Source organism: Bos javanicus, chromosome 16 (genome assembly GCF_032452875.1).
Source record: "Bos javanicus breed banteng chromosome 16, ARS-OSU_banteng_1.0, whole genome shotgun sequence".
Lineage (NCBI taxonomy): Eukaryota > Metazoa > Chordata > Mammalia > Artiodactyla > Bovidae > Bos > Bos javanicus.
In genome coordinates, this window is record NC_083883.1 from 35,648,174 (window position 1) to 35,874,260 (window position 226,087).

The 226,087-nt window shown below is 38.9% G+C and overlaps 3 protein-coding genes and 1 pseudogene across 4 annotated transcripts; 2 read left to right on the top strand and 2 right to left on the bottom strand.

Moving 5' to 3' along the window:
- Positions 1-6,096: 6,096 nt before the first annotated feature.
- EXO1 (exonuclease 1) lies at positions 6,097-54,575 on the bottom strand. The gene is made up of 14 exons (XM_061382522.1): positions 54,485-54,575; positions 52,961-53,134; positions 49,940-50,059; positions 48,068-48,191; positions 45,589-45,726; positions 44,475-44,687; positions 42,817-43,004; positions 42,030-42,126; positions 34,578-34,803; positions 31,793-32,039; positions 24,082-24,640; positions 20,420-20,521; positions 14,476-14,669; positions 6,097-11,735 (listed from the first exon to the last, which is right to left on the bottom strand). The coding sequence occupies exons 2-14, from the start codon at positions 53,119-53,121 to the stop codon at positions 11,597-11,599; spliced, it is 2,508 nt and encodes an 835-aa protein (XP_061238506.1). The 5' UTR covers positions 53,122-53,134; positions 54,485-54,575; the 3' UTR covers positions 6,097-11,596.
- A 9,232-nt stretch (positions 54,576-63,807) lies between these two features.
- Positions 63,808-184,917, bottom strand: WDR64 (WD repeat domain 64). Its single transcript, XM_061382520.1, has 28 exons — positions 184,513-184,917; positions 173,527-173,657; positions 167,077-167,179; positions 164,251-164,354; positions 161,300-161,329; positions 159,918-160,028; positions 156,331-156,545; positions 152,358-152,492; positions 142,079-142,158; positions 140,368-140,507; positions 125,845-125,971; positions 122,061-122,209; positions 119,862-119,985; positions 117,799-117,974; positions 109,635-109,811; positions 104,505-104,635; positions 101,752-101,853; positions 100,492-100,561; positions 99,579-99,615; positions 98,864-99,006; positions 92,728-92,833; positions 86,084-86,142; positions 82,740-82,849; positions 78,330-78,518; positions 75,566-75,671; positions 71,558-71,638; positions 70,643-70,756; positions 63,808-64,531 (listed from the first exon to the last, which is right to left on the bottom strand). The coding sequence occupies exons 1-28, from the start codon at positions 184,655-184,657 to the stop codon at positions 64,448-64,450; spliced, it is 3,279 nt and encodes a 1,092-aa protein (XP_061238504.1). The 5' UTR covers positions 184,658-184,917; the 3' UTR covers positions 63,808-64,447.
- Positions 86,304-87,087, top strand: LOC133227417 (protein-L-isoaspartate(D-aspartate) O-methyltransferase-like; annotated as a pseudogene).
- A 7,689-nt stretch (positions 184,918-192,606) lies between the features above and the next one.
- CHML (CHM like Rab escort protein) lies at positions 192,607-208,069 on the top strand. Of its 2 annotated transcripts, none has more exons than XM_061382525.1 (3): positions 192,607-193,055; positions 194,844-195,001; positions 197,233-208,069. In XM_061382525.1, exon 3 carries the CDS (start codon positions 197,564-197,566, stop codon positions 199,517-199,519), a length of 1,956 nt encoding a protein of 651 aa, XP_061238509.1. In that variant the 5' UTR covers positions 192,607-193,055; positions 194,844-195,001; positions 197,233-197,563; the 3' UTR covers positions 199,520-208,069. The 2 variants fall into 2 exon arrangements, with proteins under 2 accessions (XP_061238509.1, XP_061238507.1); XM_061382523.1 differs by having other exon boundaries at positions 194,916-195,001.
- The last annotated feature ends 18,018 nt before the right edge of the window (positions 208,070-226,087 follow it).

A 226,087-nucleotide genomic window follows, 5' to 3' on the forward strand; every position in this document is an offset into this window, starting at 1 on the left:
CTTTCCTAGATACTTATACTTGAGAAAAATAATCATTATTTCCATTTAATGGTTAAAAATCAGAGACATCACTTTGCTAAAAAGGTCCATATAGTCAAAGCTATGGTTTTTCCAGTAGTCATGTATGAATTTTAGAGCTGGACCATAAAGAAGACTGAGAACTGAAGAATTGCTGCCTTTGAATTGTAGTGCTGGAGAAGACTCTTGAGAGTCCCTTGGACTATAAGATCAAACCAGTCAATCCTAAAGGAAATCAGTCCTGAATATTCATTGGGAGGACTGATGCTAAGGCTGAAGTTCCAATATGTTGGCCACCTGATGTGAAGAGCTGACTCATTGGAAAATATCCTGATGCTGGGATAGACTGAACAGAAGGATAAGGGGTTCACAGAAGATGAGATGGTTAAATAGTATCACTGACTCAATGGATATGAGTTTGAGCAAACTCTGGGAGATAGTGACAGGGAAGCCTGGTGTGCTGCAGTTTATGGGGTCGCAAAGAGTCGAACACAACTTAGTCAAGTCCACAAGCTAAGTCAAGTCCAACTCTTTGCATCCCATGCATTGTAGTCCCCCAGGCTCCTCTGTCCATGAGATTTCCCAGGCAAGAATACTGGAGTGGGTTGCCAGTTCCTTTTCCAGAGGGTCTTCGTGACCCAGGGATCAAACTCACATCTCCGGCACTGCAGGCAGATTCTTTACTGCTGAGCCACCAGGGAAGCCCCCTAACTTTAATAGATAAACATAAAGAAAGTTGGTTTTCACCCACATTGCACTCCAGTACAGGTAGGAGACTTCCTGTTTGGCATTGTTTCAGAAGAAATTCAAGTGTACATGCTGCTGTACACTTGAAATTCTGCCATCTCAAGGTTCTGTTTCCACAAGTTCAGATGAGAAAAATAGGTGGAAAAGACACTTACACTTAGCCTTCTCAGACTTAAAGTGTTTAGCGTGGTAACATCTCAGAGTGTTCACTCATATTCCTTTGATGAACATTAATCATATGACTGTACCTATAGAGAGGCCTCTATCATAATCACTACTTTTTCCAACATAGAGATTATATTCCAAGCAATTAATATGTCCTTTATTAATTTTACATTTTAATATTCCACAAAAATAGTATGCATACCATTTGGTATTCATATACATACTTGGAAAAGTAAATGGCAACCCACTCCAATATTCTTGCCTAGGAAATCCCAAGGACAGGGGAGCCTGGTGGGCTACATCCATGGGGTCGCAAAGAGCCCGATGTAACTTAGTGACCAAAAGAACAAAAGCAAAAAACATACCACTTGGGGCTGAACTCTGGATCTTTTACCTACTAGCTATGTGACCTTATGGCAATTGATACAACCAACCTCTCTCTCTGCCTCAGTTACCCTGTTGTTGGGGTCCTTTACTGGACCGGACCTGGAGGTCCGGAGTTGACGATAAGAAAGTGGAAGAGAGAGAGCCGGAGGGAGGGAGAGAGAGAAAGAGAGGAAGAAAGAAAGAAAGACACAGGGACTCAAGCTCTGATGGAGCAAAGGTGCTTTATTAGCAGCAATGCAGGCTTCTATATCTTTAGTAAGATAATTACTCAGCTATTACCCAGGATGAGATTTTATCAATAGCCACAATATGGATAGTCTAACACATACAAGGTCACTGACGCTGAAAAGAGTCACTCCATGTCTCATCCCATGACCTCAGTCCTGAGAACTGCGTGCAGCTTTACTCATTCTTGGAATAGGAACTGATAAGGAACAGAGAATCCTTGAGAAATAAAAAACAGCATGCAGGAATCCTCCTGTTAAATGTTCCCTGACACCCTGTGTGTAAAATAAAAATAATATCTACCTTGGGGGACTGTGAGCATCAAATGAATTAGTTAATATATGCAAACACTTACAAGAATGGCTTGTACATACAACTCAAAAAGTGTAAGTTAATGTCACAATTTAATTGATGAACAGCTTGAGGATCAGAGGGGTAATGTTATTTGAAAAAGACAAGGTCAGTCTGGACAACAGACTTGGGTTATCAATATCACAAATGTCTTCATCATCACTATTTCCCTCATTGGAATAGGCAGGAAGCACACATCATGTTTGATACTGTACTTGCTAATTACTACCTGTATTTTCTCATTTCTTCTGAAAAAGAGAACTGAAGCTCAGAGAAAAAGTAACAAGCTCTGTATTGCACAGGTGGTAGGATTTGAACAACACAAAAACCATGCTGCTAACATGCTCTCGAATTTTAAGTTGAAAAGTTGGGAGTAGAAAATATTGTGCTCTAGGGGAAATATTTTCTTAAACATTTCTCTGGCAACCTCCTCATCTGCACAGTTCTTAAAGGGCCAGACACTGTCATTCCAGTGTACAAATCTTCAAAGTTCAGATCAAAATGAAGAATACCCCCTCAATACCTCCAAATGTAGGTATTAAACACTTTAAGTCTATAAATGAAGAATACCCCTTCAATACTTCCAAAGACTATTTCTTCCTTTAGTCCCCAAATACCATCACAGATGGTCTCTTCAGAAATCAAAAGATGGCATCCCAGAATAAAGGTGAGTAGGCTGCCTCCAGGTCCTATAGGGATAAGTATAAATGATTTAAGGTCCTGCCCCACAGCTCCAAAAATCCAGTCATAATTCTTGGTATCCTTTAATGAGTCAAATTTTCAGGTGTTTGTGTCTTATTAAACAAAACTTTTCTGACATCAAAGCATCCCGTAGACCCAGGGAAGTAGAAAGGGGAAAATAAGCCTAATGTGAGTTTGGACCACAGTTTGAACACCAGGTTGGGGAGGTGGCAGGCCTTGATATCAGCCACAGAGGGAGTTCCAAGCCCATTTTATTAAGATCCTAGGCAAATTCTTGCTTCTGCACCTCTTATTTATTCTAATGTATGGATTGGCACAGTGGTAGAGAATCTGTCTGCTAATGCAGAAGATGCTAGAAATGCTGCTTTGATCTGAGTTGGGAAGTGCCCCTAGAGAAGGAAATGGCAACCCACTCCAGTATTCTTGCCTGGGAAATCCCATGGACAGAAGAGCCTGATGGGCTACAGTCCGTGGGGTCACAAAAAGGAGGACAGGACTGAGCACAAACACACACACACATTCCTGACAACACCTGACCGTTGGTCCTGTAGCCTCCTAACAAACCTCCATGTTTAGAATGGTGTGGCTAATTTCACTTTTCTGCAAACATATTCTGTACATCCCTTTCTCTAAGTTTTGGTCACAGAAAGCATCCCAACTGCCTCTTTACCTGTCTTTGTTTCACACATCCCATTCAAGGACAATCAGGTTCCAAATTCTAAAAAAGTTCCAAAGAAGAACCTGTCTATTTCTCTGGGAATATTTGCTATGCAGCTGCTACTGCTGCTAAGCCATTTCAATCGTGTCTGACTCTGTGCGACCCCATAGACGGAAGCCCACGAGGTTCCCCTGTCCCTGGGATTCTCCAGGCAAGAACACTGGAGTGGGTTGCCATTTCCTTCTCCAATGCATGAAAAGCGAAAGTAAAGATGCTCAGTCGTGTCCGACTCTTAGCAACCCCATGGACTGGAGCCTACCAGGCTCCTCCGTCCATGGGATTTCTCAGGCAAGAGTACTAGAGTGTGTTGCCATTGCCTTCTAGAGTTACACTATTACAATCATTGATCAATATTTGCTATAGGTACAACTTATATCCATTAATACCACCAAGGGCTTCCCAGATGGCGCTAGAGGAAAAGAACCTGCCTACCAGTGCAGGAGACACAAGAGACGTAGGTTCATTCCCTGGGCTGGGAAGATTCCCCTGAAGGAGAAAATAGAAACCTACTCCAGTATTCTTGCCTGGAGAATTGCATGGACAGAGGGACCTGATGGGCTACCATCCATGGGGTTGCAAAGAATCTGGCACAACTGAGTAACTTAGCGTGTACATGTGCAGTAACACCAGACATTTGTGTGTGTGTGTGTATATGACATATAAACAGCTCTGGCTTATTCCCATCAAACATGTCCCTCACAGTGTAGAAGACAAAGAGGTAACCAAAACATAGAACCTACCCTCACTGGGTAGCCACACTTGAGTCTTTCTTGTCTCTGTTCTCTATTAATTGGGCCATTTGTTGCCTAGGTCTAATCTTCTCTACAACAAAAACATATCTGTGAAGCACCCTAACAGTAATGGCATCTAGAATGATTTATATCACGAAATGGATTAAATTTTCCAAGGAAGGCTGTTAAGTGTTTCTCCTTCTTCTAGCCCCTTTTCTGTAACATCTTTCCTGTTATATATTTTTGTGGCTAGTAAAATTACTAAAACATTCCTCTTTTGGTTGAATAAATTAGCTTTCAAATCTTAATTACTATGAAATCTTGAGAGGGAGAATTTTCACTTTTTTCCAAAATGCAGTATAGAAATTTTTGATGCAACATTGTTTAAATACTGAAAACATCATCTAAACGTCATTAAGAAATAAGTTAATTATGACATGCATTTTATGGAGTTAGAACAATTAAAGGTAAACTAATCTATCTAGATTAGGAAAAGATGTTTAAATCCTATGCGGATTAAAACAAGTTAGTTTCAGAAACTGTTTTAAAGAAGTCACAGAAAACTTCATAAAAAATAAAATGCCCACAACCTGACAGAAGGGAAAATTAGGATTGGGGGTACTAATTAAGAGACTTGAAGTTAGTCTGTAATGCTGGAACTTTTTCATAAATGTGACTATATTTGTGCCTGACTTGTACAATTAAAAGAAACAAAAGTAAAATATTGTATGCAAGCATGAGTTTTTATTTCCAGTTTTTTAAGGAATCTCCACACTGTTTTCCATAGTGTAATCTCAAAGGGTGAGTTTTTAAAGACTTAAAGACTTGTGGAATTCTTTTCAGACATTAAGCAATGTGGAGGAGCTGCCCTCTTGTGGAGCCTTTGGAATAGACTTTAAAATGTGTGTTAGTCGCTCAGTCCTGTCTGACTCTTTAAAACCCCCATGGACTGTAGCCCGCCAGGCTCCTTGATCCATGGAATTCTCCAGGCAAGAATACTACAGTGAGTAGCCATTCCCTTCTCCAGGGGATCTTCCCAACCCAGGGCTAGAACCTGGGTCTCCTGCATTGCAGGCAGAATCTTTACCATCTGAGCTACCAGGGATAAATCAGAGAATTTACTGTTTGGTTCACAGGATTTTGGAGCTGTAATGTTTGTTCTATGAGAAAAAAAAAAAGACAACAAAAGTTCAATAGTTTACTCAAGGTCACTTAAGAGTTTTGGGCAAATCAGAATTATTAATATATATCAAGTCTTCTGATCCCTATCTAGCATTCGATTATTCCTCTGTCGCTGCTAAGCAATGAGTCAACAACTGTTAAACACTGACACGTGTTTATAAAGACTTCAGGTGCTATACAATACGCAGTGCCCGGTGGCCAGAAGTCATGTGATAAGAACTTGAAATACTGATCATATTGCTAGGAACTTTCTAGGCATTGAGAAACAAAGGTGGATAATACTGATTGTGCAGTGGATTATAAAGTCAAATGTAATTGATATAGTTTTACGTTACCCTCAGGCTACATCTGGGCTTCCCAGCTAATAGCTGGGAAACTCAGCTGGTAAAGAATCCACCTGCAATGTAACAGGCCCCAGTTTGACTCCTGGGTCAAGAAGATCCCCTGGAGAAGAGTTAGGCTACACACTCCAGTATTCTTGGGCTTCCCTGGTGACTCAGATCGTAAAAGAATGCATCTACAATGCGGCAGACCTGCAGACCTGGGTTTGATCTCTAGGTTGGGAAGATTTCCTGGAGGAGGGCATGGCAACCCACTCCAGTATTCTTGCCTGGAGAATCCTATGGACAGAGGAGCTGGGTGGGCTATAGTCCATGGGGTCGGAAAGAGTCAGACACGACTGAGCGACTAAGCACAGCACAGCACAGGCCGCACTGCATCTGGTCATTAAACAAGCAACAATAAACAACAGTGTACTGATGGAGAGCGGCAGGGGGTTGAAGAGAGACCCCTTCTGAGACATAAGCGCATGAAGAAGGCTAAAAACTGAAGATAGAGCAGGAACACTGAAAAACAAACAAAACTAAAAACCCTAGCACCACACTAGAGGACTTTATTGTCATAGCAATAATAAACCCAAGCCAGTTAAACTCCTGAGTAGACTTTACAATGCCTCACACTAACCCCTAGTGGAAGATGCATGCTCATTTCCAAGTGTACTATTTACTTCGGTCACTACTTTCCTATATCAATATATGGCATACAAGTCAATCAGAAAACATGATACACACACACACAAAACAAGGAAAATGAAAACACTTTCAAGACACAAGATGCAGAACCAGACTCAGAGATGACCCAGATACTAGAAATATCAAAGTATTTAAAATCACTATAGTTAATATGCCTTGCATAAAATATGGACCATATGTGCATGAGCGGGTTGGGGGAATGTCAGCAGAGAGACAGAAACTGTAAGTTAGAAATACAAGAAATAAAAACAAAAAGCAGAATAACCCAGATGAAGAGTCAGGGAAAGAATTGGTTAACTAGAAAATGGGTTCATAGCAATTACCCAAACTGAAAAACGGAGTAGAAAGTAAACGTAACAGCCCTAATAGCTGTGTGACAACTTACAGCTTTCTAATGTGTGCAGCTGGAACCCCAGAAGAAGAGAGAATGGGACCTATATAGGGAAGTGAGACCGAGTTCAATTTGTTGTCACTTTATCCCATCTTTTCCTCCTTGTACTTTCAGCTGTGCTTCATGTCTTTCAAGAACAGAGGTTGTCTGGTGCCGATTGTCCAGTTAACTTTTGGAAACGAGGATAGTTGCTGGATTCCGTGCCCAAGGCACAGGATGTGTATCACTGAATTGTGGCAGGGCCTCTAGTCTAAGGTACGTATTTTAACATTTTTAAGAACAGTGTATACCTTAAAGTTGATGGAGTTTATTCCCAATGGTACATAAATTAATGATGCCTCTTACAATCATATTTTCAATTTGATGGAATACTATTAAAATAATATGATTTAAAAAAATTGTTGTATGGCAGAAACCAACACAACATTGTAAACATTTTAACAAATATTTACATAAATGAAAAAAACAGAATATGAAGGGCCACACAAAACAAGTAAATGGCCTAATAAATTAGAAGGCCACCATTTTACTGACATCAATACCCTAATAAGCTATTATGAGCAAACCTTGTCATAATTCGAGAAACCTGGGTTCAATCCCTGAGCTGGGAAGATCCCTTGGAGAAGGGAAAGACTATCCACTCCAGTATTCTGGCCTGGAGAATTCCATGAACTCTATAGTCCATAGGGTCACAAAGAGTTGGACACTACTGAGCTCCCTGTAACCACCACCCTAAATTTTATAGCTATCACTTCCTTATATTTCTCTTATTGTCTAATCACCAGAGTGGGCCTCCCTAAATAATTTAGTTTTGTCCTTTTTTTAATATGGACTTTTCCTCTCCCTTTCCTTAAAATTTATCTGTTGAGAATCCAAAGGCATTTAATCTGTAATTTCTTGCTGTCTGAATTTTGCTAATTGCACACTCAGGTTGCAGTTCCCTATTTCCTCTGTCCTCTGTATTTTCTGCAATTCTGCAGTTGGATCCAGAGGAATGATGTCTCATCTCCAATCCCGTGGCAAGACTAGAGGATGCTGAGTTCTTTCATTAAGAGAAATGAAATGTCTAGTTACAATGTTAATAGCAGCTGACACTCTAAACCTAAATCCATTAATCCACTGGGGATTGCAAAACAGTAATATCTCTTTTTCATTGTTAGAGCACTAAAAAGAGATTTATCTTCTGTTTGGTAACCCACTGGTACAGTATAAAGATGGGCATTCCTTGTAACTCAGTTGGTAAAGAATCTGCCAGCAATGCAGGAGACCCAGGTTTGATTCCTGGGTTGGGAAGATCCCCTGGAGAAGGAAGTGGCAACCCATTCCAGTATTCTTGCCTGGAGTATAAAGTATACAGTATAAAGATAGGGGAAATGCCTGATATTTCTCCTTTTACTTTCCCATATTCAAGATAATGCGTTGATACTCTGTCATCTTCTGAAGGTGACCAATTTTTTAAAATATGTTTATGATGGGATCAAACAAAGGACAGTTCCTATCTTTTCAAGATCAAAATCACCCATGTTTGGAGAGTGGGATCCTCTTCAGGTGTCTCCTTATATTTCTCTTATTTTTGAATTTACATTTTTGAAATTACATATTACTCACTAAAGACTTCTGTTTTAACAAGATCCCTCAGGCTTGCTTTTATACGTCTTTTCCAAGCTCTCATTTCTTTCAGTAAAAAGTGGTATATTAAGACTAATGATTGGGATGCTCATTGGTAAAGGATTGGTTACTTTTTTCTGGGTCTCTTTAGTATGTGTGGGTAGGTCTCCCGCACTGTAGGCAGACGCTTTACCATCTAAGCTACCAGGGAAGCTCTATGTATGTACACATACACATATATGTATATGTGTGTATATACATTCATAAGTTTACTAGTACTTCCAACTCAAGTTTATAACTACATTAAAAAAAATTAAGCTGTTCTGTATTTTGTCTTAATCTTTTTCCTAGACATTAAGAATCTTGGGGGTGGGGAAGAATCTTGGTTCTCAAGAAAATTGGGGATGAATTAAAATACCCCCCAAATACTCGTTTACCCTATCCCACATTATATACACAACAGTCCTAAAATAACAATTATCAGACTACTTCAAACTAAACCAAATGTTTTGCATATGGTCTCTTCTCTGTAGCTGTACTGTCTATATCATCTGGGCACACAGTCATTGCATATCATATTTCCCTTTTACCTCTCATTTTTAGTTGTATAAGTCACTATGTTTGATGGTCATCATCAATCTTTATGGTGCTATTTCTCCAGTTATTTTGGTTATTTTCTGATTTCTCAGGAAGAGCTTAAGTGAGCAGTAACTTCCAAATTCTTGTTTGATAGATGTTTGTATTCTTTATACTTGAAAGTTGATTTTGTTGACTATAAAATCTTTTGCTTACATTTTCCCTTGAGTATCTGTAACACATTACTCAATTTCTTCAGGTATAAAGAATAATTGTGGAAAAATCTCATGATTATTATTTTTTTTCTTACATGTCACTCACTGTCCTTGCCTATCCAGAGGATTTTTCCTTCTTTAAAGTAACTTGTTGTTTACATCTTGGTGTTAGCTGTTTGGGATCAATAATTCTGGGTGTAAGAGTGCATTTAAAAAATATTGTTTCAAATCTTAAAATTTAAAATTTTGCTGAAATTATAGGTTGTTTTTTCTTCAGAGACTCTTATTATCTGTATATTGGACCTTCTGCTCCATCTTCAATATCTGTGACTTGCTAATCTTTTAAGGTGTTTTTTCCATTTTGGTTTTTTTTTTTTTTAACTTATTTAAGGCATCATCTATCTGTATAATATTTGCTTGTGTTCCTTCTAGCTTTAATTTCTGAAATTTTTATTTCTAATGCTTTCCTGAGCTTGCCTTTTCCCCCCCACCCCTCTGACTTTTTCCAGTTCGAAATTTCCTTCATATTCTATAGCATTTCCTTAACTTTTAGCACATTTTCAAATGTACTGGTTTTGATTGGCTCAGTGGGCCTTTCTGGTAGATTTTCATTATTTGTAGAGATGTTATACTGCTTGAGTCATTAAATCAGTTTTGTAAAGGACTGACCTAAACATTTTTCTGTAGTTTCTTTTTAAGTAAAAATAAATTTCCTAAACTTTGAGCAGGCACGGCTCATGGGGGCTTCTCAGCTGTTTGCTGCTGTCGTTGCTTTCTCAGTGTTCAAAGTATACTCAGGCAGTATCCTGCTGAGATTTCTTGGCCAACTCTTCCTCTTCCTTTGTGTCTACTGTCTCTTTCCCACTCAAGCTTTTGTTTTACTTGCCAGCAGTTTCTCTTCTGTGGGGGACCCTGTTCCCCTAGAAGGGAGCCTTGGCAAATACGGGAAATCATCTCAAAAGTTCACATGGACTACAACTGCTTCAGTCCTTCAGATATAATTGCAGGCCTCTCGCACTCACTCACCATTGGGTTGCATAACAGTTTTAAATGCTGTTTGCAACTTAGTCTGCTCTGTGTTTCAACAATTATTCTGTAAGTTCTGTTCTCATGTCCATTAGATGACCTATTACCATTCTCTACTTCTCCCATATAGATGTCAGTACCTCCTTGCAGTCTTATGGCTGTTGGTGGTTTGTCTTCACCTACTTACATTTTGGGATTTAAATACATGATGCCATCTGAATTTGTTGTAATGTTGTTCACTGGTATTTTGACTTTGTCATCCAGTTGCGGTTATGTGGGGGTTCGGAGACTGAAAAACTACAGCACTGTTGCCATTTCCCTTTCTCAATTTGTTCTGTAATAGGAAACATTCACAGAAAGTTCCATTTTGCTTTTGTTCTTTGTATAGCCTTTTCCAGATTTTGAGAAAAAAATTGTCTCCATTTAAAATTTTTATGCTGTTTCTTAAAACATTATGTTTTTTTCCACTTGGACTATTTATCCAAGTCCTCTACTAAGTCTCATAAAAATTAAACTGCTCTGAATCCCTTTCATTTATCCTCTATATCTCAGACACTTTTATAACTGTTTTACTTCTGGTCAGACTGTCACTTCACTTCCTTACTTCAGATCTTCACTTGCATACCTGGTTTTGGTTCCCATCTATTTCTTTGCAGAGTATGGACAAATCATCGATTCTGTAGCTTTAGTAGTAATATCTTACATCACACCTAGGACATAAGTTTTAAATATAAGTTAAGGAATTTTTAGCCTACACTTCAAAACAGATATACAAGAGAAACAGGCTATTTTGGAAGTTTAAGAATATGAATGATATAAGTAGTTCCTTTCATAAGATGCTGAAAGCAATTTTCCTTCACTGTCAATCTGTAACCTACCAAGCTCTTCAGGGATGACAGAGCACTGTCCCATTTATGCAGTGATCTTTAACCCTTCCAACTACCCCTCCCATCCCAGCAACCATATTTCCAATTCAACCCTGAAAGACAAGAAAGGCAGGTGGAAAAAAATGAAAACACGGAAAAGTATAGTAATTTCTTATAGTACAAAATGATCACAGAATTGTGGTTTTCCATTTACCATCTTTGTATTTGACAACATTATAGAAATCTTTAGAATAGATTTTTGTTTCTTTAGAATAGATTTTTGTTTTAAAACTATGTATTTTGGCTGCACTGGGACCTAGTTGCAGCATGGGGACCCTTAGTTGTGGCAAGTGGGATCTAGTTCCCTGATCAGGGGTCGAACCCAGGTCCCCTGCATTGGGTGCAAGGAGTCTTAGCCGCTGTACCACAGGGAAAGTAGGAGAGTAGATTTTCCAAAGTTCTTTCTCTAGTTAGCTTCTTATAAAAATATAAAAAGCCAAACAAGAACAGTTACAAAATTATTATAAAAAATTGTGTTCTATTTAAAATAAATAGCATAGATCTAAGAACAAATCTTTCAGAATGGCCTCATTTCCAAACAGGACTCGAAATTGATAGAGATTCTCTTGCAGGCAACAGTCTCCCAGCTGCTTGCGTTTACTGGAATAGTGCTCTCTGAACAAGCATACATTCAGAATTGTTAAATATATCCTCTTCTTCTGGAGTTAGCTGGATGTTATCTTTGACTGGAGACAGGGGATCTGGCTTCTTACAAGAAGGAAGCTTTTCAGAATCTCTGCAAAATATAATAAAATGAATTTGGTGTTCATATGGTAGTGTTTATTCGATAATAATCTGCCTGGAAAAAATAGAGGTATATAAAGAGGACAAGAACCTCTACTGTATAATTTCTCTCAGTTCATTATGTAATACAATCAAATTCTCCTCTGAGTATGCCCCACAGAATTTGAGTTTTGCTTCTTAGTACCCATTCCTGCTTTCTAAATCATCTTTCAAAGGAGGTACCACACCACTACTAAACAGACACTAGCTAAGGTAGAATGATTTCAGTAAACAAACTTTAGTTTTTTTCTTTCTAGCATCCTTCTCAAGTCTGGCTGAGAAGCAGCGTGAGTGAAGCATGAACAAACGTTTAAGCCCTATCTTTTCACTCCTTCCTCTCTCCCAACTTTTGGAAGGAAGTTCTACGTCTATAAAAACTAATCCTATTCCCAAGACCCTTTTGGGGGGTTTGTAGTATTTAAAACTATTTTCATAATAGTATTTAGACTTAATCTACTTTTCATACTGTGCTGATACTTGTATCAATAACCTAAAAAAGGGCACTTGTGTTGATAATAAGTAAAGCTGCTGACAATGAATCAACACAGTATCACCAAACTGTTTAAGAAATATTGATAGTACTAAAAGAAAAGTCAGTCTCACTATGGAAATTCAAATTTAATTATTTAGCAAAGGGCTTCTCTAAAATGAACAGAGATTGTTTGTTATTTCTAAGGAAAAAAAAAAAAACCTTAACAGCATTAGTTGCCAGAGACAAAAATTCAAGCTTTCCAGTGAAAATTAGAATTTTGGAAAACTTATATCTGCCCCTTGACGCCTTCCCAATACTTAAAAGACTGCTGGCAAGACTGTGATTTTTAAAAATATTGTATAATGAAATGTGTCAACAATTGAAAGATAAGCACAACTCAGTAAGTCCACATTTTTCAAATGATTTACACCAATGTTATAAAATTATGAATGAGTAAAAGATGAACACCAAAATACAATATGAGCCAGTAGACTGTAATATATAAAAATCAATTAATATGGTTTCATATCCTATATTACAACTTTTGAGAAACTACCACGTACTGAATTTTGGTGTAATATAAAAGAAGGAAAATTAAAATTAAATAAAAAATGCTATTATGCTAAAGTGCATTTACATGTGGGATCAGATTTTCTTCATATAACTCAACCAAAACATAACAAATCAAACAAAGAAGCAGATATAAGAATGTAGTTCAGTTACATTAAATTGGACAGAAAAGATTTGCAAAAATGTAAAACAATGTCATTCTCACTTTTGTTTTGAAAAACATAGTTTTGTAAAAATATACTATCAATTTTAAGATGAAATGAGATTGTTGTTATTTTAAAATAAATAAATATTTTCTAAATGTCCCTTTTAATAACAGATTAAAAACAGATATAACCCATATAAAGCAAAGTACTTTTGGGCTCTCAGTAATTTTTAAGACTATAAAGTGTTCCTAAAGGCAAAAAGCTTGAGAACTGCTGCTATATGGTTTAATCTAGACTTTATACAATGTAAGTAAAAATTAATTGTCCAGCACTTATTACAAAGTATTTCCACTAATACTATCTCAACTGATTGTGATAACAATATCTACTAGGTAAAGTTTAATCTTTGGCCACCTCATGCGAAGAGATGACTCATTGGAAAAGACCCTGATGCTGGGAGGGATTGGGGGCAGGAGGAGAAGGGGACGACAGAGGATGAGATGGCTGGATGGCATCACTGACTCGATGAACATGAGTCTGAGTGAACTCCAGGAGTTGGTGATGGACAGGGAGGCCTGGCGTGCTGCAATTCATGGGGTCGCAAAGAGTCGGACACAACTGAGAGACTGAACTGAACTGAACTGAATGCTGGGAAAGCTTGAAGGTGGGAGGAGAAGGGGACAACAGAGGATGAGGTGGCTGGATGGCATCACTGACTCGATGGACGTGAGTCTGAGTGAACTCCGGGAGTTGGTGATGGACAGGGAGGCCTGGTGTGCTGCGATTCATGGGATCGCAGAGTCGGACACGACTGAGCGACTGAACTGAACTGAACTGAAAGTTTAATCTTATCATCCCATGTAAGTCACCTCCCCCAACCCCTTTCTCTTTGCTTTTATTCTTGGCACATTTGCTGTAATAAGAACAAGAAAATAAATTAACTATAAAGTCATGCTACTCTGTGGTTAATTTTGTTGTCTAACGGAAGTAAAGCGGTTCAAAAAATGTAGATATATGCCAGGTCAACTCTCTTAAAACAGTTTGCCATATACCATAGAAATCTGGCTAATTCATCATAAAAACTCATAAACTCATTGATTCTTCCCATTTTAGATGAGGTAATTTAGGGAAACAAACTGCCTTAAGTCCAGAAGTAACCATACAGCATTATCTTTCCGTTCTCAAGTCTGAAACAACTTTTAGAAGGAAAAAAAGCTGAGGCACTTAAGCCCTGGAAAAGTAGTTTGCTTAACAACATAGAGACCCCAAAGCCAGACTGAGAACTGAGGTTTTCAGTTGGCCATCTTTTCACTAAAAAGAAGATACAGAAACTGAGACTACATATTCTTACAAAGAGTCAGTTACAGGGACCAGAGGAAATTAAAGCTCTTAGGGTAAGAGAAAAAGAAACTGATTCATATGAAAATAGAAAGAGGAGACAGGAATTAAGATTATAGAAAAAAAATGATTTATACTATTTTAGAATCAGTAACACGGTAACTCACTTTTTAAATACAAAATTTTTCCAGAGTTCATTGATTTTGATCTGCAGTCCTGGCTTGTTCTCGGCATTGTGATGATTTCTCTTATGGACACTTGGTGGCTTCTTGCTCAGCCCACTGGCTCTGGCAGGTACTAAAGGTTTGATCTTGGTTGTAGAAAGACTGTCCACAGAACTGGATTTATACAGCCCAGGAATCTGAAGATTAAATGCTTGTTTTAATACTACTGTGTTAAAACAAACTACCTTTAATCTCAAACTTTATACACTGAAACAAAATTATTTATACACTGGAACAAAAAATAACCTATAATCAATGTGCAAAAGTGGGTTTAGGTCTGCAAAACTTATATAATATTTTTAACAGGTGATCCATGTACCTAAATTCAAGAGTTTAACGACAGAAAAGTGAGTCTCTCTTGCTTCGTCACTGCCTTTAGGCAATTGCTATTACTGGTTTCCTGTGCAATGACTGAATTCATTTACATACACACACCACATGACTGGCAGCATACTAAAAATCGTGTCATACTACAATGTGTACTTTTTTTCCTTGCTTAATATATCTTGATTTTACCAAGTAATGTATCTTGAAGATTTTTCCATTTCACATATAGAACTGAATTTTGTTTTGAATAGGCTGCTTATCTTTTCCATTGTATATATGTACCGTAATTTACTTAAACAGATCTCTACTGACATTTAAGTTGATCTATTGATTTTTAATTGAGGCAGAATTTACAATATTGTATTAATTTTAAGAGTACAGCACAGTGACTCAGTTACATACACATATATATTACATACATATTCTTTTCAGATCCTTTTCCCTTATAGGTTATCACAAGATACTGACTATATTTATATACACATATATATTACATATATATTCTTTTCAGATCCTTTTCCCTTATAGGTTATCACAAGATACTGAGTATATTTATATACACATATATATTACATATATATTCTTTTCAGAGTCTTTTCCCTTACAGGTTATCACAAGATACTGAGTATATTTCCCTGTGCTATACAGTAGGTCCTTGTTATTTTATATAGGCAGTGGCACCCCACTCCAGTACTCTTGCCTGGAAAATCCCATGGGCGGAGGAGCCTGGTGGGCTGCAGTCCATGGGGTCGCTGAGAGTTGGACACGACTGAGCGACTTCACTTTCACTTTTCCCTTTCATGTATTAGAGAAGGAAATGGCAACCCACTCCAGTGTTCTTGCCTGGAGATTCCCAGGGATGGGGGAGCCTGGTGGGCTGCCGTCTATGGGGCCGCACAGAGTCGGACATGACTGAAGCGACTTAGCAGCAGTAGCAGCAGTGTGTATATGCTCATCCCCAACACTTAGCTTATGTCCCTACCCTACTTTCCCCACTATCCCCTTTGGCAACTTAAGTTTGTTTTCTATGTCTGTGACTCTATTCCTGATTTGTAAATCAGTTCATGTGTATCATTTTTTAAAAAAGATTCCATGATTAAATGATGTCATATGATATTTGTCTTTATCTGCGCCTTGAATCCATTGACTTGTATGCTGCTAGAAATGTGGAGCCATTAAAGTTTTGTTACTGTTTTTTTTTAGGACAGTATAAGTGTGGTAATATAAAACAAGGATTTAAAATTGATGAACCTAGTAGAGGGTGTATAAAGAATGGACAGATTCACACCTGAAAGATGAAATATTAAATTAGGATGTTGGTGATAGGAAAAAAGGAGAACAAGAAATAAGACAGAGAAAGAAACAGGATTTAGATAGGTATAGATGTCCTGATTGTTTTTCTTTAGCCCTTGAAAAAGAAGGATCTAGCTGGATGTTATAAAGAAAGAGGACAACCCTAAGATTTTGAAACTAAGTGACACAGAGCAAATATTACTACAGCTGATAAGTGCTTTAAGAAGCACTGGTTATAGGTTAAAAAAGAAAGATGAGTTTGATTTTATATACTGAAGATGGACACCAGGGAGCAAGAGGGAAGGTTCATCTGGGGAGCTGTCACCAAAACAGAAGTGTCAGTTAAAACACTGACAATGCAAATCTGAAAGTATAATAATAATAAAAAGATGATGGTTTAATGTTCAGACGTAACTTCTTTTGAGAAAGTACTTTCTATATCTTTAGTCCTATCACTGCAAATAATTTTAATATCTTTCCAGACTTTTTACCATGATTATACAAACATGGGCTTCCCTGGAGGTTCAGAAGGTAAAGAGTCTGCCTGCAGTGCAGGAGATCTGGGTTCAGTCTCTGGGTCGGGAAGATCCCCTGGAGAAAGGAATGGCAACCCACTATAGCATTCTTGCCTGGAAAATCCCATGGACAGAAGAGCCTGGTGGGCTACAGTCCGTGGGGTCACAGAGTCGGATACGACTAAGTGACTAACACACACACACACATACAAACATACACAATATGCGTATTGTCAAGAGTTTAAGCAAACAAAAACACCATGCTATACATATTATTTAATAGTATGGTTTCCCTTTTCATTCAAAAATGATATGGAAATTTTTACAACACAGGATCTGTTTGAAAAAGTCTTTCTCACTCAGATTTTTAAAAGAAACTTATATTTTCTGTTGGCTCAGCTAGTAAAGAATCCGTCTGCAGTGCAGGAGACCTGGATTTGATCCCTAGGTTGGCAAGATCCCTGGAGAAGAGAATAGCTACCCACTCCAGTATTCTGGCCTGGAGAAGTCCGTGGACTATACAGTTCATATACATCTAGTCCTTGGACTATACAGCTCATACTTTTGGGGGTCCCCAAAAAGTCGGACATGACTGGGCAACTTTCACTTTATATTTACATATTTTGCATTTATATCCTTAATATCTTTCAGTTTTATATTTACATAGTATGAGATATGACCTTCTTTCAAATAGATGTACTAGTCACTTATTAAAAATATTTGTAAAGTTTCTATGCTTTTACAAATAAACATAAGAAAGTAACATTATTAACTATATAAATATAGCTTTCTTATATAAGAAAAATAATATATGTCCACTAAAACCAACAAAGTATTTAATGTATTTCACCCATTTATTTTTTAGATGTTTAGATTTTTCCCCCCAATTTTTCACTATTGCAACCAATGCAAGAATAAGTTGTCTTGTATTTAAGTTCTCATTATCTCTTTAGGTTCAAGTTCTAGAATGTACTTACTGGGTTAAATTATTTGAACTCTTTCAAATTGCTTTCCAGAAATGGCACTGCAATTCTTATTCTCCTCAATATGATTATCTTAAGTAATTATTATCCTAATTAATTAATTATTGGGATAATTAATCATACCAATTAATAGGATTATGATATCTTAAATGTGATTATTCATCTCAGCACTTTATACCCTTATAAAATCAGTAAATTAAAAACTTTTGGAAAAATAAGAGGTAAGAAATTATATTTTATTACTTTGCTGCTAAGTCACTTCAGTCATGTCTGACTCTGTGCGACCCCATAGACGGCAGCCCACCAGGCTCCCCTGTCCCTGGAATTCTCCAGGCAGGAACACTGGAGTTGGTTGCCATTTCCTTCTCCAATGCAGGAAAGTGAAAAGTGAAAGTGAAGTCGCTCAGTCGTGTCTGACTCTTAGCAACCCCATGGACTGCAGCCTACTAGGCTCCTCCATCCATGGAAATTTTCCAGGCAAGAGTACTGGAGTGGGGTGCCATTGCCTTACTTTAATTTGTGTTATTTGATTACTAATGAGGTTGAACATGCTTTTATATGTTAATCATCCACTTGGGCTTTTTGCTTTTGTGATCTCTGTTCATGTCTCTTGCCCATTTTTAAGTTAGGAATTAGTATTTTGATACTGGCAAGACACTTAATACATAAAATGGGCTTTTGACTTATGAGCTTTCACTATGCAGGCACACAAATATTTATATAGTCTGACTGAAAAAAACCCTTGACTTATCAGGGACCCAGTTTCTAGAAGGCCTTTTTGCAATACACATCAAAGCTTTACATCATACCTGCCCTTGGACCAGTAATACCACTCCACAGAATTCATCCCCATGAAAAATTAAGAACGTGTATAGTACTCAAACATTTATCAACAAAATCTTCATTGCAGTACTGTTTGGTATAACAAAAATGTTTAGAGTAAAGGACAAACATAAGAAGATTAGTTAAACCCACACCATGGCATATTTTAGTCATTATAAGTAATGTTACTTAAGTACATGAAATAGATCTTTAAATACTATAAAGAAAAAAAAAAAGCAAGTTTCACAACTTAAACACCTATTAGGTTGGCCAAAATGTTCATTAGGTTTTTTCCATAAGATGGCTCTAATAGCACTTCCTTGTCTATAACTTCATTTGAAACAATTTTGTTAGACAGCATTGTGACAGCTTTCATATTAGTGTGCTTTAAAAAAAAAAATAGTGAATTTCTGTGCAGTCATTTTAATATTGAAGATGGAATTTTAAAAATATTTTTGGCAATATTATACTTTATTATTCCATGATAGCTCAGTTGGTAAAGAATCCACCTGCAATGCAGGAGACCCTAGTTTGATTTCTGGGTCAGGCAGACCCGCTGGAGAAGGGATAGGCTACCCACTCCAGTATTCTTGGGCTTCCCTTGTGGCTCAGGTGGTAAAGAATCCACCTGCAATGCAGGAGACCTGGCTTCAATCTCTGGATTGGGAAGATCACCTGGAGAAGGGAAAGGCTACCCACTCCAGCATTCTGGTCTGGAGAATTCCACGGACTGTATAGTTCATGGGGTTGCAAAGAGTTGGAGATGACTGAGCAACTTTCACTTTCATTTTTCACTTTTCATTCCAGGAAAGGTAAAAATTTCTTGCTAGATGAAGATCCACGGTCAGGTAGACCAATTCAAGTTGACAGTGATCAAAGGGAGATATAAACTGAGATCAAAGTTATACCACACAGGAGATAGCTCACTCACATACTCAAATATCCAAATCACATGTTGAAAATCATATGCACCAGCTTGCTTATTTTAATTGCTTTGAAGTTTAGGTTCCATACAAGTGAAAAAAAAAAAACCTTGACAGTATTTATGCATGTGATTTTCTACTTAAACATAATTAAAACATTCTGTTATAAAAACAAATTGTGACAGGCAATCAAAAGTGGACACTGTTCAACAATGTGGAACAGAAGAGATCACGGAACAGAAGAACTACCAACCATACTGAAGGACAGTCTTTATCCAAAGAAAGTGATGTATACCTGTGGCGGATTCATTTTGATATTTGGCAAAACTAATACAATTATGTAAAGTTTAAAAATAAAATAAAATAAAAAAAAAAAGAAAGTGATGTGCATACGGTGGAATTGGAAAGGAGTCCTTTATTGTGAGTTCCTTCTGGAAAACCAAACAATTAATTCCAACAAATACTGCTCCCAACTGGACCAACTGAAAGCAGCACTAGATGAAAAGAGTCAACAGAAAACGTGTCATCTTCCATCAGGATACCACAAGGTTTCTTTGATGACCAGGCAAAAATTTACAGCTAGACTGGTTTTCTGATTTAACTGCCACATTCAGATATTATAACTTCGGATTTTCATTTATTTTGGTCTTTATAAAATTTTGAAAATAATGTACCTGGAACAATTCTTTATTCAAAATGATAAAAAGTTTTGGGAAGATAGAGTTACGAAGTTGCCTGGAAAATAGCAGAAGGTAGTGGAACAAAACAATGAATATGTTGTTCAATAAAGTTCTTGGTGAAAATGAAAAATGTGTCTTTTATTTTTACCTAAAAACTGAAGGAACGTTTTGGCCAACCCGATACAAATCAAGTACAAATATGGTCTTAAAGATTCGAAGGTAGACATTTTTGTGTAAATAAGAATACAGGCACTTTGAGTTTTAAATTTGCTTATATACATATTTCCTGGTAATAAGCATGCCCTGCTTCTGAAATTTAAAAGTAATTTATATAAGTGTTTTACCTTGTTTCTTAGAGGCGTGTCTTTCTTCGAAAAATGAAACAAGTGTAGCTTGGATTTCTGATTACCTTGTTTATCAAGTGACTTAAAATTGCAATCAGATTCCTAGATCCCCAAGATTGAAAAATAAAGCAAAATTAGATTTTTACTATCAAGATTTTATGACAACTGACCAATATTCAACAAAACATAAAACAAGTAAATTGAGAAAAATCAGTGTAAATAAAATGTAACTTCTCAGAAGAAAAAAAGTACTAAAAGCATGAAATACAATAAAAGAAAATTAATGTGGAAAGAATGATCTTTGCCAGTCTCACTACAGAAAACTAGTAAGAAATTTCAGCTGGAGAAGTAAATTGTATAAAATATAAATTAAAAAGCTCTAAGTGGGGTCTCCAGAACCAGAAGGAGCACACAGCTCTTCTTAAAATTGAAGGTGTTTATAACTGGTGGCTGAGATGGTAAAGAATCTGCCTGCAATGCAGGAGACCCGGGTTTGACTCCTGGGTTGGGATGACCCCCTGGAGAAGGGAATGGCAATACACTCTAGTATTCTTGCCTGGAGAATTCCATGGACAGAGGAGCCTGGTGGGCTGTGTCCACGGGGTCACGAAGAGTTGGACACGACTGAGCGGACATATGCCTGAGATGAAATTGACTTCTACCCAGGCAAGAGATATGCTTCTGTGTGTACAAAGCAAAGAACAATGCTCAACAAAGTCACAGTAATCTGGGGAAAAGCAACTCATGTTCATGGAAACAATGGCATGCTTCATGCCAAATTTCTAAGCAACCTTCTTGCGTAAGCCATCGGATACAGAATCCATGTGATGCTGCACCCTTTCAAGGACTTTAGAAAGTAAATAAATAAATTCAGGAGACTTTACATTTCTGCATTTTTCAAGAGGATTTAAAACATATATATATTTATCTTGGGATTCTACATAACATTATATACTTAAAAAGCAATCCAAAAGTCAAAAATATTCCTTTAATTTGGATTGTAACTTACAGAAACACTAACATTCCTTGCTCATAGTAGTGATGACTCTGGGCTATATTGTTTCTTAAAAGAAAGATCAAGAGTAAGATCCTAAGATTAATTAACCTCAAATAGGGTTAATGAACCTAATAAACGTAGAGTATACAGTTGTTGCTTTTCACAGTGAACCACCAATGGAAATCTCCAATGCATTTTCTTCAGAATCATACAGTAAAAATTATATTCAAAATGAAACGTCAGTGACACTCTAAAACATTTTCTGAATAAAGAAAGATAACATAATTTTTAAGTTACCTGTTATTGTCCCAATTGTTTGACCATTAATCCTTTTATCCTAAGGGAAATTTACCACATCTGGTGGCAAGAGATGATTTAAAGAAAGATTTTTAGTTTAGTTTGGTTTTTTTTTGGTGAGGGGAGAGAATTTATGTTTCTATAACTGTAAGCACAAAAATGACTGCCCAGAAGACAGACATGTGGAGAGTTTTGTCAGCATGACGAGCTCTTAGGCTGTGAGCTGGTAAGCAAGCTTTACAAAGTTAGTAAAACAGGAAGATGTCTATTGGAAAAGGAACAAAAATACCCTAAAGGAGTTCAGAGGACTTGAAAGTATCCTCATAGAAAGAAAAACACCAATACAGTATACTAACATATATATATGGAATTTAGAAAGATGGTAACAATAACCCTGTATACGAGACAGCAAAAGAGACACTGATGTATAGAACAGTCTTTTGGACTCTGTGGGAGAGGGAGAGGGTGGGATGATTTGGGAGAATGGCATTGAAATATGTATAATATCATATATGAAATGAGTTGCCAGTCCAGGTTCGATGCACAATACTGGATGTTTGGGGCTGGTGCACTGGGACGACCCAGAGGGATGGTATGGGGTGGGTGGGGGGAGGAGGGTTCAGGATGGGGAACACATGTATACCTGTGGCAGATTCATTTTGATATATGGCAAAACCAATATAATATTGTAAAGTTAAATAAAATAAAATTTAAAAAAAAAAAAAGAAAGAAAGAAGTTCAAGAAACAACTGTGATGGAAACCAAATAGTGCCCCGAGAAAAATGCAGTAAGACGTGGAAAATGAAAAAGATGGCATTAAAATGGAGGCTCATATTAAAAGAAACAGTCTTTAAAACAGTATGGATGAACTGAACACAAAGTGAGTGAACAGGAAAAGAGTAGCAAAAGTCTCAAGGGTTTGGTTTGGCATTTTGTTGTTGTTTAGTTGCCAAGTCCTATCCAATTCCTTTGCGACCCCACGGACTGTACCCCACCAGGCTCCTCTGTCCATGGAATTTACTAGGTGAGTACTGAAGTGGGTTGCCGGTTCTTTTCCAGGGGATCTTCCTGACCCAGGGATTAAAACCTGCATCTCCTGCATTACAGGCAGATTCTTCACAGATGAACCACCAGGGAAGCCCCTCTTACTTAAAAAACTGGAATGGATTTTGGATTTGAAGACATTAACTGATTTCAGCTTTCCCTAAATGAAAATTTGTTTCCACATTTTAACTAGGCTTTTTTCTTTGAGTCCAATACAACTCAAGTTTCCTTTAGGAACCTGAATAAAATATTTTCCTTTTGATAAACACAAGATATACTGATTTATTGGACTTCCCAGGTAGCGCAGTAGTAAAGAATCCACCTGCCAATGCGGGAGACACAAGAGATGTGGGTTTTATCTCTGGGTCAGGAAGATCCCTTGGAGAAGGAAATGGCAACCTGCTCCAGTATTCTTGCCTGGAAAATTCCATGGACAGAGGAGCCTGGTGGGCTACAGTCCATGGGGTCGAAAAAGAGTTGGACACAACTGAGCAACGGACCACAGGTACACAGAGACATACTGATTTCTTAGATGTTTAATATTCAGGATTATCAGACCTCAAAATTCTGTCAAATATTACCAAGGTTATAATTGTTCTTACAACTTGGTAACTACAGTTGTGAACATAAAATGACGTATGTGAAATTAGTAAATTTGAGATAACTCAGATTTAAAGAATGCTCTTATGCCATCATGTCATTTTAAAATATGACATCACTGGGTCTTCCTAGTAGTTATTTGGAGCTTTGATTTTATTTAAGTAAGAATAAAGCTATTTTATGAATAAGAAAAAATGGCTAGAATGCTTTTATTAATTTAAACAGAATAACATAAAATCCCTTACATTACTATCTTGTTTTATCATAAAGGGGACTTACAACAAGAATAATAAGAGTAAAAAATTTATATATTTCTTAAGTATTAAAACTTAAGACAAACACCACACGTTAATAGGGTCATTTAGTTATAAGGTTTCAAACATTGTCTGAAGGATTTAAATATTAAATTTATAATAACTTCAATAAGCTTATCATTCTTAGGTCTTAAGTGTTCCACAACTTGAGACACTTATCAGTGGAACACATAAGTGATGATTCAAGATATACAGCTAGATTAAAAGTATAAGAGTCTAAAATATGAAAGATACAGAGAAGTCCTTCAGGTGAGTAAAACATGAACTTTCTATACAGTAAGGTCTAGAGTGAAAAATTAGAACAACCAATTATTTCCGTAACACGGGCAAAGTTTCCTCAATTACCTGATTAACACCCTATTTTCTCTTACATATGAATTTGAAACCAAAGGCTTCAGAATGTGACTTACGTCTGAATCTGAATCCTTACTAGAAGGCTGAGAAAGTTTTGATGCATTTAAATTGTGTGGTGACAAGTCCATGCTTTCCTGAGACTGTGAAGAGCAACCCACGTCATGTAAGGGATGTGATTCATCACTTGACTCATCGCTTTTTAACGGAGCTACATCAGACTTCTCAGTATTCTCAGGCAGAGAGGTGGAAGAATCACTCTTTCTCCGGAACTGCTGCAATGCTGTGCTTGGAGAGGGGCTCGGAGTTCTTGAAATATCTCCAAGACTTCCAGACCAACTGAAACAACTTCTTAGTGTCCCCAAGGTGGGTGGTGATATGGTCCTCGTGAATGTGCTGGTCTTAAAAGACTGAGACTCTTCAGCCATCACAGTCACGTCATCTGGAATCTGCTCACTGGAATTATGCGATACACTGGTATCAACCAACTTCTTGTCCTCTAGACAATCTGGTTCACCTGCATCGGTTTCTTTATCTGTGACAGCAGTTTCAGCTAGAGGCTGGCTGCTTGCTTTCTTTGATATACAGTCAGCAGAATCCAGAGAATTGGAAAAAAACCTAACAGAAAAAAACAGCAGAAACAATGCAGAAATATTTGAGTTTGCTCACGAAGGTGAGAACATTCATAATGGAAAGATGGTTGCTTCTTTTTAAAAATAAATATATTAATTTCATAAATAAATATACTTTACACATGGCTGATCCGCCTGCCAATGCAGGAGCCACAAAAGCTGTGGGTTTGATCCCTGGGTTGGGAAGATACCCTGGAGCAGGTAATAGGAACCCACTCCAGTGCTCTTGGAAAATGCCATGGACAAAGGAGCCTGACAGGCTACAGTCCATGAGGTCACAAAAGAGTAGGACACAACTGAGCAGACATGCATGACACTCAAATATTTGAACAGATAAAGAAATATGCAACAGAAAGGACACTTAATAACTATTGTCTCTTATTCTGTAATTTGAATACAAATTAAATAAATTAATTAAAATACTAGTAAAATGAATTAGCTATTTACCTCTCATTTTAGCTTAACTCCTAGTAGTAAACTGTCTGGGAACTTGTAGTAGCATACTAATCTAACTAATCTAACTAATCTAACAGAGCCCAAGCTTTTTATATACCCTAAATATTTCTATACTATTTTAAATATTGAGGTTAAGACTTCCAAATCAATTACTAAATTCTATATTTCTAAAGAGGTACTACTTACTCAGGGTAGTAGCTTTAAGAAACTCACTTTAAAAACTCCAATATAAATGAAACAAAGATTGCATCATTACTCGGAAGGATGTATTCAAGTAGCATTTTTAGGTTTAAAAAGGAAATCCTGGAGCGTATGATGGGTTAAATATGAAACTTACAAAGAATGTACCTCAATAAGCATTAATTCAAAACCAAGATGATAAGCTGAATATTTACTAAATGCTCGAGAGTAAAAATCCTCTTGGCTTTTCATCAAATCATTAGCTCATGTGTGTGGGTATAAGGCAGAAAGGAAGCAGCATGTGAAAGGAAAAGTCTTATCTGGTTTTTCATTGAGCAGAAAACATTAGCTCCTTTATCTGATCACATAGTTCATTTTTCAGCAAACAATCACCTCTATGATACCCAAACATTTTTCTGTGTATTATCTCATAGGTAAGAGAAGTTAGAATAACAGAGCCCAAGGTTGTAAAATTAATCAGCTAAAGAACAGAGGATGATGGGTGGATGGCATCACCAACTCAAGGGACATGAGTCTGAGCAAACTCCAGGAGACGGTGAAGGACAGGGAAGCCTGGTATTCTGCAGTCCATGGGGTCGCAGAGAGTCGGACATGACTGGGTGACTGAACAACAAAGAACAGAATGAAAACCCAGAACTCCTCCCAGTTCATGGTTGCTTCTTTCCAAATAGCCTGTGGTGTTACTTAACTAGATCTCAAAAAATAAATATGCATTACTCTACGATAAGTATCTATATAATAAAGATAAAGACTTAAAACACACTTTCAAAAGACAGGCAATTGGAGACAAACTTTTGCATATTTAATACACTTCCTGTTATGTTACATCAAAAAGAATGGGGTGGGAACGACCACTGGCATATATGTTAGTGACTGGGCACCTGTGCCAGCTGTCTGATTCACATAACTGCCGCTAGTCTTGGAACAGTCTTATACATATTATCTTCTATATATTATCTAACCCATATTTTATAGTTAAAAAAATAGGCTTAGAGAAGTTAAATGGCACGTGAAAGTCTAAGTAAAGAATAGAGTGACAATCCAATCCGGGCCGACCTGACTGTGTGCTCCTTTCAACGCACCACTACACGGTATGGCTAATCAACTATGACTGGGAGTCTTTCCTAGCACTGTTACTAACTGCACAACCCTGGGAAAGTTTCTTAACCTCTTAGAGCCGCAATGTCTGAGCCCAAAATAGAGAAAATAACTGTGAGCTGAATATCTCATAATACTGTTGTGAAGAATAACATATAAAAAAATCTTGAAAATCAGCTGAGAAAACTAATTTAATAATATCTAGTTATTATTAGATATTGTTATATAATCTAGATCAGAAAATTATACATCAGAAGTTTCACTCACAATTATTATTTCACAGGAAGTTGATGCAGAAAAAAAATATTTTTCTAAGCTTTTCTTAATACATCCTCTGAACTATTAGTGAAACATCTCACTAAACTAGGTAAAACAGCTATTTACAGCTTCGAATGAAGATTTCGTTAAGCTTCCACAATGACTCAACAGCCAAGACCTGAAGAGATACACAGACATTCTTCTCATTTGTTTTGCTTGTTTGTGCTCAGTCATGTCCAACTCTTTGTGACTCCTGTAGCCCGCCAGGCTCCCCTGTCCATAGAATCTTCCAGGTAGGAATACTGGAGTGGATTGCCATTTCATTCTCATTAGCTGTCTCCAAAGAGGCAGAAAAAGGAAATTCTATTTTTACCCAAAAGGAAAGATAAAACACAAATTTCAAAAATTTCTCCAAATGACAGAATTCAACTTTCTAGAATGTATAAAGCAACATATATCATCTAGAAACCCATTTTCCATTTGTGCAGCCATGTTTTCATTATTGCATTGTTAACAAACATCTTTAATGAGGATGTTAATTCCTTCTTTAACAAAGGAAGAATCAAAATGATCATTTCACTGCACTGTGAATGTTTCCTTGAGAAGATCTGATGGGAGAAGGGTTTGACACATCCCCTAAAAGGAGCTTAGGGATTACCAGTGGTTCATTCCTTCATGACCATTTCCCATCATCATGGTTAGACAAAATTGGCTGCAACCTAACTTCTTAAACTTGAAAAAAAAAAAAAAATCACATTCTAAGTCTTTTGGAGAAATACAGAAGCTGATCAATTTTCCTTTTCTTAGAACTCCGGGAGTTGGTGATGGACAAGGAGGCCTGGCGTGCTGCAAGTCATGGGGTCACAAAGAGTAGGACACGACTGAGTGACTGATCTGATTTGATCTGAAAGTTACTAATTCCTGTTTCTAGTTGTGGCACTACTATCCGAATTCAATGAAACAGAGCTATTCATTGTATGTCTACCATCTACTGGGCACTATTTTACATACTTTACTTAGGTTAATAATTTAACTCCATCAGCAATCCTAAGATTGCTATACTTGAAGAAACTGAAGCACCTAGAAATTAACTTGCCCAAGTCAAACATCTCATGAGTAAACAGGACAGGATTCAAAATCCAGGTGGTCTAACCCCAGGGTCCAAATTCCTAACCCCTAAGTTATATTGACTCTTCAAATTCTTATCTTCACTAGCAGGGACTATGACAACAGCCATTGGCCCTCTAGAATCCACTCTTTACAGTGTGTTCAGAGTGGTCCATCTCGGGGTCTCCAACCTCTGTGGCCTGTTTGGACTAGTGAAGTCACTCAGTTGTGTCCGACTCTTTGTGACCCCATGGACTGTAGCCTACCAGGCTCTTCTGTCCATGGGATTTTCCAGGCAAGAGTACTGGAGTGGGGTGCCATTTCCTTCTCCAGGGGATCTTCCCAACACAGGGATCGAACCCGGGTCTCCCACATTGTAAGCAGACGCTTTTACCGTCTGAGCCACCAGGGAAGGCCTGTTTGGAACCAGGCCACAAAGTAAGAGGTAAACGAAGGGTGGATGAGCAAGTGAAGCTTCACTTGTATTTATAGTCACTCTGCATTGCTCACATTACCGCCTGAGCTCTGCCTCCTGTCAGATCACTGGTGGCATTAGATTTTCATAGAAGCGAGAACTCTACCGTGAACTGTGCATGTGAGCGATCTAGGCTGCGTGCTGCTTATAAGAATCTAATGCCTAATGATCTAAGGTGGAACTGAGGTGGTGACGCTAGCTTTGGGCAGCGGCTGCAAATAGAGATTATCACAGGCAGAGATATACAGAGATCAAACAAATCACACGCTTGCAGACTTATATCAAAACCCTATCAGTGATGGCAAGTGACAATTATGCTGCATCTGGTGGCAAGCTTTATAGTGGTGAGTGAGTTGATATACTTCAGTTGTACACGTACATCTGGTAGCAGGCTTTAAGTCAGAATGCAATGCTTATTTTTAGTTCATGTGTGGCCTGCCCATTATTTTATTTACCACCTCTAATTCCTTGCCTCTTTTCCACCCTGTACACTTGTCTCAGTCAGTTTTGGTAAGCCCACAGGCTAACCCTAGTGAAAATGAGTAAAAAACAAACATTACTGGGGAACTTCTTTGAAAAGGGGGAAAGACCCAATGATGAAACAGCAGAACACTCTAAGACTGCCAACAAAAAGAAACCTGCATTTAAAAGAAAATACCAAGAGTCCTACCTAAATTATGGGTTCATTGAAACATGCAATTCACATTCTCCAGGTCTGCTTTGTATAATATGTGGTGATTAGCTATCTAGAGAAGCCATGAAACCTTCAAAACTACTTTGCCACATGGAGACCAAGCACCCGGGATCAAAAGACAAGCCTCTGGAGATTCAAAAGAAAAAAAATGTGAACATGAAGAAGAGAAGCAATTCTTGAAGGCCACCACTTCATTAAGTGTGTCTACACTGAGAGCATCATTCTTAGTGGCTGACTGCAAGGCTAAAGTTAAGAAGCCCTTTACTCTTGGTGAGGAGTTGATCCCGCTAAGGACATTTGTCATGAACTTTGGTGGCACAGGTTCCCCTTTAGGCTAGCACCATAACTAGACAAACTGATGAAACAGCAGAGGATATTGAGGCATAATTGTTAGAGAGGATTAATGAGTCACCATGGTACACAATCCAGGTTGACAAGTCTACCGATGTTGACAAGACAACAATGCCTGTTTTTGTGTGATCTGTTTTTTAGGAGGATGTGCATGAGGATATGTTATGTGCACTTCTGTTGGCAATCAACACCACAGCTGCAAAACTAAAGTCTCTGACTGATTACATACCAGGAAAACTGGTCATTTTGTGTTGAGATATGCACAGATGGAGCGGCTGCCATGACTGGACAGCTTTCTGGTTCCACTACATGGGTCAAAGAGCTCATTTCTGAATATGAGTCTGTGTACTGTGTCATCCATAGAGAAATGCTGGCTAGCTGAAAAATATCACCTGAACTTAACGTTTTACAGGATGTGATTAAAATAATGTGATTAAAGTACACACCTTTAATTCAAGTCTATTTGCACAACTCTGTGAAGAGATGGACACACGTCTTCTCTTATATACAGAAGTGAGGTGGTTTTCTAAAGGTAGATCACTGGCTAAAGTTTCTGAGTTATGAGAGTCACTCCAGAGATTTCTTTTAGAAAAACAGTCACCACTGGTAGCACATTTCAGAGAAACAGAAGGGGTTGCAAAACTTGCTTGTGTGACATATTCAACCTGCTCAGCGAACTCAGTCTATCACTTCAGGGGAGAACAACTGTGTTCAAGTCAGCAGATACAGTGGCTGCACTCAAAGCCAGACTGGAATTATGGGGGCGACAAGTGAACACTGGGATTTTTTGACATTTATAGATTTTGAAAGACATTGAGCCAGGGCCTTCTTTTTCCCAGCTGGATGCATGATCACCTGCCTCAGTTTTCACAAGAGTTTGAGCATTACTCCCCTACCACAAAAGACCCCCAGACTCGGAAAGTGTGTATCCGTGACCCAATTGTGAACAAGCCAGGTGAACAGATGTTGTCCATGCTAGAAGAGGATCACCTGCTTGAGATTGTAAATGATGGTGGCCATAAAAGTATGTTTGAGACAACCTCAAACCTCCATACGTTTTGGATTAAAGTCAAGGAGGAATAGCCTGAGATTGCCACAAAAACACTAAAAAGTTGGCTTCCATTTCCAACATCCTAACTCTGTGAAGCAGGGTTTTCTGCAGTGACAGCAACCAAAATGAGGTTATGGAGTAGACTGGACATAAGCAACATGCTTCAGGTGTCACTGTCTCCCACCACCCTAGGTGGGACCATCTAGTTGCAGGAAAACAAGCTCAAGGCTCCCATTGAATGCACTCTCCCAGAATGTACCCCTTCTGCATTATGGTGAATTGTATAATTATTTCATTATGTATCACAATGTAATAATACTAGAAATAAGGTGCACAATAAATGCAATGTGCTTCAATCATCCTGAAACTATCCCCTCACCCGGTTCCTGGAAAAACTGTCTTCCAAGAAACTGATCCCTGGTGCCAAAAAGGTTGAGGACCATTGGTCTACCTAAAACAGGAATCAAATCACAACCCTCTCCTGATTAAAACCTTCTAAATGTTTCCTATCACCCTTAAAGACTCAAAGTTCCTTAGGTTGGGTCACAAGCCTTTCATGAACTGGCTTCCTTATTTCTCCTCCTTCATCAAGTACCTTCCTGCTCCTTTTTCATTCTTTTTCCAATTTACATTGTGGCAGAAGTAATAATAGCGGTGATCAAACAGCAAAGAGTTGCCCCCACGCTCCATACCTCTGTCCAACCTACATGAGTCTGCTGGTAAAATACCCGGCTCCATTCTTTATCTGCTTCACTCACGAATCATTTAAACCTAGGTAAGAACACTTTACATGCGCCCCTTCCCTCTCACCCTTTCCAACCACTGTCTCAGCATTAGATGCCCGCAAAACACCTCATGCATGATTTTGTCACTGTACTTACCACAGGGTATGGAATGATTTTGTTACTGACCTATTTTTCCAACTAGGAAAACTATTCATTTCTCAAGAGCAAAAACTATGTCTCTCATTTCTGTAACCCAGCACCTAGTATTATATCAGATTAATATGAGATAATTAATTATATAATTAAATTAATTATATAATTAAATATAATTAATTATATTAATATCAATTAATATGAGAATTCCACAGTCATCTGTATTTAAATAGATTTATAAAAGTACTTTGTGAAATTATATTTAACTCTTAAACAAACTAAAAAAAATAGAAAAAAAGAAGGTGGATCCTCCCTGCCCCCTGGCAAAGTAACAGAGGATATTCTGATGCAAAATGCAGTAAGGTCTACAATTCTTATTTTAGTTCTGTATCAAGAGATAACAAAAGTAATAGAAGTCCAAGTGGAACTAAGGCAATACATGATAAACTGGATTAAGCCAAATCCTACACCTGTTTCATTAGATTTAATGCTATTCATAACAATGAAAATAAACACCAACAGAGTATATAATCTAATAGACACACAACATTCTATAGATATAACAATACCTGCTTCTGGTGCCTGGAACCACAACTGCACCACTTTCTTCATTTTTTCTCTGCAAAAATGCTGCAAATTTGTTTCTTGTTGTAGGTGGTGTGCTTAAGCTTTTTTTAACAGTAGTTCCATCTAACAGGTCAGGCATAAACAGTTCAGAAGAGTTCAGTGACTTATTACCTTCACAACTATTTTTCTTGATCTTCTTTGTAAAGGAAGTAGAATATTGATCCAACATATCATCTTCTGACAGCTCTTCTAAATAAAAATAAGATTATTTGTAAGTTTTTCTTTCATGACTAGTTAGAGATTTGGTCTCAGTTTCACAGCCTATGTTCTATTGCCCTAAAGATGAAGTCTTTTTTTTTTTGATTATGCATCAGAAAAGGAAATAAAACAATGATTAAAAAAAAATTCCCTTGGCTGTGTTTTACTGTTTCAAAATTAACTATGATTTAATGTCAATTATTTGTATGAATTTCAGGATACAATCAATTCTGCAAGGCTCTACACTCATTATACTATTTGAATATAAAAAAAAAAGGGCCTAATTTTGAATGCAAAAAAAAAAAAAAAAAATTAAGTGAAGTGAAAGCCACTCAGTCATGTCTGACTTTTTGTGACTCCATGGACTATATAGTCCATGGAATTCTCCAGGCCAGAATACTGGAGTGGGTAGCTGTTCCCTTCTCCAGAGGATCTTCCCAACCCAGGGATCAAACTCAGGTCTCCCGCATTGCAGGTGGATTCTTTACCACCTGAGCCATCAGGGAAGCCCAAGAATACTGGAGTGGGTAGCCTATCCCTTCTCCAGCGGATCTTCCAGACCCAGGAATCTAACCAGGATCTCCTGCATTGCAGGCGGATTCCTTACCAGCTGAGCCACCACGGGAAGAAAAAAATTAAACCTATTATTAATCTATGTTTGGTTTAAAAGAATGTTTCATTAAAACCAGGTGCTATACCTAATATATGTATATATACACCATCACTGAGATGGTTTTTGAGGTATATTTGATTGTCTTGTAGTGGAAAGTAATTTGTACTCTAGCTCTGATCCTCATTACACAGCTATAGAGTTCTAGAAGATTGTTGTGTAGCAATCTAATGGTATAAGAATAAATCATAAGACTAAATAACATAAAAGTGGTAAAGCTGAAATAGGCAAGCACATAGACAAAGCATTAATGTGCTTAAAATTAATCCAACTACTTCTCAGTCTAAATAGCTTCCACTCACATGGGAGTAAGTGCTCATGATTAAGACATGGGTAGAGCAGTGGAGGGTGCCTAAATACTAGAGACAAGGTGACACCTCAAATTCAAAAATGTACAGGTTAAAAAAAAATACCTACAGGTCAGCAAACTTGTATAAACCAAAATCTGTTTATTACGCAGGAAACTGTAAGCTCTACAGAAGAGGAAAAAAAAATATTGTAGGATCCCCAGAAAAGCCTTCACCAAGAAGTTACACTATGCTAACCTCATTTTCTTTTTATGATAATGTTGTTAGACTATCTATTTGGAGAAATTCATAGATTTAGTATATCCTGAATTGATCAAGACACTTTAGTGTCTCATATCATCATAGTGGACAATGCTTAGCAAAAGTTATTATATACTAGTTAAAAGAATTTGCAGCGAGTTGAATAGCCAGACAGACTATTGCTGACTATTGGTCTGAAAGGGGGTCTGTCTCTACTACAGGGCTCTAGATTTCCACTAGAACTAATATGTGATTTTAGTAAGGTTCAAAATACAAGATTAATATACAGAAGTCAAGTGTATTTCTATATACTAACAATGAACCAAAAATTGCAGTTAAAAATATCATTTATAACTGCATCAAAAACCTGAAATATAGGGATAAATTTGACAACATATGTGCAAAGACCTGTACACTAAGAACTACAAAGCATTTCTGAAGGCTTAAACTAAAGAAGACTTAAATAAATGGGTCTGAAAACTTGATATCATTAAGATGTCAATTCTCCACAAAATAATCCATGCATGTGTCAAGTTGCTTCAGTTATGTCTGACTCTGTGACCCTATGGACTGTAGCCTGCCAGTCGCCTCTGTCCAAGGGATTCTCCAGGCAAGAATACTGAAGCGGATTGCCATGGTCTCCTCCAGCGGATCTTCCCACCCCAGGGATGGAAATTGAGTCCCTTACTAAGTCTCCTGCACTGGCAGGTGGGTTCTTTACCACTAGCACCACCTGGGAAAATAATCTATAGATTCAACTAAATCCCAATCAAAACCTTAGCAGGCTCCTTTTTTTTTTCTTTAAAGAAATTGACAAGTTGATTCAATCTGTATGGAAATGCAAAGAACACAAAATAGTCAAAACAACTTTTCAAAAGAAGAACAAACTTACAGACTCACATTACCTGATTTCAAGACTGACTATAAAGGTACAGTAATCAGGACAGTTTTTCTGGCATAAAGTAGGGGGAGACCAATGGTACAGAATAGAGCCCAGAAAGAGACCTGCACATATATGGTCAACTGACTGTCCACAAATGTCCCAAGACAATTCAATGGAAAAAGGATAATCATTTAAACAAATGGTGTTAGAAGAACTTAATTGCCATATACAAAAAAAAGTGAACCTTGATCCTTACCTCACACCATATAAAAATTAATTCAAAATGGATCAAAGGCCTAAATGTAAGAACTAAAATTATTAAACTTCTAAAAGAAACAGGAAAAAAAATCTTTACAACCTTAGATTTAACAAAGACTTCTAAAATGTGACCAGTTCTCACTAGTATTTCACAAAAACAAAATACATACCACTTCTTGGTCTTTTTACAATGGATGACTTCCTTGGAAGATTTAACCCTTTAATATTAATCACTTGTTTAATGCCCACAGTACTTGGATTTTCCTTCACTTTTGTAGTATCTGAAACAATATCCAGTTCACGTCTAGGGCAATAATTCCTATGCCAAATGCTATTAATATTAGATGATTTTTGACATGCTTTGTCAGTCCAACTATGACTTCTTGATTGGGCAGGCTAAAGTAGTAAAAAGAAAAAGGTTACTTAAAGAAGAAAAATGGTTAAATCATTTCCCGCTGTATCAACATAAATTATAAGCAAATAATTAAATTACTCCTTTGAACTGCTTTTGATGAAATATCCATCCTCTAATAACACTTTCTACTTTGCTAGTCCTATTTGCTGTTGTTGAGTTGCTAAGTCATGTCCAACTCTTTGGCAACCCCATGGACTGCACCCTGACAGGCTCCTCTGTCCATGGGATTTCCCAGGAACAATACTGGAGTGCGTTGCTATTTCCTTCTCCAGGGCATCTGCCTGACCCAGGGTATCGAACCCACGTCTCCTGCATTGCAGGTGAATTCTTGATCATTGAGCAGCCTGGGAAGCCCATTTGCTAGTCCTATACTTTTCCATTAAATGTGTCTTGTATCCCTAGGTCTGTTTTTCTCCTAATGAGGGTCAAGCAAACTTGTTAGATCATTTTAAGCAATAAAAAAATATATCTTCCTAAGATAAGCGGTGCAAGAAATAAAATTACACTTGAAGAAGTATGACCAGAAAAAAAATACTTTTAAAATGTGAGTAATATTTTAAAATGTGAGTAATAGTTCAATATGCAATATTTAGTTTAATAATCATATAGCAAATAAGCCTCTAATTACTGACATACCCTTTACAAAGGATCTGAAAATCAAAACCATAAAATTATATATTTAATCAACTATCGTATCTTCAGAACTTGGATGAGCTTAAATGGAAACAATCTTATTTACAAAACAATAGCTTTTTTAGTGGACAATATCTATGTATTAAATGGGCAAGTATTAGTGAACAATACCTATGTATTAAACAAAAAGCTACTTTGGTCTCACTGAGTCATGCATAAAACTTTCTCTGAGAAAGAGCTTATTGACAGTAAAGATTGGTAAATAATCATTTTTAATGCTAATACAAATTATTCACAATAAATATATTTTAGATGACAATGATCTGCTAAAAGGGTGCCAATGATACTCTAATAGAGTAGAAGAGGCAAAGGGAAAAATTAACAATGGTATAAAAAATGCTGGTACTAAGGGTGTGAGTTCCACGTGACAAAAGTCCCACTTGAATTTGGAATCTAATCTTTCAGTTAAAGAAAGGATTAAATATAAAAATAAATAAAAACGAATGTGACATTATTCACAATGTATTTTAAGAATGAACAACAATCAACTGAGAAAAAAGGTATAATAAAAAACAGCTTAAGCAGTATAGGTCATGGCATTAGATCTCATTGATGGTTTCATTAAAAAAAGAGAAATAGCAGAGTAGAAAATCTGATTGGGAAGAATACATTTTAGATAAATAATAATTAGTTTGATGTACAATTAGTGGTTCTGAAAGAAATGTCCTCATGAAATAAAAGATCTGATAAGGATTTGGTCTCATGAAGGATGGCCATCTTAGTGATCCATAACATTCCCAATGATATCTGAACATTTGCAATACAACCAATTACTTTTGAGTTTCTGAGACAAAGGAGAAACTTGAGAATCATTCTTGATGAAATTATATTAATATCAGTAATTCAAATGTGTAAAGAAGATAGCAGAATAAAGACTTTTCAGTCCCCTTAGTCTAGAAATTTACAATTATAAGGTAAATAAGTCACATAGCTATAATGTACAGCACAGAGAATACAGTCATCCCTTAGTGGCTGCAGGGGACTGGTTATAGGATCCTTTCAGATATCCAAATCCATGATGTTCAACTCCCTTACATAAAATGGAGTAGTACTGTCAGCCCTCCACATCCATGGATTCTGCATCCAAGGATTCAATCTAATTGCATCTGCGGTTGGTTGAATCTGCAGATGCCCACGGATGTGGAGGGCTGTACAGTCAATAATATTGTGGAACTTCCCTCATGGTCCGGTAGTTAAGACTCTGTGCTTCCAATGCAGGAGGCATTGGTTTGATCCCTGATCAGAAAACCAAGATCCCTCATGCTGGCATGGCCAAATAATAATAATAAAATTATAATAACTCTGTATGGTGAAAGATGGTAATTAGATTGATCATGATAATTTATTAATGTATATAAATATGGAATCCCTATGTGTACACTTGAAACTAATATGTCAATAATAATTCAATAAGAAAAAAATCACACCCAAACCAATAAGAAGAAACAAATGCAAACTTCCTCTGCAGAAAAATTAGGAGATATCTGTGATTTCCAAACCATAGTGAAGATAAGAATATAGACAGAAAAATTTAAAGAACCTAGCCCAAAGAGGGAGGGGTAAGATAGGGGTGGAGATTAAGAGGTTCAAACTATTAGGTGTAAAAAAGCTACAAGGATATACTGTACAATACAGGGAATATAGCCAATATTTTATAACTATAAAGTATAACCCTTAAAAATTGTGAATCACTATGTTGTACACCTGAAACATATATTATAAATCAACTATATCTCAATAAAAAGATAAAAATAAAGAACCTAGCTTAAGAAAGATCAAACTCATGTGTCTGCAGAAAAGAATGACGTTAATTCCACATACAGAAACTTAGAGAAAGACTTGAACCAAGTACCATGGAGGCCGCAAGTAGGGGGAGGGCTGAGAAAAGGATTATATGGCTCCTGGGCCGTCATCTTTGATCTGTCCAATATGGTCAATTCATACCCATCTGCCTTCAGAGCAACCAGACCTTTGAAACCCACAAACAGTAACATAAAAACTTCAAAAGGTGAGAAGAGCCATTTGTCTACACAGGGATCAAATGCAAGGTTAAATACTGAATGGTGGCACTAGCCCTACCCCTTCCTAAAGAAAGAAAAGAAAGTTAGTCACTCAGTCGTGTCAAACTTTTTGTGACCCCATGGACTGTACCCACCAGGCTCCTCTGTCCATGGGATTCTCCAGGCAAGAATACTGGAGTGGGTTGCCATTGGGTTGAGATCTTCCCAACCCAGGGATCAAACCCCGGTCTCCCACATTGCAGGCACTCTTTACTGACTAAGCCACTAGGGAAATCCACCCCTTCCTGGTCCACCCCAATTTATTTTCCCTAGCTTGCTCTTAAAATGTTTACATAGCTAAGTAGAAATTGGAGGATCCCATTTTTGAAAAAAGAACTGTACAAAGAAAACATGCTGATGTTGAAGAATTCACAAAACAAAGTCAGCTTGTTGCTAACGAGTTCAACCAAGAGTAATAAAACCCAAGACTATAAGCCCCACTCATTTACACAAAGCTTGTTAAGCTTCTCAGTGCCTCTCCCAAATAGGAAGAAACTGACAAGAAGCTAGGTGTTAGAAAAGTCTCCACCATAAAAGAGAAAAGCCAAAACACATAGGAAAAAAAAAAATCCAAAGCTAACAGAAATAATGCAGAGAGAAGAAAATGTACAAGAGAAATGTACAAGAAAATGTACATGTATTTAATATTAAAATTAATATTAAATTTCTGAGAGGAGTGGGAAAGAGGAGAGTATATTCATGAAATGAAACAAGGTCTTAGAAAGGGTTCTTAGATATGAAAATGACAGCAAAAACTAAATATTCATCAGAATTTTCTGTAATGATAGAAAAGTTCTGTGCTGTCCAACATGGTAGCCACTAAGGACTTGAAAACTGACCAATGCAACTGGAGAACTAAAATTTAATTTAATGTTAATTTAAATAACCACATACTTTGCCAACAAAGGTCCGTCTAGTCAAGGCTATGGTTTTTCCGGTAGTCATGTATAAGAATTGATGCTTTTGAACTGTGGTATTGGAGAAGACTCTTGAGAGTCCCTTGGACTGCAAGAAGATCCAGCCAGTCCATTCTAAAGATCAGTCCTGGGTGTTCATTGGAAGGACTGATGTTGAAGCTGAAACCCCAATACTTTGGCCACCTCATGCGAAGAGTTGACTCATTGGAAAAGACCCTAATGCTGGGAAGGATTCAGGGCAGGAGGAAAAGGGGACGATAGAGGATGAGATGGCTGGATGGCATCACCAACTCGATGGACATGGGGTTTGGGTAAACTCTGGGAGTTGGTGATGGACAGGGAGGCCTGGCGTGCTGCGATTTATGGGGTCATAAAGAGTCTGACACGACTGAGTGACTGAACTGAACTGTGGTCAGTGGCTAACATACTGGATAGCACAAAGTTGAAAGACAAAATAGAAAAAAAGTCTCCCCCAGAAAGAAAAGAAGACAAAGACGAATAAGATAGAAAAGTTCCAGAATCTAAAGACCAGGAAAAACCAATATCTAACTAATAGAAGTTCCAGAAACAGAACAGAGGAAACAGAAAAGAAGAAACAGCAACCTGAGTATAAGGATTATGTAATTTGAGCTGATGAACATAAAGTTCTTTTTTAGTACCATTATACATTTGTGCTGTCTTAATAAGCTTGGCTTATTTCAGCTGACAGTAATGATTCTTCTCAATGCTCAACTTGTCACCAGTTTCTCTGTGGCCATCTTCTTTAGGCTCATTTCGTTTTCTTTCTCAAGGTGCTCTGATTCACTTAGCTGGTAAACACTGAGACATTCTTAGTCCAGCCAGAATTAACTACTTTGAGTACCTTTAATATGCTATCCTCTTCCATACATGCTATTTCTTTAGCCTCAAACCACTCACCCATTTTGAAAATCCCAACTCATCTTTGTAAATCCAGGACACACTCTAGCTCCTCTATTAGGAGACAGTAGAGGGCTTGGCTTGGAGTCAGAGCTTCCCCATTGATTAAATGTATGACCTGGCAAGTCACCTAATCTCTAATTGTTTCCTCATCTGCAAAGTAGAAATAATGGTACTGCCCTCAGAGGCTTTTTACGGAGTAAATAAGTTACTATGTGTAATGTGCTTAGAATGGCACTTAGAAAACAGCTCAATAAATGTCTCTTATTATTAGTAAAAGGTATTCTCTCTTTCGGTGGAGTTAAGTGCATCCCCTTTGTCTCCATGGAGCCTAGAATACATCTCTATTATGGGACATACCATATTTCTATGTATATAACCACGTGTCTCTCCCTTAGACAATGAGTATGTTACAAGCAAGGATTATGTTCTGTTTTTCTTTATATTCCAGAACATTCCAGAGTATGTTCATTATAATAATTAATGCTTAGTAAAGAACTGAATGGTGAGTAAAGGTAAAGATCTGGACTAGACTAAAAACTATGAGAAAGAAGTAACGATTAACCAGAAAGACAAAAAAGAAGTAGGAGGACTTAGCAATGAAAGAGAAGCCAGGGGTGGGGGAGGAGCAAAATAGATGAAGGAGATTAAGAGGTACAAAAGACTAGGTATAAAATAAATAAGTTACAAGGATGTAATGTACAGCAGTGAATATAGTCAATACTTTATAATAACTTTGTATGCAGTATAATCTACAGAAATATCAAATTACTATATTGTAGAATCGAAACTAATACAGTTGACCCTTGAACAATGTGAGGGTTAACCTGAGTATACCTGACAGTTGGCCCTCTGTGTTTATAGTTCTCTATCACCTGCGGAATCAACCAGCCATGGATGGTGTGCTGCTGCTGCTACTAAGTCGCTTCAGTCGTGTCCGACTCTGTGCGACCCTGTAGACAGCAGCCCACTAGGCTCCCCCGTCCCTGGGACTCTCCAGGCAAGAATACTGGAGTGGGTTGCCATTTCCTTCTCCAATGCATGAAAGTGGAAAGTGAAAGTCAAGTCGCTCAGTCGTGCCCGACTCTCAGCGACCCCCTGGACTGCAGCCCACCAGGCTCCTCCGTCCATGGGATTTTGTAGTACTGTAGTATTTACTATCGAAAAACATCCATGAATAAGTGGATGTGTACAGTTCAAAGCCATATTATTCAAGGGTCAATCATATAATATTGTAAGTTAACAATACTTCAATTAAAAAAAATTAAATTCCAAATTTTATAGTCTGAGAGAATAATAGAGATCATGTAACTGACATTCATTCATTACAAAAAATGGTAAATAAAATATGGCAATGAATATCACAAAATCCTGCCTTTATGAAGATTACAGTCTATTGGAAAGAATCAGAAAATAAACGGTTGAGACATAATTTATGGTGTTGCTGCTGCTGCTAAGTCGCTTCAGTCGTGTCCGACTCTGTGCGACCCCACAGACGGCAGCCCACCAGGCTCCCCCGTCCCTGGGATTCTCCAGGCAAGAACACTGGAGTTGGTTGCCATTTCCTTCTCCAATGCATGAAAGTGAAAAGTGAAAGTGATGTCGCTCAGTTGTGTCCGACCCTTACTGACTCCAGGGACTGCAGCCCACCAGGCTCCTCCGTCCACGGGATTTTCCAGGCAAGAGTATTGGAGTGGGGTGCCATTGCCTTCTCCGAATTTATGGTGTAATAAGTGCTAAAAAGAATAAAGGTTATAAAAAGAAGCTGATAAGAAATAGAGTTTGCTTTTTATTGTAGATAGATTTAAGGTTATAAGAAAGTACTTATGTAGACACAGGAGACATTTACAATTATTGTGGCTGGTACACAGATTAGAGACTGTTAAAGATGTGCAAGTTCTCTGCATAAAATGAGATAATTAGAGTCAAGGTGGTGGTGGTTTAGTTGCTAAGTCGTGTCCAATTCTTGTGACCCCATGGACTGTAGCCTGTCAAGCTCCTCTGTCCATAGCATTCTCCAGGCAAGAATACTGGAGTGGGCTGCTATTTCCTTCTCCAATTAGAGTCGTAAGAACTTATTAAGGAATAAATTTGAACATAAGAGAGAACAGAATCTGGAAATATGAACAGAAAAGAGAGAACGATGGGAGCATACATCACAAGAGACATACTATTGGGAAAAAGTAGAAGAAAACAGGAAAGGACTGAATGACATACAGCAGAGGTACTCGGTAAGTACTGCTAAACTGTGATTGAGAGAAAAAAAAGTTTTTACTCCCGAGAGGTATTTCTAGATTTGAGTCTTCAACAATGCCAAATGCTAGAGGTGGGATTGGGTGAGATGAGAAAAAGGCACTAAGCACTTGGTATATTCAAAAAAAATGTTCAAGTATAAAGGTCTTATATTTTGTGGTCACTTTTTAAGAAAATTAACCAATATACCCATTGGTTCTAAGAGACATATTTTCTCTAGAATTGAGTTGTTTTCAATCAACACTCTGTACGGTGCTTGCATGTAGAAATGTTTAAAAGATGTTTACTAAGTGAAGATTTGCCTTTACTATTAGTTCCTAAGCAATAACAAAACATGCTTTTAGAAAGAAGTCTTTAATATGTTACCATGGCAGTGTCTGGATTGTAGTGATCAATCTGCTCGAGAGTATTTATATCTTTATTCCCAAGTGCTATTTGAAGAGCTATAGAATCATCAACATACCTAGGTTGGTAAGATTAAGGAAAAACAATTTTACTAACAACAAGACAAACAATACTGTATTAAGACAGCAAAGTATGGTCTATTGTCAGAGAAAACCTTCAGGTTTATGACTTCAAAGGACCCTACTTCCTTTCCACATTTGGCTTCGCTGAAACCACATGATAGTTTACTAGTCACAGCAGGAGTTGGCGATTTTCTGAAGCAAAGCCCCACGGCATCAGTTATTCCCTGTCAAGGGAGATGGAGAGGAAAGCCCTGCCCGGGTGACTCACAGCTCCACATCACCCTGTATGTACGTGGCCAGTGGCTCTGTGGACAGCATCCTCAACTGGTGTACTCACATGACCAAAGCGTTCTTCCTGATTAACTGAGCTTGCTTACCATGAGTGGTTCTCTTCAGTGCCACCTCTGGAGTATGTACTTTAAGTGACTGACTGTACATGTTTCTGTCAAATCAACCTAAGTAATTAGCAAGTTATAATGGATGAGCTTCAGGTTTATAAACAAATAGTTACTCTAAATTTTTAACTCACATGATAATTAAATTTAACAAAATAAAGATTCCACTATATAAAAAAAAAGAAAGCCAAAAACAATTTGCCAGCTTTTGACTGAATGTCTAGCTAAAAATACCACCACAAAGATATGGAAGGAGTGCAAAGTTCTACCATTCTGGTTCAGAAAGGATACTGCCCAGCATAGCTTAGTGTTTTGGGATCAACATCATCTTCATAGGCATTCAGAGGGATGAGTTTCCTTTTGATGGGATCAAAAACTAGCTGATAGAGGAAGGTATTGTTGGCCCGAATAAATCCTTTGATGTAATCTTCTGGTACTGTTATGTTCATCTTGAGATAATGTCCAATTTTCCTGACGACCTAATAATGAGTATAAATATATTTATGAGTTATTTAATACCTGAAGATAAAGAATAGGGGAAGTATTATTCCCAAGATCCATCACTTTACATTAGAGAAGGATGAGGAGGGATAGAAAAATCAATTGCTTTTTTGGGGGGGGGGGAGTGGAATAATTGCTTCACAATGTTGTGTTAGTTTCTGCTGTACAATGAAGTGAATCAGCCACATGTATACATATCTCCTCCTTCTTGGACCTTTCTCCCATTCACCCCAACCCACCCGTCTAGGCCATCATACAGCTACATTAAAAACCTCAACCGGTAAACACATCATGACTTAAAATTCAAAGATATGTTCTTCGCCTTCAAAGTCTCTTTCATCCAGAAAGCAAAAACAAAACACACAATTACCTGAGAATTAAAAAAAAAAAACAAACAAAAAACCCCACAAATATTTGTAGATCATATTTCAAAAAAGAAGTCAACATTTTAACTTCTATTAGAGTCATGGATGATTAAAGCTGGAAGAGATGAAGAAGAGAAGACCCAGAGACCTGAAGTGATCCTGAAGTCACAGGCTAGTTAGTACATGTTGCTCTATTTCAAAATCTGCTACTATCTCCCAACCTTGAGATCTGTCTACTTCAGTACACCACCCTTGGCCCTGAGGACTCACATTTTATAATCTTGGAAATTCTGCTCTGCAAACTCTAAGGGCTTAAGAGAAATACCCAAGGTACAGTGAGGGTAGGAATAATCTACTTCATTTTTTAAGGAAAAGACATCAGAGAATCTATACAGCAGTGATGTAATGAGGTCTCAGAGTTTCTTTAGAAAATACATGACACTTCCTTAAATTGTATGAAGAAGTAAGAATCTGGCTATATTTTATTAAGCCATGTTAAAGAGATTTACATAAATGTGCAATTCCTCTCATAACTTTCATTTTTTTAGAAGACTACTTCTCATAAAAATACGATATCAATGTTAAAATGCAATGCATTAATTATTGTTAATTTTAAGTGAATTAATAAACATTAAAATTCTTCTCTTTCAATTTCTGACTCAGTAAATTTCAATAGCTATAACCCATATAAACAAAAATAATTGTCACAAAGAGTTTTTAAGAGTGTAAAGGGATCCTGTGAGACCAAAAACTTTGAGAACCGTTACTACAGAGTAATAGGACAGAAACAAAAAAAAAATCGTGCATTTTAACATTAATTCAACCCTAGAATATCTTATCCTGAAGTTTCTTTATATTAGTCTTCATTTTCAAAAAACTACTACTAATCTTCTGTCAACTGCTGAAAACAGGATTCATCTGCTGCTGAAAGCAAAGCTGTAGTGTTTTAATCATTTCTCCTTTCAATGACACAATATTGGTTATGGATATAATAGAATATTTAAGATCCACATTCTGATTGATTCAACTATTACTTAAGAATTGCTTAGAAACTGAACACAAGAGTTGGTAAATCACTCTTACCTTTAAAATATCTGGATTGTTGGCTAGTCTTAGTAGTTTGCAGGCCTTGGCTAATCCAATTCCACGCAGTGATGAAAGATAGTCACAGCCTGAAAGAATGCACATGTAACGGAACTTCTCTTCTGTGAACACATCCCCAAGCTGTTTGCACATTCCCAGACGAGCCTGATCAACTTCTAGTCCATTTCCAAACTGGTCCATTTTTAAAATAACCTTCAAGAGGAAGGGAAACTGTGAACACCTGTAAGAGTCATTTTTATTTTTCATCATCTAATCCACTGCAGCATTTCTAAGAAATCTTTCCTGTTCTTTATCATACGTGAGCAGACAGATACGTAGGCCAGGTAATTATTGTGAAATTTGCAAATAAGTTAAATTGAAACACAGGCCATGGCTGGACAAAGTCATATGCCAGCACTCGATCGTTTAGCCTCTGGTGTAAAGAAGGCTCTTTCTGCACCTACTCCCTACCTGCACTACCGGGTTATCATGTCAAACAGCAATTCTTACAAAAAGCATCTTCTCCTTACCCTCCACTTTTACATATTAAAGTAACCCTTTGCTTAGTCTTAAAGTAATACATGTTACTTGTAGAAAATTTGGAAAACAGAAATTCAGGAAGAAAACAGAAATTGCCCCAAATGTCTTATCTATCACTATTACCCAGCATCAACCTTTTCACAGATCCTTCTAGTCATTTATGAAATAGATAATATAAAATAGATATTAACAAAAATGAGATCAACGTATAGTTTTGTATCTTAATATCATAATAAAAATTTCCATTAAAGTTTTATACATAATTTTAAAAAACTGCAAAGCATCTCATTAGTAGATAAGTTAGCTTATTCATCTAATCTAATTGAGAACTATAAAGCATATAAGTAATCGTTTTTAAAAAATAAGGCTACATACCACTACAGAATTTAGAGAAAACAACAAAATCCTCTAACTTTAAGGGCTTAATCTGAAAAATCATTCAGATTATACAAATGTCAAGCAGCAAAACCTTTCTTCCCATTTTAAATAAAATTATTATTAACATCACAAGTAGATATTAGTTGCAGGTATTATATAAGATAAAAACTTCAGCACCTTTATTTATGTTAGGTACCTTTTTACAGCCAAAAGCAAGGAGATCAGAGTCCTCCGTAATCACAGCTTGTACAATGCCAGCCTTGTTAAGATAGGCCAGCTGCGCATCCGCTTCATATGGGGCCACAAGACAATCTACTCCCTGAGACCGAGCAGCCTGTGAGAAAGGATGAGTCAGTCTCAAGAACAGCATCTGGAAAGCACTGAACAACTTCCTGTATCAAACCAATTTATCACCAGCCTCAACATGTATTGAATACATGCTAGTATTATTTCATTTGAAGTACAGGTTTCTACTTTTAGTCCTAAATATTGAACTATTAGTTCAGTTTAGTCACTCAGTCGTGTCCGACTCTTTGCAACCCCATGAATCGCAGCACGCCAGGCCTCCCTGTCCATCACCAACTCCCAGAGTTCACCCAAACTCACGTCCATCGAGTTGGTGATGCCATCCAGCCATCTCATCCTCTATCGTCCCCTTCTCCTTCTGCCCCCAATCCCTCCTAGCTTCAGAGTATTTTCCAATGAGTCAACTCTTCGCATGAGGTGGCCAAAGTACTAGAGTTTCAGCGTTAGCATCATTCCTTCCAAAGAACACCCAGGGCTGATCTCCTTTAGAATGGACTGGTTGGATCTCCTTGCAGTCCAAGGGACTCTCAAGAGTCTTCTCCAACACCACAGTTCAAAAGCATCAATTCTTTGGCGCTCAGCCTTCTTCACAGTCCAACTCTCACATCCATACATGACCACAGGGAAAACCATAGCCTTGACTAGACCAACCTTTGTTGGCAAAGTAATGTCTCTGCTTTTCAATATGCTATCCAAGTTGGTCATAATTTTCCTTCCAAGGAGTAAGCGTCTTTTCATTTCATGGCTGCAGTCACCATCTGCAGTGATTTTGGAGCCCCACAAAAATAAACTATGACACTGTTTCTCCATCTATTTGCCATGAAGTGATGGGACCAGATGCCATGATCTTCGTTTTCTGAATGTTGAGCTTTAAGCCAACTTTTTCACTCTCCACTTTCACTTTCATCAAGAGGCTTTTGAGTTCCTCTTCACTTTCTGCCATAAGGGTGGTGTCATCTGCATATCTGAGGTTATTGATATTTCTCCCGGCAATCTTGATTCCAGCTTGTGCTTTTTCCAGCCCAGCGTTTCTCATGATGTACTCTGCATATAAGTTAAATAAGCAGGGTGACAATATACAGCCTTGACATACTCCTTTTCCTATTTGGAACCAGTCTGTTGTTCCATGGCCAGTTCTAACTGTTCCTTCCTGACCTGCATATAGGTTTCTCAAGAGGCAGGTCAGGTGGTCTGGTATTCCCATCTCTTTCAGAATTTTCTACAGTTTATTGTGATCCACACAGTCAAAGGCTTTGGCATAGTCAATAAAGCAGAAATAGATGTTTTTCTGGAACTCTCTTGCTTTTTCCATGATCCAGCAGATGTTGGTAATTTGATCTCTGGTTCCTCTGCCTTTTCTACAAGCAGCTTGAACATCTGGAAGTTCACGGTTCACATATTGCTGAAGCCTGGCTTGGAGAACTTTGAGCATTACTTTACTAGCATGTGAGGTGAGTGCAATTGTGCGGTAGTTTGGGCATTCTTTGGCATTGCCTTTCTTTGGGATTGGAATGAAAACTGACCTTTTCCAGTCCTGTGGCCACTGCTGAGTTTTCCAAATTTGATGGCATATTGAGCTATATGTAGTCCTATATATTGAATCATATAGCTGCTAATAAATCTTTTTTAAAAATCAATGTATGAATTAGAGAAAAAGAAATATTGCTATACATTTGGCAGGGGTGGGGGGATACAAGCTGCAAACTCAATTTTTCAAATTATAGAAATCTACCATCTTAAGAATGATTGTGCTCTAAAGAACACAAGTCACTTGTTCCCCACAATCTCTTACCGCAGAACACAAGCCTGACACTGAACTGATGAAACTAACAGACTCTACAACTATCTATCTTCCTATTTGTTTATCAAATAGTTTGAACACAGACCTGAAAAGGGATTGTATGGGCTGTGACTGTGGGTGTGCTAACACTAAGATTTATGGTAATAGGTAATAAGGAAAGAAGCTTCTAAGAAGCAGGTCAAGTGGAACTGATCTGCTGCAAATCTCCTGAGCTGGCCAGTTGACTTCAAGAGATCTCTGACAGACACTCAAGAGTAAGTGTTGAAGATTATGAGAGTGGGGTGGGATTGAACCTCTAGGAATTTATTCCTTCTGTCTCTGCAGAAAACATTTATCTATGTAAGTGACTCATCTAGAAAGTGAGAGCTGAGCTGTTTGTTCCTCAGGATTTCTTCTTTGGAAATTGCTGGACTCCTCTCTTCTACCTAGATATTCTTCTCTTCTTCCTCTGACAACCAGCTTTCCTAAAGGTTAGACCCAGAATAATCCTCCTCCCTTCACCTCCTTGCTCTCCCATTAACCTAAATGAACCGTGTAATCTGTTACTTTAGCTTCTTATTTAGCTCACTTTAATTACGTTGTGGGCCATAGTATGTGTGATATTAATAGACCGTATGAAACATTCTCTGGCTTCTGAGACCTTCCCTTCACGAAGAAGCTGCTTTCCCTTAAGGAGATTGGCTTGTCGTCTTCTGCAAGATTAAAAAAAAAAAAAAAAGTGAGAAGAGGACTCAAAATATTACAATATTATACCCTTGAATTGTATTCAAGAATTTTTTCTGAAATAAAAAATGCTTGACTCATATGAACGTGCACACCTGTTCCTTGACTATGCAAACCCAGATCTTTTGGGCTTGTAGACAAAAAGAACACGGATTTACAGTGCCCATATGCACAAGCTAATCATCAGACTTTCTCACAGCACTGCTACATGTCAAAAGAAAGTGAAGTAATGAAGACACGTTAAGAAAATGTAAGTCACGGCTTTTATACCATTAAAACTAACTTTCCATTATAAAGGTACAATTTACCAACCCCACTTAGTGAGGTTTACTTCTATTTGGGGCTGACTCACACTAGCTTTAACAACTACGCCCAGTGGTGTCTCCTGTACAGCATAATGACTCCTAAAAACCAACAGAGGATAAAAACAAGAATCGATGAAAGTAGTAGAACAGACGCTTCACTAAAATGCTTCACTAAAATTCTTAAAAGAAAATACAGAAATCCTTTTTAAAGTCTACTGTAAAAATACTGGATTCTGTTGAGTTAAATATGAGATACAATTTCAATTAAAACTACTAAAAGAATAAAAATAGAGTACATCACTTTTCAACTAGAAATAAGGGACAACAATAAGAGTGGAAAAAACAATCAACCCAGAAATCAAACAAGGTAGGAAGTATATATTAGTAATTAAGATCAAGGTAAAAAGAATAAAACTACAGTTTTAAAAATGACAAAGACTGACAGAATCGATTAAAAAAAATTACAGTGATGTATTCTTTATAAAAGACAAACTTAAAACCAATGACATAGTAAAAGTCAACAGAAAAAGAAATTAGAAACATACAAAAGAAAATTGTTATGGCTATATTAACATCAGACATAATAGACTTTAGAACAAAAAAGCACAGAAATTTAAAAAGTCAGTGCATATTGTTCTTATATGCCAAAAAAATAACAAATTCTAAACCTGAATGCTACCGATAAAATAGCTTCAAAACAAACAAAGCAGGAAAAAAAATGGACAGAACTACAAGGGAACTGACAATTCCACTATTATAGTGAAATTTTAACATACTTTTCTTAGTAATTGATAGATTAAGTAAAGTGAAAGTTGCTCAGTTGTGTCTGAATCTTTGTGCCTCCACTACAGCCAGTCAGGCTCCTCTGTTTATGGAATTCTCCAGGCCAGAATACTGGAGTGGGTAGCTATTCCCTTCTCCAGGGGATCTTCCCAACCCAGGGATTGACCCCAGGTCTCCTGCATTGCAGGCGGATTCTTTACTGTCTGAGTCACCAGGGAAGCCCAAGAATACCGGAGTGGGTAGTCTATCCCTTTTCCAGGGGATCTTCCTGACCCAGGAATCGTACTGGGGTCTCCTGCTTTGCAGGTAGATTGTTTACCAGCTGAGCTACCAGGGAAGCTTATTAAGTAGGATTAAGTAGACACACATTTAAAAAAACATTCAAAAAATCAATAAGGATATGGAAGATTTGAATACTACAACCAATAAGCTTGATTTACTGGACAGACATAAAACTATCCACTCAATAACTGAGGAATACTTTCCTTTCCAGCATACATGGAACATTTAAGGAAATCCATTTAGGTACGAGTTTAAAACAAGCCTTGACAAACTAAAACAAAAGAGAAATTAGTATCATAGAGACCACAATGTCAAACCTTAAATAATTACATTAAGGTATCACTTACTCTCTTCTAGACTTTTCCACTTCCTTTTTAGAAGGTAAAGTACATCCATCAAATACCAGGATAGGCTTGATCCCATGAGATAGTAACATATTTACCAATTTCATACAAAATCCTACATACCTATGAAAATGAAGAAAAATAATTAAGAAATATAAACTCTAATTTAGACTTGGATTCAAATCCTGCCTTGGATCCTAATGGGCTACTGGCTATATGTTTTCTTCAGGTGTAGATTTAAGACTTTTACATTCCTAAAGTTCTGACATTGCATTATTCTAAATCTAATCTTTTTACCTCTCCACCCTCCCACCCGTTTTCTTTTGCTTTGAGAAATTTCAAATCTATTGAAAAGTTAAAAGAACAGTAGAATACCTGATTTCTCCAACAACACCATTATTATACCGAAGAAATCTAATAGTAATATAATATTATCTAATATACAGTCTATATTAAGATTTATCCAATTGTCTCAGTAAGGTTATAACCAGTGGTGACCTAATAAATGTGCAACAACCAGTTCTGGGGAAAGGGGTGCCTGATTTGTAGCGTTTGTCAATTGCCTTGACATGCGTATTCTACAATGGTGGATAAACTACTAACGTAGGCTCATTAAATGCTGAACTGGGAGAAGATGGTGTATAGGAAGCTCATGTAAGTTGACTGTAGCACAGCTCTGCTACAGTTTTCCCCCAGTGCAGGATGCAAACAAGAATCATGTATTGCATTTAGATTTTTATTCTGGCAAGACAATTAAAATTACTATGTGTAGAGTCATTCCAGGGTCACAAGGATGGTTCAACACATGTATATCAAACAAGGTGATACATCACATCAACAAAAGAAAAGACAAAAACCACATGATCATCTCAATAGACACAGAAAAAATATCTGACAAAATTCAACATCCATTCATGATAAAAACCCTTATGAAAGTGGGTATAGAGGGAACATATCTCAACATAATAAAAAGTTATTTATGACAAACCCACAGTGAATATAATACTCAACAGTGAAAGCTCAAAGCCTTCCCACTAAAATCTGAAACAAAACAAGGATATCCTCTCTCACCACTTCTCTTCAACATAATACTGGAAGTCTTATCCACAGCAATCAGATAAGAAAAAGAAATAAAATGTATTTAAATTGGTAGTGAAGACATGATACTATGAATAGAAAACCCTGAAGTCTCCATACATAAACCAGGGGAACTGATAAACGAACTTAGCAAGGTAGCAGGATACAAGATTAACATACAAAATCAGTTGTGTTCTTATATATTAACAATGAAATGGCAGAAAGGGAATGAAAACAAACAATCCCTTTTGAAACACTTAGGAATAAATCTCACCAAAGAGGTGAAAGACATATGCTGAGAAGTATAAAACATTAAAAGGAAACTGAAGATGACTCAAAGAATGGAAAGATATCCCATGCTCTTTGATTGGAAGAATTAATATTGTTAAAATGGCATATGACCCAAAGCAACCTATGGATTTAATGCAATATCTATGAAAATACCAATGACATTTCCCCCAAAACTAGAGTAAATAATCCTAAAACTTAAATGGAACCATAAAAGACCTAGAATTGCCAAAGCAATCTTGAGGGAAAAAAAACCAAAGCAAGAGGCTCCTGCTTAACTTCCCGGACTTCACACAATACTGCAAAGCTATAGTAATCAAAACAACACAGTATCAGCACAAAAACAGGCACAGAGATGAATGGAATAAAATACACAGCGCAAGAATAAACTCACACACCTCTGGACAGCTGATCGTCAACAAAGGAGGCGATCTAGACTACAGGCTTGTGGTTGCCAGAGGCCGGACCTGTGGAGTTCATCTGGTAATAAAAGATATCCCCTGCACTCTGGATAGCTCTTCCAGTTACTCAAAAATATTAGAACCCTTAACAAATACCAATAAATAGGAGATAAAGTTCTCCTCCTAGGGAAGAGAATTAAAAGAAACACTGAAGGCAGCACTGAAAAACTTGCAGTTTTGAACTATTACTGCTACTGCTCAAATTCAGTTCAGTTCACTCAGTCATGTCCGACTCTTTGCGACCCCATGGACTGCAGCACGCCAGGCTTCCCTGTTCATCACCAGCTCCCTGAGCTTACTCAAACTCATGTCCATTGAGTCGGTGATGCCATCCAACAATCTCATCCTCTGTCGTCCCATTCAAATTCAGTGGTAGAAAACAAATCACTTTCCAAAAATGATTACAAGAGTTGAGAGTGGCTGAAATGCCCAGACTCTCCACTTTTGGTCAAATTAACTTGATAGGCCTGAAAGCCCCAAACACACAGCTACTTTTCAATAATGATTTCTCTATTGCTGTCCATCCCCACCCCCTCCTCCATTTTCTGTAAACAAAAAGGATCATTAATGTCCTTTGTGCTTAAGTACATCAGACTAAGATCTGTGAGCCTTTACTCTAGGAGATAAAGTATGCATTGCAGAAAAGAAAATACATAATAGTGTCCAAATCCCTGTGGAAAATCTCTGTCTAAAAACTATGCTTGCTTGTTTTTCTAGTGTTTCTATTTAAAAAATAAAGAAGGCATTTGTCCTGCCTCAAATGAAGGCACAGAGTTATGACTGGATATCAGGATGGCCACAATTTTTGGCCCCAAGTGAAGTAAAAGGGAATGAGAACACCATGTCCCTTAGAAACAACTGCCTTGTTTGGCTAACAGGGCTTAGCAAATGTGTTGCCTATGAATTGTGAAATCACCATGGATTTTTAGAATATTGTTAAAAAGTTGTATCTTAGATAATAGAAAAAAGAAGAGAGTCTTTGGCCTTTGTCCATTAGTGTCCTAATACTCTGGCTTATTAGAAAGAATGGAAACTAGACCTACATGAAAGAGGGAAATGTTCCTTGGCAATATTCTAAAGCGTATATTCTCACTTCTTAATAAACCCTGCACTGAATAAAAATGACTCATTTCTGAAAAAAGGTCATTGTAAGTCTCATTCTTAACTGGCAAAGAATTAATATAAGATCCAAACTTACTTTTCAGTAGGTTCACCTTTGGCTAGCTTTTCTGCACAAGCAACAGCTCCTTTGTGAAGCCAGCAATATGTATCCACAGCTACCACCTGCCCTTTATACTTCCTTATGTGGATAGGTTCAGAAGCTTCTTTGATAAATTGCAGCAATCCGTGTATCCCCATAGTGCCAAGTTAACTATATGATATAAAAAGAGAAAGGGAAAACAGCAAAATTTAAAGCAAAATATATTTACTGCAGTTTTGGAAAAATAAAGAAAAGAGCTTGGAAATTGATATAGCAACTGTTATTGTTCAGATATTTGAGAATCACTGCTCTTTAATATTTTAAGTGGGCCCCTCTCTGTCAAACAACCTCCATAGTCTAGTATCCTAATCTAATGCCACTTGATAGTTCCTTAGTGTTTTTTCTTTCTAAAGTGCTTTCCCATTTGGAATCATGTTTACTCTAAGCCCTTAACACTGAACAAAGCAGGTAGAAGGTACTAAAAAAGTATGAGTCTGTCTTCTCTCCAAAAAGGCATTGTTTTATAACATCTATAAAACTGTGTATGCTATGATATCACCTGCATCTGCACAGGCATTATATGAAATAACATGCAAAATACTTCATAAGACATTTCAACTGAAAAATAAACAATTCTAGAACTAAAGCTGTACTTTTTTAGGACTGAAATTTACCACCATCAGAATGCTTTATTCCAAGAAACCAACATTCTGTTAATAAGCAGTGGTGGTGCCCAGGGGCAACTCCATCAGACTCTCTGAAAACTATCCCCAAATAAGGAGAAACTGCACCTACTGTCCAATTAGTTTCGAGAAAAATGTTTTAGCTTTCCACCATCTTCCATCCAAGTTGCAGCCCCAAGCCTCCTTTCTATACAGAAACCTGTAGCTGCCAATCCTTTCCCTAGCAATTACTGTCCCCTCCTCCAAACCCCGTGACAAAAACTGAGCAGTTACTTAGCATTTCCTAAAATAAATCTCTCACAAGAGGTATTAAGTCTGGGAGGAAAAGAAGAATGTACAAGATCAAAAGACAGACTCACGCTGATGATACCCTGTATCAAAGTTCTGATAGTCTAGTACAGCAGTTTTCAAATTTCAGTTCTTCCTACAGTCTAAATTCCACTCCTAGGGACTATGATTCATTAGTCCTCGAGTGAGGTGGGAATTATGCATTTTAAACAAGGCAGGTCATTTGGATGCAGGAGGTCCTCACACCACAATTTATGAAAAACAATTAGTCTCCGACCTCTCAGAGGTTCCTAAAAAGAGTTTTCTTCTTCTGAGGAAAATTGACATAGTATATGCTGGTGCTTAGTCGCCAAGCCGTGTCCGACTCTTTTGCGACCCCATGGACCGTAGGCTGCCAGACTTCCCCACCCAGTGATCGAACTCTCATCTCTTGTCTCCTGCACAGGCGGGTTCTTTACCACTAGCGCCACCTGGGAATCCCCAAGGCGGATTCTTTACCACTGAGCTACCAGGGAAGCCCGACACAATACATATATTTCGTGAAACTTACAAGTTTCTCCTAAATGTTTCCTCTTTAGCACGATGAAACAATGGAGGAGATCGGGGGTTTTAGGCACAAAGCGTCCTCAGGGGACCGCCCGCGGCACCCGGCAGTACTGACGGCACAACGTCATCGCTCCAGCCTCTCTCACGGACTGGAAGGGGGGCCCACACGCCCTTTCCAGAAGACACGTTCCTTTGGCCTGCACAACATGAAGAATATACTTGTCAAGCATTTGGAAGGTGGGAGCTTGCAGGTAAGCCTGCCCTGGTAGCTTCTTCAGGAAAACGAAAGGACCCTCCTTCAGTCAGCCAAACCGCAGCCCTGGTCTGGCTGAGCGCCCTCCCCTGGCCCATATACCCCCGCACCGTCTCCCAGGGCCGCTGCAGGGTCTAGTAACTTGCCAGATGCTCCTCTTCTGCCCCTAAGACCTGGGATATCCAAGGGCAGGGGCGGGGACCAGCCCGGATCTACCGCGTGTTCTGCACAGCTGGCTCCGCTTGCTTCCCGGGGAGGTCCCTCTTCTCCCGTCCGTCCGATGGCAGCCAGGTGCGGACTCAGAAGCCCAAGGCCACGGCCCGCACTCACCTGTGCCGCAGCGCGCCAGCCAGCTGCGCCAAAAGCTAGAAGCAGGGACGCAGCGCAGCACGGAGGGCCGGACTTTTCAATTTGCGCGGGATGGCCCGAGACTCCGCCCAGAAGTGACGTCACCTCCTCTGCGACGTCTGCTCCGCTTCCCACGGCTCCTCGCTTCCTGCCTGAGTCACCAGGTCCTGGCCACCTGGATACCTGTATCCGCCACCGCAGTCAGCCCCTGGACTCCGAAGCGTCCTTATGGAGGGTGAGCGGAGCTGGCTAAGCTGCCTCACAGGGCATGGCTCCAGGAACGCTCGTTGAGCTCCTTTCGCAGGCTGATGGAGTCGTGGATCTCTCCCAATTGCGGCCTCAGGTCCAGGCGCTGAAGCTGGGAGAACGCCGCCCTGTGTTTATGTTGAGGTTTCCAAACTTAAAAAGGGTCCTGGCTGGAATTGTCCCTAGTGCTTGTGTTGTGCTGCTTACCCTGGCTCTTAACAGGCGCTGCACGTGGTTCCAGGAACACAGAAAGTGCAACTTGAGGTATACATTCTTTGGACCCTTCCTGTAGACTTCCAGAAGTGGAGGAAGCGCTTACTAAGTAATTTAATTGATAAGTGACAGAGAGTCTTTACTTAAACTAACTGGACGGGCTCCTCTGCCCTCTTCTCAACTAAGACTCAACCTTGCTCTATAAAGACTTGAATAGTAACATAGTTTGTAACATCAAGTCCACATCCTTGGGGCTTCCCTGGTGGCTCAGTGGTGAAGAATCTGCTTGCCAGTGCAGGAGACACGGGTTCCATCCCTAGGTCGGGAAGATCCCCTGGAGAAGGAAATGGCAACCCTCTCCAGTATTATTGCTGGAAAATCCATGGACAGAGGAGTCTGGCGGGCTACAGTCTGCTGCTGCTGTCGCTTCAGTTGTGCCCGATTCTGTGCGACCCCATAGACGGCAGCCTACCAGGCTCCCCCGACCCTGGGATTCTCCAGGCAAGAACACTGGAGTGCGTTGCCATTTCCTTCTCCAATGGCATGAAAGTGAAAAGTGAAAGAGAAGTCGCTCAGTCGTGTCCGACTCTTCGCGACCCCATGGACTGCAGCCCACCAGGCTACAGTCTATGGGGTCGCAAAAGAGTGGAACCCGACTTAGCAGCTGAACAACTACCACCACATCCCTTGGGTCACCCCAGCCCCACTTGAAGTGCCTAACTGAGAAAGCTCAAGGCTACCAAAAGAATTCAGCATTTGTTCCCGTTAACATCCAAAGACAAGATCTCTATCCCCAGCGTCTCTAAGAAGGGAGGAGGTTAACGTCCATAAATTCTGCTTAGCAGTCTCAGGTCAGTTCTCCTTCCCATTCTTTTTTATTTTTCACTCCCTGACTCTACTGAGTCACCACGCACACACACCCGTATTTTCTCTTGAAACTGCCCAGTCACTTCTGTACAAATCCAGGGTGAGTTCACTTCATGATTGACACTTTTACTTATTGCAATATATTACTGACTGAAGTCTGTCCTAACCACCTTACCTGGTGTCCTGCTTTATCTTTGGCCTGGAGAAACTAACCAAGCAGTCATGAAAATGGGTTATGGTGCATAGACTTTAAAGACATTTTTTATTTTGGCAGCCACATGGGGTGAAACTTCGAGTCCTCATGATACTCTGGACCTGATTACTGTCTTCTTAGGAATATTGCAGAAAAAGAAATTGGAAAGAACCTTAGGTTAGACCACAGAATATACTCTTGGCCCAGGGATGGGCATGAATGATAAATTCAGACTCAATTTAAGGAGTTAAAGGAGGAAAAGTGATTTTAAAAAGGCTCCCATTTTGACTGCCCACTCTGCATGTTTTTCCTCATACTTCTTTTTAAAGTCTTTTCATGATGAATCTAACATCTATCATGTCAACATACTACCTTATAAATTGTTGGAAAGATGCCACTTGGGGAAAATATGCTAAGTGGGAACGTGGCTGCCTCCCCCAGGTCTAGTCTTAATACCTCAGGCTAGGAGAGGAGGTCAGAAAAACGATCTTCCTCTGTGGTTCCAACACCTTGTACAGCAGTAGACCTCACTCTGGATCAGCTTGGAGCTGCCTGTAGTGGAAGTGGGGGGAACAGTTCCAAACTGTAGTAAGTGGAAAAGGGATCTAAATGTGGGTGGGGAGGGGGGAGGGTGGGCCTTAGAAAGGAGCCCAAACATCAAAAATATGCCCACTGCATCATGAGACTTAACAGGTTACTGCCCCACGAACAACCCATATCTTTATTACTAATTTGACTCCAAAGGTTCTAGACAGGACTCTTGGCTATAGTGTTTAAAAACTAAAGAAGAAAATAATCAGTTAACAATGATTTCCTAAACAGAATATTTTTACACTTTGAGAAGGTAAAACCATTTGAATCAATTCATGCAGTTACTTACTATTGGGTTGGCCAGAAAGTTTGGGTATTTCCATAATATCAATGCATGCCTTATGTGTGCCTGTCCGTACTAGGTGATATGGGGAACACAAAGAACTGGTTACTGTCTTTAAGCAAGTTTCTGTACACAAAACATATATTCATCAAAAAGTGAAATCACAAATCATGATGATGTGTTAATAATTCTGAAATGAGTGGCACAGACCACACAATTATCAGCTTAAAATTCAGTTGTCTTATCAGCTCTCTGAAGTCTTTCCTGACATGTGCCCAAATATCCTGTGATGACCTCTGCCTTGACACTTCTCATACTATTTTATTTGACTTTGTCCCCCAGATTTACCAGATAATAATATAGGCCCAGTTACATTTGAATTTCAGGTAAACAGATACATTTTTTTAATACAAGTATGCCTAATGCAATATTTGAAACATTCTAGAAAAATTTCCACGTGTATCTGAAATTCAGACGTACCTGGACAACTGGGTACATAGCACATCTTCTTCATCCATTCACCCATCAGTAGACACTTGGGTTGTTTTCACATCCTAACTGTTGTAAATAATGCCGTAATGAACATAGGGGTGCATGCTGCTAAGTCCCTTCAGTCGTGTCCGACACTGTGTGACCCCATAGATAGCAGCCCACCAGGCTCCACCGTCCCTGGGTTTCTCCAGGTAAGAACACTGGAGAGGGTTGCCATTTCCTTCTCCAATGCATGAAAGTGAAGTCGCTCAGTCATGTCCAACTCTTAGCGACCCCATAGACTGCAGCCTACTAGGCTCTACCGTCCATGGGATTTTCCGGGCAAGAGTACTGGAGTGGGTTGCCATTGCCTTCTCCATAGGGTTGCATACAATTTTCTAATTAGTGTTTTCAGATTCCTTGGATAAATACCCAGAAGTGGAATTGCTGGGTCATGTGATATTTCTAGTTTTAATTTTTTGAGAAATCTGCATACTATTTTTCATAGTGGCTGCACCAATAGTGTAAAAGCTTCCTTTTTCTCCCACATTCTCTCCAGTATTTGTCTTTTTTTTTTTTTAAACTTTACATAATTGTATTAGTTTTGCCAAATATCAGAATGAATCTGCCACAGGTATACATGTGTTCCCCATTTTGATAATAGGCATTCTAACAGAAGTGAGGTGATTTGTCGTGGTTTTGGTTTGCATTTCTGTAATAATAAGTATCCTTGAACGTCTTTTCATGTGCTTGTTTGACATTTTATATCTTCTTTGGGAAAATGTCTATTCATATCCTCTGCTTTTGTATTGTTTGGATTTCTTTTTTTATGTTGAGTTGAATGAGTTATGTATATATACACCTATAAATGTAGGTATATATATATATATATATATATATATACCTGTATATATTAATATTTATATTTAAATATATATCTATTTACCTATATGTGCTTGAACATCTTTTCATGTGCTTGTTTGACATGTTATATTTTATTTGGGAAAATGTCTATTCAGATCCTCTGCCATGAACATGGAATATCTTTACATTTATTTGGGTCTTCTTTAATTTCTTTCATCAGTGCCTTATAGTTTTCTGCATACAGGTCTTTTATGTCCCTGGTTAAATTTATTCCTAGATATTTTATTGTTTTTGATGTAACTATAAATGGGATTATTATTTTTTTGTTTCTCTTTTTGATAGTTTTTTATCAGTGTATAGGAATGCTAAAAACCTGTGTGTTGATTATTTTAAACTGAAACTTGACTGAATTTATTTTAGCAGTTTTTTTGTGGAGTATTTAGAATTTTCTATGTATAAAACAATACATGTTTATGAAGGATATTAGCCTATAATTTCCTTTTTTGGATTGCCTTTGTCTAGTGTTTGTGTTGGGTTAATACTGATTTTGTAAAATGTGTTTGGAAGGGTTCCTTCCTCTTCAGTGTTTTAGAAGAGTTTTAAAAAGATAGGTATTAATTTTTTTGAATGTTTTATGGAATTTATTAATACCAGTGAAATCATTTGTTCCTGGGCTTCTGTTTGTTGGGAGTTTTTAATTATAGTTTCAATCTTGTTACAGTAATTGGTCTATTCAGATTTTCTATTGCTTCATGCCTCAATCTCGTAAGATAGTATGTTTCTAGCAATGTATCCAGTTCTTGTGTACTGCCCACTTTGTTGGTGTATAATTTTTCGTAATAGTCGGGTATCATCCTCCATATTTCTGTGGTTATCAGTTGTAACGTCCACTCTTTAATTTCTCATTTTATTTATTTAAGGCCTCTTTCTTGGTTAGTCTAGGTAAAGGTTCTTTTCAAAGAACTAGGTCTTAGTTTCACCGATACTTTAGTCTCTTTCATTTATTTCCACTTTGATGTTTATTATTTACTTTCTTCTAATTTGGGCTTTGTTTGCTCTTTTTTTTTTTTTCCTAGTTCTTTTAGGGGTAAAATTAAATTATCTGGGATTTTTCTTGTTTTTTGAGGTATCCTGTGCTGCTACAAACTTTCCTCTTAGAACCACTTTTGCTGCATTTATAAATTTTGATATGTCCTATTTCTGTGTTAATTTTCTCTATATATTTGTAAAATTTCTCCTTTTATTCTTTGATGACTCATTCATTGTTACTCACTGTCCAGTAGCATGTTGTTTAGTCTCCACATTTTTGTGTGTGTTTTTTTTTCTTTTGATTGATTTCTAGTTTCATACTGTTGTGGACAGAGAGATTGCTGGATGTGATTTCAGTCTTCTTGAATTTACTGATACTTTTTTTTGTGACCTTACAGGTGATCTATCCTGGTGAATGTTCCATGTACACTTGAGAAGAATGTGTATTCTGCTGATTTGGGATGGGATGAAGTATGTATATATTAAGTCTATATGATCTAATACCATTCGAGTCTAATGTTTCTATATTGATTTTCTGTCTGGATGACCACTGATATTTATTCTCAGGTGTTCCCAACTTGGTAGGAGTAAAATCTGCTAGCTTGGAATAAATCTAATTATGTCATCCTAAAAGGTGCTAGGATATCACCCAAAATATCCTAGCCACACCCAGAAGGTTGGGCGGACTTGGCTTCAACACTGGGCCAAATAGCAGATGGGATTTCAGGATATTATGAAATAAAAATAACCAGGATTTTGTGACCAACATTATATCTTCCACAATAAATGAATCCAAGAATTCGTTTAAATTAGATTATAAAAAGTATAAGTTTTATCTGCATTTAAAAAATTTATAATTAATTTGACTAAAAACAAACTTAGAAAACAACAAAGCAAACAAAACACAAGATATATAAGTGAATACTAATAAAAAATGGCGTATGTCCAAGCTTGGCTTCAACAGATTCTTCGGACACTCTGCTGAAGTGTGCATAGTCTGACAGCTCTGGTTAATATTTCTTTGTTGTTTGGTCCTGTATCAAAATGTTATATCCCTTATTCTATAATCTTGAATTTTCTGTATTAGTAGAGCTACTTAGTGAAGACAGGCCATTCCTTTGGTGTCAGAATATTTTACCATCTCCTTCACCCTCCTAGTTTACTACTTTTAAACTCTGACCGCAAGTGAGGAGGAATCACATAGGGAGATTAACAACAACAAAAGTGATGCCTAGACCTTGCCTAGGAGGTTGAAATTGAAATTAACTATAACCCCTTCTCTGTTTTTTTTTTCTGTTGCTGTAACAAAGTATGACAATCTCAATGGTTTAGAATAATACACATTTGTTATCTTACAGTTCTGGAGACCATATTTCTGAAATGAATCTAACAGGGCTATGTTCCTTCTAGAAGCTTCAGGGGAAATCTGTTTTGTTGCCTTTTCTAGTTTCAGCAGCAGCCTACATTCTTTGACTTGTGGCACCTCCTTCCGTCTTCAAAGCATATTACACCCAAGTCTGCTTCTGTTGTCAAATCTCTTTTTATCAATGTTGACCCTCTTGAAAGTAAAAAGTGAAAGTTGCTCAGTCATGTCCAACTCTGTTACCCCATGTAGCCCACCAGGCTCTTCTGTTCATGTGATTCTGCAGGCAAGAATACGGGAGTGGGTTGCCATTCCCTTCTCCAGGGGATCTTCCCAACCCAGGGACTGAACCCAGGTCTCCTGCATTGCAGGCAGATTCTTTACCATCTGAGTCATGAGAGTAGCCCTTGACCCTCTTGCCTCCTTATAAGACTTTTGTGATGAGTTTTTGTGATTTGTGTTTATCTACATACCAGGATAAACTTGTCTTAAAACCCTTTTTCTCCCCATATGTCTGAATTGTAATGTAAATACTGCATTTTAAATCAGTAAGGAAATTAAAACGACAAAATTTTTCTACATATTTTGTATATCATTAAATATTATTATTATACTGCCATTCTTAACAGTATGCTGACTAAAATACAATCATATATTACATAATGTGCAAAAATTCCAAAATATTTTTTTAGTCATAAGAGGGTCAAGAAATTGTATGTTTCTGTAAAAAGAGGCCAGAGAGAATCCTTCAGTGAAAAAAGAAGAGGGATGCTAATTTAGAGCCCTGAATGCCACATTAAAGGGATTTAGTGCATGGCAGGGTATTCAATATTGTTTTATTCTAGGAAATCTGTGGGGATGAAATGACCTTTTACAACTGAGATTAAAGACAGAAATGAAATCATTTTCATGAGGTCCTTTGAATTTTCATCTTTACTTTTAGAATTTTTTTAAAAAAGGAGTCTTCTGGGGGCAAAATGGATGAAGGAAGTTGAGAGGTAGACATCCAATTATAAAATAAATGTCACGAGGATGTAACATATAGCACTGTGATTGTGGTTAATGATTCTGTGTTGTATATCTAAAAAGTTCCTGAGAGTAGATCGTTTGAAAAAAATTCCTCAGCAACCCTCAGGTACCTGCACTGTAGCTGCTCCCCCATGTGGTCACAGAGAGTAGATCATGAAAATCCTCTTGAAGTGAAGTGAAGTCGCTCAGTCGTGTCCGACTCTTTGTGACCCCGTGGACTGTAGCCTACCAGGATTCTCAGTCCATGGGATTTTCCAGGCAAAAATACTGGAGTGGGTTGCCATTTCCTTCTCCAGGGGATCTTCCCAAGCCGGGTTCAATCCTGGGTTGAACCCACCTTGTAGGCAGATGCTTTACTGTCTGAGCTACCAGGGAAGCGTGAAAGTCCTCTTAGACTTTTTTAACACAAAAAAAATTGTAACTATCTATGGGGATGGATGTTAAGTTAATTAGACTTACCATGGTTAGTACATGCCTATGTATGGATGTGAGAATTGGACTGTGAAGAAAGCTGAGGGCCGAAGAATTGATGCTTTTGAACTGTGGTGTTGGAGAAGACTCTTGAGAGTCCCTTGGACTGCAAGGACATCCAACCAATCCATTCTGAAAGAGATCAGTCCTGGGTGTTCTTTGGAAGGAATGATGCTAAAGCTGAAACTCCAGTACTTTGGCCACCTCATGCGAAGAGTTGACTCATTGGAAAAGACTCTGATGCTGGGAGGGATTGGGGGCAGGAGGAAAAGGGGATGACAGAGGATGAGATGGCTGGATGGCATCAGTGACTCGATGGACATGAGTCTGAGTGAGCTCCAGGGGTTGGTGATGGACAGGGAGGCCTGGCGTGCTGCGATTCATGGGATCGCAAAGAGTCGGACACGACTGAGTGACTGAACTGAACTGATACATAATAAAAGGTTTTTTTAGTTTAGTTTTCCAAAGTTGTTATGATTTTCAGAACCATAAAACCCTTCCTAGAATGTAAAGGCAGTATCAAATGCTCAGGGACCATAGGTTTTTCTTCCCATGTGGCCTTGTGCTTTGTGGAAAACAGACTAATACTTGACAGCAGAATGCTTTTATTACTTATAACCCTAAATATTTTCCCAAAGAGACCTGGTTCAGCCAGTCTTTAGGCTTTAATTCTTGATACCTTCTTCATTTGACTTATTTAAAATCTCATTTATTATTCATCAAATGTAGATGCTTTTATTTTTTACATGAGTACCCAATGGTAATTAATCATTTGATCAAAATATCAGAAGCAATTAATATGCTGCTGCTACTAAGTCGCTTCAGTCGTGTCTGACTCTGTGCGACCCCATAGACGGCAGCCCACCAGGCTCCCCATCCCTGGGATTCTCCAGGCAAGAACACTGGAGTGGGTTGCCATTTCCTTCTCTAATGCATGAAAGTGAAAAGTGAAAGTGAAGTCACTTAGTCGTGTCTGACTCTTAGCGACCCCATGGGCTGCAGCCTACCAGGCTCCTCCATCCATGGGATTTTCCAGGCAAGAGTACAAGAGTGGAGTGCCATTGACTTCTCTGTCAGTTAATATAGGTATCAGTAAAAGATGGACCCTGGCAACATCAGATAACCATTGAAATTCTAACATCTGGAATCAATATAGACTAATTGCAAATAACTTCTAACTTTAAGAAACTCTGGACATTTTCTTCCATATGACATTTCTCTAAATAAATAAGACAAATGCTAGAGGCCTGATTGACACTTTTTTTAATAATAATTCTCGTTGATTGCACATAGCATGACACATAAGTAATTTGCCTCCTGCTGCAAGCATTCTGATAATAATTCAGGTTATAAATTAGGGTGAACAATAGGGAGAGGTGGAAAGCTAGTCATTGATAACTGTATTATTTTAAATCTACTTTATGCTATTTATTTTCTTTTTTTCTTTATGTGTCATTTTCCTGAGAGTGAATAAGAAATATTGCCTATTCAGTAAGTGATTTCCATGAAGGAAAAACATTGGCAAACTGGCTGCTTGCTACTTGCTTGATATTCAGAGATGAGGTCATCTGAGCACCCTGAGTAATCTTATCCACAGACAGGATGGCGTGAGGATACAGAGATGGATAACAATATCTGATTGATAGACCCTCACTTTCATCCTGAAATAAAGACTGGAATATAATTGAGTCCTTGCCCTTTGATGTATAGCTCAGATAACAGCAGCCACTTCTGATTTTTCTCTTTTCACTTGGGGATGGCTGGGAAGAAAGAAGAAGCCAGGTTTACTTGTGGGACCAAATTTCTTTTCAGACTTCTCCTTCGTTGTACCTGAGAAATAAAGGACAGATAATTAATAACTGGATTATATGATGAGCACAATTTTTCGGAGTCAAGTTTTGCCACTAACTTTTGTAGAGGTTTTAATCCTCCTAAAAGAGGATAGTTAAATAATATCCTAAAAGAGGATAGTTAAATAAATAGTAGTTTAACTCTCCTGTGTGCCTCCAGGGTAAAAATGTGTTTAAAAAAATACAGGAGGTGGGGCTGCAGCAGGGCATGGAAGAAGAGCAAAGGCTTTAAAACTACTTAACTCTGCAGTTATCCATTCTTGGGATTTGTTGCCTGATCTGTAAATGGTTAGTTAAAATAAAACATAAAGAAGCTTCCTAGGTTTTTGTAAGGTATAGATATTCTATATTAATATCATCAGAGTCCACTGACTTACAAAAAAAATAATAAAGTCAAGTGATGATCCCACAAATGAGAAAGTTTTCAATTAGGTATTTTTGGAAGACATGCATATAAAAAGTTAAACTCATTTGATTTCAAAAGTCTAGGTTAAGAAATGTCTAAATTTGTCAGAGAGGAGACAGGATGGTACAGTAGAAGGACTCGAGCTTACCTCTTCTCATGAAAACATCAAAACCACAACTAACTGCTGAAAAACCATTAACAAAAAAGACTGGAACCAACCAAAATGACAAGGAGATGACAGGAGGGGTTCATTTGCAATACAACCTGGCTCACCAGAGGGACAAAACTTAGTTCCACTGGCCAGAGGATAGGTACCAGTTCCTTCCACCAGGAACCCTGCACAACCCTCTTAGGCCAGACTCAGCTACCAGGGGCAAACACCTGAAGCAAGAGGAGCTACATTCCTGCAGCCTGCAGAATGGAGACAGTAAAAAGAAAGGCAAAAAGATAGCAGAGGAATATATTCCAGATGAAGGAACAAAAAAGTAAAATGGAGATAGGCAGTATACCCAAAAAAGAATTCAATGTGATGATAGTAAAAACCATTCTATATTTTCAAAAAGAATGGAAGCACAGATGAAAAAGAATATAAAGAATAACAAAGTTGAACAATAGAGTAACTGTGATGCAAAATACATCAGAAGGAATCAATAGCAGAATAAAGGAGGCAGAAAAATGGATAAGTGAGCTGTAAGACAGAAGAGAGTGACATGATATATTTAAAGTGGTGAAAGGGAAAAACTGCAACCAAGAATACTTCTGTATAGCAAGGCTCTGGTTCAGATTTAAAAGAGAAAAGGTTTATAGCCAAGCAAAAACTAAGAGAATTCAGCACCACCAAACCAAACTAGCTTTAAACAAGTGCTAAAGGAACTTCTCTCAGTGGAGAAGAAGACCACAACTAGAAAGAAGACAATTGCAAATGCAAAAGCTCACCAGTAAAGGCAAACATGCAGTAAAGGTAGGAAATCATCCACTACAAATGTGATATCCAAAATTAGCAACCGTGGGACTTCGCTGGCAGTCTGGTGGTGAAGATTCAGGGGACTTAGTTTTCCACATGCTGCACATCCAAAAAAAAAAAAACCAGCAATGATGATAATAGGCAAGTACAAATGCAGAACATTGGAAATGCATTTGAAATGAAGAGAACAGTAACTTAATCATTTATATATGGACTGTATATCAACACTTTGTGGTAACTGTAAATAAAAAATATACAACAGATATATACACACAAAATAGAAAAAACAACACTAAACATAGCCATCAGATCATTAGAGAAGAGAACAAAAGAGGAAGGGAAGAAAAACAGATGAAAACAAATTCAAAACTGAACATAATGGCAATAAGAACATACATTTTGAGAATTACCTTACATAAGATGATTAAATGCTGCAACAGTCTAAAGACTTAGACTGGCTGGATGGATATGAAAATAAAACCCATAAATATGCTTTCTACAAGAGATCCACACTAGATCTAGGGAAACATACATACTGAAAGTAAGGGGATGGAAACAGATAACTGCATGCAAGTAAAACTCTCTAGAAGCTAGATTAATAATACTTGTATTAGTTAAAATAGACTTTAAAATAGAGAGTTTTGAAAGAGACAAAGAGAGACACTACATAATGATCACGGGATCAATCCAGGAAGAACACATAACAATTGTAAATATATGTGCTCCCATATATATTGGAGCACCTCAGTATATGAGGCAAGGCTAACATAAAAGGAGAAGGCAAGCCATAAAAGGAGAAATCAGCAGTAATACATAATAGTGGAGGACTTTAACACCAGCTTTCATCCATTGATGGATAATCCAGAAACAAAATCAATAAGGAAACACAGCCCTTAAATGACACATTAGACCAGATGGACTCTATCAATATTTATATAGCATTCCATCCAAAAGCAGCAGAATACATATTCAGGTGCACATGAAATTTTCTCCTGGATAGATCACTATAAGAAAAAAAAAGACAATAAAAACCTGTGGAGGCTAGCTGATTTGCAACCGAACAATGAGTGGATCACTGAAGAAATCAAAAGAAGAATCTAAAACATATTTGGAGACAAATGAAATCATGATGATCCAAAACCAATGGGATATAGCAATAGGAATTCTAAGAAGGACGTTTAGAGCAATAAAAGCGTACCTCAGGAAACAAGAAAAATGTTGAATAACCTAACCTTATACCTAAAGCGACTAAAGAAGAACAATCAAACCCAAAATTATTAGAAGGAAAGAAAGCATAAAGATCAGAGCAGAAATAAATGAAATAGAGATGAAGAAAACAATAGAAAGAATCAATGAAACTAAAGCCTGGTTCTTTGAAAAGATAAAATCAATAAAGCTTTAGCCAGACTCATCAAGAAAATGAGAAAATGAAGGCTTACTTCTCTTACAAGTTAAAAAAAAAAAAGAGGCTCAAATCAATAAAATTTGAAATGAACAAGGAGATAAGAAACAACACAGAAATATAAAGGATCATAAGAGACTACTGCCAGAAATTTATGCCGGTGAAATGGACAAACTAGAAGAAATGGACAAATTCTTAGAAAGGTACAACCTCCCTAGACTGACCCAGGAAGAAATAGAAAATATGAACAGACCAATCAGAAGTACTAAAATTGCAACTGTGATTTTAAAACTCCCAAAAAAAGTCCAGGACCAGATGACTTCACAGGCAAATTCTATCAAACATTTAGAGAAGAGTTAACACCTATCCTTCTGAAACTATCAAAAAAAAAAAAAAAAAAAAATCACAGAGGAAAGAACAGTCTCAAACTCAGTCTATGAGACCAACATCACCTTGATACCAAAACCAGACCAAGTTACCACAAGGAAGGACAATTAGAGGCTAGTATCATTGATGAATATAGATGCAAAAATCCTCAACAAAATACTAGCAAACAAAATCCAACAATACATTAATAGGACCATACACCACAGAGTAGATTCATTCCAGGGATGCAAGGATTGTTTGGTATCCACAAATCAATTGGTGTGATACACCATGTCAACAAGTTGAAAAATAAAAACTATATGATCTTAATAGATCCAGAAAAAGGTTTTGACAAAATTCGACACCCATTTATAATTAAAAACTCTCTAGAAAGGGGGCACACAGGGAACCTACATTAATATAATAAAAAAACATAGATGACAAACCCACAACTAACATTATACTCAATAATGAAGAGGTGAAACCATTTCCTCTATGATCAGGAACAAGAGAAATTTGCCTACTCTTGCCACTTTTATTCAGCGTAGTTTTGGAAGTCCTAGCCAAAAATAAACTCAAAATGGACTAAAGGCCTAAATGTAAATCCAGATACTATAAAACTCTTAGAGGAAAATATAGGCAAAACAGACTTTGACCTAAACCACAGCAATATCTTTTTCAGTCCATCTCCTAGAGCAATGGAAATAAAAACAAATGTAAGCAAATTGGACTTAAAAGCTTTTGCACACCAAAGGAAACTATAAACAAAACAATAAAATGACCCACAGAATGGGAGAAAATATTTACAAACAATGTAATCGACAAGAGATTAATCTCCAAGATTTACAAACAGCTGTTTGTATTTATCTATCAAAAAAAAAAAACAATTAAAAAATAGGCAGAAGACCTAAATAGACATTTCTCCAACGAATACAGACAGATAACCAAGAGGCACATGAAATTTTCTCAATATCACAAATTATTAGAGAAATGCAAGTCAAAACTACAAGACACCAGCTCACGCCAGTCAGAATGACCATCATCAAAAAGTCTACAAGCAATAAGTACTCCCTTATTGCTTGTAGGTAGAGGGTGTAGAGAGATGGGGACCCTCCTACACTATTGATTTGAATATAAATTGGTACAGTCACAATGGAGAACAGTGTAACAGTTCCTTTAAAAACTAAAAGTAGAACTACCATATCATCCAGCAATCCCACTCCACGACATATATCCAGAGAAAAAGATGGGCCAAAATTATACATGAACCCCAGTGTTCATTGCAGCACAGTTTACAGCACTGTTTAGCTATGACATGGAAGCAACCTAAATGTCCATTGACAGAGGAATAGATAAAGAAGATATGGTACATATATACAATGGAACAACCATAAAAAAGAACAAAATGATGCCACTTGTTGCATCATGGATGGATCTAGAGATTATCACAGTGAAGTAATTCAGGCAGAGAAAGATACGATATTATTTATATGTGAAATCTAAAAAATTATACAAATGCACTTATTTACAAAACAGAAACAGACTCACCAACTTAGAAAAGAAACATATGGTTACCAAATGGGAAAGGCTGAGGGGAGAGATTTAACAGGTTGGGATTAACATATGTTGTGTGCTTAGTCATGTCCGACTGTTTGTGACTCATGGACAGCAGCCCACCAAGTTCTTCTGTCTATGGAATTTGCCAGACAAGAATATTGGAGTGGGTTGCCATTTCCTTCTCCAGGGCATCTTCCAGACACAGGAAATCAAACCCACGTCTCTTGTGTCTCCTGCATTGGCAAGCGGATCCTTTACCACTAGTGCCACCGAAGAATCCCTGGGATTAACATATACATACTAATATATAGAAAATAATCAACAAGGACCTACTGTATAGCACAGAGGAGACTAGTTAATATGCTGGAATAATCTATATGGGAAAAGAATCTGAAAAAGACTAGAAGTGTGTATATATGTAACCTAATCACTTTGTTGTACACCTGAACCTAATATAACATTGTACTGATAAATCAACTATACTCCAATATAAACTATAAATTAAAAAATGAAAATAGAATTCCCTGGTGATCCAGTTGTTAGCTCTCTGTGCTTCCATTGCAGAGGGCTTGGGTTTGATCCCTGATTGGATAACTAAGAAATCCTACATGCCGTGTGTTGTGGTCAAAAAATTAAAATTAAAATTACTACTTGTTAGATCTTCCTCTTAATATTTGATCAATTTGAATAACTAGATACATGGCCATAGTTTAAATTAGGCTCATACAAACTTCCTAGAACTAATAGAGCAGTTTTAAGGTTTTAGTTTTTTAGGCTGTTTATTTTAAGAGACTGAGCATGATATTTGGAGTAAAAAGTTGACTTCAGGTTATGACTTAATTTTATATGATCTTTGGTAAGTCATTTTAATCACCCTTTTGGTTCCTTTTTTTTTCCCCCAGTTCTAAGATGAATGTATAATATTTTCTTTGTGATCTTTGTGAAAATCAAAGAATCATTTATAAAAATACCATGTTAGCTATAAAGTTTTCTGTTAGTTTTCCTACTAATACATGGAAAAGATTCTCCTTGACTTGGCTGGTGAGCCAGAAACTTACTGTTATCTTGGCTCCATCCTGCAGATACAATAATATTAGAAAGTAAGAATGGCTACACAGCCATCAGATATGTCATGCCATACTGCCTGGCTTTTAAAATTAGTCAGTGAACCTAAGTTTGAAATTAACTCTAGGATGTTAATTTGCCCAGGCTCAGAGATCCTGCTTGATTTTTCTGTCTGTCCTGGAAATTTATGTTTTCCTTCTCACTGAGCTAAAACATATGCATCCTGGAATATTTGTAGACAGAGTCAGACCTGAGATAATTTTAGGCCCAGAAATAAGAAATAATCCAAACCAAAATGGTATACATTGTGGAATTCTAAGTACTAACTCACTTTTTCATGTTGAACATGGCTTCCCTTCTTCTTTCCATGAATGCCATCTGAAGATTCCCTTTGTGCTTCTGAACCAATTAGTGGAAGGAATCTTAGACTAGTGGGGCTTGGTACCTAGGAGCCATAAATAAAGAATGAGACATACTTAAGGTGATAAATTCTGTATTATGAATTCAGGGGTGGGGGATAGGAAGTGAGAAGGTCCAACTGCTTTAAAACATACCCACCATCCCGGGAGTCCACTATTAATTCTGATGCTTTCCCCTTAGCAGCATCTATAGCTTAACTGTTTAATACCTGTAGGAGGTTATCAACCTGGTCTTGGGAAAGAGAAGTAACATTTTATAAAACAATATTATAAGTTAAAATTAGGGTGCAATGTTTTGTCTTTGGTTTATTATTCTTGGTTAACTAAACAACAGAGGTTATCTGGGTTGGAGACTTGAAGGAGAAGTAGGGATCTGGAGGGAAACAAGGGGTGGAGGAGTTATTGGCAGAGGAGCAGCACAGGCAGTCACAGTAGAGGGAAGAGCAGAGATGCTTAAGGAATGGTAGGTCAGCACACTGGAGTGTAGTGTACATGGGAGAATATGGTGGAAAATGGGGTTATACGGTTCAGGTGGAGGTCAGACCATGAGGTGCCAGGCTAAAGGCATTTAGTTTTATCCTATAGGTGATGAAGAGCCAGGGTAAAGTCTGAAATACTTTTCTGTAGTATTGTTCAATGTGGAATGACAGAAAATGATCAAAGCCACTGACACAGAAACCCAAAGATTTCTCTGGTTTTGGATTCAGCATGTTTATGGAATCATCTTTCTGCTTGGTTCATGTGATTGCTTGCTTAAGGTCAGGAATGAGATGCCAGATTCCCTAATTATTCTGGAATCACTCTAGTCCTAGATACCTCCAACTCACCCTGTATATGGGCAGAGAACCAAAAACAATCCCTGCCTCTCTGTTCTCAGTCATGAAACCTTCCAAGGCATGTTTTCGAATCTGCAAAGAGAGGAGTGAATGTTTAATGAAAAGGGCACTTTATATCAGTGGCAAAATTCCTGGAATCAAATTCTGACTCTTCCACTTATTATTTGCATGGTCTTAAGCAAATTCTTTCCCTGTTGACAACTTATGAGAACAAAACATATATAGTAAGGTGCTACAAATGTAAGATTTAAATCTATTGTATTATTATTACTAATAACAATATGTCAAAAAGAAATGAAAAGAAGTGAACAAATTTTACACAATTGTGAATGAAAAGGAATGGGGAAAATAAAATTGCTAGTAGAAATCAGATTCCTACTTGAAATGTATTTTTATATCAAGCATTAAACCTTTGTTATTTTACCAACCAACTGAGAAGATAAAGATGTGGTAAGAAGAGGCCAAGCCTTATAACATTGAGTGCATTCATTTGTTTCAAGAGCTTTAAAACCTTTCTAAAGATTTCCCCAAATTTATTTAACATTTCAGTTAAATTACTTTAACAGTTACCACTTCAAGTTGGAAAAGAATATTAAATGTGAATATCAATCTTTATTTTTAGGTTGTGCTGTTCAACACGATCAAGCATTTGTTACATGCTATACATGTATCTTTGCCCATAAAGAGCTTATGATTTATTGGTGGAGGGGAGAAGTAAGAGTCAGTATACCAATGGTTCTACTTCAGTGTAGAACATGGTAAGTGAACCTGTTATGAGACACAAGACAGGGAGAGATGGGGGCCTTTGGGGAAAGTGGAATTAACATTTATTGAATGCCTACAATGTACCTCATATACATTTTCTCATTTAATCCTCAAAAAAACTCTTTGAGAGATTAGATTATTAGTTAAGATAAAATAACACCTAAGATTAAACTGGAGTCTGTTTCATTCCACAGCCAGTCTCTTTCTTGCCTGTCACCCAGTCTTCTGGGCGAAGCTATCCGAGTTCCCTTTCGACAGAAAATGAGGGTTTATAAAATGGTTTCATTTGGAAAGTGTTAAATACTTATCAAACATGAAGTTGATGCTGTGAAAAATGACATATTCCGTTTTACAAATTGGAACAATGCCATCAACTCGAGGTTGTCACTGTCCCGTGCCCAGTCCTTTTCATCTTCTCTCGAACGTAATGACCATCTGAATGTTGTGTTCTTAACTCTCTTGCTTTTGTTTATATAATTTTACCTTTTATATAACTTTTTGCCAAAACAGTATTTTGTTTACTTTTGCCTTTCCTCTATTTTTATCAAAATGAAATGACTATGTATATATTCCTATGCACAACTTGTCTTATTCAGTAGTATGTTTCAAACATCCATCCGTGTAGGGAAGTGTTATTTGAGTTCATTTATTTTTACTGCTCCATCGTATTTTAATTTATAAATAGGCCATAATTTAGTTACCAGTTATACTATTGATGAGCATTTAGGCTGCTTTCAGATTTTTGCTGTGACAAATAGTACTGTTATGAGCTGTCTTGTTCCTGCCTCCTAAACACATGTTTAGGAATTTCTGTTGACACTTAGTCAGTTCAGTTCAGTTCAGTTCAGTTGCTCAGTCATGTCCGACTCTTTGTGACCCCATGAATCACAGCACGCCAGACCTCCTTGTCCATCACCAACTCCCGGAGTTCACTCAAACTCACGTCCTTCGAATCAGTGATGCCATCCAACCATCTCATCCTCTGTCGTCCCCTTCTCCTCCTGCCCCCAATCCCTCCCAACATCAGAGTCTTTTCCAATGAGTCAACTCTTCGTATGAGGTGGCCAAAGTACTGGAGTTTCAGCTTTAGCATCATTCCTTCCTAAGAACACCCAGGGCTGATCTCCTTTAGAATGGACTGCTTGGATCTCCTTGCAGTCCAAGGGACTCTCAAGAGTCTTCTCCAACACCACAGTTCAAAAGCATCAATTCTTCAGTGCTCAGCTTTCTTCACAGTCCAACTCTCACATCCATACATGACCACTGGAAAAACCATAGCCTTGACTAGACGGACCTTTGTTGGCAAAGTAACGTCTCTGCTTTTCAATATGCTATCTAGGTTGGTCATAACTTTTCTTCCAAGGAGTAAGAGTCTTTTAATTTCATGGCTGCAGTCACCACCTGCAGTGATTTTGGAGCCCCAAAAAATAAAGTCTGATACTGTTTCCACTGTTTCCCCATCTATTTCCCATGAAGTGATTTAGGAATTTCTGTTGATACTTGGTAGAGTATGCCTATTTTCAATTTACTAGATAATGCCTGTCACATAATTTTCCAAAGTGATTCTAGCAATTTACACTATTTCCACCAGCAGATTAGTGTTCTGATTGTTCTAAATGCACACCGATTGTCAGACTTTTTGATATTTGCCAATCTGGTGGGTATAAAATGCTATCTTATAATATTATTGATGTGTGCTTCCATGATTACTAATGAGGCTGAGCATCTTTTCAGTTACTTATTGTTTGTTTTTTCTTTTGTGAGGTATCCAAGTATTTGACCCTTTTTTAAACTGGACCATCTTTTCTGATTATTGATTTTTTCCTATACTGGATACTAATACTTTGTCAGTGGCAAAGTAGGATGGACTTTGACAGAGAGAGATGATGGTTATGGCAGAGGTAGCCCAGGTGGACTGTACGGACAGGAGACTGAGAGAAATGTTCAGGAAAAAACAATTAGCCTGATTTATAGAGAATCAGATTGGAGAAGGAAATGGCAACCCACTCCAGTGTTGTTGCCTGGAGAATCCCAGGGACAGGGAGCCTGGTGGGCTGCCGTCTATGGGGTTGCACAGAGTTGGACACGACTGAAGTGACTTAGCAGCAGCAGCATAGAGGGTCAGACAACTATAGGTTAGAAATGGGAGATAAGTTTTAATCAGAGGTAAATTTGGTTTGTATTGTGGAAGATCTTGAAGAAATCCATTTTTATTAATCCATTTTAATTATTTCCAGTTGGTGGCGGTGATTATGTTCAGTCACTAATCTGTGTCCCACACTTTGTGACCACGTGGACTGCAGCACGCCAGGCTACCCTGTCCTTCACCATCTCCCCAGAGTTTGCTCAAATTCATGTCCATCAAGTTGGTGATGCTATCTAACCAGCTCATCTTTTGACACTGGTGATGCTATCTAACTAGCTCATCTTCTGACACCCTCTTCTCCTTTTGCCTTCAGTCTTACCCAGCATCAGGTCTTTTCCAATGAGTTGACTCTGCATCAGGTGGCTTTAGCATCAGTCCTTCCAATGAATATTCAGGGTTGATTTCCTTTAGTATTAACTGGTTTGATCTCCTTGCAGCCCAAGGACTCTCAAGAGTCTTCTCCAGCACCACATCTTGAAAGCATTTAGACCTTAGCCTAAAGGCTCAGAGGCTATATTCATTTTTTAGAAGTTTTAGAAATTGAAATAGAATAAATCGCAATGTACATTTCTCTCCTATTCTGCGCAAAGAGAAGTTTTTCTATCTGTGATAGGCAGAATAATGGCAACCAATGATATTCACACACTATTCCTCCCACCCCAAATCTGTGAATATATTGCTTCATTTGGCAAAAGGGACCTTGCAGATGTGGCTAACATTAAGCAACTTGAGATGGATCATCCAAGTGGGCCCAATCTAGCCACAGGAATTTTTAAAAGCATTTCCAACTGTTCAGAGAGACGAGATCACAGAAGAATAGGATTTTCTGGCTTTGAAGGTGAAGGAAGAGAACCACAAACGGGAATATGAGATTCTGCCTAGGGGCTCCGGAAGGAGGCACAACTCTGGCGACACCAGTGAGACGCAAGTCAGACTTCTACAGAACTGTGAAATAACTAACTTGTATGGTTTAAACCACCAAGTTTCTATTGACATGTAACAGCAGCAATAGGAAACGAATACACTGGACATATTAAATTCAGAAAAACAAAAGCAAAGTGATATTTTTTGTTGTTTTTTAAAGCTACCTTAGGAGAAGAAAGAGACTTGAAAAACTTAAAATCATGTTCCACTTCAAAGGCCTTAGGAGGTGTACGTTTGAAGAGCAAAGACATCGAGCTCATTTTTTGCCATCTGCATATAAAGATACACACACATATTAAAAACATGGTTAAGGACATACCTATGCCTACTCAACAAGTATCCATCATGCCCTTTGTCTGGGCCTCCAAATTCTCTGGCTCCCATGGCACCAGTCCTAATGATGTGACCTTTGCACTTAACTCTTATTTCACTTCCCAGAGTTCCCTCCAAAGAAATCACCAAGATTTCTACTAAATCTCAACATTCCATGAAGTTAACTTCATTAATAGCCATTGGGGGGAAAAAAAACAAAAACAGAAATCTCTGGTATAAAACTGTTTGATTTTTTTTCATATGACTCAGGTCAAATTTCCATTATATTTAAAACTTACTTATGTGTATATTTTAAAAGTCATAACTAAGTATTAAAATGTAAACATATGTCTTCTAAATGTAAACATATATCCTATTTTAACGTATCCCAAATATATCATACTGTTTCATACTTTGTATCTATCATTTATATCTGTCGCCTCTGCTTCAAAGTTCTCCATTAATCATTATTTGTTCCACAGTATATTTTGAGTGCCTACTATGTGCTAAGCACTGAACTAAGAATTGGATATATAAAGATACATAAAACATGCTCCTAGTCTTCAAGGAACTCAAGAGAATAGTAAATAAGATGCATATTAACAAATCAGAATATAGTGTTTTAAGTACTAAGATACATGGATTCTCAAGACTCAGCAATTACCCAAGGAGACTTATCAACTTTGCCTGGTGAACTTTGCCACATCCTGATGAATCTTGGCTCTACTGTCACACTTTTACATTTTAGCCAGATGTCTTCCCCAGTGCTCCTTACTGCCCAGCTAAGACAAGCCTTGAACCCTTCAGTGTGGTTTGGCAATCATTTGGAACCCTCGTTAATTGTTCCCCAACTGTTTCTGTTTTGAACCAAGTTCTGTGTGGCTTATGAGTCTTAGCTTCAGTTCCTGTTTACAACTGTTCTACCAACTTTTGGACTACATGATGGCGTTGTGTCTCCCCAGCCTTGACTTACTCAGGATTTCCCTAAAAGACTCTATCTTAGACAGTCCTCTCTGATTCTTTCCCCTTTGGACTCATCTTGTCAGATATTCCAGTTCTGAGTGAGTGAATGAGTGAGTGAAAGTCGCTTAGTCATGTCCGACTCTTTGCGACCCCATGGATAGTCTAGGAATTCTCCAGGCCAGAATACTGGAGTGGGTAGCCGTTCCCTTCTCTAGGGGATCTTTCCAACCAGGGGATTGAACCCAGGTCTCCTGCATTGCAGGCAGATTCTTTATCAGCTGAGCTATCAGAGAAGGCCAAGAATACTGGAGTGATCTGCTGGATACTACCAGTCTAGGTATTCTAGTTCTGTGAGGGCTAGACATTTAGACATCTACCATTTAGGGCTGGGCTTTGCTGATGTTGAAAGCTCAGATGAGCACTAGTCACTTCCATTATGACAAATATTCAGCCACAGTCAAAACCAGGACTGAACTTTGCAAAAGCATAAAACAACTTTTCACCAGTATTTTATTCTTTACTGGGGACTGTTCTTCATCCCCTATGCCTATAAGCATGCTCAAGTCTCCCTCACAAACAAGCAGACTCATGAAACAAACTCTTCTTCAGTCCTACAGCTATTTGACTTCCTAGCAAAGTAACCTATGAGGTCATCACCTCACATCTCCCATTTATTTCTCAACCATGATGATGCAATTTTTACCCATCACTCTTTGAAACTTAGAATCATCAGTGACCCTTCAGCTGACAGACATGCAGGATCCATTGTTTGCTTTTCTGTTGTCCGATGTGATTTCACTGCCGCATTCTACAAATATGTCCTCTCACTTTTCTTCCTCTCTTGTCCCTTGATTTCCATCGCACCCTTTGTTTCTGGCTTTCCTTTCAACCTATTGGCTATTCCTTCTTAGTGTTTTTCACTGGTTTCTCTTCTTTGGACTGCTCTTTATAGGCCATTTCTTGATTTCTTCCTCAGTTTTCTGTTTCTGCTCACTCTGTATACAGGACCTGAGTGACTTACCCAGATTGAAAATCCTATTATGCTGATGACACCAAAACCTTTACCCATAGGTCTGACCTCTTTGGGGAGCTCCAGACAGATCTGTCTGCTCATTAAATATCTCCACTTGGAAGTCCCACAAACATCTCAGACTTAAACCTGTCCAAAACCAAATTCACCATCTTTTTCTTCAGACCTCCTCTTCCCCTTATGTATTGTATCATAGTGATTTCTGTAAGGCCCTTATGTTGGGCCTTAAAAGTCTTATTGTGCTTTGGCCCCTATAGACTTTTCTTGCTTTATATTATGCAAGATATTATATCGTCACTACTTGCTCCCTGAACTCCAAGCCTTGAAAGACTATAACATGGTCTTTCACTATTTAGTGTGTATGCTTAGGCAGTTGCCTCCTTGATCTTTGTTCAATTAAATCCTGTCTGCCCTTCTGTGATTATTTTAAGAACTCATGTCCTTAGAGCTACTATTACACCAAATTATAGCTTTTGTTTACTTGTTTCTCCCTTTCCCTCAGTTGCAAAATTACTGAAAAGTCCTGGGCTTTTCATCTTTGAGTTCTCCATGTTCAGCACAGTATGACAATATCATATAGTTTAATTTCATCTGCTCACCTAAAGAATCCCAAATGCTCTTACCTTTGCCGGTCAAATACCAGAGGATATTCATATGTTAGCTTCTTCTCTGTGAATTTGCTTTCTTCTTTTATTTCTATGGGATATTCAGTAACATCACAAGGCAAAATAAAATCACTTGTCTGTGATAGTTCGAAGGTCCTGCGCTGTCCAAAATATCCACAGTAATGACCATTGAGGGCATGCCAGAGCCTGGGGAAAGGCAAAGGCAGAGAGAAGAAAGTAACTGGAATTCAGTGGAAGTTACTCTGTTTGGGTCATTTATGTAGATTTTTCTTGGCCTAGCAGGGATTTTAAACTCGAGTCCAGAACTCTACCTATTAAATATGTGGAGCTAATCATAACATAAACATTTTTACCAGTTGGAATTCTAATCTACAACAATTTTGGAAATGTCGTTTTAAATCTATACTTATGATAACCACTTATTAAACCCAGAAGACCAGAAATGGATTTTTCCCAAAATAGTAGTGCTCATTCAACTTAAATTGACTCGTCTGTTGAATTAGGCTGTAGAATGGGGCCATATCTCAGCTGTCTAATTTCCGTATCAGCATCAACAGAACTTATGGGAGGAGACATCTACTAACTGTTTCACTCTTACCAAAATCATTTCAACCGCCATCCGTATTTTCTACTATTATGGAAATGCCATACTATTTTTTACAACTGAGTTCTGGAATAAGGTGGCAAAAGAAGTGATTCTTTATACATATGCATTATTTCACTCCAAGAGGTCCTTCTAAATAACCCACATGGTTTAAAGTCATACAGAATGTCATTAGCAAGAGTATGTGTCCTATGTCTTATGGAAATAAGACACAAATAAAATAATGTCCAACAGATCTTCCATTTATGTCTTGATTTCAAGCTCAAAATAGCAAGTGATGGAAACAATCATAATGTGCCTACCTCAATGACCCAGGAGGAGAATAATCTAAATGGATTAAGAGTAGATTCTACAAAGTCTAGGTGGTATCCCAGTTCGAAGAGATAGGCACTGAGGAGGAGGTAAAACAGAGGAATCCAGTCAGGGGTCCTCACACCTGACGGTGGCCTGAGAATGTGCCCTTCCTTTCATACTTTAATTCCCCAGTGCTACGTAGATGTTTTTATGGACTTCCCAGAGACTTGACCAAAGTGAAGTTGACAAGCCCTCTCAACGCAGAAGTTAGAGGGGTGAGGGCCTGGCTTCAGGACGACTCTAAATTCATTGTGCTGGAGGCAAGGACTGAAGTAATTTTTGGTCTTGTTTTCTGGTGTTTCCTGCTTCATGTGCAGTGTTCCCAAATGACTAACCCCATCTCTCAGCCTGATTTTCTAGGAGTCAGATATAGATTTGGATCTTTACCCCTCTCTAGCCTCTGTCCCAAAGCTAAGCCTTTATTATGCTTTTTCCTATGATAAAATCAATCTTTTTGACAAACAAGATTTAGAGTGTTAAATGCTTCCCTGGTGGCTCAGTTGGTAAAGAATCTGCCTGCAGTGTGGGAGACCTGAGTTCAAACCCTGGGTTGGGAAGATCCCCTGGAGAAGGGCATGGCAACCTCCTCCAGTATGCTTGCCTGGAGAATTCCATGGAGAGATGAGCCTGAGGGGCTACATACAGTTCATGGGATCGCAAAGAGTCAGAGACAACTGAGTGATTTTCACTTACACTTAGGAAGTGGCAGTGAGTATTAGCAGAAAGACTTATTTGTGAAAAGAACTGTATTCTGAGATAGCTGTTAATAGAGCTAGGTTTTTTGAACTGAGTATTTAGGGATAGCTTCACTTGAAGGAATTGTAAAAGTAATTTCTCCATGCCATAGATAACTGGTTTGAGCAGGAAAAGCTTATAAATGATAGAGGTGTGCACACATGTAACGTGTGGGGAGTGTGTGTGTGTGTGTATGTGTATTATAATGCCCAATTAACACTTATGATGACAACTAAAAATAAGCTGGAGCAGAGACTCAAGGGACGGAGTCTTGGAAAACACCTATAATAATTAAATGTAATTTTCATGTCAGTTCATTTTTCCTATGAATAAAACAACAGATCTCTTTGACAGAGAAAGCAGCTCTGTTTGCCCTCAAATAACATCTTATCCTAAAGATTCATCTTGAACTCGGTATTTCTGAAAGATTTTCATCTTTCCATATTTCAAATGTTTTCCTTTTTTAGTGCTTCTTTTCTCAATGAATGACACTAATATTCATCTACTTTTATAATGCCTGGAATCATTTGACATCTATCTCTTACCTTCTCTTTCAGTTAAAGTTTATGTCTTCTGGATTTTGCCTCCTAGATAGTTCTCAAATCCAAAATATTTATTCCTAGCACTGTTACCACTCCCTGCGTTCACACCACTGTATTCACCAGTGACATTTAACTGGTCTTTGTGCTCCCGATTTTGCTGCTCCAAAATCCATACCTCACACATTATTATTTTTAAAACATATCTCAAATTAAATGAGTGTTAGTCGTTCAACTCCTCTGCCCATGGAATTCTCCAGGCAAGAATACTGGAGTGGATAGCCATTCCCTTCTCCAGGGGATCTTCCTGATCCAGGGATCCAACCCAGGGCTCTTGCACTGCAGGCAGATTCTTTCCCGTCTGAGCTATATATAAACTCTACTAATTATGTTACTCACTCACTTAATATTTTTTGGTGGCTGTTTATTTCAAGATGAAGATCCAAATCCTGAACAGTGTCTGCTACATGCTGTATGGTCTTGTCCCTGTCTGAATCACCAGGCTCAAGCTCATAGCTGGCTAGGGTCTTCTGAATTTCAGACCACGGTCATTCACACAACATAAAATATTTCTTCCTTTTCATCTTCCTTATGTTTAAACTCTTGAAAACACTTTGAAACCTCTTTATCTCCCTTGATCTTACCTACTTTTATGCCCTTAAAAGGCCAATTCATTATCATGATTTTTAATGTAATGTTTTAAACTTTCATTTTATATTGAAGTATAGTTGATTTAAAAAGTTGTGTTGGTTTCAGTATAAAACAGAGTGATTCCGTTATACATGTACATGTATATATTCTTTTCCAAATTCTTTCCCCAGGTTATTACAGAGTATCGGGCCTAGTTCCTTGTGCTATGTACTAGGTCCTTGTTGGTTATCTATTTTGAGTAGAGCAGTATGTACATGTCAATGGCAAATTCCCAATTTATCCCATCTCCCTGGTAACCAAAAATTCATCCTCTAAGATGTGAGTCTGTTTCTGTTTTGTGAATAAGCTCATTTGTATCGTTTTTTTTTTTTTTTAAGATTCTGCATTTAAGTGATATCATATGGTATTTGTCTTTCTGTGTGCCACTTGACTCAGTATGGCCATCTTTAGGTCCATCCATACTGCTGCAAAAGGCACTATTTCCTTCTCTCTAATGGCTGAGTAGTAGTCTGTTGTAAATGTGTACTACATCTTCTTTATTTGTCAGTGGACGTTTAGGTTGCTTCCATGTCCTGGCTATTGTGAATAGTGCTGCAATGAACACTGGCTTGCATGTATCTTTTTGAAATATGGTTTGAATTATATGTAGCAATTTGTCTCAAGAATGGTCATGAAATTTCCTTTCTCTTTATGTGTGTGTATATATATATATGTGTGTGTATGTATTTTTAGCGTTTTATGTATGTATACTTAGCATCACTAGGCAATTAAAAACAAGTAGGTTTGGTAGACCATGGCCACTATAGTTATTAATTCCAAAGTAGTAGATCTCTAAAGTCCTCATTAGAAGGGAAAAAAAAATTTTATTACTATGTATGGTGACAAGTGTTGACTTATTAAGGTGATCCTTTTACAATATATACATATATTGAGTCATTGAGTTATAATCTGAAACTAATATTTATTATTTAAAACTTCAGTTTTTAAAAAAGCTGATCCTAAGGGGAGGCTTTCGTCCTAGTAAACCATCTCTGTTTGCTCCAATTGTAGCACTGTGCTCACCCCTCTGAAGTAAGAGGAGCAACCAAGGAAGAAAAGAACCACAAAAACAAGTAGACTTTTAATGTCAATTACATTTTCATTGAAACAATTACTTCACTTTCACTTTTCTCAGCATTAGTTGTTCTTTCCTCTATTTTGTAATGACTTCTCATCCTGTGTATCCTGTAGTCTTCCCTGGGCTTGGGTCTATCTCTCTGAGCTACCCATATTGCTTAATGATTTGAAATAAGTCTACAAGAACACTTGTATTGAAAGTATACCTTTTAGTGTCGATGAGCATGGCATCTCATTTTCTTGAGTGTGGAAAATTACAAATTAGTGACTACCTTCTCAAAGCCCTCTGGTGCCACCTTTTATTTGTTTTAATCAGCTAATCAAGATTCCACTTATGGTATATGCTCAAAGTTTAACTTAAAATCCTTGACCTCATACAACCTGAATTCGCAATATGAAGGTCCATACCTTACTGAGCCATCGATGGAGGCAGTAAGTACCACTTGTTTATCTTCTACATAGATTATTTGAACAATTTCTAATGAATGAGCACGCCAGGCAAGAAGCTGCTTGAATTTCTAGAGAGTAACAATAAAGCATATCTCTTTTAATAAGTACATACCGATCCAAATACAATCTTGAACAAAAACATTAATCATTAAACAGCTAAGCTAATGAATGAATGGTGTAGACATCTGTACAAGACAGTGAAATCCCCACTCCAGTTATCTCTTCTATTGCTTGTTGAAGTACCAAAAATTCTATTTTTAGATATTTGTTAATCTATGCATATCCCTGGGACAGGAAATATCTTATACCTTTAGCAGCTTATCATTTAACTGAGGATTAGCAATTCATTTAGTTGAAAACTAGTAGAAGACTAGATGAAAGAAAATCTTTAGGAGAAGGGTTGTGGGGGGACTATATAATATAGTAATATTGTATATAATATATCAGAAGCAAGAGAAAGCAGAGTTAAAAGAAGATGACCAAAGGGGAGATTGGCAAGAAGACTTTTCCTATTTCCAAGTTTTATCCAGAGATTCCTGGCTAATTGTTTTTTTGTTTGTTTTGGAGGGGGGGTGTTGGTGGTGATTGAGGGATATATATGTTACTTACATACCACAAAGAATTAACAAAAGGATTGGACCCAGCTCATTCTCTTGCAAAGACATCTTGACACTTCAGGATGTGACTTATCCTCAAGTTTAGAGCCTCTAAATTGGCTCCAGCCAATTTTAAAGCATGTGGACTAGAGTTGTCAATTGGGAGACTTATTCTGTAGTTATATCCCCATAAAACATGTTCCTTCTCTGTTACTGATGAATCCAGACTAAGTCCTTACTTCTTGCTGGTTATCTATGTGGGAGATAGAATTCTGGCAGCTCGGAGTTCTATGAGACCCAAATTCATTTAGACTTTAACATGGTAAGTTAGGCACAATTCTTCCAATATTTCTTGACCTTCTGATTCAGTTCCCTACTCTTAGAAAACCAGGGTAAAATCTACCCCCTTCTACTTATTTTCTCAAAGCTTTTCAAGAACATTGGTTGCCTGAAGGTTCTTTCTCTGCCACAGGACGGAATTCTCTTAAGGCAAGGATTTCATTAATATGGACCATATCTATAGTAAGAAATACAGTTTACTTCATGACCCAGTAAACACATGTGGTACCTGCACATGCATCTGAAACAAGTTTCAGTATCCTTCACAAAGGATACTTAATCTATATTGTGTATAATGCACAATTGATACTATCTGTTGTTCTATTCAATTGTATTGGGTTGGCCAAAAGGTTTGTTTGGCTTTTTCCGTAAAATGATATGGAAAAACCCAAACACACTTTTTGGCCAACACAATATTTCATTCCACTCCATTCTCTTCTATTCTCACAAAAGTACTGCTTGCCACTTATTAAACTGATTTTATGACTCCCCCTAGTGTATTACAACGAGTAATTAGAAAAAAACATGGAATAAAACTTTTTTCTGTAAGCATGTGAATATATATTATTTGTCTTTATGTAGATAGATTTTGACTAGTGTATCTATTAGACTATTGGTATTCCATGGATCATCTTTTAAACAGTATTGCCTCAAGAGAACCAGATTAACCTCTGATTTATAGACTGACTTATTAAGTTTTCACTGTAGTTGTAATCCATAACTGAATCTTGTTTAATGCATGGTACATATTAGTGTATGTAATAATGAGGCGTTTTATGACCAGAGTCCATTGTGCATTTATAAATAGGCAGCCAGATACAAACTGGAAAATCACATTGTTCAAATAAAGAGAAGGTTGAAATGAGGTTGGATAGGGAAGAATTTAGATATGTTATTAAAATAGATCCTCTTCTTTTCAATTAGTGAAAATGCTTTTAAAAATCAATCCCACTATTATTCTAATTCAGTATCAACACATAACTTTGTTTTAAATATTTTCTCTGAATTTTGAAAGGTCTCAGTTGCCAGTTTGTAGGAAGTCCATTTGTGAAAATGTAGGTTTTGAATTGTATTTTTTATCTGCTAAAATTAATATGAGAATATTGATAATTATCACAGATAAGAGAAAACAATTAGATAACCTTCTTCTCACACATGATTCAAGCATATGATTGTTGTTGTTCCTATCACAGCATGCCATATAGTTGATACAGTAAGTTGAAACTTAGTGCTTTCCATTTGCTGGTGGTATGTATTACATGTGGAAAGAGCATTGGATTAGAGGACAGGAACCCCGATTCTGGCTCTGTCTTCATCATTAACTATGATGTGATCCCAGGCAAGCTGCTTTCTGATTTCCCTTCTGCAAATTGAAGATAGTCATACTGAAGCTAAGTATCTGAACTTTATAAAAGCTATAATGGGTTCTTGGACAAACAAAAACTCTGTAGATCAAATGAGATAATGTTTGAAACAATAAGCATTCTAAAACACTCTGCAAAGAATCCCATCCTAATCTATGTATCTATGCATTAATATTAATACCTATAATCCAGAAACAAAACATTTCTGTTTAAGCTACTATTTGGCTTTTGGATTTGAAGTATTAACTTACAGGGAAATAAGCCTATGATAAAATAGTGCTTCCTTGCTGTAGTCTTTAATTAGTTTTGAATTTTTATAATATATGTAGATATATTGGCATATCCACACACGCACACAAGAAGTGCATTTTTTGTTTGTTTGTTTTAGCCATGCTGCAAGGCATCTGGTATCTTAGTTCTCCAATCAGGGTTTGAACCCGCTCCCCTTGCGATGGGAGCATGGAATCTTAACCACTGGACTGCCAGGGAAGTCCCAGGAAGTACATATTTAAATGGTTATCAACTAAGGATGGTGACATTTACATTGCATTAACACTAAAAATAGAATAACATATTTAATCATAAGGATGATTTTAGACTATAGGGGAAGAGTTTCTTGAAAATAATAATGTCTGGGTACCAGGCAGGGCTTCTAGGAAAGGTTATGAAACTTCCTTCTATGAAGTTGTATAAGATAAAGGCAGTGACTGGAGGACTGCATGATGTATGATGCTCTTAAGCTCTGGGCAGACTCTAACAAATAAGTCAAAACATGAAGCAGATGCAGAATGACCAGCGGCTTGTTTGCTCACTCACTCATTCATCCCCTATTTTCTCCAGTAGACCACTGTTACTTGTCGTATAGCTTAAGTTTCAGTAGTATCACATATGACTTGAGAGTAGGTAGTCTTGTCCTGTATTTCTAGCTTTTGTGGCATTTGGCACAGAGAAATGCTCAGTAAATGTCTTGATTCATTAATTAAACTAAAACTGAAGTTCTTACCTTTTCATCATGAGGTGATTCCAAGAAGGAACTGATATTGCAAAGGATAACGTGTCCTTCTGCATGAAATTTAAACATTGGAATTTTTAATTAGATATTCTCTTGTCTAAGTAATTATTAATACTACTCAGACTTGTTTTGATCAAGTTGTTTTGATTTAAGCATTTAAAATGGTAAGTAAAATAGTATCTGAGAGGTGTAGTGCCACTGTAGCAGCTACAGCAGGGACTCGAGCAGGGTGGTGACCATGCGGGGGGTGGTCTCACTCTTGGAGACACCCCAGGGCACCATTGCTGCACTGGTTCTGTACCTGCTCCAAGTGTTCTTAGCGATGGCCTAGAAATCTGGTGATGCCAGCCCCTCAGAGCTAATCCACAACCTCCACAAAAATGGAATCCTCAAGGTAAAGTATTTGAAGTAATGTTGGCCTCAGACTGCTCTCACTATGCAAAATAAAACCTTTATATGGATTCTTCACAATCTATGGGGTTCCAAGCAACAATTAGTACTCCACATATGCATGCATATGCACTAGAACTTCTGTCTGATCAGCTGCATGAAGGAGCTAAAGCTGTAGGAGCTGGAAGTGAGACCCTTAAACTGCATGTTTTGCATGTATGGTTGGGTCGACTGGAAAAATCATAGGAATTGATGACATTAAACAGCTACTAAACTATTCAGTAAATAATGTTGGAAAGGATGATCCAGTGCTTTTGTTTCCAGGGAGACTGCAGCTGCTTGTGGGGGGTGGAAGATGGAGTATGCTGAAGAAGTCCCTTATGGTGCTATTCAGGAAGGAGCCACAGACCCAGCTGTGTCCCCAGGCACTAATAGACCAGTTAAAGCCTGCCAGAAGATTGATATTACAAGTGGTCTGCAAGTGAAAACCAGATATTGGAGTAATGTGGCAAGCTACGTGTTGGCAGTGTCAAAATGAAATCTCACAATGTGTGATGTGGACAGAAAGGTGATTCAGTTATATACGTATATCCTTTTTCAGATTATTTGCCATTGTAGTTTGCTGCAAGATGTTGAATAATATTTCCCTGTGCTATACAGTTGTTCAGTCACTCAGTTGTGTCTGACTCTTTGCAGCCTCATGGACTGCAGCACACCAGGCTTCCCTGTCCTTCACAATCTCCCGGAGTCTGCAAGAACTTACGTTCATTGAATCAGTAATGCCATCCAGCCATCTCATCCTCTGTCATCCCCTTCTCTTCTGCCTTCAATCTTTCACAGCATCAGAGTCTTTTCCAATGAGTTGGGTCTTCACATCAGGTGGCCAAAGTATTGGAGTTTCAGCTTCAGCAACACTCCTTCCAGTGCATTTTCAGGATTGATTTCCTTTAGGATTAACTGGTTTTCTTTCTCCTTGCAGTCCACGGGACTCTCTCAAGAGTCTTCTCCAACACCACAGTTCAAAGCATCAGTTCTTCAGTGCTCAGCCTTCTTTATGGTTCAGTCGCACATCCATACTCATCTACTCAAAAAACCATAGCTTTGACTATATGGACCTTTGTCGGTAAAGTGATGTCTTTGCTTTTGAATATATTGTCTAGGTTTGTCATAGCTTTTCTTCCAAAGAGCAAGCACCTGTTGTTTTCATGGCTGCAGTCAGCATCCACAGTGATTTTGGAGCTCAAGGAAATAAAGTCTGTCACTGTCTCCATTACTGTATACTGTGTTCTACGGTAGGACCTTGCCTGTCTGTTTTATATATAGTAGTCTGTATCTGATGATCTCAAGCCCTCAGTTCAGTTCAGTTCAGTCGCTCAGTCATGTCCGACTCTTTGCGACCCCATGAATCGCAGCACGCCAGGCCTCCCTGTCCATCACCAACTCCCAGAGTTCACTGAGACTCATGTCCATCGAGTCAGTGATGCCATCCAGCCATCTCATCCTCTGTTGTCCCCTTCTCCTCCTTCCCCCAATCCCTCCCAGCATCAGAGTCTTTTCCAATATTTACCCTAATTTATCCCTCCTCCCCCACTTTCCTGTTTGGTAACCATAAGTTTGTTTTCTGTCTCTGTGAGTCTGTTTCTATTTTGTAAATAAGTTCATTTAAATAAAGATAGCTTTAAATAAATGTTGTAAATCTACTGGTAATACTGAATGCAAACATAAATAATTATTTTCTACAATCTCCAGAAGACTCAGGTAATTGTTAATACAAAATAATACATTGAGACTTTTGTAAGGTAACTTTGAAATGAAAAATTAGTTTTTAAAAGAGGAGACATAGAATTTAAATATTAGTATAATAGCAATATCTGGATGCAGATCTCAAGATTACATTAGAAAATAAGGGTTGGCTGTGATAAGAAGAAGGGTAGGCTAAGCTTGAGAGAAGAAAAGAAAGCTTAGGCTTAATTCAAAAGAAGAGAGGAAATAGGAAGGAAGCATTAAAAAAATAGTGTTACATGAAAAAATTAAGACCAACTATATTGGTTATGGACTTCCCTGGTGGCTCAGATGGTAAAGCGTCTGTCTACAATGCAGGAGACCCGGGTTCAAGCCCTGGGTTGGGAAGATCCCCTGGAGAAGGAAATGGCAATCCACTCCAGTCCTGGAAAATCCCATGGACAGAGGAGCCTGGTAGGCTACAGTCTACGGGGTCGAAAAGAGTTGGACACGACTGAGCGACTTCACTTTCACTTTCATATTGGTTATAACAATAAAAGTCCCCTATAAAGAACAAATAATCCCTTTCTTCTCGTGCATGACTCCCTTTAGAATGAAGGTCAATGCAACATAACCCTTTTAAGATTATAAATAAAATCTTTACATTATTCCCAATATGCAAATAAGGGGATGGGAGTCCTCTACAGAAATCCTACAGGACTGGGGAAGCAGACTATTGGAGGGCACAGCAAAACCTTATGCTCACCAGGACCTCGGAGAAAGGAGCAGTGACCCCACAAGAGACTGAGCCAGTCTTGCCTGTGAGTGTCCAAGAGTCTCTGGTGGAGCATGGGTCAACAGTGGCCTGCTGCGGGGTCAGGGGCACTAACTAAACAGTTCATGGAGCCATGGCGTGCTGACATAAGTCCCTTTGCAGGAGGTCACCATTATGCCATTAGCCAAAACTACAAGGAGGGAACACAGCCCCACCCATCAGCAGAAAATTGGATTTAAGGTTTACTGACCATGGCCTTGCCCACCAGAACAAGACCCAGATTTCCCCACAGCCATTCCTTCCTACCATGAAGCTTCAACAAGCCTCTAATCCTCATCCATCAGAGGGAGACAGAGTGAAAACCACAATCACAGGAAGTGAACCAAACTGATCACATAGATCACAGCCTTGTCTAAATCAAAGGAATTATAAGCCATGCCATGTAGGGCTACCCAAGGTGGATGGGTCATGGTGGAGAGTTCTGACAAAACGTGGTCTACTGGGAAAGGGAATGGTAAACCACTTCAGCATTCTTGCCTTGAGAAGTCCATGAACAGTGTAAAAAGGAAAAAAGATGTGACACTGAAAGATGAACTTCCCAGGTTGGTAGGTGCCCAATATGCTACTGGAGATCAATGGAAAAATAGGTCCAGAATGAATGAAGAGGCTGTACCAAAGCAGAAAGAACACCCAAATGTGCATGTCTCCTGTTGTGAAAGTAAAGTCTGATGCTGTAAAGAACAATATTGCTTAGGAACCTGGAATGTTAGGTCGATGAATCAAGGCAAATTGGAAGTGGTCAAACAGAAGATGGCAAGAGTGAACATCGACATTTTAGGAATCAATGAACTAAAATGGACTGGAATGGACAAATGTAATTCAGCTTACCATTATATCTACTACTGTGGGCAAGAATCCCTTAGAAGAAATGGAGTAGCCATCATAGTCAGCAGAAGAGTCTGAAGTGCAGTACTTAGATGCAATCTCAAAAATGACACAATGATCTCTGTTCATTTCCTTGATTACTATCACAGTAATCGAGGTCTATACCCCAAACAATAATGCTGAAGAAGCTGAAGTTGAAGACCTACAAGAAGACCTTCTATGAAGACCTACAAGACCTTCTAGAACTAACACCAAAAAAGATATCCTTTTCATTATAGGAGACTGAAATGCAAAAGTAGGAAATCAAGACATACCTGGAGGAGCAGGCAAGTTTGGCTTTGGATTACTAAGTGAAGCAGGGCAAAGGCTAACAGAGTTTTACCAAGAGAACACACTGGTCATAGCAAACACCCTCTTCCAACAACACAAAAGATGACTCTACACATGGACATCACCAGATGGTCAATACCGAAATCAGATTGAGTATATTCTTTGCAGCTGAAGATGGAGTCACTATACAGTCAATGAAAACAAGACTGGGAGCTGACTGTGACTCAGATCATGAACTCCTTATTGTCACATTTAGACTTAAATTGAAGAAAAGTAGAGAAAACCACTGTGCCACTCAGGTATGACTTAAATCCGTTATACAGTGGAAGTGACAAATAGATTCAAGGGATTAGATCTGATAGACAGAGTGCCTGAAGATCTATGGACAGAGGTTCATAGCATGGAATAGGAGGCGGTGATCAAAACCATCCCCAAGAAAAAGAAATGTGAAAAGGCCAAATAGTTGTCTGATGAGGCCTTACAAATATGTGAGAAGAGAAGAGAAGAGAAGCAAAAGACAAAGGAGAAAAGTAAATATATGCCCATCTGAATGCAGCATTCCAATAAATAGCAAGAAGAGATAAGAAAGCCTTCCTAAGTGAACAATGCAAAGAAATAGAGGAAAACAGTAGAGTTGGAAAGAGAATTAGAGACACCAAGGGAACATTTCATGCAAAGATGGCACAATAAAGTACAGAATGATATGGACCTAACAGAAACAGCAGATATTAAGAAGAGGTGGCAAGAATATACAGAAGAACTATACAAAAAAAAAAAAAATCTAATGATCCAGATAACCACAATGGTGTGACCACTTACCTAGAGCCAGACATCCTGGAGTACAAAGTCAAGTGGGATTTAGGAAGAATCAGTACAAGCAAGCTAGTGAAGATGATGGAATTCCAGCTGAGCTATTTCAAATCTGAAAAGATGATGCTATGAAAGTGCTGCACTCAATATGCCAGCAAATTTGGAAAACTCAGCAGTGGCCACAGGACTGGAAAAGGTCAGTTTTCATTCCAGTCCTAAAGAAGTGCAATGCCAAGGAATGTTCACACTACCCCACAATTGCATTCATTTCACATGCTAGCAAAGTAATGCTGACTTAGCAGCAGCAGCAGGCTTCAACAGTATGTGAACCAAGAACTCCCAGGTGTTCAAGCTGGATTTAGAAAAGGCACAAGAACCAGAGATAAAATTGCCAACAACTTTTGGAAAAACAAGAGAATCCCAGAAAAACATCTACTTCTGCTTGACTACTCTAAAGCCTTTGACTGCAGGGATCACAACAAACTGTGGAAAATTCTTCAAGAGATGGGAATACTCTATCACCTTACCTGCCTCCTGTGAAACCTGTATGCAGGTCAAAAAGCAACAGTTAGAACCGGACATGGAACAACAGACTGGTTCCAAATCGGAAAAGGTGTACATCAAGGCTGTATATAGTCACCCTGCTTATTTAATTTTTATGCAGAATACACCATGGAAATGCTGGGCTGGATGAAGCACAAGCTGGAATCAAGATTGCCAGGAGAAATATCAATAACCTCAGATATGCAGATGACACCATCCTTGTGTAGGAAAGTGAAGAAGAACTAAAGAGCCTCTTGATGAAAGTGAAAGAGGAGAGTGAAAAAGCTGGCTTAAGACTCAACATTCAAAAAATGAAGATCATGGCATCCAGTCCCATCACTTCATGGCAAATAGATGGGGAAGCAATGGAAACAGTGATAGACCTTATTTTCTTGGGCTCCAAAATCGCAGCCATGAAATTAAAAGATGTTTGCTCCTTGGAAGAAAAGGTATGACCAACCTAGATAGCGTATTAAAAAGCAGAGATATTACATTGCCATCAAATGTTCATCTAGTCAAAGCTGTGGTTTTTCCAGTAATGTATGGATGTGAGAGTTGGTCCATAAAGATGGCTGAGTGCTGAAGAATTGATGTTTTTGAACTGTTGTGTTGGCGAAGACTCTTGAGAGAGTCCTTTGGACAGCAAGGAGATCAAACCAATCAATCCTAAAAGAAATCCATCCTGAATATTCATTGGAAGGACTGATGGCTGAAGCTGAAATTCCGATACTTTGGCCAACTGATGTAAAGACTTGACTCATTAGTAAAGGCCCTAATGCTGGGAAAGATTGAAGGCAGGAGAAGGGGATGACAGAGGATGAGATGGTTGGATGGCATCACCAACTCGATGGACATGATTTTGAGCAAGCTCCGGGAGATGGTGATGGACAGGGAAGCCTGGCATGCTGCAGTCCACGGGGTCGCAAAAAGTCAGACACAACTGAGCAAGTGAACAACAGTCCTATACCCAATTTAATGACAGAAGAAATCATATGTCTTGCTTTAAATACAGAGCTATAAATGAAATAGGTTCTCCTGACATCCTTTCATTCTTCTGTTTATTTGGCAGCTTGGGTATCCTTCCGTTTCAATAAATGTCACAGTGTTATCCTATATCCATTTTTATATCGTGTAGGTTGTTAAGATACCTGTGGCCAACTGCGTAACTGCAGTGACTTACCCGTATTTCCAGTCAGTAGTATTCTTGCACATGAATCAGTGAACAGCGATGTCAGAGAAATGGCAGCATGTTTTGTGAAAGGTAGAATATCTTTCAGTAGTCTTCCCTGTATAAAATATGATAATAAATTATATAAACATCAGTATTGGAGTTGAGTTTATAGATAATTTATCCGAAGAGCTATATACTAATTATAACGTGATTTCTCTTCTAACATGATTTCTCTTCTTCATAATAAAAATAATTTGAAATTATGATGCTTTTGAACTGTGGTGTTGGATAAGACTCTTGAGAGTCCCTTGGATGGCAAGGAGGTCCAACCAGTCCATCTTAAAGGAGATCATTCCTGGGTGTTCTTTGGAAGGAATGATGCTAAAGCTGAAACTCCAATACTTTGGCCACCTCATACGAAGAGTTGACTCATTGGAGAAGACTCTGATGCTGGGAGGGATTGGGGGCAGGAGGAGAAGGGGGTGACAGAGGACGAGATGGCTGGATGGCATCACTGACTCGATGGACATGAGTTTGAGCGAACTCCGGGAGTTGGTGATGGACAGGGAGGCCTGGTGTGCTGTGATTCATGGGGTCGCAAAGAGTCGGACACGACTGAGCAACTGAACTGAACTGAACTGATAAGGACTTATTTCCTTGAAACTAAATATTAGTAAAAGTGGGGTCAACTGTTAACTATAACCATCTAGACTCTTAACTGCAGATCCCCTCTATACTTGGAGGTTGTTTTCTGTCACTTCCGATAACCCTCTTCATGCAGTTCCTCAACCCCTTTCCAGTGATATATTCTCCTTTTAAATAAACATGATTTTCATATTTAAGTGTTTCTCACTCACTTTAAGCCAGAATGTTGTATTTGTCCTTTCAGAAATATCTATTTTTGAATATTGGTACAAGACAGATTGCAAGAGATTCAAACTTGGCAGGTTGTTTTTCAGTGCTTAGTGTAAGTCATCACTGACTTTCATATACATTTCTGTACTTACTTGGAGAATAAAAGTCAAAACATAGGAAGAAAAATTTTGAATTTGATACTTGTTTCCTGAGATTTAGTTGGATATGATATTTTCTCCTCCTATTGTTCACACACTTTTATTATTTACCTATTTTGGGGGGAGGGCAAAATGTCACTGCTCCAATACCTGGATCGTCTCAGAGAAAATCATTGTTGACAGTATTTCATAGCATTTTCAAACCAAGAAAGTGAAGTCGCTCAGTCGTGTCTGACTCTTTGCGACCCCATGGACTGTAGCCTATCAGTTTCCTCCATCCATGGGATTTTCCAGGCAAGAATACTGGAGTGGGTTACCATTTCCTTCTCCAGGAGATCTTCCCAACCCAGGGATTGTACTTGGGTCTCCCACATTGTAGGCAGATGCTTTACCATCTGAGCCACCAGGAATCAAGAGTTTCTCACTAATAAGTTAGAATCAACTGATCAGTTGGAGGCTTTATACAGCAGACGGTATGCTGTCCTGTGTTGTTGAACCTATCTGCCATACAAAACTTGCTGTTTTCTGAGTTTCCCTCTAGAGAGGAATCCGATAAGTGATGCCATCTGCCTTGCTGTTCACCATCATCAGTCTACTCAAATCCTTACTTCTGTCATTTCAAACCCCCTGCCCTACTTTCCACCCCCAAATCATTTAAAGTCTTTCAGTAAATGAAAGTTATCCCTTCATTGTAAAGTGTTTAGGACCCTCAATATAATGTAATAACTTCTTCCAGTAGCTTGGAAAGCTAAAATTTCATGTATAGCCCACATTTCAGTGTTCTTACACTGTTTAATGATGTATTCATCATTAATATTATATGTTATTTAAATCTTAGTTTTCTGAATGCTGTTTTAAGCCAACTTTTTCACTCTCCTCTTTCATTTCATCAAGAGGCTCTTTAGTTCTTCACTTTCTGCCACAAGGGTGGTGTCATCTCTGTATCTGAGATTATTGATATTTCTCCTAGCAATCTTGATTCCATGTGCTTGATGGAGCATGTGCCTCATCCAGCCCGACATTTCCATGATGTATTCTGCATATAAGTTAAATAAGCACGGTGACAATATACAGCCTTGATGTACGCCTTTCCCAATTTGGAACCAGTCTGTTGTTCCATGTCCAGTTCTGTGATTCCTGATGTGCATACATATTTCTCAGGAGGCAGGTCAGGTGGTCTGGTATTCCCATCTCTTTCAGAATTTTCCACAGTTTATTGTGATCCACACAGTCAAAGGCTTTGGCATAGTCAATAAAGCAGAAATAGATGTTTTTCTGGAACTCTCTTGCTTTTTCAATGATCCAACAGATGTTGGCAATTTGATCTCTGGTTCCTCTGCCTTTTCTAAATCCAGCTTGAATGTCTGGAAGTTCACAGTTCACATACTGTTGAAGCCTGGCTTGGAGAATTTTGAGCATTACTTTGCTAGTGTGAGTTGAGTGCAATTGTGCAGTAGTTTGAGCATTCTTTGGCAGTGCCTTTCTTTGGGTTTGGAATGAAAACTGACCTTTTCCAGTCCTGTGGCCACTGGTGAGTTTTCCAGATTTGCTGGCATATTGAGTGTAGTACTTTCACAGCATCATCTTTTCAGATTTGAAGCAGCTCAGCTGGAATTCCATCACCTCCACTAGCTTTGTTCATAGTGATGCTTCCTAAGGCCCACTTGACTTCACATTCCAGGATGTCTGATTCTAGGTGAGTGATCACACCATCCTGGTTATCTGAGTCATGAAGATCTTTTTTGTATAGTCTTCTGTGTATTCTTGCCACCTCTTTTTAATATCTCCTGCTTCTATTAGGCCCATACCATTTCTGTCCTTTATTGTGCCCATCTTTGCATGAAATGTTCCCTTGGTATCTCTAATTTTCTCGAAGAGATCTCTAGTCTTTCCTGTTCTATTGTTTTCCTCTATTTCTTTGCATTGATCATTGAGGAGGGCTTTCTTATCTCTCCTTGCTATTCTTTGGAACTCTGCATTCAAATGGGTATATCTTTCCTTTTCTCCTTTGCCTTTCATGTCTTTTCTTTTCTCAGCTATTTGTAAGGCTTCCTCAGACAACCATTTTACCTTTTTGCATTTCTTTTTCTTGGGGATGGTCTTGATCATTGCCTCCTGTACAATGTCATTAAGCTCTATCTGTAGTTCTTCAGGGACTCTATCAGATCTAATCCCTTGAATCTATTTCTCACTTCTATTGTATAATAATAAAGGATTTGGTTTAGATCATACCTGAATGGTCTTGTGGTTTTCCCTACTTTCTTCAATTTAAGTCTGAATTTGGCAATAAGGAGTTCATGATCTGAGCCACAGTCAGCTCCTGGTCTTGTTTTTGCTGACTGTGTAGAGCTTTTCCATCTTTGGCTGCAAAGAGTACAATCAATCTGATTTTGGTTTTGACCATCTGTGATGTCCATGTGTAGAGTCTTCTCTTGTGTTGTTGGAAGAGGGTGTTTGCTATGACCAGTGCGTTCTCTTGGCAAAACTCTGTTAGCCTTTGACCTGCTTCATTTTGTACTCCAAGGCCAAATTTGCCTGTTACTCCAGATATCTCTTGACTTCCTACTTTAGCATTCCAATCCCCTATACTGAAAAGGACATCTTTTTTCGGTGTTAGTTCTAAAAGGTCTTGTAGGTCTTCACAGAACCATTCAACTTCAGCTTCTTCAGCATTATTGGTCAGGGCATAGACTTGCATTACTGTGATAGTGAATGGTTTGCCTTGGAAACAAAGAGATCATTCTGTCTGTTTCTGAGATTGCATCCAAGTACTGCATTTCGGACTCTTTTGTTGACAATGATGTCTACTCCATTTCTTCTAAGGGATTCTTGCCCACAGTGGTAGATACAATGGTCACCTGAGTTAAATTCACCCATTCTGGTCCATTTTAGTTCACTGATTCCTAAAATGTCAATGTTCACTCTTGCCATCTCCTGTTTGACCACTTCCAATTTGTCTTGATTCATGGACTGAACATTCCAGGTTCCTATGCAATATTGCTCTTTACAGCATTGGACTTTACTTCCTTCACCAGTCACATCCCCAACTGGGTGTTGTTTTTGCTTTGGCTCCATCTCTTCATTCTTTCTGGAGTTATTTCTCCACTGATCTCCAGTAGCATATTGGGCACCTACCAGCCTGGGAAGTTCATCTTTCAGTGTCCTATCTTTTTGCCTTTTCATACTCTTCACGGGGTTCTCAAGGCAAGAATGCTGAGGTGGTTTGATATTCCCTTCTCCAGTGGACCATGTTTTGTCAAAACTCTCCACTTCATAGTGGAGAGTTCACGGCATGGCTCATAGTTTCATTGAGTTAGACAAGGCTGTGGTCCATGTGATCAGTGAGTTTTCTGTGATTGTGGTTTTCATTCTGCCTGCCCTCTGTGGGATAGGGATAAGAGGCTTATAGAAGCTTCCTGATGGGAGAAACTGACTGGATGGGCGGGGCCATGCTCAGTAAATCTTTAATCTAATTTCGTGTTGATGGATGGGCTGTGTTCCTTCCCTGTTGTTTGACCTGAGGCCAAACTATGGTGGAGATATTGAAGATAATGGTGACCTCCTTCAAAAGGTCCCATGCAGGCATTGCTGCACTCAGTGCCCCCAACCCTGCAGCAGGCTACCACTGACCCACACCTCCACCAGAGACTCCTGGGCACTCATGGGCAAATCTGGGTCAGTCTCTTGTGGGATCACTGCTCCTTTCTCCTGGGTCCTAGTGTACACAAAGTTTTATTTGTGCCCTCCAAGTGTCTGTTTCCCCAGTCCTGCATAAGATCTGGCAGTTCTATGGTGGGGTTAATGGTGACCTTCTCCAAGAGGGCTTATGCCCTATGCCATACCCACAGTGACTGCACCCAGACCCCCTGCCCCTGGTGCACTCCACTGCTGTCTCCACAGAATACAGTCAAACACAGTTCTGGCTCAGTCTCTGTGGAGTCTCTGAGCCCTGGTGTGCACAAGGTTTGTTTGAACCCTCCAAGTGTCTCTGGCAGGTAAGGGGTTCAATTCTAAATGTGATTTCGCCCCTCCTACAATCTTGCTGGGGCTTTTCCTATGCCCTTGGACATTGGGTATCTTTTTTCGGTGGGATCCAATGTTCTCCTGTTGATGGTTGTTCAGCAGTGAGTTGTAATTTTGGAGTTTTCACAGGAGAGGATGAGCACACATCCTTCTACTCTGCCATCTTCATGACTTCATCTCCATTACTTCATGGCAAGTCGATGGGGAAACAATGGAAACAGTGACAGACTTTATTTTATTTTATTTTTTTGGCTCCAAAATCACTGCAGATGGTGACTGCAGCCATGAAATTTAAAAATGCTTGCTCCTTAGAAGAAAAGCTATGACCCACCTAGACAGCATATTAAAAAGCAGAGACATTACTTTGCCAACAAAGGTCCATCCAGTAGTCATGTATGGATGGGAGAGTTGGACTATAAAGAAAGCTGAGCACCAAAGAATTGATGCTTTTGAACTGTTGTGTTGGAAAAGACTCTTGAGAGTCCCTTGGACTGCAAGGAGATCCAACCAGTCCATCCTAAAGGAAATCAGTCCTGAGTATTCATCAGAAGGACTAATGCTGAAGCTGAAACTCCAATATTTTGGCCAGCTGATGTGAAGAACTGACTCGTTGGAAAAGACCCCTGATATTGGGAAAGATTGAAGACGGGAGGAGAAGGGGATGACAGAGGATGAGATGGTTGGATGGCATCATCGACTTGATGGACATGAGTTGAGTAAGCTCCGGGAGTTTTTGATGGACAGGGAGGCCTGGTATGCTGCAGTCCATGGTGCTGCAAAGACTTGGACACTACTGAGTGACTGAACTGATTATTTAAATATCCAATGAAATATATAGTGGGATGTATTTGTAGCTCAATGTAAAGAAAGATCGGAAATACAGTAGTTGTCTTAGCAGTTTTGATGATTTGATCTTTTGAGTTACAAAATTGACCTAAATTTTTGAGTAGTATTTTCAGTGAGTAGACTGCAAAACCAGCCATTTGGCTAGAAGATTGAACACTAATAAAATTAGATGCTATATCGAACCTTAGGGGGCTAAGGTTTATTCAATAATCCTTTTTATCTTTCCCGTTCTTTGCTGTTCCAGGTAAATGACAGGCCCTGACCTCCATAGTCCACAAGCGGAGATGTCCATCCTCATGTGCAGTGACGAGGATAGGTGGTGGTTGAGCATCTGTTTCATTGGTGCCTCCGGGAGGCTTTTTGTCTGCTGGCTGTTGCTCTCTCACAGCAACATCTGTTTGCTCACCTGTTGGAAAATTAGTGAGTTACCAGTGTTTGTTGTACTTGGCATTTCAAATTTTATAGAATATAAAAGAGGAAGCAAGTAGGAAAATAGAAAAAAAAAACTCACATTCTTTTCCCTAGAATTAAAAAAATAATTTTTTTTTTAAATCTTAGAGAACTTCAGTCAGTGCAGAGAACAAAAAACCTTTAACAAATGGAATCCTGTATTACTGGAAAAAACTAAAAGAGCTCATTTTGGGTTCTATTACAAAAGCCTCTGTACTGTACATGGTGGTTAAAACTAGGTATACATCCAGTATGAGTCCTATACAGTCAAAAAAGGCTTATGAATCTAGTATAAGCTTCAGGGCAGCAGGCTGGAGACTAAGAAGCTCAGTAGTACTTTGGATTTTTTAAATCTAAAGTTCATAGTTATAAAAGCATCATAATAATGTAAACTCTGCCTCTTAGATGACTGAATCCTATAGCACCTCAGCATTTAGTCACAAAAAAGAATATACATTAATTCTAAGTAGTCTCACCTAAACTCCCTGTGGCAAAGAAGTGAAGAAAGGGAGGCGATTTCATACTAACCTTTAACCTCACTCTCATGTATGCTCTGTTTGCTTCCCTGAATTCGGGGAGAAAAAGAGAATATTTATGGTATTGTAAGGAAATGTGATACACTGAATGAATAGATTTTTGTCATAGTTAAATTTATATCTCCAAGCATTAACTTTAAAGTTACTTTACAATTAATTCTTTGAAAAGATGCATTGCAGTGATTTTCATGTTTATAAGTAGGGTATTTATAACACAGCCTTTTCCTAGTGGCTCCAGTGTAGCATAATAACGAGAGTAATTAAATACCTAGAGCTTGCTACATTCTTGGTGTATAATGTCTCTAATTCCATTAACAACCATACCAGTTAGGTTCTACTATTCCCTTTTTGTATTGCTGAAGAAATGGAAACTCAGAGGTTAAGTGACATCTCTAAAGCTTGGATTTAAGTACAAGTCTGTTTGACACATCCTTACAAGCTGATTATTTCCACTATGCTAGTGCTTTTAAAATAATTTATACAGTGAAAACTTTCCTTCAAACAAAATCTTAACTAGAAATAAAAATGTATAAAAAATATAAAATATGAAACCAAGAACACAGTTTGAAAACCATTTCATTACATTGTGTTGTAACATAATCACATGCTGTCTCTTTCCTCTGTGAAATGTATATAATACTTTTTAGCAAAAGAGATAGTCTAAAATTATTATTTAATGAACATAAAAATAGCCTATGTAATTTATTTTATTCATGAAATAAATAAATTTATTTATTTATTATTGCATATAGGAAAGCCTTGAAAAATAGTGGGAAAAAAGATAAAAACAGTTTAGACATTGCTTTTTAGGGAAAACAAAAAAGATTTTACCTACTACGTGCAACAAATTATTGAGCCAACATTGGCAATAACAGGAAGGCACACTCTCCTTTTCTCTTGCTTACCTTGCTACTCTGTGGACCCTTGCTAGAATCACACTGGGATGAAGAACATATAGAATCCTGACTTGATCTCCTATAAGGAGAGGGAGGAAGCCCAAGGAGGAAAAGTTAAGATATTTTTTCATACTCAGAAGGTGCTCTCCTCTGTTTTAATTTAAGCTGGTTACTTTTTTTTTTTAGCATCTCTGGATTTTAGTGTGGATACTGCTCAGGTGTAGGAAATAAAAATCTGTTCTTTCCCACTGTTAAGGCTACATTTAGTCCCAGAGGCTCTGACACTGAAATGGTGAGGAGTGAGGTGGCTGTGAGGAGGCTTGGAAAACCTAGTAACTTCTGCTCTATAGTTTCTAATTCTGCTACAATGGGCTGAAAACTGGCTTAGTGTTCTGGTGCAGATATATACAGATGAGGTCCTCAAAATATTCTCAGAACATTTCAAGTCAAGGAGTAAGGAAGATGTTATATTCTGGCTCACTTCTGGATGATGAGATAGTACAGAAGCCTTTGATTTCTCTCCAGAGATGTGTTTTTCATTGCCTATTGAAATCAGAGCTCTCAGGCAAATATAAATAGGAAAAACACCTTTTCTTAAACTTAAAAAAAAAAAAAAAATCCCCTGCTGTCTTGGAATGGATGATGATTGCTCAGTTATAGCGGATGTCATATGAAACCTGCTTCCATATGATCTTTCATATTTTCCCTATAAATCTTTTTTTTTTTCTGCTTTATATCAGTGCTGATAGAGTTGTATTTTAGCTGCAAGTGGGGTCAAGTGAGCAGTTTTCCTCTCTGCCGTGGGACTGAAATGGTAAGGGGAAACTGGATAACCACACGGCAATTAGATCCCCCTAGGGCCACCCATTTACAAAAACAGTAATAGGGAAGAAAGCTGAAGCCAAGTATGTCAGTCCAAATATGTCTCCCCTCAGTTGTGTGTGTGTGTGCTCAGTCATTCAGTTGTGTCTGACTCTTTGTGACCCGTGGACCGTAGCCCACCAGCTTCCTCTTGTCCATGGAATTTTTCAAGCAACAATACTAGAGTGGGTTGCCATCTTCCTCCTCCAGGGGATCTTCTGGCCCCAGGGATCGAACCCGCATCTCCTGCATCTCTTGCATTGTCAGGTGGAAGCTTTACCACTAGTGCCACCTGGGAAGACCCTTCTCTCAATTGTACCTTCCTAAATGCTGGGATGAGGAGAACTCTTTTTATATCATCCACTTAAGTCCCAGACAGTATTTCTTGATCAGTAAGTGCTGAGTTACCTTACACATTCAGGATTACGAAAGAGAAATAGTATGTCATTAATTCTAAAGCGTTTAGGGTCCAAATCAGGGTCTATAGTGAAGCAATCTTCTGGTCTATACCTAGGAATAAGCATACATTCACAAGATAAAAATTTACAAATAAGGTAACGTACATTATTATATATTCCACGCAGAGGTAATCAACTCCTGAAATGTTGATTATCATTGAACATGGAGAGAAAACCCAAAAGTATAGCATTTGAATTCTTTCTTAATAAACATCTATATAACAACATGATCTTTTAGTGTTTAGAAGTCTTTTAATTCAATCAGTTTGTCTATTAGTTCAGAGAGTGAACTTATACAACCTCCTGGAAGTTTCATACAGTTTAAAGAATAGATTTCTACTCTTTGAATAAGTACAGTGAGAAATTAGAATAAAATGTAGTTACTACCCTCAAGCACCTTATAATTAAGCGGAAAAGGAAAGCAGGTAATTCAGTAATCACACTATTCTTCCTGCTCCAGTCTCCAATTGACTCAGATTCCCAAAAACACCTTCCTAGGTAGTTTCATAGAAGCAGAAGGCTGGTCCCCCACCATCTGCCCTGGCACTTCATAGTAGGCTTTTAAAGCCATGTTTGATATTCCTTATAGGAAATAGATGTTGTAACAAACTGTTCTTTTTCCTTTAGTGAAAATTACCTCTCCTAATTTGGATGGACAAGTGATGAAGGACCTGCTGGGGAGTGAACCAAGCTCAAAGGAGGAGACTGCAAATTTGATGACTTGTTGAGCTCCAACTTTTTATGTATTTCTGCTCTGCAAGTGAACTGCATGGTAAAGTGGATTATTCATTAGCAATAACAATTTCTAGTTTGCACCCTCAAAAAAGCATAGGACTTGGAACAGAAAAAGAAGTACTATTTCTCCTGACTGGTGAAGGGCTGTTAGACAAAGTTTGAGGTAGAGGTAGAGATGGCCATCCTTAACTTTAGAGTCTTTAAACTGGACCTGGATTACTTTGGACAGTTAAATTATGTTTTGCAAAATACTCCAGTGATTCTAAATCAATTGTTTTAATATAATCACCTTTTTGTGGGAAGAGGACACTGTATGACCCATTGTAGTCAGTTATTCTTCTTTGGGTGCTGGATTTGCATGCATCCCTTGGCAAACTGCCTAGCCCTTCAAGAATAGATTCAAGAAGAATCTCCACCTTTGAACTGGGAATATTTTCAGGGGAGCTGCAATCTCTTTTAAGCTGTGGCAGTAGGTTATGGTCTTTGCATTTTTAGTCTAATAGCTGCTTTTTCCCAAAATAGTGAGTCATACATAAGCTGACACAGTGTGAAAACTGTATTAATAAGAAAATGAGGAATTGTGTGGTGTTATTATTTAGGAATAAAGTGACACGTATACAGTCTGTGAGAAAAGCAAGGATTGGAGGAAAGGAACTGAAGGATGACAGGAATTCTAGGGGCAGGGCCCAGCAGACCCTGGGCTGAGGTAAAGAGGAGGGGTTTGCAGAAACAGCTACTTCAGCTTAAGGTTCAAAGAAAAGCATACCCAGAGTCCCAAAAAGAAAGGAATATTTCCTCCCAAAACTTGGCTAAAAGTAAAAACTCTGACATGGACTGAAAAGGGGCATAGAGTCCAGGAAGACATATGCAGGTACTGTAGCTAGGAGAGGCAGAGATTTCTTTCGCTTTTTCTTCTTCTTTTCCCCTGTCTTCTCTGACTCTCTTCTCCTTTATACCTCTTTCCTTCCCCCAAATGCTTAAATAGAATTGATTTTATTTTTAATTCATTGTTAAGGTTCTTGGCCATCTTATACCTTGAAGTACAACTTTAGAAACTCTCTAGATATAGGGTGATATACGGCCCTTACTTAGAGCCCAATTACACAACTGAGGAAAGGTTATTATTTTTAACCCATCCATAACAAATAATACAATGTTAAATTATATCCCTTATAACCAATGGTAAGCATATTTAGAACTAGATTTCCAGGGGAGGGTAAATTTTGTGGAACAGAGCAAATCTAGTTGGTTGAGATGTAGAATTGAATATGTAATGCCCTTGTTAGTACTGCCCTGTAGTATTGGGTGGAGCTCTTTTTCCATAAGAGCTTATGGAAAAACCCAAAAGAACTTTTTGACCACCCCAATAAACTGGATGTGTTGGAGTGGTGAATGAGAAGGAAAACCCATCTTAATTACCTCTCACCATTTGACGCTGGTGTCACTGGGAATACCAGACAAGATGGGGGACGGTAGATTGGGAGGAAATCTTGGGCATGGGGGACTTTAAGGGTCTTGTTAGTCATCCATATGGTAATTGCTAATAGGCAATTGGATATGTGTGCTTGAAACTCTTAGATTATTGTTTAAAATTACTACATATTTTAAATATTTGTTAAAGTTATGTATTTGGACAAGATTATACATGGAAAGCATATACTAACTTTAGTACATACTCTTTGTACATAAAGTACATACTCTAGTACATACTCAAGAAGAGTAAATGTAAAAGCACTTGGGAATACAAATAATAAAGGTTTACTTTATTCATATCATTATGGGATTTAAACACTTAGTACATACCCTGCTTATAAAGATAACCTCCAGGAAAGGCTCCTTGAGAAAATTATCATCACTTTTATGTATTGCTTTTTTTTTTTTTTTAAGTAATGAATGTTACTTTGACTCTTCTGCAGTGCAGCTTTTTAAGGAAATGAATATAGTATTTAAGGAAACAATTCAACTCACACTTCTTTGACAGTTGATGTTACAAAATTCCATAAGATGATCACACCATTTAAGGTTCCAGCAGCTATCAAATTATATCCTTCTATTTGTAATAGATCGATGCAGTTCACTTCTATACTAACAGCAGGATTCTGAAGAGGGAAAGAAACAGACCCAGTGACCATCATGAACACAGTATCTAAGCACCGTGCAAAGACAATGTGTATACTTTGCTCTCTCATTAACTTAAACCAAAAAAAGTATATATTTAAATCCTAAAGCATGAAATTTAGTAAAATCTAAATTATTTTGGCATAAAATACTTTAATTTGTAGAATTTAATAAAGCAAGAAAAAATATACTCATCTGTTGTCTTCTTCCTTCAGCCTAAACTATCAACCATTAAATTACCTTCCCATCTTTCTCTTCTCTTCAAACTTCTTGAAAGAATATCCTATATTAGCTCTTCTAACTTGCTGACCTTCCTTTCACCCATGGCCTAGCTTCTGCTCCATGCTACTCTATGAAAGCTTTTTCTAAATATCACTAGGGACTTCTTTTGCCAGTGCTATTTGATATATTTCAGTTGTCTTGCCTCAAGTATTTTTTGATACCTACTATGTTAGGTTCTTGGGATATATAGTTAAACAGAATGTCAGTAAACCCAGAGAAATTTTTAATAAAATTCAAGCATTCAGATAACTGTTAATTCAGATAAAATGTTAATTACATATAATTTTTTTTTTTTTGAGAATTTATGTTTTGTTTGACAGACATCCAGGAGATAGCATCTTAAGTAATCCTGGGGAAACTGCTCCAAGGAAGTGAGGAGGAAGCTAGGATATATAGGAATTATCCAACAAAGGACACAAAAGATTACAGTTAATAAAAGAAAACTCAATTTAAGGAATTTAACACTTTTCTATATATGAGAAGATGCAAGAGTCTGGGCTCTGTTCATTCCTTTGATATGCACCTCAGCTATCTGGGGCCAGTATCCTGTTTTCACATCCTGAGTTCCCTCAGGGCTCACCATCAGAAGTGGCTGCAGTCTGATGGCTGCTAGATGGTAAGTATTCTTCATTTCCTTCCTGAGTTCCCTCAGGACTTACCAGCTCACCGTCAGAGTTGGCTACAATCATTGATGACTGTGATATCTTTTTTTACTGATATGGCAGATAATATTTTATTTCTCAGTTCTTCACCTTGGTCCAAAGTTTGAGCAATACCTGGGAGACATTTCATGACCAATTTTTGTCCCATGGTGCTAGGACATTCTTTTTAGATTTGGCAAAAATTTTTGTTGATATGCCACTTTGGATGTTAATTTCTGGATTAGGTTCTGTTGATAATTAAAGATTCTCTGGATCCTCTGTCTTACTAGTCCATTATGATCCAGGAAATGTTTTCACCTTATTGCTTCTTTCCGTACCTAGAATCACACTATTAGAATTATTTTATGTGTCATAAATGGGATCTATTTCCTCAAAATGTTTAGCCATCATTAGTTTTGTCACAGGGCCTAGTTATAAGTTGGGTACAGTAAGAGACAACAACCTTATGAAATAGACAGGATATAAGTAATACAGCTAGTAATATTAACAAAGTCATAGGGCAGCATGGAGGCACAAAACACATTTGGAAATGAAGAACAGATTAAAACAATGATTACATCTTTGTTTACAAAGCTATACTTTATCAACTTTGTTGTAAGTTATAGCATAAGAGGAAACCTCTTTTGGAAAACAAAGATTAAAACTAGTGTATTTTCCAAAAAGCCATAAAGTTATAAACCATGTTTATCAGTTCATCTGATCCCATAATGTTAATTCCTGTTGATCTGGATGAAGTCATCAGATTTTCCATTAGAGTTTTGTTTTGAGAGTTCTGGGGAAAGATAGCATGTCTTTCAGTTTATCAGTCATTTTTCGTTGTTCATTTGCTAAGTCATGTCTGACTCTTTGTGACCCCATGGACTGCAGCACACCAGACTCCTCTCTCCTCCACTATCTCCTAGAGTTTACTCAGATTCATGTCCATTCAGTTGGTGATGCTATCTAACCATCTCATCCTCTACCGCCCCCTTCTCCTTTTGCCTTCAATCTTTCCCAGAATCAGGGTCTTTTCCAGTCAGTCGGCTCTGCACATCAGACGGCCAAAGTATTAGATCTTCTGCTTAAGCAACAGTCCTTCCAATGAATATTTAGGGTTGATTTCCTTTCAGATCAACTGGTTTGATCTTGCAGTCTAAGGGACTCGCAAGAGTCTTCTCTAGCATGGCTATTCAAAAGCATCAGTTCTTTGGCGCTCAGCCTTCTTTATGGCCCAGTTCTCACATCTGTACATGACTACTGGAAAAACTACAGCTTTGACTATACAGATGCCCTAAAACAATAAAACAATGGTGGCATGAAACCCACATCCTGCCCAGTGAGCTCAGTAAGTTAATGACCCCTGGGACAGGATACCTAGTAGGTGCTCATTAAAAATACATGCAGTGACATACAGAAGTCTTAAAAACCCACTAAAGAATATTTTAGTATATACTGTGTGATTCAACTTACATAGCATTCTAGAAGAAGGAAAAACAAATCTAAAAAAAATTAGAGCAGTAGTTGTCTTGAGTGAGGGGCAAGTATTGATTGGCAGGGGTATAAAAGTGTGTTTTATCTTGATGGGGTTTGGATTGTGTTTTGAATATATTCCTATTCAAATTCATTGAATAGCACACTTGAATTCTGTGCATTTTATTATTTTTAAATTTTACTAAAAAAACATAAATAGTAAATTCTACTTGAAGATACATATACTGAATGTGTCTGGGGATGATATGTACTGATATCATCATCTTACTTTGAAATACATTTTAAAAACAAGGAGGATTGAAGGGTGAGTAGGGGATGAATATGTAACTACATATGCAATGAAGCAAATATTGCAAAATATTTGTAAAGAGTAAATTTTAAGTGAAGGGTTTTATAGGTGCTCATTATATAAAGCTGCCAGTTGTTCTATATTTGTGAAATTTTTCATAATGAAATGTTGAGAAAGAAAAACCTATGAACCATACACTATTCAGAAAAGAGATTTTATAATTACAAAGACTTTTTACACCCCTGGAAATCCACCCATGGACAGAGAATTCAAGGATCCTAAATTAGGGCGTTACGGACCCTGGTTCTGTAACTCTAAGGATGTACTACTAAGGACTTGTCAGGAGATACTTCTTTTTATCTGTGTGTGGAAAACAATATTGGTTTCTTTCAATCTACTTATAATTTTGAAAATCGGAGAATATCCTGTAACAGAAATAGTCTGATGATACATTTTCCTTATTTAGATTTTTTAAACAATATTTAGGACAGCAAGAAAAAAATTAACCAGATATCAATAAGTGATATCACCAGAGCAATATAAGAAGCTTAAAAAATAAAAGCTGAAAACAAAAAGTTGAAATTTTATTAACTGATATTGGAAAATCTAATTAAAATCATATAATGTAAACATGGTGAAATAATAATTAGCCAGAAAATGTGAACAACAATTTTGTGACCTCTTGACATGATTCCAAACTTACCCTTCTTGTCGAAATCTAGGAGACGTTAAAACAACCTAGCTATTTTCAGATAGATGAAAACATGAAATGCTAATGGACTCCCTGAGTGGAGCTGAAAGAATAACTGTGATTATTTTCAAGAGTAGTTTCTAATAAAACTGTTGAAACCTCATCTACACCAAGCTGCTCAGAAATTAGCATTGCCATGGCAAAAGTGACCATACACAAAGTGAAAACACAAATAAGAAAATGGGAAAAAATATTTGAAACTTCTCTCACAGAGGACTGATATTCCTAATACATATTCCTAATCATTTTACATATATGTGTATATTCTTATATTCCTAATATATAAAGAGCTTTTTAATACATTAGAAAAAAGAAAAATCTAGATAGAAATATAAACAAAGAATAGACAAATGATGCATGTACTTAAAAATATTTAATCTGAAAACTTGTCATACCTGAAACTTATCCAGAACTACTAGGGTCATATCAAAAGAACTCAGAAACCTGAAGTGTCCAACTAGCTTGAGATGGGACAATTTAAGAATTAATCAATAATGCAGTAGACTGAAACACATCAAGAATATTTAAATTTGTGATCTGATAATGATACTAAACAAATAAAATGCACTGACCACTTTTGTAGGATGCTAGAAAACCAGTTTCTTACTTTGAAAACTGATAAATGCAAGAAAACAGTCAGTCAGTTACTTTGATTTCCTGTCTGAACTGTACCTCAACTAAATAGTTGATCATAGTTTTTGCTTAGACACACATTCCAGCTAACAAATTAATCAGAGTAAGGTAAAATGGCAACTCTGAATGAAATAATAAACCTAGGTAGTGATCATTAATGGCTGCTGACATCCCCCCCCCAAAAAAAATTATGTGAACTTTGATGGAGGTAATGACACGTGTACTATAGTGACCTCCATGTAGTATAGAGTCTTTTTTTTTTAATCAAAGCTGTATGCACCAGATATAATTACCAGATTAAACGAAGTAAAAAAGAACCTCTTCAATTTACCACAAGGGTGCAGTCAGCAAAATCTGGAAAATGAGAAACCAGGCACCAATTATCTAGTATCGTTAAGAAATTAATTACAAGGGGAAAAAAGATAGGGAAAGATGATTACAGCTTTAAAGAGACATCAACCAAATGCAACAAATGGGCTTTGATTGGATTCTGGTTGAAACAAACTGTAAGAAGTATATATTGTATGAGAAGATCTGGGAAAATTGGAAACTGTGATGTGATTATATTAAAGATGTCTTATAAATTATCTTAGAAAATATTTGAGAAAATACTGGTACCATTGTTCTATTTTTGAGTCATTACTGTTTAGAGATACATACTGAAATATTTAGGGATAAAGTTACACAATGTTGAGGACTTGGTTCAAAATAATCCATCCATTGACAGTGGTCATGAGGAAGTGGTAGAAATAATAAGGAAAAAAATTGGCCATAACAGATACTTTTTGAAGCTGGCTAACAGTACATGAAAATACATTGTATTATTTTCTCTACTTTTGTATATGTTTGTAATTTTTCATAATATAAAGGAAAAAATTCAAGAAGAAACTTACACCAACACGCTGAGAAAAGTTTTTCTCAACTATCAGCTCTACATCTGGGAAGGGAATAGCCATGCTTCTTTCTTTAGTAGACACCCTTAGATGCACAATACGATTCCCACTTTGTAGGACAGGCACAACATCAGGCAGCTCCCATATCACCGCAAGGTAAATATCATCTTCTTTACCCTTTAATAGAAATCCAGTGAGTACATGAAAAATTCAGTTAACTATTTTGAGCTGTTTTAATGGCATAGAGAAAAACAGAACATACAGTGATATACTTACCACTCAGCTTTATCAGATATTAAGCTCTACCTGTCCCTCCCTAATATAATTCCTTTCTTTACTTTCTAGAGGTAACTAGTAACCTGCATATGGTTTTAGTCATCAAAGTTTATACCCACATGCCATATTCAGGTATTAGTCATATATATAGCTTCCCTGGCAACTCAGATGGTAAAGAATCCACCTGCAATGCAAGAGACCCATGTTTGATCCCTGGGTCAAGAATATCCCCTGAAGAAGGAAATGGCAACCCATTGCAGTACATGGAGAATCCCATGGACAGAGGAGCCTGGGAGGTTACAGCCCACAGGGTCACAAAGTGTCAGACATGACCTAGTGACTAACACTTTTCATATGTATGTTACATGATATGATATTGCTTTCAGGCTTCTAACCTTTTTATAAAATGATGTCAAACTTTATGGTTTCTTACTCACCTTGCTGGTTTCACTTAATTTATTTTTGAGATTTATACAAGTAATTATGTGGCACTCTAGTTCATTTTGGAGAGGGCAATGGCACCCCACTCCAGTACTCTTGCCTGGAAAATCCGATGGATGGAGGAACCTCGTAGGCTGCAGTCCATGGGATCGCTAAGAGTCAGACACGACTGAGCAACTTCCCTCTCACTTTTCACTTTCATGCATTGGAGAAGGAAATGATAACCCATCCCAGTGTTCTTGCCTGGAGAATCCCAGGGACGGGGAAATCTGGTGGGCTTCCGTCTATGGGGTCGCACAGAGTTGGACACGACTGAAGTGACTTAGCAGCAGCAGCAGCAGCAGCTGCTAGTTCATTTATTTTTAACTGCTTTATAGTATTGTATGAATATACGACTATTTACTTATCCATTCTCCTACTGGTGAGTGTTCAGGCTGTGACTTTTTCACTGCATGTTTTTATGGACAAATGGCATATTTTCTAGCGCATGTACCTGGTGTAGAATTATTAAATTGTAAGATATGTGCATCCAGTTCTTTCTTAACATTCTTGTCAAAACTTGGTTTCATTTGAATTCTTAAAAATTATTTTTGGCTATCTGATAGTTTTAAAATAGAACATTTAAATTTTTTTAAATTTATTAATTACATTAATCACATTTTCCTAATTTTGTAAGTTGACCATACTTTTCATGTATTTTTGAACCATCTGATTTTCTTATCTGTTCTTTGTCCATTTTCTGTTGGGCTGTTTCTTTTTCTTCTGGATTTGTGTTGTTTCTTTTGATAGTCTGGTTCCTAATCGTATTTACCTGGGGTGCATTTGTCTTTTCACAGTCTGTGACTTGTTTTTCTACTTTGTTTTCTAAGACAGGTTTTTATTTTTAATTTGACTGTAGTGAAGATATCTTTGTGATATCCCATTTATTCAGGTTGTGCTTATGTCCTTTAAGATCCCCACCACAAGAGCCTTGGATGTTATTGCTGGATTTGTTTTAGGTACCTTTGATTTGTATTTGCTATTGTCATCATTCTTTCTGTTTTCTAGCTGGTTATTGTTGGTGAGATGCTTTTAGTTTTAGAATTTTCAACTTTTATATGGGAATAAAAGCTACTTTGTAAAGGTTATTTTGTTGGCAGAGCAGGGATCTTTGTAGGTTGAAAGGCCACTTGTGGTAAAATGAAGAGAATATTGGTTCTAGGCATGGTGACAATGTGTTTCTAGTCTTAGTTCTAGTGAGACCTTGGACAAAGCATATATCTTTATGGGGCCTTATTTTCCTTAGTTCATAGATAAAAGTCCTATTTTTAAAAACTTTATGTTTCTATTTGTAGATCTAACATCTCTGTTATCTCATATGTATGTTAATTCAAAAGTGTGAGCCAATGGTACTCCTATATATTAATTGATTCTTTAGTGTTTGCACCATGGGATTAGAAGGAATCTCAGCAACATCCAAATAGTGATCAGATATTGATATACTGAGCAATAGCTAGGTTAGGGTCGTGGGCTCCCTTGATGAGATAAATTGGTGACAGTGGTTTTAATACGTTTAGCTGGTTTTAGCTGAACCATTTCAGATAGTAGCTTTCAGACTTTCTGAATTCACAGAAAATGAAATTTTAAAAAATATTTTAAAAGATTTATTTAGAGTTACTATTTCATTTTACCAAGAAAGGACATGTGAAAGTGACAGTGAAGTCGCTCAGTCATGTCCGACTCTTAGCGACCCCACGGACTGCACCCTACCAGGCTCCTGCGTCCATGGGATTCTCCAGGCAAGAGTACTGGAGTGGGTTGCCATTGCCTTCTCCAGGACATGGGGGGACCCTTATTCAGAGACACTCCTAGGATGAGATTTGAGTGTGATGTTTCATCTGCAAGTATCCTTAAATCCCCAGAGGTGTGTGTGGAGGGGGCAATGTGTGCTATGGTTTATGCGTAGTTTTCCTTGCTTCCAAGGACGTAGAGGAGTATCTGAACATGTGTAACAGCCTTTGGTACTTTTGAATTGGGAAGAGAATGGGCAGCAGAAAGGTGTACTGATGGTGTCTCAACAGAGGACTGCTGTGGGGAATGCTGAACCCCAACCCTCAAGAACACCATGGCTGTATATCCTCCCTTTGGGATTGTCACCTCTTGCATTTTTCTAGTAGCCAAAGCCCAGTGAGAAGAAAAACGGTAGTTAAATGGGCCTAGAATCTAGAGGGAATAGATGAAACACGCAGAACAGATCCCAGAGTAGCTAGAACTTCTGGGAAGTACGATAACTTGAGCAGTTCAGTCAGTTCAGTTGCTTAGTCATGTCCAACTCTTTATGACCCCATGAATCACAGCATGCCAGGCCTCCCTGTCCATCACCAACTCCCGGAGTTCACCCAAACTCACGTCCATAGAGTCTGTGATGCCATCCAGCCATCTCATCCTCTGTTGTCCCGTTTTTCTCCTGCCCCCAATCCCTCCCAGCATCAGAGTCTTTTCCAATGAGTCAACTCTTCACATGAGGTGGCCAAAGTACTAGTTTCAGCCTTAGCATCATTCCTTCCAAAGAATACCCAGGACTGATCTCCTTTAGAATGGACTGGTTGGATCTCCTTACAGTCCAAGGGACTCTCAAGAGTCTTCTCCAACAACAGTTCAAAAGCATCAATTCTTCGGCTCTCAGCTTTCTTCACAGTCCAACTCTCACATCCATACATGACCACCGGAAAAACCATAGCCTTGACTAGACGGACCTTTGTTGGCAAAGTAATGTCTCTGCTTTTGAATATGCTATCTAGGTTCGTCATAACTTTTCTTCCAAGGAGTAAGCGTCTTTTAACTTCATGGCTGCAATCACCATCTGCAGTGATTTTGGAGCCCCCAAAAATGAAGTCTGACACTGTTTCCACTGTTTCCCCATCTATTTCCCATGAAGTGATGGGACCAGATGCCATGATCTTCATTTTCTGAATATTGAGCTTTAAGCCAACTTTTTCACTCTCCTCTTTCACCTTCATCAAGAGGCTTTTTAGTTCCTCTTCACCTTCTGCCATAAGGGTGGTGTCATCTGCATATCTGAGGTGATTGATATTTCTCTCGGCAATCTTGATTCCAGCTTGTGTTTCTTCCAGCCCAGCGTTTCTCATGATGTACTCTGCATATAAGTTAAATAAGCAGGGTGACAATATACAGCCTTTGACATACTCCTTTTCCTATTTGGAACCAGTCTGTTGTTTGAGCAAACCTGAACAATACTTCAGTTCAGTCGCTCAGTCATGTCCAACTCTTTGCGACCCCATCGACTGCAGCATGCCAAGCTTCCCTGTCCATCACCAACTCCCGGAGCCTACTCAAACTCATGTCTATCATGTCGGTGATGCCATCCAACCATCTCATCCTCTGTCATCCCCTTCTCCTCCCACCTTTAATCCTTTCCAGCATCAGGGTCTTTTCCAATGAGTCAGTTCTTTGCATCAGGTGGCCAAAGTAATGGAGTTTCAGCTTCAGCATCAGTCCTTCCAATGAATATTCAGGACTGATTTCCTTTAGGATTGACTGGTTGGATCTCCTTGCAGTCCAAGGGACTCTCAAGGGCCTTCTTCAACACCACAGTTCAAAAGCATGGGAGTTCAAAACAGAAACAAAAACCAACACATGATCTTTAAGTTTAAGAATTTGGTTGATGAGTTAAAGGAGACAGTGCCTGGCTGAGACTTGAACTAATAGCCTAGCAGTAGAGAAATATTTCAAGAGTCAGCAAAGCTAAAACAAAACAAAAACAGAAAAATATAAGAAATCTGGAGGACAAATTCAGAAGACCTAATGAGTCAGACACGACTGTGCAAGCAACTGAACTGAATATGCAAATAAAATGAGTTTCTGAATTAAAAAAAGAAACATATGCCAAAGAGACATCTAAGAAACGAATAATAATACAACAAAAATCCCCTGAGCTGGAAGAAGTACGTAGGACTTCAGATTGAGTTTCCTGTGGAATTGATGAGAAGAGATACAAACAGAGGCGTAGACTTTAAACTCCAAGGACAAAGATAACATCTTATAAATGTGCAGAAAGAATAAGTTGCTTACGAAGGAAGAAGACTCAGACCAGTTGTGGATTGCTCATTGACAGCACTGTCACTTCAAGACAGTGCAGTTACATATAGACCTAGTAAAAGGTCCTGTAACTCATGAATGGAGAAAGAAACAGCAACCCACTCCAGTATTCTTGCCTGGAAAATTCTATGGACAGAGGAGCCTGGCAGGCTACAGTCCATAGGGCTGCAAAGAGTCAGACATTACTGAGCGATTAAGCACACACACACAGGCACTAAAACTTTGGTCTGCTATTTACTTACTATATTGTCATCTCTTTAGTACCAGCTGGGAGATTTAGAAAATATTTTATCCACAGTGTTTCATGGCTTTCAGTGACTTTCCTGAGTAGTTATATAATATAGAATCCTGGGATTTAGAAAAATACCTACTGTATGTGGAGCACACAAAATATTTCTTGAATTGTGTTGAGTTTAGTTGGAAATCAGAGGAAAGCAGTCTTCTCTGACTCCCAGATTAGGCTAGGCACCACCTGCCATCATTAATTTCTATAGCACTTTGTGTAAGCATTCATAACACATATAACAGGTGGATCAATATCAGTCCTTCTTATTAAATTATAAGTTCCATTGTGAAATGGGAGATATCTTTGTGGTTCATGGTAAACATTTGGTAAATGGTTACTGAAAAAAATGAGTGAATAAATGAAAGTATTCCAAAAATTAAGTATGTAAATCAAACCATATTTTACTTTGAATAGGCAGATAATAAAGTGAAGAAAGAAAGTGAAGTCTCTCAGTCGTGTCCGACTCTTTGTGACCCGTGGACTGTAGCCTACCAGGCTCCTCAGTCCATGGGATTTTCCAGGCAAGAATACTGGAGTGGGTTTCCATTTCCTTTTTCAGGGGATTTTCCTGACCCAGGGATTGAACCCAGGTCTCCCACATTGTAGGCAGATGCTTTACCGTCTGAGCTACCAGGGAAGGCAGATAATAAGTGATAAGCAAATAATAAGATATCAATAATAATAAAAATAATGTTTTCAACATTCTCCTTAATGTAAATTTTCCCCCTCAAGCATTAATAAAATACCGTAAAATGCCCCATAGATCTACTATTGTATACCTTACAAGGGGTTTCTTATATTTCTTCATTTTGTCAGTCCTTAGTGAACACCTACTCTGGGCAGAGCAAGAATACAAATATGAATAAGAGAGGTTTTCAGTCCTCATCAAGTTCAATCTATGGAGTTCAGGAGACATAAAAAATCAGAATAATCAAAGCAAAAACTGCTATTGTAGATCTAAAAGCAATTTTGATGTGGGAACAGCACAATGCTCCATTTTGCAGTTTTTAAAAAGGAGTGTTTATAATAGCAGATTTTGTCTGCTGGGATTGCACTAACTTAAAACAGAGAAATTAATACATTGTCACATTTGAGAGTATATTACTAATAAGTTCCTTTCTACAGTGCCACTTTTTTAGGGAGTAAGTGAGCTTGTTTTATTAATTACTTCTTTATTTTTTAAACATTATAGTAATTAAAGATTCCAAGGGATAAGAGGGTGGAGATGAGTTTAGTTTTATTTCATGTCTCTAGAAATTGAGTAGATTTGTAGACCAAACTCTGATGAAAGTAAAGTTGTCAACATGAATGACTGCATGAGCTGGGGCAAGGGGTGTGCACGTGTGTGTGTCAGGACCAGGTGGTAAAAAAATGGGAAATAAAGAATAAGACTGTTCAGTCTAAAGCCATCCATTGAAAAAAATGGTAAGCTATACGAAAGACTAGTGCCATCTCTGGCCAAAACTTTATTCAGGTCCAAAGTTACAGTTTCCTAATGACCTCTTTGCTTTGTGTCATCTTTTAGGTTCTTCCTTCACAGGCTGAAAACCCACAAGTGTCTATCCCAGTTTTCAAGGATAATGCTACCTGCAGGTTCTGTTTTCCAAAGGAATATGGCTATGTTTAGATGATACTTAAATTATTGCTTTATTTTGTCAATTCAGCAAAGAAAAGAAAAAGAAAAATCAGACCAAACGTTGATTTAGTCATGTATTGACTTGGCTATCAACTTGTTTTCACTTTACTACAAATTACTTAATACATAATTAAATAGAATTGTGTTGATTCCTTGACTGTTTGTGTCTAAATTATCTAAAAGAACATAAATCTTTTTCCTTTGGTCTTTATGTTATTCAAATTTTAATCACATTTCTCAATATTTCATCTTATATATTGAGGAAATTGTGTCCCTCAGTAAGAATTCCACATTCTCATCATGGCAAAATTATAAAGAAAATCTTTTAAAAGAAATTTACAGCTATTTCTTTCCACTGAAGAACTTCCTTTCTAGTACAGGGCCATTTTGGATTGTTCAGAGGGCAAACAAAGATTAGTTGAATCAAGGAAGTTTTTCACTCCTGTCTTCAAAGGGGGAAGAATAAGGGCAAAGCATCCTTGAGTCCTAGGCAGGGAAATATCACTCAACAGCCAGAGTAAATGATACAGTTTTCATTTTAAGCATGAAGAAGGCTTTAGTGTACTTAGGTGGTAAAAGACACACAGGAAAAACAAATTTAGTCTACCTACTACTACTACTACTACTACTACTACTACTAAGTCACCTCAGTCGTGTCCGACTCTGCGCAACCCCAGAGATGGCGGCCCACCAGGCTCCCACATCCCTGGGATTCTCCAGGCAAGAACACTGGAGTGGGTTGCCGTTTCCTTCTCCAACGCGTGAGTGAAAAGAGAAAGTGAAGTCACTCAGTCATGTCCGACTCTTAGGGACCCCATGGACTGCAGCCTACCAGGCTCCTCCGCCCATACCTCAATCCTTCCAAAACATCCTTAAACAGATTGCCGTATTAACCGTTAAGTACACAAAGCAGTTTTGATGACAAACTGAAAAAGTGACTTGAACGTCCCTGAATGCATTATGGGTTATATGGTTCCGAGAGGAATCATTGCTCCCTTTCATAAAGCCTACTGGGGAGCAGCTCTGCCGGTGCTGCTGCTGCTGCTGCTAAGTCACTTCAGTCGTGTCCGACTCTGTGTGACCCCATGGACGGCAGCCACCAGGCTCCCCCGTCCCTGGGATTCCTCCAATGAGAATATAAACCATGTCAGAGGTGGTAGCTGTATGTAAATTTAATCTTCTTGATATCTACTCCAGAAGGATCCTGCTAATCCCTTCAGCAAACATTGGATGGGCAGTGTCGACCAGCTATTCTTTTCTGCTTTTTGCTTGGACATGGGCAGGGTTAATTAGGAACATCCTAGGAAGGCTGTGGAGAAATACTATCCTCCGCTGGCTGGCAAGAGAAGAGTTAAATGGGGATTATCCACGCTCAGTTGATTTTCCCCAGAAGAGCACATAGAGTATGTGGAAATGGGATTGCAAACCTGGATCATTTTGATCTTTCCGTTGCGCTCCAAAGAGAGGAGCAAGTATTGGTGTTTCTCCTGAGCTTTCAGGAAAATCAGGCGGTGCAGCCAGTGCTCTTCCTCTTTCCAGTCTTTCCCTTCTGGTAACACCTTCAACTCTTGTCCACTGCCAAAGTCCCAGATTTTAACTGTTCCTGAACACACAGAGAAAAGATTCTATAAGCAAAAAACATTTCTAGGAGGAATGGCTTTTATCTCAGAGAAAATCAATCTAATTGAAAGCTTTCTGCAACAATTTATCCCTATTGAGACTGACACATGAGTCTCCCTAGCATTGTTGTGTACAAAGTATATTTCTGTATACTTTCATTGTCACAGGCTGATAAAAAATGAACAGGACCAGGCAATGTCTTGAAATTTGTGAACATGTTCTTTGAAATTCCCAGACTCTCCTGTGTGAGTTTTCTGTCTTCATTGGGTCTTTTCTGCTTTTATTATCCCAATGCTTTCCAGTTTGCTAAATACTCTCCAATATCTATCTATCTAAAATCATGCCACAGTGATTATTAACAGTAAAAGGTCACTCCAATAGTGTCATTTCCTAAGGTGCTAACATGTTTTAGAACTAGATCCTACTGGGTAATAAAAGGATTAAAAGAATTTCAGCAGGTAGAAAACAAAATGTTTGGAGTTGTTGGTTACATAAAAAGGAAATGCAAAAAGCATGTTGAGTTTCTTCTTACATTTGGAATCATACATTCTAATTAATTTTGTTCGTGTAGGAAATCCTCATGAAAGGGCCAGGTGAAATGATAGCATACTTATTGAATGCCTGTTTCTAGGTCATTACTCAATGTAGAGAATTATCATCTAACATGGATTTTTAGAGTGACCTCAGGTTGCATTTATTCATACTCCATCAACTCAGCATTCTGGATTTTATTTCATGTATATTGTTATCTGCTCACACTTTAAAAACTCTGACTTTTACTCAAGATACTCAGTCCATCAACTGGCTTACAAACAAGAATTTATCTAGTAAACATATCCCTAAAAGAAATATGGGCTTCCCTGGTGGCTCAGCTGGTAAATAATCCACCTGCAATGTGGGAGAGCTGGGTTTGATCCCTGGGTTGGGAAGATCCCCTGGAGAGGGGAATCACTATATATATATATATATATATATATATATATATATATATATATATAGTGATACAGATGGTCATTTTGTCTCTCTCATGGGAGTTCAGAATAAGGTAAGGTGAAAGGAGAGAAGGCTGGTTCCAACAAGTTCTATGAACTCTCCACAGCAGCAAATGACACAGCCCAACTGGAGCATGACATTCTCTCAGGGGTGACATGACACATGCCCTTAAGCATCTTAGACTTATAAACAAGTCCAGTATAGGATCCTAAATGTGATATGGCAAAGTTGGATGGATGTTTTGTCTGGTCCCATATTTTCAGTAAAAATATTATGAAAAGCACTAAATAGAATGTCTGTGTCAGCTGATGGGGCTTCCCTGGTGGCTCAGTGGTAAAGAATCCTCTTGTTAATGCAGGAGACATAGATTCAATCACTAGGTAGGGAAGATCTACTGAAGAAGGACATGGCAACCCATTCCAGTATTCTTGCCTGGGAAATACCATGGACAGAGGAGCCTGGAGGGCTATAGTCCATGGTTGGGATCACAGAAGAGTTGGACATGACTGAGCAACTAAACACCAGTAATAACTCTTAGCTGATGGTACTCAAAATTAGAGGGACAGAATGAGTCAGTGCAACTCAGATAAATCTCAGTCAAAATGGACTGAGATGGTATATATGAAAGACTTTGCAAACTGATAAGCATCTATATAAGTAAGGTATTTATTATGATTAACACCAATATCAGGACATTAATGCCCATTAGAGAAGAGCCTAGCACTGTTCAGTCAGGCACAGCAGTCTCACTGGCATGCTTACATATTCCAGCTCGATTCACACTTCCCCTCTAACCCAAACAACTTGTGACGAGATCCTAGAACAAATTCTTGGGACACTAAAGAAGGGGGGGGTTTATTCTGGATATTAGTCTGACCATTATATGCTCCTGTGGCAAAAATAAATCCACTTTCATCGATAGCTGCAGCAGTCAGTTCAACATTGAAGCCATGAGGGTCTAAAATCTGGTATATTTGGAGGCCAGTTTCGAGTTCCCATACCTACAAGAAAGAACAATAAAATACTTCATGAGACCTTCAGTTTTCATCAATTTTACAATATTCAAAATAACCTCAAAATTGGCACAGGGCATACCTAACACCTTTTCCAACATTCTGCCATGAATGTTGGTTTAATCAAAGAAAGGTCTAAAAGATGTAGTCTAATAGTCACTGTGCTACCCCAGAGTGTTTCTGTAATATATATAGGTGGGATGAGACAAGCCACAACTGTTCCAGGCAGCCCCTGTCTATCTAGGAAGCAGTCAGATGCTACTCTCAGCATGAAGCAAGCTTAGCAGCAGGCTAGAAATGTAACAGGAGGTCAGTGGACAAAGAAATAAAGTTGAATGTATTCTCTGTTGTCATTTATCCAAATTGTCTAGAGATCATGGGACAGAATCTACAATTAACAGTGTGAAATCTGAGACAACCTGAGGAAAGGGCTCACTGACCTTTCCAAGGAGTGTTCTGATTAGGGACATGGGCCAGTTCTTAACAGAGAGAACAGAAGAGGAAGGGCAGGGGAGGCTGAGACTTCAGAGAAGGTTGGGTGTAATCAGAAAGCCTAGAAACATGTCAAAGCTCATCACTGTCTCTTTAGAAATGCAGTAGAAGCGTGAGACCTGCAGTCTCGGTCTGAATCTTTCTCTTTTCATGGATCTGCCAACTTCAGGTGTCTATTAGATTTCCAGTAAACAAACTGAACTGGCAGCACAGTTTGAACTCGAGGTATTTGGAAACAGGCAGCATAAACAAAGGGCCAGAGCCGGGTAGGGGCACAGCTCCTCCAGGGAACCGAAAGTCAGTTGTCACAGCTAGAGTGAAAGAAGGAGAGAGGGAGGAGATGTAGCTGATGTAATCACGGGTCTGGAGACCAGACAACAGGGCTATTGACTGAGCTGTGGCGGAGCCAAGATCTGAATGAAGTCAGGCTGGCCCTAAAGCCCATGCTTTTAATCTGTGTGCTCCCCTGGGTGTAGATGAGGTCCCAAAGGGAGAATGAGGACTAAGGACCACTACAGGAAGGGGTCTCAGGGGCCACCCATTTCCTGGCCTAAAGTATGATATGTCTCCAACCAGTCAGGTATGAAAATTCACCTAGATGTCTTCTTTTCCCCTCCCTACCTTGCAAGGAAGACACTTTCCTTTTAAGAGGTCAGTATTTCATGAAGACAGCCAGGTTTTAGTTTCCCTCTACTTATTCTGTAGGCATTTTTAGAAATAACTGATAATTACATGAATTTAGGAGATTTTGTCCTGAGAAAATCTCCAGCAGATGAGCACAGAAGGTCAAAGTTTGAGAGGGAATTTGAAGCGTCTCTGAGAAATGCTTTCTCCTGCTCGCTATGTCTCCTTTTGGAGAGCATGCATGAAATAAAAGGATAAACACTTCAGGCAAACACCTCCAGCCATCACTGCTAGGTGAAGTCAGTGGTCGTAAATACAAATACAGTTAGTGTGGTCCAGAACTCTGGCCTCTGGGGAACACGTGAATGACATGGCCTGAGGATTGCAGAGGAAAGGACATTGGTATTCACCTCAGAAAACCCTGGGTTCGTATCCCAGCCACGATGCTTACTAGTTATATGAACTGAGGCAAGTTGCTTGATCTTTGAATCCTAATTTCCACATCTTTAAATGGAACCTCACACAGAAAACTAGTGTGAGGATTAAACAAGACTGTGGATTTAAGACACTTGGCACATATCCTGCACCTATAGGGGTCAGAGTAAACATCTACACATTTCTTTTCCTTCTTCTTAACAGTCTCCTATAGCTCAGTTTAAAATTTTTTACACACACACTAGGCTTTTTTCCTTGACATATTTCCCTTAAAATTCCTGTTTTAATCATAAGAACTAGCTTCATTTTTTAAATTGAACTTGTAGCCTAAAAGCAAGCAGTCTGAGCTGCATTAAAAAGCTTACTTTTCATGTATTCATGAAAGCTTAAAAATAGCTCTAACATAAGGTTCCATCATATATGATTACCTTTATTTAATCACTCAAAGACTCATCTATAAGAGAAAATTCTATCTTTGCTTTTTTCTTCCTGAGGAGTCAATACGTACTCACCTTAATTATGGACTCAGAGCAGATGGTAAGTACTTGGTGAAAATATTTGTTGTAAAGCATGACATTGATTTCTCGTTCATGGGTGTGAGGGACCTGTTTTGTATCTTGTATCATCCTAGTTAAAGGATACATGTCCATAACACTAGACCCTTGAATAGAAATAAGAATCTCATAAATAACAAATATTAGAAGATTTGAACCCCAAAGCATTTTATTCAACTAATTGTGTTTGGAACTAGCTGATCAGTGAGATTATTAATGCCTAGGAGACCGAATGAGGTAAAAACACATTCATTTATTCAAAAACATCTTTGACAAATAAAACAAATATGATTTAGCCAGAGAAAAGCATTCATTTGCGGCTTCATTAATTTCCAAGTGTAGGGCATTTGGACTTCCTTGATATCTTCTTTTCAGTGACCACTATTTTCCTACTTTTTATAGTCTAGTTTTTTCCTTCTTTAGAGTGCCTGCTACATTATCTTGTGTACAGTAATAAAGATGGTGGCCACCTTTTTGCTGATGGAAAACTTCCACTTAGTGATTGGGATATGTTAGAAAGCTGTTTCAACCAACAAATAGTAAAGCACTCCGTAAACATGGTCTTGTGCTTCCCTGGTGGCTCAGTGGTCAAAAAAATCTACCTACACAATGAAGGAGATGAGGGTTTGATTCCTGTGTCAGTAAGATCCCCTGGAGAAGGAAAGGCAACCCGCTTCAGTACTCTTGCCTGGGAAATCCTATAGACGGAGAAGCCTGGCCAACTACAGTCCAGGGGGTCACAAGAGAGTCAACCTAGCAACTAAACAGCAACAACAAAACAAGCCAGTGCTTGCAACAATATTAAATAAGATTAATTTCCAAATTGCCATAGTGAATTAGGTGGAGAGCAGGTATTTCTTACTTGCATTTTTTAAATTTATGTGTTTATTTTAATTGGAGGACAATTACAGTATTGTGATGGTTTTTGCCATATATCAACATGAATCAGCCATAGATACACATGTGCCCCCCCAATCCTGAACACTTCCTCCCACCTCCCTCCCCATCCTATCCCTCTAGATTGTCACCCAGCACCTGCTTTGAGTGCCCTGCTTCATGCATTGAACTCACACTGGTTATCTATTTTACACATGGTAATGTATATGTTTCCATGCTATTCTCTCAAATCATCCCATCCTCTCCTCCCACCGAGTCCAGAAGTCTGTTCTTTACACCTGTGTCTTCTTTGCTGCCCTGTATGTAGGACTGTCAATACCATCTTTCTAGATTCCATATACAAGCATTAATATACAGTATTTGTCTTTCTCTTTCTGACTTACTTCACTCTGTGTAATAGGCTCTAGGTTCATCCACCTCATTAGAACTGACTCAAGTGCATTCCTTTTTACAGCTGAGTAATATTTCATTGTATACATGTACCACAACTTCCTTATCCATTCATCATGGCATTTGGTTTGCTTTTATATTAATCCTATAAACTGCAAGTATGATTTAACTCTCAAAATCAATAATGTATTCTGTTTTAGTGTAATGTCTAGAAATATACATAAGGATCTCAAAGCATTCCACAGTTCAAACAGAAATGAAACTTCTTCCTAATTTATTGGTGTGGAGATTGAGTTACCAAAGGCTGGCCCTTCTTTTTCTCAAGTCTCTCCATAGAAATCTCAACTGCAGCAAAATTTTCAGCAAGAGTTACTGAACACTTTCCTAAAATGTTTGAATTCTAAGATAAAGTCTACTCATGTGGAAAGAGAATGGAGGAAGTATTTCTGGTAGTATTTCTGGCTCTTCTGGTAGTATTTCTCAATTCAAATATCACAGGGTGGAAATCTGAGAGGGATGCGGTAACCAGATAATCAAACAACACATGGAGTGCCTTCATATTCTACTGACTGTAAGGGATTTTATTTGAACTGACAACAAAGCTAGATATGCTTATGAACAAGTGGCAATCCGCTCCATGTTTGGCTAGATACACCATTTAGCAGTATAGAAACAAAGCAATACAGAGAAAGAAAGTAGATCCAGGAGTCAGAAACTTTGGGACTGAATCCCACCTGTGTATCTCAACTAACGTGCTTATACTAGTCAGCTGAAATAGTTAATATTTAGTCTTATCATTTATAAAATAAGATGAATAATAATTCCTACTTCAGTGGTGGTTGTGCAAATGAAATAAAGTCCATGAAAGCATTTTGTGAAAGAACTAACCAAATGGTAGTTGTCTTATTAGAGTAACAAAAACAACAATGGTGACAGTAACAACAGCATATTCTATAACGTGGTGTTGCTGTCCCTGGGGTGTATAAGATTACTATGGCTGCTTCATTTGAACAAAAGCACAAATTAAAATCTGAGAGCTAAGCTTCATGCAATTCTGATGTCACATTGATGGTTGCAGTCAATGTATGTGAAATTAGTGATTAAGCAATACACAGAGCTCTATATTGTTGTAAGCAGAGTATTATCCAAATTACATAAACTTAGGAAGAAATTTTGATCTTAGGGTTCTCTTCTGTGTTTTTGCTTTTGCCTTGATATTTGAAGCTTTAGTTACTCTGATGATAAATAGGATGGAAATGCTGAGCTTAGTAAATTAAACATGCAAGTTGGGGCACTAAGAGAAAACTTGATTGTAGCCATTTTTATGTTATTCTTAGAGGACATAGTATAGAGGAGGGGTGCTTACAACGAGAGTTAATTTCTGTTTTAGAAGGTAGAAGATTATCCATCAAACATGAAGTTCTAGTTCACTTCTAATCCAGAAAACACCTAAAAGTTAAAAATAACTCATATTCTCCACCAGGAGAGATAGCATCAATCATTTCTCTGCCCTATTAATCCCACAGGAACTCAGATAAGGTGGTCAATAGGAAATGCGTTCTGGGTTGGTGTTACAGAAGGAGGAACTATTGTTAATACTATTCATGTCTTTGAAAGCTTCTTCTGAGGATATGCATGTGAGCAATGTTCAACCCAAATGTCTAACAGGGTCTTTTGTTTCTTTAGTAAGCATGTTTATCAGGGGCAGCAGGAAAAGGAGAAAAAAAATCTGTGAGCATCAGTGCTGGTGGCTCTGTCATTCAGAACCCTATCCTCTCTCTTCACTGTCCTTTGTCTAGAAGCAACGGCAGATGGGAAGGTCAACACCCTATCCACTGAGTAACTGTCTCAGTACCAGAGTACATGGGGCCAAACTGCCTCCCTGAAGAAAAGGGGCACTGACAGCATGCTGGTGCAGCCATGCTAAGATGGGTCATATTCCTGCTCCAACACTCAATGCAGAGCTGGATTTGCCCTGTGTGTAGCAGCAGCCTTAACCCCACCACCTTGCATCCTAGGTTCAAGACCTCATCCACCAAGCTATAGAAAAATAGAAAGCCATAGAAAATAGAATTGAATTCAGTTATCTATTGTGAGGAATCACAGTTTATACGTTTCCCATCTAGTTTTGTTTTTCTTCCGGTCAGTGATCAAGTGCTAGTTAAAAAACAGATTTGAAAAAATTAAGATTTTATTTCTCATTAACTGGGTGCAGGGGTGCTAAGTCGCTTCAGTTGTGTCCAATTCTTTGTGACCCTATGAACCATAGTCCGGCAGTTTCCTCTGTCCATGGTATTCTCTAGGCAAGAATATACTGGATTAGGTTGACATGCCCTCCTCCAGGGGATCTTCCCAACCCAGGGATAGAACCCATGTCTTTTATGTCTCCTGCATTGGAGGGTGGGTTCTTTACTACAAGTGCCACCTGGGAAGCCCATTAATTGAGTGCACTTACCTGTAATAAGCACACGATGATTGGAATCAAATATCATAGAGTAAATCTGCATGTCTCCTGGTCCTCCCTGGCTATCGTGGAAGACTTGTAATAGTGAAAGAGTCTGTATATCCCATACTCTGAAAACCTGGAGGTATAAAGAACAGGGGTCACCATTTTTCTACTTTACTTTCCCTACTCAAAGCTATTGAGGTGAACCATCTTCAGAATCTGCGATATGCTCTTAAAAACTTGCAGGAAAGTATGATTTGTATGATGAGCACTCATTTGCTAAACTTTAATTTGGTTCTTGATTCAATTGTTATTCATTAATGTCAGAAGAAAATAAAAGCAGTGACTAAAAGTTTGCCAATAGGAACTAGACTTTTTCTGTCCTCAAAAAAGATAGGGGAAAGACATAGAATTTATTATCCTTTAAGAATCTGGACAAAGAATAAAGGGCTGGTTATGACTAACAGTTTATCTGAAGCCATATTTCTCTTTACACTATAGATTAGAAAATAGAGACACAGCATAGTTCAGGTGGAGGGTTTCAAACTGCTCTTTCATGACTTAAGATGAGAACGTCTTACTAAATGAGGTTTCTAAGAACCTTCCCTGTTCCTATCCAGGAATGAAGAATTACAGAAAGCAGTTCTTAGGGATGGTATAGATATAGGAGGGACTTCCCAGGTGACGCTAGTGGTAAAAAAAAAAAAAAAAAAAAAAAAAAACACCACATCTGCTAATGCAAGAGACCTAAGAGATGCAGGTTCAATCCCTGGATCCGGACAATGCCCTGGAGGAGAAAGACTATAGGTAAATACATTATTAGTGCTCTGCTTTGAGGAAGGAAAGAGACCTAGGTTAGTTACTCAGATAGAACTTGGGATAATATAATAGAAAGAACAATAAAGTACAAATTCAGCAAAACTGGGTCAAGTTTGCTTTGTCACTTGAAACAGCTAGTCTTAGTATTCTTCATTATTCTTTTTTTCCTTTTTCAGAAAGTTACATTGTGATTAAACTTCAGGGAAGAAAAGTGATTTGATTAAGGTTTACAAGTCCTAGCATGCATCAGCATGAAATAATATTTTTATGTCATAAGTCATTATTATATACATTACCTATTGCTATATTATATAGTACTTCCTAAATTGGAATATTTGTTGAATAAATGAGTGATAATTTTATAGAACTACATATAAAGATTTGATAAGTAGTTTTGTTAACAGAGGTATTAACTTCTTACTTAAGACAGAGTTCAAAACTTCATTATTGTGAAGGCAGGTTGGTACTTATATGCAGGAACATAAAAATGTCAAAATCACGTGATCAGAAGCTTGGGTCACATGTATACCCTCTACAAGCCACTATTACTCAGAACCTGTGCAATTGTTACAAAGGAAGTCGTTACTTCCTTTGTGCTAGTAAAAATGTAAGTTTGGGACGTAGCTACAATATTGAAACTTATCACTGTTTGCAGGACAGAGTGGAGGAGTCCATTAGGACAATTTATGGAGTTAGGTTCAGAGCCTATTTATGAATTAGGTTCAGAGAGACAAGTAGGGGAAGTGGAATCAAGGGGTGTCAAAGAAGTTTATTTCTGTTTTGTTTCCAGTTCTATTGTTTTGTTTGAGATGCTTCATGGTTGGCGGTCTTTTCACTGTTCATGTATGTGCTCTGAACTGTGGTTGGAGGAAAGAACAAAGTGAAAGTGAAAGTTGCTGTTGTGTCTGACGCTTTGCGACCCCAAGGACTTCTCCATGGAATTCTCCAGTCCAGAATACTGGAGTGGGTAGCCATTCCCTTCTCCAGGGGATCTTCCCAACCCAAGGATCAAACCCAGGTCTCCCAAATGCAGGTGGATTCTTTACCAACTGAGCCACAAGGGAAGTCCACGGAAAGAACAAAGGATGAAGCAAAAGAGGCTTTGGGTTTCAGTTCTAGTCCATCATTTAAATTTCTTAAGCCTCCGTTTTCTTGTTTCTAGAATGGACATAATAACACCAGCACTCTCCACCTCAGTGAATCGATGTGAATATCTTTTGAAACCTGTGATCTTTTCTGCACAGTGAGTCTATTTTCTACTTCTTTTGTGTGTTTTTAGGGAAGTGGTGATTGTTGGCAGAAGGTACAAAGACCTTCCTCATTATGTTGCATCTCTCCTCTAGGTTCTTCTGCTGCCCTCTCCCCTTAGGTTGTTCTAGTTACTGTGATACCAAACTGCTTCCAGTTCCAAAAACCTCTTTTTCTCTGTTGTCTCAGCACATTCACACATACTCTTGCTACCATCTACTGTTTCCTCTCCTCACTCTTATCTATCTAGCTAACTGCTGCTCTTTCTTTAAATCTGTCATAAAGATTATTAGCATTAGAGTTCACAATGCTACATCGCAGCCTGGGTAGGAGGGGAATTTATGGGAGAACGGATACATGCATATGTATGGCTGAGTCCCTTTGTTGTCCACCTGAAATTATCACAACATTGTTTACAGGCTACACTCCAATATAAAATAAAAAGTATTTTTTTAGAAAAGAGTTAGAGTTCAGGTCACAATAGTGTAATGAATTTGCAGTATGGTACCTCGATGCACCATTTCCTCTCCAAACACAGACAGATAGTAAAGTTAAAAAGAGAAAGCAGAAAGAAACAAAGCAAGATATGTAATCTCTGTAGATCCAACAAAGCTAGAGGAGGTGATGAAATTCCAGCTGAGCTATTTCAAGTCAAAAATGATGCTGTTAAAGTGCTGCACTCAATATGCCAGCAAATTTGGAAAACTCAGCAGTGGACTCACAGGACTAGAAAAGGTCAGTTTTCATTCCAATCTCAAAGAAAGGCAATGCCAAAGAATGTTCTAACTACCACACAATTGCACTCATCTCACATGCTAGCAAAGTAATGCTCAAAACTCTTCACGCGAGGCTTCAACAGTGCATGAACTGAGAACTTCCAGATGTTCAAGCTAGATTTAGAAAAGGCAGAGGAACCAGAGATCAAATTGTCAACATCCGTTGGATCATCAAAAAGGCAAGAGAATTCCAGAAAAACATTAATTCTGCTTTAATGACTATGCCAAAGCCTTTGGCTGTGTGGATCACAACAAACTATGGAAAATTCTTCCAAAGATGAGAATACCAGACCACCTGACTTAAAATTGGGAAAGGAGTAGTCAAGGGTGTATATTGTCACTCTGTTTACTTAACTTCTATGCAGAGTACATCATGCAAAATGCCAGGTTAGATGAAGCACAAGCTGGAATCAAGATTGCTGAGAGAAATATCACTAACCTCAAATATGCAGATGACACCACCCTTATGCCAGAAAGCGAAGAGGAACTGAAGAGCCTCTTGTTGAAAGTGAGAGAGGAGAGTGAAAAAAAACTGGCTTAAAATTCAACATTCAAAAAACGAAGATCATGGCATCCAGTCCCATCATTTCATGGCAAATAGATGGGGAAACAATGGAAACAGTGAGAGACTTTATTTTCTTTGGCTCCGAAATCACTGCAGATGGTGACTGCAGCCATGAAATTAAAAGACGCTTGCTCCTTGGAAGAAAAGTTATAACCAATCTAGGCAGCATATTTAAAAGCAGAGACATGACTTTGCCGACAAAGGCCTATTTAGTGAAAGTTATGGTTTTGCCAGTAGTCATGAATGGATGTGAGAGTTAAACCATAAAGAAAGCTGAGTGCCGAAGAATTGATGCTTTTGAACTGTAGTGTTGGAGAAGACTCTTGAGAGTCCCTTACACTGCAAGGAGTTCAAACCAGTCAATCATAAGGGAAATCAGTCCTGAATATTCATTGGAAGGACTGACTTTGAAGCTGAAACTCAGATCCTTTGGCCACCTGATAATGAAGAACTAACTCATTGGAAAAGACCCTGATGCTGGGAAAGATTGAAAGCAGGAAGAGAAGGGTATGACAGAGGATGAGATGGTTGGATGGCATTATGGACTCGATGGACATGAGTTTGAGCAAGCTACAGGAGTTGTGATGGATAGGGAAGCCTGGCATACTGCAGTCCATGGGGTCACAAAGAGTTGGACATGACTGAGCGATTGAACTGAACTGAACTGAACTGGATAGATCCAACTAAGAGAGGCATACAAAACAATGAATGGGCTCCAACCAGAGCCCGGGCACTGTCTGGGGCAGAGTGGCAGCAGGGGAGCAGCTCTAGCAGGGCAGACAGGACCACAGGCACTCTCACCACTCTATGGCAGTGCCCAGAGCAGGTCTCCTGGTTCAGGAAAAGGAGACTGAGAAGGAACTAAACCAAAGCAACCTCTGGTTCAGGGACTAGATCTATTTCTAAACTGAGGCGTATATGCCTATGTGAGGAGATATGGAATAGCAAGCATATAGATACACACATATGCACACACACATATACAGACATCATGCTCCTAAATATTAAAAAGAAACCTATTTTTAGAAAAGTTTAGAGGACATCTTTATGAACTTGAGTTTAAAAATTTATTTTTAAGTCATTATTTTATCTTATTTTTCCATCGTTTTTAAAAGTGAATAAGCTAAGCAAATATATATTTTAGATTCTTTTCACATGTAGACCATTACAGAGCATTGAGTACAGTTCTCTCTGCTATACAGTAGGTGCTTATTAGTTATCTGCTTTATTTATAATAGCATATTTATGTCAGTCCCAATCTCCCAATTTACTTCTCCTTCTTTCTCCACTGGTGACCCATAGATTTGTTTTCTACATCTGTGACTCTATTCTGTTTTATAAATAAGTTCACCGATACCATTTTTAAAAGACTCCACATATAAGCAATATCATATAATATTCGTTTTCTGTGTTTGACTTACTTCACTTAGTATGACGATCTCTAGGTGTATCCATATTGCTGCAGGTGGCATTATTTTGTTCTTTTTATGGTTGAGAAATATTCTATTTTATATATATGTACCACATCTTCTTTCTGCACTCTTTTGTCAATGGACATTTAGGTTGCCACCATGTCTTGGCTATTGTAAATAGTGCTGCGACGAACACTGGGGTGCATATATCTTTTCAAAATAGTTTTTGTCCTTGCTGGATATATGCACAGGATTGCTGGATCATATAGTAACTCTATTTCTAATTTTTCAAGAAACCTCCCTACTTTTTTTTAGAGTGGCTGCATCAATTTACATTTTCACCAGCAGTTAAGGTTCCTTTTTCCACACACCCTTTCCAGTGTTTATTGTTCTAGATATGTTGATGGTGGCCATTCTAATTGGTATAAGGTGATATCTCATTAAGATTCGATCTGCATTTCCCTAATAATTAGTGATGTTGAGCATCTTTTCACATGCTTGTTGGCCATCTGTATGTTTTCTTTGCAGAAATGTCTATTTAGATCTTCCTCTCATTTTTTAATTGTTTTTTCATACTGAACTGCATGAACTATTTGTATATTTTGGTGGTTAATCCCTCGCCAGTCACTATGTTTGCAAATATTTTCTCTCATTATGTGGGTTGTCTTTTCATTTAAAATTATTTTTAATTGGAGGATAATTGCTTTACAATGTTGTGTTGGTTTCTGCCATACAACATGAATCAGCCATAAATATACATATGTCCCCTCCCTCCTGAACCAGATCACTTACTCTTTCCTCTGCATCATTCAATTTACTACTTATGGCTTTTTAGCTCAGCTTTCATCTTGGCAAATGATTTTTTTCTAATTTTAATTGGCTCTTCATTATAATTTCTTTTTTTTTTTTAATATTGATAGGCATTTCTATCAATAGCCTTTCTTAATTTCTTCAGTATTTTTATTATCTTGGGCTCTAGTAGGCTAGACAGGTCTGTTTCATTGTTTGTTCTTTCACTGGAATTCTCTTGATCTTTTAACTGAGAGAGGTTCCTGTGCTTCTTCATTTTACTTATATTTCTCTATGAGTTTTAACAGTTACCACTGTCATTTTGAAGGGCTGCTTTCATGTGAGACCATCCCTGTGTAGCCCGCATGAGTCTAACATTTTTGGCACAAGGGCCCCTTTTAAGTCTGGATGCCTGACACGTCTTTCCTCAGTGTGCCGCTCTTCTTTTCACTTGAACACTTAGAGGACGATGTGGGGTTATTAATTGTCTATTTTCAATTGTTGTATCTCAGGGAATAGGGAGGCTGAAGAGGAGAGATATGGGGGAACAGCCAGTTGGTGGAGTAGTCAGAACACAAACAGTAACTATCGATTATAGGGGCATGGTGTTTGGTGCCCTGAAAAAATTACAATAGTAACATCAAAGGTCACTGATCACCATAACTAATACAGTGTTAATTGTGGAAACATTTGGAATACTACAAGAATTCCTAAAATTTGACACAGAGACACAAAGTGAGCAAATGCCATTGGAAGAATGGTGGAGATAGACTTGCTCAACTCAGGGTTGTGGCCAACCTTTACTTTGTAAAAACCTCAGCATCCTCCAAATGTAATAAAACAAAGCACAGTAAAACAAGGTCTGCCTGTATTCTATTATCCTCCTCAACTTTCTCAAATGGCTCACCCAAGGTCATAAATTAGAGCCAGAACTTAAATTTAGTTTTACCTGATTTCAGAGGCCATGTGCTAAGCCATGTGCCTGGAATTGAGATAGGGCAGGAAAAAAATCTTCACTTAGGACAATATCTTAGACATAGTCATGGATAAGATGAAGTCCAGCTGAGCAGCAGGCCAGATGGGCAAACCTCTGACTTGCTATGAGTTATCCACTTGGCACTCGGTTTCAGGACATTGCTTCTTGCTCTAAGCCATACCCACAGCCTAGTTAAGCTTTACCTTTCCTGGGGTCCTTTCATATCACTTTCCAAAGCGAAGATTTAAGAAAATAACAATATTTAAACACTCATTTTCATCATAAAAGCATGTTTCCTTCTCAGAAAAATAACCACTGGTAACTATAGAGTTGTGCTTGGGAAGATCGCGTGCGTGCTAAGTTGCTTCGGTCATGTCCGACTCTTTGTGACCCCATTGACTACAGCCCGCCAGGTTTCTCTGCCCATGGGATTCTCCAAGCAAGAATACTGGAGTGGGTTTCGATGCCCTCCTCCAGGGAATCTTCCCAACCCAGGGATGGAACCTGTGTCTCTCATGTCTCCTGCATTGGCAGGCGGGTTCTTTACCACTAGTGCCACCTGTCAACCATTATTCTTGTTTTTGTTAATAAAATAAAAACAACTGAAATTTATATTTCTATTTTTTCAATGTTTGTCAGTTCTTCAGGAGCAATAAATGTGGCATAGCTATTAAATACTTGAGCTCTGTAACTAGAAAAAAAATTTTACCAGTGCAGGAGAAAATAATATCCTGGTGGAAAGTCTGCAAATCTCAGAGGAAGGATGAAAATCTACTTTAAGAGCTTAGATAAAGGCACAGGGTAGGCACATGACTACCCGTGGTGATTTATTAAAACTTGATGTGATTAAAGCTAATTTATATGAAGTAATATGAAGGAATGTTAAATGTGTAAAACCTGGCTATGATTTTTGCTGACAAGGAGGAGAAAGCGGGGAGGGGAAGGAGATGGAGAAGGAGAAGAGGAAGCTAGCTTAAGCAAAAATATGTATGTGCCTGGATTGCCATTCTTTGTGCCTAAATTGCTCCTTTCCAAGATCTTCATGGGGCTGGCTGCTCTGGTCATGGCAGGTTTCAACATTTATGTCACCTCTTCAGAGGTGATACTCAATCATATCACATTGTTGTATTTTCTATTCATTGGAATAGTTATCATTCTGTTTTCTTACATGATTGTTACTTTGCTTGTCTCCCTCTTCCCCTAGAATGTACACTTCCTGTGGAGAGGGCCCTGACTGCCTGGTTCAGTTTTCTGTCTCCAGAACCCAGAACAATACCTGAAACAGAGAGGACACTCAAGAAAGAAAGCTTGCTGAATGACTAAATGAATGATCTCTCTGTAACAGTCTTGTGAGCTAAGCACCACTACAGTTTACAGACAAAAAAATTGAGGGGAAAGATATTAAGTATTTTGCCCAAGTAGAGCTGCTAGGGTGCTTGAAAGAGCAGCACTGAAAATACTCACTATGTCTAAAGGAAACTGGAAAGCTTATCTCTGCTGTCTCTTCACCTCTGGACATGAATGGCCTGAACTTCTTTTGTTTGTTTTAATTTATTTATTAATTGAAGGATAATTGCTTTACAGAATTTTGTTTTCTGTCAAACCTCAACATGACTCAGCCATAGGTATACATATATCTCCTCCCTCTTCAACCTCCCTCCCATCTCTCTCCCCATCCCACCCCTCTACGTTGATACAGAGCCCCTGTCTGAGTTTCCTGAGACATATAGAAAATTTCCATTGGCTATTTATTTTACATATGGTAATGTAAGTTTCCATGTTACTCTCTCCATACATCTCACCCTCTCCTCCCCTCTCCCCATGACCATAAGTCTATTCTCTATGTTTGTTTCTCCATTGCTGCCCTGCAAATAAAGTCTTCAGTACCATCTTTCTAGATTCCATATATATGCGTTAGTATACAATATTTATCTTTCTCTTTCCAACTTACTTCACTCTGAATATAGGCTCTAGGTTCATCCACCTCATTAGAACTGACTCAAATGTGTTCCTTTTTATGGCTGAGTAATATTCCATTGTGTATATGTACCACAACTTCTTTATCCATTCATCTGTCGATGAACATCTAGGTTGCTTCCATGTTCTGGCTACTGTAAATAGTGCTGCAAGGAACAATGGGATACATGTGTATTTTTTAATTTTGGTTTCCTCAGGGTATATGCCTAGGAGTGGGATTGCTGGGTCATATGGTGGTTTTATTCCTAGTTTTTTAAGGAATCTCCATCATAATGTTTTAGTTTTTATGTCTCAACAATCTTACTGTCTTTCTAGTACCATTTTAAAAATTAAAAATAATTTCCTTTGTTGTGCAGAGGCTTTTAAGTTTAATTAGGTCCCATTTGTTTATTTTTTTCTTTTATTTCCAATATTCTGGGAGGTGGGTCATAGAGGATCCTGCTGTGATTTATGTCGGAGGGTGTTTTGCCTATGTTCTCCTCTAGAAGTTTTATAGTTTCAAGTCTTACGTTTAGATCTTTAATCCATTTTGAGTTTATTTTTGTGTATGGTGTTCTAGTTTCATTCTTTTACAAATGGTTGACCAGTTTTCCCAGCACCACTTGTTAAAGAGATTGTCTTAATCCATTTTATATTCTTGCCTCCTTAGTCAAAGATAAGGTGTCCATAAGTGTGTGGATTTATCTCTGGGCTGTCTATTTTGTTCCATTGATCTATATTTCTGTCTTTGTGCCAGTACCATACTGTCTTGATGACTGTGGCTTTGTAGTAGAGCCTGAAGTCAGGCAGGTTGATTCCTCCAGTTCCATTCTTCTTTCTCAAGATTGCTTTGGCTAGTCGAGGTTTTTTGTATTTCCATACAAATTGTGAAATTATTTGTTCTAGCTCTGTGAAAACTACTGTTGGTAGCTTGATAGGGATTGCATTGAATCTATAGATTGCTTTGGGTAGTATATTCATTTTCACTATATTGATTCTTCCAATCCATGAACATGGTATATTTCTCCATCTAGTAGTATCCTCTTTGATTTCTTTCACCAGGGTTTTATAGTTTTCTATATATAGGTCTTTAGTTTCTTTAGGTAGATATATTCCTAAGTATTTTATTCTTTCCGTTGCAATGGTGAATGGAATTGTTTCCTTAATTTCTTTCTATTTTCTCATTATTAGTGTATAGGAATGCAAGGGGTTTCTGTGTGTTGATTTTATATCCTGAAACTTTACTATATTCATTGATTAGCTCTAGTAATTTTCTGGTGGAGTCTTTAGGGTTTTCTATGTAGAGGGTCATGTCATCTGCAAACAGTGAGAGTTTTACTTCTTCTTTTCCAATTTGGATTCCTTTTATTTCTTTTTCTGCTCTGATTGCTGTGGCCAAAACTTCCAAAACTATGTTGAATAGTAATGGTGAAAGTGGGCACCCTTGTCTTGTTCCTGACTTTAGGGGAAATGCTTTCAATTTTTCACCATTGAGGATAATGTTTGCTGTGGGTTTGTCATATATAGCTTTTATTATGTTGAGGTATGTTCCTTCTATTCCTGCTTTCTGGAGAGTTTTTATCATAAATGGTGTTGAATTTTGTCAAAGGCTTTCTCTGCATCTATTGAGATAATCATATGGATAAGCAAGGTGAAAAGACAGCCTTCAGAATGGGAGAAAATAATAGCAAATGAAGCAACTGACAAACAACTAATCTCAAAAATATACAAGCAACTCCTGCAGCTCAATTCCAGAAAAATAAATGACCCAATCAAAAAATGGGCCAAAGAACTAAATAGACATTTCTCCAAAGAAGACATACAGATGGCTAACAAACACATGAAAAGATGCTCAACATCACTCATTATCAGAGAAGTGCAAATCAAAACCACAATGAGGTACCATTTCATGCCAGTCAGAATGGCTGCAAACCAAAAGTCTACAAGCAATAAATGCTGGAGAGGGTGTGGAGAAAAGGGAACCCTCTTACACTGTTGGTGGGAATGCAAACTAGTACAGCCACTATGGAGAACAGTGTGGAGATTCCTTAAAAAACTGGAAATAGAACTGCCTTATGACCCAGCAATCCCACTGCTGGGCATATACACCGAGGAGACCAGAACTGAAAGAGACACATGTACCCCAATGTTCATCGTGGCAGTGTTTATAATAGTCAGGACATGGAAGCAATCTAGATGTCCATCAGCAGATGAATGGATAAGAAAGCTGTGGTACATATACACAATGGAGTATTACTCAGCCATTAAAAAGAATACATTTGAATCAGTTCTAATGAGGTGAATGAAACTGGAGCCAATTATACAGAGTGAAGTAAGCCAGAAAGAAAAACACCAATACAGTATACTAATGCATATATATGGAATTTAGAAAGATGGTAACGATAACCCTGTATACGAGACAGCAACAGAGACACAGATGTATAGAACAGTCTTTTGGACTCTGTGGGAGAGGGAGAGGGTGGGATGATTTGGGAGAATGGCATTGAAACATGTATAATATCATGTATGAAACAAATCGCCAGTCCAGGTTTGATACATGATACTGGATGCTTGGGGCTGGTGCACTGGGACGCCCCAGAGGGATGGTACGGGGACAGAGGAGGGAGGGGTGTTCAGGATGGGGAACACGGGTATACCTGTGGTGGATTCATGTTGATGTATGACAAAACCAATACCATATTGTAAAGTAATTAACCTCCAATTAAAATAAACAAATTTATATTTTAAAATGCACAAGGAAAAGAAAAAAAATAAAAAATTAAAATTAAAAATAGTCTTATTATAAAAGCAATGTATATTTTTTGTTAAAAAGATATAAATACAAGAAAAAAAAACACAAAAAGGGAAAAAAAATTAAATCCATCCACAACCTTGCTACCCACATAATCACTATCATCCCTGATAATATATGATAGACACATATATTAAAAATGGGTTAATATCTTACATGCTATTTTATTATATTTTGCATAATATATTGTGTATACATTCTCATATCAATATTCATCCATATGATGTTGAAAGTCTATGTGACAATTTCTATGATATAAAAAGAGATATCATAAATTGCTGATTTAAGGGGAGGAGGAATTAGAGAAAAGTGGTCAAATGATACAAACTTCCAGTTAGAAGATATATAAGTACTAGGGGTGTAATGTATAACATGATAACTATAGCTAACACTGATGTATGACATATATGAAAGTTGCTAAGAGAATAAATCCTAAGTATTTTCATTACAAAGTTTTTTTAAGAGCATTTTTTTCAATTTTTGGTTTCAGTATTAGATAATGAATGTTCATTAAACCAACTGTGGTAATAATCATTTCATGCTGAATATAAGTCAGATCATTATGCTTAATGATACATTAATGTTAATCTCATACAGCATTATATATCAATTATATCTCAATAAAACTTAGGGAAAATAAATTACTGAATAAAAGCTTTATTTTTAGAAACTGAATTTCTCACTCTCTATCCCTTACCTTTCCTTTTTATTTTCCTTTTTATTCCTTTTCTTTTTTCTTTTTTAAACGTATATAAGCAATAGCACCATAAACATCCTTTTACATTGGTCTCCGGGCACTTTTCTGATTATTTTATTAGAATAAATGCCCCCCAAATTTTTGCCACCTTTACCCCCGGCAGCACTATGTAAACATGCCTGTATTCTTTCCCTTCTCCTTCCTTCATCCTATTTTCCTACTGATTTGTTAAAGTTTTTTTATTTGTATAAGAATATTATTCTAGTTTATGTCATTTATATTACACGCTCCCCCCTCTGTTATCTGTCTTAACCTTTTCTATGCAGATAAGAAGGTTGTCTGGGGTCAGGATAGACACAAGATTGGCTACATTTATTTAATGCAAGTATACAGATGTCATTTTTATTTACATGTGCAAAATTGGGATAATTACAGGATTGTTACCAGCATCAAATAAGTTGTGATGTAAAATAATGAGGATAGTGAGTGACTCTTGGTAAGCATTTGATAAATGACAGCCTTTATAATAATTACAGTTTGAATATTCATGTAGTCACTTTTTTTTTCTTTAGTTGTAGACGTTACATATAGGAATTACCTGATGGCTATATGAATATTCACCTGTGTTTTCTTCCGGAAAATTTTACAACTACTATGGTTTTATGTTTTACATTTAAAATATTTAATCCATATGGAATGTATTTCATTGGTAATTATGAAGTAATGATTTGATTACTTATTTTTTCCTAATATGGTTAATCAGTTTTCCCAACATTTAATGAACAAACCATCTTTTGCTCATAAACTTAAAATGCTACTTGTATCATATATGAAATTCCTATTCACACTTATGTGTGAATCTTCTTTTGTTTCATAGATGTGTCTATTGCTGCATTGACTGCTGTTCTGTTTTATTTATTGAGGCTTTATTAAATGTTTTAATATCTGATAGGGAAAGTGTTATCTTGTAATCTTATTTTCTAAAGTTTCTAGGATATTTTTGTATGTCAACACTTTTATAGTAACTTTAGATTTGGCAAACTGAGGTCTAAATAATCCTTTCCTGTCTGTGCTAAGTCGCTTCAGTCATGTCCGACTGTGACTCTATGGCCTGCAGCCCACCAGGCTCTTCTATCCATCGGATTCTCCAGGAAAGAATACTGGAGTGGGTTGCCATGCCCTCCTCCATCTTCCTGACCCAGGGATTGAATACATGTCTCTTATATCTCCTGCACTGGCAGGTGTGTTCTTTACCACTAGAACCACCTGGGAAGCTCCTAAATAATCCTAAATAGCATTAAATATACATAGCTTTATTTGATGCAGAATATCTTTTACAGTACTATACTCTCATTTAGGAAAGTCCCTACATTCATGTTCTTAAATAAATGTACCTCAGAACTTCATAGTTATCTTAACATTAATAGTGAATATTGTTTGTTAAGATTATTTCTAGGCATTTCATACAATTTTGCTCTTGTGAATGCTATCCATTTGACCATTTTTTCCTAACTGGTTTCTATTCTTACACAGAAATTTATTTTTATAAATTGCAATCATGAATATAACTACCCACTTTACTGAATTTACCTGTTCTAAAACTTTAAGCTGGTTTTCTTGAGTTTTTCCAGCAATCACATTATTTGCAAATATGCAGTCACCTCATTTCTAATAGTCATGTCATTTTTTCTTTTTTATTACTTTGTTTAGAACATTTAAAACACTGTGTAGTGATAGCAACAACAGAAATACTTTTTTCTTTCTTTGCTTTTTAAAAAATTGAAGTATGGTTGATTTGCAATGTTATGTTAGTTCCTGGTGTAGAGAAAAGTGATTCAGTTATACAAATATATATACTGATTTTCATCTTCTTTTCCATTATGGTTTATCACAGGATATTGATATAGTTCCCTGTGCTGTACAGTGGTGGTGGTCTAGGCACTCAGTCGTGTCCGACTCTTGCGACCCCATGGACTGCAGCCCGCCAGGCTCCTCTGTCCAGGGATTCTCCAGGCAAGGATGCTGGAGAGGGTTGCCATTTCCTTCTCTGTGCTACACAGTAGGACCTTTATTTTGTTTATCTAATAGTTGTTTATCTAATCCAAAACTCCTAATTTATCTGTCTCCCACCCACTTGCCCCTTTGGTAACCATAAGTTTGTTTTCTGTGTCTAGAAATCCTTATTTTTCCTGTCTTTAATGATCACAGAAGGGCCATATTATGTTTTACTATTGAGAATAATGGCTCTCTTCCCAGTGTTATATTCCTTTTACTCTTGCCTTTAAACATATGTTCTTTCTTATGTTGATATCAATAGAAACAAAGAACAAGGACTTCTTATTTTCTTATCCATATTAACAATATTTTTCTCTTTGACTATCAGCTATTTCAGTGAAAAACTGTATGCATCCTATATTTTCCAATAGTTGACTTTAAGGGAAAAAATTGTTCTGTTTCATTTTTGTTGTTTTCTTTTGGTTACCTTTGCAGAAGAAAGGCTGATAACATGTTGCTCTTTCTCATTTGTCACGATCTCGGTGATACTGAACATGTGCCCCACAAGTTTCCCCACTGGCTTGGTGCTGATGTTGGGGTGCCACAACCGGAGCACTTTATCATCTCCTGAAAGAAGGACATGTGAAGATTGTTTATGTTCTCAGGGATGCAGATGGTCACAGTTTAAAGAGTCTTTCTCAACTTTAATCATATCCTAATAGCTCAGCTGGTAAAGAATCCTCATGCAATCAGGAGATCCCAGTTTGATTCCTGGGTCAGGAAGATCTGATGGAGATGGGATAGGCTACCCACTCTAGTATTCTTGGGTTTCCCTTGTGGCTCAGCTGGTAAAGAATCCGTCTGCAATGCGGGAGACCTGGGTTCCATCTCTGGGTGGGGAAGATCCCTTGGAGAAGGGAAAAGCTACCCACTCCAGTATTCTAGCCTGGAGAATTCCATGGACTGTATAGCCTATGGGGTCACAAAGAGCTGGACATGACTGAGTGACTCTCACTATCTTTCTTCTAATATCAAATCACAGTCTGTTTCTTCCAGGATGCTATGATTGACTTGCTTTGGATCTGCTTCTTCTTGTCAAGGCTGTTTTGTAACCACTGTATTTACATATATAAATTTGAATTCTCATAAATATTCTATGAGTTCTTTTCTTGATTTAATATGTCCCTACTCATTTATGCATTAATGTATTGTGCGTGCATGCTCAGTCGCTCAGTTGTGTCTGACTGTTTGCAACCCCGTGGACTGTAGCCTGCCTGGCTCCTCTGTTCATGGAATTTCCCAGGCAATAATACTGGTGTGGGTTGTCATTTCCTACTCCAGGAGATCTTCCCAGCCCAGGTATCAAACCTGTGTCTCTTGAGTCTTCTGCATTGGCAGGTGGATTCTTTACCACCGCACCACTTGGGAAGCCTGAGATTGAAACTTAGAAGAGTTGAATAACCTATCCAAGGCTTGCTAGTGAAAAAACTAGTATTTGTTCCTAGACAGTCTGACTCCAAAGCCCAGGCTGAAAGCCATCACAGGCTTCATATCCCAGCTTGACAGATAAAGAGTCAGGCCAGCAGGATAGCTCAGTTGTCCCATCTTTCTCCTCAAGTTTCTTGTATTTGTCATCTTTCCTGTTACTCTCAGCAGATAATCTGAGCCCTTAAAATGTTGGTAGTTTTAAGCACTCTATCGTTAGTCCACTTCTCTGTTAATGCTAAACCATTGGCTTTTGATCTTTTTGTCAAGGACTCCTTTGAGGAGTTGATAAAATTTTGGACTGTCTCTCCAGAAAAATATGCACGTGGACACAGTTATTCAGCCTAAGGGGCTATAGGACTCCCTTAAAGTCCACACATGGGCCCCAGGCTAGGAATTCATGCTCTCACGCAATGAAACATTCTAGAGAGATTAAAGGTAAACTGTAAAACAAACAAATTTGTAGTAAATATAGGAGAATTTGTTTCACACAGTCTTAGGCTAGGGAGGGCCTTTCTAAGTGTGCCACCAAACCAAAAAGCCGCAAAGAAAAAGAATGACAGATTTGACTTTATACAAACTTAAAAATTCTCTAAAAGGTCGTATTAGCAGTAAAATGCAATAGCTGTGTGAAAACTCTGTAACTGTGCTAATTAAGGAGAGCACCATTTGCAAAGTAGAAAATCCCTGTGTAACGTGGACTGTCCTCTTACCTCCAGTGACAATCACGTTTGCTTTTATACAGTAACAGAAAGTGTTTGCTCCTCTTGGCATGGAAAACTCTCTGACAGGCCTGCAAAACACAAGCTAAATGTAAAACTTGTTTATTTTTCTTTCTAAAGTTAATTCCAACTTATAAATAATGTTCAAGAAGTTCATCTCTAAGTCATTGTGAATCTATTTACCCACAGGAAAAAAAATTGTAAGTAATGATTAAATTCTCACTGACCCACAGAATCTATTTATTCTATGATATGATATTAATACAGCATTTGCATTGTTTCTGTTTAAAAAGAAATCCATTCCTCTGCCCTGGAGCTGAGGTTGTGCTGGTGTTAAGAATGGACAGATATATCACCTCTAAAGCCAGAAAATACATTGTTCAGCTCAATGAGTCTTTTTCGTAGAACAAAATGGCAGGAATGTGTTTGGACATTTCTCCCTCTCTCATTACCCGCATCCAACATTCTGTCAAGTCTTGTTGATTTTACCTCCTAAATAAACAGGAAATTGACCACTTCTTCCCATTTCCATCATAATATCTTGCTTTGGGCTTCCCTTTGGTCCAGTGGTTAAGAATCCACCTTGCAATGCAGGGGACATGAGTTCGACCTGTAGTCCAGGAAGATCCCACATACCATGAAGCTACAAAGCCCATGCACCACAACTTCTGGGCCCACAGATCCTAGAGCCTGTGCTCCCAGCAAGAGAAGCCACTGCAGTGAGAAGCCCACACACCACAACAGAGTAGCCTCTGCCTACTGCAACAAGAGAAAGTCCACATGCAGCCAAAAATGAATAAATACGTTAAAAATAAATAATATCCTGATTCAACTCTCCATCCCCTCTCACCAGAACTACTGCAATAAACTAATTTCTCAGCTTCCACTATTTTCTATTCCTCTTTCCCCAATCCCACTCCAAATCCCGTTAAGTTGCAGCCAAAGTGACCTTTCTAAAACATGAATTGGATCACATCACTTTTCTCCAGTGGATTCCTGATGCTCTCAGGAATACCAGGTTCCATCACTTGGCCCACATGGCTTAGGTGGCGCTGGGTGGTCCCTGTCATCTTTCACCTTCTTCCTCGCTTTGATCCAGCCTTGTAATCTCTTCAGCCTCCTTTCTGGCCTCACTGAACTCTCTTCCTCCTCAAGAGCTTCTGCACAGGCCAAAGATGTTTCTCCCCTGGATTGTAGCCACACTAGCAACCACCCTCCTCCAGGTGTATGTGCTGTGCTTAGTTGGTCAGTCATGTCTGACTCTTTGCAAACCCATGGACTCCTTTGCAAACTCACCAAGCTCCTGTGTCCATGGGGATTCTTCTGGCAAGAATACTGGAGTGGGTTGCCATGCCCTCCTCCAGGGATCTTCCCAACCCAGAAATCGAACCCAGGTCTCCCTCATTACAGACAGATGCAGGTGTCTGCTTGAATATTAATTTCTCTGAAAGGCCTTTCCTAGACTCCACCCTCCTGCCCCCACCAACTACATTAAGCCTTTTGTGTTATTTTCTAGTCTGGTACCATGTTATTTTCCCTTAGGCATAAAGCACCTGACCTTAGTCTACTCTTGTCTTGTATGTTTCCTTTCCTTTTCTTTGTTCATAAATAAAATGGTAGTATGTACTATTCTGTTCCTTGATTTTCCACTTAATAATAAATCTTGAAGATCTTTCCAAATATGTACATTAAAAAACTTTCTTATTCTTTTTAAAATTGTCATACAGTATTCCCTTGAATGACTAAATCCTTTAATCTGAGGAACATCAGACTGTCAGATTTTTTGTGATTACAAATCATATTGCAATGAGCAGTCTTGTAAAAGTGTCATTTTTCTATAAGTTCTTAGAAATGATACTGCAAGTCAAGGGATACTTGCATTTGTAATTTTAAAATATATTGTAGTTTCTTTTTAATTATTTTTGCCCACTGGACTACATTTCTTTAAACGGGGCTCTTTCCAAAAACTGGGCCTTATAAAGCATAATTTATTATATATAGCTGGTATTTGAGGGCTATCTTTGAGATAATGAACCTAAGGGACTATACCCAGAAGCACCTTGGATTGCAATTATCACCTTAAACTTCAGGTAAGAATAAATTTTCTTTGTAAGTGCCCAATTGTGGATTTGGGTTATAAAAGAAATAGATATGAATTAAACACAAGCTGTAGTGTTCTCAGAACACAATCACAGAGTCAATGAGAGAACATGGAAATGAAATCTGATGGTTGGACATCATGTCTACAGGAATTCTTGGAAGAGTACTGAGACAAGAGGCTAATTGGAGAGGAGAGCCTAGGGCAATAGAGATACAGAAGACAAGAGATTCAACAAGAATTTATAAGGTGATATAGACAAATTTGTGATTGATTATTTGTGAAAGTTGAGGGGAAAAGGAATTATGTGGGGTTGCTAAATTTTTGCCCAGAATGATTTGATGGATCATGGTGCTGAAATAGGAGGGAAGGGGGCATGGCACAAACGTTTAAAAAATGATGTAGCCTGAAAACACGACATAGACTGATTAGAATTAAATAGATCCTCAGATGTTCAAGAATCTGGCTGCAATGCAGGAAACCTAAGTTTGATCCCTGAGTCAGGAATATCCCCTGGAGGAGGAAGAGCTACCCACTTCAATATTCTTGTCTGGAGAACCACGGACAGCAACCATGTAGCCGGGCAGGCTACAGTCCCTGGGATCACAGAGTCGGACACAACTGAGCAACTAACACTTTTCAAGATGGCAAGCTAGTCAACTTCCGCTAGACCTTGAGCCTCAGCATACACTCACTGTACACCAGCAAGTTAAATGACACACTCACAGGCGCCATGATAGTTCCAAGTACTACCATCAAAGATCAAAAAGTGGGCAGAGGCCCATTTCTGAAAATTTCTGCCCTCTCCCCAAAAGAGTTGGAATAATCCTCTCACTCATTAGTCTATGAAATTATTAACCAAACCATATTTCAAAGCCTTTCTCTCTCCTTCTGAGATGGCCTACACTGTCTATGGAGTATGTTTCTCTCCAAATTTATTTCTTACCTATCACTTTGTCTCTCACTGAAATTTTTCTGTGATGAGACATCAAGAACCTGAGCTTCATTAAGTCCTGAAACCAGGTGTGTGATCTCAGCTAAAAGGTTCAAGTCCCAAACTGAGGTGCACAGTTTCAGCTGTCAAGTCACGAAAGGACAGTGGTAAGGTAAGAAAACACGAGAGTTAGCTCTCAGTCCTAAAGGGGCCAATAGGACACCATGAGCCAGGTGTACTGGGGAGGATGCTCTGCCAATGTCTGCTCATTTTTGACTGGTGGGTCAACCCTGTATGCTCATGCACATCCAGCAGCAGGTCCAAGACAGAACTATTAATCTCTGTACTCTTTGACTCTGAGTTTTTGGTCCTACATTCTTAATCACTCCTGCTATATTTCTTTCTTTTGTTAACCCCAGAACACCTGTGTGACCACCAAGATGAACTTCTTATTTTACTCCCCTCTGACTGATCCTTACAAGTGTTGACACTTTATTCCCAGCTTGCAGCCAGAGCAACTCCCACTCATCATGGACACCACTGGGGATAACTTCTGTTCTATTCCCTTTCAGCAACTTTTCAGGTACTAACACCTGGTTGGAAAAATACCTCGGAAGGGATAGCATCTAAAATCATAAGGGCAATCCTTGACCAAATTATGGATGGATTTTGACTTGAATGGAATTTTGGATAGCATAGGAGTTAAAGACATCTCCTCAGGTTTGGGTCTGAAATGAATCAGACTGCATCAATCCCAACAAATTACCCCTCTGGGCCATATCCTCCAGGATTGGGAAAGATTTAGACAACAGAAATTAAAAAGAAAAATATTTATTAGGTACATAACCTACCATATGGGCTTCCCTGGGGGCTCAGTGGTAAAGAATCTGCCTACAATGCAGAAGACACAAGAGACACAAGTATGATCCCTGGATCAGGAAGATATCCTGGAGAAGAAAATGGCTACCCACTCCAGTATTCTTGCCTGGGAAATCCCATGGACAGAGGAGCCTGGCGGGCTACAGTCCATGGGGTCACAAGAGTCAGACATGACTTAGTGACTAAACCACCACCAACAACAACCTACAATATAAGTTAGGAAGCCAAGAAAAGTGACACTCAATGGGTCCCTGAGTTATACTATATTGCAGTTAGGAGCCGCTTTTTCAGTAGGAGCTACTCCCTGACCGCTGGGAGGAGCGATTGCCCCAGGGGAAGCCAGGGTACTAACCTCAGAGGTCACCCTGCTGGCCGAAGCCTCTCCTCCAGCTAAGGTTATTACCCCAGGGGGAGTAGCTAGAGATGAAAAGAGGTGCCTCCCCTCATATTCAGGAACCTCTTCTTTGTACCCTGAGATACTCAAAGGGCCCATCCTTAGCCCAGCTTGCACTCACAGCGATTATAAGTTACCAACCAACTGCCCCTTCAGTTTTGCCTCTGAGAGAAGGCCCTGATAGAAATCAGGGAACAGAAAGAGGTCCATGTACCTTTCGCAATGTCTGATCTAAGTATGGCAGAGGACAAGTTGAGAAGTTTATCTGAGGATCCTGAGCTTTTACAAAGGGGTTTACCCAACTAGTGAGAACTTTTGATCTCACCTGAGAAGATTTACAGATCTTACTATCCTGCTGTTGCACCCTCAAGGAAAAGCAGCGAACAATACTGGTGGCCAGAGCCCTTGCAGACCACCTGGCAGCCCGAGTCCAGTAGACCCATGCAGGGTCTACCACCAGGCAGGGAGTGACACTATCCCTGAGACAGACTCACAATGGATTACCAGGCAAATTCTATTGATAGAGATAGGACCATATGATTAACTGGTTAATAGAAGATATGAAGAAACTTGGGCTTCCCAGGTGGTGCTAGTGGTAAAGAACCCACCTGCCAATGCAAGAGACATGAGACATGGGTTTGATCCCTGCTTTAGGAAGATCCCCTGGAGGAGGGCATGGCAACCCACTCCAGTATTCTTGCCTGGAGAACCCCATGGACGGAGAAGCCTGGAGGGCCACAGTCCATTAGGTTGCAAAGAGTTGGACATCACGAAAGCAACTTAGAATGCGCACACGCGCACGTGCACACACACACACACACAAAACACACAAATAACCTTAGAGTAAAACCTGTTCATTATGAAAAAGTAAAAGAGGTCCAACGGGGCAGGATGAACATCCTACAATTTTCCAAGGGAGACTAGAAGAGGCTTAGGAAGTACAGAGATGTAGATCCCTTCTCCTCCAAAGGACAGACCCTTTTGGCTATGCATTTGATAGCCCGGTCTGCCCCAGATATCAGGTGCAAAATTCAGAAAGCTACTGCTGGTCCTCAAACTCCAATGAGTGATTTGCTCCAATTGGCTTATTCAGCTTTCAATAATGGGGATATTGCCAAAAAGGCTGAATGCACCCAAAGAAATATACTAAGGGTCCAAATGCTTGCAGTGACTTCGTCTGCTCAGAGACCACCAACTGGGAGGCTGACTTTGCTGAGCCAGCCTGTTCCTAGTGGACCACGGGGTCCATGGGTACCCATACAAGGCCAGTGTCCTCTGTGTGGACAAAGGGGGCATTGGAGGGAGGATGGCAATCAACATGCCTTTGCAAATAGCCAGAGCATTGGAAGAGGGAATGTCCCAGATGCCAGAGAGTGACCACTGAGGACCACTAATGGTTTCAGAATCAGAAGACTGACAGGGCTCAAGGCTGAAAGCTTCTCTGCCTAGAGATACTATCTACATAGCTAATGTTGAGCCATGAGTGATCATTGATGTGGTGGGCCACTTGATAGAATTTCTTGTAAACACTGTTGCAACCTTCTCCATAATAACCCAAAGGGTTGGAAACCTTAGCAATCCTAAGGAATATGTAACGGAGTGTCAGGGCTTCCCTGGTGGCTCAGTGGTAAAAGAAGAATTCACCTACTAGTGCAGGGACTTGAGTTTGATCCCTGGCTCAGGAAGATCAGAAATGGCAACTCACTCCAGTGTTCTTGCCTGGGAAATTCCATGGACAGAGGAGCCTGACAGGTATAGTCCATGGGCTTGCAAGAGTCAGACATGACTTAGCAACTAAACAACAACAGAGTGTCAGGGAGGAGACAAGGGCATGGTTTCCGGGAACCCCTTCTGTGAAACATCAATGGCCAATTGTTTTCACATTGCTTTCAGTTTGTGCCTGATTGTCCCATCCCTTTAACAGGGAGAGATTTACTAACTAAATTAGGGACCACTCTGTTTCTGGAGGAGCAAGGAGATCACCCTCATTGCCAAATGGTTCTAACGGAAAGCGAAAAGGAACAGATTGAAGCTGATATGGAACCCTTAGTACACCCTGGAGTGTGGAGTATCGAGATTCCAGGCTTGACCAAAGATATCCAGCCAGTGGTTATTAAGTTAAGACCTAGGCAGGAATATCCCTGCAAGAAGCAATACCCCCTAAAATCAGAGACACAGAGAGGAATCTTTTCCCTTAGTAAAGGAATAACTTGGATGGATTGATGGTACTCGGTCAGTTACCATGTAATATGCCAATACTGAAAGTGAAAGTCGATTGGTCTTGTCCAACTCTTTGTGATCCCATGGACTGTAGCCCTCCAGGTTCCTCTGTCCACAGGGATTCTCGAGGCATGGATACTAGAGTGGATTGCCATGCCCTCCTCCAGAGGATCTTTCCAACCCAGGGATTGAACTCAGGTCTCCCGCATTGCAGGTGGATTCTTTACCAACTGAGCCACCAGGAACACATTTTCAAACCAACTAGGGAGTATCAATTTGTACAAGATCTAAGGACTGTTAATGAAGCAATGGAATCCATCTACTCTATTGTGTCTAATCCTTATACTATCATGACTCACATGCCCAAGTCCAGATGATACAAATATTTATTGGTAGTGGTAGACATTCACTGGATGGGTAGAGGTTTTTCCCACACAGAGAGAACAGGCCTCAGAGGTAACAAAACACTTGCTTAAGGAGATAATCCCTATTATCTATTGAGGATTACCTCAATCTATACAAAGTGATACCTCTAAATTTACCTCTAAAATGCCCCAGCAAGTAGCTAAAACCCTGGGGGAAAGTCCTCCCTTCATACAGCATAGAGACCCCAATCCTCAGGGAAAGTGGAAAAAATGAATGATACTTGGAAGTGAAGTATAGCCAAATTACGCTGAGAGACTCAGGAAAACTGAGTCCAAATATTACCAATTACTCTAATGAGAACAAGGGCAGCCCCCAAAGAAAAGCTAAGATGCAGTCCCTATGAATTAATGTATGGGAGACCCTTCTTAACAAGTGATTTTGTATTAGATGAAGAAACAGCTGTGCTTCTCTGGTGGCTCAAATGGTAAAGAATCTGCCTGCAATGCAGGAGACTCAGGTTCAATCCCTGGGTTGGGAAGATCCCCCCTGGAGAAGGGAATGGCAACCCACTCCAGTATTCTTGCCTGGAGAATTCCATGAACAGAAGAGCCTGGCTGGCTACAGTCCGTGAGGTCCCAAAGAGTCAGACATGACTAAGCAACTAACACACAGAGAGATTACAAAGAAATTATGCCGTAAACTCAGACCAAGTACAACTTGTCCTGATAGATGGGAGACCCCTGTAATTTAATGATCACTCAAAAATGGATGGAGGAGCCTGGAAGGCTGCAGGCCATGGGGTCGCTAAGAGTCGGACGCGACTGAGCGACTTCACTTTCACTTTTCACTTTCATGCATGGGAGAAGGAAATGGCAACCCCCTCCAGTGTTGTTGCCTGGAGAATCCCAGGGACGAGAGAGCCTGGTGGGCTGCTGTCTATGGGGTCGCACAGAGTTCAGTCACACGACTGAAGTGACTTAGCAGCAGCAGCAGCAGCAGCAGCAGCAAAAAGCTATCAGATCATGGAATGAAGCAGGCCTGCTTAACTATAAAGTATGAGATATGCCCCGAGTCATTAAGTGAAAGAAAAAAATGTTACCACCTTTCAGCTGATTTGAATAAGCACTATGACAGTCCTAGTTTGACCTCATACGGTCAGACACTCTCCTGCCCAATAGGAATGAGGAGCTAGTGATGCAAGCCTGGCATCTACTTGAAGAATGAGGAAGAAGGCAGTCTTTTCCCCTCCCTCACTTTCCTTTGATTATAAAAATGTAGTGCACTTAATCCTCAGGGCAGAATCCCGCCAGCCTGTTTGCATTTCTCACAAATGTCCTATGTTAGTGAATCTACTTCTTGCCTATCACTTTGCCTCTCACTCAATTCCTTCTGTACTTAGGCACAAAGAACCTGAGCCACAGTAAGTCCTGACACCAGGTGAGTGATTCTAATTAAAAAATCGTTGAGTTCAGGTCCCAGTCTGGCTTTAGCCTGAGTTCGAGTCCCACCACGTGGGCTCAAGTCCCATTCTGAGGTGCACCATTTCAGTGCTACTAAGAAAAGTTAAAATGCTATAAAAGGCATAGATTAAAAGGTGAGGGAAGTAAAATTTAGCTATGAACAATACATTTAAGGGGCTATGAGATATCTAGGTGGACATGGTGAGCAGGTATAAGTAAGTCTAGTTTCAAGACAGCTTGGGTTTCATCAGTATACAGGTATTAATATATTGGGATAGAGGAAAATAGCCCAAGATTTTGCATAGAAAGTGACTATTAAGGTTGGTTAAGGACAAAACTCTGGAGAATGCCACCACAAAAATAGCAGATGCAAAAAGAGAAATCACAAGGGAAAAGAACAAACATAAGATTCTGGGAGAAAACTCTGGCTTCCCAGAAGCCAAGAATAGAGTTTTAGGGAGGGTGATCAGTAATACTGCCCAACTATCTTCCAAGGTGGCTGTGCTCCTTTTACATTCCCAGCAGCACTGGATGAGAGCTCCTGTCGTCCCACATTCTTGCCAGCGTTTGATGGCAATGTTTTGGATGTTGGGCACTAGAGGTGTGTAATGATATCTCATTGTGACTTTACTTTGCATTTCTCTAGTGATGTAGGATGTGAAACATCTTCTCATGTACTTATTGCCATCTGTATACCTTCTTTGGTAATGTGTGTGCTCAGATCTTTTGCTTATTGTTCAATCAGGTTGCTTTATTGTTGTATTATAAGAGTTCTTTGTATATTTTGGATAACTGTCCTTTATCACATATATGTTTTGCAAATATTTTCTCCTAATCTAGGGCCTGTCTTCTTGTTCTCTTGATGGTGTCTTTTTCAAAACAGAATTTTTAATTTGAATGAAGTCCAGTTTGCCAGTGATTTCTTTCATGCAGTTGTATCTTAAATGTTATTGCCAAACCCAAAGTCATCTGGATTTTCTTCTAGGAGATTTATAGTTTTGCATTTTATCTTTGGGTATATGATCCATTTTGAGTTGTTTCTCTAAAACTTGTATAATGACTATGTCCAGATTGAGAGTTTTTATCAGGAATGGGTGTTGGATTTTGTCAGGTGCTTTTTATGCATCTATTGATATGATCATGTGATCACACTTTCTTCTTTAGCCGTCCCTAATCCCAGAAAGTTCTCTTGTGCCCACTTGGGATCCCTGCTTCCCCCTGCTCCCAGGCATCCACTAGTCTACTACTTTCTATTTCCACCAATTTGTCTTTTCTGGGCATTTCCTTTAAATGAAATTCTTCATATGCACTTTTGTGTCTGGCTTCTGTCACCTACATAATGTTTTTGAGGGTTATACATGCTGTAGGATATATCTCTCTTTAAAAAATACAATGGCTGTTTTATAGTTACTATATATTAGTATAACCTTGCTATACATCAATATAACTATTAATAAATATCTAACTAGGGAGTAACTAAGATTATACACTATTCAAACTCACCTGTCTATAAGAGAGCCATTTTGTGTATTTATTAAACATGAAACATGATGATTGTGCTACAGATACTCATAGGTAATTGGCTAGTCAATTGACCTATAAGAATGATTTTTAAAGTATAAAGTTTTACCAATAGAATTATGTTTGGAAAAAATAGCTATATCAACATTGATTTATTTTAATAGAATATAGCAATAAACAACAAATGAGCAGAATTGCTTCAAAGAAAAGAGAAATCATGTTCATATTTGTGTAACTTCAACTGCCTTCTGGAAAATCTAATTAATCTTGTTGAACAAATGGAATATTTAACATCTGATTCTTCTAAGAACCAATTTAAAAGCTCCAAGGCTGCTGTGAGTTTAAGGAAAACACCTGAAAGTCACAAAATGTTTATATATATAAACAATTGTACTTACAAATTATCCTCAATTCTTTTCAAGGATTCCAAAACTAATGAATGAACGTTGTCTAAGGAGCAGGATCCAAAGCAATGTAAGGCTGAAATATATCTAATTTTCATAACCCAGTCATTATGTAGCTTCCTTTTAACACTGGGAATTACAAGAAAAAAGGGGATTATGTTAGACTCACAGACACATCATGTTGAATTTCTATTTGGTATTTCACTTTTACTTTAACCAAATTGCAACTCTGAGCTATAGTAAAGCCTCCATGTATTAACCCCACTCCAGTACTCTTGCCTGGAAAATCCCATGGACGGAGGAGCTTGGTGGGCTGCAGTCCATGGGGTCGCTGAGGGTTGGACACGACCGAGCGACTTCACTTTCACTTTTCACTTTCATCTATTGGAGAAGGAAATGGCAACCCACTCCAGTGTTCTTGCCTGGAGAATCCCAGGGACCGGGGAGCCTGGTGGGCTGCCCTCTATGGGGTCTCACAGAGTCCGACACGACTGAAGCGACTTAGCAGCAGCAGTAGCATGCGTTGTGCAACTTTCAACTGTTTACGTTTTCACCATCTCGCATATTTTAAAATAAAAAATAAAAGTTTGTCATCGGATTTTGAGCTATAGATTCAGAATTAAATTTTAATCTAGATGAATTTCAGTCCAATATTGACCCTATCATCTTTTGTTGCTGTTGTTTAATCGCTAAGTCATGTCCAACTCATTTGCCAACCCGTGGACTATGACCTCCCAAGCTCCTCTATCCCTGGAATTTCCCAGGCAAAAATACTAGAGTGGGTAGCCGTTTCCTTCTCCATAGGATCTTCCCAAACCAGGAATCAAACCTGAGTTTCCTGCATTGGCAGGTAGATTCTTTACCACTGAGCCACCAGGGAAGCCACTGTCATCATTACCCTTTCGAAAAAATTCTGTTTTATAACATTTTTTATCTTATATGAGTCTGTTTCATAATATTTTAAATCTTATACGAGTCAATTCATTTTCATATTTCCCATGAGTACATTCAAAACTGAAGAACAAGGAGGTTTGCAATCCCAGATCACTGGTGAAGCTGAGGCTAGGGCAACTGCCATATGTGTGCCATGTCTGTGCTCAGTCGCTTCAGTTGCATCTGACTCTTTGCGACCCCGTGGACTGTAGCCCACCAGACTCCTCTGTCCACGGGATTTCCCAGGCAAGAGTACCGAAGTGGGTTGCCATGCTCCCAAAAATAAAACCCGTATCTCCTGCACCTCCTGCATTGCAGGTGGCTCCTTTACCTCCTGAGCCACCAGGGAAGCCAGTGTATTTGTTTCCTCAGTCAAAAACACTGGTTGAGCTTTATGGCCTCAATCCTAGATACTGAGGACATAAAGATGATTAATGTAAAATCCTTATCATCAAGTATCTTAGATTGTAGTTGAGAAATAAACATGTTTATAACTCAAGGCAGGAAAGTTTGACAATATTGGATGAAACAGAGTGAAGAGGGGATTTCTTTTTTCCATGTCACATTGTGTTAAATTTTGAACTCTGGATACTGGCTACTTTTTTAAATTTCTACAATGTTTTTGCCTCAACACTCAACCTAAGTATATATATATGTGTATGTGTGTGTGTGTGCTTAGTCGCTTAGTCATGTCCAACTCTTTGCAACCCCATGGACTGTAGTCCACCAGGCTCCTCTGTCCATGGGGATTCTCTAGGCAAGAATACTGGGGTGGGTTGCCGTGCCCTCCTCCAGGGGATCTTCCCAACCCAGGGATCAAACCCAGGTCTTGCGCATTGCAGGCAGATTTTTTACCATCTAAGCCACCATATATACTTCAGTCTCAAATAATTTAAGTCATGCCCAAGAGTCTCAATGGTAAAGAACCCATCTGCCGATGCAGGAGACTTGGTTTCGATCCCTGAGTAAGGAAGACCCTCTGAAAAATGAAATGGCGACCCACTCCAATATCCTTGCCTGGGAAATCCCATGGACAGGGGAGCCTGGTGAGCTACAGTCCATAGTCGCAAAGAATCAAACACTGCTCAGTGACTAAACAGCAGCAACAGCAGACACATATCTCAGTAAAGAGAAGATTCACGTCTCGGCATCTAAGAGGCTATCATAACAGGAATAAAGTGCTTGATAATGGATAGAACAGCCTATCACATTTTGGGAAAGGCTCCCATTAGAGGCTAGTACTTTGGTGGAACTATGTCATACTGTTCATATATGAAAGATGGAAAATGGAGCCAGACAAGTATTATGTCATTCTTAGGGTTTCAGCAATGGACTAGTCTTAATTCTGTTGTAGCGATAGCTGTAAATGAGCTTTTAATTACATATTCTAACTCTGGTATAAAACATTTGCTATATTAATAACAAAATATAATCCTGTATTTTTAAGTTTTTTTCTTACTGTGAAAGAAAAATTTTGTTTGTACAAAATTTAGAAAGTAGAAAAACATAAAGAAGAAAATAAAAGTCATTTCTCTTAGGTTCCAAAGACAATCATTGTTAATGTTTGGGTATATTTTCATTCAGCATTTTTCTTTCTACATAGAAGTACACAGACACACACGGACATATATACATATGGACATCTATGCGTTTTTAAAATTAAACTAGATTCAAATGTACATAGAAAAACAAAAGTATTTTTACTTCATATTATATTATGAACATTTTCCATATTATTAAATATTTTTCAAAACATAATTTAATGGGGATGCATGGCATCCTCTAATATGGTTATACTGTGATTTATTGCATGCCTTTGCTGCCTTAAATATTTTTTAGGACTCTGATAAAAATGTATTTTACATATAAATGTGTTACACATGCACAGACACTTTTAAAATATGTAAATATACTTATAGAATTTATATAATATTATACATTTATATAATGCATGAATTATTTATTTAAATGGTTCCTTATTTAAATTAATCATTCCCCTATTGTTGGACACTGGATGTTTCATTATTAGAAATAATGCTGTGATAATCATGCTTAAATTTTTAAACACATGGGGATCACAGGCCTCAATGCATAAATGTTTTTTAAAATCTTTGATGCATCTGCACAAACTGCTTTCCAGAAAGGGATTCAATTCATTTTTTCACCACAAGCAGTAATCGAGAATGCCTGTCTCACAGCATCGTACCCATTTTTAATCTTTTCTAATTTTGTAAGTGAGAAGTTGTATGTGACTTTAAGTTGCACTTCGATTAATAAAAAGGTTGTGTTTAGTCAAAAGTCTGTTTTTCTGCTAATAAAATTAATATGTACCTTACTCTAAAAACTTCAAAAACACTACAGTTATAAACAAGACAATAGAAATCACCCATAATCTCATCAGTTGGAGATATCTGTTGTTAGCATTTTTGCCTGATGATCAGTTTGAAACGTTCATTGACTATTTCTACTGTATGGGTATGTTTGTAAATTATCTGTTCATCATCTTTGCCAATTTTTATCTTGAGAAATTATTATTTTTAATTGAATTCTAATACCTATTAAAGATTAGTAACCCACTGTCTGTTATATTTTTATATTTATCCCAGTTTGCTATTTATTTTCAAGATATTATCTTTTGATTTTGTGTATAGTCAAATCTATCAAACTTTTTATCTGAGTCCTGTATCCATTGTTTTTATGTTTAGAATCTTCTTGCAGATTTAAATACTAGGAAACAGTCATATGTACCTTTTCCTTTTTTATGATTTAATTTTTCATTGAACTCTTTAATTCATTCAAGTATCTATAGATTTTAACTGTCAATAGCATTTGAAATAGGGATTTCAGTTGCTGATTTTCCTGTCTTCCCTGTTATAATGGGAAGTCCCTTGAGGCGAAAAAAACAAAAAAGAAATTCTTTTTCAGCTTTGTATTTAAAATATCTACCATGGGGTCTGGCATATTATTTTCATTATATAAATACTTGAACAATGTCTATATTAAAACTATTGGAATATCCATATCATATCCTTACCTTTTGAAGTTCTTTGAGTCTAAGACCTGATTCTGTAATCTTTTTTTGGATTTTGCCTGCTTTAATCCAAAGTCTTCACTATTTACTGTGAATTTGCTCACAAAACCACCATCGTCCCCCAAGAGGATATCATCTCGGCAGAGCTGGTCAGGCAGAGACACTACACACACGCAGAGGAGGCAATGATCCATAGGTTTTATGACAAAATAGTTTTCCTAGAAATAGAAGAACACTTTAAATGTTATTGTGTTGCTCTAAGTATCTACATATTAAATTTAAATATTGCTCTTATTCTTTATAAGATTTACTTTTCTGATGTTTTTCATTTTAGATACTCCCACTGTTAAAGGAACTTGAAAAAAACAAAGTTAACTAAGTAGAAGTTAATGAACACTTGCTGTGAGCCCAACACTGTGCTTTTGGGTGTTTTGTTGGAGAAAAGTGTGAGGTATCTATCTTTGGCCCAATAAATAATGAGATTTTCTGATATATTACTATGAATATTCCTTTCTTGAATTTGTAAGGCAATATTAACAGGAAGCAAAAAAAAAAAAAAAAGTTCAGGTGTTAAAAGACCATTGAAATAAAAATGAGTGGTAATGGGAAAATCTAATATCAAAGTCCCAATTACTTTACAAGGATAAAAATATCCTAACATCTACATGTATCCAGAAATATTCAGCAAGCATCTATCGAGCTGGCTCTGTATTATCAAACTGTGTTCACTAAGCTACATAGCCATTGCTTTCCTGGAACTTAGTTTCTACCTAAGAGAGAAGAAAAAAGTATTTTAAAATTTTTAAATCTGTCTTGTTTCCTATAGAATGAATAAAACTTGAACATATTGACAGGTTCATTCAGTTATTCAACAAATATTTATTGAGCACCTACAATATGGCAAGAACCATTCTAGGCACTGGCTGTTCAGATCAGATCAGATCAGTCGCTCAGTCGTGTCCGACTCTTTGCGACCCCATGAATCGCAGCACGCCAAGCCTCCTTGTCCATCACCAACTCCCGGAGTTCACTGAGACTCACGTCCATCGAGTCAGTGATGCCATCCAGCCATCTCATCTTCTGTCGTCCCCTTCTCCTCCTGCCCCCAATCACTCCCAGCATCAGAGTCTTTTCCAATGAGTCAACTCTTCGCGTGAGGTGGCCAAATTACTGGAGCTTCAGCTTTAGCATCATTCCTTCCAAAGAAATCCCAGGGCTGATCTCCTTTAGAATAGACTGGTTGGATCTCCTTGCAGTCCAAGGGACTCTCAAGAGTCTTCTCCAACACCACAGTTCAAAAGCATCAATTCTTCAGCGCTCAGCCTTCTTCACAGTCCAACTCTCACATCCATACATGACCACTGGAAAAACCATAGCCTTGACTAGACGGACCTTTGTTGGCCAAGTAATGTCTCTGCTTTTGAATATGCTATCTAGGTTGGTCATAACTTTCCTTCCAAGGAGTAAGCGTCTTTGAATTTCATGGCTGCAGTCACCATCTGCAGTGATTTTGGAGCCCAGAAAAATAAAGTCTGACACTGTTTCCACTGTTTCCCCATCTATTTCCCATGAAGTGGTGGGACGGATGCCATGATCTTTGTTTTCTGAATGTTGAGCTTTAAGCCAACTTTTTCACTCTCCACTTTCACTTTCATCAAGAGGCTTTTGAGTTCCTTTTCATGATGAACCAAAGTTTCTGACTTTGTGGAACTACTATCCCAGTTGGGGGAGACAGATGAATAAAACAGATAATTCCAGATAATAGGATGTACACTTTAAAAAATAAGCCAGTGCGCTGTGATAAAGAGTTAATGAAGAGGTCACTTTGGGTCCCATGGTTATGGAAGTTGACCTTGGATCTGGGATCTGAATTGGTTGAGAGGAGGATTCAGAGGAGGTTGAAAAGGAGGATCCTAGGAGAAGAGATTAATGTCAAAAAAAGAGAAAGGGAAGAAGCTATGGAGCCTTGTTCTGGACAAGGCAGGAGGGCATGGGGGGATACACAGAGTGTCAGATTTTGTTTTTAGAGAGAGGAACAAAGAAAGGAAGGAAGTAGCGTTGCATTCTTAATTAAAGCTTAATTAAGGCTGGAATTTGAAAGAGGACAAACCTTCCAGACTCAGTATTCTCAGAAACAGGAAGAAGTTAATCTGCTGAAAGGGAACACTTGCCAGGAGTGGGAAAGTGAGTTGGCAAGAATCAGAAACAGGTTGATAGAAGACGCTGAGTGCTCAAGCGAGGTGGCAGACCCTTACTTTGTAGCGATGCCAAATAGTGTGGTTCTGAGTTCTCTAGCAGAGCTTAGCCACTGCAAGGGAGTAAAGCAGGGCTATAGCATCTACCTGAGATTCAAGTTTTGAAGGACAGAGATTTAAGAGATGACCCATCTTGGGGGTAATATGAGAAGGGAAAGAGAGAAGAAGCAGGGGTACTGAAGCATGGAAGAAGATGCTTTCAACACAGTGGAGGTTTCTATGAGAATGAAAACCAAGAGTGAAAACAAGAGAGTGAGAAGGAAGGGATTATAATCAAACTATATGACACGAGATAGTGACACATCACATATTAAAATACATTAAGCAAACAGCTGTCTTCTTTAAAATCATCTTGGCATCATTAGTTGGCCAATATTATGGACAAGCATAGGAAATTTACTTTTCATTGAGACTAGTATGGCACAGAGGAAGGGTAAATTATTTCTTAATCTTCCATGTCAGTCAAAATCAGCCTGCTTCCTGAGGGCGTATTTATTTAAATACGCCCTCAGGAAGTTCTTAGTGATCTCACCTCTCCCTGAGCTCTTGTTCTTTTTTACATTATAATTTTCTGTACCATTGTATTACATGTTATGTTTGTTCACGAGATTCCTCAAGGCTGAGTTTTGTTTCAGTACAGGGAACATGTTCTTCTTTGTTTCTGCAGATTCTCAATAAATACTGTAAATTGGTTAAGCCGTAACATTTCATTTACTGAAAGGATTAACATTAACATCTACCCCATTAGATTCTTTTTGCCAGAATTAGGTATTTGATTTTAGTAATTCTCTTGCCAAATAAAGCTGGACTGAAGGGAAAGTCTGAACTGGATAACATGAGCATAATCAAAGATAATACTTGGATTCAGAGAAAGGTGTAAAATGAGAAATGAACTAGTCAATCTCTCGCTCTCAAAAACAAAACAAATTAAACATACGCTAAATGAAAATATGTTCCCTTTTAATTAAGGCTCAGAATATTACTGCTGGGCTAGACTATTTTATTAACAGTTAACCCCTGATTTTATGGGCTTCCCTGGTGGCTCAGCTGGTAAAGAATCTGCCTGCAATCCTGGAGATCTGGGTTCAATCTCTGGATTGGGAAGATCCTCTGGGGAAAGGAACAGCTACCCTCTCCAGTATTCTGGCCTGGAGAATTCCATGGCCTGTATAGTCCAAGGGGCTGCAAAGAGTCGGACACAACTGAGCAACTTTCACTTCACTTTCATTTTATATATGAGGAAACTGATGTTCAATAGAGAAAGTGAGTTGCTCATATCCTACCTGTATGGAAAAGACAATCCAATTTCTTTGAGTATTTCCCTTAACACAGTACCTGGCTGCTCCCTTGAGCTTTATAATCCCAGACAATAATAGTCCTTTCGGTAGTAGCAACAATTCGTTTCAGCTGTGAGAGGTAATCGCATCCTGTAATCCAGGAGGTATCCTGATGGATAAACATGGAATCAGAATGTTGTGTTTTGGACTATATTGTGTTTTGTTCTATCACATAATGACTGGCTACTAAGGAGTAGATTAGTTACATTAAAAGCACCATTTTGCCCCCTTATTTGCAGAGGAGCCACACAATATCTCTTCTTTGATGTCTTGACAAGAGGGTCTCATCTTTTTCCCTTTTACCCTGAGTTTCTCAGCACCATCAGCTGGAGAATGGCACAGCCAGGGCCCTGGCACAGCTCCCTGGAAGCTCACAGCCACTGGTCAAGCAATCATCTTTGTGCACTGTTCTTCTGCATGAGAACACTTCTTCATAGGAGGTAAGACTAGATTTAGGGCGCTGATTAAGCAAGTTCTCTGGCCCTGTCCTCCTGCTTAACATTTTTAGCTGGATAAGACCTTGGTGATCATCTGGTCAGGGATCAACTTGAGGCCAACAAGTTTGCCTCATGCCTTCCAAAAGCCACCAGGTTGGCATGGCCTGGATCCATACTACCACTGACAGCACACGATGTTACAGGAACAAAGGCTCCCACTGGGGAGTGTGTCTGTGCCAGAAACGGGTCCTGGTGCTCCAGGTATGCCCTGAATCTTCTGTAAAACCCATTAGGAATTTTAAGAAAGTTTAAGAAACAGAGACTCAGAGACTCCTCTGCCTGGTACCTCAGTGCATTTCAGTGCATACAGGTAAGGTGAAAGCCAACCACTCTCCATCCCTCATAAAGCTACGGTGGGATTCCACAGTGGGATTCCACCATGAGAAGCCATGGATTCTACAGTGGGAAGTCACCATAGCTTTACAACATTTGCCACAAGATTGCTGTTCCAATTAGTAATATGGATTGAATCAATTACAAAATTGCACTCAAATTTTTTATGCTGTTTTCAAGTTTAAAATGTTTTCAAATAACTATCACTGACTAGTTCCTTGTCCTCACAATGTGTGGGTTTTGTCCATTTTTTTTTTTTTTTTTTACATTCCTTAACAGTGAGCACTTAGAAAAGCAGCCAAAGCTTTTAAATTGAAGCTTTCAGGGAATAATCAATTTCCAAGCAAATTAACTCAGAAAACAAGATCTGTGTCCTCTTTGCTGTTGCTCCAGGTTTAGTTTGGATCCTAGTCAATAAAGATAAAACTACAACCTATGAAAACATCTTATTCTCAGAGCCTATTCAGGCTCTTCACTGAGATTTTGATTGGTTATGGAAGAATCATCATCAATCATTTTACCTTAATTAAGAATTTTAAAAAGTACTTACTGTAACATTGGTACTGGTCTGAACTTTCATCTATTAAAAAAGAAAAAGGAAGAGAATAATGAACCCCCGTTGGCACTATGCTTAAAGATGAAAATACTGGGTATAAAGCACTATGTTATCTCCTTGGTTTAACCTCAGCTGTCATTTCTACCTTCTGTGAGTCTTCTGGTTCCTCCTGCTTCTGAAAAGCCTGTCTCTGTGGAATAACGCACTGTTTGCTTTGGGCAACTTTAGGCTTCTGTGTCTTATCTTTAAGCCCAGTTACTGTGCTCTTAAACTTTATTAATTATTTTGTTCCTTCTATTTGTACAGTTCCTCACATTCTTTAACTATTCAGAGCAACCTCTGACACTAAAATTTGGGACTGCAAAATAATGCTAACAGCAATGGCAAGAATGGTAAATAGGTCAATATGAATATAGATTTATATAGGAAAAAAAAAAGCATTTCATTTGAAAGTTATTTCTCAAGTTACTGAGATTTAAGAACATTCTATCTAGTGGGTTTTCTCTTTTATTCAATAAATGTATGTGTATGTGTTGTTTCGCTCAGTTGTGTCCTACTCTTTGCGATCCCATGGACTGTAGCTCACCAGGCTCCTTTGTCCATGGAATTCTCCAGGCAAGATTACTGGAGTGGGTTGCCATTCTCTTCTTTGGGGGATCTTCCCAACCCAAGGATGGAACCCAGGTCTCCTGCATTGCAGGCATATTCTTTACCATCTGAGCCACTAGGGAAGCCCCAATAAATACGTATTGAGTGAGTATAATATCCTAAGTACTATACTAGTGAAGAATCATAGATTTATCTCAGGAGAGCTAGTAAGTACATGAGCAGCCTCTTATACCCTTCTGTTGTTGTTGTTTAGTTGCTAAGTCATGTCTGAGTCTTTTGTGACCCCGTGGACTCTAGCCCATCACGCTCCTCTGTCCATGGGATTTCCCAGGCAAGAATACTGGAGTGGTTGCCATTTCATTCTCAATAGTATTTTCCCAACCCAAGGATCCAACCCTCATCTCTCGTATCTCTTGCACTTGCTCTTCACCACTGAGCCCCCAGGTAAAGCCCTCTTATACCCTTAGGGCATGTTAACTGCTCCCAAGGTAAAGGTAAGGGTCTGAAGTTTATTAATGACCTAGTTTCTATTGCATGCTCAAATGGTCTTTGGAGAAGTTTAGAAAATGGCGTTCTAGAAGGATGGATTATGCGAAAAGAAGAGAATGTGAATCAAAGAGATTACTCGAACTGTTATTTGTAGTCATCACAGACTGTCTTTCATCTGAAGAGTTCAAAAATACTTTTGCAACCAGGGACTTTTTTTTAAAGGAACAAATAAAGGGATTAGAGAAATTTCTCTTCTATTTCTCTCCATCTTCAGTGGAAGACACTTTAAAATTCCCTTATCTGCTCTAAAATTTTCATAATCCTATGTGTATATGAAAGAGAAAGAGACACACACGTATCTCTGGAAATTTGATAATGCCATCTCACTGAATTCAAATAATCCTAAACTATTTCATTATGAACATCATAATTTTTCTCCTCACTGTTTTTCTTTAGATCCCATATTAGTTCTATTTTTGAGGAATTAAAGGTAAAAAAAATGAAAAGGATAATAATGCATAGAGAAAAAAAGAGACTGAGGAAGATTTTCATACTTAATGAGTGTTCAACTCTTTGTAACCCAGTGGACTATACAGTCCATGGAATTCTCCAGGCCAGAAAACTGGAGTGGGTAGCTTTTCCCTTCTCCAGGGAATCTTTCCAACCCAGGGATCAAACCAAGGTCTTCTGCATTGTAGGCAGATTCTTTACCAGCTGAGCCACAAGGGAAGCCTACTTAATGAGGCAAATCCATTTTTATTTTCACGTTATTTGTTCATAATTATAATTGTCATTATTTACTAAGGGTTTACAATGAAGCTAAGTGATTTGTATTGATGAAATCATGCAAACAGCACAACTACCTAGGGAGACATGTCCTCTGGTCTGGATGAGGAGGAACTGGGGCCTAGAGGTAACATGCATAGCTATGGTGGGGGTCGTAGGGGGAGCCAGTCTCCACACCTGCACTCAGAATCTCCTGCTGCACCTCTGGGTGCAGGTGGCTCCCTTTGATGCAATCTGTCTGCCTGTGATGAAAATCACTGAAAGGCTGAAAATCATTGTTGAAATTTTAATCGTGTGATAATTATTTTAAACATATTTTATTTGTCTATAGCTTGACTCTACTTAAAAATAAATTAATAATTAAATCAATTTTTGTATATTTAACACCAAACACTTGTCTATATCATATTTTATCATGTCATCATACATTCCATTACAGTCCCTCATATTTTGAAAATAGAAGTCCAAAAACATAAATTTAGAAAGAAATGACATTAATAATAGCAATGCCTTAAAATGTGTCCATATTCATTATCTCATTTGATGTTCACTACAGTGCTCTGAGGGCGGGGAGACTGATCCTGTTGTCCTCATTTTACAAATACGAGAAAAAGAGACATGAAAAGATGTAAGTTGGCTCATTAAGTTCCCTGCTTATAGGATGGTAAAATAGAGGAGCTAGCATCTGAGCCTTTTTTTAAACCTCAAGCACAAGGTTTCGTCTTGGAAGCTTTCATTACTTGGTAGTATTATGACAAAATCACTTGACTTGTGAGTTTTTATCATTTTATTTGAGAAATTATCTAAGGGCATCCTTTAATTGTGTTGATGCACGTGGTTCAATAGGTTACCCAGAGGAACAATGACAAATGTGGTTACTAAATTCTCAAAAGCTGCTCTGGGGTTGAGCAAGCTTCTTGTTTTAATAATACTTGGTTTTATTTCTTGGAATAACTCTTAAATATGGTTACGGTTTCTGCTGCATCTGATACATAGGCATAATGCATAGACAAAACAAAAGAGAAAGGTAGGAGAGGAAGGAAACCAAGCTCTCAAATTACCTGGCTATTGAAGACTGTTATCATTCCTTTCTGAGAAGCTGTTACTAGTAAATCCAACTGAGGGATCTTGACAATGCACTTAATCACATCCCGTCTTCTACTCCCTGTGAATGGCACACACTCATTTCAGCTCCTAGCAGTAAAGACCCTAAAAGTCACTTGTTAGAGTTTTAATCATAAAAGAAAAAGGAAACAACCAACGTTAAGCTAGAAAGGCTCTAGTTACTTTAAAACTAAAGTAGAATAAAACCAAAAAAATGAGCAATGATTGCTTTTTAATTATCCTTAGAGATACTAATCTGACTTTTTAATGCTTTCCAACTAAACGTGGTCCATGATCTCCCATAGAAGCTGTTAAGATCACAACATGCACATTTCAGAGAATGAGTTTTCCAAATGTCTTTTAGAATTATTTCAAGATCTTCACATTCAGGAATCCTTTCTTTGAACTGTCACCATGTGATTTACACAGAACGAAAGTCTAATACTATCTCAGGCTTTCCAGTACAAAAAAATGAAACTGCCTTAATACTGTTTTAGGCTTTCTTTCTTTTTTTTTTTTTCATGTATTTTGGAGAAAACACTTTCCTGTTTCTTTGCCTATGTGCTGAATGATAAAGCCACACATATTGAGCCTCTTCCCAGGATGATTTAAATCAAGTTTTTATAATTGCAAATGTTTAGGGAGGAAAAGCAAGGGAACAAATTTCACACTCCAGTATTATCTGCCTAACCCACACATTCTCAACAGAGAAACTATTTTCTCCAAAAGGGTACAAATTGGTTCTTGGTGGGCAAGGCACATAAACAACTCTTACTCTCTGTGTCAAAGTTCGGATGTACATACAGTCCATAGGCAGAGACACAGTATCTGAGATATTAAAATGTCTGAAGCTTGGGGAAATGAGGTTGAGAGGGAGTTGGGGATGGATTTTCCTGCAGGAAAATTTTCCTGCAGGATTTTCCTGCAATTAGGAAAAAAGTTCCAAAAGACTGCTTGGAGAGGTCACTACGAAAAAAAAAAAACACAAAAACTGTTGAGAATATTTTATGCCAAGCCACCAACATGTTTCCTGCTTCCATTCCCTCCCCACTATAGACCACTTTAATCACAGAGGCCAGAACATTTGTCGAAGTGTAACTCCGGCCAGGCCCTCTCACAGTTGTTTGTCTCAGAAGTCTTTAGTGTGGCCTCAAGGCCCTGGACATCAGTGCCCTCACCGCTGCTGCGGCTCTAACCTCCCCCTCTTCTGCTGTTCTCCCTCCCCCACCACTCCACTTCAGCGTGGAGTGTGTGCTTTATTTGCGTATCTCCTCCACGTCTTTCCCAACTACCCTGTTTTAAGTCCCAGCACATGTTTGCGTGTCCAAACCAACTTCAACTTCCTCCCACACTCCTGCTTTATTTTTCTCCACAATCTGCTCATTTTATTATTTTTTTCTATAGTGCTTAATTTACTCTTTTTTTTTTTTTTTAAATTGTCTGTCTCTTCCCCCATTAGAATATAGATTCCATGAGGTCAGGGATTTATGATTGTTTGTTCACCACTGTGTTCCTAGCACTTAGAAAGTCACCTAGTTCACAAAGTTGTTTAGTCACTAAGTCATGTCCAGCTCTTTTGCAACCCTATGGACTGTAGCCAGCGAGGCTCCTCTGTCCGTGGAATTCTTCAGGCAGGAATACTGGAGTGGGTTGTCATTTCCTTCTCCAGGGGATCTTCCCGACCCAGGGACTGAACCCATGTCTTCTGAATTGGCAGGCAGATTCTTTACCACTGAGCCACTAGGGAAGCCTGGCTTACAAAGTAGATCTTAACAAATATTTGTTGAGTGAATAAACAAGTTACAGAACTCAATGGCCATCTGTAAAGATGCTTTTGAAATTCTAATTTAGGAGGCCAGAAACACGTCTCCCCTGGTCACTGGCCACTCAAGTGATGACAGCAGGATCACCGCTGCTCCCTAGCTTCTGTTCTTTGATGACAGTTCCCATGGAGAAGCCCGGAGTTTAGGCTCTGGTGAGCTCTATTGTTGGGCTAAGGAAGGGTCAAAAACCAGGGTGGGTTTTGTTCACAAAGGACTGAAGTAAGTTCAGGGTTTTTTTGTTTTTTTTTTTTCTTTTTTAAAGAACACCAGATTTGATCTAGACTATGTCCTTCATCTCAGAATTTGAGATGAAATGTTTGAGGACAGAGACAGATTCTTTCCACATCCTGGACTTCTCCCACCCTGGAGGGAAGAAAAGAAGGAAAACCCATGGCTTCAATAGTGGACAGGGAAATGAATTCACGGGACCCAGGCTCAAATTTTAAAGCAAATGACATATCTAAACTGGAGACCTCAAACTGAGCTAACACTCCTCTGTTATTGACCCAAATGCACAGTCTGAGAGGTGTTAAGGCTAACCTCCATAATATAATCAAGGATGGGAGCTTGGGAAAGAGCACTAGTAAGTGAAAACTTGAAAATTCAATTTTAAGAATATGTATTTTTAAAAATGTGATTGATCCATTTGGTACTGGAGCACACATTATTGAGGTGACACTGTGGAGAGATTTAACTTGAGATCTGAACCATTTCTGAAAAATTGGAGTTTTCCCTCCTTATATTCCCTACTTAGTGTCCTTCAGAGCAATGATAATATTTTCAACTCGACTGCAAGTTTCTTCTGATACTGCATTTGAAACTGTCACTCCCCTCTCTTGTTATAAATTACTGATCAAGTAAATAAGATGGAAAATGGTTCAATGGAAATGTATTCCCACTATTTATTTTTGATAAAATATTAAAACCCATGTTAATTTGTTAGGGAAATTAAATTATCACCTGAAATTACAACTCGCTGTTTTCTAGAAACGAGGAAAACCAAATTTTCTTCATCCATTTGGTTAATAAGAGAATCTTCTTCAGAGGAAAAGTAGCCAAAGATCTGAAAATACAAACAACACAGGTAAACACTCACAGTATCTCAGAAATGGCTATAGAGTAAGAGATTTAATGTCAGTTGAATCTGAAGGCTTACTTTGAATTAACAATCAACACATTGCTTTATAAATACAAAGTTCTGATATAAATATCGGAAGGCAGTTTAACATTATTCAGCATACTGCATGCTGATGGGCATGAGTTTTGAGCAGTCATAGATTTTTCTTTCCAATGGATAAACTGATGTCCCAGGCTGATATCCTTGCTCAGACTGATAGTTCAATTAGGAGCTGGCACTTGTTTGGAAATCAAATCAGTCTTCATCAGACAGTTCTCAGTGCTCAATTGAGAACACTGATGCTGAATTTTGCCACTCTCAAATAACTATTCCTACCCATTTTCCATAAATCTTCCTGAGCAAGACTTTTCATTTCTTTATTGGTGGTAGGGGAGGGGGGCGGGGGTTGGGCTTTCCCTGGTGGCTCAGGCAATTAAGAATCTGCCTGCAGTTCAGGAAACCCAAGTTTGATCCCTGGGTCAGGAAGATCCCCTGGAGAAGGCAATGGTTACCCATTCCAATATTCTTGCTGGAGAATTCCATGGACAGAGGAGCCTGGCGGGCTACAGTCTATGGGGTGGCAAAGAGTTGGACACAATTGAGAAACTAACACTTACACTCACTTTGGAATTTTACTGTTCCAAATCCTACCCTCCAGGAATTGCATTAATCAATTATTATAAAAAGAATATCTTGAAGAAATAAAGTACTTTTTATTTGTGAATAAATTGTCAAGATTGTGTAATTCCAAGGAATTTGAAACATAAGATAGCTATTTTTTCAGTTGTCTTATGATAAGCAGAAATAAAGTTCTTAGAAGTTAATGACACTGTATTTCTCATAAACTTGAGATTAGCTAGTCTTGTTAGTAAATGAGTAGAATGAGCTTCTGAAACTCAAGTGTGGATATGAACCACTGGATCTTACTCAAGTGCAGTTCGGACTTGTAGGCCTGGGAGCGCACCTTTCTAAGAAGCTGCCCATGAGGGACCAACTATATATCAGTCTGTTATAATAACATTTGTTTATTTTGATGTAGGTAATGGCTTAGCTTTATGTGTTTACGTATCCTTTCATCAGTTGTTTCACAAATGTTGCTACTTCCTCCTTTACATTCTCCCACATCCAAACCTCACAACATCTATCAACTGCCTTAATAATTTCCTACAATTAGGTTTTATTCCTTGGGAAGACCAAGATTATCAAAGACTCTTTTGTATTTTTCCATTTTTCTTCCCATCAGCAAAACCAATATTCATTAAAAGATTAAGAAATTTATTACTTTTCAGAAATTGAAGCTAACTTTCCATGAGTACAAAACATTCTGCATGCAGCATCTATGTCCCTTTGAAGGATCGAGAGCATGCTGAAAGGAAGGCCCGAGGTCCTCACGTCCTTGCTAACTGTCAGGTGGGGCTACCCCAACCTTTCAGAGGCCTCTTTTCAGTCCTACTACTTGGGCCCCTACATCTCAGCACCAGCAATGGTGCTTCACATCCTTCACATTTAGAATCTTCTTCCGCCTTCTTCTTCCCTTTTTAAGGACTCCTGTGATTACATTGGGTCCACCCAGATAATCCAGGACAATCTATTTTAAGGTAACTAATTAGTCATTGTAATTGCATCTGCAAAGTCCCTTCACAGTCAGTCAGTCAGTTCATTCGCTATCGTGTCTGACTGTTTGTTACCCCATGAATCGCAGCACGCCAGGCCTCCCTGTCCATCACCAACTCCTGGAGTTCACTCAGACTCACGTCCATTGAGTCAGTGATGCCATCCAGCCATCTCATCCTCTGTCGTCCCCTTCTCCTCCTGCCCCCAATCACTCCCAGCATCAGAGTCTTTTCCAATGAGTCAACTCTTCACATGAGGTGGCCAAAGTACTGGAGTTTCAGCTTTAGCATCATTCCTTCCAAAGAATACCCAAGACTGATCTCCTTTAGAATGGACTGGTTGGATCTCCTTGCAGTCCAAGTCCCTTCACAGCAGTACCTAAATTACTCTGATGTTTTATTGGATGACCACAGGACAAGAATCTTGGGATGGGTGGCTGGCATGGGGGACATCTTTAGCATTCTGCCTATCACATCCTCCTTTTATAAATGCAATTCAATACAATAAGCTATTTGTGCAAAATACAATACAAATACCGATATTAGCAGGCTATTTAACTTCAGATAGTCGTGTGAGATAATTTTCAGATAATAATGTGAAATGACAATAGGAATGAATATTTGCGTTAATATCCTCTTTGCAGGTTCTAAACTGTCCACTGGGCACCTTTGCTGCTTGCCCGGTCAGTACATTAGCCATGCAATCTGTCATATATGTGGTTTACAGTCACATCTATGATAGGTGCCATCCTATAGGACATCTGCTCTTATGAAAATGATACATTTTGCTATTTTTAAGCTTAGTGATACAATATTGCAATACTTACCATAAGCAATTTCCAAAGAATACTAAAAACATCAAATTACTAACATTTATTGAGAAAAAATTTGAGATATTATACAACATAAAGGCCTTTCAAAGAGACCCCTCTTTAGCTGTCTTTATCTGTTATTACACTTTGAAAGAAAAGGTTTACAAAAAATGTTTTTAAAGAACAAAAAACATCTACTTTCTTGTGATGGGCTGTAGCCTCAAGAATCTCAAAATTTCTCTTTCAATGGTTTAAATTTCAGTCTAGTAACCAGTGGGACATTTTAGAGAATTTTATGACTATTGATGATATTTTACAGTGTTAATTTTCATTTTAACTATGTTATTTAAAGGGCTTGCTACATGCATTAAGTGATCCATCTTTTTTAACTATACTTTTTTTTTATTCCCTGATTACCTAAGGAACACATGTTCAATGTAGAATATTTGGAGAAAATAAAAAGCAGATAAAGAAAAATAAAAACCAGTATGCAACTCATTTTTAAACCTATCCTGGAGCATTCTTTTCTCATTTTTGAAGTTAGCAAATAGTTTCAGGTTTACAGTATTTTTGTTGCTTAGTCACTAAGTCATGTCCAACTCTTTTGTGATCCCATGGGGCAGGAGGAGAAGGGGACGACAGAAGATGAGATGGCTGGATGCCATCACCGACGCAATGGACATGAGTTTGAGTGAACTCTGGGAGTTGGTGATGGACAGGGAGGCCTGGCATGCTGGGATTCATGGGGTCACAAAGAGTCGGACATGACTGAGTGACTGAACTGAACTGAATATACAAAATGCATGAAGGCAGTTTTAAATGTGCAATGAACTTTGAGAACCTGGCTATGATAAATTGGATTTTTTGAAAATGTAAAAAAAGAACTAATTTTATTAGATTGTCACAGCTGTCATATCAGCATGCATTTTTTAGAAAAAACATCAAATTGGTGAATTTTTATGTAGCCATTTTTAATATTGAATAAAGAAAAAAAGCAACATTTTGGCATATTATGCTTCATTATTTCAAGAAATGTTAAAACATAGTTGCAATGCAAAAAAAAAGGGGGGGGCCAAAAGTTTGTCCTCTGTATGGAGAAGGTGCCATGACTGATGAAACATGTCAAAAGTGGTTTGCGAAGTTTCATGCTGGAGGTTTCATACTAGACAGTACTCTGTGGTCAGGTAGAGTGGTTGATGACAATCCAATCCAGACACTCACTGAGAACATCAAAGTTTACCACCCAGGAGATAGCCACTATAGTCAAAGCATCCAAATCAAGCCTTGAAAGTCACTTGCACCAGCCTGGCTATGTTAATCACTTTGATGTTTGGGTTAACATTAACATAAGTTAAATGAACAAAACCTTCTTGACTATACTTCCGCATGAAATTCTCTACTGAAGTGTGATGAAAACTTTCCATGTTTTGAAAAAAAAAATTATGACAGGCAATGAAAAGTGGGTACTGTATAATAATACGGAATATAAAAGATCATGGGGCAAGCGAAATGACACCACCACACCAAAGGCCGGTCTTCATCCAAAGAAGGTGATGTAGTGTACATGGTGAGACTGGAAGGAACTCCTCTATTATGAGCTTCTTCCAGAAAACCAAAGGATTAATTCCAACAAGTACCACCTACTATTAGACCAACTGAAAGCGGCACTCAATGGAAAGTGTCAGGAATTAGTCAACAGAAAGTGCATAATCTTCCATCAGGATAATACAAGACCTCATGTTTCTTTGATGACCAGGCAAAAACTGTTACAGCTTGGCTGGGTAGTTCTGATTCATCCACCATATTTTTCAGACACTGCACCTTCAGAAGTCTTCACAAAATTCTCTTAATGGAAAAAGTTTCAATTTTCCTGAAGACTGAAAAAGGCACCGGGAACAGTTCTTTGCTCAAAAAGGTGAGAAGTTTTGGGAAGACAGAATTATGAAGTTGCCTGAAAAATTGCTGAAGGCAGTGGAACAAAGCACTGAAGACATTGTTCAATAAGGTTCTTGGTGAAAAATGAAAAATGTGTCTTTTATTTTTATTTAAAAAGCCAAAGGAGCTTTTTGGCCCACCCAATATATCCAGTGATCATTTTTGGATGTGAGAGTTGGACCATAAAGAAAGCTGAGCACCAGTCAATCCTAAAGAAAATCAGTCCTGAATATTCATTGGAAGGACTGATGCTGAAGCTCTAATGTTTTGGTCACCTGATGCAATGAACTGACTCCTCAGAAAAGACCCTGATGCTGGGACAGATTGAAGGCAGGAGGAGAAGGGGATCACAGAAGATGAGATGGTTCGATGGCATCACTGATTCGATGAACATGAGTTTGAGTTGTTAGGTTAGATAAAAGGAAATCCTGCTGTTTGCAATAACATGCTGGACCTTGAGAGTATTATGCTAAGTGAAATAAGTCAGATACTAAGAATCAGGGTATGTGATCAGCTTGTGCTCACAATAAAAATCAGCTTGTGCTCAAATTCCCTGATTAGCTGATGGTTGGAATCTCCATTTTCAGTTTTCTGGTTCTAACTAGTCTGGGGGCTACATGCCAGGGGCATACTGATGCAGTGAACTTCTGGTTAAAGTTGCAGTCAACCTGGTGGGTGTTTTAATATCTGCAAAAGTTAGGTACTTGCTTCATACTTAGGGTTATGTCTTTAAAACAGAATCTGGGGTCTTTAGGATAGATCTGTTATGTTTAACTCTTTTAAGCTATAGCCATAACTGCTCGAGTTATAGGTACTCTCCTGCCTGACTCTCCTGTCTTTGTTTCTGCATTCTGTACTTCCCAAACTTTAACTGCTAGGGCCTGTCCTTCACTCTACACGGAGAGCCTAGGGAGTCATGGTATATTTCTATAGCTGCTTTTCCCAATCAACAACAAGCAGGGACACAGAGCAGTTTGTATTGTCCCAGACCTACTGGGAAGGTCCTGCAGGCTTTTTCTTGGTTTCAGTTTGGGAATTTTGTGTTCCTTAAAGGCTTAATAGAAATACTTTTTTGTTTGCAATTTTTCCCCCAAAATTAATTCATGAATTTATTTGTTTGACTTTGAGGATCTGAGCTATCATTTACTATTGGTTTCTGATTTTATCAAATTGGAATCAATTGAAATATTACTTTTAGCTTTCCACATAGTCAATTTTGTGATGGCCCTATATATAATTGAGAAGATGTATCTCTTCTAAATCTTTGATTCAAAATTCTATATACACATATTTACTAGCTCCTTAAATGTGATAGTCAAATCCATTAAATCCTTGCTATTTCTTTTTCTACTATATCTACTGATTTTTCAGAGACAGCCAAATAATTTAAGAGATCATTTTGATTACTCTGTATGCAGTGTGCAATTTTTTCAATTCTAAGTTACCTCAAATCCTTTTAGATTTATAAACATATCTATAGAATGCAGTCTTCTGTGAGTTTTAAATGAGGAGTGAAGAATTTCCCCTCTCTTTTTCCATAGTTCACAGATTATTTTGCAATCAAATATGCTTCTTCACATATGTTCTTCCAATAACACCAGAACGATATCTAAGGAGTCAATACCAGACTGATAAGAAAATGACTTGGCAAATGTAAGAGCTGGTCAACCTCATTCTTCTCTTAAAAATATGGATATACTGAAATTTATATACATTGACACTACTGAAAAAGAATATCTCATTTAGAATGTAATGAAAACCTTACTCTGTCTGCCTTACTCACTTAATTATGGGCAGTGCCTTGCCTTTAATGGGTATAGGCATCGAAACCACGGCACACTGTGGTTAACCCCTATGGGGTTAACACTTATTTTTTGCTGAACAAGGGAAAATAATACCAGATTTTCATATTATAAACAAGAAAAGTGGATACCTCACACCAGTCTATAGATGCATCTGGGTTGTTGCAGAGCTTCCTATAAAAGCATTTCACATCTTGACTCCTCACTTCTGGACCAAAGAGTTCCTGTACCATCTTGTAAAACTTGTCATAATCAACTGCATCTGCATTGTAACAAAGCACAAGAACATTGTCAGAAAATTCAAAGGACTATACTGCATTTTTAGTTGCTTTTTCTATTTTCTAATTTATTTCCTGGTGGTGATGGTTTAGTTGCTAAGTCATATCTGACTCTTTGTGATCCCATGGGTTGTAGCCCACCAGGCTCCTCTGTCCATGGGGATTCTTCAGTCAAGAATACTGGACTGGGTTGCCATGCCCTCCTCCAGGGGATCTTCCCAACTCAAGGATTGAACCCATGTCTCCTTCACTAGCAGGTGGATTCTTTACCACTGAGCCACCTGGGAAGCCCAATCTATGTCCTTATTTCAACCTATAACAACTTCTAAAGTTTAAAGATCTTTCCATGGGAACATAACTAAGCTCTTGGCTAGAATATTATGTAGTCAGAAAGAAATAATTTACTTTGGTGTTTAGTATCTCCCCAATAGATTTTATTTCAATTATTTTAGAAGTCTTGTTCAGGAATACAAAGGTAAGAAAGTGAATTACTTCTTTCATATTAGGAAGAAGTTTTACTAACAGGAGTATTTCCTCAAACTAATATTGGGTAGACAATAAAAGTGAGTAAAGAGCATGTCTTCTTTTGTTTTGTTTTGTTTTGTTTTTTTCTCACCAAAATTATATTATTTCTTCCATTATGTTGTTAGTTCATCTCAGCATATTTTTACATATTATGTAAAGTGAGGGTGTTTCATTTTGGATTCTCTAAGAAGCAGACCCAAGACAGATGCAGAATTGCAAGAAATTTACTGGGGGTGGGGAGAACTCCTGTGAAAGAAAGAAGAATGGGAACAGGAGTATGTGATGAGAGAGTTCAGCTCATAATAATGTTCTGATACATGTTAAAGGAAAGAGAGGTGAATTCATTCAACACATGAAAGACAGGTCTCCATACCACCTTTCAGTGGAACTCCCACAGATCCTGAGCCCTCACTTGCCCCTTACTCCTCTTAGGTCTCAGCAAAGAGGTTGTTATTGGAAGTGGTCTGGTAACAACCTACCTGCAGGTTCCTTGGTTCCCAGAATTCTCCTGCCCCTACACGCTTGTAATGCATTATTTTTCACAGTTTATCCCAATCCTTTACATGCAGAACCTATTCAGTAATGTTCTTCGTATCTACTGTCATTATTTGTGTAACTTCCCTCTTTCTCTTTACCATTTGCAGTTGTTTTGTAATTGTTGAAAGGCTCCAATCTGTTTTTCACTATCTCTTCTAAAATCTCTCTCCTTGAAATAATTTTTACTAATGTCAAATTTCCTAAAGTCTTGGATAACATCTGACTTTTCCTGAATTTTTATCACTAACTTGCCACGTGCTGCTGCTGCTGCTAAGTCGCTTCAGTCATGTCCGACTCTGTGCGATCCCATAGATGGAAGCCAACCAGGCTCCCTGATCCCTGGGATTCTCCAGGCAAGAGTACTGGAGTGGGTGCTAGACAAAGTAAAAAAAAAAAAAATCTGGACTCTAGCTGTATGCAGGTCAGGAAGCAACAGTTAGAACTGGACATGGAACAACAGACTGGTTCCAAATAGGAAAAGGAGTACGTCAAGGCTGTATATTGTCACCCTGCTTATTTAACTTATATGCAGAGTACATCATGAGAAACACTGGGCTGGAAGAAGTACAAGCTGGAATCAAGATTGCCGGGAGAAATATCAACAACCTCAGATATGCCGATGACACCACGCTTATGGCAGAAAGTGAAGAGGAACTCAAAAGCCTCTTGATGAAAGTGAAAGAGGAGAGTTAAAATGTTGGCTTAAAGCTCAACATTCAGAAAACGAAGATCATGGCATCCGATCCCATCACTTCATGGGAAATAGATTGGGAAACAGTGGAAACGGTGGCCGACTTTCTTTTTTGGGGCTCCAAAATCACTGCAGATGGTGATTGCAGCCATGAAATTAAGAGATGCTTACTCCTTGGAAGGAAAGTTATACCAACCTAGAGAGCATATTAAAAAGCAGAGACATTACTTTGTCAACAAAGGTCCATCTAGTCAAGGCTATGGTTTTTCCTGTGGTCATGTACAGATGTGAGAGTTGGACTGTGAAGAAAGCTGAGTGCCGAAGAATTGATGCTTTTAAACTGTTGTGTCGGAGAAGACTCTTGAGAGTCCCTTGGACTGCAAGGAGATCCAACCAGTTCATCCTAAAGGAGATCAGTCCTGGGTGTTCATTGGTAGGACTGATGTTGAAGCTGAAACTCCAATACTTTGGACATTTGATGCAAAGAGCTGACTCATTTGAAAAGACTCTGATGCTGAGAAAGATTGAGGGCAGGAGGAGAAGGGGACGACAGAGGATGAGATGGTTGGATGGCATCACCGACTCAATGGACATGGGTTTCGGTGGATTCCGGGAGTTGGTGATGGACAGGGAGGCCTGGCGTGCTGTGGTTCATGGGGTCGCAAAGAGTTGGACATGATTGAGCGACTGAATTGAACTGAACTAAGCTTTGATAATTATTGATTTTTTGTGAGCCATACTAGTAACTTAATATTTCTGACTTTCTAGTTTCCCATGTTTTAAATGGACATAATTACAATCACTATGAAGAACAGTTGTTGACTATTTGACACTGTAAACACACATGTACACAAACCACACCATTGACTGAATGTTGATTTTGACAAATTTCGTGATTCACTGGGGCGTAGCTATTGAGTTACCGGACAACAAGGAGCTAGACACAAATATACATTAAGCAACTTATGTGTCAGAGCTGAGCTAGACAGTGGTCATAGAATGGAAAACTAGGTAGGCAAGACCCCTTCTTCTGGTAGTTTATATTCTAATGGGATAAACAGAAAACCAAGTGAATAAGATATTTATGGGCTATGACAGGGAAAACTAATTATTAGAGATGGACATTGGATTAGTGGTTATCTGCATAACAGGGCATGAGAGAACATTCTGGAATGGTAGAGATATTCTCTGTCTTGATCTAGTTGATACCTACAGGTATGTTTACATATGTCCAAATGTATTGAGTTATACACTTAAGAACAGTGTGCTTTCTGTGCTTTACTGTGAGTAGGTCATATCTTAGTAACAATGTGAGAATTGCTGAGAGTAAGATAAATGCTCAGAAGGGAATCAATAGGGAGATGTGATATTAACAGAATTATCTTGTGCTGGTGAGTGAGTGTGGACCCGAGAGAATCCCTTTCTAAGGACAGGTAAAAAGCAACAAAGCTGAGACCTGATAAGCAAAAGGAGTCAGACATATGCTAAAGCTAGAGAAGAGCATTTTAGGTAGAGGCTGACAAACACAAAGATGCTAAGGCAGGAAAGAGCTTGGTGCGTTCTGAAAAAGTCAGTGATATGAAGCATAGTGAAGACTGGGGAAAGTTATCATGAGGTGAGATCAGAGAGGAAGGAGGGCCAAGTTAGAGTTAGAAGTTTGTATTTTATTCTAAGCATGGTGGTGAGCTATCACCAGAGGGTTTGAAAGACCCTGGTTGCTATAAGGAGACAAGGATGAAAACTATAAAGTTAGTGAGGGGTTTGAGTATTTAATTCAGGTTTCAGATGTGGAGGCTTAGGTCAAGATGATACATTTATGCCTCTTTTCTCTGTGAGTATGCTCAGTTGCTCAATCTTGTCTAACTCTTTGCCACCCCATGAACTGTAGCCTGCCAGGCTCCTCTGTCCATGGGATTTCCCAGGCAAGCATACTGGAGTGAGTTGCCATTTCCTCCTCCAGGGGATCTTCCTGACCCAAGGATTGAACTCACATCTCCTGCATTGGCAGGTGGATTCTTTACCACTTAGCCACCTGGGAAGCCCACCTATTTTGTCCACTTAATTATTAATAACAACCCCTTTCATTCTTGAAAGTGTCCTCAGCTGAATGATAAGTGGTATAGGCACTGATGGTAAATAATCTGCCTGCAATCCAGGAGACCTGGATTCAATTCCTGGGTAGGAAAGATCCCTGGAGAAGGAAATGACAACCCACTCCAGTATTCTTGCCTGGAGAATTCAATGGACAGAGAAGCCTGGGGGGCTACAGTCCATGGGATCGCAGAGAGTCGGACATGACTGAGCAACTCATACACACATACACACACAGGCACCAAAGAGAGATCAGTGAGATGGTGAGATATGGCTGGAAGTAGAATTGCAAAGACTTGCAACAGCTTGTAAGTTTGGGGGACAGAATTTGTGAGTGAAGGACAGGCTGGATTCTAGAGTAATGGTTATTATTGGGAGAGTTTGCCCTACCTATTTGGCAATATCTGCAGACATTTTTGATTGTTACAATGAGAAATAAAGATGCTACTGACATCTGGTGGGTAGAAACCAGAGATGCCACTAAATATTCTACAGTGCACAAGATAGCCCACCCCCACTCCTGGCCTCACACACATACCCATAGAATACACATACAGACAGAAGAAAGAATTATCAAGCCCCAAATGTCAACAGTATCAAGGTTGAGAAACCTTGCTCTAGAATGACACTCAGGTTTCTGATTTCAAAACTGAACAGATATTGGTTCTATTTACCAAAACAGGGGAAAACGAGTAAGAGTCATATTTCTTGAGAAAAATAAACCATTCAATCTTGGTAATATTAAGTTTGAAATTCATATGAGAGATCCAAATTGCTTAGCTGTTTTAAATTCATACCAACTATTAAAGATAGATGTCTCATTCTAAATGCCACTGGATAAGGAATGTAAGATTTTTCTTTCCTCAGATGATTTTAAGTCTATTGGGTAATTAACAATAAGATTTAAGAGCAATATTGCACAGATGAACTCCTACAATATACTTGATATAGTTTTTGAGGTAAACAACGGTGCCATTAAGAAATATTCTCTGTAGTTCTCAGCTTCTTGCCAATCTTGCCTATGGTGAGAGGCAGATCCGATTTGGGGCTCCCCAAGTGGCTCACTGGTAAAGAATCCACCTGCCAGGGAGGAGACACAGGTTCAATCTCTAGGGTTGGGAAGATCACCTGGAGAAGGAAATGATAACCCACTCCAGTATTCTTGCCTTGGAATTCCAATGGACAGAGGGGCCTGGTGGGCTACAGTCCATGGTATCTCAAAAGAGTCAGACACAACTAAACAACTAAACAACAACAACAAAAATGAATGTATGCCAGTATTAGCAGTCTGATCAAAATTCAGATACATTTCTCCCTTCTCAATCTTTTAGTTTAGTCCACTAGTACATTACACATTAGTTATAGTATAATTTACTATAAAATGTATATATATATATGTCTATAATATATATGTGTTCTCTCTATATAAACATAAATATATGTATATGTGTGTGTATATAAACATATATACTGCTGCTGCTGCTAAGTCACGTCAGTCGTGTCCGACTCTGTGCGACCCCATAGACGGCAGCCCACCAGGCTCCCCCATCCCTGGGATTCTCCAGGCAAGAACACTGGAGTTGGTTGCCATTTCCTTCTCCAATGCACAAAAGTGAAAAGTGAAAGTGAAGTCGCTCAGTCGTGTCCGATTCAGCAATCCCATGGACTGCAGCCTACCAGGATTCTCCGTCCATGGAAGTTTCCAGGCAAAAGTACTGAAGTGGGTCGCCAGTGCCTTCTCCAAACATATATACTAGAGAAAGAAATTTTCACTGTGGCTTTGTAATTGCAAGCTTGTAGATTTAAGCAAGGTTTATTTGTTTAGCACACATTTAAGGAGTGCTTCCTGGCTTCAGACTCTGGGCTAACCCTAAGGTTACCAAGTCTTCAAAGCACTCACAGTTCAATGCTGGAAAGAAAAGGCAGGAATACACACATGTATATCAATTTCAACAAGTTAAGATTAGCAGTAAATTCCTTAAGATGGCAATCAGTTCAGTTCAGTCGCTCAGTCATGTCTGACTCTTTGCAACCCCATGAACCACAGCACGCCAGGCTTCCCTGTCCATCACCAACTCCCGGAGTTCACTCAAACTTACATCCATTGAGTCGGTGACGCCATCCAGCCATCTCATCCTCTGCCTTCCCCTTTTCCTCCTGCCCCCAATCCCTCCCAGCATCAGGGTCTTTTCCAATGAATCAACTCTTCGCATGAGGTGCCTAAAGTACTGGAGTTTCAGCTTTAGCATCATTCCTTGCAAAGAATACCCAGGACTGATCTCCTTTAGAATGGACTGGTTGGATCTCCTTGCAGTCCATAGGACTCTCAAGAGTCTTCTCCAACACCACAGTTCAAAAGCAGAGATGGCAATAAAGTGCATCAAAATTTCTAAGGATGGCTTTGCTCAGGAGAAGTTTGGAAGCTTTTGTAAAGAAGTGATGTTTGATTTCGATCTTGAAAAATGAGGAAGTATTCATAGACCCTCAAAAAGGGAGGAAATGTATACCACTTTGCAGGGATAACGCGTGCAAAATCAGAGTCATTAACAGTATGCCAGGTTTGGAAATGCTGAGAAGTTAATGTTAGGACAGAAGGTGCAGGCCGGGCAATTCCAAGGAGCTACAACTGAAGTAGGTTAGGGGATGATGCCAGGTTAACGTATATGGATTTTAAGGGTGCTCTAATAAACTAGGAATGTGGAAATTCTAAACAGATTTTTAATGGAAAATCTCCCAGCAGAACTATACAGAAAGGAATCACTCTTGGCAAGAAAACCATTATATAAAGAAGCTGTTATAATAACCCAAGAGTGAGATGCTGTGAAAGAAACAGTCAACATTTATACCAAGACACCTGGCTTAGGAGACTAGTTAGTTCATGTCTATGCTGTAAGACTGAGAGACAATGGGGGCAAAGCTCAAGAAAAAAAGAGGCAAAGAAAGAATGAGAAGAGGAAAAAATAAGAGGAGAGTGGTGTTAATGAGTGACACAGAAGATAATTTCTAGAAGCAGTAGCAGCTAACTGTTTATGCAGTGAAATGGTCAACTAAGCTGGAAAATATAAACAAGTTGTTGAATTTGGAAGGCATATTAGGTGATCGAATACCTTGGTAAGAGGATTTTTCAGCAAAGTGATGAAGGAAGCCATACTTGATTGAAAACGAAGTGGTGACACTATGGGGAAATTTAGCAGAGAAGCAAAGGAAAAACATACAAGCTTTAGAGAAAGTCAAGGTAAGGACTGTCATAATTTCAGTTTTAGAGGACAAAACCAGTGGAAAAGGAGGATTTTGCAGTTGTTGCAGCAAGGTAGCAACAGCTCTGGAGGGGAGGAGGCATGGCAGAGAGGACAGGTATTGCTTCAGGTTAATTTGGAAGTGGAAGAAAGAGAGTTTGAGAGAATTCCTATCTTTTGGCTTTGCTTTCACTTATGATGTTGGAAGCTTGACTGAGAGGAGGTGAGATCCCATTGAGGACTCAAAAAAATGCAAGGGTTTGGAAAATCAGTTACAGAAAGAGTTAAAACAAACTGACAAGGGGACTAGGGAAACATGAAAGCTTATTGAGTAGTTTAGAAACCCCAGCCAAGTTCTCAGTCATTTAACAAAAGCATATCTATTAATAAAAGATCTGAGTCAGCTCTAACACTTAGGAATTGAGTGACTTGAACAGATGATTTTTACGTATCTCTCATTTGTTAACAAATAAAATGGAGCTAATAGCAATAAGGAGCCTGGCAGACTAGAGTCCAGTTCAGTTCATTACTCAGTCATGTCTAACCCTTTGCGACCCCATGAACTGCACCATGCCAGGCTTCCCTGTCCGTCATCAACTCCCGGAGTTTACTCGAACTCATATCCATCGAGTTGGTGATGTCACTCAACCATCTCATCCTCTGTCATCCCCTTCTCCTCCTGCCTTCAATCTTTCTCAGCATCAGGGGCTTTTCTAATAAGTCAGTTCTTTGCATCAAGTGGCCAAAGTATAGGAGCTTCAGCTTCAGCATCAGTCCTTCCAATGAAAATTCAGAACTGATTTCCTTTAGGATTGGCTAGTTTGGTCTCCTTGCTGTCTAAGGGACTTTCAAGAGTCTTCTCTAACACCACAGTTCGAAAGCATCAATTCTTCGGCACTCAGCTTTCTTCAATGGTCCAACTCTCACATCCATACATGACTACTGGAAAAAACAGCTTTGACTAGACATCCATGGGGTCACAAAAGAGTTGGACATGATTTAGCAACTCAACAACAAAAAAAATAGCAATGACAGTAATATTTGCCTTTTAGAATTGTCATGAGAAGTAATTAAATTTTATTTATTAAAATGATTTGTAAATTCTTAAATACTATCAACTACAAATTGGCAGTTGCCAAGGGCATTTGCCATCTGCCTTTGCTGGGATTGAATCTGTGCTGCTGTAGCAGCTGACCTTTGACACTCTGAAGGGAGTTCAGGGTGGAGAGCAGGGGTTCCTAGGTGGCACTAGTGGTAAAGAACCCACTTCCCAATGCAGGAGTTGTAAGACACTTGGGTTTGATCCTTGGATCGGGAAGATCTCCTGGAGGAGGGCATGGCAACCCACTCTAGTGTTCTTGCCTGGAGAATCCCATAAACAGAGGAATCTGGTGGGCCGCAAAGAGTAGGATAGGACTGAAGTGACTTAGCATGCAGGCACAAGCTCCAGGAAAACTGGTGGAACAGGTCTTTAGATAGTTGGATTATTTTCAGGAACTGATCCCATCCCTTGCAATCTCCTCCTATCTACAAAAGTCCTAAATCCCTTTATGGTGACATCAGCGCCTTGTGACTAGCAGAAAATCTTTTGTAAGATAAGTGCTTGATTGCATGAACTCCCATTTCTCCAAAATCTCATATATTGACCTTCCCCCACTACCTCTTGGAGCAGTCTCTCAGAGGTATCTGAGGTGCTGTCTCCCAGACTGTAGTCCCCATTTTGCCCCCAATTAAATTTAACTCGCAGCTCTCAGGTTGTGCATGTTTTTTAAGTCAGTAAGACTATTCAAATAATACTGGTTTGGGTTTGAACACCCAAAGTCAACATTTTCGCTTATTTATGACTATGTTGTTGTCATTGTTGTTGAGTCACTCAGTCATGTCCTTCTCTTTGCAACCCCAGGGACTGTAGCCCAGCAGGCTCCTCTATCCATAGGATTTCCCAGGCAAAAATACTGGAGTGAGTTGCCATTTCCTACTCCAGCCTGGCATATTAAAAGGCTGGCCATGCTGACCCTCTAGCAGTTATGTGGGCCCCATTACTTCCCTTACAACAGCAGGATTTGTTCTGTTAGAATTTTACTCTACCGTTAAGCCTTGCTCTTCACTGCTATCCTCAATGATCTGAAGCTACACACTACACCACTCCCCTTCAACCTTGACCATGGAGCTATACGTTCAGTTCTGTGTTGGTATCTGATTCTAGTAATCCTGGCAGATCACTGCTCATCACTATCTCCTTACCTTGGCATGCTTGAAATTATTCCAGCCTAGAGACTGGTAGGCTGCAGTCCATGGGGTCGCTAAGAGTCAGACACGACTGAGTGACTTCACTTTAACTTTTCACTTTAATGCATTGGAGAAGGAAATAGCAACCCACTCCAGTGTTCTTGCCTGGAGAATCCCAGGGACAGGGGAGCCTGGTGGGCTGCCGTCTATGGGGTCGCACAGAGTCGGACACGACTGAAGCAACTTAGCAGCAGCAGCAGCAGAGACATGAGGAGAGGCCCAGCGAGTGAACCGTGGTGAGGCAGGAAACTTTGCCTTACTTATAAAATTCTTTATGATCTTGTATACCCTTAAGTAAAGTGATGGCAGGTAGTTCATGTGGCTTACTAATGATCACTATGCACTAGTTACTCAAGTGGTAAAGAATCCTCCTGCAATACAGGAAACCTGGGTTTGATCCCTGGTTATGGAAGGTCTCCTGGAGAATGGAATGGCTACCCACACCAGTATTCTTTCCTGGAGAATTCCATGGACAGAGGAGCCTGATGGTCTGCAGTCCATGGGGTCACAAAGAATTGGACACAACTGAAAGCTCAACATTCAGAAAAATAAGATCATGGCATCTGGTCCCATCACTTCATGGCAAATAGATGCGGAAACAGTGGCTGACTTTATTTGTGGGGGCTCCAAAATCACTGCAGATGGTGACTGCAGCCATGAAATTAAAACATGCTTACTCCTTGGAAGGAAAGCTATGACCAACCTAGATAGCATATTCAAAAGCAGAGACATTACTTTGCCAACAAAGGTCCATCTAGTCAAGGCTATGGTTTTTCCTGTGGTCATGTATGGATGTGAGATTTGGACTGTGAAGAAGGCTGAGCGCTGAAGAATTGATGCTTTTGAACTGTGGTGTTGGAGAAGACTCTTGAGAGTCCCTTGGACTGCGAGGAGATCTAACCAGTCCATTCTAAAGGAGATCAGCCCTGGGTGTTCATTGGAAGGACTGATGCTGAGGCTGAAACTCCAGTACTTTGGCCACCTCATGCAAAGAGTTGATTCATTGGAAAAGACCCTAATGCTGGGAGGGACTGGGGGCAGGAGGAGAAGGAGACGACAGAGGATGAGATGGCTGGATGGCATCACTGACTCGATGGACATGAGTTTGGGTAAACTCCAGGAGTTGGTGATGGACAGGGAGGCCTGGCGTGCTGCGATTCATGGGGTCACAAAGAGTCGGACATGACTGAGCAACTGAACTGAACTGAACTGAAGATTCAGAGAAATGAAAAGAGCTTCCTCAAGTCCACTTAGCTATTCAAGGACAGAGTCAGATGAGGAACTGTACACCACCCTCCCATTCAATGTCTTTGCTATTCAGCTATGTTGCCTCTCCCTGTTACAAGAAGTAATTAAATTATTTATTAAAGTAATTTGTAAATTATTAAATTCTATTATCTTTCTGTTTGATAGTATTCCCAGTTCTAATCAACAGAGCCAACTAGACTGCCCCATGTTCACTGATCTTACCTTCTTTTGGGGCAAACACGCCGGCTCTTTCATCTCTTTTCTGGGCTGCTACGTGTTCAACCAATCTTTCAAACCCTCTCAAGGCTGTCCTGAAACTGCTAACCTGCAGTGCAGTGTTGATATGTTTTTCCTCCCTGATATCCATAAGGACATAGGGAATCTTTTATTTTGTCCAGAAATAACAGTGTAAATTTGCCAACTGGGAAAACCTTCCAGTTGTTGCAATGCCTCCCTGCTGCCTCAGTTTTTGCCCTAGGTCTCATTCCTTTGATCTTAACATCCCATACTGTGGGTAGGAGTATAGCAGGGAAAACACTGACTTAGGTCTAATGCATTTCATATAGGCAAACACTTCAGTAAAACTCCTGACCTCATAATGTTACCAGTGTCCTTCATATGGTCCTTATTGCATCATAATACCTTTGTAACATCCTCCTTCCTTCATAAAGAGGAAATTGAGATTTCTTTCTCCACAAATTTGTGTCTATGCATGTGTGGGTGTGTGTATATACTCCCTAAGAGGAAAGAAGAATGGATAAAGGCCAAGTTTGGAAACTGGGCATTACCTTCTCCCCCCATATCTCTTTTCACCTCATTTTGCCTTCCTCAGGATATGCCCTGGAGAGTAAATTCACATTCACTCTTGCAGCCATATTTGATTGGATACCTGAACTTCTAAAGATGAAAATGTATTTCAGTATCTGACCTTTCTATGACAAATGAAGATGGTCTTTGAGGTCACAGAGAATAAAGATACTTTTTCTTCTTTTATGTATTGTCCTTCAATTAAAATAATAAAGCAAGTCAGTATGAGGAAGAGGTAATTCCTGACTGAGAGGAAAGTTCTTTCAAGGTATCATTAGTTGAATGAGAAGAAGCTATCTCCTTGTCTCCTTTCCTCTAATTGCAAGCTCCAATACTCCAATACTATTGAGGTGCAATTGCTATTTAATCCAGTTTTCCAATATTTAACTCTTTATGGGAAGGAGAGATTGTCTAATATTTTATCCACCATGAGCTAACTTCCTATGCTTTAGGTGAGTTAGATGAAGTCCATCTTTAAAAACATTGGCAAGACCTTGCATTCAGAAGTGAATCAGGTAGCATTGCTGGGTACCTCCAGTTGTAATACTGTCTCCTTAATATTCATCTCTGGCTACTAAAAGGACAAAATAAGACTTTTATGTAGGAAAAAAATCTCCTAATTTCTTTTGTTCCTTCTCTTTTCCCTTTAAAGCTTTCAAAATATAGGTAGTGACACAGGAAGGACCACTTTTCCTACCATTCTCATGCATTCTCATTTTCATTCATTCAGCAGATATTCACTGAACACCTGCTTCACATTAGGTACTATTTTAGGCACTGAGGAAACAACAGTGAACAAAAGAGCTTATTGAGCTTTCAATCTGATGGAGAAGACACACAAAAAAGCAAGTAAGTAATATGGCAAAAGGTGATAAGTACGCTAAAGAAAAAGAGTAAAAGTATGTTGGGTTGGGGGATAAGTCAAAGGACATGGATGAGGGAGCTCAGAAAAGGACTCACTAATAGAAAGACACCTGGACACAAACCAGAGAGAAGGAAGGTAGCAAGCCATGTGGACAAATGGTAGAAAGGTATTCCAAGAAAAGCATGCATAAAGTCCCAATATCAAACTGTGCTTAATATGTCTGAGAAACAACAAAGCAGTCATGTGACTGGGGTGATGTGGTATGGGAAGAGAAGGTGGGGAGATAACATCACAGAGTCAGAGGTGGAGCCAAATCTGTTGTCAGGACAGTCTATACAGTAATCACTAATCTGCTATTGAGTAGAATGCTGATATCTGAGTCACAATTGAAAACGATTGTTTCAACTGCTTGTTAGTCGCTCAATCGTGTCTGACTCTTTGCAACCCCATGAACTGTAGCCCACCGGGCTCCTCTGTCCATGGGATTTCCCAGCCAAGAGTACTGGAGTGGGTTGCCATTTCCTTCTCCATTCAACTGCTTAGTAAAGATAAGTTGAAGGAGAGAAATAGTAGAAGCAGGAAAACCAACTAGGTGGCAATTTCAGTAATCCAAGTAAGAGATGATAGTGGTTTAGATGAAGGTAGGGCTAAGATGTCAGGCTGTATGAAGATAGATATGATAGAATTTGCTGATAGATTAGATGGGAATGTGATAGCAAGAGAAGAATCAAGAATAATTCCAGGGATTCTGGGAGGATAGAATAGTTATTCACTTCTGGGGAGCAAGTCAGTGGGAGAAGGAGATTTTGAGAGGAGAATTAAGAGTTCAATTTGGGATGTGTTAAGTTTGAGATGTCTATTAGATAAACAATTGTGGATATCGAATAGTCAGATGTAAAAATCTAAGGTTTAGGGGAGAGCTTAAAAATCATCAGCACTTGCTCTGCTCTGTATAGTTGCTCAGTCATGTCCAACTCTTTGCAACCCCATGGACTGTAGCCTGTAAGGCTCCTCTGTCCATGGAATTTTCTAGGCAAGAATACTGAAGTGGGCTGGCATTTCCTACTCCAGGCGATCTTCTCAACCCAGGGATTGAACTCACATCTCCTGCTTTGGTAGGTGGATTCTTTACCACTAAACCCCTGGGAAGCCACCATCAGCACTTAGGTGGTATTCAAAGCCATTAGACTAGATGAGATCTCCTTGAAGAAACAAAAAACTGAGGACCAAACCTTGAGCATGCCACTGTTCAGAGGTCAGAGTGATCAGGAAGAACCACTGATGGAAACTGAGTAGGAGTGGCCAGTGAAGTAGGAGTCAAGAGAAAGGAGTATTTCAGAAACCAAGGGAGAAAGTGTTTTGAAAAGGAAGGAGATGTTGGAAAGACTAATAGTTTACTCAGTAAAGAAATTCAGCTATAGGTACAAAGAGAATTGACATTCAGAACTTCAAGGTATGCCAGATTTTCTTTAAAAAAAAAAAAAAAAGTTCAATTACATTCACTAACTTATGTTTCCTAAAACAGGAAATGGTTTAGATATATTTGGCCAGAATTTCCTCAAGGCTTCTTCCTCTTTTCACTGGGGATCAAAGTTTAGACAGGCCTGGGAAAGATTTGCTCCTTGGAGAGAGATTACTTGGCTGAGTAAGGGTCGAAGTTTCCTCTTAGCTGTCATGTGCATGACACAGAAGGCTAAGGATTATCAGTGATCCCGAACAAGAGTGGCAGATAAAACCTGTCATCTTGGAGACTTCCCTGGTGGTCCAGTGGCTAAGACTCGGTGCTCCCAATGCAAGGGGCCCAGGTTCAATTCCTGGCCAGGGAACTAGATCCCACATGCTGTGACTAAAGATCCCACTCCAATGCAGCAAAATTAATAAATTAAAAACAAAAAAAAAACCCAAAGCCTGTTTCCATTGACACTGTCATACTTTGTACAAGATTTGTTTGAAATATAGATTGTAATGAATTAATGCTTCAGTGTGGGAGGATACTAAAATAGACTTCTTTCTGTCTCAGCAGAGGTTCCATGGTACAATAGGGTTGAGGAATTCCCCCATTTTTTTTAAAAAAAGGGCTATACAGCCCATGAAGGATGATGTACAGAGGCACTGAGAAACCAATTCTTCACACGTAGAAGGCAGGTTCATTACAAGGTTGAGGAGACCCTTAATGAACACCTCCAGACAAAATTTTTAGAGTAGTCATGTGACCATAACTTTGGGAGGAGCTCTATTGGAGAAGACTTCCTGAAGGTCTAGGGACCCTAATCAGGGTGTTAGAGGGAGAACTAAGGCTCCAGCTGACAGAGAGGCACTGCCCCTGTCAACAGAGTTGTGGGAAAAATATCTCCAGTGACCTCAGGTCCTCTAGAGACTCCACAGATCACCCCAGGATAGAAAAAGGCAGACTGAAAATTTGCATAAGCAGAGGGCACCAACATCAGATGGCAGCTTTACCAATCAAGGAAGATTTTCCTCAAAATCCCAGAGAGGCCCAGAGCAGCATCAAAGGTGGTGCTTAAGGAAATGGGAGAAGCTGGTTATTGTTCCCTCCACTCCCACTTCCCCATCCCCCAAAAGTTCTCCAGGCTACAGCACACTCTGTTTTGGAGGGTTGACAGATGATTTTTCTATGAGTTTTAATGTGTCAGTATTACAATATTCCAGACTTTATATTACTTGAAAGTGATCAGAAAGGCTTTGAGAACTGATAAAATGTCAACCAAGGGCAGTGAAGAATAGGTGGAAAGAAAATATTTGAAATGAGTAGTACCAAAGAGAATAAAATTACTTTTTGCTTGCACTGTGCTGGACAAAGGAGCCTGGCAGGCTACAGTCCATGGGATCGAAAAACAGTTGAACAGGACTTAGCAACTAAACAACATGCTGAGTCCAGCTCACTCGGTAAATTGGTTACATTTGTATATACTGTACTTTTCCTACTTTGGGGGAGTGAGATGCAGGCATAATTAGCATATGCTTTTTATTGCATTAAAATATACATCACATAAAATTTACCGTTTCAATCATTTTAAATGTACAATTCAGTGACATTAAGTAATTCACAATTCTGTGCAACCATCTCTACTATCCATTTCCAGAACATCTGCATCACCCCAAACTGAGGTTCTGTACCCATTAACCACTAATTCCCCATTTCTTCCTCTCCTCTGGTGACTGCTACTCTACTCTCTGTTACTATGAATTTGTCTATTCTAGGTACCTCTTATAAGTGGAATCTACAATACTTGTCCTTTTGTGTCAGCCTTACTTCACTCAGCCTAAGGTTTTCAAGGTTCATCTATGTTGTAGCATGTATTAGAATTTCATTTATTTATATTACTGAGTAACATTCCATTGTATGTACATACCACATTTTTTTATTCATCTATTAATGGACATTTGCTTTATTTCCACCTTTTGGCTATTGTGAATAATACTGCTATGAAGACTTGTGTACAAATACATGTTCCAGTCCCTGCTTTCAATTCTTTTGGCTATACTTCTAGGAGCAGAATTACTGGATCACTGATAAATGTGTTTAACTTTCTGAGGAGCTGCCAAGCTGTTTCCACAGTGGCTACACCATTTCACATTCTCAGTAGGGGCACAGCAGGGTTAGTATCCTTCACATTCTTTTAATGCTTTTTAGTTTCCTTTTTGTTGCTGTTTTTAGTTTTTGATAATAGCCATCCTAGTAGGTCTGAAGTGGTATTTCATTGTGGTTTTGATTTTAAAGATCCTTTATTTTAAATTTTATTTAAATTTTAATTAGAAGATGCTCCCAGGAAGGAAAACTATGACAAACCTAGACAGCAAATTAAAAAGCAGAGACATCACTTTGTGACAAAGGTCTATGTTGTCAAAGCTATGGTTTTTCCAGGAGTCCTATACAGATGTGAGAATTGGACCATTAAGGAGACTAAATGCAGAACTGATGCTTTCAAACTATGGTGCTGGAGAAAACTCTTGAGAGTCCCTTGGACAGCAAGGAGATCAAACTAGTCAATCCTAAAGGAAATCAACCCTGAATATTCATTGGAAGGACTGATGCTGAAGCTCCAATCCTTTGACCACCTGATGCGAAGAGTCAACTCATTGAAAAAGACACTGATGATGGGAAACACTGAAGGCAAAAGGAGAAGGAGGTGGCAGAGGATGTGAAATGGCTAGACAGCATCACTGACTCAATAGACATGAATTTGAGAAAACTTCAGGAGACAGTGGAGGACAAAGGAGCCTAGCATACTACAGTCCATTTCCTTCCATGGTTGCCATTTCCTTCTCCCTGGATCTTCCCTACCCAGGGATCAAACCTGTGTCTCTTTCATCTTCTGCAATAGGAATCGGATTCTTTACAACTAGTGCCATCTGGGAAACCCCCAGTATAATAGATAACCTTAACAATTCATAGTATTATAAAAAAAAAATCTACCAAAATTCTTAAACATTTACGAAAAGCCTCTTGTTCCTTTTTTCTTTCACTATTATTCCTCTTACATAGGCATTGCCTTGGACTTTAAAGCCAAAGTCATTTTACTAAAATAGCCAAGAAGCTGCGGCCAATCACTGCTCACCTACTTCCCTGCCCTTATTTTGCAATTCTCATTCCACCCAGCCACATTGGTTTCTTTATTTTTCCTCCAATATGTCAAGCATGGACCCACTCCATTACATCTACCCTGTGCCTGTTATACTCAGGGTGGCTATGTGTAACCATGCTGTACAAAATAACAAACTCTTCCCTCCCTCCCAAATACCTTTCATCTGCCTTCAGCTCAGTCACTCAGTTGTGTCTGACTCTTTGTGACCCCATGGACTGCAGCTCGCCAGGCTTCCTTGTCCATCACCAACACTTGGAGCTTACTCAAACTCATGTCCATCGAGTTGGTGATGCCATCCAACAATCTCATCCTCTGTCATCCCCTTCTCCTCCTGCCTTCAATCTTTCCCAGCATCAGGGCCTTTCCCAATGAGTGAGTTCTTCACATCAGGTGGCCAAAGTATTGGAGCTTCAGCTTCAGCATCAGTCCTTCCAATGAATACTCAGGACTTATTTCCTTTAGGAATTAAAGATAATCAGGAATTGTCTGCCTTATTTATCTTTTAAAAAATTTTATGTATTTATTTACTTTTGGCTGTGCTGGGTCTTCACTGCTGCGTGAGCAGGAGCTACTCTGTAGTTGCAGGGCTCGGTAGTTGTGGTTCCCAGGCTCTGAAGCATAGGCTCAGGAGTTGTGGCACACAGTGTTAATTGCTGAGGCATGAGGGATCTTTCCCCACCAGGGATCCAACCCTTGTCTACTGCATTGGCAGGTGGATTCTTCACCACTGAGCTACCAGGAAAGCCCTGCCTTATTTTTCTTAAATCCACATTTCACAACACTACATATGTACTTAGTTGATAATTGTCTGTTCTCCCAACACCACCACAATGTAAAGTTTATGAGCATGGACTCAGCACCAAAGAATGAATGATGCTTTAGGGAAAAATATGAGTCCTTCTTCATTCATTCAACTAATATTTATTGAGACTTTACTGTAGACTAGACAGTAAACATAGTCGACATTAAATATATAGAACTTGTTAAACGGTTGCATAAATCTAAGATACAAAATTATATATATATATATATTTTTTTTAAGAAGTGGTTGGGTTGATCTCACAGGTAAGTCCAGACTGGAAGCCTCAAGAACAAATCAAGATTTTGAGGGCAGCACACTGCCCCTCAGCTATTGCTCAATGCACCATGATGGAGAGCCACCCTGCCCTGACATTTAGACCTTACCTCCAAGACACTTGTAATGGGAGTTCACAGACCCTACTCATTCTCAACCCATCTTTTGAATAGAGGTGGGAGGAGGCACACACCTTGGTGGAGGGCAGGTCCTTTGCCCTTGAGCAGACACTGTGCAGGCCAGCGGTGCTCAGGACAGCTTGCGGGTCTGAATAGTGACTGCATCCTCCTTGGGCCCTTTGTGGCTTGCGTAGAGGCAGTGGCGCAGCCCTGTAATGACTTTTCGGTTCACAGACCTGTGTTTAACTTGCTATCTTTTCACAGTATAAAAGGTCAGAGGAAGTGTTCTGCTTCAGAGATCACCTCTGCACCTGCTAGATGTGATGTGGAGCTGGAAGGTGATCGTAGCAAGGGCCTTAGTGACTGGGTGTATCCATTTTTACTGCAGGGAGGACACGAAGGACAATATGAGCAGGCCTGGGGTGCTGCCTGGGTTTGCATTAAATGTGTGACACCATTTGGCAGCGGTTCCTAACAGCTTCCTGGAAGGAGAGAAGCCAAGGCTAGGGGTCGCTCGTGTAACCCCCTCGTGAGCACGTGGTGGGCCAGAAACCCATAAATGTTCCTGAAGGAGTGAGTGAGAGGTGAACGCCAAGAGGTCTTCCGGCTGGGCTGGGGGAGGGGTGGGGATGCGAAGTGAGGAGCCACCGTGGTCGATCTCCCTTCCGGCTCTCACGGACTGGGAGGGCTGGAGCCAGCGTACAGGTTGGGGAGGGAGAAGGGGGCCAAGTGAGCTCGGACTCCGTTAAGACTGCGACAGGGGACGGGATTAGGCGGTGCGCCAGGATGGGTGGGGCTACAAGGCGAGTAGGGGCGGGGCCACAGTGGCAGGAAGGGGCGGGGTTACGAGGCGCGCCGGGGGCGGGGAAAACGTCCGGAGCCGCATCTAATACCATCTAATGCCTCGGGGCGCCCTGCGACCCGCCCGGAACCGAGCGCGCCGGCCCCCGTAGTGCCCCCGGGGAGGCGCGGCGGCGGCTGGCGGAAGGGCAGGGTAGTCAAGCCTCACCCTGCCTGTCAGCGAGGGCGCCTACGAGCGCGTGGTGTTTTGCTTGGCTCCGTGGGGCTTCCGGGCGTGGGCAGCAACCTGCTAGTGCTCGTCATCTACCTCAAGTTACCGCGGCTCCGCAGCCCCGCCCGCCTCCTCCTGCTCCACGTCAGCCTCGGCGATCTGCTACCGTCCGTCCTCCAGGCCGCCCTGGCTTTCGCGTTCCTGCTGAGGGGCAGCAGGGTGGGGGGGCACCACGATCGGCGAGTGGGACGGCGAGTGGGCTTCAGCAGCAGCCTGTGAGGTGAGTGGTCGGAGTGGACCTCCCTCCCGCTCCTGCTCCCGGCCCCGCCCCCTCCCGCTTCGGGACCTCAGCCTCGCGGCGGGGCTCCCCTGTGGTCACCTCCCCACTGACCTCTATTCCTCTGACCTCCCCTCCTCCCCAGCCCGACTTTTCCCTCGTGACCTCACCTCTCCCCCATCTCGCCCCCTCCGCGCACCTCTCCTCCTCCCCCGCTGACCTCGTCCTCCTGCGCTCGCTCACCTCCCTCTTTCCCTCTGCTCACCAGGCCCCACGCCCACCCAAACCCCAGCCTGTCTGCAAGCCCCCGCTCCCCGGTGGGCCCAGTTCCTCCATACCCCATCTCTGGTCGCTGTCCTGCTCATCTACTTCTCTGCTTTCTGTCTCCTCATTTAATTCAACAGGGCACGAGACAATGGCTTATACACTTTGAGAAAAGAAATTAAGGGCCGTGGAGTTAAGAGATTCAAGGAAAACGGTGATTGATCTGTGAAAGTTGGAGAGGGTGATGAGATCTAATTCATATATTAATTTCCTAAAATGAGAGATAGAAACTTAACATAGTCGCGATGTGTAAATTCTTTTTAAAAATTTGCCCATTAGCAGTTGTAAACCTTTGATTGCTTCCTAGGAAGTGAGATAGTTTTATTCAGGTCCTCAGAATGCACACTGGCATGTACCCTATTAGCTATTTTTTCTGTGTTTTCTTCCTTATAGTTTCCAGCACACGAAAGTCCCAGGTGAGATTGCAAATGGATGAGAGAATCCCAACTCAAAATGAACATATAATTAGCTGTGAAACCAGTAGGTTTCATTAAGTAGAACTTGATAATACAATACTCTTAACCCAGATGCAAGATTTAAATCTCACTAACATTTGACATTTTGAAGGATGAACCACCCCGCTGTTTCATTGAAGACATTATTTTCTAAGCTTGAAAAAGAAATTGTCATTTTGTATGTGCTCCAGAAATTTCATTTGTACAAAAGTTTGAAATAGAAATGTATATTTCTCAGGTCTTAAATTTCCTTAAAAAAAAAAATCCTGAAATTCATTGATAATTCATTACTGCTTTTATCTTGGCAAGTTTACAAGAATAAAATCATTGTAGCATTATCAAGAGTATTTTCTTCTTCACCAGCCTTCTATGTGATGACAAACCCGCATATTATATTTGTTATGATTCCTTTTTTATATGTTGAGGGACACAAGAAAATGTCATAGAAATCATAATTTTATTTGATTGTCTTAATGATTCTAATATTCTGCTACTACCTACCCCTTCCCCAATAAGCATTTAAAGTTCTTATCTTCAAGAAGTGCATTTTCTGTGCTGGGAAATTCAGTTTCTATTCTAACTCAGTGCCTGGGAGTTTGGAAACAGGGGTATGGTGAGTTTTTTCTTAGTACCAGCATTTGTTTTCTTCCTCGTCCCTTCTATCTTGTGGCCTCACCCTACTGTATCTCCTTTTCTCTTCCATCCTTTTCCTCCCTCATCATCCCTGCTCCATTCCCACCCCAATCTGAAAGGATTTTCTAAGACTGCTAAAAATGTTCACCACACAGTATTTTGCCTGACCACTACTCTTTTTCTGGGCATTTAGTTAGTGCTTTCAACAATGACTTTAACCTGCCTTTAAGTTAGAGGTGGAAACTCTGGGACAGAACGTTCTGAGTCTTGTTCAAGCCCTGGGAGACAGGTCAATAGTGGATTATGATAGAGCTGAAAACATTTTTGTTGTTTAATTGCTAAGTCGTGTTTGACTCTATTGTGACCCTGTGGACTATAGCCCACCAGGCTTCACTGTCCATGGGATTTCCCAGGCAAGAATACTGGAGTGGGTTGCCACTTTCTTCCCCAGGGGATCTTCTCAACCCAGGGATGGAACCTATGTCTCCTGCACTGACTGGCGGATTCTGGAGTAAATTCCAAACATTGTGCTTCTAGGTAAGAGTTAAAGATAAAGAGAGGGAGGGTGCTTTCCTCATTGTTAGCCCTAAGCAAGAACTAACTAACCCTCGAGTAGTGAAGGGCAGGACATTCTAAAATATCAAAAGTGACTGCTTACTTCAGAGGCTTCTAGAGAGGCTGCTCTGTCAAGTGGAAAGACCACTGGCCTGATGGTATGAGCATGGGTCCCACTCAATCCTGTGGCTAACCCGTCATGTGGACTCTCCCAGTCACTTAATCTCTCCAGCCATCAGTTCTCTTACCTGGGGTTACAGGGTAATTGAGCTAAATGTTCTTTAAGGTTGTCCTGTCCTGCCTTGTGTTACGAGAATTCCTTTGATACCTGTCGGTTAGGAGGTGGCTGGTTTCAGCACTTATGGCTTATATCCTCTCTTACTCCCAAACCTCTGCTAGGTACATAGGTACATACTATGTAGGTACATACTAGGTACATACTATGGTTACGCTTCTTCACATACCCTCATGGGTTCTGTCTTCCTCTCCACACTCTGCAGGAAGAAAGCAGAATAAGTAATTCACATATGTGTGTGTATATATATATATATATATATATATATATATATATATGAGTAGGCCAGGCAACCACTTCATTCTGTGCTCAATTCCTGGTTTCTTAGGGAGTGCTGAAAGCAAGTGGAATCCCTAGCATTCTTCAGGCAGAGGCTTTGACCAGACAAGACTATGAAGATTGCCATCTCATTTGAACTGGCAATTCAGTGAATTCGTCACTTTAAGTTCCAATTGAATGGCTTGTTATATGGGTATCCAGGATAATTAGTCATCTCAGCCTAGGCAGACCCAGTATGCACTGATCTAGGTTTCAGTAAGTGTAGCAGTAGGGAAAATCAGAGCTTAAGAAACTTACTCTTACCATGCAACGATGAGTGATAGAAAGGCCATCAAGCATGTGGTGTGTGTAATACTTCCAGGTGACTTTGCCTTTCAGCCCTTTGGCTATTGCACCTCTGGCAACACCTACCACCATGCAGGTGTTCTGCACATGGAATACAACCAGAATGATGCTACAGATTAACAGGAGAGACTTTCTTTACTACCACCTCCTACCCCTTCAAAAATAAGAACAACAAACAACATGCTAATCTTGGCAGAGGATGTTTAGACAGACCTTCATCTTGAGATGAAGAGATTCAGTCTCAGAGCTAGGGTCTTATAAAATGCACGTCACCCTGTGGTGACGTGGGTTTTAGAAGCTGTACTTCAGTCACTCGGTTGTGTCCGACTCCTTGTTGACCCCGTGGACTGCAGCACGCCAGGCTTCCCTGTCCTTCGCTATTTCCCAGAGTTTGCTCAAACTCATGTCCATTAAGTCAGTGATGCCATCCAACCATCTCATCGTCTTGTTGTCTCCTTCTCCTCCTGCCCTCAGTCTTTCCCAGCATCAAGATCTTTTCTGATGAGTCAGCTCTTTGTATCAAGTGGCCAAAGATTGGAGCTTCAGCTTCAGCATCAGTCCTTCCAATGAAGTAGATGTTATTTTATATTGCAGTGTTTTAACATATGGACCCAGGACTTTTCCTTTTTAACTTACACCTAAAAAACACACCTGTGCATATGCACATTTATATAAGGATTCTTACAAATACATTTTCAGTAGACTAATTCTTTTATATACCTAAACATTTTAATATGCTATTTTATTGAATTAATCCTTTTCTGATTATAGCAGTGGCCCATTCAATTGAAATAGTCTCATGTTGTTCCCATGAGAGCCTAAAGGTGGGTGGGGCATGAGAAAGTCTTCTGTTCATTTGTCTTAGAAGCATCCACAGACTGTATGGGCCACAGAAATATGCATAATCATAGCAGCGTGCACATAGTATATAGTATGTTTCCATAAACAGTGGAGCCACCTGTTCCTTGCAATTTAATCTCCTAGTTGTGCACCATTTATTCAAATACTTAAAACCAAAAGTTATAGAATTGTATTATACTAATTCTTTATTTTTGTGGGATGTTGTTATATCCATTCTTCCTTGTTGAATTGCCTGACTTGGAGGAGTCTATATCTTTTGCTTATTTTCAAGAAGTTAGAAAACATGTGAGAAAGCATTAATGACTTGCTTTAGTAGAATCTTATGTCCTGATATCAAGTTGTGCTCCATAGGATTATAATTATTGATGCTTGAAATTATTATTCACTTAGTATTGTTAATAATTGTATTCTTTCTTGAATTTTCTCCTTTCAGAGCAGAATTCCAGTCACAAATGCATATGTGATACATTTTGACATTCACTGCTAAGATGAAACACAGAAATGAACACCGTATACTTGTTTTATTATTCTCAGATATGATTAGATGTACTTTATCACGGTTTTATGCTACTGACCTATAAGAAAATAATTCTAAAAAAGGATAGCAGTTGAATACCTGGGACCTGCAACTTCGTATTTCTGGGATGATCTGGAACATCACAAGGAGAGATTTTATTACAGTGTAGTCACACCTTCTCCGAACCCTCAGCCCAGATTCGTATACATTTTCTTCATTAGACATTGTCACCAGACACTTTTCCAGGATGGCCAACAGTCTCCCAACAGAATTTGATGTGATAGTAATGGGGACAGGTCTGCCTGAATCCATCCTTGCCGCTGCATGTTCCAGAAGTGGTCAAAGGGTTCTGCATCTCGATTCAAGAAGTTACTATGGGGGAAACTGGGCTAGTTTCAGCTTTCCAGGATTGCTGTCCTGGTTGAAGGAACATCAGCAAAACAGTGACACTGGGGAGGAAAGCCCTGCTGCATGGCAAGACATGATCCATGAAACAGAAGAAGCCATCCCTCTTTGCAAGAAGGATGAAACCATTCAACACGCCGAAGTTTTTTGTTATGCCAGTCAGGGCATGGATGGCAATATTGAAGAGCTTGGTGCCCTGCAGAAAAATCCTTCTTGTGTAGCATCTAGTACCCTCATAAAACCTCTGGATTCTGCATGCTTGTCTGAGGAAACACACTCATCACACATTACTAGCTATGAAGTGCCTACACAAGACACTCCAAAAAACAATGAAGAAATAACTGATACGGCAGAAACTTCTGTGAAAGAAGAATATTGTGGGTATGATACTTATAAACACACAGTTTCAGATGGCACTAAAGATGAAATCAAACCTGTACTGGAAGACAGCAGTGTGCCACCAAAGAGAAAAAGGATTGCTTACTCTCAAATAGTTAAAGAAGGCAGGAGGTTTAATATTGATCTGTCATCGAAGCTGCTTTATTCTCAAGGACTGTTAATCGATCTGTTAATCAAATCAAATGTTAGTCGTTACGCTGAATTTAAAAATGTCACTAGAATTCTTGCATTTCGAGAAGGAAAAGTAGAGCAGGTGCCTTGTTCCAGAGCAGATGTCTTTAATAGCAAAGAGCTCACTATGGTTGAAAAGAGGATGCTAATGAAATTTCTTACATTTTGTTTAGATTATGAACAACATCCTGAGGAATACCAAGCTTTCACACAATGCTCATTTTCAGAGTACTTGAAAACCAAAAACTTAACCCCCAGCCTCCAGCATTTTATACTTCACTCAATTGCCATGATGTCAGAATCCTCTTGCACTACAGTAGATGGCCTTAAAGCAACAAAAACCTTTCTTCAGTGTCTTGGACGGTTTGGCAACACTCCCTTTTTATTTCCCTTATATGGCCAAGGTGAAATTCCCCAGTGTTTCTGCAGGATGTGTGCAGTTTTCGGTGGGATATATTGTCTTCGCCATAAAGTACAATGCCTTGTAGTTGACAGAGAATCTGGAAGATGTAAAGCAATTATAGATCACCTTGGTCAAAGGATAAATGCTAAATATTTCATTGTGGAAGATAGTTACCTGTCTGAGGAAACATGTTCGAGTGTGCAGTACAAGCAGATATCCAGGGCAGTGCTCATTACAGATCAGTCTGTCCTAAAGACAGATTCAGATCAGCAGATTTCCATTTTGATAGTACCTCCGGTGGAACCAGGAGCACATGCTGTCCGAATCATTGAATTGTGTTCTTCAACCATGACATGCATGAAAGACACCTACCTGGTACATCTGACCTGTTCATCTTCCAAAACAGCAAGAGAAGACTTAGAATCAGTGGTGAAGAAATTATTCACCCCGTATTCTGAGACAGAAGTAGACAAGGAAGAACTTCCAAAGCCAGGACTCTTGTGGGCTCTTTATTTTAACATGAGAGATGCCTCGGGAGTCAGCCGTAGCTCATATAATGGCTTGCCTCCCAACGTTTATGTCTGCACTGGGCCTGACTGTGGACTCGGAAGTGAGCATGCCGTCAAGCAAGCTGAAACACTCTTCCACGAGATCTTTCCAAGTGAAGAATTCTGCCCCCCACCTCCAAATCCGGAAGACATTTTCTTTGACGGTGATGAAAAGCCATCAGAGCCTCTTGGAACCAATAATATAGTAATGGCCAAACTAGAATCCTCTGAGGGAAGCAAAAACCTAGAAAGTTCAGGGAAGCACCTTCAAAATTAGAAAAAAAAACCAAACTGGAAATGCTACTTTGGGCCTTCATCCTGGCATCAGAATATTCTCATTTAAAGGACAGTTTCCTATATGAGTAATTAGATGTGGTTATATGATGAATGCCATGCAGATGTTGTCTATAATTCTCTTTGTGACTTTTAGTCATTGGATGCCTTTGTTAACCTATCAATGACGGATGTATTGGTTATTGGACTTGTTTTTGTTTCAGAATGGGCTCCATGACCCAGAATTAGCTTTATTTTAGTACTGGGTATATATGTGAGAGTTCCGTGTTAGCAATGGTGCTTAAAGGAAGATGATATTATATCTGCTGATTATCTTCAAATTTTATTATTGTCTACAGAACGGTGATATCTAAGGAATATTTAAATTATTTTTACAGCTATTACAGTTGCTACCACCTCTGAGTAGTGAAACACAGAGGAAATTACGTGGGTCTTTTGTTTATAATATAAACATACAGATATGGTGGCAGCAATAGCAACTAATGCAAGTGCCAATGTGATAAAATATGTTTATGATTGTTGGAAGAATAGTTTTGCATGATCTTTTATTTGTGAAGGTGATGTTTAGAATGCATCTTGCAGTTTAATTCTCCTGCTTGACTCTTGTAATCAATGAGGCAGTGATGTCATCCCAGTCTTATACATTGGAAAGAGTCAGAGAGTTCAGTTAGTAGTTGCAAAGCTCATTCTTGGGAGGTTTGGTCCAAAGAAAATCTAGGGGGAAAGATTAGTTCTGGTTCAATACTTCAGAAAATTTATGCAGAGCACTGCTCTGGCACCTAAAAGAAAAGAACTTCTAAGTAATTCAGGCTAAAGAAAAAATAAACTGCTCCAGGAAAAGATATTTCAGAATGCCTATTCTGAAATTGCTAAGGAGAAACTTGAGTGAAACATTTTTAACCTGGGAATACAGATGGTTTTAAAAATCCATCTGTGAGTAGATTTCCCAAGATTTCACAATGAAAGTGAAGTATATCATTTTGTTGGCCCCACCACTTTAATTAGTAACACTACAGTTGTTAGTAAATCAGAGGAAGCTTTACCATGCCCCTTTGGTTGTGTCCCAGCAAGTAACAAGGTGGACGCCTTCATAATCAGCTCCTGCCTCTTAGCTGTTATCTAGAAGATAGAAACATTTTTTTCCAGAACCACCAGAAGTTATAAAGCTGCTTATATTCTAGCAGGGCAAGCTTGTGGAACTGTCAGAAAAAGTAAACTTCCTTCCTAAGTCACCATTTCCATTCCTCAGAGTATGATAATCCTATAGGAAATAAGCCCTTTAATTATGATTTTTTGCCCGGGAACAGAGCATTTACTATGTGCTACGCACTCCAGTACTCTTGCCTGGCAAATCCCATGGACGGAGGAGCCTGGTGGGCTGCAGTCCATTGGGTCGCTAGGAGTCGGACACCACTGAGCGACTTCACTTTCAATTTTCACTTTCATGCATTGGAGAAGGAAATGGCAACCCACTCCAGTGTTCTTGGCTGGAGAGTCCCAGGGACGGGGGAGCCTGCTGGGCTGCCGTCTCTCGGATTGCACAGAGTCGGACACGACTGAAGCTACTTAGCAGCAGCAGCAGCACGCACTTAATTGTACTCTCTCATTATAGTTTCTCAACAACTCTGTGAGGCAGATAATACATTTTCAGAGAGAAAATAAAGACAATAATTCACTCTGATTCGTGGCAGAGCCAACATTGAAATCCAGGCTTTCATGATTTCAAAATCTTTCAACCTCTGTTAACTGTTAGAAGAGTATAGGTACTAAAGGAGAAAGAAAAGATTACTGGCTCATGAGAACCAGACTAGCATTGCTAGTGAAGCAAAGTAGGCAGACAGCTTATTACTGAGTCAGAGAAATAGGAAAGTAAAGATTAATTAAAAATGCATGTAACTTAGAGCTATGAATCTCACTGTAGTAGAATTTGTCTAAGCTTTAACACAATTATTTTAAATTTACCTTTTGATTATGATGTTATAAAAAGTAACATGTTACTAGGGCAAAGTACACTCTAAATAGACTTTTGTTGCTCTTCTGTATGTGAGAAAAATGAAACAAGAACAATTTAAGTAAATTTCAACTTACTGAAGTAGAGAAGTCATGAATTGATATTAATATATATATTTTGAATCTAGCAAATCTGTTGTTATTGGTTGGCTTCTAGGCTTATACTTATCAAAACAAATGAAATGTCTGAAATAGACCTAAAAATTAGTTATTAAAATGTAAAAGAATTTGAGATGTTAAATTAAATGGAAGTGAAGGTAATCCAGACCTATTGAAAATATTTTAATTTCAATATAAGGAATATTTTTATTCATAAGAATTTGAGAATATCAGTGAGATGTTGCAAAAGATGATAGAACCACAGTAATAGAAACAGGAAAATGTTAGATAAAATCAGTGTTTTAAAAACTAAGAAATGAATTTATTACTTTCCTACTTGAATACAAATAAATTGGAAATAAATTATTACCAAAGAAAAGCATTTTAAAAATTAGAGGAGAGTATAATTTTTTTTTCATCCTTTTTTTTTTTAAAGATTTATTTTTGATATGGACCATTTTTTTAAAGCCTTACTGAATTAGTTACAATATTGCTTCCTTTTTATTTTTTGATTTTTGGCTATGAGGCATATGAGTAGGATCTTAGCTCCCCAACCAGAAATTGAACTCACACCTTCTGCATTGGAAGGAAGGTCTTAACCACTGGATCACTAGGGAAGTCCCAACCTAGTATAATTTTCTGACAAACCCATTTTACTCTTATGGGCTTATTGGTGAACTTTTTCAAATGTTCAAAGAATAAATAATATCTATGTACTAGAAAGATGATATACTAACACTTACATTTTGAAGTTAATATCGCCTCAGTACTAGGAGGAAACATTTTGAAAAGGGTCTCATCTGAACAAATGCAAAATACTAGCAAATGAAAAATAGTTATTTACTGTCACTCAGAATTATGCGGTTAGTGTTCAACAGAATAACCATTAAATCAATATCAACAGAACAAAGTAGTAAAAATTCAAGGAACTAACTACAGGTAACTTTAAAAATACTAATAAAAATATTTATTTATCTCTGTTAATGACTTTGTGGCTTCTCATTGTGATAAGTAATTATTAAAACCAAGAACTTATATCATTCCTGTTAGGGGAAAATAAGAAACAATTCTCAACCAGAAATTAAATAATCTTGGCACTATTTTTTATATATAGTTGAAGAAAACTCATCATTGTAATAAATCCTTAACAAGCATATGTAAATGAGAAAGATAAGGAGAGCACAAATTTTTTTCTATTAGTATGGCTTTTAGTGAAACTAATCATAAACATAAAAGTATCATAAACATAAAAGTATCAAACATAAAAGACTAATTCAGAAAATTGCAGGATATATAACATTTAAAAATTAATCTTATTTCTAGATTCCAACAATGATAAGCTACATTAAAGTGCTTGGGTATTAGTATATGCAAGCCATTTAAAGAAAGTTACACAACTGTGTTGGGATAAATTTAGAAAGATGCTTATACAGAAGCAGATTGAAGGAACTACATCCTAGTGTAATGGAAGGGAAGTAAATAGGAAATCTGAAAACCAAAATTGTAGTCCTCACCTTACTACTTACAGTTGTATAATCGTGGGAAAATCATGCCTACTTTTCATTTCATCATCTATAAAGTAGAAATAATGTTTTCAGAATTATTGTGAGGACTAATGTAAATGAAATTATGTCCAAAGAACTGGCAATAAGGTGAAGTTAGTACGTAAATTTGCTACACTTCCACTTAACATGGATGGATGGATGATTTATATAATTTGACAGAATTATGATAATTTAGGCTAATAAGCAAAGATATGTCTTTTTAACTTTAGGAGGAAAAAGGGATTCTTGCATCCCAAGAGATGGGGTAAAACCTACCTGCATTATACAAGGATAAAGTACTCTATTTTTTAAAAGGCAAATGCAAATCCATAAGGCTTACTAGGCAAATTTATGAAAGAATTAAGTTCAAACAAGAAGATAACAAATAGAAGTTAATTCTTAGAATGATATTCAGATTGCCTAATATTAAAAATGCAAACTAAGCAACTTTGACGTAGTTCATGCAAAAAAATTTTAGTTGCATGTATCCTCATACCAGTGGCATTATTATATTCGTTTTTTGAAGAACTATTTAGAAAAATATAATAAGAACCCTATAACCAGTCTGTCTTTTGATAGATCTAATTTACTCTGAGTAGCATATGCCCAGGAAAATATTTTAAAAGAAAAAATGCTATTTGTATAAAGATATTTCTAGTGAGTGCATTTATTTGAATTTCTAAAAGAGCCCAATAATTGGGAACTGGATAAGTAAATTTTCATGTATTGCTATTGCTTTCATAGACTGTTAAATAGCCATTAATAGTATTGATATATGTAAAACTGTATGGGAAATGTTTAAATGAGCCTCGAAAGTGTTAAGTTATTGTATTTACTGATTGTGTAAAAATTGAGGTCTCTACGTTAGAAAGAATCAGCATAAAACATTGTAATTAGAGTGTAACATTAAGAGGCCCTTTTCTATAAAATATTGATGTGTGAAATAAAAAATAAAAGATTAATTGATAAAATGGTTTACTGAATTAGAGACAGTATTATTGATTTCTTTGAAACTTATAAAATCCTCCTTTAAATTAAAAATATATATTTAAATGTTAGTGTCAAAAGATAATCTTCAGAGGCATGGACAGGTTTTCCAGCTCTTGTGGTCAAGATGGATTTTGTGTCTTATGTATCTTTCCTCAGTTGCCCAGCATTAAGGTATCCTATGACTATAAATAGACTTTTCCCCCTGCAATGGTAACCTCAGAACCAGAGGTGGAAATAATAGAAATGATACTAATACATTCCAGGACATCAGCATGAAGCCATTGTATTAAACACACGTTGTATTGACACATTCACACAATACACATACTGTATTCGCACATTAAAGTGTGTGAAAGTCGCTCAGTTGTGTCCGACTCTTTGTGACCCCATGGACTGTACAATCCATGGAATTCTCCAGGCCACAATACTGGAGTGGGTAGCCGTTCTGTTCTCCTTTCCCTTCTCTGGATCTTCCCAACCCAGGGATTGAACCCAGGTCTTCCACATTGCAGGCGGATTCTTAACCAGCTGAACCACAAGGGAAGCCCCACACTAATTAAAAGTATCACCCCAAATCCAAGAACAAACTTCATTTTGGAGTCTTGGAGGCCAGGGGAATGAAAGTTGGGTTTAGACCGGCAGTGAGAAATGAAATATTCCCTACCATATCAGTAAACAAGGATGTCACAGTCACTGTAGTCCTCCAGTGTGAGCTGGTGAGCCTCATGGGCACTTAGGAAGGAGAATAGGAGCCATCAGACCACACCAGTTCCTATGGTGAGCCCTGAGGGAAGGAAGCTCAGGATGTGGAAACACAGGCTACTGTCCTGGATAGCAGTGAGCCCAGACTCTTGCATCTTCCCACACATGCTGCTGCTGCTGCTAAGTCGCTTCAGTCGTGTCCAACTCTGTGCGACCCCATAGATGGCAGCCCACCAGGCTCCCCGTCCCTGGGATTCTCCAGGCAAGAACACTGGAGTGGGTTGCCATTTCCTTCTCCAATGCGTGAAAGTGAAAAGTGAAAGGGAAGTCGTTCAGTCGTGTCTGACTCCTAGCGACCCCATGGACTGCAGCCCACCAGCCTCCTCTGTCCATGGGATTTTCCAGGCAAGAGTACTGGAGTGGGGTGCCATTGCCTTCCCACACATAGAAAAGCACTAAATTCCTCAACTTAGTATATCTGGTTTTCTTTAATTAACAATAATCTTTTGATGTTCATGCTACCTGCTCTTTGTTACAAAGCTTCCATATAACCTGGCTCCTCCCCTCACCTCCTCGGAGCAGTTCTATCAGAGTTACTTGAGATGCTGTCTCATAGGCTTGAAGTTCTAAGAAGTCTTGCTGAATAAATCATAACACCCAATTTTTAGGTTGTAAATATTTTTTAAGTCAGCAGCAGTGGCCAAGCCTGTGCCTGAGGAGTGTTTTCAGAGAGACTGGTGCCAGGGAGAGATCTCAGGTTACTGAGGATGCTGGCAGACTCTTTCTTATCAATCTGAGAGATCCAAATCAAGGTGATTTAATTCAACAAACAAAACCAAATCAAGGTGATTTAATTCAAACAAACAGTTTGAACCTCAATCGTGGGTTATGAATTTGCATTGTTCTAGGGATTAGAAATAGGAAAATAAATGACAGATTCCCTGTAGCTGAGCACCAGTCCCTTAGAGGATATGTGTTTTATTTTATCTTAATTTTTCTATCAATCATACTCCCCATTATAACCACCTCCTCTCTCTCCCTCCACCCCAGAAGAAAAGGAAAAACAAAAATGTGATTTGTGATGCATGTACCAGGGGGTACCAAAATCTTTGATTATGCAGTTGGAAACAAGTAGCTTAATAAAAGTTAAAAGGTAGATCAGTTAATACTTTCTGAAATCTTTTTCAGTTAACATTCAGTTAATTAATTTTCTGCCATTAATCAGAAGCTTTCTGGCCTGCCTGGGGAATGGAGTGAGGAGACGGTATCAAAGATTGGTTAGGGCCCCAGAAGCCCAAAGTGTTAAGAGGTCAGGGAGTAGAAGTACAAAGAAATCAAAATGAGAGAAGCAGATCACAAAGTTTCAAAACCAAAAATATTCTGATTAGGATAGTTTTACCTACCTTAGTCTTGGCAAGAAATTTGGAAGTCATGGTTTTATTGCATTAGAGTAGTTGCTTCACTTTTGAAAATTTAAACATTTTTATTTCAGTATTTTTACTCTCAGAAAGGGACATTGTTTCCAGTGTAGTTCTTACTCCTTTAGCCAACAACCATATGTATATGATTCCTTGGGCTTCCTTGGTGGCTCAGGGAATGAGGGCTCAACCGAGGGCTTCCCTGGTGGCTCAGATGGTTAAGCCTGTACTGCAGGAGACCTGGGTTCGATCCCTGGGTTGGGAAGATCCCCTGGAGAAGGAAATAGCAACCCACTCCAGTACCCTTGCCTGGAAAATCCAATGGACAGAGGAGCCTGGTACAGTTCGTGGGGTCGCAGAGAGTCAGACACGACTGAGTGACTTCAGTATATGTATATTCACATTTCAACAGCAGGGGGCACAGTACCTCCAGCTTTCTGTAAGGCATGAACAAAGATGCTGAGTGATTCAACTGAAAGAATTTAACGTGAGTATTAACAGTTCTGCTACAGCATTTGTAGGATTTTTTCTCCTAACAATTACATTTTTTATATGAACTTCAGGACAAGTGTGTAAGGTAAGATAGGGCAGATATTTATATCCGTTTTACAGATAAGACTTGGAAGAATTAAGTGAGTTGACTTGCCTGGACTCTCTCCTAGTAAATATTCAGATCCATTAAGTAGAATTGAGATGTAGCTTCTGCTTTGCCTTCATTCAAGATGGTTATTTATTGCATATAAAAATGCACAGCACATCACTATTTTAAAAGTGGTTGTTTCTAGAATACATTTATTTTTTAACAAATAAATCATCTTATAAATTACAATTTGTGTAATTAAACAGAGTCAACTAGAATTGGAAGAAGAAGGGAGTTTAAGCTCACACCTGAAATCAAAGCAAACTGTTTCTCCTGTTTTTATGTCAAGAGCTTCATTTCTATAATATAGTATTTTTATTTGTTTCTGTTGATATCCTATAATTTTGACATTTGCTTGTTATATAGGTTTTTAATCCTTAGTACATGAATAAAGGGATAGATATCAGAGGAAAAGACATGACTTTGGATTTGAAGGTGCAAGGTTGACAAAGTGTAGTAGGAAGATAAATATGTGTTTGTAATTCAGTCAGAAGGAAATATATATTTAGGCATTTTACAGTTTTAAAGAAACAGGAATCCTAGGGGATACTAGTGCGGTGGGGTTTATGTCAATTCTTTTGACTATAGGTCATAAAATTAATGCCCCTGGGCATCCCATTTCTGTTTGACACTTTTACTTGTTCATTCATTCATCTTGAGAAATGGAATATTTCCTGCCATATCAGTAAACAAGGATGTGGTGACCAGGAACGCCAGCTGTCATGGATGGAGAGCTGGTGAGCCCTGAGGGAACTCAGGAAGGAAGGAATACCTGCCCTCTTACAGCCATCTGTCACTCCCTTCCATGAGCCCTGAGGAAGGTCAGGACATGAAAACAAGATACTGGCCCCAGAGAGCTGAGGTGCCTATCAAAGGAGTTATTTCAGTGAGTCCATTCTCTTGCATCGTCCAATACATAGAAAAGTGCTAAATCCCACTACTTTGGATATCTGGTTTTCTTTAAAAATAATCTTTTGCTGTTCCTGACTACCTGCACTTTATTGCAAAATTTCCATGTAACCTGACTCCTCCCCTTGTTTCCTTGGAGCAGTTCTCTCAGGGTTGCTTGAGATGCTGTCTCCCAGGCTTGAAGTCCTAAAAATTCTCACCAAATAAAACATAACTCTCAACTTTTAGGTTGTGGATATTTTTTAAGTCTACAATCTCATACATATAAAAATAAGAAAAGAAATATTATGAATCAGTATGGGGAAGTATTAATTTTACTTCATTATAATTTCATTATATGTGTTTAATTGATTGGTACAAAGACTTTGTACTAAATAAACCATCCATATGGTTGGAAGACTAAATAAATATATGGGTGGAAGACTAAATTTCAGTAATGAAGAAATTTGGGGGAATGGACTGCTGAGGGAGAAGCAGGAAATCTTGTCTTTAGCTAATTAATGTAGTTGTTAAGTTCCTAAAATGATTTAAGTGAAGTATTAAAAAAAAGCTGTAAGTCCTTTTGTTCCTTTAACAATTCTATTTTATGACTACACGCCATTATTTGCAATGCCCTCTGTTGCTGAAACAAGTATAAACCAGGTGTGTATTAAAAGGAAAAAGCAAAAGAGAACTGCACTGGAAGTAGTTTGCAATGAGATCGTAATCTCTTTTAAAACAAAGTCTGTGTGTGTTGTACCTCTGTATTCCCTACATTGTCTTGCACTTCACAGGCATGCAAAAAAATTTCGCAAAATGGAATACCCACTAGCAGTTTCCAGCACCTCTGTTCTTCTAGTTTAAAACCGAGGAACAGAGTACCACTGGGAACAGTCTGGGAAAATGTATCAAAAACCATAGTCCTGGATCTTTGTACTATTAGCACAGGTAATTAGTTTTAGGGTAAACCTATGTGAGTGAATAAAGCTACTTAAAATAGGGGACATTTCAATAATCTATGAAATGTTTCATCTAATCATTTTACTGATTTTCTCCCATCAAGGCAATGGTTCTCAAACCAGGGTGATTTAGCTCTTTGGGGGACATTTGACAATGTCTGGAGACATTTTTGGTTATAAAAACTCGGAAGGGGCTGCAACAGGCATCTAGTGGGCAGAAGTCCTGCTAAACATCCTAAGATGCCCAAGATAGCTTCCCCACAAGAATTATTCAGCCCAAAATGTCCACACTGCCATGCTAGAGAAACTGCATTCGAGTAAGAGTTTCTTTTATGCACCCCACTTTAGACTTTCTTCCTCAACATCTTCAGACTCCCTCAGTGCTTCTTCATCAGGGTCACTGTTGGTAGAGACTGCTGTCTGTTGCCCCCTTACATACCATCCCTCTACTCCTTCATCTCTGTTCCCTCACAAATTAGCAGAGGCTTCCACCCAAAGGTTCATGATAAACTCCAAAACAAGATTCATAGATATAGTGAATATATCTCATCCTGCCCCAATTTTCAGATACAGACTAGATATGTTGGGGAGTTTTAGAAAAAATCATTCATCTCATTCGGGTATAGAATAACTCTGCAAAGCAGTTATAGAAATGAAAGGATGATATTTTTGTATTGTTTTTTTAGTTATTTTTGTCGTGTTCTCTTATTGTTGTTAGGGGAAACATACTGATTGAAACCACCCACCCTGGCCAGGCACCATAGTAACCATTTGCATGAGTTGTTTTATGACAGGAGATCCTGATAAAGAATACGGAACTAATAAGCCACCACCAACCGGAAGAGTTCAGGAAAGGTCTGAAGGAGACACCGCGTGGCCGTCCACTTCCCAGAATCCCTCTCGCTAACACTCATCTTGGCTGAATGATGCATGTGCCACCAGGAAAGACTCAGAATTAGAATGATTGGCCAAAGACCACCCGGAAACTAATCCCATCACCATAAAACCTGAGACTGCGAGCCACGCGGCAGAACAGCTTTCCTGGGTTCCCTTACCCTACTGCTCTCCACCTGGGTGCCCTTTCCCAATAAAATCTCTTGCTTTGTCAGCACATGTGTCTCCTCAGACAATTCATTTCTGAGTGTTAGACAAGAACCCAGTTTCGGGCCCTGGAAGGGGTCCGCCTTCCTGCAACATTATCTTTTAAATATCTTTTTAAAAATATGTTTCTCTCTACACACTGCAAACAGCTACCTCAAATCAACGTAAAAGTATTTTAGCATACTTTTTTTGGAGGAGTATTATTTACCTGACAGGCTATGGGCAAGTGAATCAAATTATATGTATATAATAATATCCCATGAGTTTCAGAGAAGCCAATATAAGACTAAATAAACCATCCATAATTGAATCATATTCACACTTACTGATCTTTCATTAAGCAATGAAATAGTAAAGCAGTTTGACATTTTACTATTGTTTAGTTGCTAAGTCATGTCTGATTCTTTTGCAACCCCATTAACTGTAACCTGCCAGGCTCCTCTGTCCATGGGATCTCTCAGGCAAGAATAGTGGAATGGGTTGCCATTTCCTTCTTCAGATCTTCCCAGCCCAGGAATCAAACCTGCATTAGCATGCATATTCTTTACTGCTGAATCATCAGGCAACCCCCCCCCTCCCAGCTAGTGATTGATTAAATGTGAGTGCTACAGGAAAGGAAGAGAAACCAGGACCCAATAGAGGAAGAGCTAGTGGACAGGGACCTGTTATGAATGCAAACATGATGCCCTGACCAATTTAATGCAATAACCTCTGGATTGTCCTGGATTAGGAAAATTCCCTTCCAGGATTCCAAAATATACACTCTTTTTTTTTTTTTTTCCTCCTGGACTTGCTGAACTCCAAGGATATGAATCAGAGGATGCCAGTATCTTAATTACCAGAGTCTGTCTGAGACTTAGATCAAATAGAGAACAACCAAACCAGTGATGGGAGGGGAGAAACATAATCCTAGTGATATATTTCGGGTTCTTAATTTATGTGGCTCACATTATATTTCTATTGGAAATACAAAACTGGCATAGAAATAGGAGATGAGTCAGGACAGAGGTTATAAAAACCAAGGTGAACTTTAAAAAGAGCCTGGTCTAAAGTGTTGATGCTGCAAATGTTTTATTAATAGCAAGTGATGGGTCAACTGATAAAATTATAGAGCTATGGTTTTAAATTGAAGAGTTCTTATGATTCAAATGGGGATGTCTTTAAAATACAGATTACCAAATACCACTCTTACATTCTGGGTCAGTGAGTATACAGAGAGCAATTGTAGTTGATTGCTGCACGGGTGGTAGGTTGTCATGCATATGACATTAAAGCAAGTATCTTATGATAAGGTAGTAGGGATTTAGTTTATCTTCTGTTGGATAGTTTAGAGAGTTGTACTGAAGGCATTAAAGTTCTGTACACTTTCTCACCTAACAATTATATTGCCAGAATTTATCCTAATAAAGTAATCATGGATGTGTGTAAATATATAGCTAATAGATTATAATACCCATGGCTCACACTTGTTAAATGTGTACCCTATGCCAGGTACTGTTATAACTGCTTTATGCATATTCATTAACTCTATCTTCATCCCAATTCTGCAAGGTAGCTAGATAATATACTATTACCCCATTTTATAAAGAAATTAATGCACCAGGAGATTGACTTTTTCAAGGTCACATAAAAAGTGGAAGACATGGAACCTTAACCTAGGGCCCTGGGTTGTGCTATCTCTTCTCATAGCACTGTTAGAAGAGTGAAAAATTGCAAATAATCCAGAGACCCACAGTGTGACATCTGAGGGAGCACATGTTCCAGAAACGAATATACCACTGAGCAAATCATTCAGGTCCCAGCCTCTGGAAACACATTTTATCTTCTCCTGACCCCCTGAAAGATGAGGAGAACAAATCTGGTCCTACTTCACAGCCCTGCTGAGGTCAGTCTTTACCAAAAGGGAAAGCCTTTCATTGGCCATGATTGCACTCACATCTCTTTATGTTGTTCAGTTGCTAAGTCGTGTCTGACTCTTTGCAACCCCTTGTACTGCAGCACGCCAAGCTTCCCTGTCCTGGAGATGGTTCTCCCGGAGCTTGCTCAAACTCATGTCCATTGAATCAGTGATGCCATCCAACCATCTCATCCTCTGTTGCCCCCTTTCCCTCCTGCCCTCAATCTTTCCCAGCATCAGGGTCTTTTCCAATGAGTCGGCTCTTCGCATAAGGTAGCCCAAAGCATTGGAGCTTCAGCTTCAGCTTCAGCATCAGTCCTTTCAAGGAATATTCAGGGTTGATTTCCTTAGGATTTCCCTTAGGATCTCTTTATGGCTCAGTGTTATTTCTTGATACGGTCCAGTCCTGAGCTCCCACCATGTGCACTCAACTCTCCTATATCTTCAACATCTTTCCAATATTTTCTCTACCTCCTTACTTTCCCTTAAAACTTGGTGCCCTCAAGGACCTGATTTCTCACCTCCAGGCAGGAGCTGTTTTTTTGTTTGTTTGTTTGTTTTTTGATGGTGAGCTGATGTTTCAATAACGGACCATGAGAGAAAATGAAATAGAGTTTATCACTCACAGCCTTGGAGGAAGGACATGGCACACCTCAGTGGGTCACATATGGAGGTCAAGGCAGAGTGCAGACAGAGAGGGTCAGGACCTGAGACACATTACAATCCATGGGTTGAGGGCTTTGGGGTTGGTGGACTAAGGTCGGATCGCGCAGTTCAGTTCAGTTCAGTCGCTCGGTCGTGTCCAACTCTTTGCGACCCCATGAACTGCAGCACGCCAGGCCTCCCTGTCCATCGCCAGCTCCTGGAGTTTACGCAAACTCACGTCCATCACATCAGTGATGCCATCCAACAATCTCATCCTCTATTGTCCCCTTCTCCTCCTGCCTTCAATCTTTCCCAGCATCAGGTTTTTTTCAGATGAGTCAGTTCTTCGTATCAGGTAGCCAAAGTACTGGAGTTTCAGCTTCAGCATCAGTCCTTCCAATGAATATTCAGGACTGATTTCCTTCAGAATGGACTGGTTGGATCTCCTTGCTGTCAAGGAACTCTCAAGAGTCTTCTCCAACACCACAGCTCAAAAGCATCAATTCTTCGGCACTCAGCTTTCCTTATAGTCCAAATCTCACATCCAAATGTGACCACTGGAAAAACCATAGCTTTGACTAGACAGACATTTGTTGGCGAAGTAATGTCTCTGCTTTTTAAAAAACTGTCTAAGTTGGTCATAACTTTCCTTCCAAGGAATAAGCATCTTTTAATTTCATGGCTGCAGTCACCATCTGCAGTGATTTTGGAGCCCCAAAAAATAAAGTCTGACACTGTTTCCCTATCTATTTCCCATGACGTGATGGGACCAGATGCCATGACCTTAGTTTTCTGAATGTTGAGTTTTAAGCCAACTTTTTCATTTTCCTCTTTCATTTTCATCAAGAGGCTCTTTAGTTGTTCCTTATTATTCAAGCCAAAAAAATAGGAGGGTTTTGTCAAGTTCCACAAGGACATCTAGTCACCAAATAGGGGAAATGACTTGGTTCTCAAGCTTGTTATTCAGTCACTCAGTGTCCAGCTCTGTGACCTTATGGACTACAGCATGCCAGGCTTCCTTGTCCTTCACCAACTCCTGGAGTTTGCTCAAACTCATGTTCATTGAGTCAGTGATGCCACCCAACCATATCGTCCTCTATTGTCCCCTTCTCCTCCTGCCTTCAATCTTTCCCAACATCAGGGTCTTTTCCAATGAGTCAGTTCTTCGCATCAGGAGGCCAAAGTACTGGAGCTTCAACTTCAGCATCAGTTCTGCCAATGAAAATTCAGGATTGATTTCCTTTAGGATTGGCTAGTTTGATCTCCTTGCAGTCCAAGGGACTGTCAAGAGTCTTCTCCAACACTACAGTCCAAAAACATCAATTCTTTGGTGCTCAGCCTTCTTTATGGGTCTGCTCTCACATCCATACATGACTACTGGCACAAGCATGGTTTTGACTAGATGGATCTTTATTGGAAAAGTAATGTCTCTGCCTTTTAACATGCTATCTAGCTTTGTCATAGCTTTTCTTCCAAGGAGCAAGTGTTAATAGACTTGTATTTAAGCTCCCGAGTTCTACCCACTCCTGTGCCTTTCTAACTTTCTACCACTTAAAGCAATTTTGGCACCCAGCTACTCAATTACTCAATAATAATAATACCTTCTATATTACCATTTTACTAACTACCCTTATATTCTCATTTAATACATACACAAATACACACAATAAGCATTTTGGTACAATTATTCCTATGTTGCTGCTACTGCTGCTGCTAAGTCGCTTCAGTCGTGTCTGACTCTGTTCAACCCCATAGAAGGCAGCCCACCAGGCTCCCCGTCCCTGGGATTCTCCAGGCAAGAACACTGGAGCAGGTTGCCATTTCCTTCTCCAATGCATGAAAGTTAAAAGTGAAAGTGAAGTCGCTCAGTCGTGTCCGACTCTGTGTGACCCCATAGACAGCAGCCCACCAGGCTCCTCCATCCATGGGATTTTCCAGGCAAGAGTACTGGAGTGGGGTGCCATTGCCTTCTCTGTATTCCTATGTTACTGGTGTGCAAATTGAGGTTCAGAAATGTTAATTAATTTTCCCAGAAACGTGGTAGTTATGTATAGAAATTGGAATTGAATTCAGGACTTTGGCCTCAAATGCATTCCTCTATCATAGAATTTATCATATTGTTTCATAATCATTTACTCTCCTGTTTATAATTCATCTTTGTTTTTCCATTGTCTAACACAGTGCCTGGCATATTATGTGTGCATGATGTATGTTTATTGATCAATGCTGTAAATAGTGCATAATCATCAGGCTATATCACAAAGAACTTTACTGGACTCAAACTAATACATGTAGTTAACATTTGAATGCCTCTTTTCATGTCCATGCTTTTGTATGCACTATATCCTTGAAATATCCTTTTCAACTTGATAAACTCCCTCCACATTGTCCACATCAAAAAATAAATCTTTAAAAAAAAAGAATGAGAAGAAAATTATACTATCCTCTAATTTTTAAAATGCTTTTCTTTGGTAATAATTTTTTATTTCAATTTATTTGTCTTCAGGTAGGAAAGTAATAAATTCATTTCAACTTGATAAATTCACTCCAAATATTGGTTTCTCTTAAAATCTTCCCCAGCAAAGAGTTAACTACTTCCTTTACTGCATTCTCCAGGTCCCCAAACACAGCTCAGTTTTAGTACTTATCACATGCTTATAATTATTTGTTTACATGTCTGTCTTCTCATGTGTCTGTGAGATCTTTGTCATATCTGCAGGCAGAGGGAATAGCAATATGAAAGCAGCTGACTTTTGTTTTGGTTAGGGTTTTGCTTTGAGAATTTTTGGTGCATTTTAGAATTTTTATTGAAATATAATTGACTTATAATGTGCTAATTTCAAGTTTACAACAAAGTGATTCATTATACATATATATATACATATATATTTTTTCAGATTCTTTTCTCTTATAGGTTATTATAAACTGTTGAATATAGTTCCCTGTGCTATACAGTAGGTCCTTGTTTGTTATCTATTTTACATATAGTAGTGTACATACGTTTAATCCCAAACTCCTAATTTATCCCTCCCCACCTTTCCCCATGGGTAACCATAAGTTAGTTTCCTATATCTGTGAGTTTATTTTTGTATAATTTCATTTGTATCATTATTTTTTAGATTCCACATTCCAGTATTCTTGCCTGAAGAATCCCAGGGATGGGGGAGCCTGGTGGGCTGCTGTCTATGGGGTCACACAGAGTCAGACACGACTGAAGTGACTTAGCAGCAGTAGCATAAGTAATATCATATGATATTTGTCTTTGGGCCCTCCCTGGTAGCTCAGCTGGTAAAGAATCTGCCTGCAATGCAGGAGACCTGGTTTGATTTCTGGGCAGGGAAGGTCCCCTGGAGAAGAGATAGACTACCCACTCCAGTATTCTTGGGCTTCCCTGATGGCTCAGCTGGTAAAAAATCAGCCTGTAATGTAGGATACTTGGGTTCGATCCCTGGATGGGGAAGATCTCCTGGACAAGGGAATGGCTACCCACTTCAGTATTCTAGCCTGGAGAATTCCATGGACAGAGGAGTCTGGTGGGCTACAGAGGACTCATGGGGTCACAAAGAGTTGGACACGACTGAGCACCTAAGCACAGGACAGGCCTATTTCACTCAGTGGGCGGGAGAGGAATAGGTACATACCTATGGCTGAGTGCTTTTGCTGTTCACCTGAAATTATCACAGCATTGTTTGTTAATCAGCTATGGACTAATGCAAAATAAAAAGTTTAAAAACAATTTAGGGGAAAGCAGAAGGGAAACATGAGTCTAAGTAGTTGATCATTTATGTGTGTGTTTTTATGTATACATGTCTAAGAATCAACACACAAATTAGATACTAATGTGTATATGGAATTACTAACATTTATGAATCACTGGATGTGTTTAAAGAGGAAAGTAATCTATTTTTCAACGTTTATGTTACTGAATCCAAGCTCATATTGCTCACTGAACAATAAGCCAATAAGTCAAAGATGAGTTATTGGGGCAAGGAAAAGAACCATCTTACCTGAATGTGAATTCATGCCTCTTTTATACTGAAAGAAGAGGCAGTAAAGTCAAACACTTACTGGTTCCAGTCAGCCTCCAGAAGAGATATGTTCATTTCTTCTTTCCAAAAGTCTTTCACAGGTGGGCCTGGTTAGGATGTTTCTGGAGCTAAACAAAGTTATATTAGTTTAATGTTTAGTTATTTTAGTTTAAACTCCATTACCTGGGAGTCAGTGTTCCCAGAGATGGGTCATTATGTATAGTTTAAGCTTATAGGTAACATCCCTTTAGTGATTAACTTATAATAGAGTACAACGTTTCTTCCCTAGTACAGTCATATTTATATTACTCAGCTCTTTAAACTTGTGGCAAAAAATTTTTAATATATATCTTTAAAACTATGGGAGTATACATAGTTTTTTAAAATTCTATTAGGAAAAATACTAGAAAAAAAATTGAAGACCCCTACTGTAGACCATGGACAGCCACAAAAGGCATGGTCAGACTTGTACAAGCCTGGTAATGACTATTAGTTCTACCTCTCCACATATCTGGAGTCTAAGAGGCTCTTAGAAGAACTCAAAGAGGATTGCTTTACCTTTGTAGAAGTTCTCCTTTCAGTTAGAAATGCACACCCTGACACTTTGTTAACACTAAGCTCATCTTTTAAGATCCAACTTATCCTTCATTGCTTCATGAAGCCATTGGGATTTAATTTTTCTGGTTTCCAATCCAATTCCAATGTTCGCTCAGTCGTGTCTGACTCTTTGAGACCCCATGGACTTTAGCCTACAAGGCTCCTCTGTCCATGGAATTTTCCAGGCAAGAGTACTGGAATGAGTTGCCATTTCCTTCTCCAGGGGATCTTCCCGAGCCAGGGATCGAACCCGGATTGCCCGCATTGCAGGCAGACACTTTACTGTCTGAGCCACCAGGAAAGCCCACTGGTTTATTGTTGCACAATAAACTTATGATTACATATCATCTTACACTGCCCACCTTACACTTATGAGTTGGTCTTGGCTTTACAAGAGTATTGTAATCTCCTTGAGGGACCACGTGTCTCTGGTTTCTCCTATAAGACGTGCTCAGCAGACTGTTGTTGTTTAGTTGCTAAGTTGTTGTTTAGTTGTTTAGTCATTTCTGACTCATTGTGACCCCATGGACTGTAGCCCACCAGGCTCCTCTGTCCATGAGATTTCCCAGGCAAGAATACGGGAGTGGTTTGCCAGTTCCTTCTCCAGGGGATCTTCCCCACCCAGGGATTAAACTGCATCTCCTGCATTGGCTGGTGGACTCTTTACCACTGAGCCCACTCAGCAGACTAAGAGGCACTTAATATGTACGTGATCAATTCACATCTTTACAGGGTAAGCAAGGTCATCACACTTCCCCTGTGGATGTTGTGCGGTAATAGAAGTTGCCCCACAGTACAATAGGTTGTGTAACAACAAAATCCTGAGTTTTGAAATCAGCCAGTCCAGTCCTGAGTTGTCAAAACTATCTTCACCGTCTCTTACCCATTTTGAGCCATAGACTGCTTTTCTCAACAACAACAAAAAGGATGGGGGACATATTCCATAGAATCATTGCCTTGGGGTTTGTTTCATAATAGATGCCCAGTTTGCAATAGTCACCTTCTCCTTTCCTGTCCATAGTGTCAAAAGAAATAGAGGTTTAGGCTTAACATCAGTTAAGAAGTATGTGTAACACAGTTTTAATACAGTCCATGCATTTTCATCCTCCCAGGATGTGTTCTGGGAATCAACTAGAGTATAACAAGCAATTAGGACTCAGGATTGAAATCCATTAGTAAATAAAGTATTAAGGGGGGAAAAAGGCTGATATGTGTATTTTGCAAGAAAGGGATGTAGTTTAGTTCTGTTTAAATGAGCCACACTGGAAGACTATATCTGTGTGACTAGGGCTGCTGCTTATATGCACCCATGCTACTGGGAGGACCTAAGCAACGCAAGGTTTGCTGTCTCTAGGTCTCTACTAACTAGTCATGGAGCAGAATAATAGTAATTTAATTCAGGACTTGAAGCCCATGGTGCTTGCTAAGACACAGGCATAGTCAAAGATTAGATAATATTTTATATAATAATATATATATTATATAATATATATAATATATTATAAATATATTATATTTATATCTTGGGACTTCCTTTGTGGATGCAGGGGATGTAGGCTCGATCCCTGGTCGGGGAATTGGGATTCCCACATGCTGTGGGGCAACTAAACCTGTGCACTCCGGAGCCTGAACATCACAGCTAGAAAGAAGCCTGTGCACTGCAAGGATGAGCCCTCTGGCTGCATCTACAACCCAGTGCAGACAAATAATCCATAAAGAAAAAAATTTTCTTCGACCGAAATAATAAGGGAAATGTAGTCAACTCCTGCATTCTGACGTCACAAAGCTGGACTCCTATTTCAACGCTGAGCACAACGAGGCTTTTAGTGAGAACTTGTGCACCTTTATGACTTCCCTCATCTCACCGCACCTTATTCTCTGTCTCTGCGTTATCTCGTTTTTTCATAGTGCTTCACTAGTTTACCTGTTTTACTTTCTGGGTTGTTTTTATCTCTTCTCTTTTACCCTCCGGACTGTGATAAGGTCCACAAAATGCTTGCTTCACTCACCACTTTATGCTGAGTTTCTAGCACAATGATTGACACATGTACTTAAGGAATAAATGAGTGAATATACGAAAGTTAAAATTATACTAATTTATTGTTTAAACCATAAGAGCACATTTATTGGTCTGTAAAGTACACTGAGATTTGTTAACCTACAACATAATTATTTGCACTAAACTTCTTTGCCAGTAACAGATTAAATCATGCTGAAATTGAAGGTCTAGCTAGGCTTTAACATCAAGTATTAATACATAATTAAATGCCATTATACTTAATAAGAAAGTTTGTGAATTAAATAAAACCAACAGTATTTTATTAGAGTCAATTTATTGTGTCACTATTTTTAGATTTTCTTCTAGAATATACTCAGTTAAAGAAGATAATACCAGTTTTTCAGAAATAAATGTAAAAGGTGAAAACTAGTCATCACTAGTTCTGAAGACAGCATATCTAATTGGATATTATTTGGTCTCCAGAATTTCCTATTATATTTAAATTTAAACCCATCTTTTACTATTATTATCACTATTTTCTGAATTATTTCCTTCTACCATATTCCAAAACTTGATCTTGCAGTCACTTATGTATTTACTAAATACTCAGTCATTTATTCAGTGAGCGTTTATTGACTAGCACATGTATCAGACACTGGGAGTAATAATGTCCTTGTAACAAAATATTTATCATGGTATAACCTAGTCTCCACACTCCTACCCGTTATCATGACACCAGTTTTATTTTCATTCCCCATCAGAATCACTTTTCCTAGAACCGTTCTTTTTTTAAGCACTTTAAATGATTTAAAGCACTTTTTTTTTTTTAAAGATTATTTATTTTTGGCTATGCTGGGCTTCATTACTGCACAGCACTTCTCTAGTTGGGGCAAGCAGGGGCTACTCTCTAGCTGCCGTGCACAGGCTTCTCATTGTGATAGCTTCTCAGTTGTGGAGCCCTGACTCTAGAGTGCTCGGGCTTCAGTAGTCGTGACTCCTGTGCTCTAGAGCACGGATTCAATAGTTGTGGCACACAGGCTTAGTTACTCTTCGGCATATGGGATCATCACAGATCAGGGATCGAACCTGTGTCTCCTGCATTGGCAGGTGGATTCTTTATCACTGAGTCCCCAGGGAAGCCCTCCTAGAACCATTCTTGATCCATGCATTCAACAAATGTTTATGCTGCTATGTTCTAGGGATCTCACAATTTCAGTTTCTCCCTCATGTTGAAGGGGTTAGCGGTCTTTCAACCGCTACTTGGTCCTTCCAACCAAGTGACAGGAGGAAACAAATGACAAGCCAAGCAGCTGACTATCCCACTCCACCCCACCCCACCCCATTCCTTTAGCCACAGGAGGCACCTTTTGATCCAGTGTTGCTGTGCTAAGATGATAATCTCCTTAAAGTAACTTTTTCCCAAACCTTGAGCTGCTCAGTTCAGTTCAGTTCAGTTGCTCAGTCGTGTCTGACACTGCGACCCCATGAATCGCAGCACGCCAGGCCTCCCTGTTCATCACCACCTCCCGGAGTTCACCCAAACTCATGTGCATTGCGTTGGTGATGCCATCCAGCCATCTTATCCTCTGTCATCCCCTTCTCCTCCTGCCCCCAATCCCTCCTAGCATCAGGGTCTTTTCAGTGAGTCAACTCTTCATATGAGGTGGCCAAAGTATTGGAGTTTCAGCCTCAGCATCAGTCCTTCCAATGAATACCCAGGACTGGTCTCCTTTAGGATGGACTGGTTGGATCTCCGTGCAGTCCAAGGGACTCTCAAGAGTCTTCTCCAACACCACAGTTCAAAAGCATCAATTCTTCGGTGCTCAGCTTTTTCACAGTCCAACTCTCACATCCATACATGACCACTGGAAAAACCATAGCCTTGACTAGACGGACCTTTGTTGGCAAGGTAATATCTCTGCTTTTGAATATGCTCTCTAGGTTGGTCATAACTTTCCTTCCAAGGAGTAAGCGTTTTTTAATTTCATGGCTGCAATCACCAACTGCAGTGATTTTGGAGCCCCAAAAATAAAGGCTGACATTGTTTCCACTGTTTCCCCATCTATTTCCCATAAAGTGATGGGACCAGATGCCATGATCTTAAGTTTTCTGAATGTTGAGCTTTAAGCCAACTTTTTCATTATCCTCTTTCACTTTCAAGAGGCTTTTGAGTTCCTCTTCACTTTCTGCCATAAGGGTGGTGTCATCTGCATATCTGAGGTTATTGATATTTCTCCCGGCAATCTTGATTCCAGCTTGTGCTTCTTCCAGCCCAGCGTTTCTCATGATGTACTCTGCATATAAGTTAAATAAGCAGGGTGACAAAATACAGTCTTGACGTACTCCTTTTCCTATATGGAACCAGTCTGTTGGTCCATGTCCAGTTCTAACTGTTGCTTCCTGACCTGCATACAGGTTTCTCAAGAGGCAGGTCAGGTGGTCTGGTATAATTTTCCACAGTTTATTGTGTTCCACACAGTCAAAGGCTTCGGCATAGTCAATAAAGCAGAAATAGATGTTTTTCTGGAACTCTCTTGCTTTTTCCATGATCCAGCAGATGTTGGCTATTTGATCTCTTGTTCCTCTGCCTTTTCTAAAACCAGCTTGAACATTTCTGTCCTTTATGGAGCCCATCTTTGCATGAAATGTTCCCTTGGTATCTCTAATTTTCTTGAAGAGATCTCTAGTCTTTCCCATTCTGTTGTTTTCCTCTATTTCTTTGCACTGATTGCTGAGGAAGGCTTTCTTATCTCTCCTTGCTATTCTTTGGAACTCTTCATTTAAATGGGAATATCTTTCCTTTTCTCCTTTGCTTTTCACTTCTCTTCTTTTCACAGCTATTTGTAAGGCCTCCTCAGACAGCCATTTTGCTTTTTTGCATTTCATTTCCATGGGGATGGTCTTAATCGCTGTCTCCTGAATAATGTCATGAACCTCTGCTAATTGCCCCCAAAATAATGTCTTACTCAAAAAAATGTTTTTCTTAAACTATGTTAATGAAACTATGTATCTTGCTTGGAGATCTGTTTTCCTTCAAGGCATGACAATTGTTTTATGGATACAATATATCTTGCCCAGAGACAACTCTTACCTAGTCTTTGCCCCTTGTGCAGATGTGTATGTTGGGGGAGAGAAACTCAGGTGCAACTCTCTCAGCCTTGGGGTGTTTCTTTTATCTGTGATCAACAGCTTGCTAACAAGTATAAGATGCCTTGCTAAAAACTGGCAAGGGAGTGTCTTTTCTACCCCTTCTGATGTCTATGTCAGAAGCTTTCTCTTTCTCTTTTATACTTTAGTAAAACTTTGCTACATAAAATCTCCAAGTAACCAAGCCTCCTCTCTGGCCCCAGATGGAAATCCTCTTCTGGAGGCCAAGAATCCTGGTGTCATCCACCGGTCATAGTTGCAACATTTCACTATCTACCCGTATATTTTGTAGTAGATTTTTGTCTTCATTAACCACTCCCTTTACTCACCAGGCAGGTCAGAAACCTCCAAGTAATTCTGACTCCACTCTCCTCTCTGTTCACATTCAAGAAGTTGGAGGATTCTGATGATATTAATTGCTGAATGTCTCTGGAATACAGACTTCACTGTTCATACCTATGAAAATATCCTAATTCAGGCTCCATCATATCTTTCCTGGACTATTGCAAAAGCCTGCTAGATGGTTTCCATGCACTGGACTGTGTTTCTGATTCTATACAGCTGCTTCAATGACTGTTTTTTCAGAGGAAAAATATAGAGGAAGAAAAGGAGAACTTAACTATTGTCACTTCTATGCTTAAAAAGCATGACGATGTAATGGATTTATAATTTACTATTTTAAGCAGAAAAAGGCCAAAAAGGAAAAGAAAAATAGGAACAAACAACCAAATGAAAACTTTAGCAAGAAATTAACAGTCTTTCTTAGTAAGACCCTATCTGCTCCTTGTGACGTTATCTTTCCTTTCTAGTTATTCTCTGAGCCCCAGTGTCTCGGAATCCTCTCCTCATTCTTAGACCATTTTCTGTCGTTTATTGTCTCCATCTTCCAGGACATAATTCTTCCTTCTTCCTGGAATGCACTTCTCTTGCCTTATTCACAAGTGCCTTTTTCTGTGATTCCTATAATATATTGTATCAAAATTGTAACCCTTACTTCCTGTATGGTTTTTACAGTTGCTTAACTCATCTACCTCCCCTCTAAAAATCTAGATTTCTGAGTTTCCATCATCGTTGAGTTACCAGTGTTGGCCCAGTGCCCTGCACACAGTAGGTACTTAAAAGGAGCTTAATGCATGAATAAATCACTCTCTCAGGAGGGGCAGAGAAATAAAAGAATAATGTTGTTAAAGCCTAATTGTTGTGAAACAGAGGCATAGATGAAGACACAGTCTCACAGACTTCCATCCCTTGTCAGAAGTCATGCATGTGACAGTTCATAGGCTGACAGTGCTACTAGGTAGGTTAACACAGCTCCTGTGCAATTTGACCATCACTTTGGTCAGTTCACACCTGTGGAACCTACTTTGACATCATCTCTATAGCTGAGTCAAACAGTTGAGAGAAGTGAAAACCAAGAGATGACTGTTCTAGTGACTCTTCCTGAACCACTCCAGAGTTTCTCTCTGGAATTTTTCTCTCTCAGAAAATTTAACACAACAGCTGCACCATTAGGCCAGAGCTGATTTTAAAGCTTTTCTTTTTGTCCTGCTGTAATTCGCATGGGCTTCCCTGGTGGCTCAGTGGTAAAGAATCTGCCTACCAATGTAGGAGACTCAAGTTCAATCCCTGGGTTGGAAAGACATCCTGGAGAAGGAAATGGCAACCCACTCTAGTATTCTTGCCTGGGAAGTCCCATGGACAGAGGAGCCTGTTGGGCTACAGTTTATAGGGTTGCAAAAGAGTCAGATATGACTTGGTGACTAAAGAACACACGCCTTTTCCACTCCATACTTTCTGAGTAGATGTATCTCCAATTGAATTTCTGGAGGACTGTGAGGCATATTTCTTTTTAGATATTTTGGCTTTGGGGGCACTTTGTTGGTTCCAGATGCTCTGTAAGATACTTCGGTGATGAATGTATCACTCCTGGTGGGTCTTCCCGCACTCCCCTGCACCCCCACCATGCCCTGCTATGCTGTCCCACTTTCTCATCTTGCAGGGATTGTTTCCATCATCACCCTAACCAGGCTGGCGTATGAGTGTTATATTTGCGTGATCCATGCCAGAGTGATCAATTTCCCCCAGGCCTGGAGGACCATCCCTTGCATCTGGCTGTCCTCAACAGTGTGGTCAGGAGCATCTCTCCTGGGCTGGAACAACCACATCCTGGACATGCATGGGCCAGGCTGCACGGGGGACTGGCCATCCAAGGACACCAGCCACTCCTCCTTTGTGCTTTTCTTGTTTCTTGGCTGCCTGATGGTGTCATTGCTCATTGTCACGGCCATATTCTGTTTTCCATTCAAAATGTGAGTCCAAGACTATGAACACCTGTCCCTCAAACTGTCCTGGGTAGAAATTTTCCCTCAGAAGAGAATTATACTCTTCCCCCACAGCTGGTGCAACTCTCGGGCACTTCCTGTTTGATAAAATTTTGCACGGTGAGTCACTGTCTACAAAAAAATCAAAGAGGAATTTACTCTCTCTACGTCACTCTCTAAACCAGAAAAAGGAAGGAAAAGTTTCTGGATGGACACAATCTACAACCCCCAAAACCCTACATTCTCAAGCATTCTGAGAGTTGAAAAACTCTCATAATGGGGATTTCGCACTTCCCATAATTTTATTCACCGAATCTGCACTAGAGAATGGCACAGTATTTTGTCTGGAAATCACCTTTTGAGTCATAAACGACAAGAACTGACCATGGCAGGTTTCTTGTTAAGTGCTAACAAGAAGGAAGTCTAAAGATTATAGTCAATAAGATAAGCTGGAGAAAAACCACATTGGAATCCCAGCATCTGTACCCAGTGAGCAGTGAGACTTTCTGTTATTATTGTCTAGTAATCTTTGGATCTCTGGATGATCCACTCTGTGTGTGTGTTAAGTCACTTCAGTGGTGTCTAACTCTTGGTGACCCCATGAACTGTAGCCTCCTAGGATCTTCTGTCTGAGGGATTTCCCAAGCAAGAATACTGGAGTGGATTGCCATACCCTCCTCCAGGAGATCTTCCTGACCCAGGGATTGAACCCAAACCTCTATGTCTCCTGCACTGGCTGGCAAATTCTTTACCACTAGCACAACCTGGGGAGCCCAATCTACTCTCTACTTAGTTGCTATTGCTATTACAAATCATCAGTTCTCATCATACTCTCTTGTCCTACTATGCCCCACCTCATTGTTATGAAACAATCATGCTTCTTATTTGTTGGGCAAAATAAAGTAATTATCAAGAAATTCCTCAACTCCTTGCCTCCATGTTCAAACTCATTGTTAGACCTCACTCTTTAGTTGCAAGGTAATGGGAGAGATCTCTCAGGACCAATCTGATTCTAGATTCTTGTTTTCTTCCCCACCCCCACTCTCTACCTCAGGGACCTCTCTCAAGTAATAATTTTCTCTTTTACTTATATCCTCAATTTCTCCCTTACTACTGGCTCAGTATCTTTAGCATGGTGGTGGTGGTGTAGTCACTAAGTCGTGTCTGACTCTTGCAACCCCATGCCAGGCTCCTCTGTCCATGGGATTCTCCAGGCAAGAATACTGGAGTGGGTTGCCATTTCCTTCTCCAAACTCTAGCATATAACCATGCAAATTTAATTCAAAATATATCCTCAACTCTCTCTAGCTTATCACTTTATTTTTCTCATCACTGTTAAAGAAAACTGATGCCACTTCATCACTACATAAGCATTTATTTGACCAATATTTATTAAACATCTAAAATGTACCAATTGCTTGCTGTTATGGGCTGAATATTTGTGTCCCTCAGATATTCAGTGTGATGGTGTAGGAGATGGGGCCTTTGGCAGGTAAATAGGGACATACGAGAACAGGGTCCTGAGGTTGGGGCCCTCGTGATGGTTCAGTGCCCTTCTAAGAAGAC

Excerpts from the sequence above, each read along its gene's own strand:
- EXO1 (XM_061382522.1), bottom strand. The coding sequence starts at position 53,121 with ATGGGGATACACGGATTGCTGCAATTTATCAAAGAAGCTTCTGAACCT. Across the intron at positions 32,040-34,577 it reads TGTAAAAAGACCAAGAAGTG|AAGAGCTGTCAGAAGATGAT; the intron begins GTATGTATTTTG and ends ATTTTTATTTAG. Across the intron at positions 11,736-14,475 it reads AAAAATTTTGTATTTAAAAA|AGATTCTGAAAAGCTTCCTT; the intron begins GTGAGTTACCGT and ends TATATTTTGCAG.
- WDR64 (XM_061382520.1), bottom strand. The coding sequence starts at position 184,657 with ATGGATATCAGGGAGGAAAAACATATCAACACTGCACTGCAGGTTAGC. Across the intron at positions 78,519-82,739 it reads TCCATCGATGGCTCAGTAAG|GCTCTGGCATGCCCTCAATG; the intron begins GTATGGACCTTC and ends GCCTTTCCCCAG. Across the intron at positions 71,639-75,565 it reads AGTCTCTTTCTTCTCCTAAG|ATTCGAAAACATGCCTTGGA; the intron begins GTAGCTTTAAAA and ends CTCTCTTTGCAG.
- CHML (XM_061382525.1), top strand. The coding sequence starts at position 197,564 with ATGGCCAACAGTCTCCCAACAGAATTTGATGTGATAGTAATGGGGACA.